Source organism: Pipra filicauda, unplaced genomic scaffold (genome assembly GCF_003945595.2).
Source record: "Pipra filicauda isolate LSUMZ 115617 unplaced genomic scaffold, ASM394559v2 scaffold140_size2443280_pilon, whole genome shotgun sequence".
NCBI lineage: Eukaryota > Metazoa > Chordata > Aves > Passeriformes > Pipridae > Pipra > Pipra filicauda.
The window spans coordinates 165,303-453,660 of record NW_024103885.1 but is presented as its reverse complement, the minus strand read 5'-3'; the positions used below and the strand labels follow the sequence as shown (position 1 = coordinate 453,660).

Here is a 288,358-nt window from a genome sequence, read left to right as displayed (position 1 = left end):
AAGACGAGACAGTGGACTGCCTTTCACTGAGAATACTGGCACAGAATGTCTGAGAGTAAATCTGGTGATTGCTTGAAGCCACGTGGTCATTGTGCAAATGAATTCCAAGACGTTAGACAGAAAATAGCAAATGATCCTGAGATTTATTGAAATATAAATCAAACAAAATTTTAACAAGCTGAACACTTTGAAACAAATCTGAATTTTTTTCCATAGGCTTCAGATCATCAGTTGGAGAGTTCATAGTGTACTTTTCATTTCAGCATGTATATGTGAATTACACATGTACACACAAATATATGAATTGACATATTTTTTTATGCAACTATGAAAGGCCTGAAAAAAAACCCTGTAAAAAAAAGTTGAAGACGTGCAACTGATTTTATACTAAAGAACAGGATGTTTGTAGTCCACTGAAGGACAAATGAGGACCTATGCAAAATAGATGCAGTACCGTGCAAAGGAGTCATCATCATCATCATGGCTAGGCTTTGCGAATGAAGATTTGGGAGGGACTCTACCCACATTTGTTACAAGCTCACTGGTGGCTAAAAAGGCCAGTTGCAAAAGGCACAGCAGAAAGACTCCTTAGATGGTATATTCTGCAAGGCACGATTCTTTCTGCATTGTCTTTTCTCCTCAAGGGTGATCCTGCGTGCTTTCTCAAAAACATCAGCAGTGTTATAGATGGTGTGTCTCCAGACCTCCCAGTTGGAGGCCAGAGTAGACCAGTTATGTTGATCAATATGGCCAAGGCTGAGATGTTGTTTCAGGGAGTCCTTGTATCTCCTCTTCGGGGCTCCTCTCTTGCGGCATCCGGTGACAAGTTCACCATAAATCAAGACCTTAGGGAGGTGGTGGTCCTTCATCCTGGAGACGTGCCCTGCCCAATGCAGCTGTGTTCTCAGCAACATGGCCTCAATACTTGTGACTGCTGCTTGTTCTAGAACAGATGTATTGGTCACATGTTTAGGATTGTGCAGAGATAGCGTTGATGGAAGCGTTCTAGGAGACGCAGATGGTGGTGGTAGATGACCCATGATATGAGATTGGGAAATGGTCCAATATAGCATGCAAAGATTTAAATATTTGTCATCTGACCTTGAAAACATGCTTAGTGTTTGGCTATCTAAATGCCTATTAAAATGCATGATAGATGCATGACAGCAGTCAATATCAAATAGCAAAACATATGTATATAAAGGATTGTATATAAGGACTTGCAATCCTTAGTTGTCAGGTGCTGAAACCTCTTGTGTACTGTTTAATCACTGCTGTACAATGCTGTGCTCATTAGTTGCCAGACTCTGAGATAAAGGACACTGAGTGACAGCTTTGGTATTTGACCAAGCTTTGTGGCTAGACAAGGTTAAATAGTGTCATCTCTGGACTGATGTTAAAAATAGCTTTTAAACAGTCAGTTGTGGTCACTCAAGAAGGATTCTCTACAGTACCAGTAATAGCCAGTGAGCCAAAATGGCCAGTGGCCAGTGGAAGACAGAATCTGACAGAAGCCACCAGCAAAATAATCTGGTTTTGCTAGTGATGGAAAAGTACTTATATAATTGTTTAATGGCATTTGTCATCTAAACTTCTTTATACAGTTGCAATACATTCATGTGCAAGAGGAAATTCCAGATGACTTTGGTGCAGAGATGGAGTAACGGGGTAACCCATGAACCAGTGGTCTTCTGTGAGAGTAAACAGATATTGGTTGACCTAACATAGCAAAATGAAACTTTGAAGGTGAAAACTGAATGTCCGATGAGCTACATGTTGAGGAATACACTCTGTGCAGGTAGCTCAATGTGCAGCTGCAGAGGGAGCTGCAGGCTGAGCTTTGGATGGTGGGAACATGAGGCAAAAGGCCTTGAACTGGCACTGACCCCTTACATAACAAAGGACACTGGGACCTGTGACCCAGCCAAGTGACTGGACACTCAGAGACAAGCAGGAGCAGAGGACTCCAGACTTTCCCGTGATTAGACTGGGAGAATATAAAAGCCCAAGGTTTCTTTTGTTCAGGGTCCCTTCTTGGAGGCACCAGCTTGAGCTATTATTCTGTTGTTGCACACTATTTCAAGGATCTGGACATCTGAAACTGCTATGGGAATGGGGGGTCAAGGCAACCAGGCCTGACTCTGTGAATGTGGGGTGTGCAGGGAGTCAAGTAGGGCATAGGTCAGGTCACTGGAGCCACCTGCTGTGAAGGGACCTCAGTCCCAGTAGTCAAAGTCTCTGATGGTGGGATTGTGACTGCCAGAGTGGCTCCTGGATGGCCAGACAGGAAAGTTTCCTTAAGGAGCAGACCATCTATGGGGAAGACTTCAAAATTCAAAAGATCAAATTCAAAATAAGATAAAGTAGATGTAGATGTTGCAAAAAAAACCTTTGGTTGGAAATTAAGGGGGGAAAAGGTTTCTTACTTTCATTGCAGTGACTTTATAAAAAAGGTTTAAAGAGTGGAGACAAGCAACACAATATGCTTTGAGGTAGAATAAGGTTACATGTTATGGTGATAGCAAGAGAACGCAGAAAATTCCTTTTACTATGCTCTGTGTTTCTGTGCCTTGACCATTTTATATTCTTTTTCTTATAAACATATTCTTTACAAGTATATTATTTACTTTGTTCACACCATGCTTGTATTTACCTTTTTAAAACATAGACCAAATCCTAGCCCTTACACCTTTATTTCTTTGATATAGCTGTTGTCTCTTTCTAGTTGATACAAATCAAAATTTGGCATTCAGTGAAGTCACTGGTAAAAGAAAAGAGGTGGCCAAGAAACATGTAACAAGCTCTAGAGCTATTGGCGCTACTAACACACTCTTCTGTACTCTACCATAACACCTGAGGATAAGAGAAAGCAGGATGCCTTGTGCAAATTCATTGAACTTCTTCAGATTCTATCTTAAGACTATGTAGAAAAACTTTGGAGACCGTATACCAAACCACTACACCAGACTCCATATTTATTGCAGTCTTTCACTGCATGCAGAGACAGCTAATTTGCATTTACTGACATATCTATGGAAAAAGTTCCCTATTATACTGCTTACTTATTGCAAATGCCCAGTGACAACATATGATGATATTAAAATTAACAATCTACTGATTAATACCAGAGAGCATATTTGCAATCAAATTATCTATATCAATGAGGTAAGGGGAGAACATTTTGTACATGAGTTCAGCAGTTCATGGAGTGGTGTCATTACTCACCTAAAACCACCCATTATTCACTTCATGAGTCCTTTGTTAGTGTTTCATAAAGCTCGACCTTAAATTAAACAGTATTTCTCACGTTTTGAAATAGATACTTGTAACATGGTTTAGAATTTGCACATGGGCAGCCAAATTTGACCACCCCATGTGAACCAGAGTGCAATAAAACACGATCTTTGCTCTGTGACTACAGGCAGAGAACTACAGAAAAAGGTCACTGGACATTTTGCTCATTATTCAGATGAAGAAATGAACAACTGCTGTGCTGGTTTGGAAATGGAAATCACCATTAACACAGTACAATGCAGTGGAGGTTTTGCTACCTCTGCATTTCTGATTTTATTTTTGGGGACAAATATTTCTTACTGCCTGTAGGCACAATTTGTGAAACAGGTTGCTTTAAAAAGTAATCTAATTGGCTTTTTTCATAAACAAAGATAGTTCTATTCATTTTTTAAATATGCAAGATTTTGAAATAGTTGATGATTATTTTTTCGTTATTAATTAGATAATACACTACTCTCCCAGACCACTAAGAAAAATATTTTTTGATTCACAAAGGTACACCATTTTGTAGTATTTCATAGAAGACTAAGGCAGATTTTACTATAAGAATTATTTAACAACAAGAAATAACAAGAGTAAAGGATGCAAATGCTGTGCAATCTGTTTTATCTGCATCCATGATCTCAATTGATGCAACTGGTTCTTTTCTATATGTGTGCCAGAAACAGAGTTATTATGAAGCTTGTTAATAAAAAATTGCCTGTATACAGAAGAACAAGCAGGTACTAGATCAATGAACAAGTATATAGCAGTGAGGAATATAGGTCATTATTGCTGAGGTTTACAAAACTTACTGCTTCCTTGCCAGCTCTGTGCCTGCAGGTCTTCTCAAGGATCTCTGATTAAATCCTCTCCATGAAATCCCTGCCATGTGCTCCACTCATCCCAGGGGTTTAGTTGTGTGGGTCTAAAGGATGTAGGGTCTAGCCCTGACATGCTTTAGATGCTTTACCTTGACTCATACTGGGGAAAAAGAGACATAAGACACTTTGCAGAGACAGAAAAAAAGTAAAAGTTGCAGAAGTACTATTGCTGAGACTGGTTCAGTAATAAAGTGAAAGGAGAAACAAAAACAAGGAATGGTATAAAGCCCAAAAGAGAAACAGGGAAGCTAGTTATTTTTGCTCGGGTTTGTTGGGTCGAGCTGTCAGAATCATCAGTTGATGGGAGACAGAAGCTTGGCAAAATCCAGGACCAGTCACATGTAGCCACTGAGGCTAACATTTCTGCCCCGGGGGCCACCTTTCTGGCATCTGTCTGCTGTGCTGTATGGTCTTAGTGCACTGTATCAGGGGAGGTGACTATGACAATAGTTGGCCAAACAGCTCCCTAAAACTTCTTTATACTTTAAAGTTGTGTATACACTACTTGCAGAGTCTCTGTGCACCTGGTTAAAGATGCCTGGACAAAGAGTTCCAAATGAGGGGCTCTAACATCAGGACAAATACCTTGTGCTTCATCATGGAGGCTGTGTGGCAATGCCTGGGAAGACTCAACTCCACAGAGCACGTGACTTACTCTCTGTCAAGCAGGATCTTAGTAAAAGAAAATTGATAGACCTTTTCTCATTGTGCCTTATTAAAGTGCAGGTTCAAAGGACAACACTTTTATATTCATCACACAGTTGGGGCCACTGCAGCTTTTCTGTTAACCACTCACACTCTAAGGACTTTTTAGCCTGAGGTCAGCTATAAGAGCACCACAAACCTTATTTTCAAATGTCATGAGCAATGGCTTTTAGCACTGAGCAAGTAGAACGGTTTCTCGTCTAGAAGTAGAGGATGGCTGTATAAAAATGTAATTTCAGTTAGAACACTGACAATAAATGCTGGCACTGTCTACAGAAGCTTTATATTCAGTCAAATGAAAGATATACAGATTTCTGTGCAATGACAATCGAGCACTGGATGTATTTCTGAAAGATAAAGAAATGGGAGCAGGTAAATAAATGATTGTAGCAGAATAAACTGGTAACTGAATGTGGTATTACACTGAAGATTTGGGAGCCTGGACTAAATTGTAACTGAACCTTTGCCTTGTTTATTACAGATGAACTGCTGTAGCCTCCTCTAACGCAGTACAGACATGACATAGTTTAATGTATATTGCACTTTTGAGAATTGATGTAGCCCTTACCTTTGGCATTTGCCTTTAGCATTCCATTTCTTTCCCTTGTTTCATTAATGATGAGGTTTCTATCCCTTTGTAGCTATCATTGGTAATTAATTGCACACCCTGAAGAAGAATACCTGTGTTTTGTTTTACTTTTATTGGACACTGAATGAAGGTAGAAACTTCATTTTTTGCCTATTTGATTAATGTAATTATAACATATATGTATCTTCTTTATTAACAAAACATATTATCTACTTCATTGTCACATTTGAAAATGTCAATTTCCAATTCAATCTCAAGACCCTTCTCGTATAATGATTTATCTTTGTGAACAGATATAATTGATCTAAGGCATCATAGAAAGTAATACCCACTTCCTCTGGTGTCTCTTCTCTTTGGTGGCATGATGAATTCTCTGGTGTCTTCTTTACCCATGTAATATAGATTCTCATAAAGAAAAAGAATAAAAATACAATACTCAGTTATGTGCTTGAAAAGATATTTGTTTATTCTTTAACTTTCATACAGACCAAATAAACAGACTGCAAGAGGTCTTTAGCTGCAGTATATCAGCATCATCACATTTTTGTTCAATGATGAGTAAGTAGTGACTTTGTCGTAGAATTTGTCACTTAGAAAACAGATATGGATTTGTCTAGATAAAGTGACTAAGGGGAAGTGATGACATGATGTAAAATCCTTGTGATTATCACTGCTTATTACAGATATTGCTAAAAAAGTCCAGATTATGGCACATAACTAGGTTAATGATTAGGATTTGGCTGTGGTACAACTTTTTGTGTCCAGCTTGAGATGCCATGTCTCATTCATAACCACACTTTACACCGCTGAGATATGATATTCCACAAGGAAGAAAGGACATGGAAGAGTTGTACCCAGATAGAACTTTGTCCTTGTCATTGGAAAAAAGCACAGTAAATTGGGCTGACTGCCAGCAGAGAGCCATTCCATGGCAACAGCCTCCTTGTTTCCTTTTTGAGAGCCCTGAAGAAGATGTTAGGGTTTCAGTGAGGGCTTTCCAATGGAATGCCAGAGTCGCAGTCTCAAGAGTCACAGCTGATCCGTCCTTCTCTGTGTCACATTGATGCAGTCTCTTTCCTGTAGCACGGAACAAATTTGATTCTTTCAGGCTAAAATTCTGAATACAAGTGCAGCAGTAGAAGTCCAAGTTATGTTCCCATCATAGGAAATAATACACTTTTTTTCTTAATATATGGTTGCTCACAAGGGCCAGAGCAACATATCTTCGGAATCACAAGTCAAACTTTTTTTTTTCTATTTGATTGTCCTGTGGGATATTACCTATCACAATTCTAAATATAGTCTGATCTATTGTGTTGCTAAATTAAATATCTTTCTTCAGAATTATGGATATAATACATAAAAATATAAAAATACATTAGTCGTTTCTTTCTTCTCTTGATTATGTTTTTAAATTTGAGGTATTTTTTCTTATTTATAAGGAGTCTGGCAATATTGGGTCCTAGTTATTCAATTTTTCCTTTATTCTCTTTCCTATTGGCATAGGTCTGAATATCCTGATTCAGGACTTTGCCCTAAATATACTTTAAAGACTGTGGATGCCTGAGCTTTTACTGTGTGTTTTACTGTCAAATGAAATTCCTATTTATATTTGGAAAGCTGTTTGTGGATTTGGTTTTTTAAAACAGAATTTGAAATATCTATTTCCTGTGTTGCTTGTACTGCAAAACTCCCTGGAACTCTGAGAGCGGCACTTCATAAATGAAATTTACTACTATTGCTATCTTCTCCACAGTAAAAGCCATTGTTAGCGACAACTGAGTTGCAGCCTTAAAATTCCCTGTCCAATATTATAACATTCCAATGTTCTGTTTAGGCTCAAAGAACTTAAGTTGAAAGATTTTGGTTGACTGGTTGGCTGAAGTTGGTCCAGCTTTTTTTTAGCTGGAAAAACATCTTTTACAATAAGAATCTGTATACAAAAAAACAGCATCTGTTTGAAAGATAGAATGTGTTTTAAAACACTCATTTTTGTTATAACACAAAAAACTGGTAGAAGTTGAAATGTGAAGGTCAGATGTTTAACTGCTGTAGATATTATAGTTTCATTCATCTAAATGAAGCTTTGCCTGTTCATAAACTTTAGTCCTGAAGTGTCTCCTACCTGGTATGTCTCAATGAGAATTTATCATTCATAGTGTGTTGATCTTAAGTGGTGAGTGGGAGTCAGTGTGTATGTGTAATTGTGAGTGCTAAAAGTTACTTGAAACTTAAGTCATGTTATTCATAACTTAAGTCATGAATATTAAACTTCCGAGAAGTTCACTAGACATCTCATTACAGTTAAAGCATATTTCAAAGGTTTCATTGTAATATGAATTCTATACAAAAGCATTTAGTAGACTAATACATAACCTTTAGGTTTATTAATTACTTCTTAATGAAGTAGCATTATTTTTTATGGTTGAGGTTATCTGGGAGACTGTGCTAACTTTGTGAATTTTATATGATTGACAGTGTTTCAACTGTATATTGTTGTAGGCTGCCTGAATAGTTAAAAGGGGTTTATGAAGACAGAAAGGCAGGGTAAACAGCTCACGCAAGTCAGCCTTAGGGATCCTATTGCATAAAATTTAAGAACACATGGAACAACTTTTCAGGGAGAAATTGATTAACTGCCTATATTCAGTGTAGAAGCCTTGGTGTAACAGGAAAATTTTTCCTCCTCAATAAATTAATTCTTTAAAAATTGTCCAGTTCATCCAAAATTATTTGATAGCTTCTTCCACAAAAATAAAAACAAAATCAAAACTAAAAAAAAAAAAAACCTTGGAAGAAAGTGATACAGATCCTGTTTCTCTCTCTTCCTACCTGGTTAGGGCATTCATCTTGGTTGATGGAGGCACAAAATCAATTTTCTCCCCTGCTTGAAAGGGATTAATCCCATATTGTAACAAGGACTCCTTCCTAGAACATTATGATGTATTTTTGGGGTGGCTACAGTCAGTAGCTCCCTTTGACTGTGACCCTGAAAGTACTTGATATACATCAAGAAGATCAACCCCAGAAGGTGATGGCTTTAAGAGTATTTCATTCATTCCCCTAAGTTTAAAAGATTTTGTCTTCTGAGCCTAGTGGCTTGCATTAATTACAGATACTGAACAAATGCTACCTTCTGAATATCTTCCAGATCAGTGTTTGGAATTGAGGCATGAAGATCTTATTCAGAAGGAGAATTTCAATTAAGTATGCCCCACAATTAAGATGATGGGTTGTTGTCTTTCTTAACTGTTGAATATATAAGTAGAAAAGCATCATCAGGTGAAACCCCAGAGTTTTGTATTATACAGTACTTAGCATGCTCTGGTGGTACATGAAATCTGATAAGTTAGAGGGCAACTGAATTTGAGTTAGGAACCATGGGGAGTATGTATGGGAAGGATATACAAAACAAAGGAGAAAGAACCATGAGAGAACAGTTGTCATCAGCATCACCATATACATCTTTCAGTTCTGTGAATGGTATATATTCAGACTCTTTATAATTTTTCTTTTCAGCAAATATTTTCAAAATTGAAATAAAATTGTGTTTCATATCACAAAAACATTTCATCCCATCTACAGTTATTATCTTTTGCTTTTGAATTTGTATGTATGTAAATATATCTAGTTTTGCATTGTGCAAAATGCATGTATATATGCCTATATATTCACATTAACATATGCCTATATAGTAACATGAGCATCTATATGTATATGCTCACATTTATTTTCTCTCTTTTTTGGGACCATAGCATTTGCTCTTTCTGTTTGCTCTGCCAGATAAAGGGATTTCTTTAGTAATTTGTACCATTCCTCACCTTGGCATGCTGCGGGTGAAAGGGCTGGAAAGGGAAGCTTCCCCGAGGCGGGATGTGTCTCACAGGGGAGAGTGGGTATTGTAAATACTGGGAAAGCCATGAGAGGTGTAAAGGGTAACACAAAGGCAACTCTAGGACCAGATGGGGGGAAAGAAGTGATGTTCTCGGAAGCAGATAATGTGGTATGGAGGTGCATGTGGGTGGGGTGGCCACAGCACAGGAAGTCTCTAAAGGGCAGTCAGGCTGAGGGAAGTGGTTGCCCTTTAAGGTGGGTGTTTGTGATGCCTTTCATTCTTTCTCTCTTAACTACTCACAAGATATTCTGTTTTAAAAGATGTTTTTAACTCTGTTTCAGTTTTTCCTCAAGTAAAAGCAGGATTCTGAGGCTCATAACCCTGTAGCTCCACAGAATGAGCAAGGAGCTGAAGCCATGCAATGCCCTACGGCATGAAATGGAAAACCTCCTCCAGTGGTGTTCCAAAGGAAACATCCTCAGCATAACGCTGATGCTTCACATTGGGGTTTCCTGCTCCCAACCTGCAGTGCCAGAACACTACCTGCATCTATGCATCCGATGTTGACTCACTGGCAGGGGAAGGTGTGTCACCTTTTAATCAGTGGTATATAAATTAAAATTCAATGAAATGTCAGTTTTCACAATCATTTCTTTCTCATACATCCTTCCAGCTGTTTTAAAAGCTGCAGAAAAAAAAATCCTGTTCCAAACTTACCCGCAAATATTTAGCGTATCAATCTTTTGTAGCTGTTTTAAGCTAATTCACTGGTACCATTCATGTATAAATATACATATATTTATATAAGATTACACAGTCCAGTAAGCTAACCTTACTTTAAAAATATTACCAGACAGAGATGAAAAATATCACATCAGTTATCATAATTATATTACTTCTCTTTATATTCAAATAAAGATCCTAAGATTGTTGTCCATTGAAAAATTACAAAGTAAAAGGAAACTCTGATTGTTAATGGTACAATAGACTGGATAATGGGTATGAAAGAGGGTTCTTGATGTGGCAGGAGACAGTAAGCAATAAGCAATATTTCCACAATATTTGAGAAAGGAGTGGATGTGTTTCTTTCACTTGATATGTTTCTTTTTTCCATTTGAACAGATGCTGTTGTCATTTGGCAAAGTACCCCTTCATAAGGTCAATTCCAAGACATTAGAATTACTACTCTTGATTTATGCTCTTATTGTTTTCTGCACAAATAAAGCTATGGCCTCTTCCATCCAGTTAATGTGCCACTAGCTTAATTAGTTTTGAAAGTGGAAGAAGGTGCAGGACAGAGCTGATATTAATGAGCTGTACTAACATTAGGGCCTGACTGGAACTATTTATTAAAAATAGTGGTAGGTCTTGTTATGTGCTTTGCAATGACTGCAGTAAGTAAATCCAGACTAAAGCCAGAATTTTATATGTGTCTATCTGCATATTGCTACTACCCCCCGGGAAAAAAATCTGGTCTGAACCTGAATTCTGTGTTTAATTCCATACTTTAAAAAGTTCATAAAAAGAAAACCCCTGCCTACAAATGACTTGTCCATTTTGAAAACTAACATGTGACTTATAGCTAAGGGAGGCCTTGCAGTCAAAATTTTGCAGTTCGATGGATCTGCACTTCAGGGATTACTTTGTGAATAAGTCTATTTCCTCCTCTATTTTTATACTACTAGTACTCGAGTGACCCAGTTAGATGGCCATTGTGCTAGGTACCATACACTGATATGTATTCAAAGCATGTACATTTTTCTATCAACAACAGCAAAATGTTGTGAAGATGAGAAGAAAATAATGTGCCAACACCAAAGATGTGCATGAACCTGAAGGACAGCTCATGGCAGGGGAAAAAAACAAACAAATTCACAGTGTTCCACCTCACCTTGAGGAGGAAGCAACCCTGACATATTCAAATTAAGGAAACTAGGGAGACTACTACGACTGCACATCTAAATAGATGTCCAAATCTATACTGGCCATGCCTTGTATTTATTTAAATCTTAATATCCTTTGAGTTGGAAAGAGAATCTATTACCTTGTTAACTTCCATTTTGAGCTGCTGCTGTTCTGAATGAATTTATTTTTTGCACTTCCTTGTGACTTTCTTCACTATTCTGCCCCATTTGGTATCAAAAGGTAATTTTTTTGGACTTTGGTTATAAAGATTTCCCTCAAGCTTCTTAGTTTTGACCCAGTGTGATATTTCTTCTTCTTCATTACCCTGAGATAGATAGTAGGTTATTTTTGGGCCTATTTCTCCCCAAAAGGTATGAACTTTGTTTATCAAACTCCATAAAATATTTGCTCAAGCTGAGCATGAACAGGCTTTCAAGTGTTTTCAGAGAATCTAAAAAGAGGACTAATTTCATCATTATCCTGAACACAGTAGCAAAGGACAGATCAACATAATTTGACTTGTTCCACTGCTGTGATTCCAGAGCAATTGGAGTGTAAGCAAGAGCAGTGTTCGACCAAGTCTTTCTACCTACTGGGTGCAGACACAATTACAGCTATATAGTACAGCACTAATAGCTGCTTAAAGCGTCCCTTTTACTTTTTGACACTAAATAATTTTCAGAGACATCAGGGAAGAAGGCTGTGTAGTGAGAATAGAAGATGTAAGTGCTAACAAATGCCTTTTGCATAGGTGAAATTGTTTATCATTTCAACTTGTTATACAGCAAAAGGAAAGAGATCATTTCAGGATGGAGGCAAGGAAGAGATACCCAACTGCCTAGTCCTGATACTGGAAAAGAATCTTTAACCTTGGTTGGAATGATGAATAAACCTCAATGGATATGAATAAATCAAAGCTTACTTAGATGGAGTTAATGTAGAAATGCTGTTTCTCTAATGCTACATATATAGTTTTGATAGTTACAACACATATTAGGTAATATAAAGTTAGATTATATATAGAAAAATCATACCCTCCTCTGTAACTCTCAGAAATAAGAATACTTTTTACTGTTGGTAATTAATTCGCGTAGTGCATACAATTATACAGGATTCATTGTAGAGTAAAAATCATATTTTTCACGCAGTACCCAGTGATGACTATATTTAGCATTTAATCAATATTCAAATGTTTATTCATGTGGAGTGATATTCCAGACCTTAGGATATTTTGATATTTATTCCAACTGAATACCTGTTCATTTTGAAGACATGGCCAAATGTTTTGCTCTTTACAGTTAAAACCTAAGTATGACTGATATATATCCAGATCTCTTAACTTATTTATATAAGTTAAGGAAAATTTTCCTTCCTATAGAGATGATAAGTATTATCAGGAGTGGTAACAAGTATGAAATAAAAGTATGCTTTCCATGATTTAGAATAAGAAGGTATCAGGGAAAGATCTTCAGCTGACAGCATGAAAAATCAATTTACAAGTAGATTTTAAAGCCTGGAAGTAGGTTATAAGCAGAATTAAGCTGTTGCAGCACAGTTTCAGGAAGCTCATGAGTGAAGTGCTGATCTACAGAGAGAAAAGGTATATACTTATGTCATATCAAAAATGAGATAATAAAAGTAAGTGACCAACACATGGTTTTCTGCCTGCTGTAAATACAGACTTGCACAACAAAGCCAAAGAAAGTCTGGAGTGACTCAGGTATAATATATGCAAAAGAGAGGAGCAACTTTTATTTAGCAAATTAAATAATTCCCACAACAACCAAAATTACAGTTGGGTGCCAACAGTTATTTGGTGTGTTATGTAAGTCATTCAGATACCTGCTCTTCTAAGTAGTGTAATTTGTTACATTCATTTGATGGCTGATGGTCTCAATGTCACTTCCAGTTAAGAAAGGAAAAGGAAATTAATTACAAATTATATAATCCCTAAATGCGCTAGGAGTCCTCACCATGACATTTCTCTCCTGGTCTTTGTCATCCAACTAGACAACAACAGCTAAGCAATAATAGTAGTGGTACCTAATCTTCTTTCAGTGCTGGACCAAACCCTTTGCCTTGGGGCTGAAAAAGGAATTGCAAAAAAAAGAAAGATTGGTACTGTTTGCTACTTGTGGAACTTACCTGCTACCTCTACTCTGACATTCATGGCTAAAAATTACCACATAGTTACAATTTTAACATCTGCAAAAAGATACCATTACCAAGATGTATTTTCTAAATTTCAGCAGATGGGAAACGCAACTTCTCAAGTGCTAAATTAAACTTCGAGACTATCATGAGAGATTTTTACTTACCCTTGCATATGCTGTGGCATATGATACCTGAACTAAGGCAATCAGATCAACTAAAACACGCAGTCTTACTGTGGAAAAAAAAAAGTGTAAGTATGAAATGTATTTTAAAACTCTGGCCACCAATATCTCTGAAATGGAAATAATACTAGCAAAGTAAAAGGAGTAAACGGTCAAAATATGTTTATATAAATAATGTTTATACCTTACTTAATCATTGGTATGCTAACATCAGCACTACCATCTAAAAATGGAAATATTTCTGCACCAAATTGTCTTTTCTGATATAAGTCCGACGTACTTCTAAGCCTCTTATAACAGACCCAACCCAAGCTGGCCATATGCTATTTAGTCCTCTCTACTGCAGTTCCAATTTCTGTCAGTAAATGAATGTAGTGTATTCTTTAAGAAAAAAAAAAACAAACTAAAACCAAAAAGTAAAATAAATATGTGAACTCCTGGAATTTAAGAAAACATCAATATGACCTTTATTTTACAGTCCCAGTTATACAGTCTGATGATCTCTGAAACTCTAATGTTTGGCAGATAATATTTTTGTATATTGATGAAATTGTAAATAACTGTAAGTAAGGAAGAATGTGTGCAATTCAATATCACGATACACAATATTGTGCATAGTTACTAGTAACATCACCTGCAGATAGAATTTTATATTTTTAATACCTTTAGGTTTCAAACACACCTACTGATTTCAATACATTCTGGAGTTATGCTGTTAAATGTTAATGTCCTTAAAAGAATAATTTCTGTCTATTCTAATACAATGTTGTACGACAGGACCTAGAGAAAGTTTATCTTAGCACACCTTGTGTGGTGACTGTAAAACTAATCTATCATTCACAGCACCAGCAATGCAAATCCCCATGAACGTGGAATAAGAATCAGTTTCCATCAGAATAGTTTGGTCTTTTTTTTTCTGAAACTCAAGACATTCACCAAGGCATGAAAAAGCAGAAATGATATGGATGTTGTCCGGTTTCATTTTAAAGGTCATAAAATACATTTATCATCCTTAATATCTTTTATGTTTCTATAATTAAATTATATTGTTCATATGTTTTTCAGACGCTCCTTGTATGAAGCCAGGGAGGTATAATGAATACTATTTATAAGGGCAAAATTACAAGATTATTAGAATAAATGTTATATGATCTCTATAGCTTAAGGGTGAGTGAATAAAATTTTACATCAATGATATTCGTAGTTATTACGTCTTTGCTACTTTAGGAAAGAGTGAGCTACTGAAATGTCTCAGTTTTGACTCAGCATTTTGTCAAATATGTTGACTTTGGTAAGTACGAGCACAATAATTATTTTTCCTCAGCATAGCCAGCAAATGGAGTCCTCAGAGTCTGACCATAGCCAACAAATGGAGTCCTCAGAGTCTCTGTCATGGCATCCTTTCTCCCCATTGTGGTCCAAACTGCAGCAGCCCACAGACAGAAGCAACTTTTACCAAATGGCAGATGTTGCACTGGGGACTGAGTGGCCAATTCTAGTTCCAGTCCCTTCCACATCCTCTCTGCCCTGAGTCCCAGGAAGAGAGAAACAGTGACCTGCTTTTGGGTTTGTTTTACATATCACAGAAGATCCTGTAAGAGGATTATGTTGGTAAGGAAGTCCTAAAATATTGTATAGAAAATGTTTCTAAATCCCCAACTAAAATCAATTGGTCAAGTCCTCATCAAGAAACTAACAGTATTCTTGTCCTGTTTAATGGTTCCCTTTCTGACACATATGAGCAAATAAAAGATGTTACATACAGGATTTTGATTTTACAGTACCCAAATTTGAGAGGTGTTTTGTTTGTGGAGTAAAATTGAAAACGGCAATAGTCTGACAGCACACATGAATGGCTGCTCAGCTACTGTAGTTCTGAGTTTTTTATTAATAGGTTGTGGGGTCCTGCATAATGGCCTCTGCAACTTTATCAATCTCATGGTTAGAAGTCTTTTTTAAAGTTACCCTTCTCTTGTTAAAATGTATTTGTTCTTTCAAATTTTTTTATTATTTTATATATGAGTTTTCTCTCCCAATATTTGTATTTCCTATGTATTTACTGAGAAAATACAATGTCCTTACAAGCTCTGTTCTTTGCTAGACTAAACAAGCTTTGTTCTCCCTTCAGCATTTCAATAGTCCTCAGCAGCTGTTCTGGTACAAGTTAATCTTTCGCGTATATACGGGACCGCTTTGTATATGGTATTCCAGACAAAGCTTCAACATGTCCTTGCACAATAACAGTAAAGTTTTGTAATATCTAATAGGATTATCTTACTATTTATAGTCTTTTCACCTTCTTCATGGTGTATTACTTTGATACATATTAGTGATCCTGTAAACAAGATCTGTAAAACTTGGGAGGTCTTTAAACTGATTTCACACTGACAGGACAATGTTTTTTTTTCTCCTGTCTTGTTGTTCGTAGGTTACAGGCACTCACTGGTAGAGGCCAATAACAAAACATTGCAATAACCTTGACTTTGTAACAATAAATGCTGTCTTATTTCTACCACTAAGCTCTAGTTTTTCCTACAGAATACTACAATTCTCCAGTGTATTGATGATGTCTACCAACTTAGTTAACCAGCATATTTCTTAATTCCATGCCAAAGCAACTAATTTTGTTAAGATCTGCCCCAGAACCAATCCTTGCATAACTCCACAAAACAATTCCCTGGAGCTTGATAAATATTTCCTCTTTTCATATATCCCATGTTCATGTCTAAAGTTCTCCTTCTGCATTCTGTCCACAGTTGCAGTTTACAGTTCTGAGCTTCTGAAGTTAGCCAGTAGTTTTCCAAGGAAATATGTGTGTTACTTCCTCACATAGATTAAATATGTAATGAGTTATTTCTTAAAAATTATGATGACCATGTCAATCATTATTCACTGTTGTTAAACGTTGCATTTTATTATTTTTTCTATTAGCTTATGTGTCTTTAAAGAATTACAGTCTTCATCAGCTCTATCAGGATTTGAAGAAGGACATTTTTTTTTAACCCCTCATACTCATCATAGAGTGCACTAAATTCTGGGGTTTCCTTCCACCTGATTTTAAACAGACCAGTTACTTCTAGCCTTTAGGGATTCTCTACCTTAGCTGATAGCGTATTCCTTATCAAAAGATGAGATAAAATATTGATTTAGCTTTTCGGTAAAAAATTAGTTTTCCTTTAAAATTTAACAATTTAATGTTTTCTTATTTTCCTTTTTTTTAAAAATCGTAACTTTTCTTATTATTGTTGTATTCATTATTTTCAAGATCAAATTTTGTTTTGGAGTTTCTTCTTAAGCTCTGAATTTTCTTCTTTGACAACCCACTTTTTTTATTGTGTATCATTGCTGCTATTCCTGGTGCAGCTTTCAACAAATTAGGTCCAGGGTCTTTTTTAGTAAGGTTTTTTTTTTCCTTTTTATTGAAACATTTTCCAGCAAACCTCTGTGTCTTTAAAGCTTTCATACTGAGGTCTATAAGTTCTTCAGCCTAGGCGATGCCATCTTAATCCTTTGATTTTTCACTTTTCCAATTTAAGAAAATATTAAACTGCGGACCAATCTTTATTTTTATTAGAATTAGATAAAATCTGAAATGGCATAATTTCCAGCTTGTTCAATGAGGCACTGCAGCAGGCATCACACCTCAGAATACCGAGACTGGATTAATGATCTGTGTTTTCCAGCACCTATGTGAACAAAAAATTTTCAATAGTGAGAAATGTCCTGGTAGGATATATTTCTGTAGAAACAGAATATTAAAAGAGTATGTATAACAGAAAACAGAGCTTTTTTTTCCCCCTCTACTGTCATGAGGTAAAATTTGTGAAGAGAGAAAGAGAGTCTAAGAACATTATTTTAATCAATATTACCAACATCTCAACAGTAAATAGGTAAGAGTAATTGCAGGTATAACAAAGGGAACATTTTTTGGGGAAAAGGAATAATAAACCCTTAACGGATGTCCCTGTTAAATGTACACTCTTCCTGAAAAAAACGATCCTATTTTTTGATGGAAGATACACATTAGAACTAAAAAAAAAAAATATTGACCATTTTACTGTCAAAAGTTGTAGTTTTGCCAAGACTGAGATGCTTCTATGGAAGTATTCCAATTTCTGACCAACTCTATTATAAATACTTACTTGGGGAGCTGAAGATTCTGGTGTTTCTGCATACTAAGCAGCAATGGTCTCCAAAGATTTTAATGTGAGTGGAATATTTTGCAGGGTTTGATCCTAAAGGAGATATATATATCCCTCTGTAGTATCTGCAGAATAAAATTCCAATGCCAAATAAGTCTCTGAAGACTGAGAGAAATGAGAGAAGATGCTCTGTCAAAGTAAGAATACAAGCTAGATACTGTCTTATGAATCCATGATCCAGAAGAACAGTCAGACCTGCAGTATAACATTTACACCTTGAGGGATCAACATCCCTTCGTCTGATAAACTAGATAGATACCAGAATCCACAATTTCACCATTCAAGACAGATTGTGCTAGATACAAAGTAGAACTAAAAATATAGTCTGCTTGGAAACTTCTCTTAAAAGCTATTCAAGAATAAAAGAGCTATCCTGGAAGAGAGGTGAAAATTGCATAAAGAATATTTTCTACTAAGAAATACTAGTCACAATTTTTTTTTGTTTTCCTTAAATAAAGCAAAATGTGAGATCCAGCTGTATGCATCTGAAAAACAAAATTGAAATAATACTTTAAAAATGGAAATGAATAAAAATCGCTCATGGTGAGGATGATTGAAAAATTCGTGGTGTGCTGATTGAAAAATACTTCAATATAATTCTTTCCTTTGATTATTTTGGTCCTTTCAAGACATTCTATAAATCAAGCAAGTAGTTTTTTTCTGGAGCAGTGGATAACCATGATATCATCTCAAACATTGTAAGACACATGCTGGCTTTTGAAATAGTGACTTCTGTAAAAGCAGAATTTGTATCATTACACTATGATTTAGTAGCATCTTATTGCATGAGTATTCTTGTTTGGTCAGATTATGAGCCATTTATTAGTATTCATATTCAGTAATTCACATTTCATCCCACCTAAAGATTTCAGAGCTATGGCACTGTGTCACTTTTGCTGCGAGTGCAATATGGAAGTAATCTACAAAAGTATTGATATAAAAATCTGATTTAGAGTGGTGTGGCTGAACGTTCTGAACAATTTAGAGTCTGAGATAAAGTACTCTAAGTCTAGGATGGTATTTCTGGCATCTACATTGAATACTTTTTGTAGGATGCATGAACAGTCCAGACTTCTTGAATCACTACTGCACTCTACCCAGAGGGATCATAGTTGTGCTGAGTGGGCATAGTCTGTACACAAAGGCAACTCAATTTATTCCACAACTTTGCAGTCCAGAGCAATATAAACACTGATATATGTCCACCACATTCTCAACATTTCTGCGTGACAGAAACAGCCTCCTAAAGTCTACTGTCCTACAAAAAGGAGAGTCCTCTCAATGGAAGGAATCAAACTCAAAAGTGATAAATTTTCAATCACCTTACATTGGTTAAGTGCTTTAATATTAAATGAAGTAAAATAATTTGAGAAATAAAGTCTTTCACTTCCTTTTTTTCCACCTCCCACCAAATCTAGTCCGTTACCTAGCAAAGTAGATTGTCATTGCTATACAGTGCATGACAACTGATAAAAATGATCAGATTATAGAGTTTAACAATGCATAGTGAAAGATGTTTCATTTTATTTTATAATGCCTTTTGTGACAGCATATTCTGGCAGAGTGTGTCAATTAAACAACTGATAATGCCGTGTTGTAAAACACTGAGATTCTTGGTAATTTATAAGGAATTAGCACTAAAAACTAGAATTCTCCTATCTGAACATAGTCTTATTGGGAAAACAACAGAGTACCGTTATTATTTATTCTCTGAGATAACTGTGCAGTATGCTGTACCTAACTTTGCAGGCAGACAAAACAATGAAAGTGAAGCCTAGTCAAAAATTTCTAGCTTTCTGGTAATAATGAGATTTTAATTTTTTTTAAAATTCTTATGTTATATATGAGTTCACTATATTGAAAAAATGCTTTTACATTGCTTCATTACCCTGTGCTGATCTTATCACAAGTGTGTTATTAACTCTTTTCTTTGATAATTAATATTGACTGCATGTTAGTCTGTGAGAAAATAAAATGGCCTTCAGTCTCAGTCTGTAGAGAACCTGTGGAAGAAATTTGACAGATATTTCTTTTCATATATTTTAAATCATTCAATGGTGCGCCTCTCTTGCCAGAAGCAGTTCTTATTGTAGTTAGAAGGTGATGACTAAAGTATGTAACTAGTTTTTTTCTTTGCCCATCCACAATTTCATTTGCTTGCTAATCCTTCCAGCTGAATCTTTCCAAGCTGCTTTCCTGAAAAGAAGACGCAGCAGGTGAAAATTAAGGAGAATGTGAGTGCATTTGTTTGAAGCCCCAAAAGACCATTTTACGTTCGTTGTTTCTTTATTTGCATTTGTTCCTTTCAGTGCTCTTCTGTCAAATCTGCTATGATTTGATAGTGGGAGACAAACCACTATTCTACTTGCTTTTCAGGAATGCCCCAATAAGGCCATCTTTAAAAATAAAAAAAAAAGAAATTATTCTAATCAAAGTAAAGGAGGGCCTGAAATAAAATCCCAGATTAAAAGATTCCTGAATTGTATTAGAATTAACCTCTCACTTCTAAATTTGCATCTCAATTTCATCATGACATTGTTGAAAAACATCTAACTTATAAACCAAAATAATAATATGAAGAAACTAAACTGATAGATGGGACTATTTTACATTAAGGAGAGAAAGGGTAAGGAGAAAATGGGGAGAAATAAGTCAAAAAAGTTACAGACAATATATTATGAAGTAAGGCATAAAGTGATTAGTACTGGAGAAATATTTTATTTATCATTTAAAGGTTTTATATTTCTTAAGCAGAAAATAATACAGCTACATACATTTAAAAACCAAGGCATGCATGTAATGGTTCATAGTAATAGCTTAGGAGTCTGAGAAAGACCAAAAACCATGCCTTTGAAAATGCAGAATAAGAAGGCCCTAAAATAATGTCTGTCTTGCCAAATGTAGATTTCAAATACAATCCTAGAAGACTGTGTCACTTCATTTAAATGTCAGAGAATGATAGTCAACTGCTAGGCTGAGCCAACACTGTCCCTAAGAAAAAGACTACATTATATTTCAGTAGAGAAGAACCACTCAATGAAAACCAATATTAATTAATAGAAAATACACTTTAGCAATTGTGTTTATCACAAATGGCTTTTTCATCAAGTGAATACAACAATTTAACAAAATTATTTATTGAAGAAATCAAATGGGTACCCTGCAGATTTGGGATGACATTCACACCTCTAACTCTGGAACATATTTGCTGTTTACTGTGTATGAATATGAGTAAAAATCTTTCTTTGATGCCATGGTTGTTTCTTTCTCACGACTAGTGATCAGCTGAGGCCAAAGGCTACATCAGCATCTAGCTAGGCAGAAAACTGCCCTGATAAAATGTAGGATAGATGACAGAGGTACAGAAAAAATGATACAGCAACATATAGCACAGATACAATTGTGGGGTTTTTTTGGAGCAGGTAGCAGTGATAGTGTCTATCTCGTATTTGCCTTTTTAACCACCAACGCGCTTGTAACAAACGTGGGTAGTGCCCTTCCCAAATCTTCATTCGCGAAGCCCAGCCATGATGAGCAGTGACAGATAGGTAACAGGAACACCTGACGGGCCACAGTTCCCCAAGGGCACTCTGGAAATAGCTGACCTAATTGCAGGTACCTGAATTGCCGTTAAAGTCAGCAATTGCCAGCAGTTTCCAGAGAGTAGTACCTAAAGAATTTCATTAATATCTAACTGTGGTAGAGTCAATTCAAACATTGTCATCAGCAGAAATTATTCATGTTCCCTTTACTGATCTTAGAAGCATCTTTTACTCTGCCAGCAAATTGGTTAATCTGTCAACAGAAATATTCACATGGGGGAGGAAAGAAAAAATAGGGACTGCCTGTCAGCTGGGGTCATGTGATAGCAAAAAGCCTGCAAGCAGATAGACATAACAGAAGATAGGTGACCCTCCAACTATTTCTATCTTGGTCATGGTCCTCCAAAGCACATAAAAAGTACGTAACTGAATCTCAAGGAGGATCATTATGCTTTTATGAAAATCAGCTTCTCATCAAATAGGAGAAATCAATGTATTTTCTCAAGAAATGTAATTTTCTATATTCACCCATAGATTTCATAGCTAGAGGCAGTCATTAAGAACATTCATTCTGAGTTATTGAAGACCATAGAATTTCAGGGAGTCATTTGTTATCTCCAATCCATTGTCTGGATCAGCTAACAGTTTAGAAAAATAACTAATTGTCTTGATTTAAATTCTCCACAGAGTTGAGGGTACACATCTTCTATAGATAAAATTTTTCAGAGATTAATTATTCTTACTATTAAAATACATTTGTTATGTCTAGTCTTGGTTTGTATAATGTTAGATTGATTCTTGACATATCAACCTGTAATATAAACAGCCAGACAGCAGACAACCAGACCCACTTCTGAGTTCTTCATACCCAAATATTTCCATCCTTGGAAAGGATGAATTTGAAATTGTAACCAGCACACCTTTGTTAGATAGATTTACTAATAAAAAACTGATTCACAAATTCTATCCGTTGGAAAAAACATGTCTACTCCCATCTGCAAAAATAAGAGAAAAATAACAGAAATGATGGATGGAGGTTCAGAGATTAAAATATTCCTATAAGAACCTCAGGTTGAAGAAGAGATGTTTTTCTTTAAATGAATGCCAAACATTCTTCCTGATTTTATTAAATCCTAAATAGTGTAAGCACACGATGCATGTACTTATAGACATATTTTTTCCTAGACAATTCAAGGCAGTTTTGGGACTGAGATGAAATGAATGGTGTTTTGCTAAGAGGATGCTGAATCTATCAGGAAGCTGACACTATCCTAAGGAAAGAAGAATTGACAGGCTATTGTTAGAATATCAGAGATTATACGTTTTTCCATTTTTACTTTCTGGTTTTCACTTATGTTATAGCTGTTTGTGTAGCTGCTCCTCCTCCCATACACAGAAAAGTGCATCAAATTACCTCTGTGTATTGATGTGATTGCATGAACACTCATTAGTACTGCAAGCTGTGAGACTGAAATGGAGTCTTTCTCCTTTAAAACACAAGGTTACCTAGGGAAAATATTTTAACGTATATTGAAGGAAATGTGGGAATTCCTAAAAGATGGCCTTCAAAGTGCAGCCATTTCTGTGTGGAAGTCTGTGAGCCCAAATTAATCCAGTGTAAGAGGACAACCTTAGCTCTTTAAAGTAAATAGGGCTTGAAGACAGATACCAGTAGGACTAGAAATTTTTATTACAAAATTAGAAGAGCTTTTAGATGCCTGTAATCTATTGAGAGAACTGAGACAAAGAGTTTTTAAAGGAACACCCGTATTGGGTGAGAAAAAATGAACTGTTTTCTTTCATTACTTGTGTTTGAATTGATAAAACAATTCTCAAGAGGAGAGGTTATAGTGATGAAAGATTATGGTCAACTTCTTGAGTTTAGTACAATATAGCACTTAAGAAAGCACAGCAATATAAAAATTCATCATCTGACAACAGTATTTTTATCCCACTATCTACATATTCAGGCATTCCTCTGAGAACAAGTTTATCCTGGGAAGTAGAAGATAAGGCTATGAATCAACTGGTAATTTTAGCCAATGAAAATATTGACTAAGCCATCACTCTTGGATTTTATACTCCAAATATACTTGCATTCCAAATCAACTGTTATTAAGTAAAGAGCTTATTGAACTCAGAGCTAAACAATGGAATCTGCTCAGCATACATATCTTCAGAATTTATAGGCTTGCAGCAGGATTAGTGAAATACCATTATTTGTTTCATCATCATCTTGTGCCATGGAGAAAACTATTCTTTTTTAATTCATAGTTATCTATTTCCTTCAGTCTCAAACATAATATTTTTCTGCCAGCTGTATAAGCTGAAATGATGTTACTTACAGCTCTTTTACTAAGTAAAACTATAAATATCAGTGCCTGTAGCAAGTAAACCCAATACTTTCTGCCTGAAATAGCTTTGACTGTCTGAATTAGGGTGCCATATCTACCCCAATTTAAGATCCTTTAGTTTTTAAATACCAGTCTGATATAAAAGTGAGCACTGAATTCCAGCACTGTCTTACTGATATATTGAATGCTGAAATTAGCACCAGTTTCCCATCAAGAACTATAAATCTACTATCATGTATCGTATTTGGAAAGTTGATTGCTGGCTTGAGTGTCTTATCATAAAACAGTTTTCAATTCAGTATACTGACATTTTAATTTGTCTGTTCTTTACTGCTCAGAATTAAGGAAGGGGCACCATTCCAAGCTATTTCTCTGATATCATTTAGAAGCAACATGTCTTTTGACCTCTGAATTAAACTGCAAATCTCTTTACATACACACTATTTTGCAGTGCTAAGTTACTCCTTACATTAAATTTCCAGCTGGTTTACTTTCCCACTGAGAAAATGCAACCACTTGTTCAGCAAAAAGGAGATTACCATGAAATAAATTACTGCTTTTTCAAGAAATTAAAGGTTTATGGAACACCTTGATTCAATGTAGAACTTCATTGCTATTCTAGAACCAGCTAGTCAGCTCACCACAAAGCATCTTAATTTATTTTTATTTATAAACATAACAAGGAATATCAAGGTCAGAGATTCTTTCAGGAATTAAATTATGTGAAATTGCTTGGAGTTTATTTACTTCTCGCAGTCATGTTAAACGTAAGCTTATTAAGCTTACCATATGTGCCACCATTAAGCATCTGACCAAAGACTTTTCAAAATGTCTTCATTTCTATTAAATTTATACTTAAAATAGATGTGTATTTTTTCACCAAAAAAAGGTCTGAGATAGTGTACTCAAGGACACATGGATCATGACCAAATGGAGATATTTAATAATTATGTTGAAGTGAATAGAATTCACAAAAAAGGAGGAATGTAAAAAGTTTAAATGTGGAAAAAGAAAGGGGTATCTCATTGGAACCTTCAACTCAATATTATTTACCCCTACAGAAAAATACTATGAAATGTCAGTGGTAATTTTGCAATAGTGATGGTCTTGCTCATGCTAGAGTTAATACCAAAGTTGCAGTTACTTTTCAGGGAGGTAGGAGTAAATGCGTGTGTTATTTCTCTAAGTAACTTGTGGGTACAGTAATAGCATCCAATGACTGTTTTCTTTCTACAGATTTGAGACAGACCTGTAGTTGGGTCATTCATTGTCTCTCTGTTGTCTCTCCAGTAGGGAGAGCTCCGGTCCTTTTCTCTTCCTTTTCCTCATTCAGGAAATATATGGTGTAAAACTTGGAGTTCATTTAACCTCTGCTGGCCATATGTAAAACAGTCAATCTTAGCTTCTTTAATGTCTAAACATTGTTCCCACAGCAAAAGCAGTGGTAGGGAACAAGATCTGTCCCAGAATTTACACACATAAATTAAGAAAATATAGGCATTTGTTAAGTCACAGTCGTGGGGCTGTAGTCCCATAAACAAGTTCCTGCAGAGGAGACACGAAAATGGATTGCAGTGCTGATTCTGTGGTTACCACTAGTGTGTGTTGCTAGTCTATATTAAATAGGACTGTTTTCAGTAAAGACAGAGAATATAAAAGAAGAGATGAGGCTAACTTTTAAAACTGACTACCTCCATCTTATTTCCTGGTCTAATGTGTACAGATTCTTTCCATTGTATATTCCAGCTCAGTGTAATTTATGTGTGGTCCCAAGAGATTGCCCATAACAGAACTCAATATGCATATTTTGTCACCTGTTTAGTTGAGAGCTATTCTAAAAAAAAATTTAAAAAAATAAAAAAAATCCATGTATTTATGCACGTGAAAACAGCGGCAGTCACTATTAATGAAACCACAGATAGACAGAAAAAGGGATTTCTTAGGTGCAGTGTAGAGCTGAGTAAACCCTCAACAAATTGACTGTGTCTAAAAGTTTGATGGAGACTGAACATCCATTGTGAAATCTGGCAGATACGTGCAAGAATCTGTGTGACCTTAGACACACTAGAATCAAATGCAACCTCATTTTGGGCTTATGAAAGCAGTGCTAGACATGTCTTGGCCCTGCACTAGTACAGTTATACTACCCAACTGTTGGGTTTTTTAAAAGGATGCAGGAAATGATTTTCCATTTTATTGTGTATTCACACATGTAAACTGCATGTGGTCCTGACCTAGTGAAATCCATATGATACTGTGCTGCGTCAGATATTGTTACTGGCTCTGATTTACATTGGATTGTTTTACCTTTCGTGACATGACTGCTGCATAGAAGTAATATTCACATCCAGGAACTTATCTGCAGCCAAAGGAGATTATGGGGGGTTTGCTGGTTTTTTTTCTTGATTGAAACATGCGGTTGTTCCAAAAGCTTCATCTTAAAAATACTCAAGCAGGCAGTCATAGGGTAGACATGGACTGCTGGCTTGGGACTGTAGGACACATGAGAGGGTGATTGAGGACCATGAGACGGAAGGAAAGCTTGCATTTCTTCTCACTTGTATAATCTGTAAGATAGGATGTCTGATATATGTTCTCTTACTGAATACTGTACACTGAGAAAAAGTCTAAATTATATATGTGATCCCAATTAATGTGATGATGTGACATTGAATCAATGTATCTATGCTAGGGTCTTACCTGTAGGTATGACACAGTCAGTATGGATTTTTTCTCATGTATAAACTGCTAATATCTTAATGGATAAATTTCAGTCACTTAAAAGAACAAATTCTAAGCAGGTGGTATTTAAGATCATAATTGTTCTCTAGGTAAGCAGACAGTCAATGTCGATCACCCTCTAGTGGTTCTTCTGCGGAAGAGAAAGAAGATTGAGTAATGGATCTGAACATCTTTAACTCTGAGGGTCCAATAAAAGTCTTCAAGCACAAAATGAATGTAGTGGTTTGGACTTTGTTTTCCCCCAGAGGCTAAGAAAGGTGGTAGACCACAAGGGGTGGAAACCCCTGGAAGTTTTGAAGTTCTGTCCAATGGGCGCTCCTGCAAGAATGTCAACATTCCACAAGCTCACCGGAAGAGATGAGTTGTAGTTTGGTTGTTGTTGGGAGAGGTGGCCATGTTGTAGAGCCACGAGGTAGGGGCTCTGAGCCCCTTGGGGCCTCTGGCCCCCTCCCAGCCCCGGCTGGGGGGACTGCAAAGACCTGGAACAGTGCTAGACTGGACTAAGTGCCTGTAGTTAAGCCGGGAGATGTTTTCTCCATGGGTGCAGAGCAGCAGCCAGCACTGACCAGAGAAACGATGGCAGAGAGCCAGGACAGATAAGAACCTGAACTGGAGGAGCAGCAGAAACAACATGCAGCACCGTAGAAAAGACTCCTGGAAAGGGAGAGAGAGAGAGAGCCAGCAGCTGAGAGGCAGAGTTCTGGGGGTAAGACTGATACCAGACCCCCCAAAACTCCTTTGAGATCCCTCTGAGAAAAGAGGGAGATGGACTCCTATTAAGGAGAAGAGTTTTAGACATGCAGCACCAGAGAAAGAGAGAGGAGCTAAGAAGCTCAAAAGACATCCCGAAGCTGGACTGGGACAGAGAGGAATGCAGAGGGGGGTGACCCTGGTTTTTTCCCCCCCCTCGCACTGCTGCCACGGTGGCAGCCTGAATGCAGGGCACAGAGGCCCTGCAAGCTTGAATCTCCTGGAGATACCAGACCGTCACGAAGACCCCCCTGTGTCTTCGTGATATGACTGTGGTGAAACAACCTTGTCTGGGGTTACGAAGCCCACGGAAGACCCCTTTGCCTGCGTCAAGGGGGCCGAGGGAGCTTGAATACCTCCCTCGTGAGTGCTGGCAGAAATCCAGCTATCAGCTGCTGCATGTGGAGAAGACAGACAGATCGCTGCCTTAGAAGATGCTGCTGCTTAAGGACTGGAAGGGATCTGTCCTTCTTTCCCTCCTGGACTTTTATTTGGAGGGGAGAAGAGATCTGATCCATTGTAAATACTTATGTCATGGTAGAGATAGTTGTGATTGTGTGTATAATGTGTTATAGTATTTATTTGTACAGTCATTGTAATATATTCCCTTTTCCCCCATTCTGAGTCTGGCGTGTTTTGTCTGGAAAAACCCATCTCACATTAGGTTGAGATGGGGAAGGGGGCTAGGACTAGGGAATTGGATTTTGGGGCTATCTCAAACCATGACAATGAAGTATTACAAAAGATGTGTGTTATCTACTGCACTCACACAAGTTGCTCATGACTATGCCTTACAGAATACATTGTTCTAAAACAAATCTACTAAGGTAAAAAATATCTGTAACTTCAGATATTTATCTGTAATATTCAGATAAAGGCAAAAGAAAAACCCCTGCTGCTTACTGGAAAGAATGAGGCAGTCTGCAGAAGCCCTTTCTTCATGAGCCTGTGATGTTTTGACCCTGGTCAGTGACTATGCACTTACTCACTCTCTCCCCTGCAAGAGGGGATGTAAGAACTGATATACGCGCAGGTAAACCCAGATGACCAAACCACAGCTAAGGTATTAAGGAAAAGTACATTCCAAAGTCAAAAACCCTGAATACACTGGCAAATCATGCAGTGGGCAAAGAGTAGCCCAGGAAACCCCTTCGGGTGCTTTTATAACAACACGTCTCTCATGCATATAACTTCAAGTCTGTGTTCTCCCCTCTCTCCCAGCAGGGGCCTCAAGCATGTCTGCGAGAAAGTGTTATCTCTACACAGGAATCTTACTTTTTAAAACAGGCAGAGGATAAACATCAGTAGGTGTAATAAATGGGATTTTCCCACTCTGATCTTTCCCAGACCTATCATTGCCAGGTGCAAAAATCTCCTTGAACGAAACTCTTCTTTCCTCCTCAAATAAATCTTCTACATTTAAGTCTCTTTGCCTACAGGAGGGGAATTCAAAAATACACAAAAAAAAAGGTAATACAAAGGCATTCACTCAACATTTCCCACAAGCACACTGATGCCCAGCCAGCCTCCATGCAATAGCTACCTCCCCCAGAATACCCTTTCCTCAGATTTTATCGTTGAACATGGTGTTATATATTCCTTTGGTTGGTCTTGGTCTTGTGTCCCTTTCAAACTCCTTGCCAACCCCCAACCTACTTGCTATGGGTGGCAGAGTGGGAAACAGAGAAAGCTGTGAAGCTGTGCAAACATTGTTTAGAAACAGCATGAACACTGGCATGTTAACAACACTGTTTTAGCCATATACCCCAAACACAGGGCCATAGGGGCTGCTGTAAGGTAAACTTACTCATTCCCAGCCGAACCCAGCAAATAGTCTTATTTCTTCCATTTTAAAAATATATTTCCTTTGTATTTCACCTCAGTGCACCCATTTTGTCATTTAGCCATGTTAGCAGCAACATGGCAACATGAGCATCCTAAAATGTTCCAGTGCCATCTTCTGCAGGTGTTCCACCTGTATCTAGATAAGTGTGTGATATAGATCACTGCACCAAGGTGTGCGTCTCTAGTTAAGATAAATTATTTTCTCTATCAGTCTTGAAAATGCTGCTGGAACTTACTATAAATAAAAGGAACTGCTAAAACTACTACGCCTCATAGACCACAGAAAAGGTAGTGGTTTCTAGAATCTGGGAAGCTAAAAGAATCTTCAAATATCACTTGGTAAGTCAAGTTTAGTTACATATTTGCCATCACCCAAGCCCAACAGCATTTCATTAACCTGAGGTGTTGGATGTACATCTGAACCAGACATTACGTTTAGCTTCCAAAAATCAATACAGAAATCAGATATGCTGATAAGGTTTTGGAACTACTGTAATTAGGCTGCAGCATTCCCTTTGTAATGCTATAATGACTAACTGTAGCATCTCCCATAATTTGCCTTTTACTATGTTCCGTAACTGTTCAAGATATGAGTCATTTGCAAAACTCTTGCAGGTTCAGGTGTTTCTGCTATAGAACTAATCACTTTCAAAAGCTTTTAATTGGCTATCTAACTTCTCCATGCTGCCCAAGAGCTGAGTAATCCCAAGTGGTATTTCTGGTCCTTTCATCAGACTTCTGAGGTTCCAACTGCTTCTGAAATTGGCCACTTGCCATGTATCTTCTATGTCAACCACTGTTACAGGATAGTAACATGATAAATCTGAGCCCTTCACAATTTTCTTACTAGCAAATTTTTTTGCTAAATTTGTCTACATGCCTGTAACATCAGAAGACTTTGGACCAGTTATTCATCTTCCGCAAAGGAAAACCAACTTGATGACCCATTTCTGTATCAATACAGGGTAATCTTACTACAGAATTGCTCTGCATACTGATGGTGACTAGATTTTTTTCAGTTAAAGGATAGAAAAAAGTTTGTATTTTGTTCTGTCCTAGTACGTGCTGTACAACATTATGATTTGTAGTAGTCCTTTATTTCTTCCAGGATTCCTAGAGATGGGTCAGCAGCCCCTGCAGGTAGTTCTCCAAAGAGAACCATAACGGGTGAGACCCCTATAAAATCTTATAAGATCTGAAGATCTTACTCATTCTGACATTTGACAACCATTTGCTTTTTCTTTTATTTAGTGTACATTTACACCATGCAGGCACAAAATCATGGATAAAAAACTATAGCTTAAATTGCGAACTCTGGTCAGATAATTAAGGGTATGTGTAAGGTCAGGGTGAATATTCAAAGCTGAAACACACACACAGACATTAGAGGAGCCTCATGTAGGAGCAGCATGGTAAAAGTTGAAGGGGTGTCTGAACAGCCTTTGAAATTGTGTCGCAAGCACTTGTGGCCTCAACTATCCCAGTTTTGGCACTTGGTTTACATAGTGCACACATCTGTGGGACTGTCTGCTCATACCAAAGGACTACACTACTTCAGGCTATGGCACCATTGATGGAGTAGTAGCAAGTCCCACAGACTCCAGGTGAGTATAACCAAGAGTTTAAATCTTTCTACTAAAGCCATTTATGGATGTAAGACTAGGGTGTGTCAGAACTGAGTTTTGTAAATTTAAGTCTGTGATCCAGCCTGTAGGATACTCATTCTCCTAATGCACATGCTTCCTATTTCTCGTCTGATTAAACGCCATAATAATTACCTCTGTTACTGTAATCTTAGGCAACATATCAAAAAAGAAATTAAGCAAATACAAAATTAGATACTCTTGTTCTATAGCTGAAATATCTTCAGAGGGGTGAAGAGGGAAATAGATCCTTAGCTATAAATTCATAATCAGTCATAATTTGAATTCAATGTGTATCCATGGGTCCTGGTTTTACATGAACTACATAGTTATACATTCCAAAATTATTGTATGATTCTCTGCTGTTAGTGCTGTGTAAAGCTGGACATTGTAGTTCATGGAATTTGGATGTGTTGGATAGTCTCAGTTACATGGTTTTCCACCCATTTAACTGGTAAAGCATTTGTGTAATGACATCTTCTTCCAAGACTTGTTATTCAAGGGTTTTCAGATTTCCATCCTACTTTTTCAAGAGAAAAAAAAACCAAAACATTATTACTCTCTACACCTGGTAACATATGAGAGCCAAAACAGGCATAGGACTGAGATAGTTGATAATAAGCTAGGGAGAATTTCCCATCTCATAGATCTTCAACAGTAGAGTTAACTAAATTCCATAAATGGGTCAAATTCTACCTTCAATTACACCTGTGCAACCTAATGAAAAGACTAATAATTGCAAAGAGAGACTTTAGCCTTGTAGACGCTTTTTTTGACAGTAAATATGACAGCCTGAAAGGATATATCTTGTCTGAAGTCTCAGGCTAAGCATGCAGGGCTGCAGCTGGGAAGATTTTCATTTTTTACCTAGAACTTGAGCAAATATGATACAGAGACATTGATCATAAAAGAATCCTATCATGTTGCTGTTACACTGACAGAAGACAAGACCGTTCTTCAACTCAGGAAACAGACACAGCTCTATTGTTGCATGGGCGTTGTTCTCCATCTGAAGTTAAATAATTTATGTGTCATGAACCCAGCTCACATCTCAAAATCTGCATTTGCTGAACTATAACATCATCACTTCAAAATTGGCTTGTAAGATGAGAGTAGAAAAAAACATCCTGTTTGTAAGAAATGGCAAAGAGTAGCCTGAATATATTTTGTTGCCCCTCTGAAATATGCCTGAAGAGTATATTTCAGAAACTCACATAGAAAATAAAGAAAGGACTGTTGTGATGCCATGAAATAAGAATCTATACTGTAAATCTAAGATACTGTTTTCATTATCAAGGTGAAATTTCTTCAAGATATGGAAGATTGGAAATGGACACTTACCTGCTGAATCAGGCCTAAAAAAGGAAAAATTATGCCAACACTATATGGGTAATCCTTTGCTATCACACATTGCTGGAATATTTCACTTAAAAAGTTACCTGGACAAAATATACATGAAATTATTAACATTTTTTAATGAAACTCCCATGACAACACCACAGTGAAGTTTTGATGCAGTTGCTGTATCTTTCTGTAGAGCCCTGCACTGTGGATTTCAAGTGGTTTATAGCACTTTTAGCATACACTTGAAATAAAAAAACACATTCTGTCAACTTCTGTTGATGGTTGCAAGATCTCACTGTAGAGACCTTTTAAATATAAACTCCAAGTGTACAAAATACAATAGAAAAGGATTTCCATATATTTTTAGAAGAACATGATTTTTGAGGGTGTAAGAATGGGAGTGTTGAGAAAACAGAACTCTGATATTTCCTGGAAATCAGTTTTATTTTACAGAAATATTTGTACCTATTGATACAAATGCCATGCAGAACAGCCAGTTACAGACCATAAGAGTATCAAAGAACAGAAGACCAACTTGCAGAACATAAACAAATAATTATAATAAATATAGAATTGTAATATTGAGAATTGGAATTTGAACTGCAAGCTCAAAGACACTACATAGGAGTAACTTAAAGAGAAATATATTTAGAAAAGTATTCTCAAATGAATCACACTCACCACAACCAAGGAAAAGTGTATGGAAAGAGCAGTGCACTCAGCTTGCAGTTTTCCCTGAGAAGCCACCTGAGCACACTGACAGACAATAACACCTCTGCTATCCCCACATGGGACTGAGGCATACTCTGATGTGCCCCAGCCCCACAGCCCCAGCCCCACATCAGGCAGCTGTGACAGCAGATAAGGTATGCAAAAGAGCTGTATGTGCCTCTACCCGTACTCCCTCCTTTCGTTGCCTGGAGAACTGCATTTAATCTCATGCCTTGGCTTTTCTTTTTTCACTTGGTGCATTCTAGGCGTGTATGTGCCTAGCCTTCTACACTGCTAATCTTTGCTTCACCTCACCTTTGCTGATTTGACTCCCTGGCTTGACATCAGACCTGTCTTGTTATAATGACTTTTCCAGCAGTCCCTGAACTGTGGGTAGCCCCAGTTACTGTTGTGGAACTTGCTCTGCTTAAGTGCTTAAGGACTGTATTGTTTGCTAGTGAGCCTACCTGGCCATTGTTCTCAGCTTCTGGCTTGTCCTCTGTTCAGGAGCAATTCAGCTCTTGATGTTACCTGCCACCTTCTCAATAAGTGTTTCAGATGTGTATGAACAGCTGTTTTTATGGAGCCTACCAAATCAGTGGGGGCCCACCAAGCTGCAAAATGACCAGGAAGCTAAAGCTTTAGTTCTGTAGTACAACTTAATGTGGAAGTAGAAGCTCTTCTGAGTGTCAAGCTGTAAATAATATGTCGACAAGTGAGGTCTTTAGTGTGCATAAGGTATGCTGTAAGATGGAATATGAGAAACACTAGCATCTAAGAAGTGGAATTTCATTACCTCCTTGTTCTCTTAACAACATAATTATACAACACAATAGCATGGAAAAAAGTATTCTTACTATAATTAGTCAAAAGTGATACTGCAAAGGTCAATTCACATGTTAATTTTATAGGCATATATAGGGGTTTACAAAAAAACATAGGCCTCAAAGGACTATAATGAGACATAAGAGTTAAAGGATTTATCATAACATTTGTTAGCATTTGCCATAACATACCTGAATGCTTAAGGGCACTTCAGAATATGCTTTTTGTGAATGTAATGCTGGTATCTGAGTAGAAATAAACTTGCATACAAAACCTTTAAACATTGATATTAGCACTATAATATATATCCCAAAGGAGACAGACTTCCTGTAAGTATTAGAAGATTATGAATGATTGACAGGATTACGTCCTGTAGATTTTTCCTTGCAATCCCTGGAAATACTTTAAGTCTTAGAGGCAAAGAGTGTGGTCAACCATCGATAGGCTTTTTATTGTAACATTAGACTTGTGGTTTATAATAATGACTGCAGCAAAAAGTGCTCAGTAAAGTTTAGAAGCTGTTTTATTCCCTGTTATGCTGGGTGGAGATTCTGTTTAGCTACTTATCAACATAAATGGTTCTATTCCTGAAGATCCTCTTTTTCTAAGTGGAAAAGACACTCAGATCCAGGAAGCACCTTGAGTATGTTACAGTTGTCATCTAACAGTAAGTTTTTTAAAGTCTAAATAAGATCATATAATGAGCTGGTTATACTACCTGTAAACAGGTATGAAGGTCAAAGGGAAGCAGAAATCTGAACAAGCATTTTATAGTCTCTGCATAGTCTTGTGTTATACTTCAACTGAATTATGCTTCTTAACTGTAGGGATCAGTCATCATTAAACTGCAGAAAGCAAGCTGAGCAAGTCATTGCAGTATTAGCCTATACTCACCCAACTGAAACCACAGCACTCAGTTTCTTTTCATTCATCTGTGTCTCTGCTACTATTCAGTAGGCCACCCACTGTTTGCTTACGTATTGCTGTATATGCACATTGGAGATTATGCACTATCATGCTCTATTTCTCCAAATTTTCCTTTAAATAAAAGATCCCTATGGCTTTCTAAATCCATGGTTTTCAACCTATATAAAGCTTGGGTTAATGGTGCCTATAAACTCATCACTTCTCTGATAGGTGTTTCTCAGTTTAGCATATGCATATTGGCTTAAATGACAGTTTCATTACCCGTTGTTTTTGTTAAGTAAAACTGGTGTAAGAATAAGTGCTGTTTGCTCACCAGAAAGATTCAGATTATCAGAATATTAAGAATGTGCTGAAAGTCAAAATTATTGAGTGGATCAGACAATACCCTTTAAAATTTTTGCTTGCATCATCAAGAAACTACTAGCCTGGAACAAGTATAGCAAACAAGCTACACTGCATTGGTTAGTCTGACGTAATCATCAAGTTTTCATGAGACAAGTAGTCAGTGTGACTGGTATTATGCTATTACTGCTACTAATTAGACTTTAAAAAAAAAAGAGAAAACAGTGATAAAAACCATTACATCGTAAGGGTTAGCTGAAAAATTAATGCAGGCTGAAAGAATAAAAATATTCAGCTGCCTGATTTACAGAATTCCATAACAGTTTTTTTTGCCTTTCTGACAAGGGCAATGAATGTGGTAGCCTTGTATGTTAGGATTTAGTCTGAGCAAGATTCAGTTGCAAATAATCATTTTTGGTCCAGCTGACTAGGATTTGGACTATAAAAGCCATTGTACCATTCAAAGTCTTCCTTGTTTCTCTCCTTTGAACACTGTCAAAGCCTGGAGTGCCAGAAGGATGCTGAGTGTGGCTTTCTGCTCATGCTTCTCACACCAGGAATCAAAGCAGGCAAGCACCTTGCACTGAAAGCACATGTGGCTATCAGGGAGCCAAAATATGTACACAAGCAAGATCTGTATGTGTGATGCAGACAAGTCAACTGTGTCAGAATAGTAGTGTTGGAGTATAAATTTGTAAAGGCACACTGGAGTTTGTTCTTGTAAAGGTGCTATGAGTCTAAATCAACATTCAACTTGGCACTCAGCTGGATTGGCAAACTTGAGCCCAAATTTGTGCACATCTACCTTGAGAAGCTATTGATGCGTAACCTCTCAGATTCTCTATTCCTCTGTTAATGTAAATACCTGTAAATTTAGTTTCTAACTTTACATTAGTCACAAAAAAGTTCTTTGTGTCTCTGCTAAGAAAATCAGTACTTTATTCTTTTTGAAACGTGTATATATTTCAGAGAAGCCAGTACTAGATTTTCAAATGCAGGGACTGGAGTAATTTTCTCATCAACAGGCTGAGTGGCTGGCTCTTAGAACCACTGTGTGTGCTTCTCCATATTATCCAGCTTGCATGTATCATTGGCATATGAAAGTATCGATATCCGCCTGCATCCTCTGATCCATGTGTCCCCTCAAGATTTTAGTATGGTGCTTTTCCCCAAAATCTGGTAGCAGTGTGTTTCGTGGAAAAGCAACCTTAACCCAGCATATTTCAGAGAATCAACAGCCAAAAAGCTTTACACTGCTTATAATTTGCTTAAAAGAAAACTCTGGAGTTTGGGTTAGAGGTTTTTTTGAAGTTGAAATATTTGTGGCAGACATTTATCTTTAGCTCTGCAATATTTTGTATGAAAAGCACTAGCTAGCACATTGTCCTCTGAAGTAGCAGAAGTGGGAGGAAAAACATTAATCACTTACAATATAACACATAAACCAGTTCTGTGATCAACACTGAATCACACTACATAACTGTAAAATTATAGGATTGGAAACTCTAGAAGATGGAGGGAAGGAAAGATCCGACTAGTGTTGTAAAAGCATTTTGGTTATTGCTTTATATTGCATATTACACTGATCCTTAACATCAATTTTCAAAAGCAACTTCGTAGACCTACCTCAAAATTCTAGCTCTTATCCTGCAGCTCTTTTGGAGATTTTTCTCCTGATTAAAACATAATGAGCATATAAAGAGTAAAATGTATAGATTAGAGGTATTCCTCAAATAATATATAATTAGAGGTATTCCCTCCAATCTCTTTGACCCATTCTCCATGATTTAAACAGCGTACAGTCAGAAAGAAATTCATCACTGATTTCTGTGGGATGCTTCATAAAGCATTTAGGACATTTTCCATTACTCTAGCAAATTCCTTCTTCCTAATATCAAAGTGAATACAATTTGACAGGTGGAACTAGTAGTAACTAATGTCCTTTCTTTCATTTAAAAAATCACTGGATATTTATCTATGCTTTGAATTCTAAGAATCTAATTAGTAGTATGCTTATCATTTTTATATTACTTGGAGAGAAGAACTAATCATTCCTGCGCATTAAGAGGAACATATTAACTAAATCACTGAAAGTTCAAGCTTGCAAATTATTTTTTTCATCATATCAATACATGTCCTAACACTCCCATAGCTTTGTATTTTCTATAGAACTTTCACTTTTTTCCTTCTCTTTCCTGAGACTTTCTAGAGCAGGCTGGTTTTTTTGTTGTTGTTGTAATCTTGTTATAGGTTGACACTGTAAGAGCTCGGCTTTGTGTTCTTTGTTGATTTTTCACTTACTATTCCAGACAGAGACTTACTGATAACACTAGCAAATAACTCTGAGAAACAATAGCCATCCCCAAAGAAAAGGGCAAAAGTGAAAGAGGTATAGGTGAAGGTTTTGCTAGGAGTGGAGCCTTGGAAAGGAAAATAATAATCTGGTAAGTCTAAAGTTAGGTAATACAATCCTTAGGACTGGGAGGAGATGGATGGAAAAGAGAGTTCAGGTTCAGGAAAAATGTTGTTGGATTGGGGATTTTAAAAATGTGAAAATTAACAAGGGTTTTGGAGTATTCCCTAGTACCTGAAGAGTAAAATGAGAGAGTGGAGCCTAAGAGCAGATGAAGGAAGCATTAAAGGAGCCCAGTTTTCAGAAGACTAGAGGCTTTCAGAAAATTCTAGGATGAAAGACTTGTTTATACCTGCTCTGTGAGCCTGCAATCCTTTCAGACTTTAAACTGCATTTAGGGAACTTCTGAAATACATTTCTAGCTAAAGGTGCTGCAACTTGATGAGCAGACAAAAAAGGAAATGCAAAACAAAGGCCAGATCCTACCCCAGGTTTGAAGAATCCTGCTGTTTGGTGGTACCCTAAAAAATAACTCATTGAGCTGATCAATACAATCAGTGACAATATGCTCAATATGTTTTCTCTAGTAAAATGAAGTACAGGTAACTTGTGCAAATACAAGCTTTATATCTTGTCTCTGAAAGAATCAGAGATTATTTCCATGTCAATTATATCTAAGTGAAATGTTGGAGGGATCATAGCTTTCAGCAGGAAGACCTGAACTCAGATATCTCTCTGAAAGTTTAGTTTATTGAATCAATTTTCTTTGATTATTCATTGGAATTAAGATAGATATAGACCTATATTTGTTAATTATTTTTACACTATTATCCATGTTTTTCAGCATAAGATTTTGGCAAAATTTGATCTTTAACAGAACATATTGTGCTGAGACTGTCCTACACCTTTTGCAGGAGCTTCTAACAGTTTTAGTAGTCTAGTAAAGCAAGAGTAATCGAACTGGTGTTACGATGTGAGGGCAGGAAGCAGGAAGAGCAGATAATATGTAAAGCACTGTAGCGTGCTCTTATCCAGCTGTCATTGTTTTGCAGGACATAGTTGTTCAATTTGACTGAAATAAGAAGTGGATCAAGGATGAATCTTAATCACATCTGTTTGCTTGTGTTAATTACACAAATCATCTCTGTCCTACTTCCTTATAATCTCTGTGAATCAAGCTAAAGTGTAAGATACAAGATTTAAAACCCTTTTCCACACTTTCCAAGACTTGGATATATTGCTCTTTGCACAATGTGTTCAATAAGAAAGGAAATTAAGACACTGTAGAAATATGAAGTAAGTTGCTGGGTACTGAAGAATAGTAAATCTTTTTTTTCTATAAATATGAATGTTAAATAATTTTCCTAATTCAAAACAAAATTCTTGTTGTCTGAGACAGGCTTTATGGAATTTTTCAATTAAAAACTCTTGTGATTTTTTTTTTTATTCTACAACTTATTCTGACAAACAAGATGAACTTCTGATGATTAATTTGTCAGTTTTGGAGACATCAAGGAAAATTGTTATATTCATGCTAGCAGAGCCTGTACTGCATTGCTTTTTGTATTTGTAGGTGTATTTTTATTCATATTTTATTTTCAGCTTCAAATAGAAGTGTTATAAACTTCAAATAAGTCCAAGATTTTCTTTTTAGTTAAATAATTTACCACAGTTTCTTTCCTGTAGATTTGTATGATTTCTAATACTTAACCATCAGCAATTAATTATGATCAAATGTTAGTGATGGAGACCCCAAAAGAATTTGTGTATGGGTCTACAGAACAGATATTTTGGTGTAGCACAGAATTTAGTCTTGACAGGCTTGGTGTCAGTACTCAGTCCACAGTCATGCTCAAAAGGCTATAATGAAGAACAAGAACTCCAAAGATATGGACAAATTATGTGCTGAAAGTCTATCCAAATAATATCATTTGAACATCCAACTTTCCATGAGATGTTCTGAAAGTTTAGTATTTGATCTCCATTGTATCCTGCTAGTCTCTAGCTCAGGGAGATGACATAGATCTGCTGGACAGACATATGCAAATCCCACTGATGTGAATGACTTTACAGAGGATAGAATTTGAGTCCATGCTCATAATTCTGTTCACACTGGAAAGAATTAGTTTTGTATCTAAAGAAGATGTTTATTTTTAAAAACTCAGCCCTCATAGGGAAAGTCTGTGTTCTTGTTCTTTGTGAATAGCAAGGGGGGATATAGAGATATATTACTTATGCTGTGCTAAGAACTAGGTGAGAGGTAATAGTGTTTAAATAGTGAATAGGAATCAAAATTTTGAGGGCCTTTTTTGCAAGTAAATCAGCAAAGGAGGGGAAAAAGTGCTCTACAATTCTTTCCTTTAGGGACTGCCATCTATTTGTAGAAAGAACCATATGGGACTATTGTGCTATAAAATCCATGAACATGAATTCACTTCCTGAAAGTCCCTTTGCTGCGCAGGAACAATGATCAGACTGTATTGCAGTGCCAAGCACCAATTCCCTTACCAGACTCCTTTGTAGAAGCTCATCTCCCTGCTGTTTCCAGAATCTGTCTCCCTTTTCCCACTTCCCCCCTCTCAGCTGGGGTCGCTCAGTAGGCTTAAGTAGCTATTTTTGCTGCCTGTTTTGGAAAATGGCAGATAAAAGATGGAATTAGCGGCCACCACCATTCTGAAGGACTCCAATACCATAGTTTTTGCCTAAAGTGGTGTGAAGTGGGGTATCCCAGCCTCTGGATTTATGTCCTTCTATTTTCAGAGTATTTCTCATTTTTTTATTGAGAAAGTGCTGTGCCAAGATATCACTTATTTCAGACACCCCGAGTGGGTCTATATGGCCACAAAATTCTCCAGTTGAGTAAGAAGATACTGTTATTGTATGTGAGAAAGTGATGGTCACCTTCCCTGCAAAAGGCTGGGTAGCCTGTAATATACTGCCACTGAACTCATAGCTACAGAGCCAAATTCCCTCTGACCACAGACCTTGGCCAAACTGTTGACAACCATATCGAACAACTCTACCAAATACCTGGTGAACCCAATTTTGCCTAGTACCAAATAAAACCTGGAGATTACACTCTTTATTTCTACATGATAGATGGAAATAAATTGTTCCATGAGGAACAAAGTCTGACCTGAAATCACCTGAATACAGATGAAAACAGAAAGATTATCTCACATCACATCATATCACTGAATATTAGATGAGTTGTATTTGATAAGTTTTCCTTTTTTTAATTTGGGGGGACTGAAAAAGAATTGCATAAATACTAAATGTTATACAAAAGTGAGTCCCAAGATGGAGATTTGTATAAAATGATTATTAACAACCTTGTAACACTGAAAGCATTAAGAGTGGTATGGGGGACTGGAGGATGGAATATTTGAGAAGAATATTAAAGGGGTGGATAAAAAAGAAGAAACTCCATTGTCTCCAAGAAACTCCCATGTCTCGCTTACCATTTCAAAGTGATTTTTAACTCCCAGCATACTTTTACTAGGCATTGAAGAGATTTCTATATATAGACCTTCCTTCTCTGATTTGTGTGGTACTTAGCCAGGAACCTTGAGCAACTGTTTTATATCTTGTTGCACAATTTTAGTGCTAGACACATGTTTAGTGGTGATATATCTCATTGATTGCAGAGAACACATCACATTTCTGCTGTTTTATTTCTGTCTCATAAAACTAGAACTTCAGTAACTTTTTTGGGAAAGGTTATCCTTAATATAGAGCAATGAATCCTAGGTGGAGAAATTTTACAAGTTGGTTAGGCTTCTGTTTCATAATATTTTGTTTCTTTCATATTCCATACTTTCAGCAAATGCTGACAGGTTTTTTTGAGGCTCCAGTGATAATCCTGAAACATTCCCAAGAGTCTGGCATCTATCCATCTCGTATAGATCTCTGCTGCTCTCTGAATGTTACATTTTCAGCTGTCTACTTGGGAAACTTCATTTCCATATGCTCTAGACTCTAGTAATTCCAAATATACTTTCCCTATTGAAATGGAAAATCATTTCTTTTCAAAAGTTTCACACATAAACATGATTATTCTGAAAGAAAAAAAAAACCCTAATAAGACTGAAAAGAAAATTTCTCCCTGTTTTTTTTTAACATTTTAAACCATTGCCCTTCATTTAGTTGTGAATACCCTCAGTAATACATTGATTTCAAACTGAAATTGCTTCAGTTAATTGCCTTTGCCTCTTTCTTGAATTAAAAACTCCTACTCATTCTCTTTCAGCTTGAGATACTGGAAAATGGCAGTGGAGTTGCAAAAATCCATGTTACTGATAACCACCACGGTGTTTATTAGCACATGCGCATAGTGAGTTTCATTCCTCTATCTTACTAGTGCAAAGGAGTTTCATTTAAATTTCAGCTTACTGGGCAAGAAATACAGAAGAAAGTAGGAGTTTCACTCTTGAGATCAAAGAGATAAAACCCATATAGATAATAATCCTATAATTTCCAGGGCCTGAATATAGGTCCTTAGTGAGTGCATTAATTAAATGTTTGTGGCAAAGCTGCAAATGGCTATTTCTAAGACTGCATTTTCAAGCTGTCATCTCAAGTTTACTGTTGTGTTTAGTAGATATGTGTCTGCATGTTTAAATAACTAGAACTTAAAAAAAAAGCCAGTGTTAGCCTGGTACCCATTGATAGAACTGCCATACATGGGCTCTCCCCTGCTGTTTTTCCTGTGCAGGATTGCTTTGGATGAGCTTGAAGTGTGTGCTTGGGATTTCCAGATGTATTTCAGCCCTGTATCCTCAGGTAGTTTCTGTGAATCTATGAAGCCCCACGTGTTCACCCATCATGCGTGTCTCATTCTGAGTGCACATACACCGTACAGGGGATGTTCTTGAGAGCGCTCACACTGCCTGTGATGTTGCAGAAGAGTAGCTGATCCAGTTAAGCAGATCCAGCAATGTTCAGAAGAGTGGAAAGAAACACAGATGTGCTGCACATGTGCAGTGAGACTACAGTCTGAAGCCCTGAAGCTGACTGCACTACTAATAAACTGTGGTGATATGTGCCTGCAAAACTGAGAAGGGGTTAAATCATATAAAGGCTACAACAGAGGAGAGACAAAGAACTGTTTTCCATGTCTGTGGTAAACAGGATGAAAAGGAATGGCCTTAAATGGCAGCAGAAAGTGTCCTGTCAGACACTGGTTTTTATTTTTTTATGTAGCAGAACTGCAAAGCCCTGAAATGCATGGCTTAGGTAGACTAGAATCTTCATTACTGGCAATACTTAATGCCAAATTAAATAGGCACCTGTCAGGGAATAGATCCTGCTTTATAAAGGACACTAGAATAGATGATCTCCCCGGGTTCCTTCTGGGTTTATTTTCTTATGATTGTATGCACAATAAGTCTGACATATCCCAAAGGTTTCCAATTACAGTGCATGAACAGACCATCTGTGCAAAGCAATCTCAGTGTGCCTGATGCTTCCTGGAAGCATTTTACTTACTGAAACGGAAATATAACAGTTCTATTCATTTATACAAATGTCTGTCCAGAGTCATTGGGAAAAAAGTCTAATAGAGATACCCATCAAAGAAATGGGTTTACTCAGCATCTTCTTTTGAATTTGCATTATGCCTAATTCTCCCAAGAAGAGTGTATGTTGAAGATGCCTAACATCCTGCAAGTGTTAAGATATAACCATACTTTCCCTTGAAAATTACGATAGGATCCCATCCCATGCACTAAGGGAAAAGATTCACCCTAGTTAAACATGTAAAGCAGTATTTTAATGAATGTTTTCAGGATCAGGTCCATAAGAATACTAGATATTCTACTGAAACAATTACTCCTGTTTAAGAAATGTATCAAACCAACTTCTTTAAACATTTTCTCATGGAAGGAAAAAACAAATCTAGAGTTGAATTACAGTACTAGTGAATGGTATTTTCCAAGACATCTTTAGCTGCAGTTTTAACATTATAGGCAGCAAATGTTTGTAAACAGTTGAATTGCATAGTTGGACATGGAATCAAAGCCTTTAGGTGTTTTGAAATTCCTCAGCTTCAAAAATGTGAGGTTTGAAGTGAAAATTGCTCTTGGATAAACCACTTATAAAGGAAGGCTATGTGGGCAAATACAATGATACTATGAACATTTGAAAGCCAGTGAATTAAATATTAAATCACCCAAGATCACTTTTGAAAATTTCTTACAGTGATAAGCATGTCTCTGGTTTATGCTATTTCTGAAGAGCTGGATTATTCTTATAGACATTATTATAATAACTTTTGGTGTTCATATAGCATACACAAAGAATACTTTCAATATACATAGAATAATAATCTTTAAAACCTATTTGCTAAAAATATAGTATATAGTTAATATAGGAACCCGTCTCTTCAAAGAGTGGAATGTGGTAAAACAGTTCAATCTTCCTAACATTAAGAACTGAAGAAAGTACTTAAAAATATCTCTCACTGTCTTTTTCCCTTGATTGTTGCTATTGCTTCTGTTCTTTTCTGATAGTAGTTGGTGGTACTGGTTAGATCTGTGGTAAGTTCAGAAACAAAAAAAATTTATCTTGTCTGGTGCTCATGCTGCAATGAATTTTGCAGTCTTGGAACCTCTCTCTTTGTAAATGAGAAGTGCTATGATAATGTAAGTTAGGAATTTGGGAGAGTTTAGCATAGATTTTGAGCCCAAAAGGATGTGGCAGAAAAAAGAATACATAGAGAAAGAATAGGCAGAGGAAATTTTGCGTAATCTAATATTGGTTTTGTGTTTTATACTTACAGCTGATCTTGTTAAAGTTCCACACTGTAAATTGGACTCTGCTGAATCAACAGACACAGAAAGGAAGCTAGCCAAACTCCAAAGTAATATCTGGGTTTCACTAAAAACCTAAAAGATATCAGATTCAGCCCTTGGGGGATGAAAATGAATTCTATTTACAGCAATGTGCTGAGAATCAAGTTTTCTAAACTAAATGTTCAGTATAAGCCTTTGTTATATTGGTATGTTCCAAAATTTTATTAAGTAAGCTAAAACATTTTTTTTTAAATTCAGCACAATTTTAAATTGTGCTGTTGTTAAATAATTAACATTTTGAATAGCATAATAAAAAATCTCAAATGTCTGTTCCCTCAGCACAAGAAGACAGAGAAACAGCGGAAAGGCTGAGACGTAGATAGGAAAGTCTGGGTTTGGAGACAGTGAAGGAAGGGTAGAAGAATAAAATTGGCATGGGTTAATAGCATCTTCCTCAGAAGGTCATGAATATTACCGTACATCTACATTTGGCTTCTACGACACCTAGATCAGAACAGAAAGACTGCCTAAAACTAGCAAAGGAGACTTCCTGAAGAAAGTGAGGGACAGACTGAACCAAAAAATAGATTGAAGCCAGTAAAAGATGCTGGCAAGAAAACAAAGAACAAGTTGGAGCTATTGGACACCAAGATAAAGAAACAAAAGCCAGTGAGTACAAGCATTGTGCTCACCAGCAGAAATGCCTAGTAACTCACTCACTTGATGCTGAAGACAGAAGATCACAGCCACTCACAGCTCCTAATGGATGCAAGACCAGTACATTTTTACCAGTTGAAAAAGAACTCAGGGAAAGTGGTAAGGACTTGAAAGCCAACAAGTTTTTTCCCTTCTGCACCCTGAAAGAGACTTTCACCTGGCACCTAGGGAATTCCTGGGAAAGTGGCTTTTGTCCCTTCAGTGAATGAAACTGAGACTTAGTCCTTTGCTTCCCTGGGACTGTTAGGAGGGGGAGTAGAAGCCTCTCCAGTGACACAGGCACTGGGGAATTGGAGGTGTAAAACACCACCCCAGTCAAATCTGAGGAGGGAAGGAGGAGGAGGGTAAGGAATCTTTTTAGTACTTTGAAATAAGTTGCCCAAGGGAATTTGAATAACAGTTCTTGTGCCCAGAATTTCTTATTAACTCGGTAGCTTCTTGCTCAGCTTGCTAGGTGGCTATATTCCATTCCAGGACAGTGGCTTGCCTTAGTCTCTGTGTTGAAATTTCAGTTCTCTAAAACGGGTGCTGGGGTTAATAGATATCACTTGCAACTGTTTCATTGAGAACACACCTTTTTTTTTTTTTTTTTCTGAGACTCTTTAAAATCTTTATCCTGTGCTAAAATTTAGAAACATTGCCTAAAGTAAATTGTGGGCGCTTTTTGTTTGTTTTCCCTGTTGGTTTGCTTTGTTTTTTTTAAATCTGTCTTTGGCTTTGCTTTAATTGGTGAAGCGACATGTCAGTTAATGATGGGAACAGCTGAAAACTTCAGCCTAAAACAAGTTTCTATACCTTCCAATTTGGAGCAAGGATGGCAAAAAAATATGTTAACTGTACCTTTAAACAAAAAATACTTGGCCAAAAGACATGATGAAAAGAGTGGTGATCAGAACAGAATCAGATCTTAGGTGGGATAAATCTGCAACCTCAGGAGCAAATTCTTAGATTCTGGGAGTCTGGGTAGTTTCACTAAGACTTCACAGAATCACAGAATATGTTGAGTTAGAAGGGACTCACAAGGATCACCGAGTCTAACCCTTAGCCCTACACAGGGCTATCCCCAAGAGTCCACCATGTGCCTGAGAGTATCATCCAAACGCTTCTCAGGTCTCATCACTGGTCACTACAGAGACTTTTATACCCCATCACAGATTGTGTCTGATATTGTCTTCAGTAATAGTTCTTTAACTTCTTAGAAAGAACATTTTACTTGAATATTTGGTGTTTGGATAGTTCCTTAATATAATTTCTTTAGGTTAACTCAGTTTGGGAAAAAGTTAGGAGAGAAATTTATGTCTGTTGAATGCTCCTGTACCCTATGCTAACTCTAGTTAAAGAGCTCCCTGATACCTCCAATGTTATGTAAAGACTGAAGCTCTTTGCTTGACATACTGTCTTCATACTGCTTAACCAGTGGTCTTAGAGTTTATATATATATATATATAATCTTTATATCTTGAAAGTCTTAGATTGTGAAATGGAAAATTTATTTTTGTTGTTGTTTTTTAGTTCATTTTTTGTTGTTGGTGGTGGTGGTTTTGTAGCAGCAAGCCAAAAAGTAAAATTAGCTAGTTGCAGTCTATAAACTTATAATGACCAGATGAGAAACCTGTGTCACTCCTGTGTATGATTGAAGTATTTGATCTGTTCAGGAATTGCCTATTTTTGGAAGACATTACTTACTGCAAATAAGTAATCAAGCTAGACAAATCTGGAGGAATAAAAAGAAAGATTAAGGATGTAGTGAACAATACTTATGTCTCTGCCAGTCATAACAGCTGTTAGAAATGTCTATTAAATGCTTTCATCAACTTTGCTTTCATCCTGTGATTCTGTGATAGCTGAAAAGAAATGTACAGGCTTTTAAATTTTCTTTTAAAAATTATTTCATAGGATGAGTTTAGACAAGAGGTGAACCAAAAGGGCATGTAAGACATATGTTGAACAAAAAAGAAAATAGAGACATAAATTATATAGTCAGACCCTCTCTCATAATGAAAACATTGAAAGAATCTGAAAGACAATACACTGAAAAGCAAAGTATATTTGCAGGAAAACACTAAGCACTACAGATGGTATGGACTTGATCCCTTATTGAAAATATGGCAAAGTTTCTCATTGCCTTTAATGAGCTTTAATCTCTTGTTGTGATATGGATTTGAAAGCTGAAAGTGGGAATATGAAAGGGACTTGTGTCTAGTGACAAAAGAGCACACCTTGTTCTGCCAGGGACTAATTTTGCTGTGTTTCTGCCAGTAGAAGGCTTTGCATTGTAAGGCATCAGCTGAGAGCTGGATAGAAAATGCCTCTCTTTGATCACAGCAGAGAAGGGAAAAGATTTCTCAATTCCTACCAAAACACAGGTCTGTTTGTCACTAGCTGGAATGCCAAGAACAGATATAAAATATAGCACCAGAATTTTTGTTGCGAGTTATCATCCAGCAAATTTCAGAAAATAACACCTATTAGAACTACCTGAACAGATGGAAAATGTCCATTGGGGTCAGGCAGGGAAGATAGTTAAAGCAGTGTAAACTTTTCATCTTCAGTGAAATCTTTTTGACCTGTGGGAGGAAAGGAAAACACAACAAGGAAGATGAACAAATGGCTCCAACACTAATAAATCTTCAAGAATTGGTTGAAGAAACCTCAAGAACTTGGAAATGTGAGTAGAGAAGGGATTGCTTACCTCACAACCTAGGGAAATAACATTATTTGGGCTGAGGTTGATCTGAACTGGCAAGAAAAGCATTAAAAAATTAAGAATTTTGAGAGATGTGTATTTAACTTTACACATGACTATAAAACATACAGAGAAGCACTGATAAATGAGGGTGCAGCAGCAAGTAAAAGAGGATCAGGTATCGGAAAGATGTATAGTTAGAGGGGAGAACTGCAGGTAAGTATTGTAAACAGTGAAAGCTTGGATGGGACAACAAAACGGCAAGCAGTTGTTGAATGACTCATGCTCAGTTCAGGACTTAGACATCAAATAGTGCCACTCGAATTACTAGTGTAGAACCTAAAAGCAGTTATTAATATGGCAATCATGGCAGAGCACAGCTGCTGCCAGGCACAAATCACTGTGGAAAGACAGACATGAAAGTAAAGATGCTGAATACCACTGCATGGGGTTCTGTATCAGATGCAAAGAAAAAAAAGAAGAGAGAGCCAGGAAAAACTAAAATCTGCTTCATGACAAAATTCAATTTAGGAAAGGTTAATAAACCAGATTGTATCGGGGTAGTACTGTAATAGAGTCCCTGGATCAGATCTGGATAGAAAAAAATTATGCAGAAATAAAGTAGGAGAATAAGTACAGAGACTATGTCAGTATTGAGGACCTTAGCCTCCTAATGATAGACCTGACAAAGTAGTTACAGGTCTGTATATTCTGGAATCTCATAGCTGACAAAATTTTCCTCAGCTAATCAGTAATGAAAAATGATGGCAGAAGTGATTTCACTAAGATGTTAGAATATGATCAAAATGGTAGTCATGGGCATGAGAGAAGGGTGGGGGGAAACCATTATCAAAAATCAAAACTTTATTTCTGTTACATAGAAGGTTGATAGAGTTATGTGGTAAATTTTTTAATTTCATATGTTCAAATTTGATCAGTGACGAGAACTGGTTAGTAAAAGTATCTGAACAAAGAGCTTAAGGGCTTGAATTTAGAATAGGTTCAGAATTCCTTGAAATCAAAGAAACCTGATTTCTTAGCAAGGTAAAATTGTTATCAGAAATTCAAATAGATTCAAAATCCCTCCTCAGGGTGTGTTAGGATTAAAGAATGAATTTTTTAAAAGGGGGATGAAAAGCTTCATTAAAAAAAAAAAAAAAAAGCTGAATGTTACAGATCAAGAACTGCAGGGATAAAATAAATATAGCCTAAAGTAGGGCTGAGTTTGATCTCACAATATTAAAATCAATAGTAAACATTAAACATTCTACATATGAAAAACAAGCTACACACATAAAAACAGAATGAGGAAAGAGTGGTCATTAGCAGGTCAGGTGATATTGATACAGTCCAAAAGACAAAATGAAATCTTCATCTCAGTTTTTTCTAACAAGGGAAAATGGTGAATAAACTAGAAAGCTAGACTATTAGAAATGAGGATAGAGAAAATTCCATTGCCAATTCAAGTCAAAATCATTCTCCAAGATTCTAATGCACTGATATTTTGAGGAACCAGCAAACTAGGAAATTCAATGGAAAAAAACTCCCACAGTAATGAACTAATGAAGTGTCTGATTTGGTAGCAAGGATTTTTAGTATGTCAGCACATGTAACGTGACTCTCTATGCTCATAACTGATGTTAGTGAACAGTTTGACTGTTTTTAAACCATCCTCACAGGAAAGTTGGAAGATTCCTGATGAAACTTGCAGATGTCACTAAGAAGGGAAATGGTGTCAGTGCAGAAAACAGAGGAAATATTGTACTGAATGCGCTAAAAGATTGGATGGAAGTCAGTGGTACAGCATGCACATTAATGCACATCAATATTAAATCTTGCTTTGACCTCTATCTCATTAGAGAGAAATAACTGCAGTGGAGAAGTGGTTGAGTGGTGTAGCTGTGCTTCATCTACTAGATGGGCACAGGATGTCTGAACTACTTCTGACATATGGCTGTGCAGAAAGGAGGGACAGAAGAAGACATGGCTACCTGATGCATTGGAACAGGCATTTCCAGTAGCGACGGAAGGGAGAACTAGAAGTCTACTCAGTTCAGTGAAACAGGGTCCAAGATAAAATTTCTCTCCATAAATAAAAATCAGGGACAAGGATATATATTGAGAGGGAGAACTCTTTGAACTAAATGGTGATGCTAGTGGAGAACAGGGGTTTTAAACAGGTCACAACAAAATTCATTGAAAAATTAGAAGGCTTAAGTACTGTAGAAGTGATGATCTGAATGAATGAGGCTGCAATTGGAGCATAAGGAGCCATGAAAATTGTTAAAAGTAGTGCAGTCAGTCTAAGGAAAACTATACTGAGCTGTGATATCTCAGGACTAGACTGCAGAGGTCCCTTCTAATTCCTAATTATAAGAGTAATTTTCTTGCAAAATTACACTGATTATTCAAACACTCAAAGCAAAAATCAACAGAAATTGGAAAAGGAAAAATTAATCTGCATGGGATGTATAGCTTATATGTATTAAAACAGAAGTTACAGACTTTGTTCCTTTGTCCTTTCCAATGATTTTGAGGATATATTACTTGAAATTATTGAAGAAACATTTAAAGGCATTCAAGTCATCAGTACAGTAGAAACAAAGACAAAATCCTAACAAAAAGAACAACAGAAACTACACAGCAAGAAGACTAACTTCTTTGCTCTAGCAATCAGTTTTGATTCAAAACATCCTTAGTTCCTGCTGCGCCTCTTTAACAGACATTTTAGTGCCTGGGTCTCTGCCTGGCCTTTGCTATGATTAGTGTTAAAGTTCCATTCAAAGCACTTCTGAACAATTTGTCATCTTTCGTTGCAGCTTCTGTCTTCAGCAAAGGCAAGGTTCTCTTCAAAGTATGAAACATCAGACGAGTCTTAACATTTTCACAAACTTTAGCTTGATGCTCCCTGTGTCTTTCTACCCACAACCTAAACATTCTAGTACTTAGGCAAAAAATAATTCCTTCCTCTGGGAACTCCTGACAAGGACTGGGAATACTGCATTTTGATTTCTTATGCTGCAGAAGTACAAGCCATAAAATTTCAAAGACCCCCCAGCTAATTTTATTAAGTTAAATGGCATCACTCAGCAGTCCTGAAATTCAAGTTCAGTGCACATAGGGGAGGAAAAGAAAGCTAAAGAAATCCCATAAAATCTTTCTCAAAATATTTTAGTTATTTAAGTTTCAGATCTCAGATACTGCATAAAGGTAAAGCTTTTCCACCTCTAAGCTGTCCACATGAAAAATATTTGGGTTTACTTTTACCCATCTTTGTTAGACTTGCCAAAATTTCAGCAACAGAGATGAAGAATGCAATTAATTTGCTGACTTAACATACCTGCATACCTATGCACACACATGAGGGGTTTATTATGTCCATATGCTGACATGTTTGCACATCACTGCAAACTACCAGAAGAAACATTTCTTAGACACTCCCTAAGACAGTAAGATTTCTTTTGACTTGCATAAGGCCCTTTATTAGGTAGATGATATCAGTGCCTACACTTCAATTCATTAAAATTTGCACACAATTTGCCTGAGTTTTTGAAAAACTGATACAGTCTGGCAATACATTCAATATGTCTTGCACTGAAATATAGACTTCATTACTTGTTGATTGTTTAGAATGCTCTACTTTGTATGTCCCCTTTATTGTTAGGTGCATTTTCCTCCAAATTCTGATTTTTGTTCATGCACTTGATTTCTTTATGTCCTTAATTTAGTTTTAGCACTTTCCGGAAAACTTGTTCCTTACCAAAGGCAGCCATTTATTGCATGGCCCTTTCTGGATTATGTCAGGTTTTACACACATTTCTCTAAAGTAGTACTCAGAGTTGCTAGGTTTCCTTCAAGACAAGTAGCCTATAACATTGGTGGCTGAAATCATAGCTGTGTTCTTAGGAAAACCTGTAGGAAAATGTCATTATGCAAATTTTTGCTCCCCAACCATTGCAATACCTGTTATTTAATTATGATCCTAAATGGTCAACAGTTTAACTTCCACAGATTTTCGTGCACTTTTAAATAGTCTCTTTAGATATAAGTAGATCCATATTAATAAGTCATATAGGAAGCCATATACAAAATCATTGTGTGACATTTATGGGTTGGTGTAGAGTACGGGTAAGCTCATGCTTATCTCAGTGGAAAGACTCATGCTAACTTCAGCTGAAACAGAACTTGGCCTCAACTTCAGTCCATGAAGACAACCAAAACGTTCTCAAATTGTATACTACAACATGCTAAGTGTTCTAGGACACTGGTGATACATTTCTGTGCCTACTGCTGTAGTGCATAGTCTTTTTATCACTTCGACTAGGGGAATCAACATTAATTATTAGCAATGTTGTACCCATAACACAAAATCAGGCAAGTCTGTTCAGTAGAAATCACACATATGCTGTAGATGAGAACACTGATCACTCTAATCCAATACATTCCGCCTGACAAAAAACAGTGTAAGTTGGAGTAAAAAGCAAGAACAATGTGGTAACCTATTTTTAGAAGCTTCTTTTCAATTCCCCCCAGTCAGTGGTTGCACATGTCCTGAAGCATGAAAATGTCAATGGATTATTTTCATTTTCTCTAATGTAACTGCAGACAATCTTATGGTGAATTCTGAAGTTGCCTATAGAATCTTTATATTTATAAAGAAATATGTAGATTCTACAATGGATTAACTACATTTACAGGTAAATAAAGCATGTCTTTTATTAACTTTTAATTGTCTGTCTTGTAACAATAGCATGGCTCATTTTGGATGATAAGATGAGGTTATTTTAATTTTAGTTAACTTTAAAATCAGATGCTGTTAATGCAATTTTATTTATCCTTCTTTTATTTCCTTATGTCCTATCTTTAAATGGTAGGAAGCTTTTCTCTTGAGCTTCTCTTGAGTTTTTCACTTGTTATTTACACCTTGTTATATGAAAATAATGCTTTCAGTTTTGGATGAATGGCTCCAATGGCTCCAGTGATTTTAAGAGCTCCTGTCACCCTCCAAACCGTCACTGTGCCTGCTCTTGTTGTTACTCCTGCAACTTGCTAGGTTGTCAGCTGTGTCAAACCAAGTGATTGCATGGCCAGGTTCAGCCTAGACCAAAGTGCTCTCTTTAAACACTGGAGCCTCTTCCTCCCTCCCTCCTTTTTTTGTCTATATATGCTTATGTTCTAAGCTGCCCTCAGTCCACAGGGGAATCCAGCGAACCCTGAACAAAGGGGTCAGTGACAGTTCGCCAAGGCAGGAACTTCTTAAGCCATACTGTTTCCACAAACCCTTCATCTTTAAATTGAGGCTTCTGTCTGTTAGAGAAGGTATTTACAAAATTGGATTTTTTCCGGAGAGTCAGGAAGAAAGTTTTGTTCCTTGTATATAATGATCTGACAGGTATGGTGATGTGTCTGCATTAACCCCTGTTCAGAGAAAGGCTCAGCAGCTCTTGTTTCTAACCTCCTGCTGATACAGGTGCAGTTCTTGCAGGCTGCGCTTAACGTTAGCTGTAAATATTGCTTTAACTTGTTTGGGCAGATGTAAACTGATAGCTTGCATAACTCAACTGCTTCACAGTTCGCATCAAGTGCAGATCAGATTCTTATTTTTTAAAGCCTTTCAAACGTAGTGTGCAATTTTTATTTTAAATTAGCCAAGGGAAGGTGGTTGTGTATAGTCATTTCCTAGTTTTATAGGGAGCAGTCAAGAACCCAGATTGCAGTAAGTGATGCCATAAATATTTGTCTGATAACAAGGTCCAATTTGTATATATTTTTCTGCTGAAATGTTCATGAGCTTTGTGTTTTACTCCATGTTCTTACAGCAGTTCTTAAGGCTTTGCAGATGAAACAGCAAAGACTTGCTACCTAGCATCTTATGAAGGCTGAACCACAGTTCTAAGGAGGACAAATAAAATGATTTTACCAGCATCTTAGTTCCTCTAGCCCTTTCTGCTTCTCACATTGCCCTGCCAGGAAGTAGGCTGGGGGTGTCCAAGAAGTTGAACTCAGATGAGGAAAAGAATATCCCATACCATGTGACACCATGTTCAGCAATGAAAGCTGAAGAAAGAGGGAGGAAGGAGACACACTTAGAGTTACAGCATTTGTCTTCCCAAGTGACTGTTTTATGTGATAAAGTGCTGCTCTCCTTGAAATGGATAAACATCTGCCTGCTGATATTAAGTAGTGAATGAATTCCTTATTTTGCTTTTCTCAGCACGCAGCTTTTGCTTTACTTATGAAACTGTCCCTATCTCAACCCACGGCTTTTCTCACTTTTACCCTTCTGATTCTCTCTCCCATGCCACTGGGAGTAGGATGCTGAGCAAGCAGCTGCGTGGTGCTGAGCTGCCTACGGGGGTTAATCCAAAACACCACAGTTAGCGAAACCATGACAACAGCAGCATTGAATAGGAACAGCACTGTGGATGACTTAAAAAAAAAAGAATTATTTCATTTCTAAGCATATCACAGAATCTCCTGAGTTGGACAGGACCCCTAAGGATCATCAATTTCAACTCTTAAGTGAATGGCCCATACAGGGATCAAACCCACAACTTTGGTGGTGTTAGTACCAGACTCCAGCCAACTGAGCTAATCTCAAGGTCACATATAGTCATTATTTTAAGTAGAAAGCCAGTTGTATAATACATCCAGTTCAAAATTATGTATTTGACATAATTAGATACCTGGAAAATGGTGTTATCAGGGTTGTTGACAATCACAGTTTGTATTTCTGCAAATGTTGAAGTAAGAGACCTTTCCTTGGTAGCACCATGCTATCATAGGGCTGAGTGAGAAAATCAAAACCTGGATGCAGAGAAATCTCTGATTGTCTTAATGCTAATCTAGAAATGCAAAAACTAAGGGCAAAAATAAATTTAAAAAAAGCAAAAACAGACAGGGCTCAACTCTAGGAGCAATCACTTGTCACTGGAAAGGATCTGAAACTTGCCATAGAAGTCAAGTGAAGCAAATAAAAGCCTTCTTGGGACTGAAACTTTCTCATCTACAAGGAAGTTCTCATATTATTTCACGAATATAAAGGATTTATTGGGCAACAATATGTAACAGATAAAGGTACTTAGCAGACTGGCAACCTATCTCGTACACTTGTAAAGAAAGAGCTTTCCACACTCAGGGCTGCCTTTGAGTTATCAAAGATGTTACTCAATGAGCATCTATGTCCTGACCTCACAGGTGGAGATACTTGTGTTCTTTTGTGTTTTGCCATTAACAACTGTAGTCTGTACTGTTTTTAAAAGACATGGCAGTTGAACACATTTTCACCCCAGCAGTTATATTAAAAGACTTATGAGAGCTTGCCTGCTGTTGGGTGTTAATATACACCATTCAGGGCTGTGATTTACAGCACTTGCTACTTGATACTACACATTGATACTACACTTGATTCTACACATTGGCATTCATAATGAGAACTAGTTACTCACAGGTTTATACAGACTTAAAGTTTCCATGACCAGATGTATAAGACAGCTCTGCCTATGCTGTCTCCAAAGCAGAAGAACAAGGGGATAGAAACACACTCAAGTTGAAAGGTTTATCCCTGGATGCAATGGTCAGGTTTGTTTTGATTTTTCTATTTAATGCAATAGATTTGCAAACTACACTTCATTTAGAAATGAGTTAATACCCTTAGAACTCTAGATGTCTATTGCTCAGATCAGTACTTTAATTCATGTTGTGACATTTGTCTGCCTTCAGTATATATTCACAGTATGCAGGCCAGGAACCAATAATGATTTAGCTAGAGGAATTATAAACTCACAGTGTAACCTAGTTGAAATTAACTTTATACAAATCTTAAAAGTATTGCATTGTCATATTTGCAGATATAAGCTAAAAAAATCTTTTTCTTTTCTCTTTAGTAGGGGTTGTTTTATAAAATTAGTAAAGCATTTGTATGATCAGTAAGCCACTAAAAACACTAGTTTCCCTATCACTGATCATTGTAATAAATATAGAATTTTTTATTTTATCATGATTCAGTTACAGTATCTTCCATAGTAACCATAAAAGAAAGGAACTATACAAAGTCTTATTTAATTACATACACACTATTACATTTTAATAAAGCCAGAAGTACCTCAAAATAATAATTATTATCTCTATTGCATCTACATAAAGGGAAAATTCAGTATAGTACTAAAGGTTGGGCAGTAAGAGGACAGCATTAAACTGCTCTAAAGCAAAATCTACCTCTTTTAGATGTCTTTCAAGATAGTTCATGGAAGTGAGATTTTTTTTTATCTTATTCATTACACATGTGCCTTCTGTAATGTGCATTCAAAGGGATCAATGCATTTGTTTTAGGCACAAGTGATTCCCATTTTAACTTCTATAACAAGCCAATGGTTGAACCATCACAGTATGTGTGCTTCGTTTCACAGGCAAAGATGTTGTACAGTCCTGAGTCAGCAGTATCTTTATTAATGTAGAAATAAGGGTTATACAACTTTATAGTGAAGGCTCAACAATCCAGAAGCAGCCTTGCTAGAGCCCCAGCATGCTTACTGGTAATTGCAGTGATCACTGTGATTATTCTTTAAGAGCTGCAACGGCTTTTGCCACTGGCAAGTACCTTCAAAGATGCCGTTAAGCCAGGAAGGATGGTTTTCTTGCAAAACAGATGTATATTACCTCACAAGGGGCCCAGAAATTATGCAGATGTATGCAGAAAGAAAGGGGAATCAACTTCTTCTCTTCATCCAGAGCCTGTGAGGCTTACATAAGGACATTGCCTTTGGACTTGGTGGAGCACAGGGATTTCTCCTTTGCTACATTGCTAATATCGTGTAACTGCCCCAAAAGGGAAGTGGGAGAAGAAAAATGCTTCTCGTAAGCCATCTATGTCAACTTGAAATATGTAGAAGAGAGAACATAGGTGATGCACTTTGGAGATCAATTACCCGAGCAGCATTCAAGTGCCTTGGCTTTATGCTTAAATACAATTAAAAAGGTACCTTGTATGCAAATTATCAAAACACACTTGATTTACTCATTTGCCCTTGAGGCATTGCTAAGAAAAACCCTAAGTTAATAGTAATTACCTCTAGAAACAAACTAAGCAATGTCTCAACTTATTCCCAAGGGTGAATTCCCCGCATCAGTTTCTGAACTGTGAAGTCTTTAAGCTTAGTCATCAACATGTAATTTAGATATTGATTATGAAACCTTTAATTCTGGTCATGGAGTGTCTTATCAAAATCTACTTATGAAGTCTTGCACTTCCTTCTGAAACTGAAATGTTCTGAACCTCGCTATACAGACACAGGAATAAACTTTTACTGTATATACTTTTAAGTAATTCCTTTAAAAACTGTCAGCTTGTACTTTAAACTCAGATGCAACAAATGCTTCAGTGAAATGTTTCAGAAGTCATTAAAATAAACTCAATTCCTACCAAGACATTATGTAAAATAAAATCCTAATGAGGAATAGTAAGTTCTTGCATTAATGTTTTGTCTTGGAGATGCTAATGCTGCAATTCTTTAAATTTTCTTTTTCTGTGCAGGACTTGTTCTTAACTAGATGGTATCAGTTCTATTCTTCAGTCAGGATTACTATGATGTAGTGATTAATAGCTATCCAAAAATATTGTTGTTAATTTTACACAGTTTAAAATCTATTATAGCCACTAGCAAGCAATTTTTTTTTTATGTCCAGAAGCCTCAACATTAAACCAGACAAATCTATTAATGAAACATCTTTTTCTAGGTATTAGGATGTACTGCCACCTGAGATTTTAGATTTGGCCACAGAGAAAAGTATCACCATATGAATTTTGACTTTTGTTAATTTGTTACATTATTTTCTCTGCAAAATATAGTGCATTCTATTCATAGAATTAACCTTCAATCTTAAAAAAAATATGTAATTGAACTTAAGGTTGTTTTGTATTAATTAATATTTAAATCAAACTCTCCTCGTTTTTCTTATGGTTGGCAGATATTTCCAGATATTCTTCTCTAGTACTCCCTGTACTATTACTATAGTATAGTATAAAGTAAGATACTCAGTTAGGGTTTATTGTCTACTAAAAAAAAGGGGGTTGTTAAGGATGTTGATTTCCTTATGGTTTATACGGCTAAATCATACAAGTAGTTGAATTAACTCTTACATTTTAACACATTAATGGAAACCAGAGTCAAAAGTTCAGCACAGATTTAATTTTTCTAAGGAAGAAGAAGGACTGAAATCAATTTACTTCCTTTAAACTAAAGTTTTGGATAGTTTTGATTGATTAACATTAGTAAATTTGGCATACTCTTAAGTGGTGAAGAGTATATAACATGTCAGGTTAGGTGGGAGCAAGGCATTGTGATGCCAGCCTTCTGATACAGAAGACCTGTCTGCACCATAGTACACTCACTCATGATCTGTTAAATATTTCTGGGCTCTCAAATAGCTGCATGAAGTTCCTTTTCAAAGGACTTGGCCCTTTACATACACTAGATTCTTCTGATGAAAAAATATTTTGTGGTCTAGCAGACGGGATGTGCATAAGGAGTAGCAGCAACCATATCACTAGACAACGGAATATGTGTTGGTGAAACATCATCTATTGGTTATCTGCTTGCTAACTTGATGAAGGATACAAGTGACTTGCACTTGTTGGGACAGAAGCAGAACTATATTTCACTGCATTGTTCTATTGGTGGTTAGATTTTGTCCTCACCACATCAGGACTCTAATTTAATTTATATACCATTGTTTGAGTTGATTATACTACATGAATTAAGAAGCTTTTTTGCCATAATGCTCTACTCAGACTTCTGATTTTAGAGTTCAACACTAAAAGAAGTAGATGCATATGATTAGCATCTACTAATGAAACTAATTATTAGTGTCTACTCTGAAACACACTAGTGAATGCAGATGCCATTTTACTTTGTAGTTCTGATGTTTAATATTCATCAAGGTTTTGGGGAAGGTGTTTTTCACTTGTGTTTAAGGCCAGAAGGGAGCATTACGTGTCATCTACCATTTTGTGTCATATCTGCCATTGAATTTTAGCCAGTTGATGCCAACTGTTTATTTTATAAAAGGACATTTGGTCTTGTACCAAAAATCAACTGTTAGATTCTGTCTCTTTCCACCAGTTTGAGTCAGTGCGCAAACACCCTTCCTTTTAAAAATTCATGTCCTCTTTCTACCTTGACTGTGTCTGGATTCCAGTTATTATGGTTTATTAAAGCCTTTCTTTGCTGAGGTAGAAAGATCTTTAATGCCAGGTATCTGCTCCTCAAGGAAATACTTATGTGTGGTGCCAAGCCACCCTTCAATCTTCTTCTTGACATGCTAAACAGATTAAGTTTTTAAGTCTCTTCCTCTAAGGCATTTTCTCAGCACTCAGTTATTTCTTATTCTTTCCTCTGTCTTCTCCAATTTGTTAAACATGAACAGCAGTAGAATATGTAGTATTCCAAAAACGCAGTCAGCCACATCACCCTGAGAGATTAAGTCCCCACTTCTTTGTTTACAGACAAGTGTCTGGTTACACTGAGGTTACTGTGAACTGGTTTTCTCTTGTAAATCCTTTTCAGGATTCCCCTTTCCATGACTAAGGACTGCAATTCTTCTTTATAGATGTATAAAACATTATTTTCTTGAATATCTTCAGCCTGCTGTGTGATCTAAGTGATTCAACAAGACTGTTTTGTTGTTATATGTTATTATCACCAGTCTCCAAGTTTTGTCAGAAGTATGTTTAAGGTCTTTTTTTGTTCCGGAACAGTAATTAAAATGTTTCATGGTAGCATTCAGCTGTTCTCAGCAGAGTACCACCAGAAGCATCCTGATGTGATGACTCTTTATGTTCTGATATATGACAGCTAGCTGCTCTAGATATACGTTATTGAAGCTATTTAATGTTAAATTGTTAAACACATGGTTGTATGTAAAAAAAAAAAGTCAAAAGACCAAATTTATTAGATTTAAAGTTACCTTTATTTACCCAAAATATTATCATCAAAAGCTGAATATAATCCATGTGGATATATAATAGCCCAAATAATTAAAAAAAATCTCCAAGATTTTGTTGAATTTTGAAACTGCTGTCATTGTCACTTGCCTTGATTTCACTAGGACATTTATGACCTTATGGTTGTCATTCCAAATTTTTTAATGTGGGTCTCTGGGCTGAAAATTGCCTGTTTTTCTTTCTTTATACTCTCTTATCTACAGTTTCTGAGCATACTAAAAACACACAGTGTTGCTTTTTTCTCTTGTATTATGCTATATATTGCAATACTTAACACAGAGAATTTCAAGAGTCAGAAGAAAATAAAAGAAAAAGCTCACAAACAAAACCAATGTGCAAATGGAGTATGTGTGTGCCTATATCACCACAGGTTTTAGTAAAGCATGTGTTCAGGAAGCAGCTAAACAGATTTAGAAAGTAGCTGTCTGTACTTCCATTTTTTTTGCATTTTTGATACAAAACATTCAAATAAAAATATTTCAAGAGATCATTGGGTTTGCAAATTGAAACAGACACACAAGTAGGGAAATACCAACAGAAAAGCCTCATGCATACCATTGTTTTCAGAATACGGCCACACTGATATTTAGATTGCACAGCAATAAATTGTATGAAGAATCTGTAGTAAAGGCATCTTGCATCATCAGCATCTCAGTCTGGCCCAAAATCTGTTCAATTATTACATAAGGAATGAAGCACTTCAAGATGCAAGTGTACATTAAGAGATGTGTTCATGTGGATGGTAGTAGGTACATAGCTCAACAATATTGCCTTGACAATGTGTTATCTTTGAGTAATGAGGTACTTCTGAATTTCTCAAAGTGAAGGTGGCAGTGGTCTCAGGAAAAACTGTCTGTGGCACCAGAAGATAAGTGCCTGACTGCTCCATGTACCTAGAACTGTACCATGTACTTGCTCTGGCAAGCTCAGACTGTGCTATTGCTGGTGGGCAATCCTAGAAGTATTTGTACCAGGAAAAATCAGTAGGAGTCATTGTTACTCCCATAGTATTGGAAATCTCCCAGAATCTCCTCCACAAATAAGATTGTCATAGAGGAGCTGACAAATAGCTGATCTCATAGCAACATGTTACCTCTCTTGGAAGTAGTGCTACAATAAAATAGATTGAGATACTGTGAGAGACTGAAACTTCAAACTACTGTGAAGACGCAAAGGTGCTATGGTGAAGCTGGGCTTTGAGGCTGATAAGAGGCAAATCCTGCAAGGCAGGATGGTGCCTTTCATCATGGTAATTGTCTCTTATCCAACTCTGCTCAGTTGTAAAATTTCACCCCCCCTCCATCGGGGAAGATCTGATGTGGCATAACTGTTCAGACATGAAGAGGCACCTGTCATGATCTAGAAGTGGTCATAAATTATCAAAGACCCTCAAAGTGCCCCCAGAGCCATTTTTTGAGGTCTTCTACCACAGGACTGAAAGCTCCCCCCACCATGGGGAGGTGCCAGGTATTCCAGCCAGGCCTGAACATTTATTAACCCAATGGCCCTTGTGTTTCTTGAGCTTTTTACCCCACCCAGATGGACAAAGACAGAACAAGACTTTGATCATCACGTCGACCAATAGTGCAAAAATAGTCTAATCATAGATTCATGGGTGGTGGTTATGAATCTTTCTACTCTTATCCTTTCTTTCTCTTCCTTCCTTTCTTTTTCCCTTATACATTTTTAGTGATATTATTAGGCTTTCATATTGCCATATTACTATTACTTTCCATTGCAATCAAATTGTTCTAAAATAAACCTTACATACATATATTTACAAGCATCGGTCATTCAGTGCCTTTTGCTCTAATCCACCCTAAGGGATCTATTAATAAGAACCTGAGTTACTCTTGCCTTCAGGTGCAGGTCATAACAGATATTTCTACCACAAATCCTACAACAAGAGTGGATGAACTGTTCATGGCAGTTCTGCCAGAGACCTTGATTTGGCAGAAGAAATTAGTTCTGCGTAACATCTAAAAGTGACTGATATGATAGGGTGGTGGAGATAAAGCAGTGGAAATGGTCTTGGCCTTACCAAGGAGCAGCACTAGAACCCAAGGTACAACACAACTAGAATGCAGACTCCCCTAGGCATTATATCAAACTGTGTCAACTACAGTTTTGCATGTAGGTAATGCACATGGTGTGAATCCCAGTGCTGTGTGGTTGCTGATAGTAGACACTTAGGTGGCATAGCGGCATTTGCACTTTAAAATGTCACAGAAAGCCAGAATAGCAATTCCTTCTCACTGTAAGTATTACTAACCAAGTGGGCAAAGTGTCTGTGCAGCTGCCTGGGTTTAACCCTGGGTTTAACCAGAACACTGACCCTACAGGGTAAGTGACAGCAGCTGATGTGCAACACCATTAAAAAAAAAAAAAAAATACCGGAAAAAAAATAGATCCATTATTAGCAACATATGGGTCAACTTAAGAGTCAAGAACATGTTTGCAGAGGCCATAAAAGTTTGCCATTTTCCTGATCTCTTACAATTTCCTAAAAGAGCTAAGTGGACTTTGCTTTCTGAAAACAAGAAATCAACAACCAAGGAGCAAATCTAGATATAGCAATCAGGAGTTGAAAACTAAACAAAAGTAAGTGGAGAGAAAACCTTCCAGAGCAGAAGTTTTACACTAACTGTGAGTCTGATCGCAGGAGTCAATCAGTCAGTTAGGAAATAGTGATATATTTGTTGCAAGTAACCTAACCAGTGTTATGAACAGATTACAAACTGACAAAAATGACTTAAAATACATTGTCAAGTACAGTAAAACAAACAAACAATCAAACCCAACAAAAACTCAAACAATAAACTAACAAAAAATCACTCAACTTCAATAATCTGTAAGAACAAAAAAATAATAAGATAAGTAAAAGTAAAATTCCTAAGTGCATTATGTGTAGCCAGTCAACTGAGATGATGTGGGCAGAAGGAGTTTTGTATCCAGCATTGTTAATATCTAAAAATGCTGACTTTCTGCAGACACAAGCAAATATTGTCCAAATTTCTGGTAGAGAGAAGAACTCACACATATTCTATTCTTGTGTATAAATTTTTACTTGTTAATGGTCAGAACTTTTGCTTCAAACTAACTTGAAAGTAATTTAAGACTAAGAGAATATTACTCTCTGTCCAAAGGAAAAAAAAAATACAGCATTCAAATCTAGTAAAGGCCTTAAGGTCAGTATTTTAATTTGTTCCACTAACAGCAATTATGAGATTGACACTCTTAGGTTTCCAAATCTGGCCCTCCAACTGTGTGTATTACAGGAAGTCATTGACACTTAGTGAGCAATATGTCAAAGTAACTTGTCAAAGGTAGTAAGATCATAGGTGCCCTTGTTCTTTCACAGAAATCAGTCTAAACCATGAAGCTGAATCTGAAAGTTCAGGTAGAAACACAAGCAAGGGCTTATTGTCTTCTTAACAATGGAATAAGAAATGTGAGTCTGGTACAAAAATTGTGTAGGTGGAAGAATTTTCCAGAACCTACAATGGGTGGCATTACTGACTCTATTTTCAAGAGTGCCATGGTGGGGAAGAAGACGAATTTGAATACTCAACAGAGCATAGCATGCAAAGTACCCACAGCTTTATTTAAGCCAAGACTATTGAGCAGCATGTATGAAACTTCAAGCTCTGAAAATAGACTCTGAAATCTTCCCTAACCATATGTTGATGGAATTAAAAAGCCAAGTCTTCAGCTTTCTTTTAAATAACTCTGCTGTTTTCTGTTATTACCTGTACCATATTCTGTGCTGTTGTGGTAGAGGGTTATAACTGTAGCAGTTATACCATAGTTAAATAGAAACAGGTATTGCAGCCTTAACTGCCATCAGCCTGAAATTATTTTTGCAGAATCTTAGGAGACTGCCAGTAAAACCTAGAAGATTAAGATGCTTACATCACACAGAACTGCCATAAGGACCATTACAGTAAGTTCACATGTTCCACAGGAATTTCCATGTAATTTCTTTGACTTAAGGATTGTATTTTTACATTTTAAAGGTAGTGCTGCAGTTCAAATTTGCAGATGTTATTCTGTGGTTTAGTAAAAATAAGCACAGAATTCTGGGTAAAATATGCAGGCACATTTATCTTGAAGGTTACTTTTCTGTACCAGTGGAGGGAAGATAAGTTGGCAAACAGAATCACCTCCTGAAACTGCACCATTCAGGTATGACACCATCACAAATACACTCTACAGTTTAATGCAGGTGTAATAATGATAGGGCTTCAAGAATTAATGGTTTGAGAATGACTTACCCAAAAGTGAAATAATGCACAATATGCCTGTCACAGATATTATGTCAGCATAATTAAATTGGAAAATGTAATTAGTCTAGCATCTCAAGTAAATTTGTGTGGATAATTTTAATTAACACCTGTCCAATTTCAATGTAACAACATCCTACTAAATAGGGATGGTAAACGATTTGCCCTTCGCATTAGTTTAAAGGTCTTTACAAGGTGATGTCAATAGAGAATAAGTTGCACAGATTTAACTCAGTATCCTTTCGTGACGCTGCTAATTCGTCTGCGACCGGTATGATTCATCAAAATATTTGTGAAAAGCAAATGTTTCAGAGTGAACTTAGTCCAGATGATCGGAAATGTATACATGAGATTTCATGAATGTGATACACCATGGTGCTCTACTTGCACTGTCTGCAATCTAAAGACAAGACTGAGGTGAAGACCTTGAAATTTAAATATTTAAAATGTTTAAAATTTAAGTGCCTTTCATTAGGCTCATCAAGTAAGTATGTTAACCCCTTATACAGCTAAGGACAATATAGTTGATTTAGATGGACAGAAATGAATACATATGATGTTTCATATGCATTCATTATGGTAGAGGCAGGATGTAACAAATTGTGACATTCATAATTTTTTTATTATGTCTTTTCTAAGCTCCCAACTATGCAAAGAGAAGGTTTCCTAATTCATTTGCCAGTGTATGGAGGCTATTTGTTCCAATCTGCCGCTTTTCAAGGGACTGCAGTTTTGTTGTCGATTGGCAAAGCGTGTGAAGTTCACTGCAATTATCTTTCAGATCCCTTATGTGTTATTATTTTCCTGTTACTTCTGGAACAGAAACCAATATGTAATTAATGACAGTCAAATCTTTAAAAACAATATTTTAAGGGAAACTAGAACAGGTAAGAGTATGAGAGTTAGGTTGGGTATGTCTGGTATTCACAAGAACAATCAATTACAAGCTTCTTCTCAGGAAGAAGTTGTTACCCAGAGCAGAGGTAAAGAAAACCAAATCCTCTCTCCTATTGAAGAAGAACATGGAGTTGGAGAATTCAGCTTCCAAGAAAAACCTTGATAATAATTTAGGGCAAGACCCCATCTGGACTGAATTCAGCTTTTTTAGTCTTTTCAAACTTACCATGCACATAGATAATACAGTTCAGCATGTTGAGCTTGGGTTTCATTATAGTATGAACATATAAAAATAAAACTGAAAACTGGGGAATAACAACCAATGCAGTTCTGTTATTCTGCAGACAAAATAAAGTTTGGGTGCCAGTTTCCACATTTCAGGACAAATTTTAGTTGCACTCGTATCATTCCCAGTATTCCTTAGTACATCACTGCTTTAACATTTTATTTATATGATCTGTTATTTTTACAAAGCTTCTAACTTCTTGTACTTAGTGCCTCTCAACTGTACCCACTTCTTTTGACTTATGGATCATTCAGGTTTGTACTCATGTATATGTGTTGGGAACGTAAGTAGTACCAGCCAAGTAGCCAAGGTCTCTGCCCACCTGTCCTTATGATTTCTAAGGTAAACCCATTTTAACTGTTTACAATGGGACTCCAACTAACTCTGGACAGAACCATTCTTGGAGCTCAGCTGCTAAATAAGGTGGGTAAGGCTTTGAAATTAATTTGAAATACCTTTGAGTTGCACCTGGTTGGATGTATGACAGGTCTGATGTGAAGTGTATGATCAGGCCTGTGCTTAGAAATAAAGTGCAATATATTCACTGCAGGAACAGTTTAGTAGTTTTACCCTGCATGTTTTCCTTCATAGTTATTTTTGTTCTCATCTTCTTTTTTATGTTAATTTTTTTTCATAATGATAAATTAGTAAGCTCTTCTGAAAGTTAATCCCCTGTTAGCTTTGCAGATTCTATGCTAATCTCTTGTTAGCTTTGCTGCTTGTATTTCTGGAGCTGATTTGCATTTCCTAATCCAGAGTTGAATCTCTTTGCTCTGGGTACTTACGTTTGTATGGGTATATACTAAATAATTAGTTGAAGGATCCTCCCTATAACACAAATTGACAACATTTTATATAAGCTGATGTTTAAATAGCTTTCAAGCCAAGTATGATTTTTTTCTGATTTATCTTTTCATCTGGTAACAGACAAACCATATGTTCATGATTTTTAAAATTAACTCTCATCTCTATTTCTAGAATAATATTTTTCAGAAGCTTGCTTCAGTGCTTGTGAAAGGGTTGCAGCAAAATCATGGACCTTCCTCCTGACTTGCAATTCTAGACACAAAGTAGTAAGGTAGGTAGGACAGGACTTGTGAGAATATTCCTTTCCCTGGGATCCTCTGAAGGCTAGATCTCCTGTCTTCATTGTACTGCAGACACTCACGCACCCAGAAAAATGGATGTGCCTACTGCACTTGCCCCGTTGTGTAGCTAAACCAGGAGGACCCAAGATATTCAGGATTTTCATCTCCTCTGCTTAACTTGCCAGTGATTGTGACAATAGGAGTTCTGTTGTATTAAAAACACTACAAAGACTGTATCAATCTTAAAAGTCAGATAAAATTTATTTATACAAATGTGTATTTTGTTTCTGAGAATTTGGGCAACATAACTCCCGGTCATCTACTCCACAAGAGGAATTACACACATTTTTATCATGATATATTTAGTGTGGGTCCATGGAACGTAAGAATGGCTGTACTTGGAGTATGTAGCTTGATATCTGATCTTGAAGAGTGAGCAGTAGTAAATGACCAGGAAAGAGTATAAATTGACTAAAAATGGTATTTCTAGCTTCTTTGAGACTGCCATAGTCCAATTTGAGTTAATTATTAGGAAAAATGGTCATTGTCTTCTTGCTTTTTCCATGACTCCTGCAGATTAAGAAGCCCAATTCTTTGTATGGAAGTTGTTTCATACCTTCGATCATTTTGGTTGCTGTTCTGTTGAAACTTTTTAAGTTCCTTTCTGTCTTTTTGGAGTACCTTTTCAGTACTACATTTTTCATTTCTGAATCAAAATGTAGTCAAACTTTTGTAACCAAATATGAAAAATCTCCCTTATAGTATAGTTTTTAGTATTACCAACATTGTGGATTTACCAATTTCTAACACAGCATTGTTGCTCAGTCACATTTCACTACGAACAAGAGTTACAAAACAATCACTCCATATTCTTGTTTGTAAATGTATGTAATGAACTATTATAAACTCGTATTATAAAATCCTAAATTTAAATAAATGCAATCAGACAAGATATTACTTTCAACAATGTCTTCCTAAAAAGGACATATTTACAGACACTGTAAGTACATGTATTAAAACTAACTGAACTCCACTTAGCTGGAACTTACATTCAAAGGTATCTTCATGAGATAAGTAAGAGTCCATATCAGGCAGAACACCATGGCACAGAACACAGGGTTGAATTGGTTGAACTGGTCAGCAGGATTAGAAATTAATATAACCCTTCAAATTATTTTATGCACAATAGAAATCTTACCAAGTATAATAACAACCCAACTATCCATACCTTTGCGAAGGCAAACTTGGATGTGTGCCCCATCTATGGGTTTGTAACCCAGATTCAACAGGCTGGAATTTTCTTGGAAGTTACCTTGTCATCACAGTCTGCTAAATGAAGAAAGAAACCAGACATCAAACCAATCATATATGTCCTGTTCTGCTCTCCAGTATTTCTCCCCAAATATAATATTTTATTTCACTAGCTTGCCTTTTTACTATAATAAACTTACTTAGCTTCTACATCAAAGCATTCAAGGTATTGTCAACAATTTCAGGAGACATGAGAAGTCACAGGAATTCCACACACTAGAAACTGATAGATGTAATTGGTGAGACTGGTTTATCCTCACATGCTCAGCACAAGATCAAAATTCCCTACTGTCTTCTCAAAGCTCCAAAGGCCAACTGGAAGCTGCTATCACAGAGAACTATTTAGGGAGAAGTACCTTTCAAGGAAAACTGTTATTTGAAGTCTCCTTGCACTACAGCAGAACAGTGAGGTTGTTGGTCAAACATTTGGCAGAACACTTGAAGAAAATAACAATCTAGGTCATGACCTAACACAAAGTTTACTATGTTCAAGTGCTAGGTGGACTTCTACACAGAAAAGCTAGTTAGCATTCCTTTTGATGCCTATTACATAATGAAATGATACCCGAATGGATAATGTTGTTAGATTGCCATGAGGTTTTTTTCTTTTAATTGTGTTTTCTTCTTTTATCTCCTGCAGAATGCTTCAGTTTGTCTAGTTATTTAGATAATTAATATATACTTTTCCTTATACTAGACTATATTAGTATATTCTTTATATTATAGAAAAAATATTTCTATAAATATTGTATATTTTCATTATACTATACTATATTAGTATATTTTCATATACTGTACATTAATATATACTTTTTTACTATCTCAATATATAATTTATGGCCAGTGAACATTCCTGGATGTTCATTGTATTGATGTTTTAAGCCCCTAATGTTTTTTTATTTTTCTAATATTTGTAAGACTTGTAAGTCTTATAAGTAAGTTTTAAAAACAGCAACCTTCCCCCCCCCCTTGTCCCTTGTTCCTTTCCCTTTCTCCAGCAGCCTTGTTTATACATTCCCTAACCCTCTTACCCCATTCTATGCTCCCCATATCAATCCTGCTTCTGAATACAGCAGAAGTGTTTAGTCTTTTGTCAAGGCAAGGCCTAGACAGTTGACAGAACAGCATATCAGGGCCTAAACCACAGAATAGGTCAAAAATTAGGTAACTATGTACCCTTTGTGCTCTGAAGATGGTGAAGATGATGAAGTAAAAGACCCCAGACTCATTTCAAGGGGGCGGTCCAGAGGAAAGGCCAAAGGGTGGGCACATTTGGGATTGGATGGATGATATTATAAAATGTAACCTCTCAGGCACGGCCAACACGTGCGTCGTATAACATCTTAGCCTTGGCAAATAAACCCTCTCTTATCTCACCCCTAATTAACTGCTCCTGGAGATTTTTTTTCAGCACCAAAATACACCGGCAACAGTATCCACAGCCATGTGTCAGACATAAACTGGCAGCTGCAGTTAGTTAGACATAGCAATGGTGTAGTCAGAGGTCATGTCTTATAACACAAACAGTGAATCCTCATAAATTAAACTGTAAGTGGCACTATCAGAAACAATATCATTCTCTAAAGAGCGCTTGTTCTTCCATTAAATTCATCCAGAGGGAAGTAATACCTCCTTCCATGAAACTACGACAAGGACACACCCATTCACATATGCCCTGTTACAACCCTGGAATGTAATTTGTCAATTTAGTATGCTCATTTTATGTCATTCTCTTGCTTTGTTGCATTGACTGCAGAGTGGACATATACCCAAAGTTTTTTTCAAACTCCTCTGACATGACAGACTGTTGTGGAGGCTCCTCCAGGCCAGTGCTGTACTGAGACCCTGCGGCACACAGAGCTCAAAGCTGTCAAGCTGAAATAGCTCAGGTGTCCTCATACTGTTTGTGTCACTCCGCTTAGATCCAACGCACAAAAAGGTAGCATTGTATTGGGTTTGCATGTTGCAAACTCACAAGGTTTTGGTTGCAGCGGGGACTACAGGGGTGACTTCTGTGAGAGGCTGCCAGAAGCCTCCACGTGTGTGACAGAGCCAATTCCAGCTGGCTCTAAGATGGACCTGCCACTGGCCAAGACCAAGCCCATCAGTGGCAGTGGTAGCACCTCTGGGTTAATGCATTTGAGAAGGGGGAAAGTGTTGCTCTTACTGCACAAGAGCAACTTCAGCTTGACAAGGGAGATGTGGGAATGTGCCAGAGACAGCCCTGCAGAGAGTCACTGAAGAAGGAGGGGGAGCGGGTGCTCCAGCCGCTGGAGCAGCGATTTCCCTGTAGCCCATGATGAGGCAGGCTGGCCCCCTGCAACCCATGGAGTTCCAAGGTGGAACAGATATCCACCTGCAGTCCCTGAAGGACCACGTGCTGGAGCAGGTGGATGCCCAAAGGAGGCTGTGACCCTGTGGGAAATCTGTGCTGGAGCAGGATCCTGGCAGGACCTGTGGACCTATGGAGAGAGGAGCCTGTTCTAGAGCAGGTTAGCTGGCAGGACTTGTGACTCCACAGAAGGGATCAACACTGGAGCAGTTCATGAAGAATTGCAGTCTGTGGGAAGGACTCACATTGGAGAAGTTGGTGAAGGACTGCCTCTGTGGGAGGGACCCCACGTTGGAGCAGGGAAGTATGTGAGGAGTCCTTCCCTGAGGAGGAAGGAGCAGCAGAGACAGCATATGATGAACTGACCACAGTCCCTGTTCCCAGTTCCTCTGTGATACTGGGGGGAAGAGGCTGAGAATTATTGAGTTGAATTTGAACCTGGGAAGAGGGGAGAGGTATGGGAAAGGTGGCTTTAAGCCTTGGGGGTTTTTCTCATTACCCGACTCTGATTTGATTGGTAATAAATTAAATTAATTTACCTAATTTGTGTCTGTTTTGTCTGTGATGAGAACCGGTGAGTGATCTCTTCCTGCGCTGATCTGAACCCATGAGCCTTTTATTATAGCTGGGGAGGGGAGTGACAGAGTGGCTTGGGTGAGCACGTGGCATCCAGCCAAAGTCAACCCACCACATGTTTTCAAATGATTCACATTTGTAGTCTGAATATGTTCTTACACTACAATGCTGACTTGTCTCTCACAAGTCTCTTTTCTAAGAAAATTGACCAAAAAGGTCAACAAATATTAACACATTTCATGATACAGGAGGTGGTAAGAGAACAGTAACATAGAGAACAGATTATTTAGCAGATTACTAGTTATAAATTAGAATTTTTATATTTCTATGTGTACTAAAAAATATACTACTGAGAGAGAATATAATTTGTGGTGATTAGATTAGTTAGACTGCTGGGATTAATTTTTCAAGAGATTCCATCCTTTTCGTGCTTACATAACCCTAAATTGTGACTAAGCCATCATATTAATACAGAGCTAAAGAGCACTTACATTTCATGTTTCTGAATACCCCCTAATTGGGAGAGATGATTCAATCTAAGATTTACATTAAAGTGCTTAATAAAGAGTTTAATTTTTTTTTATTTGCCATAATAATGGTAACACAAATATGACATGACAGTTACCTTAAATTCAGTCAAGAAATGAAGAATTAGTTGTTTGTTTAAAAATCAAGCCCTTCCTTATATAGCAAAAGGTTGTTGCAACACTATTCTGCAGTGCTGTACTTTTGCTGATTAATTTTTTTCACAGTGTATGGTGAGACACTCATCTGTTGACATAAGATTCATAGCCCATCTTTTAATGAAATTGTTAGAGAATGATGGAGGATACCTGCTTGTAAGAATATTGATTGTATCTTACTAATTCCAGTCTGCTTCTAAAACCTTAGATGTAAAAGTAGTTTTGAAGCCTATGAACATTTAAAGAATAATGTCTTCTTGGGGTTTTAATCCCAACACACCTTTTCTGCAATTAGACTTTTTATTTATACTCTGTTCAGATGTCAAATATCTACGTGTATCGCAATCAAACTTCTATATAGGCAGAAGAAAAGATTACAGATATTTTGGTACCAGGTATATGTTTTCAGACACGTGTTTCATTCAAGTACTTTTATCTGTTGATATCAATTAAATGATTGTCACAGTGTAAACAGTAAATGTGGAACACATTAGTTTTGTCTGTGCTAATTTTATCATGAACAGAGATCTCAAAAGCTTAAGCATATTGATTGTATAGGACTGGTGACACACAGATCACTTCAAGTCTTTCTCTTATTGCTCTCTACAAGTAAGTGAAACGTGGTTGTGGCCAGGTGGGTGGCAGTCACTTCTCCGAAGTAAAAAGCAAAAGGACAAAAGGAAATGGCTTCAAGTTGCACCAGTGGAAGTCTAGATATTAGGCAAAATTTTTTTCACTGAAAGGATTGTCAAGCACTGGAACAGGCTGCCCAGGGTAGTACTTGAGTCACCATCCCTGGAGGTATTTAACAGATGTGTAGATGTGGCATTTAGGGACATGGTTTAGTGGTGAGTTTAGCAGTATTAGGTTCATGGTTGGACTCTATGATCTTAGGGGTATTTTCCAACCTAAATGGTTCTATGATTCTGTGATTATTTGATTGACTGAGTTATGGAAAATGGAGGAATAGAAGTTTTTCCTTCCTGCAGTTGTGTTTGTTCTGGATTGTCTGAATAAAATTAGTTTTATCACTGAATCTGTCCTCTAGATTCCATTTATACCACAGTATGTATAAACTTCAATTGCTTGGCAAGAAACATCTAAGTAATACTTAGTGAACAAATACACCTAAGACGTTTTGCAGATTGAGGCATATATTAGGAAATTATGACTACAAACTGAGTGAAACAAGGCAGATCCAACATCTCTTGCTTGATCAACATTTTTTACTTGTTTCTGATTACACTTATGTCAAGAGCAATTTGTTTTATCATAATATTTCAGACAGTTTTTATAAATAAAATCAAGAAAATAATTTTGCTTTCCATAAAGGTCCTTGAGCTGAAAGACATCATTTCCACTTTACTATTGGCTTTTTCTTAAGCTGCACATTTTGTCAGAGCTTGAAGGTTAAAAGCTTTGAAAAGAAAACTTAAAATATCCATTAATAAAAGGCAACACATTGTATTATAATATTGCATAGATTACAAATGAAAAGAGTACTCCTAAAAACATACTTTCAAATGTCTGAAAGAGGCCACTGGATTTCACTTGATCACTCCGGAAATAGGCTGTAACCTTGTACTATGGTGTTTGTGCAAGAATGGCATTTCAAGTTACAGGAAATATCTAAAGACGCCTTTCAAACAGCAGACTGCTAACATTGTTGGCATTTTGCTCTTCACTTTGAATGAATCTAACTTCAATTTCTAATAGCTTGTTCTTGTTAGTGTCTTTTTCATATATTTTAAAGAGCTATTGTCTTTTCTCTACAAATATACCTGTTGACTCAAATCGTGTTATGCTTTACTCTTCTTTGTAATTAAATAGTCTGAACTTCCTCAGTCTTTACTGTAAGATAAGCTAGAGCTCACATTAATCTCATGAATAATTAACCTTTCTACATTATTCTGGTTTTAACTGTTTTTCATGAAGTGAAGATACTCTGTGTAGATAAAATGGTCCAATTTTAGTCTCACTAGTTGCTATAGAGAAGCATTAGTACTCTTCTAATTCAATTTTATATCTCTTTGCTTATGTATAGAAGAATTGTGTTAGAGAACCACCACAGGGCCATTGCATGGCAATGGGGTCATATTATATGATTTAGTAATATAACCCCTGGGTCACACGTAATTGCTGGTTTTCTATTCTGTAACTGTTCTCTAAAATTATTCTTTTTTTCTTTTTGGCTTTCCCTTACTGTTATTAGAATATGGTACCCAAATTTAATAATTAATATAAATGAAATTATTTTAACAAGAGGATACAGAACAGAGCTGCAAAAAGACAATGATTTCCTCCTATCTTGTGAAGCTGATTCTATTAGTGGCAGCAGCTGTAATGAAGCTCACTAAAGAAAAACTTAGAAGTCATTAAGTATCACATCTAGCAAACTTTGTTTAAACATGCAAGCATTTGAACTCTGCTTTGGCAGTGGTCTTGAGTCACAGCATCACAGGTAACAGCTGAATCATTATGTAAGATACGTGTGTGATATTTATAAAAAGCTGTTTGAGGTGGATGGTTTAGAGTTTTCTGCAAGAGGTTAGATAGTATATTAAAGCTGGAGGAGGAAAGGGTGAGGTGAGAGGTGGTCTTAACCGGCTAATTATGAGAGATGTGATGTATATAACTGGCAGTAGTGGTCTTTGAAGCTCTCAATATACACAGTTTATGGAGGCATGTTAGTCCTCATGTTAGGCAGGGCAGTACTGGTTAATCTGATAAAGTTCAGAAGATGCAGGTTGGCAGTTCTTACGGGTACTATTATTTTTATTCTTTAAGATATCATCCAACCCACATTAGAGAAACAGAAGGATTCATGGAAAAGTTTTCCATTCAGTCCCAGGTCTTCGGAGAGTAGCAGGGGAAGCAGAGGGAAGTGAGATTGTTCTCATTGCCAGTAGGCTTCTGATACCTTATTCCCTCTCTTTTATCTAATATAGCCATACAGGTAGGCTTTAAAATATATGTAAATGAAATGTTAAAAATTTATCTATATGTATGGGAGAAGGCTGCTGTATGATAGCTTGAAAGATTTGTTCAGTGGAGAAAACCTCTTTTTCTTAGTATGAGTATTAAATAGCTTGCAGCATTCAAAGAACACTAAAATGATTTCAGAATGGTAACAATGCTAGTGGGAGGCATTCATAGCCTGTGAACTGAGCTGCCATATCAACAGTATCATTTACTAGTTTTCCTGTTTGGAGAATCTCTCCTGATAACTTTCAGAAGGGTGACTAAGGCCTATCTCCTGTGGAATTGATAAGGTGGGGTTTTTTAGGAAATAAATAGGTATCCGCAGAAATCTCTGTCATATTAAATGCAAACTAGCAGGTATACCATTGCTTTGGAACATGGGATCTTTCAAGAACATTAGTATTAAAAGCAATAATAGTTAGAACCCTATGAAATTCAGTGTCATTTTCTATCCACAGTAGGTTAAAACTGCTTTCTGTGAGGAATAAATATCCACAGGGATGCAAAAGAAGTCATTAAGAAAATTATAATATTTTACTCTAATTATTATAGGTCATAAAAATTTTTCCATTACCTTAGCTTAATATCTGATGTTTAAAACTATCCTCATATGCTTGATGAATAACATCATTTACATATTTATGTTGTTGCTTACTTTAATAGGTAAAATATTTAAGATAGTTAAACTTAGAAAATCCTTTTCCTCTGAAAACGTCATATGCAAAAAGTTCAATATGCGTAACTATTTTTGTTATGATGGGTAAACACACTAAGATATCATGTTTTGTATTTGTCTTACTAGAATAACTTGATTTTTCTAGATCGTAGGGAGAGCTGTTGAGAGCTGGGACTTACAGTTTTAATTAAGCTTATTGTTTTGGTTAAAACAACAAGCAGCACAGAGGAGTTTTTTACAGAGCAGAATCTCCTTCTTCCTTGTTGAAGAACTTTGGTTTTTTGATCTTAAAGAGTTTCATACATTGCCTATCCATCCATGGTCTAGCCATCTCTCCCAAACTGAGTCTAGGGCCCTTCAACATATTTTGATTCATCGCACACTCTCTAGAGATCATTTCACCTTTTATACTCACATAAAAAAAGTCTGAAAGTGATGAATATTAATAAAGGGCAATTAGAATTTTGTGTGCTATCAGCATTCACCTAAGAGTATGCCTGGGCAAATGCACATTAATTCTCTCTTAATATCATTCCTTAAAAGATAATTTAGAACTGAAATGATGCTATTGCAGTTAACTAACTCTTCGACAGCTTCTTTAGAGAGACTAACCAATTATTTTTAGTTTCATTTGATATTCTTGTCACCTTTACTGATTAAAAATAGTTTTCACTATCCACAGTAAACTAATCAATATTCAGTAGTGCTTAAACTATATTATTTTGACTAATAAAACATTAATTCTTTTCTTCCGTGAAAAATACACAATCTGAACTGGTATTTTACAGAAATATTTAGTATCTTCATTTAACAGCATTTCAGTACTCTATTACAATTATTATTGGAACAGATCAAACTTTATTCTGTACAATAAAAAGACTCATTACTGATGCAGAAATGATGTATGTTTGTCCTAACTTTCCTAGAGAAGAAATAAGTAGCATTCTCAAAGGTGTCATTTTTATTTAAACCTTTCTACAGGGAGACATATAAAAGAGACTGTTACTGAAATAACCACCTCTGCTGCCTGACTTGGGATTTTTTTCATACCCTCTCTTTTCATTTGTCAATGAAATATTCATACCTAAGACTAGTAAGTATTTTACATATCCAGAATTTTGATGATCCTCAAGACATAGTAAAAATGGCTTGTGAGCTTGGTGTGCTGTGCCACATCCCTAAATTAGCATCCACCATGACAGTAATCAAGAAAATTGAAACTGGAACTATAAATTTTTAATACTATAAATTTTTCAGAAATTTCATGCGCTTTGTCCCTCAGTATATTCCTGTCTTCCTCACAGATCCTATATCAACTATACATTTATAGTTGCATTTCCAGAAATCAAAATCCAGACTTTGTGTGGCAAGAGAAAGCTCCTACTCTTGGCCACCAGTAGGAAATGCAATTCAGAGGTTTCAGGCAAGTAATTGTAGTAACTCTATTTCATAAGGCAGACCACTTTCCATTCATTCACTCAAAGTATTACATTTATTGATTATATTTCTGTGAATAGTATTCGTTTATCTCATCTTCAACCAACAGTTTGATGTCTACTCTGAAATAAGCTCTCTGTATTGTCAGTTAAAATATGTAGTCTCTAAGACTGATTCCTCTAATTCCAAAAAACGTTATCTAAACAAGCTGGTATCCTTGAGCAGTGTAGAAAAATTTGACTCAAACAGAATTATGTAACATGAATCCACTTTGACATTCATGTCATGCCTGTTGGTGTTCAAGAAGCATTCATACAACACTCTTAGGAACTTCTAGGTTGCTTTTGTGTAGAGTCAGGAGCTGGACTCAATGATCCTCATGACTCCTTTCCACTCAGGATATTCTATAATTCATATCAAGCCCTTACTTTAGTCTTGATTCTGGAGTGAAGCATTAAAATGCACGAACAATTTCACATCCTTTTTTAATAATCAAATGCCAAACTGAGTTTTAATAGAAAATAGCGTAGCTTTTGAGAGGGGAATGGGTTATGGTGCCACTCATTTAAGAATTACAGGTGACCATTGACATAGTTTCTAAGTTTTATCTGCTGTTATTTGCCAACAATGGAAAATTTCAAGAAACTTTTTTGCCTGGATGTTCATGAGCAAGAACTAGGCAGATAACCCAAAAATAAAGTATGTAGTTTCATCATCCTTCTAACTGATTTCAGCTACTGAGTATGCAAACTTCTTAAAGACAAAATAAAATATAAATTTTAAATTAATTGAAAAATTCTACAAATTTGCAGTTATTTTTAAGTAGTTAAAAACTATATTCATTATTTGAAAATTATATTGCTGTTAATTGGGGAACTGATATATTTTTTCTAAATGTTTTTGTTTTCACTTTTCTAACTTAAGCTTTTCACAATGTTGATATATGTCTGTAATTTTTCTTCAAGGTTAAAAATATTGCTATGATATTACAGATGATACACCAATGCTTACAGTTAAAGTAACTTTTAAAATAAGAGTAGCCAAAACTATGAAATCAAAACAAAGCTTTCAACAAGGCTAAGAAACCAATATAAATGAAATCCACTCAAAATACAATGAAGACAAATATCTGACAATATATATGTATTCATAGTATAAATTCCTTTCCTATATTAGTCTTTAGGTGCACAAATGCATAGAGAATGAGAGAAGTACACTGCATTGATACCAAAGAGAAGATGGTGTGACGTTTTGTAGTCAGTCTGGTTTCATAGCATTTATCTTTTATATAAGGGATATAAAGCATGCTAATAAAATTTATTTCCAGCAGCAAACACAGTGCACTTTGTTGCACGTACTATAACTGTATTCCCAAGGAAGAGACTGGTATCTTGTTCGGGAACAAAATAGTATGATAAAATTGTTAGTGCGGTTTCAATTTAAGATGACATTTTCAGTATTACCAGTCTGGCCTGCTGTTTGGGGTTTTTCTCTGTGTGTGTGTTCATTTTGGTGTTTGTTTGTTTGTTTGTTTGTTTCCCCCATGAAACAAAAGGAGGAGTGTAATAGTTCACTCCATAAACTGGTAGGCTTGGATGGCTGACAGGTACCTAGGCAGTTTTATCTTCTCTACGGAGAGTGAAAAAAGTCCGGAACGCGACTCAGCAACAGCTACACTACTGCCAACCATGCCATGAGCAGGTTTTTTTTAATGGCATGCATCAAGATCTCTGCAATGCCAAAACCCGAGAGCCTCAGTACCTCGAAAAGCACATCTATAGGAAGTAATAGTCCTGTTAATGATAGCAATTGATTAATGGCAATGTGCCTCTCTGGGAGGCAGCATCTCCCAGCAACTCTTAAGTTTTGTTTTGCACACTTCATCTTTAACAGCAGAAAAAAAAGTATAACCCAGTACACCACCCTTCACACCTGACTTGGATGTGATGTGGCTCATTGGGTAGAGAGAGATCAATGGGCTATGAATGAAAAAGAACTCTCTGAAGGCTGACGGCTGAAAGCCAGAAGAGAAGATATCTTTCCATTTGATAGTAAGAGTAAACCCATCCTTCAACATTAAAGTTTACAGCTTCTGACTTGTGACTGTTAAATGACCATATAAAAATAGTGAAAGATTGTCCTTAAGAAACTGTGTCCAGAAGTTTGTAATATTTTCTCTTAGAAATATTCATTGCTCTTGCCTTTTACATTTTGTCTGTATCATAACCTACACATCACACTCATCTCCTAAAGAGCAGGACTGTGCTAACATGAATCACTTTACATGCCTATTACCTCTACAAATTTCAGATACATGAATTAGAACAGAAGTCTGATTTTTTTGAAGAAAATTCTGACACATAATTTATTTTGATCACAAATCACAATTAAATTAACTTTTTTTTTCCATATCCTTGGAATTTTAATGAAAAACTTCAAAATATTTTGGCATAATTAGTTTGAAGGAAATATATAAGCATGTCCAGACCTAAAATGTTTCATTATAGCTTAACAAAAAGACCAAACTATATCATTTCATGTCAGTTAAGTTGTACTTAACAAATGCAATTCTTTCTTCCATGAAGCTGTAGCATATAAGCTTCTGTGCCGGTTTAAAGGTAAACCAGCAGGGGAAAATGAACTCAACCCAAAAGAGAGATTATAAGTCAGAATAACAATTTAATAAAATAATACAATAAGTACGATTATACAGACAAACAATTGGTTTTAACCCACAAAACCCAAATGTATAACCCAGCACCCTGGGGCATGAACAGAGTGGTGTTTGTTGGGCCCCCTGAATCCAAAGTAAAGGGAGAGGGGGAAAACCTGTTGGTGAGGGTGCTGTTGCAGTCTGGTCAAAAGTGGTGGTTGCAGTCCAGTCGAGAGTGGTGGTCTGCAGTCTGGTTGAGAGCGGTGGTCTGCAGTTTGGTTGAGAGTGGTAATCTGCAATCTTCATCTGGATCCCAGGAGTGGTAAAAAAAGTTCCAAGACTCCAAGATTATATATTCTCCAGTTCAGGCAGGAATGCTCAGTACTTTCCTCAGTGTGGGGAGTTTCACAAAGGGTGTGAGGAACAGGGAGGCACCCTTCTATATCGCAGGCCTCTTAACACCTACTTTGTAGCCTGAGGAGTCAGGCTGCTCTGGGCAGAGGGTGTAAATAGTCTATTGAAAACAGTTTCTGGGAAATGGTATGGAAGGCTGTAGAATAGCAGTTTTGGGTTACACCCATCCAAAGATGAACTGGTCTCAGCTGTCCTAACTAGGACAGCTTCCTATGACATTTTTCTCATTGGGCCAGGCTGCTACTGTAACTAAATGTTCCAGTGATGGGCTTGATAAAAATCAGAACCCCTCTGCTGAATAAGCGCGTAGTTTTAGAGGTTGTAATGCTCCTGCAAAAAATATTGGTGGGGTTGTGGAATTTTTTTCCAATTAAAAACTAGAAAAAACAATACCTAACAACCAGAGCAGTAATTTTTATATTTTTATACATATATATACAGATATATATATGTATGTATATATATATGGATATGGCTACCTAACTACTACAAGACTTTAATCAGGACTTGATTGGCTGTAGCAAAGGTCAGGTTTGAATTTAAGGAGACTACTTAAAAAGAAAAAAATGCTGACTTGAGTTCCATGTACAAACCTTTGAATGATTATATTAAACTTTCTTGTTCTGCGAGCTGAATCTCCTCACTCATGAATACAAATTAAATAACATTCAAAGGATATTCTTATTACAAGAAAAAGAAAGCTAACAGAGTATGTACGCAAGATATGAATTACTAATTCTTAAAGCATTACTAAAATGCTTTTAAATAGCTCACTTTTTTCTTTTCTTTTTCCTCCTAGGCAACTGTTTGGCTACTGTTTTCCCCTCATGTGGCGATCTTCACTCCTTAAAAATGTTTAAGTGTTTCTGAATTGCAAGGTCTGATTTGAGTTAATGTGATCTGTTGGCTTGTTGTGTTCATGTTATCTCCTCATTTCACTCTCTCTAGCTAAGTTTCTTCCTTGTCTCCAGAGTCCCTAGTTGAGCAGCTGATTACTACTGTATCTTCTTTTCATTTGTTATTTTTTATGGTACCCTCACTCCATTGCCTGTTCCTGCACTCATCCCATCTCTGCTATCTGAGCCTCACACTGCATTTTTTTTCTCTGATAACCACTGTAGGCAACTCCCACAGCTCTTCTCTCTGGTTATTCTATCACCTCTTAGGAGATCTCATATGATACTGAGAAAGGGTAGTCTTCCAGCTCACTGGAGGCTTTTAAACATTCTTATTTAACACGTTTGGCAGGAAAATTTAAGTTCACAAGAAATGCATAGGCCACCTTTTTTCTTTATTGATCCTTTAGAACTCTTACCCAAAATGTACTTCCCTTGTTGTCCCAGGGTCATTCGCATTGCATTTGCATCAGCACCCAAAAATGTTCTGTTTTCTAAGGTCAGGATGCTCATCTCCCTCATCACTCTCTTAGCAGAGCTAACTCTCAAGAACAGCAACATAGCAAATGTGAAACAATCAGATTTCATGTAATCCTTCACATTAATCTTACCTTCTCCTGCCCTTCACTTTTTTCCAGCTTATGCTCCTTCCTCTGTCATTCCTTGAGGAAAGAACAAAGGGATGTCTTCCTTTCACTTTAGGCCCTCCTTGCCAGGTTCATATTCACACCTGCCATGATACAGCAGCTATGCCTGCATATAGAATCTTTGAGGCTGGTTCTATCAGCAGAGATTCCAGATAGCCTCAGAGTACCACATACATGGGAAAACACTTTGCAGTTACAGATTCACTGGGTCACTTGTATGGTACATCCCAGTTACTGCATCAGTTGCGTGGTCCTCTTTATCCAGTGAGCTAGAAAAAAACCACTCAGGCTACAAAAGTTTTGGTCTGTATGAAACTCTGAACAGAGAAGAAATAAAACTGTTTATGTTGCTGTTTCCTGCTTGAGGTCTGGACTCCAGGTGACAGAAAATGGAGATTTTTGATTAAAATAAATGTAAGAATTTTGACAGTTAGAGTTGCATTGTGCCAAAGAAATTTCTTAGTCTTTTTAAGGAATGAAGAGCTCCCAGTGCTTTACATGTTCTCAGTAATTTCAATGCTCTTTTCACACACCAAAAGGTCCATGAAGGGCCATGGTTTATTAGGATCACAAGGAGACCAACAGTTTTCTAAACAAGGTTGCAATGAAATCACCTTCTGGATTTAGCAAGAGTGGCCTGAGATTTTTTAATGAAATGTTATTTCTTATCACGCTAACAAACATATGCCTCTCTTGTTCCAATGCAAAGGTTCTATTGAATTTTTATCTCCTAAATGAAGAGAAGGAAAAAAAGTTATTTTTTGAAACATGCAGTTATGATCAATACATATATCCTGTCTCTGTAGAGCAGAGATCTGTGTTAGAAACATCTGCAATCCAATATAATGATGGATGTTTTTATTTATCCTATTTTTTTAGTCACTTACTATTCTTGTCCTCATTTTTGAGGGACAGCAGGGAGGCAGGTACCACGGGTGGCCTACAATACTATGTTCATACTGTGTTCACTAGGTCACTTAGCTTGTTATATGGTTAATTACAGAAATTACTTAGAAGTCGCTAGCATAGCAAGCATAGGGTTAATTACAGAAATCACTTAATGCTAGTGCTGTGCAGGGGTACTGATAGTGGGAATACTGAGACACAGTCATGTTGAAGCATTTGTACCAATAAAAATCATATAAGATAGACTATCTCGGAAGTGTAGGAAGACATATGGAAAAAACAAAGCTAATCTTCCTACATTCACTTCATTCACCCATGTGACCCTCCTCCTGTGTCCTGTCTTCTCTTCCATTTCCTTTTGTTGTCAGTTTTTTCTTTTGAACTCATTCCTTCCCCATTTGCAAATGAGGTGCAGCCATTTACTGAACAGCATAAATTTTGGGCAACTGAGGACTGGAGTGAATGGATCTGTGATTTCTCTTTAAAACAAATAAGTAGGCATATGGACATCACCTGTTTTGAAGTCTTATTGAAGCCCTGGTATTTGAACTCAAAGTCTACAGTCAAGGGCTGGTGAGCCAACCTTCCCAAATACTTGAGAAGCAGGGTCCATATTTCACACTCTTTTATGATTATTATTGCCAAACCATAGTCTGAACCTGATAGATGTAGATAACAGGTGGTCTGAACGCTCTTGAACTTATTATTTTGTAGATTATTTGGATATGACCTACTACTCCTATGGGCATGTGTAACTTCTGAAAGGCATGTTGCAAATATACCTCAAGAGAACACAATGGCCTGTTTAATGTTTTAACTGCTTGGTGCTAAGTTATCAGCAGTATCATCAAATTAGTACCTGATATTATTATAATACCATCTAGAAATTCTGTGCCCAAAATAAACTGATACTTTTGAATACTTTCTTTGTGCCTCAGCTTTCTATTTCATTGTGGTGTTTTGATTATAAAGTTCATAAAATTTTTGAGTGATATGGCAAGATCTCTGAAGAATCGAATAGTTCTAACTTCTGAGTTTTCAGGACAGATGTGTGTAAGTAACTAATGCAGCACGAGGAGTGTACTTGGAATTCTAGGGGGGAAAAAAGTATATGCTCATTAATTTAACATTACCTATCCTATGCACCACAGTGTGTACTTTCAAGAAATACATAATCACTGACTATGTATCATGAATGAGAATATCAAATTAAAGTTGCATGGTTAATGCTCTGGGAATTAAATTCGAATTAATTGTATTAGTGTATTGCATTAATATTATTTTCTTCATAGGCAACTTTATGTGTGTATAGTGAAATCTAAAAAGTGTATATGCACAAACGTTTAGGAAAGAAGAGTCTGGGATTTTTTTTTTTTTTTTTTTTTTGTCGTGATTCGGATTGCACTCAGTGCTTTAGGTAGCGGGGAATTTGGAGCAGGAGGTTAGATTGTTTAGATTGTGTTAGATTGTTAGATAACCCCCACGGGAGCGCACCCACCCCGAACTACATTTCCCAGGCGCCGCCGCGCCGCGGGGCGCTGCGATTGGCCGAGCGCAGGCCCAATGAGCGCGGCGGCGGTGTCCGCGGTGCCGCAGGTGCAGCCGGCGGGGGCGGAACATGGCGCTGGGCGCGGGGGCACCGCAGCGGCCGCTCCTGCCGGCCGGGGGCTGCCTCCTCGTCCTCCTGTTGCTGCTGCTGCTGCTCTGCGGACAGCTCGGGGGAGGACAGAAAAAGAAGGAGGTAGAGACGTTCGCTTCTTTCACCATCGCGCCCGGCTGGATGTGCCCAGTCGCGCTGCCTCCCGCTCGGGAGTCCTCCTGTTCCCTCCCGTCCGGCGTCCCCGCGCTCCGCCCGCCCCGCCGGCCCCTCTCCCCTGGCAGCCCCGAGCGGAGCGGCGGGCGCCGGAACGTGCCGACCCTGCAGTGCCGCGGGAGGGGATGGCCGGCGGCGGCGACTTCTCCAGGGCAGCGGGAGCCAGCGCCGCCCGCTGCGATTTGGGCGCAGCGCCGGGACCGCCGTGCCCCGCGCTCTGCCCCTGCCCAGCCGGTGCCTTGCGGTGTCGTGGGCCGCCCTGGTTCCGAGCAGAGAGCGGCAAGGGCCGCCGTCCTGGCCGCGGCTGCGCTGGGTTGGGCTGCGTTGGGCTGGGCTGGGTGCCCGCCGCCGTGGGCCCAGGGGGCCTGGGCTGAGAGCCGGGGCCAGGAGCGCAGGTCTGCGGCGAGCCCGGGGGACATCGAAGTTAAACCCCGTGTTTGTGGTGCCAACTGAAAGAAATGCCCAACGTTAATAAATAACATGGAGGCGATGGAATCAGGTGTGTGTGTGTGGAAGGTGTAGGTGCTGGTAATCCTTTGAAGGTGTTCTCTGGGAGAGGTGTGTAGGAAGAAGCGATTTTAATTCAGTTTCAGAATCAACAGTTTTATTTCTAGAAGCTTTTGTATTTAAATAGGGAAACGTATAAACTTGTAATGTATATATTTGCCTCTTTTAGGTTTCAGTGCCATTAGAGCTTGCTGGACTTCTAGCTTGCTGTCTATTTCAGGCCAGGTTTTCACATACCCGGTGCTAGGCCACCTGGTAGAGTCTCTTTCTAGTTTCAGTGTAATTTCATTTTTGGGAGGAGATAACTTTTAACCAAACTGTGGAGTTTTATAATTTTTGATTTTTTTTTTTTTTTTTGAACCGGTGGTTAGTGTTGTGGGAGGACTTGGGCTTTGTGGTGGTAGAGGAGAGGGAAAGAAAAATTTTTATAGCTGATGCTTTCTTTGAACTAGTGTCTCAGACAAAGAGAAGGATGGTCAACATTTCTGTTTTTCTTTAAAGAACTGTGTGGGTTATTAAGGCTTATGGGCCAAACAAATGAAACAAGGGTGAGCAAAGAGGGAAAGACCAATGTCTTCCTACTGATGTCCAGTAACAGAAGTGGAAGGAATGACTCAAATCTGTCTCAGGGGAAGTTCAGATTTGATATTAGAAAATGGTTCTTAATGAGGGGCTGGTTGGGCGCTGGAACAAGGTACCCAGGGAAGTGGTCATTGCCCCAAGCCTATTGGTGTTCAAGAAGCATTTGGACAACACTCTTGGGTATATGGTTTAACTTTTATGTTGCCCTGTGTGGAGCTGGGAGTTGAACTCAATGTCCCTTCCCATGATATTCTGCAATTCTAAAAGGCCAAACTTAGTGTAAGGTTCTTAATAAGAATCTTAGATAATTAGAATTATCTAATAATTTAGATACTATTAAGTATCTAAATAGTGGACTGACTGTCATATTACCAAGTTAAGTAATAATCTGATCATGAAAATAAATCCCTTGGGTGTCATTGTAAAAAAATTAATACCTTCACTCTAGGCATTGTCTTTTCCCCTCTTTCTGGAAAGAGTAAGCAGTAAATGTGTTGCCCTTCTGCTGCTATAATTAACTTCTTTTCAAAACTTTGACTTATTAGGTTTTCTTAATAAAATGTGTTTAATGTTTGACGCTCTTGATTCTCTCTTGCTGTGATGTGCTGGCATTGCAACTTTTGTTGACACTTTCATGTGGAGTGCCAGCTGTGCTACCAAGATAGCTGAAATAATCTTTCTTTTTTAAATGGAATCCTTTTCTAACAAGTAAATAATGGTAAATTAAAATGGACATCTACAATTACTTTATAGAAAGTTTCCCAATGCTATGGCAGAGGTGGTACATAAAGGGATGAAAATGTTTGGGATTTTTTTTTTTTTTCAGCTATTTGGTCTTACAGTTCAAGCTGATATTTCTCGTCTGTAAAGCTTGTTGTTCAGTTTTCCTTTTTAGCTGATTTAAACTAATACATCCTAGTTTTCTGCATATTTTTATTGTCATTTTTCATTCCTGTTTAATACTTTTATTTAATGCAAGGGACAACTCATACAGACAAACTGCTGGCTTTACGTAGACATAGTATGCTGTGACTGCATCTTTAGAGAAACTAGTGCAACTCTGTAAGTGCTTCCTCACTTTACATGCAAGCTTAAAGCGTAACAGTGTTTTTCAAGGTTTTATACATTGTATGTATAATATGAATATTGCTTTGTATGTGTCTGTGTTGTATATGGAAGAGCTAAAGTCTGACTCCTTTTCTTACCCTGCTAACCTCATGTTAAAAGCTGTAGTAGTTTGGCCAATATATATGGTGGGAAAAAGATCTGTATGTGAAAAATGAAACTTGAACTTTCTTACAGTGAGTAGTTTAGAAATAACATTTTACAGTTGTTCTGAGAAAAATTATGTGAATTGAAAGAGCACGTGATCTTGTGCTCCGGGAGGTTCCTGTTCACATTACTGTGTGGAAGCACAGTGGTAAAAGGTAGAGGTGATTGAGGTTAGATATGTAAAGTGAGCCTTGGGTTTTATACAAAGACTGGTAAGATTGCTGTAGTTTTTATTGGAAGTTGGAAAAGTGGTTGAACACAGTGAATGGTTTCAGAGTGAACACTGCAAGAGGTCAGTTAATGTAGTGTGGTTAGAATGTGTATCCCGTGAGAGAAAACCAAATTACGTGTCAGTTTCCTCTTTCCTACGGGCTTTGTTGTATCTTTGTTGACTTATTGCTAGCAGAGAAAGATGAATGGGGAAACATGAAAACATTGGTAAAACTTTGTGTTGATTGTGAAATACTATGTTATAGCTGTATTAGAAAATATACAAGTTCTTAAATTACTAAAATACATTGTCCTCTACAGTAAAATATTCTTAATATAACTAAAGAAACTTTCTTCTCAGGCAAATTACTGAAACGTACTAAGGTTGGTCTTAAATTTGATTAAATCTGCAAGAATTTATAGAACTGCTTGAAAAATAGATTTGAATTAGTAAATAGTCATGTGGTTTAATGGAAACTGTTTTTAGAATGACTGCACAAATATGTAAACACACAAACGTTCCTATTGCTTTGCTTTAATCCTGCTCTATCCTTTTCTGTATTGTGGACACTCATGGCATCCTTCACAACTAAGGAGATAAATAGAAAACATTAGACTTCTGATTTGGAAATTAGTTTCTCCCATGGCTCACTAGATTTGAAAAACCTGCTTTATTTAAAGCAAAGTAAAAAAAGTTCCTGATTATGAAGTAACAAGAAACTGAAGAAGGACTTTTCTCTTGGAAACTGTATGCATAATGGGAGAAAATAAAAATTGACTGTTTCCACAGCATTTGAGATAATATATTTGTATTGACATAGATGCATTTTCTGTAAGGCATATTCTAAATTCTTTTGATACTTTTTATATATCTTATACAAATTTGAAGTAGATTAAACTATTAAAAAAATGAAAGGAATCAGAATAATTCACTTTGAAATATACTGCTTGGCTTTTTATTATACAATTTTTGTGACTGAAACATGGAGAACATTGGGTTTTAATGTTGAAATATTTCTCATAGAGGGTAATGTTTATTTTTGAGCTTTCAGGTGGATGATTCAGAAGCTTAGTTAAACTACTGATATGCAATGGGAATAACTATTTTTCTTTTGGTAAGTTGTGATGTTTTGGTTTACCCTGAGTATTTTTAAAGGACATCAAGACTCATGTATCTGTAATGGTTCTTTACCTTTTTCTCCCTCTCTTATTTCCTTGGAAGGGCAATCTAATGGATAGTTCATCCCAAAGCTCAGCCATGCTTTTATTATTCCTGAAAAATGTGTATCTGATGTGCCCTTAGGAGCCTTTAGGGTAGCTGTACAGCTCCTGGCTTTCCTCCCCCCTCCCTCACCCAAAGATCTAGTCTAAATCTATGAGTGTTCAATACCCACATCTATGAGACTGTATTTCTTGTCCTTATCATGACCATAAAAAAAGATTATTCTTTGATGCAGAGTCTTCTCAACTTGGAGAATGATTAGAGGTAGCATTTGCCAGTTTTTCCTGTTTTTTTTTTCTTACTAATAGAAGCAACTGTGTATTTTTTAAGGCTTAAAGTATTAAATGTGATAATTTTTCTGAGAAAATGTTCAGTCCTGAACATAGTTTTCTGTTTCCTTTGAAATTCACTGGGATAGATTGGCAATATCCTCTTGTTTCTGCACCATGTGTTCTCATTTTTGTTTGGGTTTTCATATTGAGCCAATCTTGTTTATTAAAGGTTATTGATGATTATTACCATGTTCCTTACATTGCAGCCAGAATGGTATCTTCCTCTTTAAAATGCCTTTCCCATCTAATTTGTGGTCATCATTCACCATAAAGGTAGCAATTCTCACCCATTCGGAATTGGGCCTGCAAAACGTGCAGCAAAAGCTGCTGTCCTTGGTTTTTATTGCTTTAAAACTGAAAGAGTACTACTTAGTTTCTTATGCTATCTCCTGATGCTGTTTTTGATGATCTGTAACATTCTTTCCTTCTGATGAATGTTCTGTCTGCGTATTTTATTGAAAGAAAGAAATGTTTGGAAATGTGGTAGAGCAAGTGGAGAAAAAGACAAGAGGACTAGCAGTTCTTATTTTAACAAATCTGCATGGAAAACCTTGATGTCTTCCATGATTGCATACAGTAAGTGAAATAAAGGACATTTACAGCAGTCTGATAGCATTTTGTGATTGGATTACTGAAAGTTTTCTGTCCCAGCTGTCTCCATTTGGCATCCTTGCTGTCATAAGGCAGATCAGTGGCATAATTGATCTTTTCCCCTGTTCTGTTCTATAACCATTTATACAGCACATCCTGTGCAACCACATGGAAAATACAGATTGTATCTACTTGAGTTCTAAGTGCTCTGGAAAAATCAGTCAGTACAATTAGAGTGGGAAAGCACTGGGTTCTTTGAATATGGGTTTGAGTCTTCAGAAGTCTTCAGATTTATTCTCTTCGTTTTTAAAAGTGTGTTGAAGGTCACCTTTTATTGGATAAGATAATCAGAACTCAAAAAGGAACTTTACTTTGTATTTGGTTTAGGCCTCCTTCTCTTGCTCTAATAAATCTGAAAGCAGGTATAATTAAAAAAATATTATCTTTTCATCTAATGCTGTGAGATATAAAAATATAATACCTTCTTTATTGTCGTTTGTGTATGTCAAATGTTATAAGTATTCTTTTTTTGTTACAACTTTCCATCATGACGGATTGCCATGAAACAAATGGGAAGATATTTTACAGTGAAGCTGAAAGATGCATTTCAGATAGAGAAACTCATATTTTTATATGCAATCATCACAAGTCCTTCATATTCTGAGAGATAAATTGATGCATGCATTGAATGGATTGCTTCTGACAGAATTACGAAAAAAAACCAACCTGGCAATAGTTTGATTTCAGACAATAATCCCAGAAATTTTACATAGAAGGGATTTGTATTCTTGCCATTGCAGGCTTCTTCATGAAAACGCTCTTCTTCATAACTGTTAAAGTGGTGGCAGGACTTGTAGCATTTCTCTGGGGAGACTGTTCTCTCACCTAATAGGATTTACTATTAGGATTTTACTTTCTTCTGATGGTTGTATCTGATAATTCTGGAATACCCCAAGTTCATAATCTCTTCTTGAGCAGTTGCAGTCCTTAGCTGAATTATGCCATTCCGTTAATTTTTCTTGCTCTTTTCTGATTAATCTAAAGCAACTAATTTTTGAATTTCAGATGCACTGGTCATTAAGCTTAGCAGAGTTTGGCTGTGTTACATGGAACATTTTGTATATCAAGTCCATACCAGAAGTGGTAATTACAGTTATGCAGTCCCTTTGTGGAATGACATTTTGAGCTCACAGAGTTGCTCAAGGTTATTGGCTGTAGCATCTGCTGCTTGAATGATAGAAACCATTTTCTTCTCTGCATTTAGTTTGACTTTTTAATAATTTCATATCACTGTTGCTTTCTGCTCTACTATTACATGTTCTTTTGCTTTCCTTATCTAGTTGCCTTACAAATTGCCAACTATGACAGAGTCTAGTCCTGAATCTTGCGCATTGACATTTCTGTGTAGCTTGTGTAGATTTTGATGTGTATGTGTTTGTGTCTGAGCCACGTAAATGTCTCTTCGATGGAGATTTTTGAGCTCATAGAGCAAAAGTGCAGGTAGCATAGCAAAAAAATCCTACTTAAAGTATAAAGTTAATTTCTGAGTTTTATTTTATAATTTCTACCAAGCATTTTTGTTAACTTGATTGTCTTATGAAGTCCTTTGACACTTAGCCTGTTTTTCATAACTCATGAAAATAATTGGCAGTTGTTCAGCTAATTAATCAGCTAATTCACTTTAAACTGCATATTTTCAGGTCATGCTGACTACATATTCAGGCTTTTTCACATATTTTGTGTCTTGGATCTTGTCAGTGGCAGAGGTGCATTCCGAATCTAAAGTTAGGCCTTTAACTCAAAACTTTCCTGTCCTGCAAGAGTCTGTTTGTTTAGAATAATAAATTGTTATATTTATATTGTAGTATTTTTTCTGCACTATACTGAGGAATATGGTTATTTTAACAATAAAATATGAGAGTTATTTTTGATTGGTACTGCTTAAACTTTCGTTGGTTATTGTAGCTGCTTTGTCTTTGTTTATTTAAGTGGTTCAAATTATTACTCAAAACATTTTGTTCTTTTTACTTCTCTTAGCTATCAAGTCCATATAACCCTCTTCTGATTTTGGTAGTAAACTAGAATGAAATATAAATTGCATTTAATCCATAATTAAATTCACTGGGGTACTGATATACTAAAAATGTGATACTGAAAATTATTTTTAATATTATTAAAGTATTTTAGTGTGAATCTTTGTCTTTCTATAAAAGACATAACTAGAGACTCAGATTCTGCAAGAGAGATTAATGTAAGGGGTGATAAAACTGAGCAGACAGAATGTTTTGAAATATAGTTCCTTTCTCTACTCTGTTTTTTCAAGGTTATCTAACAGTACAAAGAAGGTGTTTGAATACGGGTAGAAATCTCTTTTGACTGACAGAAGTAATGCTCTTCTAGATACCCTAGAAGTTGCAGGGCTAGATAGGGCTACATAGAGCGAAGGAATAAATTAGCTGTATCCACATATGTTTAGGTGTCTGTCCAAAGAGAGGAATTCAAGCTACAGTTAGGTGAGGGAATTGTAGAGCAATTTAGTTAACAGGAGTAGGACACCTCATCATAAGTCACAGAAACTGATACAGTGGGAGTAGTTGATATTAATTTGATTTCTGGGAAATTATATTCTACTTCGCATAAAATACCCTAAACACTGGTCTGTCTGCCCCTCTGGGTGCTTGGGTCCTTTTAAAGTGATCTGTACTATTTTTTTAATTCAAAAAGCGGGCTTTAATTAAAAAAGCTCCTACTCTGAAATATATCAGTTGTTTTCCCTCTCCAGTACATTGTTTGCACTCTCAAATGATCTCAGAGTATGTGAACTGGATTCTACTGTCCTCTTGCACAGACAGAGCTTCAGAGAAAGTTGCAGGATTCTCTGGGCCACAGAGGAGTGACAAGAGGAAAGATAATTTTCTAGCTGAATGATGATTATTTGAAAGAGGAAAGTCCTGGTTTCCCACAGCTATTTATACATTTAATCCAATAACTGCTCAGTGTAAAGCATTGTAATACAATCTGTTGAAGTAGGTTTACTTGTCCACCATCTGGATGTGAGTGCTGCCTGCCAAACCCTTTAAGTTGGGAGGGCAGTGAAAAAAAATCAAGGTTACTTTAAAGTAGTGAGGGCTTTTCAGGATAATCTGTGTACACTTGCTTTCTCTGTTTAAGCAGCTGTCACCTCACTTGTGGCTGAAGGAAGTAAGTGTAGAGCGCACTATGCCCGGTGCTCAAAGCGCCAGCCCTGAAATTTTTAAAAGTAATGGAGGCCTTGGTGGGAACATAAAGGTGCTCAAATCCACATTTTTCTTTTGATGTTCTAGGTTGTTTGTATATTACAAGAATTTAGAGCAGGGGGGAATTACACAAAATCTTTGTAAGTACCTGGTGGAAGGAAGGAGAAGCTTGTTCAACTTTGGAATTGCCCACTCTGATCTCAGTTTCTGTTAGCTGTAGGTCCAAATTCCTCAGTTAACTGCATAGAGTGGCTTACTTAATCTAAGTACCTTGTTGCTTCTACAGATACCAAGCAAAAGAGAATATAGCGCAAGATTATAGGGATGTTTGATTTAGTCTATAGGTGGTCATATATTGCCTTATTTGACTTGGCTTTAATAGAATGCCAAATGGGGGGAGAGGCACTAAAGCTGATAATTTATTGTAGTGCAAAATATTTTGTACTGTAGAAAACATACTAGTAACTTGGCTACACCAGAAAGCAATGAGGCCTGAAGTCACACCACTCTAGAATTCTGGTTGTGATGTTAGTATTGGAGCTTTAGCAACCTGTTGTGCCATCAGTAGCAGTACTGAACCAGTGTAAGAACTGAATGATATTTCCTTCCTTCATAAACTTAGGAGAGATGTGCTGACACCTTAGGTGTGTTCATTTTACAAGTGAGTAATGTTGGACAGGTTGTTAAGTTCAAGTATATTTCACACATTCAGATGACATGTAGAATCACAGAAAGCAGAAATTTTATCTTTAATTGCAGTTTTCTTGTCCCACCATATTAAAGTGGTATAATTATAGCTGTGTTACTGTATTAGACTATTGGCATATATTTTAAGTGATTCAAAAATCTAGCTGAAGCTGTTCAGTTATAGTAACATTGTTTTTTTGAGCAATGAATGCACTGTGCTCTCATGCAGAACTCATGCTTGCTTGGCTGTGAGGGAGAAAATTATGAGTTCATTAGCTGATACAGCAGCTTTGTTTTCTAAAGTAATTTGTTGTCTGTACTTCTCCCAAGAAGTTAAAATGGAACTTTTCTTGAGTTTAATGAACTGTTTTGATAGCAAAAATGTTCTGGAGAGTTATAGTGAATCTTGTGTCTTCAAAGAGTTAAGAGACATTTTTAGCTGGTTTTCATCATTAGATCTATAGTTGCTTTTTCTAAGAATGAAAAATGCATAGACTTTTAGAAATTTGGTTTCAAGTAATTTTGAAAGTTAATTTCAGGAGGTAAAAATTTAGACTGTGATATGACAGTGTTTTTCTGAGAATGCAATGTAATTTTGATAAACACTCACTTCATATTTTTATTTTTCTAATGTAGACATTAATTCCACTTCCAGTTTCCTCAGTGTGAGTTATTGAGTTATTCTCTGTAAGGTACTACATTTTTAATATTCAACACAGAAATTAATGCTGAGTATTAGTGTCTAAACAGCAGTTTCTTAACATATTTAAACCATTAGGTTTTGCATTAAAGCTTTGTGACTGCTTGTACCGTCATGATTGAACATTCAACAAAAAACTTATACTTTAGTCCTATCACAATTTTTATTTTTAATTAGATAAAAATTGTCTGTTGGTGTCTATGAATATTTTTCCTGAACTACGCAGAAATAAATCTAAAAGTGCCAAGTAATTATTTTATGTTAAAAGGATTAAGTGCTTTATTTGTCACTAGAGATTGTCTGCCTCCTGTTGAACCACAGAATCCATTCATTAACTTAGCACCATGCTATGTCCTTTGTCTTCTGTTGAATGACTTACCAGGGAAGGTAGTATTCTGGTGAAAGGAACTCTTGCTCAAGGAACTGCATAATACTTCTGTTTCTTAAGGTATGGGTAATGGAAAGAATGCCAGAACTTCGCGTGGATGGCTGAGAGAGGTAAAAGATTTTGTTGTTTGAAAACACTGAGGCACTAGTCACAGGGAAGAATGCTACATTTAGTGGTTCTATCATATTTCTATGTATGTTTTTGCCTGATGAGAAAAAGAATTTACTAGGACACTCTGACAATAATGTGACCAATAAAAGGATGGCACAACAGAGTAAAACTATGGAGAATAGGTGTCAGAGACAGCAGAGAATGTGTGAATAATCATTAGTAATCAAATGACAGTGAAATAATGTGAGGATAGATGAAGATTTTTCTCACAGTGAAGAACATGAGTCGTGATAAAAAGTACAAAAGAAGTATTAGGAGACATACTACTCTGAAACCTACATTAACATAGAGGTAATGGCTACAATGTACAGGAGAGAAGGAAAAATCAACAGTCTGAACTTGTACCAAACTTCTGTAATTAAATGGTTGTGTCATCTGACGCCTTCTGTGTTACAATTTTTCATTTCTAACAAAGAAATAAAAATGTGAATTTTCCTTCATGTGAAATAGGATTTATATTAATTTGGATGCTTTGCTTTAGATCCTTCACTTTCTAGTCTTATAGTAGTAGGTTGTCCATTAAATTGACTGGATCATGTTGCTATTGTTAACCATGGAAAGTGCTGTAGATATTTTTGGTTGTCTTTGATAAGTACTGTTAATGCCCTTAAAATATACCTCTGTTCAGAGAGGCAGATTGACTGATATTTGGAGAAAAAAAAAATCTCTAATTTCTTCACTCTGGAAGAATTGACCTTAAAACTGAAGTGGCCTTTCACTAATTTCTTCTGAAGTAATGAAACAAGGTATTACTTTCTAAAATCCTTGTAGAAAAGAAATTTGCTATCTTACCTTCTCAGCTTGAGAGAGTCATTGATAAGACTGTCCCTGATGTTAAAGTCATCTGGAGACTTCAGGTATTTGAATTCAGTTATTAGATGTGTAACTGGCTTTGTCTGTAACTCTGCCCAATCTTCTTTGGTTGCTTGTCCATTTTATACATTGGAAAAATTGGTTCTTCCCTTTTTTCCTGCTTTTTCCATCTCATAGCCAAGAAAAGGGTGTGCTCCAATTTTATTTTTTTTTTTTTTGATGTTGAGGTGTGGCAAGGCAAATTACTTTTAATTCTTTTTGGAAAAAGTAGCAGTCTTTTTTTGGTACGTGCTCTGTGCTGTGTAATCCTTTTGTAAATCCAGGAATTTTATAAGCCTTCAGTTTAAAGGAAAAAAAAGAAGGAGGAAAAAAGCCTACTTGAAAAGCCACATTTTCAGCCAGTTCAACTCTCTAATGTTAATGGTTTTGATATTTTAATGCCTTTCTGAGTAGCATATAATATGTCAAATCTAGTAAATTTAATTTTGAAAAAAGTACTGTAGGTGCTCCTGATAGGTTTTGTTGATCTGCAAAAGCACTGTTAGACCTAAAATCAAAAGAATTTATGAAATTTGATTCTGTATGTTATGAAATTTCATCAAAGCAGAGGAAATTGAATGTACAATATAATTCCATCAAATATTTGTGGTTACACATGGTCAAAAACCCCCAGCTTCCCTGGTCTTTTGAAACTTTGACAATACCAGGATAATTCAAATAGTCTTGAAAAATTATTGATGCAAGGATGCTTATTTTTCTAGTTTTACTCAAATCTAGTCATAGTGCTCATGAAGAAAAAGTGTAATAGGAGGTCAGTCTCATAATCTCATATTCTTACTCTGGTAGGGATTCTGTGGATTTTTTACATTTCTAGAAATAACTTCCAGCTCTTCTAGTACAGTTTTCCAGTGCCTTTTCCACCTGTTTTTTATTTTGTTACAAGTTGCTACAGAAAAAGGTACTTTTTTCTTCATGAGACTACATTCATATTCTTTTTAACCTAAAAGTCTCCTTATTCCCTTCCTATATCCTAACTGGTGCTTTTTTTAATGTGTGTACAGATTGATTCTGAACATTTAGTTCCCCTTTTGTTTAGTTTTTGTTATCTTTTTGTTTGTTTGTTTTGTTGGTTGTTTGTGTTTGTTTTTGTTTTTCCTAGAAGTAAGATATTCTGGTATTTTGATGAAATCTTTATGCGGGCTCAACTCAGAGGGCAGATTCCATCCTGGAACATTTGTGGCTACCCTCAGGCAAGTTATGCATTTATTTTCTGCCAAAAAATGGTTCTTGAGGTGTGTTCAAAGTCAACTTTCAGACTGCCTCCATTCACTGCCTGTATAAGGTTGTATTTCTCTTCCCTTTAGTATTGAGGTGCATTATTTTTCTTTCTTCTGTTTATTCATGTTGTAACTCCCACTGGTTCTACTTTTTCTTCATATGATGGTTTTCCTTTGTATGTTTTTTTGTCATGATACTTCTATGGTGATTAGATATTTTTCCTTATAACCTTTGGTTTCATCTTTCCCATGTTTTTCTGGAATATTTTCAACATTTTACTCAAGAATTTTGATATTTTTCAATTCTTCCTCTTCTTTGTTGTGATATTCTACTCTTCTTGGTATGTACAGATAGATTTTAAAAGTCATTCCCATGATCTGTTTTGTGTCTCTTGTTCTAAGATAGGTTGTCACATTTTGCTCTTTAAGGAGAAAGAATAGTGAAATACATCAAAATTTGACTCATACTACTTCTGTATCTGAAGAGATCTGTGTTGTTTGGAATTTTTTCTTTTGTTCTCAGTATCTTCTCTCTGGATTTGCTTGTGGTGGGGGAGGAGGGCACACTTGTAATCGTTATGGTCTCTGAAGACAAATGTGGAAAGGAATCAAGGGTTTGATTTCATTATTTGGTATTCATCTTTTCTCTTACCCTCTGATTTGTATGATCTATTCTAAAATCAGAGACCATGTGCACAATAGTGCTGGTATTTATGCAAATACAGCCTGTCAGGACCAAATGAACTCAGTTTGCAGCATTCAAGAAAGACTAGATCATATTATTTTCTTCGTCCTCCTAGTTGCCATCACCATATTTGAGCCATTATTTGAGTTCCTCCCCATTGCTGAGTTGACACTGAATGCTGTATTGGTTTTTATTCAGTTATTTGTTTCTGCCACCCATCAGCTTTCCTTCAAGTCTGTACCCCTGGGCTTTTAAGGAGTCAGCTGTCGCTCGGATCAATCATTCATTTGTTTCCAGGTTGATAAGCCATTGTTTCAGAAAGCTAGCTTACAGCTTACACTGCAGAAAGAAATATTAAGTTCCTGTTTGATGTGATTCAGGTTTTCTTTGTTAAAATTCATGCTAATAGTGTTTTAGTTGTTAGCATACACTTGTGTCATGCTCTTCTGCTGTTTGCAAACACTGCAAAGTAAGAACGAGGATAAATCCTTCAAATACCACTGTTACTATTTCTAACTGTAAGATACTAAAGGACATTCAGTTTTACAGATACTCAACACAGATTATTATTGTTGGATGTGACTTTTCTAATCATGTCATTAAGTGAAGAAGTTCAGAGACAGCATAATTTGCCTTCTCTGTGACCTCCTTTTGTCTTTGAGATTTATTAGGTTCCTTGCTTTGGCTTTAAGGTCTTCATTGTGACTCATAGGTTTTGAATTTGTTTTTCTTCCCTGAAAATTCAGACTAGGCTGCATAAATTAGCTCTGTAAACTCTACTTTGCCACTTGGAGAAGAAAAATGGGATGATGTGGTGTGAAATGCTATCAAAGCAAACGTGATCACTTTGAGATGCTTTTATTTTTCCCTCTTCAGTCCCTACTGCAATTCCCTGAAATACAGAAGGCTAGTAATGGATTCTGATCTCATCATGATCACTCTCTGCACTAATCTATAAAAGGGATAATTCTTATTCATTAAGCTCTAATCGTTGCCTCTCTTGTTATCTGTCTATTGACAGGAGACCTCATGGAAGTGATTTTTGTCCTGTTGCTGTGTTCTGTTGAGTGAAAATGGTTCAGATGATATCTCTACCTAGAACAGGAAACCATATGCCATATTGTGATTACCAGAAGAAATCTTTTTTTGTTTGATTCCTTTATGAGCAGTGGTGTAAAACTACTTTGTGCTTTAAATATTTTATAACAACAAATCATCTAGGGTTTCAATATAAGATGGGTAAGAATGGCTTAACTCATTTAGGCTGAGTTCACCTGTTCCTGGTATTTTTTTCTGTAACTGCATCTGCAAATGGACACCTAGGGAGGGGAAGTGTTACTCCTTCACCAGCCCGTAATCTTCCACCTTTCAGCTGTTTTCAGCTCTGGTTTTCATGAGTCTAATGTTTTCCACTAATGGATCTCTCTGTGAGGAATGCTCAGTCATGATTAATTCAGCAATCCTAGGTCTTGCACCTCTCTTTCCATGCTTTACAGAATGAGGCTGTTAAGGAATCTACGTCTGTAGTTACAGGTGTATCTGGAGAGGATTGACTTGACCCCAAACTGAGAGTATTTTATCAGATGTAAATTCTGCTGTTGTGTGCCTTCTGTTGCAGGAACATGTTGTTCTTAATCCAGAGATTGGTAAAACCGTGCGTGAAATATTTTGTTTAGTTTTTGCATGCTCTCAGATGCAAACACAAAGAAACTGAATTTCAAATCTTGCAAGTTTGGCTGCATAGCGCAGACAACTCTTATGGCTCATTCCTTACTGTTTTAGTAGTCTTTGTCTTTGCCAAGTTTTTGGTGTCAAAGAAGATGAGTGCTTTTCATCTCTCCTGCTATCTAGGGTAAGATTGTCCATTTGACATACTGCTGAACTTACTGAACAGAATTACTGTTCAAAAGAGTTTACAGCTACCTTGCTTCATAGTTAATTTGTTCTTTCACAAGAACCTCTTCTGGCCTTAAGTAGATTTTTTTTTTGTCTTTGTCTCTCTCTTAGCTGGGAATAGTGAATGAAATAAAACTGCCAAATCAGTCTGGCCTTGAACTTACATTTTGTCATGCACAAATTGGATTGCGATGATGACTTTACCACCCCTGTTGAGGGGGTTTGTTCACATCTTTAGAATACTTGCTTTCACATCCTAATCAGTGTAGTATGGAAATATGTTCTTCACAGGCAGTCAGGATTCTTAAGAGTATGGTAGTTCATTTCCCACTATGCACTACCAAAATATTGGCCTCTCTACTTAATATGCTTAAGAGCCTATTCTCTTACTGAAGCATGTATTTCTTTCAGGATAATTGGATTGATGTCTGGACCTTTTATCAGTGATGTTCTTAGGCTGTGAATACATTTCAGCTTTCTGGGACTGCAAGTAAATAAGTAAGATTGAGCTGAGAGTGAATTTGTGATCATTTGGCCTTTGAATTGGGCACTACCCTTTTGACTTGGAAGAGGTTTAAATTTGTGGAACTGGACTGTAATTACTGTAATGAAAAAGGTATGTTTGGTTCTTTCTATACAGTAAACTGACACACAAATAGCTGATATGGCATGTCAGACTTAATAAGTTTTTCGGTTGGTATAAGTTTTATACTGCACATGCTTTGAGCAGAGATTCTTCTCTTCTGTGGATAACTGTCACTCTGCAAATCATGCAGTTTCTGAATTAGTGAAAAATCAGAGCTCTTCATTTTTTCTGAAGTTTTTTCCCAAGAAACATAAGGAATGGGCATGTTATTAATAATCTAATAGTTTGCATAGTGAAATGGCAAGCAGTGAGGGCCACAAGATGCGGGAATAAGGGAATTTTCACTGAATATTGAAGGAAAAAAAATAATTCATAAGAAGAAGGTGCCTGTAGGGGTTGCACAATCTCCATCCTTGTAGACTTTAAAAACTCTACTGGACTATGCCCTTAGCAACCCATTGTAATTCCTGAAGGTAACCATGATTTGAGAAGGTTGAACGGGGTGACCTCTACAACATTTAAAACTGTAGAAACAGTAAGTATCAAGAGCATATGATTTTTGAAACCCATTGTAGTTGAAACTACATTACATTTTGATAGAAGGGATGGTGCTGTAGTGAGTAGTCATATGATTCATTAGATCTTGAAGTAACTAATAAGAAATGCTCATTTCGCATGACTGTTTTGTATGAGATGATTCTGTAAGTCTTTTTTCAGTCTAATATGTCGGTCATCTTTCATCAATCATTTGGAGAGAGACAAGTAGGGTTATACATGACATGGGTTATTTCCTGTGATTAAAAACTAATGGTGCAGTATTTCGCTATGTTATACTTACCCACCTGATTGCTCTGTGTGATTGGGAACTAAGTGTGAAGGTCACTTCCATGAGATTGTCCTCGAATACTGCGATGAGGGGGAGGAGGGAATAATGGCAGCTATTTGAAAATAAATACCACTTCTAAGCTGTTGTGGAGAGGGCAAGTGTCATTTCTGAATAAACAAATAAGGAAATAGTTATCTGATTACATTATTGCATATCATACTGGAGGAGACCACTGATAGATTAGGATAACCATTTCTGATACCACTACTGAAGAATATGTTTGAAGAATAATAAAGTGTTTACGAAAAAATTACAACAAATATTTGTAATCTGCCTGGAAGGGAAAGGCTTGAGTTCAGTCTTCGGTTAAAACCAAATATTAAGCATAAGACCTTAACCACAATCCAAAACTGCACATTTGAAAAAAGTCTGTTAGGAAAGGTCTCTCTCATCTGTCAGAAAATTTTATATTATGTTTGACAGCTGAAAGGTGAAGCTTAGGCAAAGTGAGGTAAGAGAGTAGGTGCAACTTTGTAAGATACTTCATTACCTTGTGGTTAATTTACTGGGGATTCAAGTTATTTTGTGGTTTTTTTCATTTAGATTTAGTGGTTGTAATGCTTCTTTTTGGCTTAACCTATGAAAACTGCCTGTTTCATAGAATCATAGAATGGTTTGGGTTGGAAGGGACCTTAAAGATCATTGAGTTCCAAGCCTCCTGCCGTGGACAGGGACACCTTCCTCTAGACCAGGTTGCTCGAAGCCCCATCCAGACTGTCCTTGAAGACTCCAGGGATGGGACATCCACCACTTCTCTGGTTCCAGAGAACAACCTGCTCCAGTGCCTTACCACCCTCACAGCAAAATTTTCCTCCTAATATCTAGTCTAAACGTACTTTCTTTTAGTTTGAATCCATTCCTCCTTGTCCTGTCACTACATGCTCATGTAAAAAGTCCCTTTCTGTCTCGAAGGCTCCCTTCAGGTACTGGAAGGCTGCAATTAGGTCACCCTGAAGCCTTCTTTTTAGTTAGGCTGAACAAAGGCAATTCTCTCAACCTTTGCTTGTACAAGAGGTGCTTCATCCCTCTGATCATCTTCTTCTCTGGACTCGCTCCAAAAGGTCCATGCCTCTCTTGTGCTGAGGACCCCAGAGCTGAACACAGTACTCTACTCTGGGTAAGGTCTCACCAGAGCAGAGTAGAGGGACAGAATCACCTCCCTTGACCTACTGGCCGCACTGCATTTGATGCAACCCACGATACAAGTGGCTTTCTGGGCTGCAAACACACATTGCTGGCTCATGTCCAGCCTCTCATCCACCAGTACTCCCAAGTCCTTCTCGGCAGGGCTGCTCTTAGTCTGCTCATCCCCCAGCCTGTACTCATTCTGGGAGTTGCCCCGATGCAGGAGCAGCACCTTGCACTTGGTCTTGTTAAACTGCATGAGATTCCCAGGGACCCACTTCTTGAGCTTGTTCAGGTCCCTCTGGATGGCATCTCATCCTTCAGGAGTGTCAGCCACACCACTCTGCTTGGTGTCATCTGCAAATTTGCTGAGAGTGCACTCGATCCCTTCATCTATGTCACTAGTAGAGATAATTTCTGTAACTGATTTTTGTTTTGTGATTCATTTTATATGCTGTGTCACCTATATGCCACATAGTCGTATCAACAAAACATAACTGCATTGCAGAGTGATAGACTAGATACACTATTTTGTTAGTCATGGGGCTTTGAGTATTTGAAAGGTGGTTGGATACAGTTTTTTAGAATATTAGCTGAATGCTTTGATCGGAGTACTCAGCACTGAAATTAGGTGCTGACATTATGAATGCCACTTGTCGATCTCAAAGTTGGACCAGAAGAATAATGTGAGTCATGCTTTCATAGCTGTTGAATTTTCCACAACCTGTGCAGATGTCTAATCAGTCAATTAATTTACAGGGTTTTACTCACAAGCCTCAAAGTTGGAATTAAGTTTTATATTTTTTTGAAAGTTAATATAATTTCTCCAAAAGCAGTTTTTCAGTTCTTTGGAAGATTTCAACATTGTTTTGTCCTCTGTGCTCTTTCCTCCTCTTCTGTCCCCTGGATGACTTAAATATGCTAATATTATTTGAAAGTAGTGTTTTCTCTTAGGACAAGATTACTTGCACGTATGCAACCATACTCATTTCAGTGATCTGTCATATCTGTCTTATGATCTTTGCTTGTCAAAAGAGGTCTAATGAATTACTTGAATTAAATGTATAGGTTTAAGTAGTTTTAGAAATTGCACTTATACTATCACGTTTCAAGACCAGAGCTCATATTCATATGGTGGTAACACCACTAGAATGTCATTGCCAGCTTCCTCAATGATCTTAAGCTGCTCTATATACTAGTTTGAGCAAGAATATGAAAATAAGACTGTCCACTTGCTGAGGGTGGGTAGATTTCACACTTAATTTCACACAATGATTAAACCATAAAAATGATTATTTTAATCAATTACCTGAGGAAGTGATCAGCTGTGGTTTAAGCTTGTAGGGTTGATACTGAGTGGCGGAGACTATATTCAGATGCCATTTAGTACTGAGGTCCCTGTCATGAGAACTAACAGATGGAATTATTACAAGAAAATAAATTGGCAGGTAAACTGAAATAAATTTTTTCCATACCATTAATTTGGGGAGAAATGCTTTAGGGTTTGCAGAAATTTAATAAATATGCATAAGGTGATATTTGTGTTCCACATCCTTTACATTTATACTGGCTTATTAAAGATTTAATTAAGTTTTCTGAAAAGGGAAAGGATGCAGTCTTGCAAAAAAAACACAGATGACAGTGTGGGTTCACAATAATTAGGGCTTCAGGGATAAAATAAAGGTTCTCTACACTTAGTGAATATTAAGGGAATGACTGCTTTGAAAACTTAAAAAAATGATGGTGTTTTACTTACCACATCTGTCTTATGTTTGTTTTCTAGCCCTAGACCATCAATATTTGTGACAGATTACGTACCATTTACTTTTGCAACTGTGAATAGTAAACAAAAGTTGCAGAAGGTATTTTACTTTACTCTTTTTGTGCGTAAGCAATTTTTTTTACCAACTTCCTGCTCTTCATTATCCTGCATCATCTTTCTTTATTGTACATCCATTTAAATCTTAAAAACAGGTATCTCTGGATTACTTTTATTAATATTTTCCTATTGAAACAGCATATCACAAAGCATTGCAAAGACTCCTGTTCTTTTAAACTCCTCTGTCTGTTTTGCTGTCAAGGTTCTAAAATCTTGACAGTGGTTAGACAAAAAATGTGACAAAACATTAACATGTGGACCATATTAATCCATGGTCTTCATTGGTCTCTTGTATTCTGTGTGCAGAAATACATAAATAAGCAAATATGTTTTGTCTGTCTTGACTTGTAGCTTCCAAACTCTTGGGGCCAAGAACTGTCTGTTATGCAGTTCTTCTACAGTACCTTGCACAGTTAAATTCTGCTCCTTGATTAGGATTTCCTGTGCTCTGATTTCATAAATAACAACAATACCGAAAGAATAATTCCTTTTGCAAAATTAATTAAGAGTGCAAATGAAACTATCAATATTATACTTGAACGCTGGACAACATAATTTGGTCTATAAGTATCAGTGTAATATTGAAGAAATACACTGTTCTGCCATTTAAAAGGTGTATTCAATTGTGAGTTCAATACAGTTGCCATGGATTCTGTTACAGACTTCTGAAAGTAACTTGAAAGTAACTTCTTGCTTCTTTAGGCTTTGTAGCACATATTAAAGTGTACTATTCAGTCATAACAGTGTATGGCATAGCATGTGTATAGCAGAAGCTCGCATCCTTTGTGCTTATATACTCTCAATAATTTTCCAGGTCTGCTTTCCTCCCTCCTTCTATCGTTATTGGTCCCATGTTCCTTTTAGAATCACTTCTGGTGATCTTCTGGATCTCCTGTTCCTTGAAGAAGAAATGCCATGGCTTGCTGAATCTTTCTTTTTCCATTCTCTGTTCTCCAGTAAGAGTTCTGGTGGCCTTATCTGCTGTCAGTAAGTCAGTAGTACCTTCTTCTGTCTTCTCATTCATTTCCATGGGAAAAATGGGTACTTTCATGTTAATGAGTGATGAAAAAGGAGAAAAGAGAAAAAGAAGCTGTTAGAGGTAGCATGGACTGTGAGGAAAGATCGGCACGTAGTGGATCTGGCTCTAAGGGGTTTCTACAGTTGACTGATGAACTGAATTCTCTCCAGGACAATTTTCCTCTAAAATCTGCATTGCCTGTGGTACATAACTTTTTGCATTGATGTTTTTAAAATATACCCTTTCCTGAAACTTCTTGTATTCATTGAAATTTGCCATTTCAATTGTCCGAAGACTGCTTTACTTGCATCTTACTTCTCCACAACGGTCTGTTTAAATGCCACCTGAAAATACCAGGAGAGTAAATTTTTTTCTCCTTGGTTAACTGTGTTCTTTTGAGTGGGAACAGTTAATGTGCATCAGATACAGTATTTGTTTTTGTATAAATATGAAGTTTTATTTTAGTGTTACAGATTCTGGTAGCTTATCCTGAAGACAGAACTGTGTATATGCAAATTGACTTAGTCATGCTACAGATTATTTCTCCCACTCTCTTTTACGAGTGGCTGGTAAAAAGCCATCTGGCTCACAAGCCCTGTCTGTTCTATTTTATGAAATCTTTAAATACTTGCCTTTCAGTGCTCTTATTTGTCTTTGGAAGCACACATTTATATAGTTTGACAAAACAGTATTTTTTCCGGAAAATATTTTGTCTCTTCTCACCACAAAACATTGAATTATTGGATATTTGGCCAAAACCAGTGGACCATACTAACAATAAGTCAGTTAGACAATCAGATGATTTCAGTCAAGTTGGAGTTTGTATATGAAGCAACCCATTTCTGTGGTTGGTTAATATTCATCCAGTCTCAGTCCTGCATATGTAACTTCATGTGTATACATAGTGCAGAATACTTGACTATGTTATTTTTAATTTTTTTGTATTTATAGTGTCCTATATACATTTCATAATGTTATACATTTTATAAATATTTTACTTATTGTAGTTGCTTTGTTTTGCAGAGTAAATTAAATTCAGTTCAACTACATTCTTGGAGAGGGAGATAAGGACTTATGTACCAGCAAAGTAAATTGGAAAGTAATGCCTCTTGTACTTATTTTTAAATGTGATTCAGACCTAAAACTTTATAGCAAATCATGTGCTGTTCTTGTAAAAGGACAGGTTTCTGTCAAATGGAGATAAAGTGTATTCTCAGCCTTTGTGTCTGTAGGGATTAGGGCAGTAATTGCATTTAATTTCTGGTGATGCTTTCTCCTCCCTGTGGTCATTGATGTATTATTTCACTGAAAATGTGTGGGGAGGACTTGAAATGTCTGCATTGGATGCCTTGAATCTGAATATAATTCCTATTATTTTACATTTCATCTCTCATTGTCAGAATGAGAGTTTTTCTTAATTGTTTTCTTCTAAATATAGAAGATACACTAATTGTGTAAGCTGAGAATTTTATTTAGGGATGTGCACACACATAATGCAGGGGGAAGGAAATTTTGACACGGTTATTAATTCTGTAGGAAATGTATTTTTTTAAATGTCCTGTTCGTAAAATATGAAATCCTGACTCCCTTGAACAACATGAAGTGTAAATTGCACCAGACTAAAACTGGAACGAGCTAATAAGTAGTATATACTTTTCCTCTGGCGTGGTTTTAGGACTGCAAGAAGTTTCTGTGATGAAAACCTCCCTGACTGACTATAAAGTGGTGCAACCAATGTCAGTGTTCCTGATTGGCATTTTTCCTTGTGATGAGGTGATTTACTGTTTGTTCTAGCGTGTTCGATGAATATTCACCAATTTTGTTGCTAAGCATATTGATGAGCTTTGCACTTATTTATTACTTATAATTGGTTTCAGGCCTATCTTCCTCTGAATAGCACTTACTGTTTATCTATCAAGATATTCACCTTCTTGCTCTGCTTTAGGGAACAGGAAGATTTTTTCTCACTTATCTTTCACTATTTAGTTAACTCATGTCTTTATAAATGAGTTGGTAGCGTTAAATTGGCAAACAAATAGATCAGAATCATTCTGTGCTTTTTGGTCAGTTACTATTTCAGCTTTCCTGGGTTTTCCTTCTAGTGGCAACTGTGTTAACTTAAATCATTGCGCTGCTGTACAAAATCGTAGTGGCAACATTTCAACTGGCAAACTTCCCTACTTCTTTAGCAAATGTAGCATTTGTGGGGGAACTGGGGAAGTGGCTGTCTTAAGGTTGAGTGGGAGAAAGTGCAGTACTGGAGACCTTCACATTCATAAAGGTAAACTTTTTTTGTTTGGTTGTGGGGGGTTTTCTGGTGGTTTTTTGTTGTTGTTGTTGGTTTGGTTTGGTTTTGGTTTGGTTTGGTTTTTGTTTGTTTGGGGGGTTTTTGTTTATTTGTTTTTTTGGTGGAAAATCTGCAGTTGTTTTTAATCCTGATAGCTCTTATATCTGCCAAGTCTGGAATTATAATTTTTTTTTTTTTAGTGAGAATAGTAATAATATTCTACATAATATTTATTTCTTTTCTACTGTATTTGTACACTGGAGTTTTAATCCTGTGGGTACTTGGGTTAATGGGTAAAGCATAAAGAACATCTGCAATTTTAAGGAAGAAGTGCAATTTTTATCTGTGGTAGGTAGTTAGGACATGTTTCAGTCCCTTTGATAGTAATAATAACTTTTTCCACTCTAAATTTAACGGTTTTGTCTGCAACTTTTTGATCATAATTTTTAAAATTCTTAATTTTTACATTAGTTTGTGCATAGTTAGGTATTGTACTTCAGAAAGTATTTGACTGTCTTGTCCCAAGATAGAAAGTGTTTATTGCTTATCATCACCACATCTTTCCTCTGACATTAGGCTTTGAATTCACTTGTTGAGAAGAGGTAGGTGAGAAATTTAATTCTGTTTTTTAGTTTCCCGGTGTCCTAATAAGGAAGATGACCTTTTGTATTAATATAAAGGTGTCAATAAAGAATAGGTACTTGAGAATCCTCTCATTCATATCAAAAGGACCAAATCTGTGACATCTGCCTATATGTGGTTTTTTTGTTTGTTTGATTTGGTGTTTGTTTTTGTGGGGTTTTATTTATTTATTTTTTGTCTGTTTGTTTCTTTGTGGTTTTTGCTTTTAATGTTTTGGAAGATGAAGAAGCCAGAGTGCTCATCATATCTAGAACATTTTTCAACTAGATGCTTTATGTTCTTTAGATCAAATTAATTGGTTGTTCTTTGCTTGTTTGGAATAACTTGGGAATAAGAACTCTGCTGATTTGTTGATTTTTTTTTTTTTTTTGTTGATTTTTTTTTTAAGGTCAGTTAACTTCCACTAAAATTCTCTTCTCATTTTAAGTGTCTCTTATGTGATAAAAAAAAATACTGTTATATTCCTTGATGGAGCAATTAAAAAAAATTATTAAAGGAATTCTATTGAAATTATTTAGGTGTGCTTCATTGGGGTCTCGGTGTTTTCCTGTACAAGCAGTTATATTTCTGATTACCCAACAGTGCTTATGTGTCCTTAGAACAATTTAATTTCTGCCCCATCATTCCAGTATGTTTTCACTCATGAAACCAAATTGCCTCTGATTTGTATTGTATTTTCTATGCACTGTACATTTTAAATGGTTGTTGAATTGATTTGTCCTTAGTCTTCGTTCTTTCAACAGGATGCAACTACCCCTTCCCAGTTGTTCTTTAAAATCTAATTCACTGAAAAGTTTTGATGCATTCCACAGCCTTTTGTAAGATTTTTTTTTTTAATAAAACTTCTTTTCATTGTAGCAGTTTAGTCATCTGTTCTGTACTTCCAGTGATTGGAAATGCTGCATCTGATTTTAACCTGTTGTTTGAAATAACTTAGAAAATTGAAGAAGAGTTTACTGTTCAGTAAAGTAATGTCTTTTCACACACATCCTTTAAATGTCATGCTTTTCATCTAGTGTTCTGAAATTGAAAATGTTTTGAGGAAGGGCTGAGAAAGCTGGGACTGTTTATTCTAGGAAAGAGCAGGCTCAGAAGGAGTTATATCAATGTAAATAAATACCTGGAGCGTAAAGTGTTAAGACAGAAACCAGAATCATTCGTGCCCAGTGAGTGACTAGACTGGGAGCAGTGGGCACAAAACTTCTATACTGAGAAGGTGATCAAGCACTGGCAGGACTTGCCCAGGAAGGTTGTAAACTCTCCCTTTTTGGAAACACTCAAAAGGTGTCTGGACATGGTCCTGGGCCACTGGCTTAAGGTGGCTCTACTTGGTCAGGGGTTAGACTAGGTGACCTCCAGAGCTCCCTTCCCACTTCAGCCATTTTGTGGTACTGTGAAATTGGTCTGGTGTTGGAAATAGAACCTTCAACAAGACTAGATAAGAAATGCAGACTGTTTTCTTCATGTTCAGACTTGATCAGAATTCTCATTGTCCGTATGGTATCCCAAAGAAGGTGAAAATTCAAGGTAAAGTTGACTTTTTTATTTTCTTTCAGTCTTTCTCTTATGAATATAGAAATTATTACAGGGCAAATTATTCTGTATGTGAAGTACAGAAGCTACATGCTTTGATATGTACAAAACTGGTATACGAGCAACTGATGCTGGATTACCAGGTTCTTATGGGTTGCTCTGTAACACTATTTCTTTAATAGTTCATTTAGTTAAAGAGATTCAGCTGAACAAAGTATTTTGCAATAAAGTTGAAAGGAAACGGTTATATAGCACTGTTTGTAGAAATGTTCAGCTTCACAAATAGTGCTTGAGAGTAAAAGAAAGACCTCATTTTCAAATTTGCAAAGACACTGTGGACTCTTGTTGCAGAATGAGGAAGAAAGAAGGAGAAATGGCTTGTGTCTTGCTGTAGTGTCAAACCTTTGCTTTTAGTAGACAAGTACCATTTCTTCAAATGCTGATTTCAACTAACAGGTAAGAAGTGAAGGGAAAAGAATAGGATCAAAAGTTATTTTTTTTTAAATAAACACAATATTAATAATATCTCTGAGAAGTCAATATTCTTTGTAGCAAGGGAGAGATATACAAATGGCTTTCAGTTAGTTAATTCATAATTCTACACTGTAGATTGAGCCAGGCTGCTATTGCAGATGGCTATTGCAGAAAGCTGAACTTAAAAAAAAAATAGATCTTGGAATCAAGAAACTCAGAATGGCAATATAAACAGCACTTAGTTTAGAAGGCAGACATAGCTAAGTTTAATTTTACCTAAAATGCAGAAATATTTGAAAATGGCAGGCTGACTGAGTTAATGTCACACATCTTGATAATCTGTAGCTTTTGAGTTGTGTTCCTGGAGTTAGAAGGAGTTTCAATTTGTGAAATAATAATTGTGCATAGAATTAACTTGAAGTATCTGCTTAAAAATCGTAAACTTGCGCTCTGAAAGGTATGGCTGTGTCCAATTCCCAGTAACCTGAAGGTTCTGAATATTGAAAAAATATACAGTCATTTAGAATTTGAAGTTTGATCATTTTAATGAATTGAAATATATGTGCAGAGTGATGTTAGTTTTTAACTTTCTGTGCATAATTTTAATATTTAGCTAAAGATTTTTTCCCAATTTTAATCAAGAACTTTTGCAACGTTTTTGCTAGGTCACCCTGAAATGTTTTCCACTGAGAATAAATGAAGCTTTTTTAGCCTTTGTGTATAACAAGTACTCTTGGAATCATCCTCGTTGCCCTATATTATGCTCTCCTGAGACTGATATCCTTCCAGTGTTAAGGTGACCTAAGCAAAATGTGCTTTGAGGTTTAGCTGGTGCTTTTATTGTAGAGTCTTTTCTCTAATTGATAATTTATCCTTTTGATATTTCTCATTATGTTTTTAATTACTTCCACACTTGCAAAAAAAAATAAAAATAAAACAATAAGGGAAAAGCCTATAGTTGTATAAAGCATCTTACCTAGGCTAATTTCTATAGAATTTAAATGGTTTAACTTGTGTTTCTTTAATGCAGTACAGTAGGGATTATCTTTCCTGAAGGAATTTGTATGCTTGTTTACAGTACTAGAGTTCTACTCTGTAATTCATAATGTTGACTTACAGACTTTATTTAAATTAGATGAACTTTATTTTTTAATGAATGTAAGTTATCATAAAGCTTGTGACAAAGTATGAAAATTTTAAAAAGTATAAGTTAAAAACAGGATGAATTTCTTGTATTTTGAAATAAATTGTCAATTTTTGATTGTATTCCATGGAAATTGAATATCTTTGTAAAATCAGCTGGACAACATACATCTTTGTAAACCATTATGCAGGTTACTTTCTATCTTGCATTTTCTACTGTGGAAAAAATATTAATATTAATACTTTCTTGTACAATGTTCAGAAAATGACAGCTTTGTATAATAAGAAATCAACCAGATTTTTCTGAAACTGCTAATAGAGCAACTTATAGGCTAAAATTGGAAAAAAAACCCAAAACAAACCTCAGTACTTTTAGTTCTCTGTTCATTTAGCTACTCAGCCTTAGAAGGACATTTTTAGGCTTAGTGCCACAAAATGTAGGCTATTTTACATAAAGATGAAAATCGGTGTCTGATTCCAAAAAGCGAATCCTCAGTCACAGCTAAATGACTTTGAGTCAATGGAGCAAAATATCAAGTCAGTCATACTGTGCCAGCTTACATGGCTTCTCAGTTATGTTCAGGCAATGGCTTTTTGTAAATAAATAAATAATCTGAAAGGGAAATAAGTATCCAAACAGATTTCTGTATGTCTTACTGGTTAGTAATATTTGCATTAACTCATGCTCTTCTTTTGTTGAAGAGGAGAGAACAGAGAGGAAAAGATTTGCAGTACTGATACAGCCATTCTCAATGGAATTAGTTTATGACCTTATGAACTACAGAACAGTTTGTACTGTGCTTCTGATGCCTTCAGAATTTGATGTAAATGCTCTTAATTTCTGCTGCAGAAAAATATGGTGCTCACTGGAATGTTCAGATACTTAATCCTGGACTTCTCCATTGAACCTAGGGTTGTGAGTCATGAAATTAGAGATTGCAGCTTTGACATGACTCATGGTTTATATTCTTCTTTAAAGACAAGTTCAAAAGAGGGAATAAATATTTTTGATGAAGCTGCTGATGCTGCATGCTTTAATTTGAAGAAGAATAAATTTTGATAAAAGTGATTTTTTTTTTTTTTCTGGGTTTCAGAATAACCTAGGAACTTTTAGAGAAAAGAGTGAAGACCTAGACAGATTAAAGAAATTACCTTTCTTTTAGCACTTTCAAGTCCATGAGCTATGTGAAATCTTCTTTAGAAGGCTTGTGCAGGAAAGTAGCCATATAGCCCATTTTAGTGTGTAGGAAATGTTATATGAAATTACCTGAGTATTTGTTGAGTTTTACAAATGATAAAACTGTTTTTGATGTGTTCAAGGATACTGGTGTGTTGGTAGTGTAAATGACATTTATATGCAGGCTTCAGGTGAACAAGGAACAACAGAGGAATGTATACCTGTAAGAACACTTTTAATGTTAATTCCATTAATGTAATGCTGTCAGTAATTACATATCCGTGAATGTTTATCAGACACATTTTTAGAAGAGTTAACTATTCTTACTACATACTGCTGAAATGTGTTTATTAGTTCAGTTAGTTTCTCTGTACTATTATTCTTAGTGTAACTAAAGACTAAAAAGGAGACTGTTAAAATAAATTGGAATTTAAACTACATACGTCAGATTGAGAAATTTATGAGATACTTTACATGCCTTATCAGTGCAACCTTGTGTTTTTTGTTGTTTGTTTTTACAATGAGTGTTGTCCTGAAATAATGGCTTACAAAGCTAGCAGTTTTGGTATTTGAGGCACCTTAGTGAACAAAGCAGAATTTTCATCAACTGTGATTTGATCGTCATTATTTGGTTTTGGTAAGATACACATAAAGGAAGCATGGAAGGCAAGCTGTCTCATTTGTTTTTTTATTTTATTTGCAACACCATAATTTCAGAAACACTCAAAATCTGTAGGTAACTGATCTCTAGTAGCAAATATAGTATCAAAGCATTAATTAGCAACTCCTTGATTCACAGTTTCTGTAGTGAAAGAATAAAATTTGAGCTACTGGAGTGAATTTGAATTTTTCATCAGGAAAGGGGAATGACTTGGTAATAACCAATGCCTCAGCCTTATTAGTAGTCAACAGTAGTTTGAGTCCCTGGCTAATTTATTTGAAGACTTTTCCTAGTATAGGTATCTGATCTTACAACTCTTGACCCTGCCTTTCCAGAGCAGAGGTCTTGGTATTCCATGTTCACATACTGAGCAGTATTCAGGACCTCTTATATCAGCGAGACCTGAAACCTCTTCTGAAGCTTGACAGAAGCAAAGTGGTAGAGCTGGTGTGTCTCAAGTGAAAGCAGGCTAGTTTGAACAGCGAAGCATTGAGTAATATCATTGAGACTGTGTTCTTTTATTTTTTTTAATAGCCCTTTATGCCTTAAAAGCTACCTGTGTGAAGGCAAAGTAAATGAAAGGGGATCTGAAGAAGAAAACTAATTCAAAATACATTTTCAGTAATGTAAACCTGTCAACAATATGTTTATATGATATAGAAATCTGATAAAACTTTCTTCAAAACCAAGGAGTATCTTCTCTTTGCCATACTCCAGCTATTTTTTTATGATTTTGTGTTTCACAGATCAACAAATTTGAATGAACAGTATTTAATTTTTATTTATTTATTTATTTTAAATAGGAGATTTGTCTTGAAAATGTCAGGGACATCCATTGGATAGACAGAGCAAGCAACATTTATGAAAATTTGAATGGTGTTTTGTTTTGTGTTATTTGGTGCCCCCTGCCCCCAACAAGACAGTTTTATTTAGGCCAAAAGAAATTTAGAAAATCTGGCCAAGGAAGATTAACAGTTAATGAGAGAAAAATGTGTGGATACAGGGTGGTTCTTATTGTTGTTTATGCATTGTCTTGTAGGCACTGTGTCTTGGGAGAATGAATAGATAAAGCTGTGTTTTGAGTAGCTAATCTGCTGGTCACAGAGTATGAAAGGGAAGGCTTGTAGATGACAAGCTCTGTTAGGTTAAGAAGCAGAGAGGAGATACAGGGGATCACTGGGAAGCAGTCCCTAATGGGGAATTGCTTCAGGTGTAGATACCAGAAGCTTGGCCTGCCAGCATCTTCTGTTTCATAACTTGTCACAGTTTCCCTATGTTTTTGACAGCAGCAAAGATAATTTTCATAGGTGATTGCTTTGTGGGAAAATCCCATTTTCTAAAAAACGAACAGCTTTTCTTGTTCAGTAAGAAAATTCCTGGATTTTCACTTGTTACAAGATAGTGTAGTAACAGCAAGGAGTATTATAGTTCTGTTTGCTTTACAAAAATTAGCATTCATGTTGTTTCCGCACATAGATTATGAATGTTCTTTTATTCTGCTTGAGGCATCAGCCACTGAAAATACATAAATTATATATGTCTGCCTCTTCACCCGTTGATTTAAAAGTTCTCTATATTTTTATCAGTAAACTGTTATCTCTTGACTCTGTTGTAGTTATTTGTAACATCAAACCTAGAGTTTTCTTCATACAGGAAGAATTTCCCTTCTCGTATTTAGGCTTCTAGGATTTGTTGTCTGTTTGGGGTTTTTTTCCTAGTGTTTCAACTAAAACAGTTCCATTGAGTTATTGGTATAAGTACTCAGAGGAATTCTGCAAACCAATAGGTTTAAACAAATGTAGGGTCTTTACTTGTATAGACTGTGTGAAGGAGCAGAAAATTAGCCACTAGAGGAAAAATGGGATAGTTCCTCGTTTTCTGGATATTGTTCATCGCAAGATGTGTTTTGTCAGATTTAGCCATTCTCTCCTATGCCCAGATTTTCTCTGGAAGAAAACTTTTCCCCAGGTGGTGGAAAGAGGTTGAGTTAATAAAATTTGTGTAAATGTCTAAAATCCTAATGGGAATTCACTTTGGTAACAGTTTTAGGTATGGTTTGTATAGCTGGATGGTAAATGATAGAAGAAAACTACTGGAGAACATATTCAGTTTCAGTATCTTCATGGCAAGAACAATTTGGGATAGACCATTGTCTTTTCTAACAATGCTTTGCTGGATATTAATAGGTTATTTTTATTAGGGTAATATGGAAAACTATCCCTTTTGGCTTTAAATGTTTTCTGTCAATTTTTTTTTCAATTTTCACCACTCTCTTTTACACAAGAGAATTTTTTGACTGAGGTAGAACTCATACTTTGGTTCGTGTTTTTTTCTTTTTTATACACTTTCATCTGAGAAATATTTTCTTACAAAAATATCAGTTACAATTTGAATTATGAAATCCTTAAGGTTGTTCTGCTGCTTCAGCATGTTTAAAACATACTCCCCCCCCCTTTTAACAGACTGACCAATTTTCTGAGTGTAGTGTCATAAAAGTATGTGCCTTTTTGATCCAAAGCTGAAGTACACAGTTGGAATTTTGAAATGTGCCATATTTACTTAAGACAGATACTGAGCTTGAAAATCAAATGCATGGCTAAAACAGAAACTTATTTAAGAGTAGATTTATTTCTTAGATTTCATTATTAAATGAAATGAGGAAAAAGTTGCTAACTTAGTAACATATATTGTGAAAATATTTTGTAAATGACAAAAACAATATCAGGCCTTCATCTCTCTCTAAAGAGTTACAAATCAGAAAGACTTCACTGTGAATTCTAGAGCTATCAGTTCCAAGTTCTCTTCTATCAATTATTCTGCAAAAGAAGTCTTTCTGGAATAAAGCGTAGGAAAAATTTGGTAGGATATCGAAGTGCGGTCAGTTACCTAAGAAAAGGGTAACCTATAGCAATCTATTCAATAACTTTCTGTTTGAAAAGAGTAGATTGCTTCAGAATGCAATGAAGGAAGTATTTAAATTGTACCTGATGACTACATTCCTGAAGCACTAGCTTGATTACCTAGTTTAGTTACTAGCTTTTTACCTAGTGCATTTAGAAAAAAAAAAAACAACAAAAGATACAAGTGGTTGAGAACATTATGGTGAACTTCAGAATATTGCATAAGAGCTCTGCAAAGGTGACATTGCACATGGTTGGATCTGAAAGAATCAAGGCAATTTTTTTATTGGCAACAAGCTTCCAAGTAAAACTTGGTTTGGGAATTCTCTGAGTAAGTCTTCCAATATAACTGTTTCTTTGATAGAAACAAATTGTGTAGCACTAATAGAACTGGATTTTTTCCTCTCCTGTTTTTTTTTTTTTCTGTCAAAATCATGCTTTTGCTTTCATACACTTAATGCTATTTCATGGGTTTCTTTTCTCTGAATAAGGCCTGTTCTGAAAAGTCTTTGGTTTTCTGTACCAAGTAGGTTATTGTACATCATTCCTGTGCTAATATAGAAGTCGTGTCTTTTTATTAGTTCTCTTTGGTTTATCTTTTTGCTGCAGTTATTAAAGCTTTTGGATATACTAGTTCACATCGTTTTAGCTCCTTATGTTTTATTGCACATTACCAGCTGCCGTGCCTGATGCAAAACTAGTGAATCTTTTGAAATGATCAAAGATTTAATTCAGACACTGCTAATTCAAGGAAACTTTACATATGTCTTTAGCAGAAGAAAAATTATGGTATTAATTGATTAATTTATATAAACAGAGTTGTAATCTCTCTTTCACATTTGTGATAACAAATATCAGCTAAATTGTGAGAAAAGGAATGAAACCCTAAAGGATATTTTTTAAAGGCTTTATAACATCAAGTAAATGCGGCTCTCAGAACTGTTCATGATTTACACTGATCAAAACTTTTGGACTCAAGCCTTCTGATGACCTGTGCCTGATAATTTTTAAGATGGAAGGTCTTACAGGCAAAATGTAATTTTTCTTGATCCTTGCAGTTCACTCCTTCCTTCCCCTCATATATCTATCTCTGCTCTTATTTATAGCATTACTGATTTGTCAAAATGTTACTAGATGACCTAATTTTTCTATTTCATTCCTTTTTTTAAAGAAAGTCCTAGAAAAACCACCTTGTCTCCTTTCTCAGTTTTTCTTACACAGTATTTGAGTTTTATCCTTGCCTTGCCTCTCATTGTATTCTCTTTTCTCAGTGTCCTCATTTCAATATGTTTTTTAAGCTAGTTTATTCTTCCCCTCCACAGTTCATAAACCCTTTCACTAATTTGTGTATTTTAACAGAGGTCTGAGATCTTCAAATTTTCTGAACTTAGTTTCCCTGTTGTTTGGTGCCCTTTCTTCACTTTCTGTCTGTCTGCCCCCTCTCTGTCCTTCCCACCTTCTTTCATTGCTCAACTTCTGACTTGTAATATTCCAGTTTTCTCCACGCTTTTTTGAATTCTTATTTGATATAGGCAGCTTCCACAGGGTCTGTGAATAGGGAACAGAGGATATAAAACAAGATAGATTGATACATTGATCCTGATACAATGTATGTAGCAATCCACCTAGAGTACTGTCATTGAGACTTCACTGAACCTGGGTAATTTAGGAAACGAAACAATTTCTGCTGAACGTGTGTGACATCAGGCTTACTTTATTAAAAAAAATTCTAAATAGATTTTTATAGGAATACTTTGATAAATAAGACTGTCTTCTAATATGTCTCATAGCTTCCTTTAAATCATTCATGTCATGGAATGCTTTCAAGCAAAAGCAACACACAGGCAGGGATTTTTTTTCTTATACAATGGTAGTTCAGTCAAAATATTTTGGGGTCCTTAATCTTGAAAGCAGCTCAAAATGTTGATCTCATAACAGAATTTACCTAGATGGGTTTATATGACAGTGCAGTCCTGTCTGTAGCAAAATATAAAACTTGTATTAATTTAAATTCAATATGATACATGTTTGTAGGAAATTCTGAATATACTATTTCTCTCTCAGTAGATACAATTTTCTTTCATCTTTATACTTGAGTGACTGACAATATCTTGCTCTCATTTTTACTAAATAGAATAAATATAACATAATGTTGCATTTTCTAAAGCTTCAATTTTTTTAAGTGGAAGTTAAATGATTGCTGTACTGGCAACTTGTATTAAGGCAGTCAACCTTACTCTACTCCTTTGCCTTTGGTAGCAGCCTGTTTGATTTCATTTTATGGATCCTTTTTGTTTAAGACCACATTGAGTTATTTTTTTAAATACTTAAAATTTCCCTGTCTACATGAAAGACTAAATTGTGCTATAAACTAACTTTTGCTATATACATATAACCTATACCTATAACCATATAACTATATAACCTCTGGATTAAGTCCATATAAGCTCTGAGGGTGAAAAGGCAGAATATAGGTACAAAGCACTTAAACTTTAAGCTTAAACATTCCTCATCCTTGTCCTCAATTACAGAATCTTTTGGCTGAGAAGGTGGAACAGCTGATGGAGTGGAGCTCAAGGCGTTCAGTCATCCGCATGAATGGAGACAAATTCCGAAGGTTTGTGAAGGCTCCGCCTCGTAACTACTCTGTGATAGTGATGTTCACTGCTCTTCAGCCACAGCGGCAGTGCTCTGTTTGCAGGTAATTTATACCTTACTGAACTTTCTCATCTTCCTCACCAGCCTTCAAATGAACACTTGAATTAATGTGCAATACACTGAGTAGGGTTGTTCTTTGCATGGGATAGATGCACACTATTCAACAGGCTCATGTGCTTGTTACAGCATCTTTTCAACTGTCATTTAATCTAGATGTCAAATTTTAGGATTCTGCCAAGTTTTTATTTCTTTTTTGAATTACAATTGAATAAAATGTACACAACTAAGGAAGACTTTCTTTTTAAGAAATCAACTTTATTTTATTATAGTTGACCATGATCTTTCCAAAGACATTGTGTGACAGAAGTGGTTCATTACCATATAATAATGGCACTTCACTAATTTCTTCAGTAAGAGATGTCGAAGGCTCTGATGCAGATGTGACTTACCCTGTGATTTTACAGCTTTGGACAGTTCTTACATGCAAGCACATTGTTCCACAATGACATGCTTATTGTGGAATACTTTCTGGCACTGCACTCTGATATGTTCTGGTGTCTCCATTTAGAATATGTATTAGAGTGGCTCTGGTATTCCTCTAAGTTCAAGACCTTTTTGTGCAAGTTCCTAGCTCAATAAATTAATCCAAAAATTACTAAGGATAGACAGGCAAATAAGGCCAAGGGACTGAAAGGTAGTCATGCACTTAATTACCTTACTGAATCAGAAACTGTGCTAATAAAACCTTCTTCAGCCAAAATATGCATTAGAAATTATTGTGTCTAGAAATAGATTGGATTATTGTGCAGGGAGCTCTAAACAGTGTTTAAATAGGCAGTAAAATACTCTGTAGAACTATGAAATATGCAAACTGTATATTAAGAAATATTATTTCTTGGTTTTAAACAGGTGCATTTTAATCTATATACAGAGTTGGTAAACATAGCAGCTTGTTAGATTTCTGATGTGTTGGAATGGGACATTTACAACAGAAACTTCAACTCGTGTATCTGTAGTTGTATATGGGTTTTATTGGATTTTTTTTATAGATTAATTTTCCGTCATTGAAGTCTGTTGGTCAGTTTTGAGGGAGAGTGTATAAATTACCTTTCCATGAGTTCAGTCTCCACATATGAACTGTGTGAAGGTGAAGGATTAAGTATAGAAGCTTTCCAATATTCTTAAGTCAAATGAATTTTAGTTCAGAACTTTGGTTGCTGTTGTTTCTTCTTTGTGTTGCCAGGGTTCAACTTTAGGAGAGGAAATAGGAGTCGAAAGTTTACCATATTGTTTTAAATCATTCCTTATTTTCTTACCCAGTGGATAAAGCTACAGGAGATGCACCAAGTTCAGCTTTATAAGGGTCATTGTATTTGTCATTATAATGGCCATAGCAAATTCTTTCCCTGTGCTATGTACAGGGCATGTGAAAACAACATAAATACTGCTTTTTTTAAGGAAATTAGGTTTGCTTGCAAGTGTGTATTGTTTACTGTACTGAAAAAGAGCTTGTAAATTTTATCTTGTAAAAGGCCAGACTAGACATCTATGTACAGAAGCAACTGAAAATCTTTAAGCATAAAATGAAGGAAAAATCAGCATACTACATTCAGTTGGGCTTGTTTAAATAAATGTGAAGTTGCAATCCACTTGTTCATGGAAATAAAAGGAATTTAGTGAGGTCGATCATACTGCACGTAAGACTATTATCAGGAAAATCGACATTTTCAAATCAATTCCTAATTAATGGACAGGAGCACTGAAAGTATATAGAGAACTGAAATGCGTGCATTACTTGATTGTTAGCTATTCACTAACCACTTTGCCTAAAGGAAAAATAGATTTTTTTAACTTAATCTGTAATGTTCTGTGAAGATACTTTTGTGCAAGATTTAAGTTAACTGCTACTTGTCAAAATATTTTCAGAGCAATTGTATACAAAAAAAAATCAATGTCATATTTCAGATATGAAAAAGCACATAGACTGAAATCTTTGACTTTGAATAACTTTGTCACAAGAATTAGAACTTTTTTTTCCCCCTAAAAATTGAGCCTTGTTAGGCCTGTGATGCATAAACTATCTACAAAAAAAAAAGTTTTTGTTGTTTCCTTTTGGTGCTTAGATTTGAAATTTCTGTGTTTTGTCTCTTCTAAATGTCCAGTTAATAAAGAACATGTGCATAGTATTTTCAAAAGGTGAAAAAAAATATTTGTGTGTGGCTGTTGAATAGAGCTATGTCAAATTCTAAGCATGAAAAACACAGTATTATACATAAAAAATAAAAAGAGGGGGAGCAGTAAATAACAAGATAAAAATACCAAGAGTAGGAAATGTGGTCCTCCTCTGGAGAAGAGCAGTGAAAGCTAATGGTTATTAGAGCAAGCCATTGTAGATGAGCACATTTGAGACCAGAAGAGATCATTTGTGTCCTATCTTGTTAAAAAAAAACCTATATCCTTTGCGTATCTGATTTTGTATTTGGTTATATTTAGAATGTTTGTAGTTTAGAGGAGCCCCTGCTTATAGTAAAATCAGTATGACTGTTCTGGCTGGTGTTTTGAACGATTGTGGCCTCACAGATGGAGAGGTAGCTTCCTGCATTTGAAAGGTTAGTGTCACTTCTGGAATTCCTTCCAAGTGAATGCAAAGTCAGTTTGGTGATCTATGTTCTCCACTGGACAAAGGACTATCATGCCTGTCCATTGCTGAGAAATGCTGTAGCTTGGACATTGTCAAGAAGGCATGAAGGAAGGATTCTCCCCTTCTGCAACCTCCTACCCTTTTTAATGCTGGAAAAGTTCCAGATTTTGAATGGAACTTGGTTGAGTTCACCTATCCATATATCAAGGACATACGTATGAAAAGCTGACCAAATATGTCTCAGAGAATGTAATTTTCTTTGTGCAGCAAGGAAGACATTATATCATCAATCACATAAATCACATGATTTGTGAAAGTATATGGAAATCATATCAACTTACTTTTAAAATACCACTTAAAAAGAAGTCCTTGGGACTCTAGATATTTGGATAAAGGTTTGGTATTGGCAAAAAATAAACTTTCAGTCAATCTTGTCTGAATCAATCTAGTCCTAACACATGGAGGCTTCTGAAAACCAGCAGCTCTGTATACATGTTAGTAGAGCCTCTAGTCATGCCTCTAGATTTTTTTTTTTGAGGAAATTCAGTATTTATCCTAAAGCAGAATTTAGAGTGAAGATTTTACATATAACAAGTTTAAACAACAAACAGGTTTCAATGTACTGATCCAAAAGAGTATTGAAAGCTGTCTGATGCCTTTACAATTGTGTTAGTGGTCGCATAAATGTCAGTATTTCTGTTGACACAATTATTTAAGTTCAATATGACATAGCTGGTGTTGGGAGATGAATTAACAATAACAGATTAGATATCCAATGTGGTCTCAAATGGAGGTCAAACGTGTTTCTAATGGCTTAACATGGGGGATTTTTTCCATGCACATTTGGAAATGCGTTTGATTAAACTGTTTTAGTTCCAGGAAATTAAACTTGGTTAGTCTTAATTGACTTTACCTGTTATTGCTGTTCTTGGTGCATATACTCTGCAACTGCACATTGGAAGCAGATCCTAAAGGGCCCCTTGACACACTGTGATGATGAATCAGTTTGGATGAGCAGTCTGAAATAATCTAACTTTGAACAGTGATGATTCAGGATATAAGACCAGCTGTCTTTTTCCCTTGGTGTTTAGGTCTTCACTCAACTAAATAGTTTATCTCCGTTACCCACATCAGTCACACTACTAAAGAAAAAATTACTTATGTATGTAAGGAGGAAAAAAGAACGTTCATTCTGACAATAGTATCTTCACAGAGATGAGGAGACTGTTTCTCAGCTTGTACTTTGTATTACATACAGTCAAATAGTAACTTCTAGATTGACTTGAATGCATTTTTGGGTGAAAATTCGCTTCCAGCTTCTGTGCTTTTCATCTTTTTGCGTTTTGCAGTCTGCTCCCCCATTTTATTCTCACCACATTTTCTTAAGTGATCAGCACCTTTTTACCAACCAGACTTCAGTGACCCCGGGCTGCGCTTGATTTTTTAGCTACACGTGGGCTTTAGCTCTATCCTGCTGATGCTGACTGCTCCTCTGCATCTTTCATTCTTATAATTAACTCATTCTTTTTTGTTTGTTGCTATACCATCTGACAACTCCATAAGCAAAGTCTTTTATTTTACTTTCCAAGCTCTGCTTCTCTCATCTGATTGGCAGAAGCAACCATCTCTGCTTTCAGTACAGGTGTATATCAGAGACATCTTGTTTGTCTCCAAACAGTTCACATTTTTGTCTGGTTCATTTTGCAAATTCACTTCTGGGGTATTTTCATTTAGAAAGGGATATTTGGGTGAGAAAAATGAAATTGGTCACTTGAGCTTTTCCTCAACAGCTGAAGCCCATCACAGAAAGGTGCATATTTTGTGTTGATTTTTTTTTTCTTAGTGTTCCTTGAAAAGATCAGAGCAGAGGCTAAAGATGCTGAATTTTGGTGGATAGGCTTTATAGGTTGACCTGTGCTACTAGTTTGTTATAAGATAATGGTTAAAATATGTAAATTAGACAAGTGTGTCTCTCTGTGAATTTAAAGCTACTTGAAACAAACAGATTTTGGTTTGCATACTTTCTACTATGCTTGTTTATGCCTGTGAATTCCCACGTTTCCTTTTAAGAGGTGAGCCTGTTTGAATTATAGCAAATCAAGATTGAAGCCTAGAATTAGCATCATAAATGATCAGGAGAAAAATGGGGAAATGCAACAGAGAAAACCTATGGTAATGGCAGATGACCACTTGTGAAGACAAACTTGTAAACTGCACTAGCTGAAAACTGTTTTATTTCAGTTCTAGATGATGTTTAACAGTATTTTACGGTGGAAGTAACAAACCTGCTTCGAGATTCTTGGAAAACACAGTTTTGCGAAGACTGTGCAAAGAGTATTTATGAAGAAGAAAGATGAAAGTGGCTGGTAATGCAGAGGAGTTGGGTAGCCAGTAATTTTTTCATCCATGTTGACCAGACTATTGCATTTTTAAAAGCGTCAGAAGTTTTTTTATATTGAAAGGAGCGGTGATTACTCCCATTAGCTGAAGTTTTCTGTGTGTGTATAAATATAAATGTAAATTATATTAAAAATATGTAGAATATGGGGGAGATGGTTCAATTTTTCACATGTGGCACATGTTTTCTAAAGACTGCTTTGGTTTAGTTTGAGTGACAAGATTGAATTCTGTCAGAAATTATTAATGATATCTTTCAGAACAAGCTTGTAGCTGCTGAAGAAAGCCTGCTGCAGAATGGACTCAAAGTTAACTGCTTAAGTTATTCCTCCTTACAGGTTTATCTAAAACTATGGTTATAATTCAACATATAGTTTGTGTATTTTTAAATTTTGAGCTTAATTTTGTAGTATGTGTTTAATAAAGGTCTCTGAATGTAGCTGCCTTCTGCTAACTCAGTGCATAGAAACAAATAGCAAAATATATGAGAGAAGAGATTCCTCATGCTTTTATTAACATCTACCCTATCAATTAGACCTCCAAGAGGAGGTGATTTTTTAATTCTGAAAAGAGAGGGATTCTGTTGGTTTCCCTGCTACAAAAGATATCTCAGAAAAGAAATATGTTTTCAAGTAGCCGAGCCAAGAGTAGGTCAACAGCAAAAAGAATTGTGACAGTCAAGGAGGCATCATCAGAAGGAAGAAACAGGATCCTCTGTCTTTCTGTGGTTTTGGGGTTTTTTTGGCTACTTGATCAAGAGGAGGTAGTGAGAAAAATCGTTGACAGGTCTCTTAAATGTAGTGAAAGGAAACTGTGATTTGAACTTTTGTTCAATGAAGGAATAGGAAATGTGGAAGGAGCTGTTGAAAGTTAAGCAATTGCTTTTCCTGTGTACTTCAGGATCTTTGTAGAAGTACTGATGAGTCCTGTTTAACCAGGCAGTAATTTCTACTTGGATCACAAGAAACTCATTCTTCCTGTGATCACAATTCTTTATTTTTTTACTTCACAACTTCTACAAAATAGGATCTCATAGCTTCTTTTCATCTGTAGAATATTGAAAATTTCATGGGATGCTGTGAATTGAATAGCATGGATTTTAACTTGCCTTCCCCTTTTATAGGCATCTAGTTTGCAAAACGAGTGTAGTTTTCAACTAGTGTCCATACACTATGTCACCACATATGTGGTGAATTTTCTGGACACATTTGTAGATTTTTCAGTGCTTTTCTTGAAGACGGTCTGAGTCACTCTAAACAAAATTAAAATCAAATAAGCGTTCTGAATTTGTCTTCTTGACACTGAGAAGACATCAAAATATGCATTTAACCCCCTGTTTTAGTTTTGGAAACATGTCTCCAAATAAAAGCCAAAAGTTGTTGTGGAAGTAAATTGTAGCATTGCTTGCAGTTTACTTTAAACAGATGGATAAGAACAGGTAGGTGACCTGGTAGTGCATTCTATGCCAACTGTACATATGTAAGTATTTCGTACAGTCCATAGTGTGCCAGAAAATAATGCTTTACTGCTTTCTTTGTCAAATAATTCCACACTCTTATTCTTTTCCTAATATTCCATTTGTGTTTTTCTTACTAAAATGTCAGGCTAATAGAATAAAATTAATCTCATTAAATATAGCTCAAGCTATACAAATCTGATTAACTGCCATAGACACCCACATAATTAATCTTTTTAAATAAAACTTTTAATATTTCATGAGCAACTCTTGCGTAATGGAAGAATTTTCGTAGAGCATTTGCTTAGCAGCTTACTTTCCAGAATATTGAATTTTCTGAGTAAATCTAATAGTAGCATTCCCTTTGATCTAGCCACTATTTTCTAGTAGCTGGTTAATATTACTGTTGTTGTTGCTAGTTCCTCTGTTGCTGGTATAATGAAGTTCTTAAGAGGTGACTATAATAGCATTAGCATTCAGATGTTCTCCATATATCAAAAATCCTGTCAAACAAACAAGAGCAGTGCTACTATATTTTTCTGATGAGTTCAACCCAAATGTAGTTCTTTGCTTTATGCCTTTATAGTATTTCATATAATTATTATAGCAATTTTGTATAATTAATGTTGATCCATAGAAATAAACTGATAAAATGAGTACGAACTAATTATAGACCTAGGTAGATAAAAAGTGACATAGTTGATATTGTCTGTTGTTAATTGAAGACTGAATTTTTTTCAGTCAAGTGCTTGTTTTTTACTGTTACTGAGTCTGAAAAGGAATGAACCTATGCTACAGAAAGTTATTAATGTGATTGTATCAGCATTGTATCAATTGGAGATTATGTAGTGTAGGATGATCTTCAGTTGTGGATGTGGTAATCCTTTAACTTTGTATTCCTGCTTCTCCTTGCTTCAGTCTTTCTTCTCCACACCCTTCAAGAGCTTCTATGAAGATGTATTACAGAATTGTTATTTTCAGTCTGAGGATGAAATTTTGCTTTGACTCTGTTACAGAAAATCTAAAGCTACCTTTTGAAAAATTATACTTTCTATCTATTATATTAATTCAAAATAGTTCGAAGATGCAAAATGCATTGAGATCAGCGGGAACAAGAGTCCTCTCAAATAATGGGGGCATAAGTGGAGTATCTGAATTTCCCAGAAATACTATTTCATCACAAGTGAAAGGTAGATGAAGAAGAATGATGGCATCAAGATGAAGTGATTTTTATCTTGTTCTTCTAATAAAAATGGTTCAGCTTTAATATAGCAGGCTTATCAGAAGAGTGCACTACAGATATTGCTTAAGATTTTAAAGCATTCCTTTGATGTTGTCTGACTGCCCTCTTCAGGTTGACAGTGAATATGTTAGCCTGCTTAGTGATACGTGTTTCTAGAAATAACCAGCTAATGAGTACATCACTTTTTTTTTTTTAAATTGCAAACTGCCTGTTCAGTAAGGCTGTTAAGTAGCAAATTTTACAAAGTCAGGTAGTAAGGTTGAAAGTTGAGTTTTATTGTGCTTCATGTTATTTATTCTTTGTGGGAGTAAAAGGTCATGAATTTTCATTTTAACTCTTAGATTTTTGTGATAGTTCTTTCATGTACAATGTATGTCTTCATAGTACACAACTTTGCTGGAGTTTGTATGTAATATATGTCATGCCTAAAGTTGATCTCAGTTATGAAGAAATGGTGAAGGTCTTGGGATATCTATGGTCCTGTAATGCTCTTCCCCTTTTTTACTCTCTCTTCTATATGTTTAATGCAGAGTTTCTCTTACAGCAAACAGATTTTTGAATTTACAGCTTTTAAATAAACTGTTCTGCACCATCTAACACATAGAACTGTTTTTCTAGAAACACTGTTTTGATAAAAGCTGCAGAATACATTTATTTATACTGCTTATGTATCTTTATATATGCAAAGTCGAGTTGCCAAGTGGTGAAATCCTGGTTTGGACTCTACAGCAGATGTGATTAAATAATAATATGGAAATTAACAAAGGAATCTGTGTCAATCAGGAAGTACTGCAAGCATTCTTTCATTTTTTTTTCTCTGAATTTTTTTGTTGGTATTGATTTGTCCTATTAAAGAATCTGTGGGTTTATGTTTGTGTGTTTAGAGAATGTCTCTGCTGATAAAGATCCCGAGATTATTCTCTTAGAATTAATTCCCTTTCCCTTCCTTTTAGTGCAATCAGGGCAAAGTTTTTTGGTTTGTGCTTTTGCTTGTTTGGGGGGATTTTGTTTTTTTTGTTTGTTGTATTTCAGATTTATTGTGGTGGGGGTTTATTTGTTTTTTGGGGGAGTTTTTGTTTGTTTGTTTGGGTTTTTTTAATTTTTATTTAAAGTGGACAGGTGAACAAGCAAAACCTCAAAAAAAATCCGACCTGATTATAGACCCATGAGTAAAGCCAAGAGGAGGCTTTCTGACATATTTGAGTAGTAGCAAATCACCTTCTGTTCTACAAAATTATCACTTTTAAAACAAGTTTTAGAGAAATAATCTGTAATTTATTATGCTATTTACAAGCCTACTGTTGATTTGGTTAGGATCATTTCCCAAGTGCTTAGCAGTTTCTTTGGCTCTCTTTTTATGGCTCTGCTGTTTTAGGAAGACTGCTACTTTCACAATTCTGTGTTGTTTGTCCACTGGTTTCAGAATTCCTTATTTGTAGCTGTTTCCAGCAAGTAAATCCTGATATTGTAATCAACGGCAACATAGGCATTTGCTTGCATGGATCTGTTAGCAGATTTTTGTTACACTTGCCACACAGACCACTCCTGTTTTCTGAGACTTTTAAATATGGAAAACATTATTTTTTCTTAATATCATCTTGGAATGTCTCTGGTATAGTTTACCTTAACACATTTTATAATTTTGGAGAAGACGAGTTTGAAGCAAAGAGTTGCATAACTAGCTGAAATGTTTTAACTGATAGTATGGGTGTTGAGAATGATACTGAAAATGTAATTTATCTAGCTGTTGCAGCTGGTTATAGCATATTTTTTGCCAGTGAATGCCATGTGGATGTACATTTGTTTCTTTTCCTTAACAGGCAAGCTAATGAAGAATATCAAGTACTGGCTAATTCATGGCGCTATTCATCTGCTTTTTCAAACAAACTGTTTTTCACAATAGTGGATTATGATGAAGGGGCAGATGTTTTTCAACAGGTAAATGTTGGACACTGTAAAGCATTGTTAATTTTTAGAACTACGTGTTGATTTGCCAAATAATGCAAGACAAATTATTTTCTGCATGTAGGTGTGTACCTCTGTGTTTTGTATACAATTTCCTCCTGGTTAAAAACACTGCAGTTTCTATGACATTAACAAAGGCAAATTCTACCAATAACCACTTCTAGTTTTTCCAAGTGTAGTTTATAATCCTTGTTTATAAATTGCATTATACATGTGCATTTTTTTTCCCAAACAATTGTTAATGTAATTTTTTAGAATGAAGAACATTGCAAATAACACTTGCATTTAAAGATTTCCTTTATTTTCTCTTTAGAGGTAAAAAGCTCTTAACTAATTGCTTTTATGTGATACAGTATTCTTCAACTTCAATAATATTTGAATTAGCCTGGAAGTTCTTCAGGGAAAAGAGAAGAGGATGGTTTACATTTTATATATTGGCTATAAAGAGTGAAAAATCAGCTGTAGGAGAATAGTTTGTCTCCCTTTAAACTGAGTAGTCAAGGCAAAATGCATCCCTTGAAAATTCATACTAAATACTGACATGATTTTCTTTGATATTTATCCATTGATTGAAGCTAAAAATGCAGATTAAGAGAAGTGAAAAGCTTTGAAGTTCTCCATATATTTTAAACACCTTTTGGTGAAATGTGTGATTTAAAATGTTCGGGGGAAAAGATTAATATTTATTTTTAAAATACTTAATTTAAAAAGTTTAATTACTGTTTTTAGTAAATATTCTTACTTCCAGTTGAAATATTAGAATGTATTGTGTAAAGAATGGTTATTAGTGGCTTAAGATTTTGCTTTACTAATTAAAGATTTGCTTTACAAAAATTTGTATTATTGTAACTTACGTGATTATAATAATACAATATATGTTGTTTGATCTGGCCTTAAGCCAGTCAATACATGTTAGCATAGTCCAATTCAACTTATTCCTTGTGTAACAGAACACAGATTCAGTTTTATTTTGAATGATATGCATTTAAAGTCATGTTTACATGTAGATGAAATTAAACATCAATATGTAAGGTTCCTGCCAGTTTTAGAGATGCAGTGTTAAGAATACATTGTACTAATGACTGTTTTAAGGTGGATTTGGGGGAAATTCTGACCATACATTTATGTGAACAACCAAGTAATGTAATATTGATGCTATAGCAAAAAAACCCAAAGGTAATGCAATTTGCATTTTTTAGCTTTTGCTATGTTTACAGACCAATGGTAAAGTAGTTCTAGACCAACTGCCCCCAAAGTCTATCCAGTGCCAGAAGGTTTCTGCATCTCAACATGTTTCTGTATCTTATATTTCATTTAACAATTTCACAACATTTGTCTTAGACTTTCTTGGAATATTTATTTCCAAAACAGCTCAATAAAGAAGATGGGTATTTTTTTGCTTAGATTAAAAACATTTTGATAGTAATTTCTGTTGAAAAATTCAGTTCTGTACTTGATTAAAGATTAAGTTTGGGTAATGTAAAATTAAATTTCATTTTTCAGGAATGAAACAAACAGGCTTACTCTGCCTTTTTTATTTAAAGACCTCCATATTGCATCATCTTTAAGTATTACCTCTGATTTTGTTTATTTGCATTTTCATTTTCTAAAGTACTTTTTTGCACTATTTTTGAGGTGTCCTGAACATGGAGGAATTTTATGTAGTAAAACTATATTCTCCTCTACCACCTAGCAGAGTTGAAATCAGAATTTCAAGTGGCAAATGTAGATGGAAATCTGCTTGTTTATCGCCTTTGGGAATTTTCATATATCCTCTGAATGGTTCCAGTGACATCAACACATGAATTAAGATTTTCTAGGGAAAGTTATGTAGTCAGTGCTAGTTTATCTAGGCCTTTCTGGATTCAGAAAAGACTAGTCACTCGTGATTAGTCGGTCTTGCAGCCAGTAGAAGGCTAGATGAATAGTATAGTTAACTTTGGATTCATGAGAGCTGGGCAAGGGAAACAAATCAAGCTGCTTTACTCCCTTTGAATATCTCCCTGATATACTTTAATGGATTGGAGGAGTGCAGGTCTCTGTTTTACCAGTTACAGGAAAGGTCTTACAGCATGTGAAAACCTTAAAGCATAAGATACTCTTACTCAGAAAAGCTTGTGGGTGAAATACTCTGAATAATTAAACATGCTGAAGAATCTACTGGAGGGAATATTCTGAGCATTCTTTTTGGAGGACTATACATGAAGATGTATTAAAACTGTAATGTATGGAGGCAAATAATATTTTTGTGCTAATTAGACTTGCATTATTGAGGATACTGTGTTGTTTTATTTTGAGGATAGAGTTACTAATTTTTTTTTCCTGCTGTTTTTCCTGGTTTTCTAGTTGAATATGAACTCTGCTCCGACTTTCATGCATTTTCCTCCAAAAGGTAAACCCAAGAGAGCTGACACATTCGACCTGCAGAGAATCGGATTTGCAGCCGAGCAGCTAGCTAAATGGATAGCTGACAGAACAGATGTTCACGTAAGTCTTTCAACATTTTAAAAGTTGAAACCAAATGTATCTTTGTAGTCTGAGACAGACTGATGACAAATTCCATCTTTCCTTAATTTTTTTTTGTCGAGCGAAGGTTCTAGAACACATTAAAAAAATAACATTCACGGTATTTATGGTAACTTCTGTGGTTTGCAGATTATATTCCACTCTTGCTTGGTTAAATTTTCTGTAGTCTTATTCTGGATGAAAACAAACAGTGATAATTGGCTGTTAAGAAGTAAAATGTGCTTTGCAAGACTATGTACAAAACAAATAGATTTGAATGTAGCTTCTTCTAATTCAGATAGAACCTGCAAATCTGTTGAAGAAACAATGTTTTGGAGTTGAAAAGTTCAAAATTATACGTGAAGTTTTTTTCATATTATGTGCTTATTAAAGGAAGTACTATTTTTTCTTATTTAAATATATTTAGGGATTAGTCTTGCTGACTTTGAATCCAGATTTCAGATGCTCCATATTTATCTATATGGAAGATGATCTGTATGTGTGCATTTATTACAATCTGTATTTGCATTTATCTTTTCCAGATTAGAGTATTCAGGCCTCCGAACTATTCTGGTACAATTGCACTGGCTCTTCTGGTATCTCTTGTTGGTGGCTTGTTGTATCTACGAAGAAATAATTTAGAGTTCATTTACAACAAAACTGGTTGGGCCATGGCAGCTCTGGTATGCAGATTTTCCTTACTAATTTGCTTTTTATTAGTTTCTTATCCTAGCATATGTGTCTTCATTACTTGCATGGTAAATTACAAGCCATTGCATTAATGCATTGTTCAGAATGATACTATCAGAAAAAGTTGGATAATCTAGATTTTGGATCTAATTCTCATAAACAGTGAGTATCAGTTACTATGAGTGACTCACTGAAAATTAGCAAACTCTCTGATAGCTGCAGATTTATGTCTGAACTTTAATATGAAAATATTTCCAAAAATAAATGTTACTGATGTTTATGGCTATGGTTCAACTTGTCCTTTTTTGGTAAAATCAGTAGTGTTATGATTGATTTAGTGTAGATATTGGTGTCAGAATATCACTTTCAAGTGATGAAAGGTTTAGAAAAGTAACAAAGCCTTTATATGTTTGTAAGACAATGATAAAATACCTGAGAAACAAAGAAAAAGGGAGAATTCTATCCAAAACTGATTTCAGTAGTACTGACTTTAACATTCTACAGTTAACCTAAATGAGAATAGGATGATCTTAGAACCTTAATTCTGAGGAAAGACTGGATCTAGCCAATTCTGTTTGAAACACTAGTCAACTAAATCCTCAAAACCATAAATAATGAATTAAGGTTTAATTTATTTAATAGTGTGTTGCAGTGTGTTTTGTTATATCACAGTTTTCGAACAACTGAATAGAGTGATGAAAACATGGACTGTGCAGTATAGTCAGCTGTCATAGTTTTAGATAGGCAATAGTATGCAAGGATGGTAGAAGATGGTTAGGGTGTATCAATAAGGACTCATTACTCTGGCATCATTGTGATTGACAGAAGAGGAAAAATCTGAGGAGCGGCGTCTTAGGCTTAATTTTCAGGGACATGGCATCAAGAGCACGGTTACCAACACTAGAAGAGCATCTGGGATTATCGAGTCCAGTTCAGCATTTTGCTGCTTAATAGAGCTCCTTCCTGCTGTACTAGTAGTTTTATCAATCAAGATCCATACCTGTAAAAATTTTGTCCATGTGTTTTGCACAGTATAAACCAAGCTTTTATTCTTTTGCCATTGAAATCATTATTTATTCACTTGATAATTTAAAAGATTTTTTCTCAACTTGAATCAATATGAATTGACCTTTCTTGAAAGCACATGGCTACGATTTTAGATGGAATGTGAGTTTATTTGTGCATCAGCATTCATATTTTATTTGTAATCTAGGCTCCCTTTCCCATGAAAGCAGGTGGTCTTTTCAGGTCTCTTTTAACCTGGGCTATTTTATAGTTCTGTGTATTTTAGCTCTGCTAGAAGTAGGTTACTGATGTATCCTATAATCAGTTTTGCCTTTTCAAAGGTGTATCATATTGATGGTTTGCTATTCTGCTGTGATTCAACAGTATGAAAAGATACTTTCTTTTTGTGATACTTTCAGCTGATGGGTCTTTGGCAGCCTTTATTACACAAGTTCAAAGATAAAGTTACCTAATGCCTGTTTAGCACTAATTAATTTTTATGTCTGAATTATTAATAAGATCTTAAAGACAGCTCTTTGTTCAGAATTCCTTAATATTTGGCATTTCTCTTGAATAGTGGTTACTGATAATGCTCTTTTCTCTCATGTGGTATCGTAGCTTTTCCTACTAGTGCACTTTGCATGCGTTCTTTAAGCAGTTTGTTAATCTACACCATACATTAAGGAAGGAATAAAGAACAAGTTTTCAAATAAACCACCTGTAGGACTAGATTTCAGGTAGAATGATGTTTCCTTTTGATCTAGAGAGCCACGGGCAGAATGTCTTCCTTGTTGCAGGATGTCATTTGGAGTATCCTGAACTCTAGCACAGGGTTTTGACATTCCTCTTCCAAAGTAAGTCTGTCATGTTTAGTTTCATATATTTTTTCTAGATTACAAGGTTTTTTTGATCATAATACTTTTTAAAGATGTACGACCACCAGAAAGCTCACATTTTATGTGTATCAGTCTAACATTTTTTGAACTCCCGATCTTTAGCAATAACCTGAGTAAAACAATAATTGACACACCAAAATAGATATTTGTGTCAAAAATCAAATAAAGATATGTAATAATTGGTATTTCCTTTGTTTAACCATGCACTGTATCTCTGGAGACAGTAACTTCATTTCAGTTTCATATTTCTGAGTTTCAGATCAAAAGTTTAATGTTTGAATGTTTTGGGGAATTGGTTTTTTTGTCTTGCAGAGGTTAAAAATGAGTTCTTCAAATCATAGAATTATTCTATTACAAGCTGCATTCAATAAATGGTTGAAGACATAATTAATTTCCTAATTAATAAAATTAACACATCAATTCTTTCTTAGAATATTTGCCGTTCTCCTTAGCAGCAGCTTGACAGCTGAACATTGCATCTAAATGTAACTGTAAATTGCAGTGTGGAAACCCTATAATCACATTCCACTCCTGTGGACAGGTTCAATGTCCAGATGGAATCAAATATTTAAAGAAATTCTGTTAATGCCATTCAGTAATTGCTATCCTGCTGATTGTATCAAAAAGCAAGGGATTAAAATGGTATTAATGCTATTTATTGTTGTTGCTAATACTGTTTCCTATAAAATTCTGGTTACTTTAAAAATTAATAGTACTGAAAAGATGTTTTAGAAAATGTTCTTATATCTAAAAGTATATAGTAATTAATCATGGCATTGAACCAGTGCTTCACTATTTTAATTGTTATTGTCCTTCTGACTTCGCAATGTTTTTAAAGCCCCATAGTCTGCAAAATGATGTTTTGTCAAAGATCATACAGTTACCAGAAATCCTTTTGGTTTTATTCAGATTTACCCAGCCATACAAGTTAATTTTATAACTTCTTTTTGATGGAATCAACAAGGGCTCCAGATTGCAGACTTTTGCACAGATAACCTCAGTTAATAACCAAAATATGTTAGAATTCATAGAAGAAAATGGAAAGTCGTTAATATATTCCTTCTAAGTTATCATGTAGTTATGATTCCCTTAGATCATGCTTCTTTTTCTACCAGTAAAACTTAGAGCGTCTTTTTTGATAAAAACTCATTAAAAGGAAAAATGGAGAAGATAGTGTCTAGTAAGATGCTTTTTATGAAGGGTATAAATAAGAAATAAATGTTTAATTTTAAATAATTATATTCTTCATTAATATTTTTTCCTCTTTGAACTTTAAAAAGCAAATTAAATAGAGAAAGCCTGGCAAGATGCATAAAAACTACAGGAAGCCCATGTTTTTAACAGAAGTATAGGCAATTATCTTGTTCCTTATTGGCAGTTCTTTTTTTCAGACGATAAAGAATTGAGAAAGCATGGAAGCTCTTTTCTAAAAGCTGTAGGTTTGTGTTTTGATTGTTTTTTGGGAGATGTTGTACTGTTAGGTAGCTAGCGTTCATTAACTAGCGTTCGTTAGCATTAATTCATTAAATTTAAAATAACATTTTTTAATTTCAACTGAAAGTTTTTCATAAAGATCCTGGGATTCAGTGACTGCAAACTGTGTCATTGCAAACAGAGAACTCTCTAGTTTTCTTTTTCTTGCTTTTTTAGAGCTTCTTAGTTTACTAAGTTGAAGAAGTTTTTATTTTCCCAAATGTTGAACACTTTTTATGTAAATGAAAAATGGATGGTGCCTCTCTGCCCGATTGAATAATTTGTTGCTAAAAATTAGAAGAAAATTCTCAGCATAAAACGCCTCTGCTGTTTTTACTAGCAGAACAGAGGATCCCAGAAAGATTAACTGAGTTTTTGTTCAATAACTCCATTGATACCAAAGTGTTGTGTCTCATAGACAATATTTCCAGCACTGTTTTAGGAGAATATTTAGGAATGCGTCTACTGGTTTTGATAGACTTTCAGAAGCAAGACCAGAGCTTTCATCTCACACATTAATTGCAATGTCAGTTCACACAAAACCATTAAATTGGTTTTGTCCTCAGCATTAGATTGTGCAACAGCAATATTTGTAGCATTAGATTGTGCAACAGCAATATTTGTAGCATTAGATTGTGCAACAGCAATATTTGTGGTTTCATCCCCTCATTGAAGCACTGCAGACTCTGGTAGTATCTTGTGTGCCTTAGGCGTTTTCATTTGCAACATCACCCAGCAGACTTTTAGAATGACAAGCCCGAATGACTGAGTCACAGTACATAATATCCCAAAAGATGTCTTTTGAGATCACATGCATTACTTATCCTCTAGATTATCTTAGACTTTAATTCAAATTCTGCTATTCATCTATGGATAGTTTTCCTTCTGACATGCCAACACCAAGATGAGGAAGGAATTCTGTCCTCAGATATTTGCAGAATGGTGTCCTTTTATGCTGATAACAAGAAGGAATTCAGACACTTGTCAGGACTCTTAATTTCTTAAGCAGGCAGAAGAAAAGGTCAGACAGTATAAACCCGGCAAGCTTCTAACATTTTAGATGAGAAATTGCTTCATTTTAGACAACAGTACTTGTGCTGAGAGTTTATCTGTTCTGTTGGCTGGAATGTGGGCAGCTAGGGGTCTTTTGAAAGCACTTACTTTACCAGGCTGTCACTGTGGTTTTCTGCATATAATTTTCAGTTTTATTTATGTGTATACTTCAGATTTGCCTATATACCTGTGAAATCTGGGAAGTCAGAATTCTGTGCTCAGATTAGAATGGCAGCTCCCTAGGAGCTGACTGTATTGGGCAAAATATGTCAGGTCACTTGAATGAGGAGATAAAGTGTGTGTTTACTTGTTCTCAGAACAGTTAATGGGTATGAAAATGTTTTGTGCTGATACACTCCACAGTATCTATACCACATAATACATTCATCATTAGTTATTGCTCTGAGAGCTTGAAGGGTATTGTGGCTACCAGTGGCTTCTTCACCCCTTTCTGGGAATGAGAAGAAAAAAAGTCGTGTTTTATTCAAAGATAGGCATAGAAAAAGTCAGCTTCCTCTGTGTGAGTAGATAGGCATCTCAAAAGAACAGCAAAAAATGCTGATTATTAATTTCCTTTTCTTCCTATAGTTGAATGCTTTAGGTGTGCACATTTAAAGATACAGAAATCCATTGTCTTTGCTTCTGTGTTATAGTCCCTGTCCTTGAATTGTATATCTCTTATTGGAGATTCTAATAAGTGATGGATTGTTATGTAGAAATTGAGCACGGATCTCATAACTCAGTAGCTTTCATTGATCACAAAAGCAAAGCTAAACTGGATAGGAGGGATTACATTTGTTTAAACAGTAATTGTGAGGTGGTTAAAACTTACATATGCGGAACAACAGAGAAATTAAGTGCAGAACTGGCTGCCCATGTCTCCCTTTTTTTTTTTCTTTTGAAACTATACTTGAATTTAACTAGTCATAAATGAATCTAAAGTTCCATTATTTTTCTTACATTACATAGTGTTTTCCATGTTCTTGGGTCTAAACTTGAAAAGAAATCTAATTATTGGCTTTGTATGGTATCTGCTAATAGGAAATTTCTCTCCAAAATGCATTCCAAATGGCTTTTTAAATCTCCAGTAATTTTGTTTAATGAACTGGCAGATAGTCTTAAACAAAACTTATGTCTTTGAGAAAGGATGTATTAAGCCAAAATAAATCATTTGACAAAGTTTGCAAGACCAAGAACAGTTTAAAAATTCCTGTTGATGTGCTTGTGAAATTGTGTCTTGCTAGCAATTCAGTGTTCTGCTGGGACTCTTGGTGCTTAATTTACCTTGCAACTGTTCGCAGTAGCCTTGTGGTTTAAACACAAATGCACTACAGGTGAACTCAAAGCATTTTCCCCCTTAGTGAAACTGAGGATGGAAGTCATCAAGAAAATACCACTTGCAATTTGTTAACAAGGTCCTTGAGCAGACCTGTCTGCACATATAGTGTATTCAACTAGGACTGATCATAGAGGGAACTTCTTGCCACTGAAGACATCCTGTGGACATTTGGTCTTGGAACCATATTATGTTGTAGCAAATCACTGTTCTTTCCCTCTCTGTGCTACACCAGTCAAAAATGTAGATCTAATCTGTTTGCTTTTATCATTTAGATGCAGAGTAAGCTACCTAAATCTGAAAACTCTTAAAATAGTTTGAACCCTGAAAAAACCCTGAACTCCCTTGATAAATCAGGTGACATGCAGCAGTTAGTGCTGTTCTTGGAGTCTGACAAAGAGAAAGAAGGGAGCAGAGGGATGAAAGGTCTGTAGCACTCCTCTCTGTAGAACTGAGAAAGTAGAGACTCTTCTATGAAAAAGTGTCATTATGCTCAGAGATAAGTGCCTTGGCTTGAACTCCAGTTTTCATCCTTCGAACTTTGACAAGATCCAAGAAAACTGCAGAAAGTGGCCATTTCTCTGCATATGAGCGTAAATATGACGTCATTAACCACATGGTACAGATTGATCATTTGTAGGAATTAATTTGGTAAAGTTTTGTCCTGGGAAAAACGAACTCACAGTAATGGTGAGTGAACTAAGTGTTTTGGAAACTTTAGGATCCCAAGCCATGGGATCCTATGGAAACTATGCCATTTGGAATGGCATCAGCATGATGTATCTTAGATGTGTGCATCTGTTCTGCAAATAGTGGTGTGTATACAATAGAAATCTATAGTTTCCACTGTTGGGGTTTTTTTTACCCAGGTGATTGTAATTGGAGAATATAGAACACAGCAAAATGAGCTTGAATGTCAAGTGCTATCTGTAGCATATCAAATGCTTACTTAAGGGATATGATGGAAGTGCTCTGTTCTTAGGATACTTAAAATAGATGAAGATTGGAAGAGGGCTAGGGAGAAGCGGGAGAATGTTTTCTGGCTCCTGAAAAAGTAATTTTGAAATACACCGTAAAAAGGAACATGATGGAAAGAAATCATCGCAGATCCAGTATGTGGTGTACTGAATTAGTTTCCTTGGTCGCTAGCAGTCTGAACTGAAAGAATGTGAATGATGCCTTCAAGTTAAATAACCATATTGTTAAGTCTTTGCTTTTCAATAATCTTAATACTCGACATTTTCTTCTCCCCACTATTGTGTCACCTAGGTATTTTTTTGTTAGATGTTACAGTCTCAACGGCATGGTATTTGTATTGACAAGCATTAAAGATCTTGATTAATTTGAGAGATTTATCGTTTATAAAATATATGACTATATAAATTGAGCTGGAGTCTTTTTAATCTTTCTTTATGGAACCAGATTTGGCCCTAGAGAATGTAAATTTCAAACAATAATTTAAGAATTAGAGAAATGATTTTTCATAGAAGACTCACCTTCAGAGACCTAATTTTTGTATTCTATGCATCTGTTATCTTTCAATGTTTTACTTTTCACCTTATTTTTTGCCTTTCAAAATATCTTTCACCTCACTTTTGTTATCCACGTTTTCAGTTTCTATACTTTTGTGCTTTCACATAAGCTATCTATTGTGTGATTCATCACCAAAATTGCAGTATAAATTTCTCTGCTAAAATAGTCTGCAAGGTATAGAAATAACTATCTGTTACTCTTTTCCAGTAATGTCACTGTATACTCTTTTCATTTTGTTGCATAATATTAATTAAAACATAATCCATTTGCTAATAATCACTACCTGTATGCCTTCATCTGCCATATTAATTAATATACTGTTACATTCCAAATCCTGTTATAGGCAAAATGAAACACACCTTATATTTAAAGCCAAGAACCTGTTCTTATTGTAAGTAAAATCTTAACACTACAAGGAAGAATTTTAATTAAACCGTATATGAAAATGTATCTTTCTTTTCTATTACAAGAGAAAAAAGTCTTAATCATAACAGCATAACTGAAATTGTTTTGCACACATTTCTTAGTGTCTTTGCCTTTCTCTGATGTCATGGTTACTCTTCCACTGTTTATATCTCGAGATCATTCTTTGGCTTTGGTTTGGGTGATGGGGTACTATGGTGAGTTGTCAGCATTCCAGGTTCTCCTCCAGGGAGGAGTATGATTTTGCTGCTTTCTTCCTCCTTGCTTTAGGGTCTTAGGGGCTATTTCATGCTTTGTGCTTCCTTCACTGATCTGCAACTAAATTTTACATCAGAATTTACTGGTAAATGGTGGTGGTCTTCCATATGTTGGATGCTTGTCCTTTGTTCCTTTTGTTAACCCTAAAACTGTTTTTGATGAGCTCCCATATCTGTGTTTCTTTGTTCACTGTTGGTGTAATATTTATAGGCTGCAGTGTAATCCTGTGCATCCTTTCTTATCATTCCATACTGGTACACTGCATCCTGTGTTTACAGTTCTGCTGTCTCTACAGTCAGCTCATGCCTGCACTACATCAGTGTGTTGGTCATAATTATTTCATCCCAAACAGAATGGGGGGGGGGAAATTAATAAGCCATGCGAAGATAAGCAATTGTAATGTAAACTAGACATAGTCACGCGGTCTTTGGAAAAATTGCTGTTTCAGCTAAAGAAGTTAAAAAACCCTAACTACCACCAAACAACAATAATAAAAAAATACCAAACAAAACCCCCACCAAAACAAAACCCAAAACCAGGAAAGCCAAGACAGATTTGAATAAAGCCTGACAAGATTCAGTAGTAAGGCTTTGCAAAATTTATTCGTATTACTAGAGGTGACAATGCTGCATTTACAGGGATACAGAGCTCCAGTAGATTATATTTACTTCACAGATGAGTTACTAAGTATTCTTTAAAGAAAATCCTTTAAGGGTTTTAGTAAACCCTGGCTTAGTTAGTCATTATGGTATGAATTTTTACATTTGTGATCCATAAGTATGACTTAAGTGTGCTGTTGGGAATATTGGTATACGGTAAAAATGAGCATATATGTAACTGTATCTAAATTATCTTGTAATTTTTCTAAGGATTATCTATACTGATAAGACGCAAGACAGATTATACAAGTTCCCTATTTCTGTTTTTCTCATTTGTTAGTCAAAAGATACGATATTTTCCTCTGTAAGAGAATCATAATGACCTTTTATGAGAATTAAAGTCTGTTTTTACAGTTGTCATATATCTCTAACCTAACTTCACACTCCTCCATAGGGAATTTCACTTTTCTAACAACTCAGTCACTGCTATTTGTCATAGCTAAAATGAATCACAGTCATATAGGACACACAATGAGAATTTCATATTTTTTTAATAACTGGATTTGTTTCTGTGACTTTTTATATCATTTTGTACACCTGAAAGCAAAAAGGTAAGCTAAACATTTATATAGAATTCAGAGACAGAAATATTTTCATGAAAGGTTGTATAAATCCTGAATACTAGTTTCCAGAACATTTACAATGAATGCCTTCTACTGCTCCAAGTGCTTGTTGCCATATAGATGTGCAAATGTGGCACATAAATATAGGATTATTTCAAGAGAGATCTGAAAAATCTCTCTTGAGCTAAATCATTTTCAGAATAACGAAAGTGATTGAGAATTTTATGAGAGCAACACAACTGAACATGCGATGCTCAAATTCAAATAGAGGAAGATACTGTGTCTGGTTAGGGGAACAAGTACGTATCTAAAGCAAGAATCACCAGCAGAATGGTTTTCTGTTCAATTCATCATGGTAAGTTAATAAGCATATTGTTTTTCTGTTTTTCCTAGTGTGTTGTATTTGCTATGACATCTGGTCAGATGTGGAATCACATCCGTGGACCACCATATGCACATAAAAATCCTCAGAATGGACAAGTGGTGAGTTGATTATTTCAATTTTATTTTTAGGGGAAACATTATATAGACTGTCATTTGCTACAGTGAGTCTACAATTGCAAAAAGTTGCAGTTCCATAGTTGTGTATGACAGTCTGTCAGAGTCTTAAGTCTCTGGTTGCAAGCAGAGTCTGGAATTTTAGGTGTTTGAAAGGTGCTACCGTCTCTAATTTGAGCAATGACGTGGGTGGCTGTGTTTTCCAAAATTCTCTCTGTGAGGCTCCTAGCTGTAGTGAATGTGTTATAAAATGTTCCATACCACGCAATTTTCCGCCGCCCAAAGATAAACACAGATATTCTGTCTTTTTGTAGAGATGTGCTCCCTCATATGGTAAAAAACAGATCTCTTTTGTTTCTTCCTTTCAGGCTACATTTACACAAACCCTTGAGGTTTGTAAGCTCTTATCTTCCTGTCCAGAGCACTTTATTTAGAAAAGGAGATGCCAAATATTTTCACGTGCTTTGTACCATCTCCCATCATGTCTGTAACACTTCCACTGAACTTTATGGAATGCTCTATCCTGTATCTCTTTGCTCCTTTAATTTAAATTCTTTATCAACTTTACTAAGTTGACTATTGCCAAAATTACTATTGCCAAAATTAGTTAGATCCCGCTACTGCTGTCTTTGAAGAATTGCCTTGTTTGCTTCTTCCTGCTCACAAATTAGCAAATGTTCATCAGACTTCAGAAGAATAAACTCTCTTTGCCTGCTAGGAAAATAAAGAGGACCTTGTCAAGTTTCTACCACTCTTAGTTATTTACCACTTTTCAAGCAGTTTCTTGGGATGGAATCTACAGAACTTGCAATGAACTTATCGATCAGGAAGCTTTTCAGTAACTAATGCCCTGTTGAGCTATTTTCAGCTTTGGCCATCACTAGTTAAAGGAAACTGTCTTATGCTTTAAAGAAAAAATCTGTTTTAACTCTGTTAGTGTCATATCTTAATTGGAGTAGCAAAAAATGATGGTTTGAATTTGATTACCGATCTGCATTTTATCAATCTACATTTACGCATTTACATTTTATCGTTTTATCAGCATATTGATTTCATAAAAATGTCAGGATTTCATCTGTGAACTTTGTTATTCAGAAATAGAATTGATGATGTAATAAATAATCTTAATAAAACACTTTATGAAAATTTAGAATTTTTCATTACTGCTTTGCAGTATTAAGTTTATGATGCTTTCTTATGGAGTGACAGAAGGGAGAAATACTGCATAGCAAAAGCAGCATTTATGACAAAAATAGTTTTTACCATGTCCAGTTGTATACACATTGCCTGTCTTAAAGACCTGTTTCTGAAGTATATCCTACATTAAGTAATCTTAACATATTCCTGAATTTGTGCTGGATTGTCTAAGTTTTCAAGTGTGGACTCATATCCTGAGTGTCTGTAAAGCTACTACTTTGGGAGTGTTAGCACACACAACTAAATAATGGAAATAATGGTAAAGGTGTTTTTAAAATCTAGATACTAACCTATTGTATTGGTAAACATACATACATTCTTTTTTGGTTTTACTGCAGTATATGACTTCAGGTAAGTTGTGTCAGTAAGTAAAACCAGTCAGATCCTAAAAATTAAAAAAAGGAAAGATGCAGGGTCACCAAGATCCTGCTTTAATTGAGCTTTCACTGACCAGTATAGTTTTAATTTAAAACTCTAACTTTAGAAGTGTTAGAAGCCAATTAAGTATTCTGTAAACCTTTACCTATTTTAAATTGTGAGGGTTTTTTTCGAATAGCAGTATTGAACATTTTCCTATTTCATTTTTCTAGGCTTATCTATCTTTCTGTGACTTTGAAGTCATAAAAGTGCTTATCTAACACTTCTTTGAGATTTACTCAACCGTGATAATTCACTGTAACACACTGTGAATTAAGTCAGCAACTGCTGTCTTTACATCTGGATGAAATTTAACTCATCACTTTCTTTCCAACGTCTAACATTTAGTACTGATTCCAAATGTGCATGCCAGTTTTGTACAAGGATTACCTGTATGTAATACTCTGAAACTTTATTGACAGTCTTACCATGTAAATTTCTGATTTTAGGAGGAGGCATAGAATTGCTCACCAAGCTTAACAGTTTTATTGTTAGGTTCAAAATTACTGATCTGAGTTTTTCTTACTTCATAGGAGCTAGTGGTTAAGTTCTGTGCTGGCCTGATATTCCAGCAGCCTTTGAAAGTGGTAATAATCTGTCTTCATAAACTGTTCCTTACCTCACATATCTCCCATGATATGTTTTGTTCTTGCTGTAATTCTGGATGACAATTTCTTCTTAAATTCCTGTTGGTTTTTTGTTTGTTTGTGTTTTTTTTTTTTCAAAAGATAAAAGGACAGCTGTTTGCTTTGCTTAGACAACAGTACTTACTATTGCCAGTATCTTGTGCAGGTAACATTACCAGTTCTTAAAATTTTTGGCTTGTGAACTGGGGTTATGATTCTTTGCTTGATTACCTAAACTACTCTATGATTTTATTCCTTGAAGCTTTCAAACCATATTTTTGTATTTCTGTATGTACTCTCTTATTGAGATTGTTGCAGTTAGTTCCTTTATTCCCCATTGCCATCAGCTAATTTTGGGTTTTGGATCCATGGGAAAGCAGCATCAATTTTAATGTAGAAAGCTGAATCACGCTGTGTGCTGTGTCAGTTCTGGTTTAGGTTGATGAAACTGGTGCTAGTCTTCTGTCTTGGCACATACTTTATTTCTGTTTCATTTCTGGAGATCTTCATCTTTTGCCAAATAATTTTGTTGGGATTAGGCCCTTACTGACTGTGTGACACTAAAATTGGTACCTGTTTTACTGGGACTGAGTGTGATAACTAAACATACTGTTGGTGTCTGTGTATAAAATCTTGTGAAAATTCTGATTTTTATTCAGAACTTGATCTGAATAGAGCTGGTGGTGAGATAAGTAGAGAGCTGGAGAAAGCAATTACATGGTTTTGAGCCTTTTGCAGAGGTAGTTCTGCTGCTGTTTAATTGACCTAATAGCAAAGAATTCTCATTAGATTTTCATCAGCTTTTAATCAAATAGCAGCAATGGCTAAGAAAGCATTTATGTATATCTTTCCATGGATTAACAGCCTTTTGTTTTATTTTGCATACAAATTCCACAATTTTTATTGTGCAATATACTTAAGACTGCATCTTTAAAGTGGTCGAAAGTTTGCTGTAAATGAGAAGAGGGCAAAGGACAAGCTTGATCTAAAATACTGGATGGTTTCCAAAGCTCATTTCCTTTCCTTCTCTGAGAAGAAATTATTAGAAGTTGGAAAAGTTTTTGTGTGAAGAGGAAAATATGATGTTTTTATTATCAATTATTAGTTGCTGCTTTGTGGAATAGACAGTGGTATTATTTGCCACTATATTGGATATTTTGTAATGTCTTATATTTAAAAGATTGTTAAAATTGCTTAAGCATAACACAAATTATGTCCTTAGGAAGCAATTTATCTTTTAGATAGAATACCTTATAATATCATATTAAATATAAATATTTGTTCAACTGTAGAGTTGATTCATCCTTCCCCCCTCCCCCCATCACTTACCTTTCACAGTTTTATAACCACTCATCTTTATTCACTTTTCTTGCTAATACAGATATGTGATAATGTTTCTGAAGTTAAATGAAACATATATTTGCTGGTACAATTTTTGCATTTGTCAATGCAAAGTTAAGGTACTCTGAAAAATTTCAACTAAGAATATTGGGATTCTTAACTTATGTTAGCCCTCTACTGCTAAGCAGGATAAAATTCTTCATGGTTTCTGATACAAAGGTTTTCATGTCAGTCTAATTAAAGTATATGGAACCATTTCTTGAAACGGTTTTAAAGAATTACTCCCTTTCAAGCTCAGTAGGTCACAGTAAATACATTGTCCTTTTGCCTTCAGTGTATCTGGAAGCATGTTTGAAGTACAGTTGGCCAAGATTGTCTTTGTAATGCCCAACTTTTCTGCAAGTGGCAACATTGTTTGGTAGCAATTTCAATGCATACAACAGTCAGTTTACTGTGTGATATGTTATTATATATTTGTCTTGCTTTTGTATAAAAAAAAGTTGATATAGATTATAGATTATTATATCAGTACCTAACATAAGGTATGAGATTGGTCTGACTTTTACCACAGGAATATTTTGGTGTAATATTATGGTAATCAAAACCATACTATTGTTGGAAATGCTTCTCAAAATTTTAAGGGAATAACCAATTATTTATGTTAACATACTGGAGGGAAATGAGTTGTGTTTTATTTATGTTATGAATATTTTTAATGAAATAGCTTTCCTATGATTATCAAAGCAGCGAATCTATTCAGAAACTGCGAGAGGTAGACATTTCTCAAGCCTTTAAATTAAACTTCTGTCATGATTTAGTCAAAAAAGTTAACGAAGGGCAGTGTAAGGCATAGAACTAGTATAAAACAATCTTAATTCTGTTAACAGACCAGCACATTAACAACTGGGCAACATCATATCTAAACTACAGTTGGGAAAATTATTAACCTGTGTAAGAGATCTGTCTGAATTTTTGAGATTGCAAGGGTGATTGTGTCTGGCATTCTGTATAACATGTTTCTGTCTTGAGACTAGAACAGGGAAACCATACAGGGAAACTCTTTTTTTTACTGTGGGAAGAAAAGGAGGTAGGAAAATAGTCATGACAGAAGGGTTGCTGAGATGAGGCATTAGAATCTCTGTGTTCTTATAATGGTCAATTCTGGACACATGCATGCTGTAAAAGTTCACATAGTGCCATTGTATTGCAAGGGCCATTATTTCATCTCAGTAAAGATGGAACATGTTCTCATCAAGTAAAACCAGATTTTAGACAAGTAAGCATTCAACAAGTAGTCTATCATGATAAAAGCCAATAAAATGAAATAATAAAAAAGCAACCTGCCAGATTTGAATTGCTTCTTGTAACAACAGAAATCGAATTTTAATTGACTGATACCACTTTCAACTAATAAACACTCCTTGTCCACCACTCTTTGCCTTCCTTTTGCTAAGTGTAGATGGGCTCCTAGAAGCTATTTAGTTTAATTTGAAACAGCTGTTTTCTGCAGAACAACTCTTTTTATGTCAGAAATCAGGGAGACCTCAAATATGTAGTTATGAGGTATCTGGAGATAGAATGATAATGCAATACAGTAAAATATACTTTAAGACAGAAAACCAGAATGACACATGGGAAAAACTGGTTCATATTGTTCTGTTACTACTAGAACGAGCCATTTTCTTAAATTCAGCTTAAATACCAGACAGGAATCTAGTTTTTCCGTCTCCCCAGATTTTACTGGTTGTGTCAATGTTAAAAGATAAGAGGCTTCTCTATTACAATAATTTTGATTGGAAGGTAACTTTGAAGATTGTCTAGTCCAGCTGCTTGTTCAGAGGTGGTCAGGTTGCTCAGGACTTTGTCTAAGAGAATTTTTAGTGTCTCCATAGTCAGAGATTCCCCAACCTGTTCTAGTGTTTGACCATCCACGGAATTCTTTTAATTTTACCTTTTAATTTATTTTTGTCTTTTGTTTTTAATTTCCCTCAGGAACAGTCAAGGTAAATTTTATCCTTCTCTTCAGTAAAAGCTGATTTAGCCAAGTTCTTAATTGGAATTTAACAGTAACGTTAATAAAATATGGACTTAGCCCAGCAGAACAGCTTTTCAGAACTCCTGTCAGCATACTTTGGCTTAAGTGACACTAGCATTATTATTATACCAATATCCAAACTGGAAACAAGAAAAAATTAAGCCTGGAGTAGTCAGAGATTTTTTCTCAGTATAGATTCTGCTCTGAATAGAGTCATGCAGATATGCTTCCTATAGCTATTAAAGAACTTAAGGATTTGTGTTCTTCTAAAATCTTGCAGCTTTGAGAGTGGAGAAGGGAGAAGTGAGGAAAGGAACATATTTTCTCTATTGCACAACAACATCTTTCAATCTTTCACTATTTTTGATGGATTATTTTAGTGACAATTATCTGTTCCCTGTAGAAAGATAATCTATGGTACAAGGGTGCAGACGTTACTTGTGCTGAAGTAAAATTTCAGCAGTTGGGAATTGTCTTGTGAACTACTGAGGAAGTATCAAAATATTTTCTATTCTGCAGAACCTTTTAGAGCTATAGACCTGGTGCATTTTTATGTTGGTGAGCTCTTACCTTTCCATATAGTTTGGCTAGTAAGCTCTAATGCTGTCATTTTAGTGTAGCAGATTAGATTTCTCTTATGCCTGTGAACAATGTCAAGAGAAGGAACATGCATTTGAGTGTGTTAATGGAAATGAAGCAGCATACTTCAGACAGTCCTTCATGGACTAGTTCACCCATAACCTCTAGTTCAGAGAGACACCTTTTTATTGTGGTTATTTTTTATTGAAGATAAGGAACTTTTGATTTTTTTTTTTTTAATCTACAAGGCAATAGTTATTTGCTACTCGATATTTTATTAAATATAAAATGCTTTTTGAATGTTTTCACAGAAACAAAAATTATTCTGACATTTTTTTTGTCTAGCTCTGGTGCCAGCATTAATTCCTTTCTTTGGCTAACCTTTCATGTTAACTGACTATTCCTGAAGGAAGATACAGTAGAAGAAGACATACAGACTAAATTAAAAGGTAAATAAAAAGTTAAAACTAAGTTAAAAGTTTTATTGTACATGCAGTTTATTCTTCTGAGCCTCTAAAAGACAGTAGGGTAGTACTATATATCTCGCCTATTACATATCAAATATTTCTGAGTTCCTGAATATGAAATGGCAGGTTATCTGGGTTTTGTTTTTCTGTTCCTTGAATCATTCATAAGATTAAAAAATTTTTTTCTTTATACGTGTTGTCAGACATCTTGTAGATAATATAGTCAGGGAAAGACACACACACAACTTTCATTATTTTTCTTACATATTATTTTGAAGTATTATGAACATTCTCAAGGTTAATGATGTTACTACTACTCCTCTCATTTGTTCCTTTCAGTTTGAGACTTAAAATGTCCTGTTCTAGGTAGCTTGGGTTTTTTCCCCATTGCCTAGCAGCAAAATTACATAAAGGTTATACAGAGTCTGAACCCTAGTAACTGAGGAACTTCAGCTGGTATGCTCAGATAGTCAAAACCTATTGCTATACAAAAATGAAAATAGAATAAGCTGGTACTTTGGAAGGTTGTACATAGGAACAGAATGTGGGAGTAGGGGCTCTTGTAAAGGGAAGGGTTGATTGCTGGGTTAAACTTCTTTTGTTGTTATTTGGCTGGGGGGCAATGTTTTGTGTTTTTTTCTTTTTCTAAATCATTGGTAAAATTATCACTAATTTTTATAACAGCAGACCTATTCAAAGCAACTATGAAAATCAACTTGAAGCAACATGTGTGTATCTGTTTTTCTTTTGACACAGTAATGCTTCAATAGCAGAAATGAAATTTTGTCCAGCTTTTGAACAAACAATGAGAATATTTCAATAAATTAAGGACATTATTTCCTAATTTTTTGCATTTCTCAGATTAATTTATACAGTTTATTTATATAATATTCTTTGACTGGCATTGTACTTCTGTTTATTGTAATGGCTGTAATTATAGAAGAAATTGAATGTGTATATATATATATTTTTGTCTTCTTGATAGTCATTGTAAAATATCTTGGAAATATAAAAACTATTTTGCGGATTCTATAATGCTTATGTCATCAAAAATGCTATACAACGTGTTAGTAATGTTAAAGCTTTCTGCTCTTCTCTTATGTCCAAAGGACAAGTTCAAGCTATTGGGGTTCTGTTCTAAAGTATTGGGTGAAAATTTAGATGTTTTGGTTTGGTTTTTGTTTCTTTGTTTGTTTGTTTCTGTTTATTTTTTTTTTACATTAGTTCCAGTTAGATCCTGCTCACAAGAATAGCTTACATGGCTGTTGCATTATCAATACTTACGTTTAGAAGTAGATGTTGCTAAGTCAGTTGTCTTGCGATGACTGTGTAACTGGCAAGCTGTGTTTATCAAAGTCCCCAAAAATGTTTGTAAGGGAATTACAATGGGCAACTGCTTTGCCCATATTCTTGGAGTATGACGAGGAGGTAATGTAACTTCTATCCCCATTTCTGGTCAGCATTCAAACTTACTTTATGTCCACATTGTTGAGAAACAAGTTCACAAAGTAGTAGGCTTTACACAAGGAATTATTTTGGTTTTGCACTAGCCTTTAGACAAGCACATTTGTCTATCCCTTAAAAAACCATTGCAGAACTGTCACCCTTCTCAGGAGAGTTTGCTTCTGCGTAACACAACTGAGATTGATCTGCTCTTTAAAGGTTTTAAAGGCATCTTGCATCAAGCTAATATTATGCACAAAAGTGGGTTGAGAAGCAGATTTTGCGTGCATCACCTATTCTTAGTATTCAGTACTCCCAGAATCAAACTTTCATATTTATTAGAAATAGACTGTAGTTCTTTTGTATATATTTGTACTGCAATGTTGCACTGTGCATTTTGCACTGTTCCCCTTAAAAGTCCATCATTAATATTTATACTCAAGGTGTTAAAGGCTGGAGCACTGTAACTTCAGGTACAGTGCAAATTAAAAAAGTCCTTTACTGGCAATCTTGCAAGTGTAGCTTTTGAGCAGTAAACAAAAGCATTAAATAATCTCCTTCATGTTCTTAGGTCCTGAGGTCACTTAGCATAGCAAAATGTTCTACATGTACTAAAAATGGCATTACCATTTAAAAGAGGGAAGTTCTTTGCATTTACCAGCCTCTCACACTTCTAATACAGGTCAATAGAATGAAAGGAGAATTTGGTTCTAAAAAACATTTCAAACAAAAAAAATGTATTCCATAGTTCGTATTAACCAGAGTAATCTCTCTTAGATATATAAAAGTAGGAATTGTTCATAGTCTTCTGTGTGGGTCAATACCAGAATCATTGAAGAAGTACTTTTTTCACAGTAGTTCTATTATTGTTTTTTTTATTTTGTTTTTAGACAGAGAACAATTCAATGAATAGTATAATGATTGAATAAACACCATCTGGTCTTGTCTAGTGCTGTAATTTCAGATATTATTAATGTGGGAAATGAGGAAAAAAGACATAGATTGCCTTTAGAAGACATGTAGGTATACTACCATTAAAATGCCTTGGGTGTAAAATCTAAGCTTCAAAATTGAGTGCTGGAAATGTGCAGAACTATTTGGACATGGTAGAACTCACAGCCCTTTTGTATAGCCCTGTAAAGAACTGGAGAGACTTTTGGCAGTGTTAGCTACTTTGCCTTCTGAATGTGCATTTAACTAGAAGTATGCTACAGTAAATGGAGATGATGCAAGCATTGGATCAGGTGCACAGTTTAATCATGGATTTTAAGAATTGATTACAGAACAAAATTGAATTAAATTTCAGCTGTTAGTCATTTAAAATCCCAATAATTGGTCACTTACAGTTATTAATTAGCTCTGGAAAATACCGAACCACAAGGATGTGATGTGAATGTATATGCCATTTGAGGTATTGCTCACAGAGGCCTGTGGTCTTTCCACTGTATTCTTCTCATCCCTTAAAAACCACTAGATTAAATTCAGGCCTACAAATATTTTGCAAGACTTGAGTAACTGCAAAAAATAGAAACAGTACAAAAACTTTAATTTGTATTTCTTTTGGCTTTTTCTCCTGTTTGTTTAATTTCATGATTCCCTAACCCTGCTAAAATATTGGAAAGCTTCATTTACTGAAGAATAAACAATTGAAATCCCTCCAAACAAGCATCTTAAAGCTGAGAAAAAAAATTGTAGAAGAAGCAGGCTAGAGAGACAATCAAACCACTGTTACTCAGAGGATTATTTTCTGTATAAATTGAAGAACATACCTTCCAGAAAAGATGGCACGTATAGTACGTGGCAGAATTAATCCTGAAAACAGACAGCACAACTGGAACATTAAACATACAACAGCAATTTGAAAAAGAAAAGGATAATGAGGAAAAAAAAAAACAAAAACCAGAAACAACTTCCAACAGAATCCTGGATTTTACAGCTATACATCTGTATACATTTCACCAATACGCATTTGCTGATATATTTAAAGAGTTTCTGTTCCGTGGAACTTATTCTCTTTGAGAGCTAATGAATAATGTAATGTTGGGTTATTAACATAAGTACCAAGTAAACCAGTTTAGTCCGTATGCATCGTATTGGTTTGAATTGTTTTCCTTCTCCTTTGCCTCTTAATTTTTTTTTTCATTTGACCATCTACACCATTTCATATAGCACTAATCCATAAAATAACTTGAAAGCCTAATTCATACTGCATGAGTATGCAGTAGTGGAAGGGCCCTTGTACCTTGTCTGGTCACGGGCAAGTCTATCTTATCGAAATCTTTGACTTTAATTAAGGTTTTGCTCCAAGACTTGTTTTACCGTGCTGTTGTACCACCTTTTGTATTCACATTAAGTTTTCAATTACTGGGGCAATCACAGATGCAACACTTTGTATGTTGATTTTGACTGAACTTTTTTAATAGGCAGATCAAAGTATTGAATCATGTTCAGCCCATGCTTATATAGTAGATACTTTTTTCCTGTCTGAATTCTTTTCATACAAGGAATACATGTAACAGAATGAATTGCCAAAGTTCAGATAAACAGTAACATGTTTTTTTTTGTCAGGAGCACCCTTAAGAAAGAGATGCCTGATAGATCTGGTACCTGTCTCTTTGGATTAAGTGTGCTGTGTTTCATGTTCCTTCATATGTTCAAGTGTTCTTTATTTCAAAATTTATTTAGAAAATTGAAATTGAAATTCTACTTCCTTCTTTCCAGGATGGGTTTTGTTTCTGTGTATGCTGCTCTGTAGATTTGCAATGACATGGTCAGATCGACTTGGCTCAAATACATACATAAAAAATTAAAATTGTTATTTGGCTTTAAGATTTATTTACTAGTTTCAGAATTCTGCTTTTTGAGTTTTCCTTCAGCTTTTTATGTGGTCTAGATGCATTCTGTCAGCTGTGGACCCTTGTATCACTTTTATTCATCATAAACACAGAATTCAGAAGCAGGGTGATTACTACCCTTTACTGCATATTAACTTTTTTGCTTGTTCTCTGCTTTAATGACTGAAATTTGAGCTATCTGTTTGCATTTCATTTGTGTGGCCACCTCAGTTTGCCTCTTGACAACTTTCATTTTATCCTTAAACTTCTTGACCTTTTAAGAGGGAAATGTATTTGCTAGTTAGCCTCTTTCCAAGCTCTGATTGTTCATTGTATGTCATTTAGGATTATTAATCAGTTCTGGAATACTTCCCTGAAAGGTCACTAATTTATTTATTTATTTATTTGGTGAGATATAGATTCAAGATAACTTTATTGAGTTCAACGGTTAGTCTCTGATTCATTCAGTTCACCAAATTTTTCGTGTGGCTGATTTCCCTCATTAATTTTCCATTTCAGTTGAGCTCTTTAGAAATGTAAAAATCTTAAATTGAAAGTTTAAAATGTGTTATCATTAGTATTTCAATTTATCTTACTGAATCAAGTAATTTTACCTGAAATTATTTTATGTTTCCTGTGTCTTTACAGTGTCCTTTTCAATATGAAAAATGCACTTAAAATATTATTGATTCTTGTGGAACCAGTAGGTAACTGAGGATGGAATCTGCCAGGTGTCATGTAACGATCACTGAGGTCTGTTGTTAGTAGTATCTGTTTCAATTCTACTTCAAAAATTAGTCTTCAATCTACCACGAGAAGTTCTTTTTCTGAATGCTTTTTGGTTCTTCAGCTTTGTTATATCCCTTTCTGTGAGTGGAGTCTGAGTTCTCTCTCTGCTTTATTGTCCTCCTCCAAAGCCTGAAATGTTCACTCTCAGCAGTGTCTCTTTCAGTTGAGAGTTGCTCTTTTGAAACCCAGGCCACCTTTATTCCCAGCTTCTGTACTTTGGTTTACAATACATAGAACACATGGCCTTATGATACTTTTGCAAGAAATGTTGCCAGAAGGTGAACACTAGAGTCCAACCAGTCCAACCAGCTGCTACTGGTTTGTTCAGTCCATTGGACCAAAGAGGAACTAGTGTGAAATAGAACCACTTGAGATGTGTACAGTGTGGATACTGGGTTTGGAGAATTAATATGTACTACTTTCTGATGTAAACATATCCTTTGAGTCTTCAGCAGCTCAACATAAGCATCTTTACATCAGTAATGGTGGTATTCTTCCAGTCAAATTTTGAAATTTGTTTTAATATGAAGCAAGAGGCTTTACTTCCGTGAAGATATTTCAGTCACAGATTTGTATCTGATACATCTGTTCCTAAGAGGAGGCATGCCTTATATTTTAACATGCATATTCTAGTAAAGAGTTATTAAATAAATTTATATCTATTTCTTGCTAATATATGTATAAATGAACAAAAGCTAAGATACAGCTTTGGGGTTTTTTGGCTTTTGTCTTAGTAGCACTGTACTGCTCTTTTCTCTATTTCTTGAAAAGACCAAACATCTGTAGGCTCCTCAGAATCTTGACTTAAATGCTTTTCTAGACTGTATGTCAGATGAAAAAATATATTGTTTGTCTACTTAAGCTGAAGATCTTTCCTCTTCAAGCTTGTAATTTTCTATTGACAGTGAAAATGCTACTTTGAACAAATGTTTAGAAAATGACTGTACCAAAGGGTAAACTGATTTCTTCATTCCAAATTTGTAAAGCAGTTTTGTGTTGAGAAGAGATTCTAAATGATGGGGGGGGAAGAGTGTCTGTATGTAATTAATAGCTAACTCAAATTCAAAATAATTTTAATGAGTACTTCAGTTTAACATTCAAACTAACTTTAGGTGTTTTAGAGATAACTTTGATATAATTTTTGTTTAATTATCAAATTTAATTTCTCAACTGAGAAACTATAAAAGTAACCTAATACCTAAATGTTATGTATGTGTGATAATAATTTAAAAATATATTGTGCCCCTTGAACATTTCAATTTGGATTTTCTGTCGTATTTTGAAGTATTACAGTGGGTGAATCCTGGCCTGCTTTGTCATATTTTTTATTTCTAATATGCCGTGAAAGTAACTTGCTTTTTTAACTTGCTATGAATATAATTTTTCTGTATTTAACAGGTCATACTATAGAAATATTTTTATATCCCCTTATATATGACTTTAAAACACAGTTTTCAGTCCTTTAATATTTTTATAATTTTTACAACTCTTTGAAATGTTAATAAAAATACATATTCAAGTTGATATATGGATCCTAGACATAATCAATTTTGAAAGCTTAAAACTTAATCTTTTAATACAGCTATCACTTTGGTGTGTATAGATGTGTTTCCTAATTGCAGTGTTTCCTTTTTTCATTTTAAAGGTCAGTTCTATTATTCCTGATGTTTTTATTTTAATTTGGCAAGCTAAAAAAAAAGTGAGTAGAACAGTTTCAATGGTACAGTAGTTGCATTTAAATATCTACCCAAACACCAATGCATTTCTCAATAGAGAGTTTGCCAGAAAAGAGTTGCTAGATGATATTAAAAATACCAGTTTCAGGGGAGACAAAAGAATGACCTTCAAACTTTTTCTGACTTTGTCTCTTATCAGTCATGCAAGTGTCAGAGTCATAATGTGAATACTCAAGAAGGCTTTGAATTGTCAATAGAGGAAGCTTCATCTTTGAGGTTATATTTGCTGGAACAGAAGAGATAACACTATTATCAGTGCTTTTGTAGTGTAGCCAATTTCTCATTGCACATACTGAAATGCAGTTTTTAATACAGTTTAGATGTTAATGTAATGATAAATATGTCAGACTGTTAAGCTAAATTCTGAATGTTTCTGTCAGTCCTGATACAGTATGAAATTCCACTCTGGTCTCTGTTAGAGATTTTTATGAGCATTTTTGGGGGGAAAAAAAAAGTAATTTCCAAACACATTTCTAACCTCCTCTTTAGGAAATTGGCATTAAATATGTGTTTCTTTCTGAGATGTGTTTTGAATTGTCAGCCAGTTAGAACTTCAGAGTTTAGTGCTGGAGTGTAAATATACAGAATAAAAGCTAGCTCACTGTATAATATACAAATACTATTACAAACTATTTATGATCACTATAATTTGAATTTTTTTTTAAAGCATTCAGGCTCTGTGTTTGACGCAAATTCTCAGTGAATTCAAAAGTATTGTGCAAATTTTACATGGTAATAGAATTGTACTAAACTTTAACGTTGTTACACTGAAATTAATTGAGAGCTTAACCACTGCTGGTGGACTGTAGAGAGCTAGAAAGGCCTTCTTTATAGGTCACTGTTAGCAATATGTCAGTTATTCAAGATAATATCTACAAGAATTATGTGTTATCTCAACTATAAGATATAGGTAGCCTTGTGAATCTTTACTGCATTTAGATTTCTGAAGCAATATTTGTGTTTTACTTCAGTGAAATTCTCATACTTGATCTTCTAATGTACAGATTAGCAAATAAAGATTGACAGAACTTAGGGTTTCATCAGCAATCTCAAATATTTCAAATGTATGAAAATAGCCCTTAATATCTAATAAGTCATTATGACAATTAACATCCAAAAATTATCAGATATGTTAAGTGCCTGGAGAATTCTACGTAGGCAGAATTCTGGCCTTGATGAAAGCTAGACCTTTTCTTGTTAGTCTCATACAACATAGTCCATATTTTGTGATTGTTGTAACTATTTATTCCTGCATATAGTTCTTCCTTTGGCATTAATCCAAATCTTAACACAGTCCGTGTTTCCCTGTTAGCATCACTTAAGAGGCTGATAACAAACATTGTTTTTGACAAGAAGATGAATTCATTACAACGGCCTTTAGATCAACTTTGGATGTTGTGGTAAGAACTCTGCCAGTTGAAAACCTCACTGTCGGAGTGTTATTGATTTTAGCAAGGTACATAGCTGATAATATATATTTTATACTACGTGAGAGATTAGTCTAGAGTATTCATCTTACAGAATGAGGGCTAAATTTTGGTTAATTTCCACTTTGTTGTTCTTAGTTGCCTTATCTCTTCTCCTGCCTATCTACCTGCCTCCAGGAAAGCAAAAATGGTTGAAGCAGTGGTTAAGTGCATTCTTTCTCAGTTTTCCTGCTCCTGATGGAATAATTAATTGAACTAAAAAGATAAAAATATAAAATGTTAAATTCTTATACCTAGCCTGGTATTATTTTCAAATACATACTTTCACACTTCTCTTTGTACCTTAACCAGTTGAATCTTAGCAATTTTTATACTCCTAAAAGGATCCAAAATGTAAGAAGGGAGTAGAGAAATAATTGAAAGAAATTACACAGAAGAAACCAGATGGAAAAATATTTCACTTTTTATCCAATTTTTCTTTCAATTATTTTGTTTGTATAATGATAATGTAAAGTCCTCTTTGAGAAAGCGTCATCTACCAAGGCAATGCTGATAGCAGGGATTCAGTTCAGCTTTTGATATCACAGACTAACTTTTAAAAATAAAATTATTACATCTTTAAGATAGCTAAACAATTGGCATCTGTATTTGAAGTTGCTCTTAGCTCTCTGTTAACCGACTTACCTATTTTGAAGGACATCATAAATAAAAATCAAGGAACCTGTGTCATGAATCTTGAATTACTGTTAGGATGAGACTGAAATATACTGAAATGTCTGGAATTACCTCCCTCCAGAAACATAACATCATTCTTTTTCAATGATTCTAATCATTGTTTTCTGAAAATAGGATCTATACATGATATAGATTAAAAAATGGCACTCACAAGTATTTTATAAGCAAACATTGCAAAATAAGTCATCTGTCATTCTTGTTAAATATGATTGCTTTGGCTCTCTAATGCACGAGATTTACTCATTTAACATAAAAAGTTGTATCAATACTGGTATTAAACAATGGCATTAAGTCAGTGATGTTGTACAAAACTGGTTACCTCTATTAAGAATTATTGGAAACTGGCCCAGAGCAGGTCAAAAGAATAGGAATTTATTTTTGATCATTAGTCTTGTGACTATGACAATAGTTAAACCTAAAGTGACTTGAAAAATTGCTGTGAAGCATTGATGTCTTGTGATGACTGTCTAGATATTTATATTTTTAATTTCCAGAGTTGCTTGTGGATTTTAAAGATATTTTTGTACTAGTTTGTAACACATATTTTGATTGCACATTCTTTATCCCTAGTTCAAGAAATATATAACTAAGTGGAAGGAGTGGATGGATATGAGGGCGAAAAAAAAATTGCCTGATTGCTAAATTAAAGCATTTCTTAGGATGGTCAAATGAATTAGTTAAGAATAATAGACTGTTTATAGAAACTTTGAAAATATGGAAGTATTTAGCATTCAGAAATATGCAATTTGTTACCATATATGTGAAGATATTATTGAAAGAAAATAAAAAGCATTTCCTGATGTACTTTTTTTTAAAAACGTAAATAATGAGAGTTATATTTCAGAGCTATAATGTCTAAAGGTTTTTGGTTTGTACTGTTTTTTTCTTATATTCTGGAAAGCTGATAAGAGTCTAAAAGTTCAAGGTTCTGTCATCTTCTGTCATCTTAGTTCCAGGGCTGGATATTTCTTCATGGGATTGCGGTTTTTTTGTTTGGTTGGTTTTTTTATGTGGAGACAACACAAGCTATGTGTTGTCAGAAGCAGTACAGTATCTAGTTGCTCTGGGGTAGAACAATGCTGTGCCCATTTCAAACCTTCCTTTAACAAAGATTTACAGGAAAAACCCAAGCTGACTAGAATTTGTCACCATTCTTAGGAAGCTGGGCTGTGTACAACCACTTCCAGTTTCTGATGGGTCTGAGACTCCTCGAAAACTATGAAAAACTAAAGAAAAGTTGTGTAGGAGGGGAAAATTTCTTGAGTTTGTCCTGCGTTCATGAAAAAGCTTTTGTGCGAACTTTACTGGTAGTCAGTTTCCTTACCATACACTTAAAATATGAGTAAAAATCTTTACTTTTTAAAGGTAACATGTCTTCGGAAGCAGTTTGAAGAACATATGCAATGTATAAGAGATATCTGGTGAATACTTCATTATATTGAATAGACTTTCAGGCTAAGAACATGGAAGATTGCTTAGTTTACCCTAGAAGGCAGTGGACAATCTGAGCTGTTAAAAGGCAGAGGCAGGATGAGTACATTTAAGATAGTACCAGCTGTATGTTGTCAAGAGGAGTAGAGAGTTCAGGTAAAGCTTGTTGGAAGAGTTTAAGTGTTACATTCTACTTCTTAAAGTTGCATTGTGCGTAATGACAAGGTACACATTTAATGACTTTAAAACTTGACTACTTAAAAGGTTTTTAATAGGGGGAGCTCAATAAGGAAGACTTTTGGGAGACCAGAGTTTCCTAGTAATCTCGACATTATTGTTCTATGTCATTAAAAGCATTTCAAAGAAAGTGAAAGGTAGTGTTCTTACTGGAGTACCGGGAATGTGGTGAATAAGATGTCAATTTTTAAGAAGGTGTGGGAGTGTTTGCAAGGCCCACACTGAACTAAATGCTCTAGATAACAGTTGATAAGATAGGAATACATGTGTGAAGTGATTGTGAATGGAGTACCTAAACTAGTTGAGAAGGTATTTGCCCTAGCATTTTGTTAAAAGTGTAGTAACCATCAGATGAGTTAAACAGTAACCAGGGAATTACAAAAAGACTTTTCAAATAAAATGAGGATCAATCTGAAAATAAGTGTAAAAGAATTTTTACCAATTGGGAAGGATCTTTGAGGGGAAACAGAGCTTTCCCACTGCTGGAAGAGATCTCATTGGCAATATGACATTGGCCAGACCTGACAGAGCAGCCTTTCTCATAGGGCATAGCCTTTGTCTAGTTGACAGAGTGATACAATAGGAGGTAATGTGTAAGAGTGCAGACATGATTAAATATGGCACATTGGAGAGAGGAGCATGGCAATAGAGGGAAGTCTTGCCTCATGTATCTTTCAAATTCCTTGAAGGCATCAACAGGCATGAGTGCTATTGCTGACAGTCCACTTGAACTGATGAAAGTTTCGTCATCAAGTAGATTTGAGTAAGTTACAAAATGAGATCTAATAAGCTCTCATGACAGAATAAGGAAATAACAGGTGTAAATTTTTACTTTTTGAGGTGAAGGAAAATCAGTGCTATCTTAGAGGGGTTTATTATATCATCTTTGCTATTTACTCTTTGTCTCTTTCCAAGAGCTTGACAGTGTGCTGTTGGCCTTAAGTTATTTGGAAGGACAGAGGAGGCTCAGCTGCTGTGTAAGTGGAGTTCTATGCAGAAGAACTGTGCAAGAGTGTAATCTGCCACTTTATTGCTCTGTTGGAAAAAACCTGTAAAGTGATGTGAATTAAAAAACAGGTCATACATTTTCTCCTGTAGAACTAAAATGCCTGTAAAATGATTGGCTTTAGGCAGACTGTTTCTATTCAGGAGCAAGGTCTTTTGCTTAGAGTAGCATAATCACAACAACCTCTAAACATTCACTGGACGAAAGAGCAAACAGTTAAAGATTATTAGAAGAGCAAAACACTTTTACTGCTATAAGTACAGTGTTTCACGTACAACTTAGATACAATCTCGAAAAAGCTCAGACGATGACACAGAGTGATCTAAAGTATGGAAGTACTTTTGTAGAAGGAATGATAAACTGATCTGAGTGCTGCATTTATTTAAAATAAATTTGAGGGTGACATTTTCAAATAAAATGTTTCTACGTGTTAGACAGCTGTAGATCTCTTTGCTGCAGGGTATCATACATATTAGGTTTTCAGCTTTCAAAAAGCTGCTGTTCAAATTTATAGCTGTTAAACCCCCTTAAGATGGTACTTCAAGGCAGTCTGCCTAAAACCAGAAGCATGTTTTGAGGAGGCACTGTCTTAGGGAGAGGTTTAAAGGAACCATTCTAAGTCATAACCTAAACATCAGTCTTAAACTATAGTGTCATTAATAGCATCTGTCTTTCAGTGAGTGAAAAGATGACTTTTAGGTGCAAAGTAATTCTTCCTTTTGTCCAGAGAATTTAATAAAATAGTAGAGTAAAATTTGACTGCAAATTATTCAGGTATGTGTACTTCAAGATATGTGAAAATACTGTGTTGTCACAAGAATAAAGATTTCCAGTAGTTGGTCATTACAAAGAAGCTAATGGATTCCTATTGTTACATTGCAAGATTGAAGAGTCTTCTGTGCGGTCACACTAGAGCTGTCTTTGTGTCACACTGGAATGCCCTCACATCATTTATGTGGTGTATATACTAATTCACATTCTTTGGAGTTAGCAAGGTGTAAAGAGGAAGGGAAAAATGTGGACTGGTAGAGAGCAATATGTAATCCTGCTAATACGTGCAGCTGCAATGCATGCCAGCTGTTCAGATTAGCTTTTGAGGGAATATGGATCACTGGAGACATGTACTTAAAAACAGAAAAGATGTTCAGTAACAGAAAGCTCTTAAACTGTTCAGACGAAGATATAAAAATGTACTTCCTAGTGTAGTTTATATTTTGCAGTACTTTGTCAAGGCAGGTGCTACATTCCCTATCATTTAAGGGGGTTTTAGGACGTGTAAAAGGTGCTTAGATGGGATTGGAGACTTCTCCTACTGAGAGATCGTACAGGTAGTACTTTGAGGACTGTGATCATCTGTTTTCTTCCTGATGTGTTATCATATCTTCTTCCCTTCATAATCTTTGAGAAGGGTGAGCACATACATTACATACAGTAGCTTCTAGCCATCACTGTTCCTTGTGGAGGTAGACACAGCAGTAGAAGTCAGGGCTTCATCTGTTAGTTACCTTTTGGAGTAAGCAAGTAATAGTTCACTCATGATGGGGAAAAAAAAAAAAGTAAAAATTAAAAGAAGTATTCTGTTAGGGGGCAGAGAAAAGACCTCGCCTCAGAGAAACTTGAAATGTGAAGTGTGTGATACCAGACTGGATGTGGATAATTAGGAAGATGTCATGAAGCTTCCCCTACATGTTTTTTTCTTGTTCAATCACTTAGTGTAAGCCATATTTTAGGTCATTAAATAAGTACTCTCCAGGTCAATTTAGAAGGAACTCAGGAGAAAGACATTTTTTACCTCCAAAAATGTGGCTGGCAGTTTACCTGCTGAATCTCTTGCCTGAGGTTATTTGAGAACCTATTCTTTTATATTGAAAGCTTGAGTTCTTTTTTCTTGTGACAACCAGTTTAGTCTTCTGCAGCTAAATGTTATGTAGAAATAAATGTTATATTGAAATTCTTTAATATAGAGTAAATGGTTTTACTTTATAGCTTTTTCTATGCAATTATGTGGCTTACTCGATATTATATATCTTTCTAAATATTAATGTTCTGAAATTCTATCACCAATGAACAATCAGAATGAAATATTGGCTCTGTTCAAATCAATAGCAAAATGCTTATTGACTTCTTTTGAATCAGCATTTCACCCAAATTATTTCAGGTGCGAAGAAACTTCTCTTCTTCTACAAGTATCATGGGACTGGAAATCTGCTTAGGTCAAAGTCACCTTGAGGTTTTTAACTAGGCCTTCATATCATGTATAAACCAGAGAGGTGTGTATCAAACTTTCTTCTTTTTCGTTCTTAATTAAAAGATACTTTGAGAAATCACTGTTTGTGCTAAAATAATTGCCTAATTAGTGTGTAAGAACTGAAAGGAATTGTGAAAGTCCATAGAGGTGAAAGGGGACAAAATTCATTGTGAAGCCAACTGCTCCTCTGACACTGTGAATAACCCTTTGTACGTAAGTGGTGGGACGTTTGGAGAAACAGTCTTCAGATTAAATGTACATGTTGTTAAATTTAAGGCAAGTCTGCCTGTATAGATAAACTTTGAAAACTGACAAAACCACTGAGGTTTCTTGGAATCGTTGACTGGAATTTTGTTGTAATTAATATAGAGAAAGCAGGAAAGATCACACTAGAACTTCCTGGTCTCAATCAGTAGGAAATTAGTGAATTAAATAAATTTGGCAAAATACACAAGTTGAGGCAGTGTTCTGCCTGTTAGACCTTCATTCAGGCTCAGCTAGTGAATAAGTTTCACTCCAGTTCACATCTAAAATGCGAACTTGGAGTTTTTACTTAGTTTCAGTGGACTACAAGCACTGTCAATTATTAAGAAAATATCATATGTGTTTAAATGTCTTAAATTATAATTGGATTTGACATGTTATCTTGAAATTCTGTTGTGACTAAAGTGTCAGTGGAAAATATTGATGCTATGTATTTGCATACAATGCCCAAGCCTGTGTACAATGGGACTGAAGGCACTTGGTGTGTAAGCAAACAATTCTTTGCCATCACATATGTGAAGGCTGTGTTTTGTATCCTAACTTCATGCTAACTTTGGAAGCCCAGACATCCATTCTCTTTTCTGCCACTTTGCTTGAGAACCATGTCTTAGGTTTACCGTTTATGCAGTGTTTTCCTGTGCTAGGTGGTTTTATTTGTTATTAATTTCCACATAGCTGCTATGGGTGCCACAAATAGAGTACAAAAGTTTTTGACTTAGAACAAAAGTTTGGGGGAAAAAGTACTTCTTTAACAGAAAATTTAAAATATAATAGTTCAACTGTAATGTAGATAATTTAAAATGCAAAACTTGGACCATTCTACATGCCAAGAAAAGAGGAAAATAATATTTAATGACCTCAAATTTGATAAAGTTTATGAATGTTCTCAAGGAACTCAATCATCTAGTACTGTAGTATATGTAAGTATCTCAATGCTAAATTTATAACTACTTAAGCCACCTAAAATATGATATAAATGTTCATAAATTGAACATTTTTAAAAATATGCTTGAATGCAGACCTCTCTGACATTGCTTCCAGATCTTTGATCAGTTTGTTAGGCTGTTCTTCTGCATTAATTTTAATTTCAACAATTCCAAATCTTAATTTACTAGACAACATACAGTCCTTAACTTATTCAGTTTTTCTCCTTCATATAGAATCTTCAATTTTTACTCTTTTTTTTTTTTTTTTTTTTTGGCCTTGGGGTTTTTTTGTGTTTTTTGGGGGGTTTTATTTGTTTGTTTGTTTGGGTTTTTTTTTTTTTGTGTCTTGGGATGTAAAATTTTTCTTCCTTGTACATGAAAATTATTGACCTATTCTTATAGTTCCTCATATGATGAAATAATCCATACACTATATGCATATATAGAATTACAGAGAAAAAGTATTCCAGACTTTTCCACCTATATTACAACATTTTACAGGTGAGATAATACTAACTTTGTTTTACACCTTACTAGACAGCTGATGTTTTTATATCTGCAACTTTGCAGCAGACTATTCAATGTAATACCATGGTTCAATGTATTATATAGAAATATTATATTAACAAATAATAGTAGTAGTATTAGTATAAACATATATTTAACATTATTAAAAGAATGTTTTAATTCTTGTATAAAGTGTATTATTTTTCTCTTCAATTAATATTTCTGCTTCTATTGTTTCATAAATTCTTTTCAGAACCATCTTCAACACAAAGCACTAAATACAAGCACAAAAGAATATTGTGTCCTTTGTAAATTCTTTTCACTTACTGCTGATCTTGGGAAGCATGTCAGTGTTGTCCACATATCTGAGCTGCATAGACTGAAAGCACTTCTTCACTACCATTCAGCCTGAGAACATCAATAGAAACATTTTTTCAAACCTGGAACTTTTCTGTTTGTGCTTTAATTGGAAGAAAATCTATGTATATATTTTAGATTTCATTTATATTATATTTCACTGCGATACTCTGTTGCTTGCTTAATCAGTACTGTGTTGTGATTCTTCTTTGTATGGTTTCTTACAGTGGTATTTCTGTTCTACTCCATCTCTCATTTGCAGTTTAACCCATAAAAGTCTTCAAAACCTTATACATCTCCCTGGATTTACTCACTGTGAACTCCTTTGTGGTATGTCAGCTTTTTGGAAATGTTTCTGAGCAATTTAACTTCTCTGTTTTTTTTCTTTTGTTTATTTATTTTTAGCCTTTTCCTTTCTTTTTTGTGTATTCAGTGTCCTTCTCAGGCAGGCTGTTGCTCTTCCTCTTCGCCTTTTCTTCTTAGTATGTTCTCATCTGCCTACTTCAGGCATCACAGTGTTTCTATTTTGAACATATGAATGCTCTTAATGTAAAGTTTGTTGTTGACATCAGTATTTTGCTTTTTTCTGGTTAATTAATATGCTATTCTAAAAAGTGAGCCATCTTAAGTTCTTTGTTTTTCAACAACTTTGCCCAAATTAGTAATACTTACTTGCAAGCTGCCCTCATTTCTGCAAAGCCGTGGTCTACTGAACCCAAGTTTTCTTCTCTGTTACTGCAGAGAAAAGAGGATAATGTATCATGAGGTATTGTATCCGCTCTCAAAATTCTACTTTGCATTTCAGTCCACTTTGGTTGCCTGTAATTTATTTATTTCAAAACACTAAATGTGTTGTGAAGGTACAACTTTGTTATTTTATGTATCTAGGCACAATAATTGAGCGTTGAATAACTCAGACTTCTGGTATTTGTAGAATAAGGCTAAGCTTATTCTCTCTTTTCTGAGCTGCAAGCATACTACATGTTCACAATTCAGTACTTGTAATATTCTTAAATTCCTTATATACTGTAGTGCAAGTATCGAAGTCTCATATGAACAAGTACTTATAATATCTTAATAGAATTTTTCATTTGGCATCAAATAATTCCCAGTTTTCCTTGTCCCAAATACATGGACATCCAGTGTTCAAGTGATCCCCCTCCAGGTATTAATGTTTATTGCTTCTTTAGTAAAGCTAGTATTTAAGATAATTTAGTATAAGCTTAAATCTATTGATAATTCTGGATGTCTATAAGACTTGTGTTGGTTTTTGCAATCCTGTGGTGCAATAGTGATGCTCCACTATTTGGGTTTTTTTCTTGGAGACACCTGATGGAAGGAACTTGAAACGCAACTCATCCTGCTGACAGCAGTATTTGATTTGTATTCATTGCCGTCTGGAATACTTGCTAAGGATAACACAGCAAATAGGTCTGAGGTTTTGTGTCATAACATAAAATTTTTAGCTATTGGTTTTTATAGTGTGTTAAGTGAATGCCTGCCATCATAAACATAACTTTATAAAATACATCATCACAAATTTGATAGTTGTTGAAGTACAAGATGCCTAATGGCATAGCACATCCTTTGAAAAAATGTTCTCAAACTCTTACATTCTAATAATTAGGAAACATCTGCCAGTGCATTAGGCAATGAATTTAAATAAGTGGCTCCTATAACTGCCTTCATAAATCATGGATTTAAAGCGTTTGTTATTGTGAAATAAATTCCTATTTGTCAGGTGTGCCTACTCTCAAATTTTATATTCTAGACATGGAGTGATTCCTTTATTCTCAATTTGTTCTGCTAAAGGCTTCATTTTCTATGTCATGTCAGCAGTGTTTCTTCCAATTTGCTAACTAGACCTAATATACCATGCAAAAAATTGCTCTGGGCAACACTGAACATTTTTTAGTAACTGAGCTGTACAATTCTGATTACCATAGGCTTATTCTAGAAAACTGAGAGTAATTTTAAAAACAGTACAGCAAAACTTATTAAAAATTTAGTTTTGACCCTTTTTTATAGGTATTCAGTTCTATTTTGAAGGTTTTGTACAATCATGTTAGGAGGCCTGTATTTTTCCACAGTCTCTTTCTCCAAATGACTGCTTCTTTGTGATCTTAAATGTTAATCAACAGAAAGACCAAATGAGAGAGACTGTACTGGGAAGAAGATAATAAGCATGTCTTTTCCATTGAGAAAACTCTCATGTAGATTTCAGTTTTCCATTATAGTCGAAGTTACTAAGTTGACCTGTAGAAGAATGAGGAGAAGAGAGTTTAAACAACACACCAAAAAAAACTGTTTTGGAAAAATGAGATTTAAAGAAAGTTTCCCTCAATTAATGCATGCCAACCTAAAATTCTGTTTTCTTAAAAAATTTGATGAGATGCTCTCTTTATCTCGAGAGTAATATTAATATGTAATGCTCTGGAGCGAGACTATGTAATGAGTTACAATGTCAGATTTAGAGCTTTAGATAATTGAAATGATATCCTATTACAACAACATCAGATAATAAGTTACACCTAAATCTGAACAGAATAACAAAACTCTTGTGGTAGTGAAAATTTTTCTTCCTTTTCACTGACTTAAATGTTGATACTTTATGTACCTGCATAATTTGGTACATAAAATTGTTTTTAATAAAGAATATTAATTCTTAAGGTTTTGTTTTGGTTCACCATCACATAGTGGCAAAGGATATAAGGATATAAAACCCTAGGATGTGCAGGCATATATGTGTCTGTTTCTGCTACATGACGTGTAATAAAAAATTTGTTGTAAAACTTGCTTGATAAAACTTCAGAGTATTTGAAACAGTTGTGTGTGTCACACAAGTATAATTTTGTTATTGCTGTTATAAGGAAAAAAATCCTGACATACAAATAGCCGTACACAAGTCCATTACTACAAATGTGACTTTGGCCCATAATGGCAGCTGCAGCTTCATTTTCTTTTGTTCAAGTTTTGGCAATTAGCTGACAGTCTTTCTCTCAAGAATAATCCAGTGTTCACTAAAGTGTAGTTTGAAAGGAGTTCAGAGACAGTTCTACTCAAGAAATAAACTTTTTAATTCAGTCGGTTCAATCTGTTACTTTATACTGTGTTCATTCAGATACCTCTTTCAAAGTAAGGGTTAAGGTTTATGAATTGATATACAAGCTGTGCTTCAGATGGTGCTAAAAATTACTTTGGCAAGAAAGAACAGCATGGCTTTCCTCTCTGGCATGTACCTAACTACTCAGTCATATAGACTAATGTTTCATGCTCAATTTTGCATACCTATTCATGCCTGCCTAGTATGTCTCAGCTTCCTGGTTAATTAGCATTAAAAAAACTGCATTCCAAATATACAGATATTTCCCCTGTACTTCACAAGTTTCTCTGCAATTGCAAATCCAAAAAAATTGACTTAATTTACTGTGGAATTTGCAGTCGGTTGTCATCGCAAAACCTGTACCTGGAACAGCTTAATATATATCTCTTAAACTCTATGTAGCAGAGTTAGGGGCAGTATCCAGTTTGCTTGGGGAAGACAATTACATGAAACACAGGATTATCCTCACATTCCTCTGTTGTTGTTAATTGGATTGTAGCTTTGGGGTAATTTGAAATTTGCACCTCCCCTTGCTTCTGCTACAAAATAAACTTGTTTGTTTGTTTGTTTGTGTTTTTCACAGCTGTTTGATTTCAGCGTAGTCTATTTGGAAACTAGTGTCATAGTAAAGTCTGTCTGTCTTCACTTCTGCTTCCAGCACTTCAGTATTCAGGTGAAACTACCTTTTATGCCTCACAGCTTGAAATCCAATCAAAAGAACACTTTGAAATTTCAAAAGAGAAAATACCACAGGTCCTGACTAAGAAATTAAAAACATCTTCTGAGTTCATAAATATTTTACATATATGTTTTAAACCATGATTTAAATAACACCAACAACATGAGCTCAGCTGAATGGCTAATTTCAGCTCTTCCATCTCTATAATTTATAAGGAAAACGTATGGTGTACTATACAGTAGCTGTCTTTCTTGTTTTACCATGACCACTCATTGACAGAACACCAACAATGTGAAGATCATCACACTCCTACACTGTGGCATAGGTATATGGCAGCAATCATATTTTACCTTAGACTGTTGGGGTTTTTTTTGAAGACCAGTGAGATATATCCCATATTGTGCTTAGCATCATTGTTTCCTAATTAGAAGTATCATGGTTTGGCTTCCATGTGTTAAGCAAGCAGTCCATACTCCAAAACACCTATTAACAGTAGAACTTTAATCACAGCTTTTCTTTCATTAGAATCACTGCTTTGGTTGTCCAGCTATAATGAAATGTGTAGGAATGTCACTTTTCTCTAAGAATTTTTTTTCCATCTTTCTTAAGTTGATTAAAAAGTAGTCAAGTTGTTAAGCAAGACATCACAGTTGCAAAAGTTTCTTTTCCTTAGGCAACTGGGCTAAGCTGTGTCATACAAACTTCCCCAAACTACCAGAATGCTGTTTCAGAGATCCTGGAAATTCTGGTCTCTGTTAAAGTCTCTCACCTGGGTACTGTGTGTTGTAATGCCCATTCAGAGGGAAGGCATTTGTTGCATGCCAATCCATTAAGTAACTTGGAAATTAGGTAAGAATAAGGGTACCAATGTTTTATTCCTAATGATAGTTTAAGTTCTGTGTTTTTTCTGAAACCCACAAAGTAATGATTCTTTGAAGGATTGCTGCATCTTTTGTCATCTTCTTTTTTTATGATTAATAAATGTTGGAGAAGTCCCTCAGAATTAATTCTTATTCAGCAGTTTTTATCAAAGCTTCTGTATATCTGAGCAGAGAGTTCACAGTTTCTGGATTTGCAAGACTCCTTTGATTATCTGACTCCTTTGATAGCACTTCTAGACACCCTAAATAATGCAGCATAGCTATAAAAGCTGCCTAGGAACAACCAAAGCAGCAGCATAAACCAGGATTTCTATAATACTATTTTAAATTATACCAACTACCACTTTCATCCTGCTAGTCTGCTAAAGTAAGGCAGCATTTTTCCACTTTTGCTCTAGGGCTGAAACCCAGGTCATATTCTGTGCTCGATGCCAGACTTTGTAGAAGGCAACCAGCACAGCCTGTTTCAGCCAACCAGTCTTGTGAAAACTGGCTGCTGTCTCTTGATTCAGTTTTGGTTTGGACAAAGGTGAACACAGCAGTGAGCTCAGGCATGGAAAATGTAGCTCATATTCATTGAATTAATATGAGAGAATCGAAGAGTCTGTATGAGACTGTTGTGTGTATCTGTATTATATAAATTCTTTAAAAAATTCAACATTAAATATTTTATTAAAAGGGCTAAATTCATCCATAACTATTAAATTCTCCCATCAAAAGTGGCTGATATGATTTATGGTCATGTTTAGTAATTGAGAGTCTGAACACTTGCACTAACTGTTACACCAAGGATGCCGAAAAAGTTATAAATACATGGAGTTTTATTTGGAGGGGTCCAGTGTTGATTTCCTAGGTATCCTACTACTTTTTAGAGTCAAGCGCTTGAGTGTAAGCTGAATAAAATCACTAAAAGTGCATAAGTAAGACCTCTGGTGATTCTGTCCCTCACCATTTTGTGTATGCTGGTGTGTTCACTTCAGCTATTTTGTTAGTCCTGGTCTTGCTGGTCTATAACTGAACTGTATTGGATTTCATGTAGAGACATAACTTAGAGAGACGGCTTACTAGGAATATAATACAGGAAATTTTCACCAGGTTGGCTTATATTTGATTTGGACATATTCATAAAGCTAGTAGCTGTTGAAAAGAAATTGTTTCTTTCAAGTAGCTTAGTCTTAAATTAGAGTATTTCTGTTTGATTATTAAATAAAATGAAGACTCCTGGAAAAAATATTGTCTCAAATAGCTGACTTCTCACTTCTTACTGTCATATGTGGTTTTCATTTTGCCAGAAACACAAAATCATTTATTTAGGATTTCTGTTAGGACCGAGTTTAGATTTAGTTTTGTGTTTATTACTACATTGAATTTTGAAACCATTGAGTATCATTTGCAGATGTCGCTTTTATATCTGGGTATCTGCAATAAAAGAAATTACCCTATTAAATACTTGTACATTATGCTAACTATTGGACATTAATATGTGATTAGACTTGTCAGAGGTTTCTGAGCTGTGTGGTAAATAAACCAAAGTCAAGACTTTTTGCATTTCTTTAGTTTTTGAGATGGGACTTCATATATTTATTTACTCAGTTTCAGTGTTGTTTAATTTCTCTGAAATAAATTCATACCCATATTACTGGGTCTCATGTCCTCTGTCCCAAGAAAAGCTTTATAGTTATTTTGGTAAATCACATCCATATGCTAACAGAGGTTCTACGTTGTTCTCACACATGTGAATAACTTAGGCCCAAACCAGCATCATCTCATGTTTTTTCACATCAGTGGTCACAATAAGGCTTTTGAGGGCTGGCTGCTATGGGAAAAATAGGTCACTGTACATGTGCTGTCTCCAGCAGGTAATAGTATCTCCTGTGATGGAAAGAAAGCAGGGAATTAGATTAGGCTTCTATTTCAGATTTTCACAGACACCTGCCTGGGCTAATAACTTCATAAGAAGTCCCCTATTGGGTTCTTAAGCAAGTTAAAACTCTGTTCAGTATGAACTGAACAGATACTACTATGTAGGAATAAAATAAGCATATTTGGAGAGCATTCTTCAAGTGAACCTATGTGAAACTATACTGTTTTTACAAAGCATAACATTTCAATAGGTAGCTGCAATCACAGAGTCAGAAAGCTAGGGCTTTGGAGCTGCATGAGATTTTATTCTTAATCTTGATGGGCAGTTTAAGCTGCTTTTGAAGTGTTACGTAGTTAACATAGAAGAAAACCTGTCTAGAGAAATGTAGTTGTGATCATGAAATCACACAATAAAACATTCATTAATATACCTTGATGTTTGATTTCAAAGTGTTTGCTTTACTGCATGAATTATTTGTTCTCTATAAAATCTTTAAGCTTTTTCTGCACTTAAAATGATAAGGTGTGGTAATGGTATTGTGAGAGAATGTTTTAGAACTTTCACTTTTTAAACATTTTAAACATTTAAAGACTGCTGAAAGTCATACTACTCCTGGCCTTGGAAAACATATAAATCTGAATTGATAGAGAAAGTTCTTTTTCCCCTTTAAGTTAAGAAGTTAGACTTCTTATATCTAATGTGTGTTCTTGGCAAAATTGGTGGTCTTTAATTAAAATATGCCATTCCAAAGGCTCGATCATAATTAAGTAATCCATGGCCTTCTGTAATGTTCCTTTCTCTGATGAATTTCACCCTGAATGTTAATGCAGTAAAAGAAGACAGATTAACAACGTTTATCCTAATGGTGTGGAATTCATAAGTCTCTCTTTGGGGCAGTTAACTACTGTGTTGCTTCATTTCTTTCTAGATATATTAGCTTGAACTTGGCCTTTTGTCTCCTTCAGGGGACAGTCTCCATCCAGGGGTTTCTTCAACATACCGTCCAAGTTCAGCTTATCACTATGAATAATTATTAGCAAAATCAGTCTGCTTTTGATTAGTTTTCAATACACTTTTTTATTAGATGCATGTCATATCTCATAAACTCAAGACAGGTTATTTCTCAGTTATCCAAAATGATTATACTTCATGAAGTAGCTTTGTATCTTAGGCTATTACTAAACCCAACTTAGTTTAATAAGCTCCATTTACCCTAGCATCCTTCATGTACATACTGATGGAAAATAAACATCATGATGTTTGTTTTAAGAAAGATTAGTGAAGCACCTGAAATCATGTTTTAATTTTGGGCACTTAACAAATTCTTCTTGCCTTGAGAATTAGCACATCTCACAGAGGCCTTATTTCCCCTTACTTTGTTTCTGTTTTATTTACATTGCATTAACAGAAAGGAATGGAAGAGCACAGATTATAGTTAAGTATATTACTGAACCATGACAACTGCCACTCTTGAAGGGAAATCAAAAGCACATTTTGCATTTAGGGGAATTTAAAGGTATATGACATTGCTGTTATCCTTTACTATCCTGGTGTGGTATTATATATGTACCATCTGCAGTTCCATAACACTAAATATTTAATGAGTCCATGAATATTAGATAAATATTTAATACAATTTTGTAGAAATATGCGAGCATTGAACAATTGTTTGTCACTACCAAAGAAAATGGCCTGATTTGAGGATATGATTATTCCAGTTCACAGATCAAATAGCTTCTGTGAAATCTGACCTGAGATAGGAGAATGCCGGAGTTGGAAAAGGACTGATTATTCAAAGTGTGAATTACTCAGGCTTTGGTTCCCCTGTTAGTCCTACCAGTGAGGCATTTACTGTTGCATCTCTTGTGTGGCAGCAGTAGTTGGGTGGCTGTACAGGTTTCTGCTCAAGCTATGCTTGTCTCTCTTCTGACAGACTTTATCTTCACGTCTTGCGTGGTCCTCCCTCTTGATGCCATTAAAATGAAAGAGAAATACTGAGTTTATTCATGAATTTATTTAAAGCATTTGCCTAGAGCATTTGCAGCCAGATAGGCTTCACAGAGTTTCCAAATATTAAATGGATTCAGTGTCAAAAAGCAGAAATGATAGCAAAACAGAAATCTCACTTCTTGGTGTCTTAATAGTCTGTAGCTTCAAATAAAATTTCATGAGAATATCTGCCTTGCATATAGGTCATTCAACAATCTTCTTATAGAAGGAAAAAAGTAATAAGAGAATAAAGAAACTTCACATGTGACCAGATCCTTTCCTTAGCTTGAGAATTGATAAATAGCTAATTCTTCAATATTCCTTTAAAAATGTGTCTTTAAATATATTCTATTTTAAGTAAGTATGAGCCCCAGATGTCCATGAATTTCAAAATTTGATGAGTCAGTGGCCATTGCAGCGTACAAAACTGATGTGTGGGGGTACGTTTGCATAAATATGTGTCAGTACAAATATAATCTATGCTTCAGTTGGCCTCACAGTATCGTTATATGCCTGTAGGGAAAAACATTTCCTTAAACATAAGGAAATTCTTTTTTCAAGAAAAGCTGTTTGCTATAATTTTTACATTAAATACTGCAGTTCTATCTTCTGAAAACTTCTACTTTCTTTTTTGTCTGTTTAGAAAGGAGGTCTGAAAGTGCATTGGGGAAAAAACACAACCCATAATTCCTTTGTGAAGTGGTTAAGAGCCATTCCTCATAAGAAATGGGATGAGGTACTGCCATAAATTCATGTGATTCACAATATGTTGTGAAATGCAAATTCCTTTGCTTATCCTTCCTCCCTGGAACAGTCTGCGCTACTTTATGTACTTCACTAGCATTGCTCTGACTGACCCACAGCTATAGAGGAGATGCACCATGGTGCAGTTTTGAGTATTTGGAGAATAATGTCTTGGGGAAGCAGTTTGAGGACTCTATTGGTCACACACAGATTTATTGCTAGTTAACTTTAAAGAGAAAATCTACCTAAGGACACTTGTAAAAGCACAGGAAGTTAAGAGTTAAAATGTCAATACTGGACAGTAAACATCTGCTTTATTTAATATTTTAACAAAGTAGCTTTGAACTGGTGAACTCTTCCTGTTAATCTGAGATCTCTTGCCCTCTCAAACAAAGATGAAGCTTGGTTTTTGTCTTTAAGGTGGCTACTCACTTTGCTTTTAGCCATTTCTATCCCCTCTCTGGAAGCAGAGCAGGTATATAACAATTGTCTCTTACTAGGTTTTTAATGTCCATGTAACATTTCCAGAACTAAATCAAAGAACATCCACCTCCTTGCAAGCAAGGCTATGCCTTTAGCAACTTACATTTAAAGAAATATGATTACAGCATTAATCCCTATGAGACATTTAGCCAGAAATTCATATTCATCAGCTAGTTTTCAAATTACAGTCTCTGGTTCAGGTCTTCTAGTCAGGGTTTTTTTGTTTTAGGTTTTAGTTTGGTTGGCTCAGGTTTCACATTTGCAAATAAACTGTATCTAGTTCATTATGCTGAGTATCAGTTGGCAGCTAGGACTCTTATCTGTCACCTAATTAATTGTGATAATGAGGCTGTCTTTCTTTTCATTATTTTGTCTTCTTAAGGACTTTTATCTTTAAAGAGACTGGTCAAATCCTGATATAAAAATGAATATTTTACATCATGTAATAAAACTAATTACTTTGTTAATTTAACCAACAGGCAGGGAAAGATATTCTGCTCTAAATTTCTTGTTCTTTTTAGGATTTTATCATAGCGATTACCTATCTTAATGAATTAGGAGAGAAGCCTCCAGGAGGACCTTATTGCAGACTTGCAGTACTTAAAGAGATCGTATTAGAAAGATGGGGACAGACGTTTTACACCTGTTTTAAAGGACAAAGGGTAATAGTTTTAAACTAAAAGAAGATAGATTTAGACTAGATATAAGGAAGAAACTTTTTATCATGAGGGCGGCGAGATGCTGACATAGGTTGCCCAGGGAAGTGATAGATGCCCCATCCCTGGAAATGCTCAAGATCAGGTTGGGCAGCTCTCTGAGCAACCTGATCTAGTTGAAGATGTCCCTGCTCACTGCAGGGGGATTGGACTATATGGTCTTTAAAGGTCCCTTCCAACCCAGACCGTTCTATGATTCTGTTATTCTAATGAAAAATTTCTGAGAATGTCTTTCCAACAGTTGAAACCTTGTATTATTCTGATACCAACCCTGCTAGAGCATTACATTAAATCACTATACTACTTCTGTAACACATAAAAACTTGCCTTAAGTTTTTTTAATCAGAATATGATTAAAAAAACAGTAACCACCTAATTAGTTTTTTTATAACTTTTAGTCTTTTTTTGTGGCATTTCAGCTTTGTATTGTAAGTAGTCTGCATGGACAGTATTGTGAACAGTTTACTGCAAACTTTGATCATCCTCAGCTTAGGAGAATTTTTCAGTCAATTTTTCAAGTCTGAATAGCTACTGAGAAATTTTCAGAGTTGAGAGCATATTAGCTGGCATTTTAAAAAACATCATTACTGTATTGGTTTGACAGCTACAGGGTTATGAAACTGTGCTATTTCATTTAAAAATTATTTGTAATTATTTATTATTTCCAAGTGAAACCAGAAGTCACACAAACTTGAGTGATATTTTTAAATAAAGTTACTATGCTGGGTGATGAAGACGAGAACCTAAAATGTTCTTCCTCCCCAGTGTAGGACAGATTTTTGTCATCAAAAGCAGTAGCATAAAATTTTCCTTTTTTGGAGGTGAGGCTCTTCATCTCTGTTAGGAAGAAAGCTAAACAATATAATGTCAGCAAATTGTTTTGAGGAAAGTAATGATTTCTCCATATAGTGTCTGCATGTATATGTGTTTATGTGCAAACTTTGGATTCTGTTCCTTCAGTGGTGTTACAGTGAATTAAATTGCTACCATAAGAGGAAAAGTAATTTACTTTAACAAAGTATAAAAGTGTATGAATAAAAATGTCATCTCTCATCTAAATGTTTTGCAAATACATAAGGCATTTATAATCCTAGTAGTCCTGTAACAACCAGTTTTATTAATCAGTGATAATAATAATACCTCTTCAACATAGAGTATATGTCTTTAGTTCCCAATGTGTGTTTTCATTCAATTTAGCATGTGTGTAGAGAAAGACCAGTAGTGATGATGTATAAATGCATATAGGTATTTAATAACTAAATAGGGCTACTAAACCCTGTTGCACTTTCCTGATGAAAGGCTCATTTTTTATTTCAGTTCACATTGTAATAACAAATACAGTATATATATTAGAATCACTGTAAGCCTTAGACTATAACTTTGTGCCATGATCAAAGAAATAGATGTTTATTGTTTGTTACGCACACTTGAATCCAGATCCTGCAAGTTTGTAGGCAGACCTGTGTGTATATATATTGCTTTAGATGTGTGAGAAATAATGACAGAAGGTCACTATTCACAGAACTGTGATCATGTCTGAGTCAGAGTACACAATGTATCAAGCATTTTAACTTTGTCATTAATTTTTATTAATCTGAAATATTCTTCCTTTGTGTTATATATATGTGTGTGTGTGTGTATATATATGTATATATATAGGTATATTTAGCCTTAGTGAGATTTATAAGGAGTCATGCAAAAAAACCCAAGAAATACAATTTGGCTCACTGTCGTATTATACTGCAATGAGATCAGTGATTTTTATCTTGTTAAAGAAAAAAGATACCTCTGAGAGATGGAATCTTTAGATACATGAAGGTCTTGCCTGGTTTAGCTTTGATTGGTTATTTGAATGAGCATAATATGATTGAATTCTGAAAGCAATAGATAACCATCTACTGAGTAAAAACTTCTATAATTTCTTATGAAATACATGATCTGACACCACCATCTGACACCACCATCAATCAGAGCTTAACTACTGTGGAAAAAGGCATTCTTTTGTATTTCAAAGCATTAGAGTATTTAAAATCTGAATTGTTCTGAATCATGACAAGGATGGTATTCCACCAGAATTATTCAGAATAAAATTAATTAAAGCAACATGTATGAGTGAAAAAATAAATTAACAAAACCCTGCATCCATAAGGAGGGCAAAAAGTTTCCCGTTTCTTTACCTTTATAGATGTGAGAATTTTTCTTTCTATTTAGTTGGGGTGAAAATTGTTTCTGTGCCTAAGAAGAATATGTGTAAATAATACTTTGAGAACATGGACATATTTAATTTCACATAGAATAGTATGACAAACTGTACTCAATATTTGTAATTGATATAGTAGAGAAAGACACAGAACCTCCCTCATTTTGTGCATGTTTGCATTCCTTCAAATTTTTGCTTCTTTTTTGCTATCATAACTAGTTAACAATAAATTCTAACAGCTTTTCACTAATGTGCTGTAAGTTCTTAAAAATAAATGTACAAAGGGAGCCCATTAACAATAATTATTTGGGGCAAGGGGGAAGTAGACTGTGTTAGCCTTAGTATTAACTTCTGTTATTGCAGTCACAACATAACCATTTAAATAAGACAGTTTATGAATTAGGATCTCTGAAGGACACAATTGTACCTTATTGCAGAAAAATGAAATATACTTGGTATTTATATCTCAATCTGAGAAAGACTAAAGTCGAATTATTTTTTTAGAGTCAGGATTCAGCTTTCACTTTTGTAAAAGCCATGCTGATGCATATCCTTGGTTTCATCACCTGCCTTCTCAAAAATTGTATCTCCTAAGCAAATAAATGTATGTTCTTTATTCCACAGTGGCAGCAGTGTGAAAAAGAGTCCAGTATAATATAATGTTTGAAACATTGCATTCACTGTATATACATGCTTTGCTAAATATACTATTTTTAACACTCTTTTTTACTAAACATATATACATAAACTGTGCTGTTAATTTTTAGCTGTTGCTGCCTGCATTTTTCTGCAAAGTGGGTTTTAGTTTTATTCTCACATATCCAGTTGTGCCATTGTCAGTGGATTTCTTTGTTTTAAAGAGGATTGTTTTTCATTTTTATTTTACAGAGTTACATACATGGAAGCAGTCAGGCTCAGTTTGTTGCAGAATCACATATTATTCTTCTGCTGAGTATCCTTCAAAGTGATGATGAATATAAAAAAAGCAAGATGAGGCACAGTGTGATGTTAAATAAAATTGCTCTGGCAGGGAATAGCTGAACATTTGAGCAGGTATTGTATTTTGCCTTACTTGCTATATGTTGAAGTAAATATTCAATGTTGTTGCTATTTACTGCCAAGTAAACCTGGCATTCCTTTCGCTAATGTGTACCTTATTATATCCTTTGTTAGTCTTATGCCTTCAGTGTTACCTGTTCGTAGCAGAAACTAATTTTCTTCTTTTTTTACTCTGTGTTATAATAGTTAAAAATTCATTGAAAAAATAATTTTATTTCTTCTTACTGACAAGAAAAGCATACAGAAATTTACCAATCATGCACGAAGATGATTTGTCCTCCAATAGTCCTTGGATTTTTTTCCCCCACCTAATCTAGACAGTTTCCTACTACTTCTTGAAATAAATAACTCAATCACATTTGTTCTGACATCATCTTCTCACAGAAAGACTCTTGAGACCTACTTTTACCTTTTACTCTTTCATTCTTACTGAGTCAGAAAAAGTTAAATGAATTTTTTTTTGTGAATGTCTTAATAAACTGTAAAAAAAGCTTATATGTTCTGGATTTTTAAACCCTGCTTCTCATCAGCTTTATTCATTGAGTAAAAACTCTAGTCGCCATTAACCATTTTTAAAGTCTAGTTTCCATTACAAATACCTTCGTCTGAGGGGAGCAAACAAAAGAAAATAGTATTTCCCAATTTATAGTAATAACTAGATCTCAGTTACATTAATGCAGCTGTCTGAAAGAATCCTTTCAGTGATGTTGTTCATTGCCACTTCCAAAAGGAATTCTCTAAGGTTTCATTTCATGGCTCAATACTGTTGAGATGAGTTTTTGGTCACACACAAATTTCAAAATGAAATCTTTGCCATGAAATATTGACAAATGTGCATGAAAATTAATATTTCTGTATACTTTCAATGTTGGTAATAATTATTAACTGCTCCATTGCTTCTTCATTATTTGCTTATTGAGAAAATGTTGCTAGAAAATGTGGGAATTAGAAAAAAAGTATGCCAAATTGATAAACAGCAGTGCATTCAATTTATCCTTTAAAGTTTAAAAGATGCATTGAATTTTAAAACAAGGCATTACTATGCTGGTAATGTACATGTTTCATTTGGTTGCTTATTTTTACTTTGTAGTAGTAAGGTTGTCACTTTTTGCTAGATGTTGAAATAAAATGTTATGTTTCTCTATAAAGTGAATTTTTAATACCTCTGATGAAAAAATGTGAATTTCCATTGCATTTCTATACTTGCTTTTAGATAGTGATTCTATCCCATTTATTAGATGATTTCTGTATAAAAATCTGCTGTTTTTCCAGGCTGTAGCTGCATAATTAGGACATGGTTAAGAAGGACTTGTGAAGAAGTCAGATACTCAAATTATTTTATAAAGCAAAAAAAAAATTAAATTCAGTAAAATCTGTGCAATGTTACTGATTACATACCAGGTGTATGTACACAGACACCACCTAGGACTGGTAATAGAGGTGAACTTCATTACCACTTGTGGTAATGAAAAAACATCAAAAAAGAAAGTGATGTAGTTTGATTGGCATTTCAGTGGTTGAAATGCAAACTTCCAGCTACATCACTGTTGTGAGATGCATATTTCAAGGAGTTTAGGGGAACTCCAGTGCCAAGACTCATGTAATGCTTCCTAAAATTCTTGAAAAGCCATTTGACATAGCTGAAGCCAGAAAGTTTTAAGGGAAAGAACGTTCAGGGTTATTTTAACTATCAGTACAACTGGATTTCAGGCCATTAAAAATACTGAAATACATCTTGATTGTGTACAATTCATCCATAAATTCAGATTCAAATAGATAATTTTCAGACTATTGTCCACTTTCTCAACTTCTGAGCTAGGAATCATCCTTCTTCACTGAGATGAGACATTTAGCAATTGGTGTCTTAAACATGCTCCTTCCTCAACCCTCAAGGCTTGTCAAATCATCCCCTGGGATGGTTATGATTTGAGAATTGAATAGTATAAGTGGAGTATTAGTCATTGCTCATTGTTTCCTGAACTGAAGCAAAACTGTATTGAAAAAAGCAATGAGACGTGTTTCATTGCACAACCGTACTTTTTGTATTCGTTAGTTTCTATATTAATTCATTAATATCTTAATTAATGACATAGAGCAATCGAGTGCACCCTCAGCAAATTTGCAGATGACACCAAGGTGAGTGGTGCAGTTGCCACACCTGAAGGACAGGATACCATCCAGAGGGACCTGGACAGGTTTCATAAGGGGGACCCATGAAAATCTCATGAGGTCTAAGAAGGCCAAGTGCAAGGTGCTGCACCTGAGTCAGGACAACCCTCAGTACCAACACAGGATGAGGGATGAATGGCTTGAGAGCAGCCCAGCTGAGAAGGACTTGGGGATGCTGGTGGGCGCAAGGCTGGACAATGAGCCAGCAATGTGCACTTGTAGCCCAGAAAACCAATCGTGTCCTGAGCTGCATCAAAAGGAACCCCTCTACTCCTCTCTGGTGAGACCTCACCCGGAGTGCTGCATCCAGCTCTGGGGTTCCCAACACAGGAAGGACATTGACCTGTTGGAGTGAGTCCAAGAGAGAGGATTGGGTAAGCTTGGAAAACAGGTGGCTTCGGGGTGATCTATTTGTGACCGTCTAGTACCTGAAAGGAACTTACAGGCAAGGTGGGGCAAGACTATTCACAAGGGCACGTAGTGACAGGATAAGGGGGAATGGGTTCAAGTTGAAAGTAGCTTTAGATTAGGAAAAAGTTCTTTACTGTGAGGATGGTGAGGTGTTGTAACAGGTTACCCATGGAAGTTGTGGATACCCCATCCCTGTAGGTGTTCAGTGTCAGGTTGGATGGAGCTCTGAGCAACCTGGTCTAGTTGAAGGTGTCCCTGCCCATGGCAGAGGGATTGGAAGTAGATGATCTTCAAGATCTCCTTTCCCAAACCCAAACCATTCTATGATTCTATCATTCAATCCATTATATAAAAAAACAAATAAAAACTCTTGCTGTGAAAAGAGGCTAATACTTTGTTTTTGAGAACAGCATGTAACTGGAGAATATAGAATAATAGAAATTAAATTCAAATGGAAATGGTTGAGATAAAGAACCTGTAATGTGATCAGTATTTTTGAAATTATATCAGGTATTGTAGTGGTTTAAGTATTAGTAGGAAAAGGTTAAGACAAATACCTCTATCAGCAAAGTATGCCCCACCTTGTAAGGGGCCAGCAAAGAATTTCTCATGTTCTAATCATCATGCCCAAGCACAAAAAAAAACCCAGACTAAACAAACAAAACCCTCAAACAAACAAAAAACAACCAACCAAAAAACTACACCAAAACAAAACAAACAAACAAAAAAAGATAAAAAAGCATGCATGATAATCTCTCCCCCCATTTTAGGTAACAGTAAACTGAGCACAGGCTCGAGTGGATGTTTTCTAGTTTTTCTTGCTCATGTGTTATTAAGCAACTGCATGATCTGCAACTAAAAAGGTAGTCATTTCTTTATGTGTGTAATGGTAATGCCAGATTTTGTACTCTTGGCAGAAATACAGCAGACTATGAATGAGACTACCAAACTTTTTTCACAAAAGTAACCGAGTGTTAGTCAACCTCTTTTCTCTCCTTCTTTCTTTCCTCGCTTACTACTAATTAGGACTAAATGTGTGAAGTAAAAGTATAAATTATGTCATCATCATGGCTAGGCTTCGCGAACGAAGATTTGGGAGGGCTCTACCCACGTTTGTTGAAAGTGTGTTGGTGGCTAAAAGGTCCAATACGAGATAGGCACGTCTGGTTGCAAAAGGCACAGCAGAAAGACTGCTCTCCATTGCTGGCAAAATCCTGGCAAGAATACTCTTGAATAGACTAATACCCGCTATAGCAGAAGGAATTCTACCTGAAAGCCAGTGTGGTTTCAGAGCCAACAGGAGTACCACAGACATGGTGTTTGTTCTCAGACAACTGCAAGAGAAGTGTAGGGAACAGAACAAAGGTCTCTGTGTAACCTTTGTTGACCTCACCAAGGCTTTCGATACTGTGAGCAGAAAAGGTCTGTGGCAGATTTTGGAATGTTTAGGTTGTCCTCCCAAGTTCCTTAAAATGATCTTCTCATTCCATGAGGATCAACGCAGCCAAGTCAGATATGGCAATGCACTTTCTGAGCCCTTTCTATAAATTATGTATCACATTAATAAAAGTAGGAATGATCAGGTTTTCTTCCTTTTGGGCATTCTGTGATTAAATTTTCTATTAGAGTATGCTAATAAAAAGTATCCCAAATTTACTAGCAATTGGTTTCATTTAGTAGGGTATCTATAATTTTGGAGTTTATTGATACAATTTTTGGGTTTTGTTTTGGATTTGGTGGTATGGGGTTTTTTTCATACATCTGAAAAATCATCTTGATTTTTACAAGGGCTAAATATTATGCTCTGTACTACTTATCATTTTCTGTATGATCCTACAAATTTTGATGATCACTGTCTTTTTCATCCTACTTTAAAACTGTTGTTGTTCATGTTTCAAAATTCAAAACCTTTTCAATAGCACTATCTAAATAATATGTTTTCAGTTTTTATGATAAGCATGTATCAGCTGGGAAAAGGAGTAACAGAAGTTTCATATGTAAAAGTGTAACAGGATTTACACAGAAAAAAAATTTTACAGTGGAATAAATTTATCAGAAAACATGAACATCTGAATTTAAAACATTTGCTTGCCATGGTTTATCTGAGTGCCACATTCCCCCCATGTTTTCAAAATAGTTTCATAATGCATAGTGAGGCAGATAAAGAGGAACTGGAAAATAAGTACATCTTTTGATGCCATCTCATTTTTGGCACATGAAAAACTGTCAAAGTAAGAACTTGCTAAAGTTTTACATTCTGCATTGCTAGAGAATTACAATACTGTAAAAGATTATTTTAAGAGCTAGGACTATTGTTTTCTTTTGTAGAATATCAAAATAGTGTAAAGGCATAATGAAGAATGTTAGAAACAGGAGTTAAAAATAGAAACAAGCTGTGTATTCTGTGATAAAAAGCTACTTGTATTGAAATCACAACTCTGTTGAATTTTTGCTTCCACATCAGAAAGCTGCAGCAAGTACAGCTCAGTGTTACAGTGTGAAGCTACGAAGCTGATATTATTGAAGGTAAAAGGCAGCCAATGAGGCTGAAAGCTCAACAATGATGACTAAAGTTAGAAAGCAACAACTGAAGCAAAAATAGTGACAATGTGAGGGAAGCTTTAGGGGTAATCATGTGAGGCTCCAAAAGAGAGGGGAAAAAACCAGCATAATTCAGGTGGTTACAGAGCTAGAATTCTCAGTTGCAGAGCAAACAAGTTGCTTTTGTGAGGCTGTTATTCCTGGTGGTAAGAAAAGTGAATTAAACTCATGATCTGGTAAAAAAATTAATAACTAAGTTACAAAATGGTTTCTGCCAGATAGCTTTCTAGTGTGTGGTTGGCTAGTTTGTTTCTCAGAAGCAACCAGGTAAGGGAAATAGCAAAGGACCACATTATGTATTAATATTGCATGAGATAATCACACAGAAAAATTCCGTTTACAGAGCAGTTCAAAACCTTTGCAAAAGTAACACTTCCCCAAGAGGATTTGGTGACTTACCCTCACATCCTGGGACTGTTTTTTTTCCCTATGACTGTTAAAGTCAGGACTAAAACACTACTATAAATCCAAGCGAGGTATTGGCAAAATAAAGTAATCAGATAATACTAACTTAGGGACTTTTCTTAATAGGGTAGAAATACAGGGGGGAAATTTTTTGTCGGCTCTTCTTGTGGCAATTGCCTCAATTAATTCATGTTAATGCTTTTGTAACATTTGAAAATAGAGAACTGAGTGGTTCTCATGATGTTCTTTCCAATTCTTTTCCCTACTTGAAACATAACAGTAGCATAGGAGATTCCCGGTCTCTTATGCTCATGAATCTGAATCTTGACAGGCCAAATTTTTAGAAAATAATTTTTGCCTTCCCACCCAGTTTGCATAGTATCATGCATTCCATGGTTGGGTTTTTTTCACTATATTTTGCAATTTTTTTTTAAATTTTGTCAAGTGCAGTAACAAGCCTCCAGAAGACTTGAATATAAGCATTTATTCATGAGTGACCCTAAGCCTTATACACTGTGCGTGTGTGAGGAAGGTAATTTGGGCTACTAGTCTGTTTTTAACTAGAGTTTGATTTAGGACTGTAGGTAGATGACTGTATCAGAGAAGTGGTGTTAAAAATAATAGTTTTTGATGTTGTCTATTGTCTTTCACCATCGATATTTGCTTTTTTAAATCTTGTACTTTTCATTTGTCTCTTCTTATTCTATGTATATGAAATTTGGAAGTCTCAAACCTAAATCAGGCTGCTCATCTCTGATGAAGTGTGATTGTGTTAGCATTGACAGTTCTAAATCCTTTTGCTCAGGCTTAACTTAATTAAAATTGCATCATGGAATTCCAGATGTCTAAGCATTTTTGTATAATTTTGAACATTTCTAAAATGAAAAATATTAATATGAACATTGATAGTCATCCTACTTCCTAGCCCTGGGGTAATGCTTAAAACTTCAACCTTATTTGAATCTGTTAACTGGTGAAGTTCGTATTTCCTGAAATTGTGATTCTGAAATAGCACCCATGGTTCACTCCTGCTTCAGGATGGCATTCGGGCTTTCCCTGCCTCAAAACAGATGTTATGCACAGTAGTAACCTTCTTTTTTGTTTATATAGTTTCAAATAAACAATAAAGTGAATGGCTTAACATCTTGCTAGATTAGTTAAATTGTTTTATTGTTATGTACTTGCTCACTCTAGTAACAGTTATAATGAGACAACAAAACATTGAAAGTGACTGAGGACTTGCCTCTGAGATGTTTCTCTGCTAAACTATTAAGCAATATGACATTAAAGAGGAAGCTAATGTCTTATCTAAATGCCGAAGAAGATAAAGCAGTCCAACTGCTTCAGTTTGTGTCAAATAACCAATGAATTGTGTGCAATTGCATTGAAGGATCTTACAGTTTTTATTTTTTAAAAATCCTTTACTGCAAATATACAGAATATTATAAAATATCGGTGAATAACTATTTCCATAGCTGTCCAAAATTTATGTGTCCTACTTGACAACTATCCTTTAAAGCTTTTTGAACCTTCTTTCCTTTTTTTAATCTAGAATGCACAAAGAAAAATTTTACTACAGATTTTTGCCACAGGTGAGCATATTGGTGCAGTACAGATTGCGATATGCGGTTTTTATATGTAAATACTTCCTTTCATTTTATGAACTTGAAAGCTTTAGTTTGTAGATGTACCTTTGTAGCTTTCTCAGCTACCCACACACCTGCTGCTTTCCTTGACAATAGCAATACAGATGCTGCTATCACCATGGGAATGGTACTCCTGAATGAAGCTGCTACCTCCAAAGGGGATGTTGGAAAAAGGAGAAGTAAGTTGTACTAAATAGTTAAGGCAATGTTCAGACAATAAGAAGATATTGAGAAATTACAAGTGAATATCTAATTAGCTTCTCAGAAGGTCTTTACTTTAAACCAGTGTTTTCTTTTTTGGGGTGGAAAAAAGGAGAGCATAAAAATTCTGTTGATAAAACTACATTCAAATGAAGTCAGTAAAAAAATGTTCTGAGCACACTCAGCCAAGGTACAGATTGACACAGTAGTATCTCTACTACTTAGAATTGCATAAATGCTTTTTGGCTCTTGAATTACATTGAAAGTGAGTGACTTAAAGAATAAGAGTTTCAAAACATTGTTTTTAAAATTAATTTAGGCATTTAAGATGACAACATCCAAAGGAGTTTGAATATTCTTTTACTGGATAGTCTTGCCAGTATCATGTCTTGAGAGGAAGATGAAAACCCAGCAGTAGATATAGTATCCTAATCTGTAATGTCTAAAGATTTTTAGTCTGAAGTGCAATTTTTATGTTTTTCTGAATGTTGTTGTCATTCAAAATATTTGCAAGATTTTTTTTGTCAGTGAATTACATAAACACACAAGATGAAAATATTTTATCCAGAATCAAACTTCCTTATACTTGGAAGATACCAGATTTGCTACACTGCCTCCCCTTTCTTTTGAGATCAGTTCTTTAGCTACACAGTATTGCAGATAAGACTGGCCAACTATTTTCTATAAAAGCATTCTAGAATGCTTCATAACTGGTTGAATGTTTGCTAGAGATCTCTAATCAGTAGTGATTTGAGAATCTCTTTCAATGAGCTGTAGATGAATCATTTCATTCTGAATATCTTTTACAGTATCTAGCTTTAACTCTGATGTTAGAGGAGACAATGACATGAGTATAGTTGAAATATAATCTTAGATCCTCGGCTGTGAACATGAACACAGTGAAATAAAAGTGGACTGCAGTACAAATTCAGACTTTGCTCTTTGTGCCCCTTATGTGAATGCTTTCTGTGTATCTGGCTTGCACTGTTCATGCTTCCAATTTATTCATCCGTGCTTTGAAGTCATATTTGTGAGTGGTGATTTCTTTATAATGAAGTGTGTTTATTAGGTTTGTACATGGCTAGTTTTCTCAAAATAACTTGAAATTTTATATTCCAGTTGACAGGCGTCAGTTTCCACATGGTCAGTTTTAATGAAAAAATGCGTCATTGTCGGTTTCCTTGGATTCATGTTTGCTCATCCTTTGCTCAAAGGCAGCACACTTTTGAAGCATGAATATTGCAATTAAATAGCAAAGGTTTGGCTAAAGTAGGAGTAGTATAAGAAGAGGAGTTTTTAAAATCAGAGCAGCTCACTTCGTCTAATGTAGAGCAGCTGCATCTGAGTTATATGCATCAGCTTGTAACATTTTCCCTTTTTAAAAATGTTTATTTACATGCAACAGAGCAAGCTATCATGATCAAAAGAGGTTTTATCCTATTATTCCACGGGGTGCCAACAGATTTTCCAAATTTTATTTATTAATTTAAGCATTTACCTTGTTACTTAATTCTTTGCCTGAAAAGGCTCAAAGGATGCTACCCGAAGATCTGCATCATTGTAATTTAGTTTCAAAACCTGAAGATTTATATTGCTATTGAGTTAAGAGTAAAAAGTGATTTGGCTGCCATCCTTGGAACTTACAACAGTGAAATTTTTAGCCACCAATAACTAGATAAAGTAGTCACTAGCTGTCTTTGCCATAGATGGTTGACTAGAGACATGATTTCATCAGTAAAGGGATATTTTTCTAAATGTATTTTTTTTTCCAAAAAGAAGAGTAAATACCTGAAGTGACATTGCTTGATATGTATAATTTACAGGGTTATTAAATCCTCTATCAGCAGTAAGGTGTTTGCATCCACATATATTTAGTTTGCAAATTTCTGCTCTTTTTTTCTTGAAAGTACATTTACCCTGACAAATTATTTTTTCTTAATAACCATAAACATTATTTCCATATGTGTTTTAAATCCTGTCGGAAGATAGTGGACATCAGTATTCAAGGCAGTAACATTTTTATATTTAACTGTGTCAAAATTCTCTATAAATAATTGACATAAATAATATTCTTTGTAAAGATTCCAGTTTTAAATGTTTTATGTGCTAATAAACAAAGTTATTTTATTTCCAGTAATATGTCTGGTAGGCCTTGGTCTTGTGGTCTTTTTCTTCAGCTTCCTGTTATCAATATTTCGCTCCAAATACCATGGCTACCCATACAGGTAATCTGTCATTAAATTCTCAATTTATAGATTGTAATAGCTTTGTGTAAGTTTATGAATAGCTTTCAGGTTAACAATCTTTAATGCTTACCACTGAAGTCAATGGAAGGTGGAAGAAGCAGGAAAAATGGGGATTAAGTCAAGCAAACCAAAAAGGGCTGAAAAGCTCATGTTGTTAAACATGACTGCTAATGCATACCAGTTGAAAGGGTTTGAGCACAGATGTGTAACCCATGCAGTGCCCCATGAAAAATGGAAAAGAAAACATGCTTTCTTTTCTAAGGCTTTATTAGATATTTATTTGTGTATCTTTATAACTAAGATGTACGTAAGACGAGGTACAAAAATACCAAAGGAGTGTGCAGTGCTATGCTATGACTTTTCACTAAAAATACCCTCTTTTTTTGTCAGCCCCACCACAGAGGAGAGAAAGGGTTTTAGTTTTTTTAAAGTATATGTACACCTGTCATTTAAAGAGTTGTAATTTGTCTGACAAACAGAAAAGTAGATTTCTATGGTTACACCTTGTGATTAGTGAAACAGCCAGCTTTCTGTGTTATGTTCCACTAATAAGGATTCAGCCTTGCAAAGCCAACTTAGATCTAACATTTGAGCTAATACATTACAATTGTTCTATTGGTTTTTACTGTGAGACTTTAGAACCATTTTCTTGTTTACTGAGGTTGATCACTTTATGCTGATTAATTGACATTAAGTTGCTTCAGATTAGTTTTAGCATTTAATAACATCACACTGAAGACAAGGAAATTCTTCCCTTGCAATGTGTGCAGAAGATGTACTCCTACTTTTTAGTAAGTTCTGCTAAGGAAAGAGGTCTGTAAAGTGCCCAGTAGTATCATACTGCAAAATTTCATCAGTATGAATTTAGTAGTTTGCCATCTGGGATAGTCAGTATGGCCTCTCAGCATCATCTCTGGAGATTACCTTCTAGCTCAACTAACTTGGGGTGAAAGACAGGGTCCAGTTTTCCTAAGTGTGAGGTATTCTTTCCATTAACTACTTAAATCTTAAACTTAAAAATGCAGGAATGATGAGCTTAATCTGCAGCTCAAAGCTCATTTGAGAAGCACTGCCAAAGAATGGCAACCCATGGTCTCAGCTCCCTTCCCTCTTCTCATAACAAGTTTACTAAATGGAAAAGGCAGTTGGTGGTGCTGGTGTGTTCCCTGCTATGCAGTTTAACAGCTGCGAAATAGAACCTGGCTGCTGTACTAGTTTCATTTTCATTTCACTAGTTTCTTAAGAATATTCATATCACCTATTAAGAACATGCTTATATGTCTGTGCCAATTTCCAGCCCTTCCATGGCTTTTGTGAATGTTTGCAGTAGGGTTTTTCTGGCTTCTGTGTGATACGTAGGATGTCTGGGGTTGAACAGTAACTTGTGAACATTAGTATGCTCTGTGAGTTTGCATGCCAACATGATACCATTGATGTTATTGCAGACTTAATTGCTCAGGTCTACTACAGATCTTATAGTATCATGCATTACAAGCTTTACAAATCTAATTTTAAGTAGTGTATGATTTTTCTTTCTTTTCTTGCTGTTCTGTTTGCTGTAAATATTTGGTGGAGTGGATTTTTTTTAATATAATTTTATTCCTCCCACAATTAATCTTGTATTTAGTGAAATAATAGACATCTTTTCTTCAATGTATCTAGCAGAAGTTGGAGCCCTATGTAGATTTTGTATTTCTCTGATAGTATCCAAGCTAAGAATAAAGGACATCAAGAATTGGGGGTGGGGGAAGAGGAAGAGGAATTCTGAATTCTATTAAAAGTTTAACTTCGAGAAATTTAGTTTGATGTGCAATGCATGTCAAAAAGAAGTACACCTGTTAGTATGTTAAAGCTGGTTAAGAAAGAAATAAAAGAAATCCAGGACAGTGCTGAAAAGAATGATTCATCACAATCCTGTTAAAATGAGGTAGTACCACATCATGTTGTCACTATGAAGGAATTATTAGATCTATAAACCAAATTCTGTCTTAAGGAGATAAGTACACTCAATATCACAACTTACAAATCATTAACACCCATCAAGTAAATCTGTTTAAAAAAATGAACACTGTGTATGTATAAATACATGAGAAACATTTATTAGGTGGCTAAGTGTTATGCAGGGCTTTTTTTTATCATGTTACTTCTGCACAAGTAAAAGAGATCTATTGGGCTTACTTGATCTGTCCTAGATTCTTCATGTTTTCATGGAAATAAATTAATCATTCAATCTTAAAACCTCACTCAATGTAGAATTATTGGAAACCATCACTAGAGCTGATCCTTTTGCTCTGCTATTATCAAATTTCATTTGATAGTTTCCCAAATGTGTAATTTATTTATCTAGTCCTTTCCAGTGTTAAATCTTCCATGTTTCTTTTGGTCTCTTGAGTAGCTCTGACCCGATTTTCTGTTGCATTATTTGAAATAAATATCCTATTGATTCTTTGACACTTCAGTGGTCTCAACCATGTCATCTTCATCACAATTTCATAGTGTTTTTTAGAGAAGTCCATTTGATTTTTGTGCATAGTTCTTGTGAATTTTAATGAAATGAATGCACAAAACTCTAAAGAGGACCTTTTAATTTAGTATCCTGCATTTTAACTTCAGACATATATGCTAAAATGCATTAATCTTTTTGTCTACATTCCTTAAGATCTTCCAAAAAGTTCCATGTCCCATCAGTTGATCCTAGTGTAGATATATCTTAAGATGTGAAGTACGTCTGTCCTTTTACTTTCACTGGTTGTAGATTTCACCTTGGAACGATCAGTCTTTACATGATAAATTGTCCTCGGGCTAGTACAGTGTTGCCTTTAACAATATCAACAGCAATGCATACTAATGATCTGTTAGGAAAAAGGGAAGTTTATGTTGGCATGTCTAAAGCAACAGTTAAGGAAAACTGAAATTGTTTCAATGCATGACCTCAAGCATCAACTTTACTGTCCGACTTAAAAAAAAAAAAGTCAAATGTACTAAATTGTTTCTGTTCTCTGGCACTGAATAACCAAGTCAGTCCTCTGTGAAGCATCATGCATCAATAAAAAGTGAAACTGTAACACAACCTGCTGTGCATCCTCTTTTCTGCAGTGACCTCCATGTAGTGAAGATAAATCAAAACAGAGTTGGATAAACGTAGAGCAAAAACGGGAGAAAGACTGCTATTTCCTCATCTAATGTGCATAAATAAAAGTACTGGGCATTCTGTTGTTTCTTTGACCCTGTAATGCCATTGTCATTGTTAATATCTGTGATAAAAAGAAAAGTGTCCTGAGGAGTACTAGATATGAGTACAGATCTATAAGGTCCTCTTTAGAGGGCATGTATGTAGGAGGGGATAGTAGTATTTTGTTTACATTTTTTTGATCCACTTCAGATATTTTCCAATCCATATTTGATTCTTTCTTCCAAAGAATTTTCTTCTTGAAGGCTAGGATTGGGGGAAAAAATTGTTTAATTAATATGCTGGTAAAATGCCTTTATACAGTAAAGCATTGGAATGGGAAAGGTGACACAAAATGGAGGTTTCATGGTTTAACCCCAGCCAGCAGCCACATAACACACAACTGTTCACTCGCTCCCCCACCAGCAGGACCGGGGAGAGAATTGGAATGGCAAAGGCCAAAACACTCATGGGTTGACATAAAGACAGTTTAATAAGGAAAGCAAAAGCCACACACACAAGCAAAGCAAAACGCTGCTTCCCAAGGGCAGGCAGGTGTTCAACCATCCCCAGGACAGCAGGGCCCCCTCACAAGTAACGGTTACTTGGGAAGACAAATGCCATCATTCCAAATGTCTCCCCATTCCTCCTCCTTCCCCTCTGAGCATGATGTTATATGGTGTGGAATATCCCTTTGGTTAGTTTGGGTCACCTGTCCCGGCTGTGTCTCCTCCCAGCCTCCCATGCACCCCCCAACCTCCTCACCAGCATGGCAGTGTGGAAAGCAGAAAGGGCCTTGGCGCTGTGTAAACACTGCTCAGCAATAACAAAAACATCTCTATATTGTCAACCCTGTGTTCAGCACAAATCCAAAACATAGCCCCACACTAGCCACTGTGAAGGAAATTAACTCTACCCTAGTTGAAAACAGCACAGGAGGTCATCATGAAAATTACTCACTGAGCAAACACAAAACTGTGTGCTAGAGCCATTTTTGCAATGGCAGGGCTTTTCATACCTGCACTAATTCACCTTTTTTATGGGAACTAGATGAAACTTTTCATTTTGCTAAAACTCTCACTTTAATTGCTATCATTAGCTGTTGAAAGATTATGCAATAATTTTATTTTATACTGTTGAACATTTTCCTTTTATAATTCTTTCTGGATAAGACAAGTGTGTTGATATATGTGAGAGAATGTTTTTTGGAAGTCTTCTCACCCCAGTATTTTGAGTGAATGGATGATATATTAAATATACTCAGTGATTAAAGATACTCAGTGAGTGATTGAAGACTCTTCTTCACTATGAATCAAAAGTATGAACTCTAAGATAGCTTTGCTAGTCAGGAAAGAGCTTGGAGGAATCTCTGGAAACCTCACTTTAGGCAGTTTCAGCCCAAAAAGCACATGGAACATGAAAAAGAATGAGAGAGGATGGTAAGAACAAAATAGAAGATGCCAATACAGTAGCACAGTATTGTATTACTGGGAATGTTAGGCATGTAAACCTTTGTAATACTGGTTTCTTCAAAAGGACAGATAAAAGTTTTGTCCACGCTTTACTGATGTTAAAAACAGTTTCTTGATTATTTTTTTTAGCATTGGCTGCAACTAATTAACTGCCCTGTGTTGTCTTCTGCCCTGCTTTGTTTTCTGAATGAAACTTTTAGCAGTTTCATTATTGTTGATGCTTTAAATTGTTCTGCCAAGTCAACATGTTGTCATTTATTGTTTTAACCTCATATTAAATGAAATGAACACCTGAAAATTCAAAGTTTTCATAAGTTTTCATTAACTAACTTACATTAAGGAGCTTTTGAAAGAAGTTTTTAGTACCTCCAGTTGAGCGTTTTGTTATCTAGATTATCCTTCATGGCCATTGTATTTCGGTATTATTTACTAGAATAATGTGGAAATTTTTTTTGTTAAATCATAAAAAATAATCAGCCTTCTAAACTATGTATTGATGGAATGGAAAATACATATTCTGTATTGACTAGCAGAGAAAATGAACTAAGCTGCAAGGAAGCATGATAAATAAAAGTTGCCTTATTTTCATCAAAAAACCATAAATATTAAGTCAGACATGAGATATTCTTTCACTGTATAGAGGACAGTAAATGCAACAGAAACAGACAAATTGCAAGATGACCCAGAACATGAACATTCCTCACATTCACTATATACACTACATAAGACCTGTCTACCCTCATTGTAATTAAATTAGTTTCAGTTCAGTTGTGTAATATGGAGCCATTGAAATTAAATGCAAGTGAATAAAATAGAATAGTTGTTTCTTGGAAATATACTGATAAAATATTACTACACAGAACAAACAGACATCTAAAATTAAATTTATTAATAAACATGAGCAGCTACTAGCAGCTTTTTAGATGTTCCATGTTGATTTCATGCAAATTCAATTGATTTACCTTAAATTTATGAACTGGTAAATCTACTTCTGATAAACACCAGGTTTGGCATTCTGGTCTGTCATGCCCAGCAAAATTGGCTATTTCTTCAAAATGGCAGAAATCGGGATTATTGTAATAAAAAACAATAATACACAGCTATCAAAAAGCATCTTACATTTAGCATTTTCAATACTTCTACTCTTAATGTGGCTAAACAGTTCATCAAAGAAGCTACCTATTGAAATGAAAGCCAACCTTGGTTTTCTCTGTTCATCTAAACCATCAAGCAGCACACTGAATTCATGACTATCCACAAACCTCCACATTCTTCTCTATGTGAAGTGTAGACTTCCGTGCTGGTTTCTAATTCTTTAAAGAATGGGAGATCTGAATTCCAGGTGTCTGGACCTGTAACAGATCTCTTAGGAAGGATGTGCTTCTTCCTGTGGCAAACAGTTTGGATGCTCTTCTCATTGGACCTTTCTTCTGTGATTACCACCATTAAAAATGCCTCTTCTTGCTTTTATGTCTTCCCTGTAAGTCTTACAGTGTTGCCATTTAATCCTACCTATTTCTTCCCCTTCCCATCTAATTAATGTCTGGAATGGCACAGTTTGGCCAGCTTTTTGTTTTCTACTTCCCAATTCTTCATAAGGAGACATTTCCTTTTTTCTTTTTGCAGATCTGTACCAACACATGTTGTCCAATCTGTTATTCTAGATTTTTCAGAAACTGCCCACACCCTGTCTCTATCTTTGTGCCTACTCTATGATTTTTGACGGTGTTTTGGCTTTTTGTAGTTTCCACAGAATCACAGAGTAACAGAATGGTTGGGGTTGGAAGGGACCCCTGGAGATCAACCACTCTGCTAAAGCAGGTTCACCTATAGCAGGTTGAGCAAGATCAAATCCAGGCAGGTTTCTTCAGAGGAGAGTCCACAACATCTCTGGACAGCCTATTCCATTGCTCTGTCATCCTCGAAATACGGAAGTTTTTCCTCATATTCAGATGGAACGTGATGTGTTTCATCTTTCTGCCTTAGGCTTTTTCTTTCTTTGTGTATCTAGCCTCTTAAGCTTGTTCTGTAACTTTCAGTGTTTCTCTTATCCGTATTCTGTATCGTGTCTCTGAGCTGCTAAAGATGCAGTTTCCTTGTAGACAGAAAGTAAGGAACAGTAGATAGTAGCAGGTTGATCCAAAAATGACACTGCTGTATTTGTATTTCCTTACAGTTATATCGTTGTCTCTTACCCCTCTTAAGCCTATCAGTTCTACCTTCCTGATTATTGTAATCTTCAGTCCTCCCCACTCTTCCCTCCAAACTTTTTCCCTACCAGTAGTCCTCTCTCTTCTCATTTCCTTTCCTGTACATGGCCTTACACATCTATCCTAAACCTGGGTTAACGCATGTACTCAGCATTCTCTTACTTCTCCGCTCAGCACCCTACAATTCATCTCTTCGTGCAGTTGTTCTTGCCGGCTTTTCCCTTTCATTAATCCTTTCACCCTCCAGCACCCAGCCAGTTGCCATCTGTTTTGCCTTGGTTTGTATGTCTTGCCTAATGAGCTTGTCAGCTTTTTGCAGCAGTGAACATCTTTATACTGATACAGTCTTTTAAGTTTATGGCACTTGTATTTGTTTTGTAATCATTAATTAATTATGCCACGAATGGAAAACTGATGAAATTACTACATGTGTATGCTAGAGCACATTGCATATTTATAAGGAGTTGCAAGACCTTCCCAGTGAAGCTAGAGGCAGTACTTCCGTTCAGTAGTTCATTGCTTTTGTGTTTGTACAGCTAGTCTGTAGTCATGGACAAATCTTTCTCAATGTGTTCCCATCTCCCAGTTTGTACTCGGTAAAGTACTTAGAAAGGTATGACACACAATACATATCTGCATTTTAGAAATGCAAAGTTTTGTTCCAGGGGTAAAAAAACCAGCAATGTCATCTGAAACTTCTTAATGTATTAAAACACTAAGAAGAGTCTGCAACCCTACAAAGCCTTGCCAAGCGCTGTATAGCCTTCCTACTCTGGTGCCACTTCAACAGTAAAGGAAGAAGGTTTTAAATAAACCTGAAACATTTCCTAGGAGAGGTCTCTCACTTTAAGTAGTAAGAGCAAATGCAGAACTTGATTAAAGAGAACAGATGTTTGAAGAGTGTTTTCCTTTTTAATTTTTTAAATAGGCAAATTTAAGTTTCAATCACTCATGTTTTATTTGATAACTTTCCTGCTTGCTTAGTAATTACTAAATGGGATATAAAATCTTAAGAGATTATTACACGAATGTCAAATGACTTTTCAAATTAATGTTTTGAAGTCTTTATTTATTATTTTCAAATAATTGTGCTATGTTTTTTATGCATTTTGCAGCATTTAAACATGTTTTCTTTTTTTTCAGCTTCTTAATTAAATGAATTCAAGCGGGATTCATTTAGAGCTGCTTACCATGAAGATAAGCTATAACTGCTATTATCAGCCCACGATTGTTACATGTATTCAAGAATCTTTTGTTGGTTCATCTGTTTTTGTGATAATTTATATAGTATGCTGATAGATAAATGAATGCAGTTTTATGCAATGAATGCATAATTTAGAGAAATATAAACCTCTAATTGGAAAATTGCTAAAATGTTATGAATATGGTGTGCTCAAGATTTTAAATAAATTTCATTATAATGGGCTTCCGTTTAAGTCTTCCTTATTGAATTCAAAGGGTATCACCAAGATTTTTCACACAAAGTTTGTTATAAGATTTTGAGATGTGTTTTAGAGGTGAACAAAATAGCCTCAGTTTTTCAGCTACTATTGAGAGAAATACCATGGTGGAAACTATGATTTTCATGACTACATGCACCTTGCCCTCACTTTGCTTTGTAACAGAGTATGTATGTAGAGTCTCTAATCACCTTTGATATGCTAAGCCATTAACATAAAATTATATTCTACATATTTTCATCCTCAAATTCTTTTTCTCACTCAGCAGTATATGCAGTACATACGTTGCCAGTTCAACTCTCTCTACAACACGCTTATTTTTTGAAGTAGCAGCAGGAGGAAGGTATTATCCTGAATAATGCTTATGAAGCAGTACAGATGAGCATATTGGAACAGGAGTTACCGTAGTTGTCAGTTTTCTGTGTCCACACAGCTTTGTGAAAAGCTTATGTAGGAATTTGGAATGCCATTTAAAAATACCATTTTTGTAGCTGTTCACATCTCATATTATGTGAATTGCTCATAAACCTTTTGCATACACCGGCATAGTGTATTCTCAGTGACTCGGGAAACAAGAATCATTATGTGATACTCTACCTCAGTCCTGCTTCTTCTTTTCTTCCCTACTGGTATTTCTCCAAGTGATACTTTTCCAAGTACCAGTTCACTGTCAGTAGCAGTTGGAATCTCTTTGTTCATAAGAATACCTCAATATGAGGATAGGGTTGACTAGACTTTACAAAACTTACTTCATCTAATGCTTTTATCTGTTCCTTCTCCAAAAAAATACTGGTATTTTAAGAACTAGGAAACATTTTAGGAGAAGAGAAAACAGGAAGGACAGCTTATATGTTACACAAATGCAGAGCAAGACCACTGGTGTGGAAATGCTGGAAGGATGTAGAGCAGTATTCAAAATAGAAGCTGGGTAAAAACTGACAAACTCAAAACACCTGGTTCACAGACTGATGTGGACTGTCAAGGGGATTGCAGCTTGTACAGAGGTACTTTGGCTGTTAGCCAGGAAGGCAGATCAGACTGCCCATGATGCCAGTTGACTGGCATGTGCCAATGTGGGGAAGCTAGGACAGAATTTGCAAGAGGTTTAAGTCAGTGCTAGAAACCTGAGAAATGGATGGAAGAATTAAGTTGTGTGGTATTGAACAACAGCCCTATTATAACAGGCATTCAAAGCTTTGGTGGAAAAAAAAATAAAAAATCCATGGGACACTGTTACCAGACTACTGAGTTAAGGATGGCACAGCAGGATGGCACAGCAGGTGACAGAGTGGGGCCATATGGGAAAGATTACATAGAGTGCAACAGCATGGACCTCCTACAGGTAAAAAAGAAGCAGTAGGTTCCATGGTTGGAAGTCTGTATTTTAAAAAATAATTAGAACTCTGCTACTGACCTCTGATCAAGATGACAACGGCAGTCAGAAAGAGTAGAGAAACTGCAAGTTTCAGATATGCAGTAGTAGTGAGAGATCTCAAGACCTCATCCTAATGCAATTTAAGTATTTCATCTTGTAATGAGGTAAAGCGTTCCAATGACATGTGACTGCCTCCTGGAACAACTAGTAGATCTCAAATGATAGCCAAATCAGAAGCAGCAGCTTGAGTAGTGCATGGGTACTAGCATAAGAGGTATTCATGGGATGTCTATAACAGCAAACACAGTACAGTAGGGTAAATGCTGTTGTAAGACAGGACTCTCAAAGTGAAATCTGAAATAAAAACCACAACACTGCACACAGGTCAACAGTAAAATAACAGGTTTAAAAAAAAATTATCTGAAGATGATGCTCATAGTGGTTGCATGGTAGCACAGACTTCTTAAAATACACCAAAAGCAAGGGACCAGGGAGGGAACTAGTGAAAGAGTTGGTGAAAAGATTTAAGAGGCACCCACTGATAAAAAATGTGACAGAGGAGCCAAATTCTCTGTAGCAGCTGGGCCAGAAGACTTAGGTCAAAGTGGTCTAGCACATTCTATGTAATTGTTTTAAATAGGTAAGTTAGATGCTGGTAAGATCTCAGGACCAAATGGCATTTATCAAAGACCTCTGAAGGAAATCAGATGTGAGGTTGCAGAACTGCTGAGCAAGGTGCCTTCACCTATCGTTACAGATTGCCTCTGTATCAGAGGACTGACAGATTGCCAACACAGCTGTCATCTATAAAAAGGAGAGTCTAGAGGGAAGACTGAGCTACAGGCCAATGAGCAATTTCCAGTCCTGATGGGATGGTCAAGTCTGCAATAAAGAGAGCAAGGATAAACATAGTCATCTGAAAAAAGATGGAGGACTTGTATAATGCAGTATTTAAGTTTACAAAGCTTGTAGAAGGCTAAAATAGTGCCAGGAAAGCACAAGGATAAAAATCCTTTGGCAAGGATTTATTAAAGAACCTAATCTGGATTTGGGAGAGGTGTCCTTTTCATGACTTGAAAACCAATTAAAAGTTAGAAAGAGAAGAACAGGGCTTAATGGTCACTCTTTATGACAGGAAAGACAAAAATAGAACTTTCCTGAGGACTAGTGCTGTGACCACTTTAATACATCTTCCTTAGTGACGTGTAGAAAGTGCATGTGCAGTGCATCCTGCCCTACAGAGAAGCTCACGGTGCTGTGCTGATAGGGAGGAAAGTCATCTAAACTTTACAAAACTTGATGAATGGGTAAAAAGTTGGGAGGTGAACATCACGGCATCTAGAGAAAATAAATAATGCCTTGTTCGGCTAAAACTCAGGAAAGAGACAGTAGAGTCATAATTGAACAGATTTTAGCAGAATTGTCAGTGTGCACTGACAGCCAAAAAGATGTTTAGTACCGTGTACAAGATGGTACTAAATATTTAGTAGAAGATGTTTAGTAGAGAGTTTGGATAACAAGGCAGAGGACAACACTACAACTACACAAAATCTCCATGGATTCCTGTTGAGTGAGTGCTGCATATAGTTCTGATGTACACATCTCAAAGACAGAGCAGTTCAAGGTACTGGGAATTGGTCAGGGAGGTAGAATTCCCCCTCATGAAGGGACACTGAAAACACTGGAACTATTCAACTGGAAAAGAAAAAAAAATCCTGAGGAGTGAGTATGATTGTGGCTTACAAGTTTATAAACACTTTAGATGAGCTAAATACTAAACACTCACCAAATCCTACAGTACTAGAACAAACCTGCAGCTTATTTAAAAGGAAATACATCCTTATTACTTTTTCAGGAGGTTGAGGAGATAGACAATATTCAGCAGGTTCAGAATAGGATCAGAAAATTCGTGGCCACAGTTCCACAAGAAACTTTAAAGGTGATACAGTTTACCATGCAGTAATTCTGGATGCTGGAGAGAGTATGAGGTAAATAGACCACATTCTCTCTAACTACTATCTCCAGTCAGCCAGAACACTGAGCTAGATGGCCTTTTGGTCTAACCTCCTCTGGCATTTTGTAAGCTCATTAAGAACTGTGAAGGAGGAGGGAGGTGACATTAAGGAGAGCTGTATGATCCACTGCAACTTTTATTTTCTTGACAGCACAAATAAGCAGGCCTGGAAAGCACCAGCAAACAAGGAGAAGGCAAACACAGGTATTGGCAGAGCTCAGGAGGATAAGAAGGATTTCAAAAGACCCCAATCCCAAGGCATGTGGTTAGGCAAACCCTGTAGGTAAAAAAGTACAAAAATTAGCAGAACACTAATACATACAGTAGTGTATTTAGATCTCAAGTGCTGAGTGACAAGAATACATGCAATCACATTTTAAAATATATAGAGAAATGTGTCATTAAAATTCAAGGCATTTTCACCACGTGATGGATCAAAAATCTTGGGATCTTCTTTTGATGCAAATGCACAACATGTAATGAAGTGAATGCTATTTGTCATAAGTTAGAAGTCTTTCATTCCTGTTGCATTTGTAAGGAGTAGATAGCGCAGTTCCTGTCGTATTTTATAAGTGATCGCTTCCAGTGCTATGAATTTATCACCCTAACTATAGCCTTCATGGTAGTATAGGGACAGGTTGGAGTTTGATTTAAAGAATGAACCAAAGCAGAGAGAAACACACAGCTGTAGGCAAAAAGAACTTCAAGTCTACAAACAGCAGGCAACACAGAATCCTCCATTTTTTTTGTGCTTGCTCTGCTGCATGCTACCTGGCACATATGCTTCCTCCCACCCTCAGGTTTAGATGTTTCTCTACAGACCTTAGCAAGCATCTTCAAAAGCATTAGCTCCATTTTCTTTCTTCCTTGTGTACCAGCAGCTTCTTATTTGTGTCCTTTTTCAGTATCAAAGGCCTCAGAGTTTTTACACAAATCCCTCTATTTTTGAGGAAACCTTGTATGTTTGTTTTGCTCTACTTTGTTAGTTCTTTAATTAGATGTTTATATAATTGGAATAACATGTGTTGTCATTAAAGGGACCATTTCTATGAAAATTAAATAAACCTGAAGGTGGACATAAGTAAGGAGAATCTCTTAAAAGTACCCAGATTCCAAATGAGCAGAAGTGTGGTACTGAAAAGCTTGATGGCATTTTTCACTAGTTCATGTTTGCAGCAGTGGACACCCACAAACTTGTAATAAAAGAAATCCATACTTGAGGATCTAAGCATAGAGATTTACAGGAGCAAAACCATGCAACTGAAGTTGAAAAGAAAGTGTAAAAAAAAAGTAATCATCCTTGTCTTTCGAATTAAATTTAACTCCACATTCTCTTCAGAACAACCAAATAAAACTTTCTCCATACTGATGTTAAGTGACATTTAGAAGGTTCAGTGTCCTATTACGGACCCGGAACAGACCTCCGCATAATTGCAGGTGTCTGGTCAGGATCTCATCATTAAAAGATTTAAGATGTCCTCAGACCAAGTTAGAAACTCTTGTAGTTATGTTTCCAATTCTTTGTAATACGTGAACAACTGAGTATGATTTTGCTCTCTATGTTTGGTAGTACTGAATAACTATATTCAAGAGAAAAATGACCTATAGTTTCTACCTGTGAGAAAAATGTAATTTAGATGTGTGCTGTAATGTGAGTTAAAGATTTTATACACTTATTGAGGCTTTGGACATTTTTTAGTCCCCTATATTTTCTGTCCTAGAGGATTTTCACCCCCATATTTTTCAGTCCCAGATGCACACACACACATACAAAAGAATGCCGCATTAGGAGTTTTTGATGAAAAAATGTTGGAGCTCTGACAACTTCTTGTTAGAACATCTCAAATCCAAGAGCAGACATTCACCTATACGCAGTCCATTTATGAACAGGAAAACTCTATGTTCTCCTCTTAGGTGTGGATACGTGCTACTGTAAGAGCAACGCAAGTTCAGAGCTTGTTGTTTGTCACGTGGCAAACTGAACCCTCATCATCCGTAAAGAAAGATTAGGTCAAACAAGTCTCTAGCTTTCTCTGACACTGTCATGTAAAGACAGTACTTGCAGAGGAACAGAGCTTCACAGGTGTTGTTTTTAATTTTTTGTTACCTATGTTAAAAATTTAAATCTCATGTCCTCCGTTTACCCCAGTTAGCTATGCTACTATGCAAGATATAGATAATATGAGTAAGCAACCCCAAATTTCTTTCTGTCTGCACCACAGTAAGTGTATGATGCCCAAAAGAAACATCTTTCCATATTTTCAAGGAATGTTTTCATTGTGCGTTAACATGGGTCTGTATATTTTTTATTTGAGATTAGTAACTTCCATAACATTAGGCTGCGTTGGACCCTCTAAAAGTACTTGAATTAAATAGGGAATATTTCTCTGATTTGTATTTAGCCTTTTTGCCTTGCATTTTAAAATGCATCACAAGTATAAATAGTAATGAAGAAGCCTTAGAAGTTCCAAAGTAAAAAAGCTTTGTTTTGTCTTCTAATAGTTAGATTTTTGCTTCAGGAGTCCTACTCTGGAGAGAAAAAAAGCCTCAAGGTAAGTCATTACTGAGGAGCACTTCAGGCAAAACCAGTGCAAAATAAGAGTTTATCTAGGCTGTAGCACACAGGCTTCCATGAGTATTTTTTTCCCCTCTGGTAGCACTTGGTGCAGGACTTTCATTCTTTGGGTTTAAGAATAGAGAACAGGAAGCTTTACATTGTGTTTTAAAAAGAGCTGTTAGAGTCCTGTTCCATTTTATTTTGTTTTGTAATAGTGTATATTTTCACTAGAAGTGGAGTCATTTAGCAGAATGAAGATAAACAGAACTGCTTATTTATCTGAAAATATTTTCATTGGTCAAAGCTAGTAGAAGTTGTTGTTAGTATTAGAGGAAGGTTGTAGCCAGTTTTTGCCCTCGAGATGGCTATCTACCACCAGCACATCTGATGGCAAGTAATAAATCACCTCAATCCGGAGATTGGATTTGCCCATCTATGTGTGTTAATAAAAAGTCCTCCCTAGTCAAGGTATTTGGAACTAGGAATAATTGTACCTGGTGCCGAACAGCCTTTAGCCCTTCCTTTTCTATAGTTACTCACTCTCCTCAGCTGCATTTAACCAATTCTTTTCCCCACCTCCCTCTTGGATAGAGCCATGGCAGGTTGATGGCCCTACTAGTATGACAGTTAAGATCCTCATCAGCTGATTGTTGCTCAGATACCCTGTTTTCTTCAGGCTCTCCTCTTGAATCTCTGACTCACCACTTTTAAGTCAGAGCCATAGAGCTTGACTGGATTGTGCTGTGACTCTTCTCAGAGAATCTCTAACCACAGAGGTGTCCAGCCCCAGGCCAAAGCTCCCTGCCCTCACACACACAGCATGTTCAGTGATTGCCTGACCCAGGCGGACTTTCTTCTTTGCCAGTTTCCCTGCTGATCTCTTCCTAAGGTGATACTCTCAGAAGAGGACTGCGCTGGCCTGATCCCCCTGCCCTTCGAAGCAGAATGATTTTTCCTCTTCACAGCTTACATATTATAAAATCCTAAGAGAAAACAAAGCTAAAACTCAGCCTCTGCTGTATGGTGTCGCATCGGTCCAGAGACTTTGCTGCAGTTAGCAGGAGGACTTGTTTCCAGAGGACAGACTGAAAGCACAACAGAGTAACAGGTACATATTTGCAAAAATGAATAAAGTCTGCAAACAGTACTTTTCATGCAAACACTGCAATTACTTGCACCTAAGATGTTCATTTAACATATAATGTGACAAAAACTTGAATACGGAGAAGATTTAGAAAGAGCTGAGTTAAGCATTTCTCCAGCACTTCTCATTCAGGGAGAGCAGGATATAGTCACAGTTGATTGCTTTATAATGCTGCGTCTATCCTGAAGCCATTGTAGGTTCATCTCAAACTTACCCTCACCACTCAGTTATTTAGGAATCTTTTTAAGTTCTGAGAATTTTAATGAGCATTTTAAATGCCTCAAGTTAAGAAATTGATGACAGTAATGGTACGATTTCATCCTACACCATTCACATCTGTTAAAAACCTTAACCCAGCAGTACCCAGCTCTCATGAAAGAGCTGCCTCATGGGAATTTCCTCAAAGGAAGATTTCCTGCTGGGCCTTTAGCTCCTTCCCCAGACCAGTTCCACAAAAACAGTATCTAAGCCACAGGCACAAACATCAAGACTACATCAAATCCAAAGATTGTATTTTAGTTCACAGAATAAAAGCAGTGAAAGCATTCATGCCAGTGCATGATGGCAGTAAACAAAGCCACTATCATGTGCAATTAAGGCAGACGGATAACACTGAAAAATCTAGTCACCACAGCTTTAGAAACAGGTCATTTTGCATGTTTTAAACTGTTCCCAGGTGAGGCAATTCTTAAGAGAGTAAAAAATCAGTCCTAAATGGCTACATACTTAATTATTAAAATATCATAATATCCTAAGCCCTCTGTCCCCACAGAGACTCTTGCTGGGAGAAATCTCCATATATTCTCAGTGAGGCTCAAGACATCAGTGTTCTTTGACAGACAAACTTTGGTTACTCACATCCTACTGTTCATATCCAGTAAAAAAACACCCACAGATGCTTCAACTCATGCTCTTCAGGGATATATTAGTTGTCATCAACAGACCAACTAGCTGATACAACTCAGGAACTATTAAGATATTAACATTCAGATTTATTTTTGTTTTAACTCTCTCACCAGAAATTTCTTCGACAAAGCAACCCCAAATAACCTACACCTCTTTCCCTATGTATTCAGGGACATTTGAATGCCTCTGGGGTCTCTGTTTATTATGAAATTAAATTTCATGAAAAAATAATAAAAAAAATTTTGATCACTAAGAGCTCTTCAACAGAGCTGCATAGTATAAGAAAGCTTATAAACCAAGGTGTCCAGTATTCCATATTGAATTTGTCTTCACCTTAAACCCCCCTAATTTCACAATCTTTCCTTCAGCTTTCTTTCTTGCCGAATCTTAGGCATATTACAGAACCCCCAAATTTGCTGTTCCTTTAAGAGGCTCTCTACTGCTATTAGTGCACAAGTATCATCACTTTTCTTTTTGAAGTGGCTTAGTACTTTCAAGTGTCATTCACACTGAGGGATACCTGAAGAAGTGCATTAAGGGACTTTGGTTTCAATTGATTGTGCTTTCTGGGTCACTCTTCCTTCAAATACCTCTTCTGTCTGATTAATTTCAGAAAAACATTAACATTTAATGTCATTACAGGCTTAAGTAGATATGTATCATCCTCCTGAGGGAAGTAATTTCCTTTTTGCAGGTCGAAATTTTGGTGACAATAATATAAATCAGCACTGGAAGTTGCTGTAGTGTGTCATGCATTAATAAAGACAAAAAGCTGGGGAAGATAATAGAGATAAATGAAGATGTATAACAGAATGGCTTGATACAGACTAGCCTTCAGCATGATTTGCGGATGGGGCAAAGCAAGCAGCAGTACTCCCAGGAGTGTCAGAAGTCAGAAGAATACTGCTCAGTATTTAAATTTATAATATTGCTATGTCAGTGGATGTATAGATAAATTACAGCTACAAAATGTACTCTTGATACACACTAGGTTCTCAAGCAACACATACTTTCTGCAGTTTAATAACAAGTGTATCCTTATAAGCTTTCCTGGAGTCCACTTGCCATACTTCCCAAACCAATGTTCATGTTATGAAGAAGTAATGGAATTAGGCCTCATTCTCCCCATAAATATTATTTGCATCAGGTATGTTATGTGTTGATAATCCTTTATTTCAACTTACATATTAGTTGCAGTCAACAGTACATGGTATTCAGGTAACTGGTAAGTCTGCTCTTAAATAGCATAAGTGAAAACAGAGAGCTATGTTTGTCATAAGGAGCTGCTGGCATTCAGTGGTCAGTGCTACAGCATGCCAAAGAACCCAACTGCACTATTTTTAAAGAAGGACACAAAATAAAGCTTTTACATGATACTGATGGTTGAAAATGTCTGGGAAGAGCTCATTTAGCCCATACTCTGTACAGAGAGGATGCTGTGATTTGAGTTTAACAAAACAACTATAGGATATAGGTATAATTTGGCTTGTGGATCTCACATGTAGCCATCTAGTAATTAGGATTACAGCTTTATGAGATAGAAAATAATGAATAATCCTGGGTTTTAAAAGCAACAATTACATTTTACATTAATCTCTTGTTATGCAAAGTACTTGTCTTCCTACTTAGGAATAATTGATTGGTTTCCAGTTTGCTCAGTTTAGGAGACTGCTGAGCTGAGGTCGTCTTTACTCATGCTTCCAGCAGGCACATATTTGCACTAATTATTAGTATAATCTTCAAAGTCCTAATAAAAAGTGATATGGCAAGAACAAGAGTGCTTAGTGCTTCTGATAAAGAGATTAAATCAAGCTTAGAAGTCTCATACTAAAAAGCAACTTAATATTTACGAGTTATGTCTCCTATACCTTTTATTTCAGTTATTAGTTTCAACACAGGACTATAAAAGCAAAAGAGAGCAGGCAACATGAAACACAAAAACATGGAAAAGTTCCTGTTATAAATGCAAGTTATGAGTTTCCATTATTTGCAAGCAGATGTGAGCTCCAGAAGATGGTAAAGGTAACTGCAATGTAAATAAATAAAATTGGTTGATCAAAATGAAAATAAAAAAGAACCAGTGTGTCTCTATACTGTTTTTCCTCTCCATCTGCATACAGCTGTCCATCTGCGTGCGTGTTGTGATGGAAGTTTCAGGTTGGTTGTTTACAGACAAAAGGACAACCTTTCTTCCAGCCAGACACAGCCCTGGGAGTGAAGGATATGGCACACTTTCCAAGGGTGCTGCACCTCTTTTGCTGGCACAGGCTTCTTAGAGCACAGTGGCAGTCTGCTGAGGAAAGACTAATTGAGCAGAGTATCTACAGCGTAGACTGAGGTTTAAGGCACTCTGAAGAAGCAGAAGAGAGAAGACACATATCTAAAATTCAGATGTGTTAGAGTCCATCCTGTCCAAGGAGAACACAAGAGACCATGCAGGGATCTAAGGCAATCATCCATTAGGCAAGGATACAGTGGGAAGATAACCAAGATTTAACTCATGTTTTGGTACGTTTTACATAGCAGCTCCACATCCTTATTCAGAGTACCTTAATAAAACTCAGCCTTTGAGTTTTATTTAAACTGCTAGGCCTTTGTCATCCTAACTTCAAGAAGAAGACAGAAACAACTTAATTTCTGCTACTTCTGATCAACTCAGGAAAATCAGGAATCTCAGATAAACACTGCACTTGAAATGGTTTCACATGTGATACACATAATTCTCACAAAGAGACTTATGTTTCTTCCCAGAAGTTCCCAGCATAACAAAAAAACCCTGAGTCCACAGGATATGCAATGATTGCTTTGACAGGGAAAGTTATAAGAGGTTTACATGAACATTCATATACCAATAATTTTCCCAAAGCAATATACCAGTACAGTCCCAGCACTGGACTGAAGTCCCACAGCTGTGCCTAGGACAGCCTCTGCCCTCCAGAGAAGCCTTTCCAACACAGAGGGCAGCTTCCTAATGCAGTTCTCCCTGACACCAGCCACACAACTCTATTGCTTGTGGAATCCATACCATCCATATCTCTGAGGATTCCTTACTCTCTGCAAAGCTTCAGATGCACCTGCTGCTCTTTTATTCCCAACAACTGAGCCTGTTTCCTTTGGCTCTACTTTATTTATGAGGTTAACCCTGGCCTTGCTCACTGCATGTTTGTAAAACCTATTGGCGCATCGGTTTATAGGTGTATAGATATTAATTAGAACCCTAACAGTAGCTGAACTTGTTACCTATGTGAGTTGTGGCTACCTTTTAGAGTAGCTAAATGAGAATTAACATTGCCTATTTTAATATGGAAATACTTTCTCTAAAATAAGCATATTAAATAATATACTATAATTAGTATAATTAGATCTATTATTTTTCCTAATTATACTAATTATAGTATAATAAATGTTATGCTTTTTTTTTTTAGCAGTTATGTTTTCTTCAAAATAGAGAACGGTTCTGGAATTCAATACACAGAAGCTTTGAAACTATCAATATGATTGTAACAGTGAAAGACTACTTGCGATTCCTTTTTCCTTTTTTAATTGACATGATTGCACTTGCTAATATATCTGAGCTACTGCCAGAGTCTCCTGCAAAGGATGCATTCATTAAATTTTAAAGCTCGGGTGTGCAGTGAGTGACTGCCTCTGAAATGAAAGCTCTGTTCTAGTGAGATTCAAAGCTGAATACAAGCTCAAAGGAAAAATGCTTCTCTTGTCAAGTCCTTCTTAAAACTTTGAGCAGATTTCCAGTTAATCATCTTCAAATTCACTTGCCTCCTAAACTAGAGATGCTTATTTGTAGCATAGGCAAGACTATTTTGTATTTATTATTGAAGCTGGGCACCACTTCCAGGTTGATTGTCGATAAGTGGATACCTTTATCTGAGACAGTCCTGAAAGTGACATTTGTATGACTTGGAAAAAAATAAAAGGGGAATCTGCAGGACTTTAGCTATAAAGAAGAGGCTCCTGTTTTTCAGACTCTGGCTACCAGTGTAAGGTTAGATAAGACTTTTCACATGCATTTTGGGAAAGTATTATGCCAAATACTTTTGCATAAATGTAATGGGGTTTTTTCCTTCTTTGATCTAATTCTCTTTGATCTAACAGCTAGTGTTTAATTAAGACTAATCTTTGCTAATGAAAAGGAAAAAAGTCACAAAAGAGAAAATTAATGGTCATGCTGTCACACATAGGTCCCTCTCTAACAAGGCCTGCACCTTTTTCAATGTGAATCCGTTTGATGGACTTACTTCCTGCCATTACTGGTCTTGTCCAATGTCACAGGGGTACAGTCCATCAAAGTAAGTGTTCACGAAGTATGTTGTACTGGTGCAAGCTGCCAGGGTGAGAGATGTAGTTATACTATTGAACAGCACTGTGGCTGAATCCATTTCCTTCTTTTTCCTTTATGGTAACAGAGAAAATGATTAAGAAAAAATGCCAACAACAGTAAAGAATGGTACTGTCCTTCCAACTCCAGATGTTAAGCTCTTGCATCCTTTTCCTAATTGCAAAGAAGGACTTGAAAAGTTGTGAGAATAAAAATAAAATTATAAATAAATAAAAATAATGCAAGTTGAGTTGCTGATAGGGCTGAACCTGTAAGTGACATTCTGCTCTCTGCAGAGCCACCTAGGTGGATATCATCTGTCTCCTGTCAAAGCCCTCTTGAGTCCCTGCAGGGATCTAGCACAAATCTGGATAGCCATTCCACTTGGTAACCACTCCCCTTCCCCACCAATACTTCCTGTCCTGCTCCAGGTGTAGACACCATTGTCTGGACACCATTATCAGTGATCAAAGAGCAGCCACCGCTCCTGACCCAGCTGAGACATGGAGGGTAAGGGAAAAGGGGGAACACATCACCACTCAGGGCACGTGGGCCACACCCACTCTGCACACCTCCTTTGGCTGGAGGGCTGCTGGAGGAGTGACCATGTTTCCCCCCAGCTCTCCCCTTCCTTACCTGCAGTGCTTCTTGCCTCTGGAGACAGCTCCAGTTGTCTCTACCCAGAAAGAAGGAGCTTGCTCTCCTGTTAATGAGAAAGCACAGTAAATTCTCTATGGAGCGGTTACTTTAAGTGCTTACTAAACTCCAAACATTTAATTAAATAATACTAAAAACCTTGCAATATTTCTCATATTGAATCCTACAAACTGCATTGATTCTGTAACTTGGAGAAAGGCAGACCCTGAAGTTGTCAAAATGAATAAAATATTTTAGGGCTTTCTATCAACATCAAGAAAAATAATGAAAAATAGCAGTGTCTGTCCTAGAGAAATGTGCAAGTCACAGTTGTGGTTTGCCCAAATAACTGGTAAGATGTGATATGACGAAGGAAAATGGAAACTTTTAGATGCCAAAATCTGAGACTACATGAAACTATTGATCAGTTGAATCAATAAAATAAAACAGAATAGAATAGAATAGAATAATATAGTTGAAAATAAAAGAAAAATAAGGTGAAATGAAGTGAAAGAAAATAAATAAAATAAAATAAAACAAATAAACTGAAAACTCTCCAAATTATATGTCATTAACTGCTGGAGTCTAATCGATATCTTAGAATTGTACCAAATCTACTGAATTCAGTGGCAGTTACTAAGCTGTGTCCAATAAGCTGTAACGATTGATAAAATTATACCATTTGCAATTACACAGAAATATTTTGTGGAAAAAATCAAAGTTGTAAAATTTCACTGCTAGACAGAATTACAAACTGTGTATATATTTTAAGAAAATTAGCTGTAAATTGTAAAGAGATTTTGATTATTTATGTGTTTTTAAATGTTTCCTTAAATGCTTGTTGATAAATTTTTTTGCTTAGTTAAACTACGCAGTCATAAAATGAATACTACTCTTTTTTTCTCACAAAATGCCCTTCATATTTTGTTTCACTTTTTTTTTTTCTTGCTACTGTTGTTGTTGCAACCAGTCAGGATTGGTGATATTCAGTGTATAAGTGCATACAGCTGCTGGGGAAACAGCTGTAATATTGCTCCATACTCCTTAGAGTGCCACAAAGTCAGTGCATGAGGTGTATGAGCACATTTTGATATATTTGAATATATTTATGACTAGATGTTTACAATAAAGTTCCAGAGGTTTGGAATTTGCCACCCTGATTGATCTGAAATAATACAAATATAATGAACCTCACCTATTTTCTTCAGCACATCTCACCCTTCCACTTTTCTAGACATTTAAAAATAACAAATTGGTTAGACTACTAATCAGTTTTTGAGAAGGGAAAGGCTAACACAATGCGTTCCTTTGAACTTCTACAAGTAAACAAAAACTTTGCAAACGTGCTTCGGTATTCGTGCTTTTCTAAGCACATACATATTCTGCATCTGCTTTAGTCTGTCTGCATCCAATAGCATCTTCCTATCATCTTATTAAACAACTATTGGATCCTGAAAGTCTGTGTTTGCATGCATCACTTGTGAGGGTCCCTGGGAACTTCCACACAAGAGAGCACTCAGCCTTATCTTAACGATACTTCCATATTTTTAGAGGTTTGTTGATCACTGATATTATCAGAATTGCATCTTATTACTCCTTCTTTCAAAGCCTCAAGAGAAGAAATCAATTCTAATGTTTCCACTGATCCATGGAGGAAATGGAGGAAAATATATGAATGTACCTGAAAAATTAGTTTCTCTGTAGTGGGATGTTTTGCTCATGACTACCTCTGCCTTTTAATTTTCTTTCTTTTTATTCTGCAAAGAAAAAGGAGCTACCTTTATTTGTTTCTTGTCAAATTCCTTGGGATTTACCCATCATAGAAAAGTTTTAATTGCATTGTCAGGATTCATTAAACTGCATTTTGACTTGAAATTCATTTTCTGTCATGAATGGAAAACTGTAAAAAAATAATAGGTCCTTTAGGAAAATTACTTGAATTCCTTTAACAATTACACTAATGTTTTACAGACTGAAAAGAGGCAACAAACTTAAATTTGTAAACACCTGGCAGAAAAGACAATATAAACAATAATATGAACAAACATTTATAGAATCTGAAAGAGGAGTAAATGTTGGATAAGCAAGCGAAGAAAAAAGGCCTTGAGAAGTGGGGGAAGAACTGCCAATAATTTGGCCACAGAGAAAAGCCACTCCCTGACTCACCCTGTTGTCACCAGCACTGGCTGAGCCCTGCAACCAGGATGGAACAAGCAATGGACAAAACCCAGGAAGAGCCAGGAAATATCAGCAGCAAGACACGATGAATGACAACTCCTTCATCTAGTTTCCTGACCACATTGTAGAGAGAGATGTATTTATGGAGTTAACAGAAGTGAGTACACAGTAAGCCTCACTTGTCTCAAACTCCATTTCTGTATAATCTCTGTTAAACTGTTTTTCTTAATTCTGATGCTAGACTGGTGGTAGGAAGATGGAAATGGGCAACCTCAGGTATCCTAAGAGAGGATATCTAGTGTGAGAATCCAGCTTATGGATTGTATATATACTCAAAAACCCTAGGCAGAGGAAATAATTTATTATATTCTCCATTTAACTAAATTCGTTTGCACATTATGTTTTCCTAAGTCTAATTAACCATTAGCTTGTAGATATTCTTTTACGTGTAGGCTACTATAACTTCTCTCTAATGTATTTAATATTTTTGGATATCGCCTGTACTTTAATTTCACTTTAATTTTTTTATTTTTTTTAATTATTAAATCTAGCAATCAGAGAAACCTGACAAGTTTTAGATATTTTGGTAATAGTGTCTGAACTAAGTCCTTGACTATTCTTTCTGCTGATTTACAGCAGTTGACAGATGATTAAAGCTACGTGTGTCCAATCACGAAAAAGTTATTTCCCTTTCTACATTCTTTGATTGACAGGAAAGGTGAGAAATGGAAGTTCAAGCAAACTGTAGCAAATGAGATAATTTAAAATTTATCACTGTGCAGAAAAAGCAGCACTTTGCATTACCAAATGGACAAAAAATACGGCCCCAACTGCCAAAATTTTGACACTGTGAGGATTTTTATTCAATTATGGGTTTGATTTTCTTTCTGATAGCAGGAACTAAGACATTATTATGATGTATCCTGGATTCAGCAAAATGCACTGCATTATTTTTTTTTACATGTTCTTTGAAGACAAATGTATTTTAGTGCAGGGCAAAATTCAGAAAACCAATGGGGAGGGGAGGGAAAGGGAAGGGAGATAGGGCAGGACAGGGCAAGTCAGAGAAGGGCAGCGAAGGGCAGGAAAATGGAAGGGCAGGGGCAGGGCAGGGGCAGGGCAAGGAAGGGCAAGGAAGGGCAGGGAAGGGAAGGGAAGGAACATAATTGTAAAACTAATTCCAGATGGAAAACATGGCTAAAAGACAGATGATGTAACCACACTAGAATATAATCAGAAATGGGCTTACTTACTGTGGTAACTTGTTTGAGGGATGCTCAATGTAGGCCTTTTCCTGGCAACCAGGTCAAAACTAAGGAAGTACCCATATCACAGTATTCCATTCTATTCTTTACACAAGCAGAAATATAGATAGAAGGGGGGAGGAAGTTGGAAAGTAGATCTCTTCCAGTGGATTTTGGAGAAGGCGGGCAGCGTCCCTGAGTTCTTCGTGTGGGAGTGTAAGTCTGTAAGTTTTTGAGAGGCCGTTGCTTCTTTCCCATTTGAGAGGAGAGATCCAATGGTGTGGACTCTGCTTTCTTAAGGAAAGTATTAAGATTTTGTTTGGCTAGTTCTTTATTGGCCATGTATATCTGTTTTTCTGCTTTTTTTGGGAGTGTTGAGGTTCTCTTTCTTATATGTATATAGTTTTTTGTAACTGTATATAAGTGTAAATATATGTATATTGCTTTGGTTCTGTTATTTCGGTCTTATAGTTGTTTCTTTTTCCTTCCCTTTCCTTCCCCTCTGTTCATAAAAGGTGAGGGGGGAAGCCCTTCTGCTGTGATCTTGGGCTCTTGGCAGGGAGCCAAGTCCAAACAACCACACTCAACCAGGAACATCTGTTTAAACCTTGGGGATGCATTAGACAGGAGACAGACAGAGTCCATGCAGAAATGGATACGGCTGTAGCCATTCTTTTGTCACTGAAGGTATTCAGGAGTACCACATGCACAGACTTCTTTAATCCCTAGTGAACCTGGTTTGCAAAATACTCTATTGGGATTATGTGAGTCAATTTACTGTAATCTGACAAGCTATCACAAAAATGCTTGCATCATTGATATGGGGAAATATTCCGACAAATAAAATGCAAATTTAGGTGCCTTTGGAAAGAGCACAGAGACTCATATTTCTTGATTATGCCTCTCGTGAGATACTAACTGAACAATATCCCTTCTCACTTGTTATGCTGGAACTCTATTTCAGTGTAAACTAAGCTTGTTAAGTTTCCTAGTCTTTTCACTGCTCAACTTAACCAGCAGACAACAGTTTAAGTCAAATTTGGACTATTGTTCTTGTCCAGCAAATCCTTAAACTCAGTATTTGAAATCATCATTGTTTAATCAAGTGCTTCTAGTAATTTAGAGTGCAGCATAGTTGAAGATGAAACAGGTAAGCAGTATTTTTAAGACTTTTAAGTTGTTTGGTGTTCCTGAAAGGATGCTTACTGTATGTCAAATTTATTAGGCTGTGACAATACTAGAATTTTTTCACTTAGCTGCAATACTGTGTTAATCTATTAGAATATTAGTTCTAGTGGTTATCCTTGTATGCAGAAATAATTCCTGAAAACCAAAGATCAGATCCTGATGAGTGAGATGCAAGCAAATTTCTTTTTGTCTTTGTGTCTTTGAGCCTAAAGAGGTATGCACAGCATCCACTCTCTTTAGAAATCTCTTGAGCAGAAAGTCAGGATTCCATGAGATTACATTTCCTGCTTCAGTGAATATTTGGGAATGTATTGACCCACTTCATCTCATTCGGGATTATTTTAAGACTTGGAAGAATGAGTAAAAGAGAAATGTAATTAGCAGGCTACACCTGAACTACACAGTGTTGTGTTCTCAAGCAGGAAACCAGTGGAAAATGACTAATAAGTCCTTTAGATAGAGTTAGACTCTTTTATTACATGTTCTCTGAAAACACTGGACCAGCTTCCCACTACAGGGGCTCGTGGTGATGCAGAGGAAGAATGCAATGCCTCCTTACTTTCAACAACGTGTATCACAGTCTCAGAAATCCATAGACATTTTGCCTAGGGAGCCTGTAATGGTTAATGTGTTCCAAGCACAACTTTATTCTATGTTTTCAACCCTGAGAATAATTCTTGTCAATGAATTTCCTCATGATTTTTGGTTTCAGCCAAAAATGCTTATGTATTGGAATGCATTTGGTAGCAGAATAAGAACAAACTTTTATACTTTATGATTACAGATTTTTATTTCAGTCCCAATGTACTTCTATGTTTCAAATTATTTGACTCTTCATCTTTGAGATAAATGCAATACTATTAACTGAAATTTTTATCTCAGCTATTTTAATTTCCATGTGCACTCTCTTCAGTGTTAGATTTGATCATTTTTCAGGCTCATAACTGCCTCAGAGCAGGGACCATCTTTGAAAGTGCTGTGGGATCTAACCTCGAAATACTTCCCTAGCAAGACAGTAATTTTTTCTATTTTTCCCATAGGTTAGCTACTCCGTCAGACTTTCTCTTTTTTTAATGGCAGTTTTACGTCTTGCAACTACTAGGTCCACCTCATTTTCCCCATAATGCAGTTGGTATGGTGGAATTTCAGGGCAATGCATCCTTCTTTCTGTAACAAGTGTGGAAACACCCTTCTGTCTCAACATTTAAATGATTAACTTAATATTTCTTTTCTATTTAAAAAAAAAATGTTTTAAATGATGAGGCTATAGGGATTTGTGTGAGATTTCCTTTAATATGTCAGAGAATTCTTAGTTCTGGCATTATCCATGAAAGACAAGAAATGTGAAACATAAGCTCTATCCTCTGTGGGCAGATTGCCTCTGGCAGCAAAAACTGAAGGAATGGACTTCATTACCCTACATCTCCAAAACAGCAATAGTTGCAAAAGTCACAATATTGCCTTAAGGTTATTTCTTATCTTACCAAATGCCTTGAGGGGACAGTCAATCCTTGTTCTCTCACATGCTGAAATACCGCTCACATTCATTTATTAAGACAAGGAGAGGAAAGAATTTTTTACATATTTTGACTTCTTCAGAAATATACTTACATAAAATTTCATATCAGTACAAGACATGAAAAAATGTATATATAATAAAAGAAAGAATAGTTGGTTTAAGGAATATTGTTCTTCAGCATTGAATATTTTCATGCTTACTGAAGGTTGACTTGTTTGGATCACTTAAAAAATACACCTTTCTCACCAATATAAACAATGCCACAGAAGATGGCTTTAAAGAAAGCAAAGAGTACAACAACCTGCTTATTTTTCCCCTTTATTAAAAACTGTGGGTTCAAAAATAACAGTAATCTTAAAATAAAAATAATAAACAAAATCTGCTCAACGCTTTTCAGTTCAAAATTTTGTCTCGTAAAAATGCTGGAAATAGTTCCACTGAAGACTTCCATTTGAATTTCAGCAATATAGAGTTTTGGTTCTCAATATCAGAGATAACTTCCTCTGCTTAGTGTAAATAAGAATAGCTGGAGTCTGGGTATAGACAGATGTCTATATAAAAGATGTCAAATATAACAGAAATATTTTATGCTTTGCTATAAATTGTGCTGTATGTGCAATTCCAAAGTTAAACCAATGGTGAAATATATATATATTTATTATATATGAAAAGTAAATGTTCTGGCCTAAGACAGAAGAGAGCCAGGAGATGATGGGTTATAATTTTAACAGCATCTAAGGTATCAAAAGGGCTTTACAATGGGAAGCAAACCAAATTAGTGCCAATGTTTGAGCAGTTGCATAGTCTATAGGGTCAAAGCTTCCAAATATCATTTCTAAAATTATCCCAGTCCAAGACTACTGACATGTCTAAATGTCAGGTTTGTACAGCAAGTATAAAAATACTAATGATCCAATGATTTGCATTATGCATTTAGTAATTTTGATTTAATACAGGGGTCGAGGTGGAAGAAGACATCTAGAGAGAGGTAAAGAGATAGAAGTGTTCAGTAGGAAGGACTTTTCACCTTCAAGGACAGTTCAGTCAACAAGCCTCGTTAAAAGCTAAGCTTTCCATCATAGGAAGACAGAGTGGGGAAAATGCCTTTAAAGTCAATAATATACCAGTTTCTGTGTAGATATATGGCACTAGGAAGAAGTAATGTAGTTGAGAGGCAACAGGAGGTGAATAGAGAGGTGAGTAGAGACCATTGATGCTTGTGGGCAAGCTGGAAACATTCCTGGATATTCTCTAGCTAGTTCTGAGAAGAGTGAGAAATCAAATAATGAGCCAGATAGGACAAAAGCAAAGGGTAGTTTGCCTTTTGAAAAAGTGGAGAAAACAAGAAGTACAGAGAAAAGTGGTCTATTCAAAATTTCATCACTTCTCAAGATGATTTGGGCTAACTGTTGAGCCAGCATGTGACCCTAGATGGGAAAAGTAGCTAATTCTTATTTTATTGATCTAAGCTACCCATACCGATTCATTCATGGTCTATCCTTGACACTGTATCCTGTTGTCTGCTTGAGATGTAGCTTTTTGATCTGTTCAGACATTCAAAAAAATTTCTTCCTAGTACTTGTTCCCTACTTCTTTTTCTGATTTGCTTCAATCAAGAAATATTACATCTTCTGTGATGTAATTCCAGCTTTCGAAATGTTTAAAGTCCAAGTTCAGAAGGACCCAGTCATAAAGCATCTTTTGCAGCAGCAAGAACCTGCCACCTTGACAGCTAAGGCATCCTTGTTCTCACTTGAGCTGGAGGGCTGATAGGAGCCAAGGAGAAGCCACCTCTCATAAAGGCTTTATCCTGCCTTTGCAAAATCTGTGACTTCCTCTCTGTCACAAAGTAATCATAGGGATTACTGCCTCCCACAGAAGTAACATCCTACATCTAAAAATAAAAGTGCTCCTGTCTTCCTGCTTCCTTGTGTTCGGACCTCTGTGGGTACAGGGATGCAGACGTAGGGTGAGCCCAACCTGAGCTCCAGGGTGGGTTTGAGACACTGAAGATCATCAGGACTTTGCAAGTGGGAGAGGTGATGCTCTGGAACCAGTCTGCTCCACCTGGAGCAGGATTAGTGCTGCTCCTAGAAGCACATCAGAAAAAGCCCCTGTCTCCAGATTGAACCTAGTGACAGGAAAAGGAAGAGTGCATTATCAGAAATACTATTTTCCCATATGTGTCACCAGTCTTTCTCACTTTATTTCCTAGTAAATACCATATTCCCACCCCTACCTTTGTTTACATTTCATTTTGCAAAGCTAGTCTTGGTCATGAGTGCAGCATACAGGCACTAGTGAGAGTACTTTTTGTGATAAAATCTGGAGTGAATCTGGAGCCATGTGTAGCATTAATTTATTTAATGCTTACCCAGATCACATCGGTATTTATAGTGACAGTCAATAAGCAATTCCCATTTAAACTAGAAGAGCTAGTATGCCCTGATTTTTCTCAAGTAATGTCTGAGCTCCTTTGTCAGCATGCTGTAAGGAATGCCCTCAGCATTTCTGTTGTATGGCTGTTTCTACCTATGGTTACACTCTATATGAAAAAATATGGGTCCTAACCTTACAAAAAGGATCATTACCTGAAGAAGAAGATAATGAAGAAGAACCATGAAGAAGAACATGATGAATATGATCAGTAAGTTTCACAGGGGATGACTGTTCCTGCGAATTGGCAGTTATTCTAGAAAAGGAAAAGCTGCCAACTGACAGCTGCATACATAAAATATATGCATATACATAAACATCTTGCAAAGAGTGTGATTTTCATATTCTGTTATGAATTTTAATCATAGAAAAAAATGGTAGATGACTGTGCAAAAATAGTTACTTCTATTTGCCTGTGCACATCAACCTTGTGAATTTTGAGAGACAGTGATTATGTCAATATCTAAGTGTCAATGCAACCAACTATGAACTTCAGTTAATTCTGATTTATTTTTGGTGATGAATGTTGAATGTGACTAATCCAATGCAACAGTTGTGACAAAACAAACAGGTTGACTACATATGTACTTAGCACTGCGGAAGGCAACTCTGCAGTAGATCCAGTGTTATTATCAGTTTCAGGAGGAAGTTTGTTGCATACAAACTTGACTGCATATTTAAGGAAACAAGGAATCCCCTTGAATCAATTATATTTTTTTTGTTTCCATTTCCATTAGGTAAAGTTGTTTCCCATTTTGGCATTACTTACCACAGTTACAGAGCCAATGTAGGATTTGCTGCTCATAGGTTTTTGCAGTGACTACATATCTAACGTATTCAGAGAGCTTTTTTTCAGCAATCCAAAATTATATGATCAATTTTTTAAGCTGCCTCTTATGACTGACTATTAGATCCAAAATCAGACTCTTTCTGCTACCAGAGTATATAATGTTTGATATTTTGAATGGAATATATATTAACTTTAATAACTTACTTTTGTTTGTGTTGACAAGTTGAGAAAGAGTGTATGTGCTGTGAAGGGATATATTGCTTTTTAATACATCTAGGGAAAATAGTGGTTGTTGGGCAGAATTTCACAGAAGAACATAATTTTGCAAAACAAATTACATTCAGCAACATTACGCTAACAAAAATATTGACCCGCAATTTTCACACCACTCTGAATCATTTAAAAGAAGGAAAACACTACAACTTTCATTTTCTTGCTGTGACAGAAACTTCACAAAATTGTAAAACTGTGCACTGAAGGTTTTTTTATCTTTTATCCATTTGAGGCGTAAATTTAATTCAAATGGTACAGCTGACATAGGTTGTGACTTAGAAGGCAGAAACCGTGGAATTTGTAGATAATAAAGTTAAAACAATATCTGACTATTTACTCTTGACAGGGATCTTCAGAGTCTTCAGAACAAGGAGTTGCTGGAAGAAAAGGAGACAGATAAACAACTGGATGGGAAGGACTCAGGTACTATTACTTGCACAACTGAAACTGGCAATAAATGCTGAACATGAAGGAAGTCTATATATAAAATCATGCACAGGAAAAAAATAGCATATTTCAAGTGTGGGTAATTGTCAAAATGAAGCATTATCTTGACAAGAAGTCCAGATTCCTGGGCTTGGATTTGGATTTCAGAGGGGCATAAAGATTGCAACATCCATTTTCCGTAAATCCTACCCTTTCATTTTAATTAACTTTCATACTTTATTTAGCTTCAAAGGCATTTAATCAGGTACAGCTAGAATATTGTAGCTAGATCTTCCAAGAGACGATAAAATGTCTAGTTCTACTTTTACTGTGGTCTAGGGTCTACTTGCACTTACTCTAATGGCACCAGGATCATACTGCATAACAGATGATCTGTTATCATCTGGCAGGCAATGATGAAGACTGAAACTAAATTGCTTTTACTCACTGGGCTCGGTCTGGTGGGGATGGAGTTAACTTTCTTTATAGCAATCTGTGTGCTGCTGTGGTTTTGATTTGTGACTCAAATGCTGGTACTCACCGATATTTTAACTACTGCTGAACAGGACTTGCACAGTGCAAAGACTCTCTGTTTTTCACTTTGCCTCCCACAATGAGTAGGCTGGGGCTGAGCAGGACGTTTGGGAGTGGACACAATCAGGACAACTGTCCTGAGACGACCAAAAGGATGTTCCATGCTGTGTAATATCACATGCATAATTAAAAGTAGTGGGGCAAACTTTCCAAGGTGACTATTGTCCAGAAACCGATTGGGCATTGGTCTGCTTCTGAGAGCAGTGAGTGATTGCCGTGGCATCGCTAGAGGTTTGTTTTGACCTTCCCTTCATTTACTAAATTGTTTTTATCTCAGCCCATGGGTTTTTCTCACTTTTGCTCTTTCAATTCTTCCCCCCACATGCCCCATGTTTCCTAAGATGGACTTTTATTCGCATACCTTTGCTTTTTTGTCAGTGCCTACATCATTGCTTTTCTGTGGATGGCATGCTACAGTGCTGTATAATGTCAACTGAACAGAAAAAAATTATTACTTTTAGCTTGCAAATTCAAGGTGGCTTCTCATATTATACCATAAACATTAGTGACAATGTCTGGACAAAGGTTATAAGACTTTATTTTTAGAATCTAATTTTCAAAGTGGTGCAAATACCTCCCCTAAGTTCTGCCTCTAATGTTTTTTTCGTAGCTAAATTTTGTCCATGTACAAATGCAGTCACATTGCTCAAATAAGCAAGTGCTTAAAAAAACTCATTCCATAATCTGTACCATAATATTCTTGCTAGTTATTGCTTGTAATCTACATTATTGTGTTTAAAATTTGATAGATGTAGTAGAAATATCCAAATGTGTACAGGGCTTAGAACTCAACCAGCCTTTAGCACTTTATTTTCACATATTTTACTTTGGGATTGGTTCAGGAAAATAAAACAAAGCTACCTTCAATAATGTATGCCATATATATTATATCAGATACACTTACATTTCTGAATTTGTACAGTATATTCATACACCCAGGTATCAATTTCAAAATTACTGTTGAAGCAATGCAACATTTTAAAAGATGTTGTGATAAAAAACCATAGTAACTCAGGGCAATTCTGTCCAAGTTGTTTTCCATTAAAAGTATTGTTTGATATCATTCATCTTCAACATGTTGTGTTTCCTTTGGGCTTCTATTTCTATACCTGCTATGTCAGTCCCATTGTAGCAATGACAGTGATTTATCAAGCACATTAAATCCGCAGTATCTCTAGCTAGAAAAGCTAGTTTTTCAAATATTAAATCTCATATGTGTCACATTTAACCTGCCCTGAACTCTTGAAACAACTCTGTGCTGCTTTTCAATGAAATCAAATTTTATTTTGTTAGCAAACTTTTTACCTCAATGTAACATAAAACATCAGCTGCCTAAATTAGAGGTCTCATAGAATTACTTACATAAGGAAAACCAACTTAGCCCAAAAAGTCTGTCCCTCTTTAGCTTATCTTACCCCTTACTCTCTGATTTGTCACTGTCTCCTTCAATTTTCTTCAACCATAAAAATGCCTAGCTGTCTCTGAAGACGATTTCCGCCTTTTGCTTTACTGGGCATAGTGTAGCAGGCTGTGCAGGTTAGCTTGTGTTACTTTGTCAAACCAATTCCTGATTCAGAATTACCTATTAGATCATCTTGAAGTCTTCCCTTTTCCTATGATCACTAATGTTGACACATCTAAGAGACCACAGAGAGGAACATAAAAGACTACAAGAAGACGCTAAAGGAAAGGTGAAAAGAGCAGAGCACATTTAGCTTTGTCAGTTACAAATGATTAGATGTAAGATGACAGATACAAGTGTAAGGAGTCAGAAGAATTTTTCAGGTTGGTCAGAAGGAAATAACATTCATGGAATAACTGTATATGATGGATGTTTTTATAATCGTATGTATGATGATGTCAAGGGTTTTCTGAACATACTAGGAAAGAAAAGTTTCTGTCTTGAAGAGCTTGAAAAGTAAGGTGGACATTTTCAGGAGAGAGGGCAACAGAGAGTCACCAGCACCTATAGGCTTTCTTCTGCTGTATGTTGTGGGGAGTGTCTGGCCTTTTGAAATTCTTTTCTCTCTCTCAATCCTTTCTACATCAATTAAGAGTGATGAAAAGGAGCACAAATAAATGAACGTTGAATGAACTCATATATGTCAGTTGTGTGTATAGGAGTGCATGTTCAGAGGGATAATTCACATTTTCTTTCGCATACTTACAGATAGGTGTAAGAGCTCCTCATCAGCTTCTAGTTTTTTAGAGTTGATGAGACTTCTTTTGGGGCAGGAGCTGATTCCTTCTTTGAAGGAACTATATAAAGGTTGTAAGAACCTATCTACCTTTTAAAATTATTATAACATTTTCCAATAGTGGAATCTCTAAACTATAAAAAGTAATATAAAAGCTTTGTGCTGTCTTGATACACATGGATGAGCTTCATCATCTAATAAAAGATGTATTTACTGTATCTCTGATGTAGCTTTAAAACCTAAAGTCACTTTATCCTACTCATAAGTAATTTCTTTCAGACCCAAATCTCCATTTTATTTGAGTCAATTGCAAAACTCCTTTTAACTGCAATATAATAATACAGACCAAATAGATGTAGCCTTTAGATAAGTTATCATCCATTCCTGTTAGGCATGGCTATCACTTTCGATGTAAGATTGTATGCCAGTGGGCTGAAGAACCAGCCAAGGAAGATGAATAATGTTCTCACCAGTGCCAGAGTTTTGGTCCCTGTCCTCAGGGCTTTGTGTTATTGATTTATAAAACAAAATATTTCAAACAAAAAATCCAACCAGAAAGAGCTAGAAAATTTCTGGCTTCATCCCAGCTACTTCTGCCCTTCAGGCAAAGTGATAAGGTGGAAAACCTGACTGCTACCACCTTACCTTAATAATTCTGCGACAGTTTCCATGTTACCTTCTCTGCATGTAGGGGATCAGGAAATTCTTTAATTTCTGTGGAATACGTTTCACAAGGGTGCTATTAATACTAGTTTCATAGTATCACATATGATGAGAAATGGAAGATACAGTCATGCATTTCAGCTTGCTTTATTTGCCACTGTATTTAAAAACACTGAATTGCTCTTTATAGTTATCTTGTGCAAACAGTGATAATATTCAGCGACTGGGTTGTTTCACTGTATCAGCTCAAGATCTTGGGAAGAGTCTTGCGTTTTTGTTTTTAAATCCATTCTCTGCAGCTCTTTGATTACCACTGGAAGGTAGTGATGAAAAGCAAAATACTTATTAACTCTTTCATTAATATATTTTCCCTGAACTCTAATGTATGTAAGGCCCAGATTAGACATGAAGGAGAGACCAGGATAGACAACCACTATTTTACAAGCTCTGGTGGAAACATACAGCATGATATACCTGGTTCACTTGAATTTCTGAATAATCCTCTGCTTCTTACTATTATTATTTTACAATTAGATAGCATTACATAAACACACATTTTAGAGCACACAGTTTGAGAGGTGTCCTGAAGACCAGGAGGTCTTCACCTTGTCTAACCTGCCTGACATTTGGGAATAATGCCTGGTGATTCTGGAGACTTGAAGCACATGGTAGTTTGCATTCCATGTTCTTTTGATTCTTCAAGTAATGTTTGTTTGATTAAATGAAAGCTGTACGCGCATGTTGAGGGCTCAAAACCAGAATGGCCCTTTCAACACCTCACTTTCTTATGCAATTCCAATTACGTTGGGATAAATTAATGTCTTAACATGTAATTTATGACTGCTTTTCTAGTTGTCCCTATTCTACTAACCTGTTAATGCAGAAGAACTCTCCATATTAATTGATTGTTTTTACACAAACACAAAAAAACAAATAAAAAATGTTACGGAGAGAAAACAAGCAAAATCCTGGCTATTAATAGTTAATGAATCTTCCCATGAAGAGTATCTTCTCTACCAGTATAATTCTCTCATATTTTCAGCATCTCTCAGAAACTTCATTTTTACTTGGGAAAGGAGCAGATCTGACGGACAGGAGCAGATCTGACGGACAGGAGCAATACTAAGTGTGGCTGAACCTTTCTTCTGATGAACAAACCCCAAACCTTCTTGAACTCTGGCTCTACAAATGATTTGATTGGGTCAGACTGCCCCACTATCTCCTCAAGTACAGCAATCAGATAGTTGTCAGCCAGGAAAAGGTTATGTAGCAAAAGCAATGTAAATTTCATAGCAAGGAGTAACTGCTAAAACTTTTCTACTTAAGTGGAAGCAGCAGGGAGTTCGCCAGTGAGAATGCAACAGCCACATTCACTTTGTGCTCCCAGAAGGAAAGGTTCCTTAGGGTTATGTGAGGATTGACATGAGTAGCTTCAAATATGAGTACATTTCCTCATCTCCTGGGTATCAGTGAGAGGAGCTGTCTTTATAAGAATGAACATTAATGTTTCATATTTTAAACTTGGTTTATGCATAAGTTTTAATCCAATGCTGTGGCTGTAGAAAATAACAAAAAGTTTTTAATAAGATCAGATACAGAACTTGTGAATAAATCTTTGCCTATATAGCTAAGTATTTTCTTAGAGGTGTGTAACAGGCTGTTCACCTCCAGATACCAGTGCCAAGTGCATAGTTGGACCATCTCCTTCAGACTAAGTATGGAGGGAATTGGTTTGCAATGAAGTCAGCAAAAAGCTGGCAAAGTAGCCATTAATTATATGGAAGGGACTCAAACATCTTGTTGAATTGAGATAGGCACTATTATTCAGTATTAAGAGACAGTCTGAGAATTTCTGTAAAGTTTTGGCATTCTTTGTAAGACAAATGTTCACCAGCTTTATATGTTCTTTCCAGAGAACTGTCTCCTTTCTCTTATTTTTTTGATTGATCTTTTCTTCTTCATGCTGAATGCATTTAGTGATTTTGCAACACCAGTTGATTTCATCCCAGCACTGTAATTTTTCTGCTAAGAACTTTAATGAAAATGTTTGAAAACATTGAGTCCCAAATTTATCTTATAGAAACTCTGCAAAAAAATTTCTTAGACAATAAACTCTCACTGTGTTTTATGAGTTCTTCATGCATCTTATGATTTCTCTGTTTCTCTTCACCATCATCAATTATTTCCTTTAATTCAAATGAATTTACTTATGAAAATATCAAAGGAAATTAGTGTGGTATGATCTTAGAATGATGTGATATTAATTTGTTAGAACTATGCTGCATTGTATTAAGTTTTTAGATTGTCTATTTGTATTATATTCTTCTTCAGGCCTTTTTTAAAGATTTTCATAATCCTTGTGAAGGGATACATGAAGGGATACACCCCAGGATATTTTACCCTCTTTGTTAATATGGTTTCTCTCTGCCTTTGCTTTTCTCTGCCTGTGACTATTCTCAAATGAATACATAATCCACTAATAATATTGTAATCATAATTGTAATATTGTAATCATAAATCAGATGATTAAAAAAATAATAAATAAAGAAAGAAGATATGCTGAGAGACACACAGTATCCTGTACTAACTTTTTTGGGCTATCCAGTGTTCTCAGCTAGCATACACTTTGCAAGAGTAAACTCCATCTCCATGTTCATGCATATGTCTGAATGGCCAACAGGGTCTTTGTTACTTGAACATAAAGTGAAATATTAACTCAGGTTAGGAACTACATACTAGCTCTTCTTTCATGTATCATCACTTTTTAGTCGCCTGCATGTTCTGTCCCCAGATGTTTTAAGGCTTCCCTATACTTTTTCACTTCTACTTTGACACACTTTGCTGATCATCCCTCCTTTTCCCCATTCCTTTCAGATACTATATATAGTTCAAACATCTATCTCAAGGTGTTCATGCTGGTAAGTCTGGTTTTTGTTTTTGTTTTTTTCCACAAGAATTTCTCTGTCTTTTTCCAAGATTTAGATCCTGAGTATTTATAGTTCCTTCAACTGAAATAAATTCTTGCTTTCTGTCACATTTCTGTCTCTCAGTAGCTTGCTTATCTTCCCCATTTTGTTTCCAGGGTTTTTTTGGGGGGGTTTCCCCCAAGTCTACCATTTCAAAATCAAGTATCTTATTATTGTTACATACTTACCATTTAATTTACAATCTTAGAACTTTGCTTATTTTAACACCATCTGTAGCTTAAGTACTTACTGAAACCAAGTTTTATATTTAACGTTTTGTTGAAGAAATCTCTCAACTACCATCTCCAGGATTAAATGAGTCTATGAATATTTTATTCATTTCCTTCTCAGTCTATGTCTAGTAACTGAAGATTCTGAAGTTATATCACTGTTGGAATTATTTTTCCATCTAGAAACACCATGAAGATCTCTATCCTTATCTATATCTGACTCAAAACTTCCCAGTGTCATGCTTGTAATTAATCTTTCATCATGTGTCCCCACATGATTTTGATTCTAAAAGATTGTGCTTTATGCATCTCATATCTTCTTATTTCCTGAAGCTTTTAATATCCTTAAAATAGAATCACCTTATGTCTTTATCAGTCCGGAGCAATGCAAATCTTTGCATGTCTGTGTTCATGTCATGGCTGCTGTTCTAATATGCTTCTGCTACCTGGAGAAAGTTATTTCTCAGGTCCTGCACCAACAGTTCTTGTTTTTCTGTTTTACCACTGAGACTGTTGACTATAATGTATAGCCGTTCAATTATTTTCTACTGACCAGAAACTAATTTCCTTAGCTGGATTAATCTTGCACTATCAGTTTCAGCTAACTGGCTACAGCTCTCATCTGTATGGGTACCTTCTGCTTTCTATCCATTCTCCTGACCACTGATAATCTCTTATCTACTGCAGGGTCTTATCTGATTTCTTTTCCCCTGTATATTAAAACTACAAAAAGATGTGTAGAAAGTTTAATAAAACAGAATATTAACCCTCAGAAGGGGAAGCAAATATTTTTCTTCAGTTTAAAAATTCATCACAAAATTTGTTTTTTTACACCAGAGATTGGATCAAATTTGAGGGAATGGAGGAGATGCTATGTAATCGTAAGCTTAATTTCTTTTGCCCCAAAATATCCATTGGTGCAAAATGATAAACTTTAGAAACTGTTGTTGATCCTCATCACCCTGTTTCACTCTATTTTCATTCATCACGAATAGGAACTGATCACAATTATGATTAAAGAAGGCTGTTGTCTTTCCTTCAAGCATCATGGTGGAAACTATTTTTAGTTGAGCTCTTTTTGAAATGAATATATACTGGGCATTTGTAGAACATATGAAAGCCAGCTATTACTGAGATGTCTAAGAGCATATTTACAGGTTACAGTGTGCTGTTTGACCTGTGCTCCCTCTTCAAGGGGAGAAAGCCTCTGGCACTGTGTGTCAGCAGTGCCAGCAGGTCTTCACGGCTGTATCTGTTCTCCTCAGTGCACCTCGACATGCAGAGTTGCCAGGAGCCTTCTTCCTTCACGGCTCAGTAGAGCATTTTCTTTCTCTACTGACAACTCTGTCAGCAATTTAGGGCTTAGCTCTTTGCCTTGCAGCTTCTCCACCCAGATATCACATTGCTTGATTTTGGCCCAGCGCTAGACCAATCAGGCTGCTATGTCTTCACGTGGCGTGATGCTAAACATATATGCCCAGTGACTTCAGGTTGCAACTTTATATATTTGAGGGGGAGGTGATAGCAAAATAAGTATTTGTGCAGGAATAAGAAAATCTGGGTTTGAGCATTTCAGTCTAAGGCTGAAAAAAACTAGGACAAAGTAAATAAGAGAAATCTGTAAATCTATCTTGCTGAGATGATGATTTTAAATTGACTATGGTTCCTTATTTCTAAAGTATTAAATTACACATAGAAAATTACATTAAATAATGATTGTTTTTCTGAAGGGATAAAGTTCATTTCATGCTGCAGTACATTAGCTTAATACAGTAGAACACTATTGTATTAATACATTTAATTCAATTTTACAGTATGCTTTTATTGAAGAGATTTATGAAGCTACACATATTGGCTTTGCTAAACTTTGTAGGAACCTCTTCATTAGTTTGGATTTACATGGATACATGTTTCTTGAGGTGCTCTTTTATTTGTGAATTCAAACCCTCAAATAGCACCTGTGTTCCTATCAAAACCTAAATTACATATACGACATTAGAGCCAAAAGATTTCATAGAAGTACACAGTCAAAACAAACAGGTCCTCAATACCAGCCTCTTTTTAGCACTGGAAATGCTTGAAAATTCCAGGCACATCAGATGCCAATACTAATTTTCACTGGGTCTCCAAGATAAGCCCTAAAGCCCTGACAGATAGTGCTGAACAGCTGGATGTGTTGCTTACACCCAAACTCTGCAAGATGCCTTTATTAAAGGTGCTTCTCTTTCTCAACGTTCATGCCTTAATGAGCTTGCTCAGGGCCATGTGGAAGGAGTGCCCTTAGCTCTGGCACACAAGTCCAAGGCCAAGAGCATCATCCAGGCTGGGGAAGGTGAAGGAAGCCCAAAATGAGGGCAAATGTACAAAGGAACAGATTGTCAAAACAAAACTATAAACACTCAGAGCACAGCCTCAGCTTACCTCCAGTTTCCTCATCAGCCTCCGTTTACTGCTATTTGCTGAATCATAATCAAAAAAAAATAAAAATTTATATAATTAAATTTGTGTGTGTTTTCACCTTTTTTTCTGGATTATTGACAGACCAAAAAAATACTTGTTTCTTTTAGAAATATTTAAGGATGTATATGTGGGAGTTTTGGAGAGGAGAGGAAGAAGAGGGAAAGGAAAATTATTTATCCTGTCTTTTTTTGATCCCAACTGTGAATCAAAAATACTAGGTATAACATTTAGGAACACACGATGTAGTCCTTTGATACCTCACTGCTGGACCAGTGTGTGTGAAAGTCTTCCTCAACAATTAATCCTAGAACTTAGTGCAGTTTAATTTCTCTCCTGGCTCTATGGGATGAGTTCAGTTATTTGTCTGGAATAGGATTTTTAAAGAACTACTCTCTTTCATGGTGTGAGAGAGAGGCAGAGAGAGACACACACACTCTTGAGATCTTCAGTGCCTGAGGGCATTTCCTATTTCTTGTAGCAGTGAACTTATCTGTGCTCCTTCAGAGGAGCAAAAAAACAAAATGAAATAACTTCTACTTTATCACCAGCCTCAGAATGTTTCTGTGCTACCCTTTCCTGTCACCAAGCGAGGGCTACGTTCTTCTTCGCGGTCCCAGATGATTAAACACTGATTTCTCGTAGACTGTAAGAAAGCTGCTTTTGAGTTAGGAGTATTAAAAGCTAATCACAAGGAACAGTCCTACATGAGAAATCTCTAGCAATTTTCTATCCTCATTATCAGTGGGATAATCAACTGAATTATAGAATCAGCTTTTTTCCAGACAATGAGTTCTCTGAAGTAAACAAAACAAAGCAAGAGCTGTTTGCTTTCCTCAGAGATTCCTCTGGGTCACCTGAATTGCTTTTATAGTCCTAATTTTCCAAGCAGTCAGCACTCTTTTAAGTAACTGAAATGACTTGGCCAAAATTTTCAGAATTGGTGGGATCTATCACCTTCTTGCATTTCCAGCTGTGCAGTGTAAGCTTTCTAATCCTGATCAAGGGAAGCCAGGCAGAGTATGCATCTAGGTCACACAGAAAACATGCATTTTTCCATCTATATCCATATATTTTTCTAAGCTGTTAACCACTGTAAAATTTAAGCTCTGCCTGTACCTTGTTGAAGCAGGTTAGTATCATTCAACATTACTCTACAAATAGGTTCTTTAAAAAATTTGCCATTCTAATTCCCTGATGTTTCACTTCCATAAGCAGTTTCAGAGACCATGTCCCACATCTGTAAGCAACTCAGGTACATTTAGCACACTAATTCCCTCTGAAAGTGAGTGGGATTTTAAATATGAGTTCCTTATGAACTTTTGAAAAATGTATCCTAAATAATTTGCTAAAGGTCCCAGAGGGATTATTTAGTGAAATTAGGAGTGTTGCTTTTATTTCCAGAGGTGCCATCTGATATTCTTACTACCTCCACAACCTGTCTCAGCAATTCTACCATTCCTAAGAAAACTATGTTTCTATTAATACTTAAAAAGTACAACTGTTTCCCATTGTGAGTGTCTTTTAGAACAAACCAAAAACGTGTTTTGGAGAAAACCCACCCTTTAATGAAAGTTTGTCAAGACAGAGAATTTTTTTTTTTTTAATAAATGAATACAATGTTTGGAACAGTGTAGTAGTGCACAGACGAGAAAATCACTTGTGCTTTTCTTACTTAATTTTAGTAGATACATAATGATCTCTGGTTATGCATTGGAAGGCCCTCATGCAGCCGACCACTCCCTCCATGCACTTCAATATATCCTATTTTTTTTACCATGTGATATGCTGGCTATTTATAAAATTATTTAGGATATATAGAGTATGCGATAACTATATGTTTTGGAATCATTCCAGGGTTATATTATTCTAGGGCTGAATAAGAGCATAGCAAAGACAACTTGCTTTTTTCATTGCTTTATTCTTTTTTTGCATACAGAACTTCTGTTACATCTGCTAGAAGCTGACTTTATTCACAGGTATTTTAAATAGTTGTCTTCTTTCACAGTATATGATGAAACTCTCCGTTGAATGGAATGCTAGAATTTTATTTCTGATACTTGTTTGTTGGGTTTCCTAATCAACTATATAATCTAATGAATATTTGTAATCAAAATGAAACAAACGATACAGCTTTTAGCAGAATTTAAACAAAACAGAATCCAGAAAACTTTCCCAAACTAGCCCAGGTTTCGTTAGGTATTTTGTACTTTTCACAATAATATTTCCACAAATCATCTCCAAGAGAGAAAGAAGGCATAAATATGGCCAATAGTGCTACTCCTTAAAGTTAAAAAACATCTTTGAGGTTTTTGGTTTTTTTCCTGAGAAAGAACTATTTCAACGTTTAGTTTTAAAAGCTTAAAAGCAATCAGAGCTGAAGACAGTCCCATTCAAGTCACAATCAGATGCTTTTACCACATTCCCTGACATAGTAAACAGTTTGTTTCCTTGTGGACTCCTTTTTTTTTTTTTTTTTTTTTTAATTTATCTGGACTGGATTTTTTGTGACACTGGAACCAATTTTCTGTTTTACTTTCATTCGTGTGCCACCTGTAGTGTGACTCTTTGTTTGCCCTAGAACTATGTGCATAAAACTCATTTGATCTCTAAGTTCTCCTGGCATATAATTGGAATGTGAAGAAAGCAACAAGAAAATGCCAAAGCTCAGCAAGAAATTATTACAAAAAGAAAACACAAGTAGGGGCTAAGCGATCTTTCAGATGTAAGAGCTTTTGGGAGAGTGAGAGGAAATGTTACTCCTAGCAGGGCAGCCTTAAATTTCTGGATGTCCTCAAGGCTTTTGGTGTTAGCAGTTTTGTACATATACAAGAGGTGTATGCTTACCCCCATACAAAAGCATTTAGGTTTCTAAGTCCTGCTGACTGCTAAATGGTAGAATTTCATGGAAGACCAAGTTAGTTTTAAACTAGGAAGATCTCATTTTTCACTGCATAGAAGTCAGTAGTTTTCCTTTGCTGGATATCAGCCAGTGTTGAAAAATAACTCTTAGAATTATTTTAAAACAGGAGTAGATGATTAGTGCAGGGTGAAAATGATTGTGGAAAAACAGTTCTTTTGACTCAAGGAATATAAATAAATCTATTTGACCACCAGTACCTCATCTGATTTATGAAAGCCCAGAAGTCACAACTCCAGAGGGCAACTAAAATATTTTATGTGACTGATAATGACCACACATTCACCTCCTGAGGTAGAAATGTCTCCTTTGTATTCATTAGATCCGAAGTAACTCTTTCCTACAGCATCATCCTTTCACCACTGCACTCTTTATATACTAAAGGAAAAAGACAGTTTTTGGTATTTTAAAACAAAAAGTTCTATGTTTATAAACAAGCTAACCTATACAACAAAACAGCTGAGATTTCACTATGGTCAGATAAAACTGCAATAATGAATTGCAATAGCTACAATAAATCAGTTATAATAGCTATGAGTTCTTTCACAAGAGCCCCCCCACCCAGAGAGAACAGGCTGACCTAGGTACACACGTCCTGCCTGACACTATTTTCTGTATCTTAAAGATATGTAAAGTTGTTCTAAATTGAAGCTGTAAGGAAAGCTAAGTGGTTCTAGTTGAATTTTATTCTTCCCATCACTGTCAGTTATTTTATTGTTATAATTCATATTATAAATTAATTTTTTCTATGCTTAACCAATTTTAATCTCCCTGGGTTTTGTACCAAAACTCAATAGAAATAATTTTCCTAAATAATTCAGAAACTTTCAAAAATTGTGTGCTATCAAACAGTTAAACCTGTAAAAGATTGGATCCATATGTTGTGCAGCATATGCAACAGTCCTGAAATGAAAAACCATACTTTTAGACACCAGTGCAGTGGAATCAAAACACTGTTCAGAAGGAGAAATAGAAGTTATGGAAAAGTTCACCGGTGTTTGAATTCTTTAGCTAACTCTTTTGCCTAATTCTGCTGCAGGGCGAAAGAGAAAAGAATTATTTTATATGTAAACCATCTGCTGGGGCCTAATCAATACTAAAAACCAGGCAGAAATCATGATTTCCCAACATGTAGGGCAAACTTCTAGTGAACAGAAGTCAGAAAGCTTGTGGACTATTGGCAAAGGCAACTGTCAACCACAGGTCTTTCTTCACAGCAGTTACCCTATGAAACAAAACAAAGCCCCAGACTCATCTTCTGATGAAAGAAACATAGAGTGTTCTGTGTCATCAAATGCATGATCATGATCTTGACTGCTTCAGCTCAGGGCATTCTGGAGCAAAAATAATAAGGATGAGGAATGTGTAAGACTTCAACATGCTCTCAGGTTTCCAGTAAATGCAAAAGCTTGTTTTATACAGAAGTTGTCATTACACACTTGCATTGTATTAAAAAGGGAAAAAGAAAGAAACTAAAAAAAGGACAAAAAAACCCCACCAAAAAACTCACTGTCTAAGCACCTAAACTCCTCTAAATGGCTTTGAAATTCCCAGAACTTAATGTCATTTATGAGCTAGGAATAGCTTTCTATTAAAAAAATATCATATTACTATATAATAGTATGATTTTCTATTCTTAATTTATTCCTACTTCTTATTCCTATGATTCTTTCTTTAGGAACTTGGAGATTGGTAGCTTGCAAACAGCATCTAACCTTTCAAGGTTCAACCTTTGAATCTGTTAACAGTCACTAATTAAAATGGTCATGCTTTCAATTGTCAGATTTCGTTTTTGTTTGAGTTGAACACCTTGCACACATTCTAAAGAAATGTACAACTTCTTTGATGTAATTTGATTTATATTAATTTCATCTATGAGTTTTTATGAAAAAAATCTTAAATGTGAATTAATATATGATACAAAAGCTAAAAATATTTTAAACCATTTTCACATGGAGTTCTCCACTATGGCATTTTCTCACTGAAGCCAATGAGAAGTTTTGTGTAGATAAAGTGAAAGAATAATAAAAGAGAAAACAGCCTTTTCAACTCTGAAATATTATGTTTGAGGCTGGATTTTATATTTTAGAAGTCCATAAAACATTTTAGATTGATTTTTTAATTTTGAAAGGGCAAATTTATATTTAAATATGTTGTATCATATTTAAATATTTGGTGACTGGTATCTGGTGACCTCAGTTCTATCAGAACACAACAGAACACTTGCATATTCTACTCAAATAATTTTGGGATGAATCACAAAAGTAATAAAAAACTGATGCTCAAAACCAATGTCTGTAACATTCAATTCATATTTCATTCCTTTCCATCAGATGCAGAAGAATAATTCTCATTTAGCTTTTGCAATGTCCTGGTAAAGAGATTAAAATCTACAAATAATGATATAATAATATTTGCCAAGACAAACAGGGCCTGCTTGGCTTGAGCCACATTGGCTTACCTCTTGTACATAACCTATGTCTCTCATATGTACATCCCCAATCAATTATAATTCAATATTTGTACTTAAAATCTGACTTTTAGTGTATATTACTTCTCACAGACTTTATGATGCCTGTTTATGTAGTGACAAAGAAACTTCTGTTTTTCTGCAAACTTTCCTCTGGAACTCGTCACAATATCCAAATACCCAAGAGCACGTCATACCTTTGGCTGTAGGGTCTCCTTCACCCCTATTTCTATAAGCTGCTAAAATGTTTCACATTTTTTGCTTTCACCTTTTGATCCACCTTTTCCTACAACATTCAACCATCATTCCCTGCTCTACCTTGTTCAATATTGCTGGACTCCCATACTGAAAATTCAGGGATCACAGAATCAGAGAATATGCTGAATTGGAAGGGACCCACAATGATCATTGAGTCCAACACTTAGCCCTGCACAGGACCATCCCCTAGAGTCACACCATGTGCCCGAGAGTATTGTTCAAACGTTTCTTGAACTCTGTCAGACTTGGTGCTGTGCATCAGGCAAAGCATCGCCAGCCAGTTGAGGGAGATGTGATTGTACCACTCTGCTCTGCACTGGAGCAGCCTCACTTGGAATATTGTGTGCAGTTTTGGTCACTGCAATATAAGAAAGATATTAAGCTATTAATCAGAAGCCAACCAAAGGGGGGCAATGAAGATGGTGAAGGGCCTTGAGGGGAAGCCGTATGAGGAGCAGCTGAGATCACTTGGTCTGTTCAGCCTGGAGAAGAGGACACCGAGGGGAGACCTAATTGCAGTTACAACTTCCTCGTGAGGGGAAGAGGAGGGGCAGACACTGATCTCTTCTCTGTGGTGACCAAGGACAGCACCTGAGGTAATGGCCTGAAGTTGTGTCAGGGAAGGTTTAGGTTGTGTAGATAAAGGTTGTTGTAGTGGGTTGCAGTGGGTTTCTGTGACTGGGTTTTGGTAGTGGGGGCAGGGGGAGAAGGGGGAGGGCTCCAGGGGTGGCTTCTATTAGAAGCTACTAGAAGAGAAGATTCCCCTGTCACATGGAGCCGATGCCAGCCGCCTCCAGGACAGACTTCCTGCCACTGGCAAAGGCTGAGCCAATTAGGAATGATATTAACGCCTCTGTGATAACATATTTAAGAACAGAAGGTTGTTGCACAGAAAGAATTCCAGCCAGGGAAGACCAGAGCAAGAACGTGGAACAACAAGGTAGACACCGAGGTCAGTGCAGAAGGAGGGGGAGGAGGTGCTCCAGGAGCCAGAGCTGAGGCCCTGCAGCCCGTGGTGCAGACCATGGTGGGGCAGCTGTGCCCCTGCAGCCCATGGAGGACCATCGGGGTGCAGAGACCCACCTGCAGCCCATGGAGGAGCCCATGCTGGAGCAGGTGGATGCATGAAGGAGGCTGTGACCCCATGGGAGGCCCAGGATGGAGCAGGGTCCTGCTGGAGACCTGCAGCCTGTGGAGAGGGAAGCCCACACTGGAGCAGATTTTTCCCGGGTAGGACTTGTGGCCCCTGTAGGCAACCCACATCAGTACAGCTCATTCATGAGGGACTGCACCCCATGGAGGAGTGACCCACGGGACAGCAGTTTGGGAAGAACTGTTGCCCGACGGATGGACTCATGCTGGAGAGGTCCATCAAGGACTGCCTCGTGTGGGAGGGACCCCATGGGAGCAGGGGAAGGACTTCTCTCTCTGAGCAGGGGCAGAAACAACAACAGACTGCAACCCCCATTCTCCGTCCCCCTGCACTGCTTGGGGGTAGGAGGGAGAACATGGAAAGAAGCAGCGGTAGAGAGAAGGTGGTTTTAAGACTGTTTTATTTCTCACTCTTTGGCTCTTAATCCTGTTACTAACATATTTAAGTACTATCCCCACTTTGAGTCTGTTTTGCCCATGAAGGGAATCAGTAAGTAAACCTCTCCCAGCTGTTATCTCAACCTTAGATGGTTTTTTTATTCCTCTCCTCTGTCCAGTTGCAGAGGGAGAGTGAGAGAGCATCTTTAGTGGGTACCTGGCATCTGGCCAGGGTCAACCCACCAGAGAGTGGTTGAGCATTGGAACAGGCTCCCCAGGGCTGTTTCCCTCAAAAGCACGGTGTTTCTGTGTAATACTCCTGGGCCTGTGAAAACACTTTTAGATTCTGAAATTTTATTCTGCATTTGAGTTTCCAGCCTCTTACATAAAATTATTGTGTCTGGAAATTTATCTTCTTGCTGAAAGTTCAATTGAGACCCCAGTGACTGCAGGGATTAGTACTCTCAGGAAATATTGTGATTTGGCACCATTATTTCTCTGACCACAGGTGTCTGCAGTGAGATTACCACGTGGAGTTGAAGGACACATGGCCACTTGACTTTCACATCTGTAAATGACTTCATGTAGGCTGCATTTTCTCTCTTTCAGCAGGAAAATACAGACATTCTTCTTCATTTAATGTGTGTGCAATATACAGCTTACTGACATAGGTGACAAAAACTTGCAAGAAAAAAAATCCTTTCAGAAAAATAGGTTAAACCATTTATAAAATTTAAGAGCATCCTTTGGTTGAAAAAAAGTATGATCAGGGATAATAAAAACTTCAAAATGGTCGATTCTACCATTTTCAAATAAAAATGTTTCAATTTCTTCTTTAAAGAGGAATTCCATTCTACAATTTATTTTGATTTAATTAAAACACAGGGACCAGAAACAGAATGGAAAGTTTCTTATTTCATCAAATAACATATTTTCTCAACCTGAAATTATCCGGGGGAGGTTCAGTCTTCTGTTTAATTTAGTAACATTTACAAAGGAATTAATTTCAGGTCATCTGAACAACAATGAAAATAATTTATATGTTTAGCCCCATTTTACTTCCTAGAACACTGATTTGGACTGCAGATTAGATTGTGGATTTATTTTATATATACTTAATTTCATGTTAGATAGTTAACATATTGGATACTTCTTGTAAACATCCAGATGGTATTATACAAACAGTTGAGATTTTATCATCATTGTTGAACTTCCGTTATAACAGCAAATAAAAATTTATTGCTGGGCTAGAACACTTCCAAATTTATTATGGTTTTAAAGTAATACACTATTGCATAATCATCCCTCTCCTGTGTTAGGCTGTCCACTCTTTGCAAAGATGTTTCAGGTGGCTAATCCTAAGCTGTCAAGCTGATGAAGAACTTCATAACCTTTTCTCCTAGGGTAACCTAGACTCATCCCAAGTCTGCTCCCATACAACAATTCCTCTGATGGAATGTGACAGACTGGCATAATACTAAGTAATAGTTAACAGGGAAAGAAAAGGTCACCTGAAAGCTTTGTGTTCATATTGTGGAGACCAATTTCATCTTTTCTTAGCCTATTATAAGCAGAATAGATCCTTACTGAGACCTAGCTTTCTCTAATTTGAAGTGTCAGGCTGGGTAGAAGAGGCCATTTTCTCAGTTGTGAACTCAGAGATAATAATGCAACCAGCTGGAAAAGGCAGCTCTAGCCTATCAGCCAGCCCCTACCTAAAACCATTGCTACAATTCTGCTGTATTCTGTTCACATTGGGTAGTTACATTATTGTCAGATATGAGGTGATTTCCCACAATTATTCTACTCAGAAGTTAATTTTATATTTTGGTGAGACTCATAATGTTATATATACACTGATGCCGTAAGGTCCATCTGTTTTTTTCTTATTTTCCTAATTTTATAAGCTTTATAAGTAGTTAAGTAGTAAAAGTAGATTTTAGAAGCTGCAGCCCTTATTCCCTCACCCTTTAGCACAAGTAGTTTACACATTCCCTATCCCATCACCCCATTCTATGTTCCCCATATCAATCCTACCCATGAATTTCAGTAGAAAATATTTAGGTTTTTGTCAAGGCAAGGCCTATGCTGTTTAGAGAACACTCATATCTTGGCCTGAACCACAGAACACAGTCAAGAACTGGGTGACCGTGTACCCTTTGTGCTCTGAAGAAGATGAAGATGATGAAGAAAAGCCCCCTGACCCAATTCCCAGGGAGTGGGCCGGGGGGGGGGGACAGGGCAAAAGCTACAGGATGGACAAAACTTGGATTGGTCAGGCAGTATTATAAATTGTAACACCTGAACACGGCCTGCACGCGCATGATCTTTATGCCTAGGAACAAATTAAACCCTTTTCTTATCTCATCCTAAATTAACTGCTCCGGAGTTTTTTTTCCTCAGCACCATTAGGCATCAATACACGTGTATACACATATACTACACATATATATATAAAAAATATGTATGAGTGTATATATATGTATGGATGTGTGTATATGTATATATATATGTGTGTGATATATGCATATATATATATGTATATGTATATGTATGTATATAAGTAATCAATCAAATTAGATTTGCTGATTTTATTGCCAAAATCAGTGACAAGAACTGTTGTCCATTTACATACATGTTAAAGCATGTACTCTCTTAAGGCGGGAGAAACTCCTGGGAACTGAAACCAGTCCTTGAAAGAGCAGTCTCAAAGAAGATCACAGAACAGAAGGAATCCCACAGAATTTATACTTTTTTGATAAACACATCTTATATAAACATAAATCAAAGAAAGGCCAGCATTAATAAGAGTAATTCTACTTAGAAAAAAGAAATCAAATGTAAAAAGAGGCCATCTAAGTATACACTATGCATATTTAAAATATGTAATTTAAATGCTCTTCTCCTTCCTTCAAGATTGGTACATAAATGCTATTTGAAATAGTAAGATCTCTTGTAGAATTGTGTAGCATGACTTTTTTTAAAACATGGAAAAATTATTAGTGAGACAGATGTATCAATAAAATGTTTTAATATAACTTCTGTTGAATTCATAAAAATTGTTCAATAAGTGTTTCATTTATTTTTGTGATATGCCATATGAGGATTTTGTTAATACATTGTCTTGGTTGGCAGAAATCACATTCAGTAATACTGAGTAATTTCATTGATATATTATTATTTTCAGAACTCTGGGCAAAGGTCACACAAGTTTACCTTTGTCTTCTAAATCTCTCACAAAAGTAAATCTATACTGGAAGCAATTAGTTTTTAAACAAAAAGTCCTTCTTAAAGTAAAACAGAGTTAGAAAAAAGGCTTAGTCTTTATTTTCTTGTCTGCCAAAAAGTTTCATACCTGCAAGACTATTTTAACCCTTCCAATATCTTATAAACTTGCTGATATTTTCCAGAATTTCACCATATTTATTTGATTTGTAAAAGTGCCAGAACATCAGAAATTATTAAATATTATTGCAAAACAATGCTGTCAAGGGCAATCTATTGTTCTTTACTATGCAGACTGTAACCATAGTAATTCATACGCTCTGAAACACCGTTGCTTAAACAAGGAAAGCAAACAGTAATCCTGAGATAGTGATTGACCAGGAGCTCTAAAATAAGTGGTAGCTACATAAAGAAAAACAACTTCTGAGTTTGCTTACATAAAAAAATAATCTGAATTGAATCTTTAGTACCGCAAGCCCCTTCAAAAAAACCTTGGGTGTCAGTTACCAGCTATTGTGCTAGAGAACTGAAACTGGATCCTGCCTATTGTGAAACATTACAAAACAGCCCAATTAGGCTCTAGGTCTATGAAAACAGCCACCTAACACAGTGGTGGGAATAAGGATAGCAATGTTATTGGAAATATGTTCTCAAGTAGTGTATTGCTACTACTAACTAGTTAAATTATTTTGCGATAACATATGACTATCCTAAATGTACAATACAGAAACTGACACAATGAATTGAAACTAAAAATTTAGTAACTGCCCTCCAGTTCAAGTTACTTCAATTTGTAAGCCCAGTAATGCAGTACCTGGCATGTGAATGGTCAGCAGTACTCACAGGCAGTGCCAAGGAGCTTTGGCTGACATCTGAATTGCCACATAAGAAACCTCTCTACATTTCCCAGCTTGGATTCCAAATTTGAAAAGGGAAGGTCAGAGCTGAAATGCCATTACAGTGTCCTTTTTTGGGAGAGGTTGGCATTCCCACTGTGAAAGTTCTCAGTGTATCCTAATTTTTGAATATTTTTTGTGAAATATGAAGTCTTCTAAGAGCTTTTGAAGTTCTTCAAATATTGACCCTGCATTTCATCCTTCTCTGTCATTTTTGTGGATGTCGGATTTTGGGGTTGTTATTATTTTGTTTTTTGTTGGTTGGTTGGTTTTGTTTAGTACTTCAGTTTTGTTTGTTTGATGGTTAGAGAGGGGGTTGGGTTTTTTGTTCTTTGGGTTTTTTTTCTTTTTCTTTGTTGTTTCTTTGCATTGAGGGAGACTTTGGAGATTCTTTCACCAGGCAGACACTTTAGAGATAGGCCCATGAGAAACCTCTAGCATGACATCTGGGGTTTGCCTATTGTATGACAGATATCAATCAGGAAAATGGACTGAATTAATTTTGGACAGATTATCTAATGCTTCATTATAGCCTTTTCACATCAGTTTTCCTTTTCTACTTTAGCCATTTAATGTTTTCCACAGTCAGTCACATTTTAGAACTTTTCCTCATTTCTGTGATAAGCAGAAATGAGCTATCCTGCCTACTACTAATTTCTAGCAAATTCAAAAGTTGCTGTAAAAAGTGTTATTTCCAGCACGACTCTTTTTGTTCCTTGCTCATCAAGGAACAAAAAGCTGAAAGGAAATGAGGAGGTGAAAGGAAAGGAAAAAAAATGAGTAAAGGAAACATTGAAATGCTAAAAAGTTTGGATTAGGAACATGACTTTAAAGACATAAGATCCTCTGGAGTGATACTTCAGGTGGTGGAGATAGATCATTTCTGACAGATCTGGAACAGGGGTACTATTGCAGTAAGCATACTATCTTTCCTAATTGTTAGAAAGTTATTCTGTTGCCTGGCTTAATGAATAGAAATATACCCTAAATATTGAACTGAAAGTCTGAAATCTTCACTCAGCTTCCTTTGACTCGCGAATACAGAAGGCATTCCCAGGAGTTCAGTATGGCCTCAGAGCAGGCTTACTGAGTTGAAAAAGGAAATTTGGAGTTGCAGGTTCAGGTTTTGAGTAGGATTACTTACCAATACGAAGTGCTTTCACTTGTGTGAATACCCAGACTGAGATTTTGGGCTGGTTTATAGATATTCTGTGGCTTTTGCTGCCTTACTTATCACCTAGAGTTGAAATGTGTGTCCAGCTCCCTGGAAAATCAAGACTGCAAAGTATTAGCTGTCAGGAATTGATCAAGTCAAATTAATCAGCACTTCTGAAAATGTATCCATTCATTTTTCTTAATGTGATTAACATGTGGTCTTCGCTGGAAAAGAAAAATTGAACCCTGACATAAATATCAAAGTAGATGAAGTAGGAGTGTAGACAGATGAAAATGGACACAACAAAAGTAACTTTTCATTTAGTCTATGTAAGGGTGGACAGTTTCTGCATTTGCCCATAAGGGTTGTTGTTCATACGTAGAATTCACTAGATTTACCCAGTTATATTTTAGGAAAGTTTTTAATAAACAGAGAAGCTAACAAAAACAACAGAAAACAGTTTTAAAACAGCCTATATTAATGTCAAGAAAACTAATCTAAGTTGGGTGGGGTTTTTTCACTATAATTTGATACAACTGGGAATACCGTATAAGCAGCTGAGTGAATCAGATACTTCAGAAAAAAAAGCCATCACAAGCACAATTGTTTTTGATCTCTCAGAAGAGGGCTCTTTGAGAGTCAAAGTTTTCTCAGATCATACGTAGGAACAGTCCCTATAGCTAACAACCTTGGCAATGCAAGCAACAGGGTAGTGGGAATGGACACTTGAAAGGCAGAATCCTTCCCAAACATTCCTATGCATGCAGATAGTATGCTGTCTGACCCTAAGTGCTTTTTGAAAGGATTCTCATTTATCATGGGAAAGAGATAGCTCAAAACACTTGACAAAGGAGAAAAATTAAGCACATCTAAAAAATAATAATAATAAAAAAAAAGTTCAAGCTCTTTATCAAATTCTGTGTTGGAGGAGAATAATTAGCCTTGATGCAATCCTTCAGCAATATATTTTTAAAGTTATCAGCTTCTTTATAGTACCTCAATCATAATTAAAATTACCACTAGGACAAAGTTAACGCATGTGCAGCTAGAAGACCAAATAGGCTTTATTTGACACAACTTTTAAAGTGTTATTGAAAAAAAAATAAAAGATCTGAAACCCTCTACTATTAATGACCTCTACTCTTAGTCTAGAAATCCTACTCCAGTTCTTCAGGGGAAAAAAAGAAAAAAAGAAGAAGATCTACATGTGTGCAAAGAGCCAGAGATGATAATTTCAGGATCTCTGTATTATGATTTCAAGAGACAAGGTATTCTAATCTTCTAGCAGAGTGGTGGATTGTTTGCAGTGAGTGCACTTGAGGAGCAGAGGAAGTGAATATTTGAACAATTTGCATATATTATGCATTTATACAAATGCGGAACACAGCTTATCTATAAAAGTATAAAATAAACCAATATTTTCCTTTCCTGTACATTATGTTATTTGAGATGAGATCTACCATTTTGTTCTGACACACAGGCAGATGTTCTCCATACTAGTAAGGTAAAAATCAGTTTATATAATCAGAATTTCACATGATATGAGGTTGAAAAGAAATCAAAGATAGAAAATGCATGTTTTTAAGGCATTGGCTTGTATTTTGTGTGCTACCTCTTACAACACTTGGTTTTAGCTTTCCATCATTTTTCCCTAGCCCAACACAGCTCATCTCAAATGGGACATCCGAGCTATTGCTGATACTATTTTCCAGACTGTCTTACTGAAGTCTATTACACAACTACTTCTTTTGTTTGCAGTGATGTGCTCTCATTTTTCCAAGATTTCCATATTATATTTCATTATTTTATTCCTTCCTACCCTGTTTTTGAAGTCTTCAGAAGTCCTTCTATACTAGTGTCCAACCAAGTACCTGGCAGCTCACTGCTGCCTTTAGTGGTTGTAGACTTGAAACCTATGCTGGCCAAAGATATGGCAGACAAATCTTTCTTCCAGGAATCTTGTGAACATTGTACATTGGGAACATACATATATATTGGGAACACTAATGCTCTCTGAGATCTACCACTAAACCTTGATAAACCATTAATAAGAGTTAGGAGAGGGCTGCCAAAGATGGACAGGAGTGAGTTCCCCAAAAAGGGCAGTGAGTTGAGGTAGCAGGGGAAGCTGAGGCACAGGCAATGTTGCCCAGTAGGACCCAGCCAGAGTGAGCAGACCATGACTGCTGACAGGGACTGGGAGCAGCCACAGGGTCAGTCACAATCATCACTGGACACCAGGTATGGACATGGAGCTGGGATAGTCAGGGTGAGGTCCTGCCAGGCTGGGAGCAGGCATCAGGGCAGGGCCCGAGCCTACGTGGAGCTCCTAAGCCCAGAGATGGAGATCCCAGACAGGGTTTCTTGCACTGCTTCCTCACTATGTCTTTTACACAGATAAGCTGATTATAGTAAATCTGGTGCTGGTGGAAACAGTGAATGTATATCCTGTATGAAGGTCTCCATGCTTATATTAATCAGAAAAAAAAATCTAAAAAGTAAAACAAAATTAATTTTTTTTTAAAATTATCCTTCTTAGAGCAACTTCCTTTTCAATCAGAAATCCTATTCCATTGCGAAGAACTGCACCTAGATTCTGCTTAAAGAAAGGTGATAGAAACATATCTGCAGTATTACTGTGAAAATGTCAGGTCTCCACTTGACTGACACACACATGGATGAAAAACTGCACTCCATTTTTTTTGATTTTGGTATACATCAGCGTTACTCTTCAACTTTATCAAGGGGACTTTTTTCGATTTCTAAGAATCATCCTTATGTCAGCTGCTGTGGAAGTGTCTCCATTCAAAATAACTTCATGTGTGGCTGACAAGCTGCTGGAAGCCTGAAATGTTTTTGTTTATTAAGAGACACATACTTTTTGAGGCATAAGTGTTGCCTTAATCCTTAATCTCTTGTGCTAATCAATGACTTTTTTTTTCTGGGATCGAATTTATGAGACTAAAAGCAAATCTTCCATGTAATTTTATTGGTATGGAGAATATACATATTTTACTTAGTTCAGGGTGAAAGTGAGTTATAGTTGCCTATAGTAAAAGTAGGTCTACAGTGCGGCTAAGAATGGCAGCTTTGACTATGGCTCATGGTCTTGGCTTGGGTCGTAATTCTAAAAAGTTCTTCTGTCTCAATAGAGTTCTGTGACTGCATGAAAACAGAACTGTTTTCTGTACTGGTCCTAAGTTGGACTTGGGATGACATGGGAAAGAAAAGAAGCATCCAAGTAATTGAGAAAGGCATTGATTCAAAGATTTTTACTCCTACCACTCATCCCAGAGGTCACTGGCAGAGTGTGTTTTGGCTTGAAAGTCTGAAGAGCAGCCATGGGGATGCAAGTCACCCTAATCATTCAATTGGAGATAGATTCTGACTCTCTGAACTCTCCCCCTCTTACATGTTAGCTAGGCAAGGTCTGGTTGGTTACACATGCTCTCTGAAGGTGTAATCAGTCATCCTCTAAAAGAAAGCAGGTAGTTTTCAAATATCATCTCTTCTGGCTTCTCAAATGCTGCCATTTCAGAAAGATGTTAGGAGGGATGGGTGGTTTTTATTTTGTTCAAAATAAATCTGCAGTGCGCTAACTGGCATATTGGAATGAGACCCCCTGCCTGTTGCAGTGTAATGGATAATGCCAGAAGCAGAAGCATTCTAGTATCAGTGGGGCTGCTACTTATGCAAGGGTGGCTTTTTTAAAAGAAGCATGCAAGTCTGAGACTCTTTGATGGTGCTGTCAGAGCTGTTTGAAAGTGAGAGAAACATATTGTTCCTAGGAAAGGATATCTCACTGAAACTATGATGGCATTGCAATGGTTTTAATTTCTTTCCCTCTACCTCCTAATGTAGAAGACTCAACTTTTGCAGAATGTAACCCACATAACCTACATTATCAAATAAAGTATTTTATTAACTGAAAAATCTTACCAGATATGTCTCAGGTGGTGACACGAGCCAGTGGTTGTTATTGAAACTTTATTACCTAATGGAATTTAAAACTTAATTCTTCCAATAGATAAAAGCTTATTCTGCATGATGGAATGGAGTAATATCTTGTATGCTATCTGTGTGTTCTTCTAAAGCCACTGTAAATATTGAAAAATAATTATTGTCAATTGGAAAATATTAAAAAAACTACCAGGAAAAAACCCAGCTTTTTTCATAAAGTCTTTGCACAAGTTATACAGGCAAGAAAAAAGAGATCTTATTCTTCTCTGTTCCTGGTCAGAAATCTGAAAATGTCTATGACTTGTAGCTGGCAGATCTGGTTGTTGGATTTTTTTAAATGAAAACTGGGTCTGTGTACAGCAGAATGATCTGTATGCAGAGTGTGCAGTTAATCACTGCTATTCACTATCAATAACACAGATGGATCTGCCAATTTAAGTTGTGAAACATATGGCTTTAGTAAGGAAGAAATGACAGCTGAGTTAAGTATCTTTGACAGAGTAGCTCTAGAAAAAGAATATAAAGCTAGTTGCTTTGAAAATTTCCTTGCTTTCTTCAAAGCCTACACTCTTCACTTCACCCTCTGTAACCTTAATATCCATGAGTTCTGTTTCATGTAAGAAGTTTTTCATGCCTTTGTACCTTTCAAAATTATATCAGATACATAGCCAGGAGCAACTGCCAGGATTAGCATTACTGAGAAGAGAACATGCTATCTCTTTCAAGTCAGAGAAACCAATTGCTTTTATTACATTAAAAACTGACTGTGGATTATATATCTTCTTCCATTACGCTTAACCTTTCTTTTAAAACCATTAGTAGTATATAATTTCATTAAGGTCCAACTGGTCTCCTTAATAAAAAGCTTTCAACTGCTTCTGACTTAAAAAATTTTTAAAGAGCCTATCCAGGACTAATTATATTAGTTTCACCAGTCACTGAAACTATAGTTCTGGGGAAATATTTCTGACACATAAATATAGAACTTTTAGAATCCTAGTTAGTTTTGTTAGGCCTCTCAGTCTGAAATTTAGGAAGAGGTGTCAGATAACTAGTTTTTTTCTCTTTGTGCAACAAAGAGATCAGAAATTTAATACAAATTATTTTCATTTAGGTTAATTGATATGAAGCAGATACTGTAGTTTTTCATATTTTGTTTCAGTGCTACACTGAGTCATGGTTCACACTGTTTGCAGAATAGTAGTGTTATAAGGTTGCAAACTCTAAAACCAAGAAAGAACTGTGTTATTGGATACCAGGTATATCTGAGGCTTTAAAACTGCATCACGATTCTGAAACAGGAAAACACTAAGACCTCAGTTTTTGCAAAATGCTCCCTGGTGGGAGAATATGTTTAAGGACTTCTGAGAATGTTCAGTAACAGAAACAGCTTCTGTTTTCACACTCTCCCACATACAAGTTATTTACACAAATCCTGCACTTCTATTATGCTGTATGTGCTTCACATATATGGTGTTTTCTGCTGTAATGTGACAGATAAAAATGCCTCGTTATTACAAACAATGCCTGTGATATTACAAAATCCAAGAACTTGGTCAAATTTGTCTAATCCTGTACATATATGGATTTCAAATACAGCTATCATCTAGGTATCTATGACTAAATATAGTACATATTATAAATATTACTATAAACTGATTACAAATGAAGGACAACTAGCATTTTATTTTTTATTGGGTCAGACATTTGCACTGTTTTGAATAGGATATAAACATGTATCTCAGCAGCCTTTTCTGAGGACAAGACATTTACTTTTAAGGTACACAAAAAGCTTGTACTCAAGTCATAGAAGTTTGAGTCTCAGCCAGCTATTAATTTGATGGAACTATTCTTCTAAAAAGTCATTACAGTTTTGCCCTGGCTTCCCTAGATAAAGGGTTGTTCATGTCAGTCACAGTGAATTATGGGGGTCCCAGAGGCATTTTAGCTCTCAAAGGCATGGAACACAGAAAGGCACTCATGAAACTTCTGTGTCTCATTTAGAAGTGTGAAGTTCCTTCTGTTTGGTACTAAAATCTGGACAAGAATGTAGACCAAAACATCATGATTTCTTAAAAAATTTCCTACTACTAGGAGTTTTAGCTTATCTCAAAAGTGTGGCTGTATGGTGCTTGTATGGCAGCTGTGTGAGAACATTAAAGCTGACATGGAGGAAAAACTGGCCCGTTCGACTGATTTTTTTTCACCTTCATTCCATTTTCTTATTCATGAAGGAATAATAACTTTGAAATTCCAAAGACCTTCCATTTGAGCATCATACCAATTAACAGCTTTGAAAAACCTACCTATTTTTGCCACCACAATGGTTGCATTAATAAAGCCATAGCTCAATAGGTTTTCAATATTCTTGCAAAAAAATGCTGGGATATATCACATTAGCAACTCATGTCCAGTGTTGGCCACTGTAATGAAATTCTAACATCGGAGGATCTAATGTTAGGAAGGAGAAAGTATATTACACCATGTGCTGGTTTAAGATTTAACCAGCAGGGGAAATGAACTCAACTCAAAGGAGAGATTATAAGTCAGAATAACAATTTATTAAAATAATACAGTAAGTACAATCATACAAACAAACAATTGGTCTTAACCCACAAAACCCAAATGTATAACCCAGCACCCTGGGGCATGAACAAAGTGGTGTTCCTTGGGCCCCCCCTTGAGTCCAAAGTAAAGGGAGAGGGGAAAAACCTGCTGGTGGGAGAGCTGTTGCCGTCTGGTTGAGAGCGATGAGCTGCAGTCTTCCTCTGGATCCCACGAGTCGCAGAAAAGTTCTGAAACTCCAGGTTTATATATTCTCCAGTTCAGGCAGAAATGGTTAATCCTTCCCTCAGAGTGGGGAATTCCATAAAAGGAATGGTCAATCCTTCCCTCAGAGTGGGGAATTCCATAAAAGGGTATGAGGATGCTCAGAGCGGGGAATTCCATAAAAGGGTATGAGGACAGGAACATCCCCCCCACAGGCAGCCCGCCCCCCCCCCCCCGACAACAGTTTCTGGGAAATGGTATGGAGGGCCATAGAATACACAGTTTTGGGCTATACCCATCCAGTGATGAATCGGTCCCAGTTGTTCTAACTAGGACACAGCAGAAGAGTTCTCTATTCCCTTTACATTTTTAGATTTTGGGTTGTCTCAACTGAATGTAAATTGTCACAAGTTAATTTTTGCCACCTTTTGTCCTTGCGCTGGGATATTCGTATAACACATTGGACTTTTGCCACGTAATTGACATTGGCATAAATAAAATGTATTACTTCTTTAATATAGGAATTTAAGACATTATCTGCCATTGATACAAATAATCTTTTTTCAGAAAAAATTGATTCTGTGTTTCATACACAGTATCATAGTTCTCATTGTTACAATGGGCATATGGATCAGGGGAAATAAAATGCAATGATGAGAGCAGAACATTTTCTTCTGAACATGTAGTTCATTGTGGTTAATTTTCAGTCTCAACTGATTATTATTTACTGAGGTCTCTACATACAGAATGATGAGGTTTTTAGATATTATGACATATTCCATGTAAATTTTTGAGGAATTCCAAAATAACAAAAGTAGACTTATTTTAAAAATTACTGGAATTTACTGGCCGTTTCCAGGCTTTGAAAGCAAACCTAAGTTTGGTACACAAATATAAGCCTATTTGCTTAGTGTTTCTGAGAAGCACAATGCTTCTTGGCATAGAAAATGTATTGTACACTAGTTGTACACTATTGTACACTAAGGAGAAACAATTTTCAGAGAGACATATCATAAACATGTGTACATAGTTGTCTGTGTGTACAATTATGTTACACATTTTTTTCACTTAGCCGTAAAATATTTTAAATAAATATTTTAAATATTTATTATAAACCTTTATGTGACTGAAAAAAATTTTAACACAACAAATAAAATCAAAGAGTCGAGACAGGAGAAATAACACAGATAAAACTTATAAAATTATAGAAACACAAACAACAGTAATAGTTCAATAGAATAATCAAATTACAAGATACTAGCCATACAATATTTAACATGTGTAATTCAAACTAAGAGGAGGGAGAAGAACTGGATTTTAACAGTAGAAAAAAAAAAAGAAAGCTTGGAAATTTGATTTGTTGGCAGACAAGAAACGTTCTTCATATGCTGATTATTGTATGGGGTCAAATCTATATTATATAAAATCAGAGGCAAATCACAGCTCAAGAGAAATAGTCAAAACTAGGTAGAGAGTAAGAGCAGTAATTGATAAAAACAGAATTGAAGGAAGACATTTTGAATCCTGGTACACGCCACACTCTTTTCCTTATGCCTTGTACAGCTTTTCCTATATTCACTCCTCTCCCCTTTGCTGTGGACATGGTGATTCCTTATCCAAGATCACAGCAGCTGATGGGAGTTGGTCCTGTATGCTTCTTTTTCCTATCCCTCTCACATAAAATTCCTTTACTTTGTTTCAAGAGGTTTTCCATTCTTGTATGGAATGGTGGGTATTATTTAGAATATTTAAGAATGATAATATTTAATATTATAATATTTAAGAATATTTAAGAATCGCTCACAAGACTAACAACATCTAGGGTCCCAGTATTCTCTAGAATACGCTGTGGAAATCAGGCATGAAAACTCATTAATTTTTAGCCTTAAACATGCTAAAGTCTTCTGAAACTTATCCTTCCCCTAAAGCTGTAGCAGATAGTCATTCCCAATGTATAGTTAATGTTGCAGATGTGTCTATCTCTATAAATGCTCTTTGCAAGATATGTCTTTTAGCAGCTTTTATTTGACAATTGGTAAAGGTGAATGTTCCACAAAGGACAAATGATCGGGTTCTACAGACCATCTAATACAGTTAATGCCAGAAGGAGAAAACCATAATGTAGCACTTCGGCACAAGACTCTCGAGACCTTGATTATATGTTTGGTAACACTATAAAAATGCCTTTATTGTAACATTCCTGAACATGTGTCATTTGAGACCTACAATAAGTATTTCATGTATTTGTGAAAATTGAGCTGTAAATCTGAGGAAACAGCTGCCATTAAAAACAAGATGACTGTATTACAAGACATCAAGACATAAAAGGATTACGTTTAGAAGGTTAAATTCAATGTCATTCTTTTTTCAGTCATGAATTGTAAAATCCATTCTGTTGGCTAGAAACCAGAAGCAATTCAAAGCTACTCTGAAATATGTATTCAAGGGAGACAGGGGTAGGATGACAATTAGTTTTGGAAATAAGAATGTAATTTCTGATTACAACAATAAAGATCCATGAAAGTTGTCCTTGGCTATTCAATAAAGCCAATAGGTATGCATTCTTATCACAATACCACTTTGTTTCTGAGATACCACCTCTTCTGAAAATTGCAGTGCTCTGCTAACTCTCAGAGACTTTGAATGTAAGGAACAACTTGGATATTTCTGCAAACATCCTCTGTGGTTTGTGATTTTTTTCTGGTGAGGGTCCCAGAGAGTCAATATTGAGAAAAATTTCTTCTGAGTTGGCTAATAAATGGAAGGCATCTTTTAATAGGGAAGGCTAAATTAGCATGACCTGTTTCAGTCAAGCAAATGCAGGCTTTCTATAAAGAAATCAAAGAGAAAAAACTGGTGTGGGGGGAAGCCCCTCAAGGTAAAGGGCAATTGTCAACACAAGAAGTGGGTACAAAGTGGTTATGAACAGATTTAGTTATAAATTGGAAAATTCCTTGTCAGAATAACAGGACAATAACCTAATTGCTTTCAAAATGGGTCATTTCATGAAAAAGTAATATGGGAACAGCAAGGGGTCTATTCTGAATGCCCAGCAGGTTGTTTGAATGATTTCCATGCCCTCACCCCACAGTCCCATTTTTTCTAGATTTCTACTGACCTCTGTAGTTTTTGTGCTATGTCCATTTTGAAAAGATTTTTTTAAAAAAATTTTAAGTATACAGCACTCTGAATCTGGACCATTGCTAAAAGATATAAGATTGAATTTGTGCTTAAAATTTAAATAGGTATCTAAACACATTGATTCAATACAATTAGTTCCATCTTAGCATATTTCCCTCGTGGGATAAAATAAATTACTGTTGTAAAAAAAGTCTTCAGTTTATGCATTATCTGCACTACTATTTCTATCTCATAGTAAAATAATTGGTGTTTCATGATTTATTCTTTGCCACTCAACTAAATGCTTGTTTTTTGCTGCAATAACACCTTATTTTTAAAGAAGGCATAAGGCAACACTTGACTGATCACAGTTACTTGCATATTGATACAGTTTACATTGAAGTGCTATAGGAAAAAACCTTAAACATCCTAAAAACAGGGAGCAGAATCTCTTATCCTTACCATCAAGTGTTCTTTAGGAAGCTATATTCCTGGCTGCAGAGGTGAGGAAAGACTCAGACACAAAAGGATTGAAGTCCTGACCCTCCTAAAAGTTTGCAGCCATTGTGCCAGTAGTGTCCTAACCCATCACTCAGAGCAGCAGAGATTTCTTACTCAGAATCCCAGTTTCACAACTATCCCTCACTGTTGCCTTTGGTTAGACCTCCAAGAAAGGAGCTATATTTCCATTTCTCTGCAATTTTCTAGAAGTTGATTTAAGCATCCTTCTCTCAATTCTGTGATTATCCTGAATCCCATTCCTAGTGTCTGGTAGAAATTTTACATCTACATTTTAGGCAGTCTAGCATTGGCTTTTACAGTCTGGTCCTTAGTGTCTTGGTTATATTCAGATCAAAATCTGTGTTTCGCACAGTTTCTTTTCCATTTGGTGAACTGGTTCATAATTTAGGGAGAAATTTCCCCAAAGATTTCCCAAAGAGGGAGATTGTGTAAGTATTTCAACACCATGAACAAAAAGTGCTGTTTGATTATGAATAGAGTTTAAGACTTAAGTACAAAGCATTTTAAACACCTTAGCAGTATAAGCAACTAAGGGAATATATGGAAAATGTCCAAAACTACCTGAACTAGTAATAACAGGGTAAGCCAGGAGCTGGAATGAACAAGCTCAGATTCTCATTGTTCATTCATTTATATTTCAGGAATTATTGCTGTGTTTAAATCAGTGTTAAAGCTGACACCTAGAAGGTAGATGATTCTGAAAACAAATATGTCATTGTATTGGACTGATAGGAATGACCAGAATTTTGAATGGGCCTCGAATCTGTGGCATCATATGAAAACGTTATATTTTTATAAGATAGACAAAAAAATGTAAGAGTTTAATAGCATCTGGATCTCATTTCAAGCCATGGAAATGGAGAAGAAAAGTCAGGAATGTGATTTAGCTGTATGTGCTTAGCATAAGTAATAAGTCATATATGCTTGGAATATTGTATTCAGGCAGAGAGATTGAAGCAGAGCAGAATGTACTGATAAATTAAATAGCTGCATTTCTATTGGATTGTAAATGATATTGGTTGTTTTGTAAATATAATTTTGAAAAATATTCATATGACATTTTCTTTTGTTTCAGTCACTAGGGCATTAAAATGTGACAGTAAGTAAACTCAGGCAGTAATGGTTTTATGAGCAGACTAGCACACATTAAAAATGCTGATGTATACAATATTACATCAGCTTGCAGTGTCAACAAAATATAGATTTATTCCAGGAAAAAGAATATTTTTAGACAGGTTTGCTTATATATCTAGCAGTCTTGTAAATTAGTCTAGTGCTTATGAAAAATACCAACCCAGACAAGATGAATGCTGGAGCCATTTTTTCATTCCAAGTAAGGTACAGCAGGGCCAGGAGTGCGGCTTCCTCCAGACTGGCCTACCAGTTCACTTGTGGCTGAGTAGCCCAAACTGTGCCAGAAACGACAGCAGGCAATGCTAACCAGGACATCAAATCTGTTTGCGTTGCAACCACGTTAGCTCAAACACTAAACCTCAGGTCTTAGTTGAAGCACAGGTCAAGGTCCTTTGTCTTCCAGGTCTTTTCAGAAGTATTGTGCAGACTGTAAATCTTTTGTGTTTAAAATAAGAAATTCAGGGGTTTAGGTACCTTTATTTCACGGAACTTTGCCTCTCTTCCTTCCATGAAGTGACATAGCCAACATTTAAATTAAGTAGTTGATATTTGAACACAATTTCCATAATCTTCATAGGGTCTTTACAAAAATTTCCCTTCTAACAGTTCCCCTAAAGCCATAAAACATACTGTCATAAACTGCAGATGAGACTGACAGTTTTCTCTAGTAGATAATGGACAAATTTCTTATGCCTGTAATCTAAATTAACACTAGTGTAAGAGCTCTAACACTCTCTTGTTTGTGGCTCTTTTCCCATTAGTATTCATTTTCTGCTGTTGATGTCAGGGGCTCATTTTTTTCGTGTTCTGATCAATGTACCTACACAGTTTTCCAAACCCATTCTGTTTCTCAGATGTTGTGTTTTGACTAAGATCCTTGTCTTAAAAAAGGTGGGAAAAGTAAAGCAATATGAAGAGAATGGGATAGTGTTAGGAGAGATGGTTCACACAGCTGACGCACAAATTCTATCATCCTTTTAATTTTGGCCTTGCCCTTACTTTCATCTTTTTATCCCATTAAATGCTAAATCACTAATAGTGAAGACAAAGAATAAAGAAAATTGAAAAAGAGAAAAGATGGCCAGCATTATGAGAGGCAAACAGCTACTGTACAGATATTACTTATGATATGTTTATATATATTGCTTGCTTTCTGCAGGAAGAACAAATTTACCTTATTTTTTGGATCATTATAAAAAAAAAAAAAGGGCTGGAAAAAGTAAGGTCTTTCTAGTATCTCCAAGAATAGATACAAAACAACCAGTAACCTAAGCTACAATATTTACCTTTGTGAACATGTTATTCTTCAGTGAAAAGAAATTGATACAGTATGTTAGTCTCCTTTTGAAGTGGGACACAGTAGTAGGGTTGTGGTATGGCTAGGAAAAAACTCCACCCTAAACGTTTGTCTTTGCTTAAACATTTACATTAACTAAGCTTAAATTATAATTTTAATTGTTATGTTCTTGTCCCTTTCATTTATTGTGCTGGAAAATGGGTGGAGATGATTAGATCAAATTATTCTTCATTTTCTCTTTTAATGGTACCTTGGTATAATAGTAATGAAAAAAAGTCTCAGAAGCACAATTACTATATTATAGCTTAAGAAGAAAAATGTTTTAAGTGTTGATGAAGAGAAGTAATGAAGCTTGTTATAATAATTTTTCTGAAAGCAGTTATTTTGCCTTTCTTTTAAAAATAGAAAATTGATATTGTACTATAATTATAATCCTAGAATTTAGTACTGTTTTAATAAAAATGAAAATCTCAAATATGAAACAGCGCCCATATGAAGCATGTAAAGCTCTGAGGAAAAAGCTGGAAAGTTGCCAGTGTTAAAATCTTATGAATATTCAACAGAAAACTTAAATGCAACACAACAGCAATGACGCAGTAATTTTAAGGCCTGAATAAAAATGAAAATAAAGGATTTTTTACTCTTATTTCCTATAGTTACTATGCCATGTTTTGCATTTGGGATGCACATGTAACATATAAAAAAACATGGGCTAATCAGAGGCATTTTAAGAATGAAACAAAAATGTTCGTATATTTTACAGGTACCTTTAAGAGCATTAATAGAAAGAGCTAGCAGTGGTAATAAGTAATGGTTAAAGTACTCGATTGACCTTTTGGTTTCCATGGGAAGCAATGATAAATAATAAGCACTGTAAGTATCAACAGAATAACAAAATATTTCTAGTTTCTAACTATTTCTGTGCTTACATTCACTTACATTAATGAATACATAGCCTATAAAATTTTCATTTATTTCTGTTTAAAAGAGTGAACGGGATGGTTCGAACTACAAATGGGAGGCATTTCTAAGGTACCTCTGGGTGAGATGCACACTAAACATACATGCTTCTCAATGAAAAAAGTCATATCTCCATCCCACCTCTGAAATCAGGCTATGAATTACCACTCATACAGCACTGGAACCACTCATGGGAATGGCAAAATTGCTGCTGATTTTGAGAGAGTGGCATCTCACACCAAAGAAATGTTACTTTTTTATTTCTGTTGGACTGTACCCTCCATTCCAGGGACTGCCTTTAGATACAGCAATGTTTGTTTGTAGGGTTTATATTCAGGCTTATGAATGTTAATTCACTTTATACCAAATGTAACCACAGCAGTGTCTGCATCTTGGAGTAATTTAAATAGACACTACAAAACCAGTATTTTTATATCACTCTCCACTCCCTGCTTTTTATAAGAAAATAGGAATATCTGTCTTGCTTTGTTCTTTGCATCTGAAAAGTTTGTAAACTGTACAATTCTCACATTTCCTATTCCATACCTGTCAGTGTTTCATACTTGAAATGCTGTGAATACTTGAGTGAGACGTTTGTGTGCCTGCAGCTTTGTAAATTCAATTCCTTTCAAGCTAAACTCTGCTTTATTGAAGTTAAGCAGCAACTTAATTAATTAATCCATCATCTATTGAATTTCTTATGCCTCAAATGTTTGTTTTGTGACTCAGATATTTCTTTTTAATGCAGCATGCCGTTTTAATGCAAGGAATGAGTATAGCCTAGATAAAAGAGTTGGGATGCAGCTGGGAGATACAACATGGCATTAAAGTTTGGTTGACATCACTTTGGGAAGGCCACAAAGTTCACTGAGGAAGAGAGAGGGAGCAAGTTCTTGCACTGCAGCCATAGAATTCAGTTATAACACTATATCCTTGAAAAAACAAATATTGCCATTTTTCTACTTTTAAAAAGAATGGTTCTGATTAACATCTGATAGTACAAACATTTTGTACTGCATCACTTATTACGGTCATAACAATAAAAAGTGGAAAAGTAGCTTATTTAGGACACTTTTTAAATTGTTGACCATTGGGAACTTACCTGTTATTAAGTACACTGAATACCACATTAATCTCATTATACGCTTCTATAAAGTGTATCCTGAAGGTGGGATTCTCTTGGTCAGACTTTGCTTTTCTTAAGAAAAGTACCCTCATCATTTGTGAGAGTGCTATGGATGCTATGCCTCATATTTGCTGCTAATTCAACCTCAATTATGCATGAATTCATGTTAAATTTCTATTTAATGAAGAAATTACTTTGAGACTTTTTCAGCTTCTACTGGGAAACTCTTGTATTTCATATCACTAATGAATTACATTCTTAACTTTATTATTACATTTCCTGAACAATCAGAGTTTCTGGTTCTTGAATCACATCATTATTATTTTATTATGATTTTATTTTTATTTGATACACTGTAGTTCTGAATTATAGATGGACTTCATTTTCATTCTATTGCCTGCCAAGATGAATGCACTGCTTTTTTCCCCATTGTCACAACTGCAAACCCTTAGAGTAGTATGTGGAAGAGTTTACTTTCCCCAGAGGGGAAAAAACCAAACCAAACCAAACAATGGTGATAATATGTAGAAAAGCCTGAAGTATTTCCTGCAAAAGAAAAAGCAACCTGCTTCCATATTTATGTGTAGAAGCTCACAGGATAGAGACTGGCACACTGCCATTTAATTTCATAGAACTATGGAAAGCTGAATGTATTTAATCCTGCTGAGATTCCATCCTTTTGTGTTTCCTGCAACAAATCAAAATTATTAAAAACAAGTTTCACTTAAAGTTTCCATAACTGGAAAGTTGTTTGATATACTTCAGACCAGAAGGAAACATGGGTAAGAGTTAAAGTTATTAAAACTTGATCAGTGGAGGTTGTTAGAAGCAAAATCATAAGACAGAGTGAATAACGCTGAAATTGAGGAGAAACAATCAGATATTAAAAATATGTTTCAGAGGACCATACTGGATAATGTAACAGGGAATATCTTTTATCTAAAAAGCTATCTAACAAAACTTGTAGAAAAGTTTAGACCAACAAAGACAGTGATATGACTGATAGCAAGTAAAACCATAGCGTTTTTAGAATTATCATCTTATCTGAGAATATAAACAGCATGTGACACAAAATGCTACATATCAGGAGACTTGTAACAGCATATTCCCGTAAGTAGTTCAAATCATTGTGGAACTTTTATGTTTTTGCCTAGTTACTGGAGGGTTTTTTCCCAGTTTCATTAATATATCTTTTAATTTTACTGAGGAAATACGAGGTAGCCTGAAAGTAGCAGAAGACGATACTACTGATTGTCTACCAAAGTTGTTTTACCTTCTTTATCATTGCTGTAATCAGTTTTGCATCTGCATATTTCATGTACAGAGGTCCTCCTTGGGAATGAGTAATATTTCTCATTCCTCCTGGTCTGACCAGCTGACAAAAATTTGAGGAATGGGGTAACTCTTGGCCTCAACACCACATCATCTATTTCAGACAGAATTTTCATAGGTTGTCTTTTATAATTTTTACCTTCATGACTAAATAAACAACAAAACCAAAGCAATATGAAGTAGCAATTGTCCTGAGTAAATGCAGACTGCACACTGAATAAGGAAACTTTTTCAGCAGGCACCCATATTTCCCCTTCCATCTCTCTCTACCTATTCTTTCCTGCCCTGTACTTTGTTCAGTCTCAGAGAAGTCCAAAAGTCTTACACAGCACAGAAGTTGCTTCACATAGTAGAATGGCATTTTCTGTCTACCTTATATACGATTTTTGCTCATTAGAGAAAGACCAGGCAAGATGCAATGTAACAGGATCAGACCTCTGATATTTGCATAAAAAAGTAATTCTTGTCCTTGATTACTTATGATTAGTTCTTCTTCTATTTTGCCCAGTTAATTTGTCCTGTACAGATGTAGCTAGCGTTGCCAAATTGTTGCACATTAAATAGCTTAAAAAAACATCTTTTCATAAAAAAGTCTCAGTTTGCCTTCCCTCACTCTGTTTCCTTTTCTTTACCTTATCATAATTTTTTTTGTAAGTTTTAATTTTTTCCTTTGAAAGCTAGAAGATTTGATATTTTCTAGTCACTGACACTGACTAAGTATTTTGATCATGACTAAGTGTTTTCTGTTAGAATATTATTATTATCATGGTTGGCCCTCCTTGCTGCCAGGGCACTGCTAACTCATATTCAGCTTGCTGTTGATCAGGACCCTCAGATCCCTTTCCATGGCACTGCTTTCCGGCATCTCATTCCCCATCTGTATGTACATCCCAATATGTATGAGAGAGGTGATGACATCAGACAGCTCTTTGAGGATTCTGAGATGAATCCCCTCAGGCCACACAGATTTGTAGGGATCCAGTTGGAGGAGGAAATCCCACACTCTTTCAGGGTCAACTGGGAGTTGATCATTCTCACAGTCATGGTCCTCCACCTCAGGGCACTGAGACCCCCTTGGTTAATCTTCCATGCTGAAGACAAAAGCATCTCTGCCTTGTCATTGTCCCTATCTGTGAGGTGACCATCCCCATCCTGTAACGGGCTAATGATATTTTTACACTGCCTATTGCCATTAATGTATTTGAAAAAACTCTTTGCATTGTCCTCCACATTTCTGGCAGCTTCAACTCCAGCTGAGCTTTGGCCACACGAATTTTCTCCCACAGTGGATAGCAGCAGCTCTGTATTTTTCCCATGTCACTTGTCCTTGCTTCCAATGGGCCTTCCTTTTTTGTTTCATTTCCAAAAGAAGATCCCTGTTCAGCCAAGCCAGCCTTCTGCCTCACCTTCTTGACTTCCGACATTTGGGAATTGCTGGTTTCTGTGACCTTAGGAGGTGATATTTGAAAAGTTAGTGCCCCCTACGAAATACTTGTTTGGTTCCTTTTTATTACCTTATTAATTTACATAATAATGCTTGTTTGGACTTCTCCTAATCCATATGTAATCCATACAAATGAACATGGAATATGAAGTGTCTTTATTTTTTAAACAAAAGACAATAATCAATTATTTGATAAAAATGAAAGTGTTTTCCTTCTTTTCTTTTGTCAATAAGTCCCTGTAAATAGAACTCAGTTGCAGAGAAAGGAACAATGCTGGATGGCAATTTCCACCAACACTGCAAACCTGTACAGCCTAAGTGTCAACCCCATTAAAGTTATAGAAGAGCTGATATGCTACTTGACTAATAGAAAATTAAAGGCAGGTAAGGTAGTTAATGATAATTAAATGGATTTTTGGAAAATATATACTGTCAGGCTAATCTGATATTCTTTTTTCCCCTATAAGATTATAAACCAATTGATAAAATGCAATTATCAGTAAGGCATTTGTCTTGTTTCTGCATGACATTTTGATTAAGAAAGTAGATTGATACAAAATCAACATGACGTGGATTGACTGGATTGAAGCTGACTAATCAGCAGTCAAAATGTAACAGTAATTGTCACCAAGGGGGTCGATTCCAGATAGGTGTCACAAAGATTGGTTCTTGGTCTCATTCTGTTTAATATTATAGGTAATGGGGGAAAAAAAACTATAAAATTGGTACTGACAAAGTTGGCAGATGACATAAAGAATGAGAGATTGATAAAAAATGGGTATGATAGGTCACAGAATATAAGCAAACAATATGTGATTTAGTATAAACAAATGAAACATTATATATATATGGGGGAAGAGTATGTACCTCTAAATTTAAGGAGACTGTCTATGGAAACCTACGATCTACAGTTGAGAGCTTCCGGGTAAGAATCAAGGGGCAAACAAATAGTGTGGATGTCATTGTGGGAGTCTACTATAGACCTCCCAGCCAAGACAATGATGTCAACGAATAATTCTTTGAGGAGCTAAGGGACACTTCCAAGTCAACTACTCTTGACTTTATGGGGGACTTCAACTTGTCAGAAATTAACTGGGAGCATCACACAGCTGGTTCAACCTGGGCCAGACATTACGTGAGCAGACCACACAAGAGAAAAAACTTCAGCTCAGCAGCTCAGTCTGTTCTTTCCATATGTAATAAATTCCACATTATGGCTGTAAGAAGGAGAATACTACTTGTCTTTATCAAAGAAAATAGCAGGAATATTTGATGTGTAATTATAAATTTTCAATGACTTTTCCTAGATGGTAAGTATATTTCTAATGTTCATGCCTTTTCTCCCAGTTTGCCCCAGGTGAACCAGTTTTCTGGCTATGTCGTTAAGCTGTTAAGGCTCAAACAATTATTCATTGTTTGATTAGGATCCTGAACAAGCATTCACTAAATATCACCAACCTCTATGTAAGTTCAAACATCCACTAGTATTTGCAGCCATTATATGAGTAAGTTCACTGATTACTACTGACATAGCTATTTATTGTTCTCTAATTTCTCATTTTCAATTTTATTTTTTTTTAAAGATAGCATTCCTGGATAGAATTCATGCTTAAATGTGGAAGGTCATGAGCATTACATATCATATGTTGGGCCTTCATTCAAAAGATCAGTTTAATACACATTTGAATCTCACAAAAATATAGAAACACAGCAATAGCAATAGCAGTTATGCAACTATTTTATTCTTACTAACTTACTATTTACAGACATTTCAAAACACAGACAAAAACAGTGTCTGTTATGAACTGGTGAAAAATAAGTTCATGAAGTCTCCCTGTTCTCATTATAGTGACCAAAATCTGGTTTTAAATTTGTACTGTAGGAGAACATTTTACACAGTAGAAACAGTCAGGCACTCATAAAACAGTTCAGGTTACCAATTTAAAGAATGGCACTTTAACACTGCACCAGCAAAACTAGACTTTAAAGTTAAAATATAACCAACAAAGCAGGTATCCTTTATGATAACTGTGCATCTAACAACAAACGCCAGGAAAAATATAAAAAAAGAACAAAAGAGAGAACAGGATAACAATAAGCATGTGAAAAGTTTAACCATACAAGTCCTCTCCTTGCCACTTTCATTCGTTCTCTTCATGGCAACTGTGAACAGACTTCTCAGTGAAACTTGAAGGAAGGCTTTTTAAAAGGTAGTTATGCCATGAAACATTCAGTCTTGTGCATCCTGAATTCTTTATAACGTCTGTCTATAAAGCATACTGACTTCCAATGCCTCAACTTCCATTTGTCCCTAAACATTCCTAAGTACACACAAAATGTGGATATTGCCTTTCTAAAATGTATGGGATTTTCAAAAATATACATTCCACACATAATGTATAAAGGCACATTTGAAAAACACATTTAAAAAAAACCACCTCTTTACAAAGACCAGAGAGAGAAGTTGAATACAGTTGGATACAAAAAAATCCTTTGCTGTTCAAAATTTTGCAGAGAGAATAATCACACCATATATTTTAGGCACCCAGTTACTAGATTTCAAAACAACTAAAGTGAGTAAAAAAACACTCCCATAAAACATAGACATTTCGACAAAACATTCCCAAGTGAAATACAATGTATTATTATTCTTCTACCATTTCTTTCTATAGTAGACAATTGAACAAAATAAGAAAGTAAAATGAAAGTAATACTTTTATATTTATGTTTTCTGTGTCAAATTTTTCAAAAGAAATTCCAGTTTGCTCAGCTTACAAATTCTCATTCAACATCTGAATACATGTAATAAGGACAGCAGTAAACTCCAAATGAAGAGAAATGACATTGAAATCAAACTGTTCTTCTCACAAAATACTTTAATCTTGTTTACATAGTCTGTGAATTAACTGATTCAGGGTTACTCATTAATATATGTCTTTAATGCATTAACTCTTTGCCCTTTCCTTTCTGTCCAAATTCCTTTAAAAACTGCAAGTCAGAATTGCCCTCAGCAGGTCATTTTCTGTCTAATCTAGACCCAGATTCAACCCTTGAGTTTTTGGACTTCAACAGATTTACATCCGAAATGAGTCTAAGTGATTAAGCCCTTTGAAAGTCGACTGGGAATATTTGGGTTGGCAAGGAATAGACCCACAGTCTATAAAATAGATCTGGGAATGAAAGAAGAGGCCATGTTGAAATAAAAGATACTGATATGTTTCCCCTGAATTTTTCAATTTAGATTTTTATTTAGTGCTTTTTTTTCTATGCCATATAATATTTAGCTGTATACTCTACATGGAGTTCTCACTGAAGTTTGTGGGGCTATCCTAAAAATGAACACGGCTCATTTCACTTCTCAAAACTCAGCAAAATCCCTATCATTTATTTGGCTTGGATTATATGGGTAAAACCACTTCATTCAAACCATTTGCTCCAGTTCAAGGTTGAGAATTACATGAATTAATTTTAAGTGTTAAAAAATTATGTGTTGTCTAAACCAGACATGTAGGCTGATTTTGTAGTAGTTAGATTATAATATGCCTCCACAGACTGATTAATTCTCTCCAAAGATAGAGCCTAATACAAGTAATGTTAATTGTCCTCCAAAGATGTTTACTTTTCTCCATTAATTATTGAGGGAGCCTAGACAACAAGTTAGGGTAAGGAAATTAAAATGTTTTTCAAGGAGGAAGTAGGCCCAAATATCTTCAGTGGGTTTTAAATAATCGCTGTAGCCGCTCTCCTTAACTGCAATAACAACATTCTGCACAGGACTGTGCAGAGCATGAGGCAGGTTGATCACAGCTTTCTGACTCAGGAGTATTGGTGTATTTCTGTTTTTAACTATTTAACTAATTTTGGTATAATATCAGTACAGTGTCCCAAGCCAAAGTAGAATTATCTAAAGTAATTTTTTGTCTGTACTCTCTTGTTTCTGAGACAGAAATCTATATCATTTTCAGGGATCATAAAGTACTCTGAGCTCATTGCAGCTAATCTCATTTTTTGTTTTTACCATTTTTTAAATGGATATCTAGTTCTGATAGCACTTGAGATTTCTTTTAATTTCCGGTGATATTGCAAACAGAAAACAACAATCTTCCCAACCTGCCTTATGTGCTTTTTTTGCTTGTTGTGCCTCCATCGGGCCACTTCCATCAAATTTTTTTCTTTACAGAAAAGCTACTATTCACTCTCCACTTTATTCCAAGCTATTGCTATGGACATTTGTTACTGGGTATATAATTTTATGCTTGAGCCTCCACCTATCAAAAATTGCTGCATCAACATCTTGTCCTCTGATCATAACATAATTATCACTTTCAGAGATAATGAACCTCATCAAGGTCTTTTTTTCCTCATTTTCATTTATGAATAAGTTTGGCTACTGTCAGGAGCTGATGAAACTAAAGAGAGTAAGAGAGGAGGCAACACACTCAAACTGATATAACGCTGCTGAGAGAGTGACAGGATGTTTTTAAAAGAAAATCACTGATACAAATTGCCTGCCAAATATTCAGCTGAACCCTGAATGGGACCAGGTGTCCTGCTTTAAGAATTACAGAATTTTCTGGGCTATTTAAAAGTATATTAGATGTGATAATTAATGACTAAAAAGTTTTATGATTTCAGAAAAAATTCAGTTTGTCTACATGTTGAAAAATCCAGTGGTTTTCTAGTAAAATGAATATTTTCAAATATTTCATGACGGGGACATTATCACTGCTACAGTTAATAAAATCTAGCAATTCATGCATTTCAATATTCTCTTTTTGCCAATAATTGGCACCAAGCACTTGAGAGAAAGATGGAAGGAACATTGTAGAGAATAACTGTAACATGAATTTCTCCAAAATCCATTGACAGCTTATATAGTGGTGCAGGTAGACTTTTATTTATTTTATATATTTTCCTAAAACCCAAATGAAGTAAGTAAATAACATTTTGTTTAGTGTAAGTAAGAATAACCTTATTCCTTGATGGTTCATTTTCATGTTAATATTTTTATAATGTGTAATCAAAGAAGACTAATATGTTATTTAATACCATAAGATGTGTAATAAAAAATATATGTCGTTTTTAATGGATCAACTCTAGAAGAAAGGACTTAGTGAACTAGTTAGAATTAATGGCAAAACTGAAAAAGACTAACACTGAGAACTTGATATCTTGTGAAATTAATAGAGCAAGCACCTAAGTTCTTTTCAGAATTCAAGCTGATATTCTTATCCTGTTGTTATACCACCTTAGGAAAAAAAAATCTTTGATTCAAAATAAGCGCATTTTTATAAGTTTTTCTAGCTTGGGACATTTTTCATACAACCATAATTCCGACATCTGGTAAGACTAGTTTGCAATTTATATTCCTTGGATACAGGCTATAATACAAAATGTAGGAGAAAGCAATACCTAACAAACAAACAAGAAAAAAAACCAAAACAGTCCCAAAGGAACCATAAGCACTCAAGGAAAAGGCAAAACCACAGGAATATAAAAAGAAGACTCATGTTTATTTAATGAGTGCTCTTGATGTGGAAGAGAGCCAAAATAACCACTGACATTTTTGTGATTTTGACTTTTTAATTGCTTGTTTATTCCTTTGGGAAGCTTGTTCAGGCATCCGTTAGATTTTTGCTAGCTAAATAAAGTGGTTGTTCATGTACTTCAGATTGCATTTGTAGCTATCTTCATTTCTTATTTGTTTTTGAATTCACTTTTAGTTGCATTCTGATTTGAGTTATAATGCAATGTGGTAAAAAACTAAAGTAACTGTACCTTAGAATTTACATATTCATTTAAACAATACAGAAACATGGAAGGAAGCTCAATGCCATTCTGGATTAGCCTAGTGGACATTTTATACAGTAATTTATGTTTAGAAAGAGTAAAGAAGAAGCTTGAGGGACTGAGCCAAGCATTCTGCAGCTGGCATACGTATGGCATAATCTACCCTCTCACGTAGGTCACCCACTCCTTTCTAATTTTTAGAGATTTAAGCATTAAAGCCATAAAAAGTAGAATTTAACATCTAAAGTTTTATTTTTCACTAATTTGGGGGACTCTGACTTGATCATCATATAAATACTCAATTCCTCTTTTAATCTCACAAAATTTAGTCAAAATAAACTCTTGAAAGTAGAAGTCTCACAGTTTAACTGCACTGAATGTGAAAAAGTCCAGATAGTCTTTCAGGTTTTTGCCTTTGAACTAGATTGAGTGTCTCCATGTTCTCATGTTATGAAACAAGCAGATAAGTATGCTGACTCCATCTTGCCTACCACTGATTATATTGTAGGTTTTGATCATATTCTCTTTTACTCATTTCTTTTCTAAAGCAAATAATCCTAATCTTTTCAGCCCTTTTCCTATGGCATTTCCCTCTATAGCTTTATTATTTTCACCCTTCTTGAGCTTCCTTCATTTTGAAGTATCTTTTTAAAAGCAAAGTAACCAAAAGCCCAGGTAAGATTGCAATATTGACTTGTATAATTGTTTCCAATTACATACTCCCAACTCTTTTTTCATGAGTGGCGTTTTTGAGGAGAAAGATTTGCATTTCTCTTTCTTATGCACTCTACCTAGCTTTTGGTAATATCATAAGTTGTCTGCTTGTCAAGCTGCCCATTGACCTGTTTGGTTATAGCTTTCTGGAGCTCTTCACTGCTCTTTCTGGTCCTGGTTAGCCTAAGTAACGTAGTAACATTTGCACATTTCTTGTCTCATTCCTCACTTGCTTTCCGGGGACAGTTCTTATATGAAAGATAGCTGTTAATCATTTCTCACAATAAAACATTTCTTCTCTCTTGTCCCCTAGGTAGATTTTTATCCATAACAATACTTGGTCTTTCCATTCATGTTTACTTCATTTTGCAGAATCCTGATTGGAATCTCAAGTCTTTGACAAGGCAATTAGTCTACATAAATTTCATGGCTAGGCTTCGCGAACGAAGATTTGGGAAGGCTCTATCCACATTTGCTATAAATTAGACTCACAGGAAGTCACCAAATTTGTACATTCAAAGAATTCTGAAAGATTCAAGCGTGTCTGCTTTTTTTCTTCCTCTCAGAAAATGAATACTCTTGGCCATGTTAAGATCAGAGGCCTTATTCATATATCCACTTCAAGAGATGCAGTGTGATGAAACCACACATAAGAGATATGTTGTCATTATTTGAATCACAGGAGAAATCCCTGACAGTTTACACCTTACTGGATATTTGAAAATGTACCTCTCAGTGAAAATATCTCTTATGTGTGGCTTCTTTAATGTTTGGTATAGCACAGAAGTCAGTTGGTATAATTAGCTGAGGTGAAAAATCAAGGGGAAAAAATCTGAAAATCAAGTTTGATAGGCTCTGGTGATCCTCAAGCTATCTCTTACCTAATCATCTTCAGCTATCAGGTAGATATCTTCCAGGCACTTCTCACTATTTCTTTTTCAATATTTGTTTATATAATGACATTGGAGTCCATGTTCAAATATTTTTCTTAGTTTTACCATTAACTATACAAAATTTTTTTGATGCGGCATTCTACTGATTTGTAAAATGTGCTGTCTTATTAAAGATTAGTTTGCCCCTGGATTATTATTACTTATTACTGCTTTGTTCTGAAAGTTTATTTCTCTCTAATTTCTATATTACTTGGCTCTGAGTAGCTTTGATCAGCTTCTAAAATAATTTCTCTTCCTCCAATAAACCATTTCTTTGCACAATAGCAGGGCTGAAAGTGAATACAAGGCATAAAAAAGAATTCACTTTGGTGAATAACGGTGAAATAAGGAAATACTGAAGGAGTATTTTCCTGACTGAGAAGGAAAATCTCTTGTTCAGCTTTTATGACTATTTAGGATTAAGCTTCTAGTGGAAGCACTTTGCCAGGATACTAGGGTAGAGGTCTACAATCTGACTGTTTCTCATATAGACAAACTTCCCATTTGTAATTCAGACTTTTGTTCAAAACTTGAAGGCTTTTACTTTGTGACTAAAAACTGTGATTCACTACTCAGTTAAAAGGAAATTCAATGTCAGCTTTTATTTTTATGATAAAATGAATTTTTTTCTGAATTTTCAGTGTGGAACTAGTAAATGTTCCAGAAACTGAGATGATATAGTAACCAGTTCTATTTTACAGCCTACTGTTAAGCCTGAGAAAATTTTTCTCACAGATGTTCTGACTTTCTAGCATGTAGCTGCCAGTTAAAGTTTACAACAACTGCATGCTAAGATACACAGGTATCCCCAGAAATACCAAGGCAGTGGAAAGAATTCAATAAAAAGTTTATTTAGAAGACCAGAACACAAAAATCTAACAGTGCAGTTCATGTGCTGGGCCTCAGGGAGCGAAAGGCAAGTTCCCTCAGGGTCCTTTTTATCCTCTCTCTTTGTCCCCCACCTTCCCAAGGCCTCGATGTATGTCTGTTAGGTCTACCTCTCTCTTCTCATATACCAGAGAGCAAGGCTGAGAACTTCTCTTGCTATGCAGGGGGAGAAGGCTTTGAAACTGCCTTTGAGAAGGAGCTACCATTTAGGTAGAAAGCCTTCCAAGCAAAAACCGAGTTCTAACTTTCCGTTACAAATTTTTCCAGAAATGTATCTATTCTGACAATAGCTTTCAGGTAACGAATGGTGGATTTCAATGCATCTTTTATTTTATTTTCTTTCAATATTATTTCTCCAGTATATTTCTCTTGAACTGCCAGACGGGTTTATTTAAGCATCCAAAGCAGTTATGAAATTATGCCTATAGTTTTATTGAGTATTTACCTCTGATTCTGATTTGAATACAGTGAAATATGTACTGTGTTCATGAGACTTAAAACTAAGGTGCTTTCAATGAACTATGTAATATAAACTGGTAGTTTTCTAAGAGTAGCCTTCAGCATACTGACAAATGAAGGAAATAGAGAGGTTCCCCAGAGGAACAGGGAGAAAGCAGGGTTTGAGTAGAAAGGGGTTTGAGTAGAAAGCATTTTAACCTCCAAGGGAGAGGAAAAAATCTTGAGAAGATCTTGAGAAATGGAAGATAGAAATTCTGGGTACAGCTGATTCCCCAGGACTAGTATCATTTATGTGAAAATAACCACCATTTAATTACAAGATATGATGGTCAGAAAAAATAGAAGAACATCCAGACACAAGGAATTGTACAAGAATCTCATACATGAAGGATAGAGAGGATCCAGTTACAAAAAACTCTCTAAATAAAATAATAAATCCTCACTTAATTTTAAAAGCAGGCCTTTTCTGAAGTCAGAAAAGATGGTGGAGTTGATGCTTTACAGAGGGATGAGAAAAACTAGTGAAATTAGAATCAAATTTTGGAGATTCAAAAATCTCCCTTTTTCTAGTAATGAATTGAACAATTGGAGAAATGCAGTTAAATAAACTGTAAGAGTGAAAGATGAGATACCCCAGTGGCTTACTGCAGAGCTATCCAGCAGGCAACTACATACTAAGCTTTTATTTCATACAGTACTAAACAATGTGCTGGAGATATATGAATTTCTAAGCATTGAATTGAATATGTTCTCACTGAAATCCTGAAAATTGAATAACAAAACAGTTCATAGAGTTTGAAAGAACCTTTTTTTTGATGTTACAGTCTAACATTTGGATTCAACAGTTGTGCAATATTAATGCAGAATGTGTTTGAAATGAAGCTAGGATACTATCATCAGGTTTTTCTTATTCCTTTTCCCGTAGGGTGTGATTGTGTCACTCCTTGTAGCCTGCTGAATAAGAAGCAGATAGTAGAACCCTCTTCTTGCAGAAAGCAGAAATATGCTGTTCTAAGCACTCCTTTAAGCTGTTTTACAGTGTTGTACATCACAGCCTGAAGGGTTCTGAACTAGTCATGTTTACTTAGAAGCAAAAGAATGTCATCAGCATGTAACTATTATCATCAAAACCCTAAGACGAAAATACTAAGAAGTTTGAGCATAATTATTTGTCAGGTTGTTGCATAGCAGCGCTATGTGAGGGCAAGAATTTTTCTTCATTTTTAAAAGGGAGCTGGGTCCTTGAGTAAGATGTCAGATTTCTCCCATGGCTTTCACAAAATACAGTGTAAAGTTATCATAGTATTTTGTTTGGTATTCAAAGAATATACACAATTTCTAGAACTCTTGAACTCTTGAAAACCAAAACCTGTTTATACAGTAGCTCAGATTTAAATGCAGAAGATATTGAAGCCTTTTTTTTCCAATGAGATATATATTTTACCTACCCTAGCTGAAATGTTGAAATGTTAAAATTTAACAATTTTAATCTGATAGTGTCTTTATAGCTTCTTCTAAATTTTTTAAATAAACTGATTACAAATATTATCTACCCTTGTAGTCTGCAAGTCTAAATACTTACCCTTATATTTAAGAAACCCTAGCCACCTTAGAGAACTCATATAGATGAGTCATAAGGACATTTAAGAAGGAATTGGTATTGTGTTCAAGGGGAGATCTGCAATCAACAGAATTTGCTGAAGATTTCAGCACAAATAGTACTGTAGAATCCTTTTCTCATATCTTTAAATTTGTAAGTAATTTAAGTAGTAAATGTATGGGTGCAGTAGTGTGTGAGATAGGGAGAGTTTATGAAAGTTGGAAACACCCACACATTCAAATGTGATCCTCCACTGATTATGCCAAACTTATTTATAGAAATGGATAAAATTTAAGGATAAAAATAGTGTTGCCTATTTATTTATTTTATTAAAAAAACTCTCTACATTCTTATTCTATTTTCCAACTTGTTACCATTGAAATTAAGCAAAAGAACTTTTATATAACAACAAATATAACAATTCCACATAGAATTACATACATTATATAAACATTACCAAGAGGATAAAAAATTGGGTAGCTATTGCTATGGATTTCTACAGATTTTTACTAACTTATTTTGGATTTTTTTTAACGGTTTGACAATCATTAGCTGGTATTGGATACAATAATATTAATAGATATTGTCTGGAAATTTATAGCAAGCAGGATGTCCTACCTTGATATATTCTATCAATTAGATTATTGTAAAGAGTCATATTGGACAGGTGAGGGTTATAACCATTTCCCTCATTAAATACTAACAAGCTGGGTTTCATAACTCTTCTCATTTCATTATGCTCCCTGGATTTTTCTCTGCTTGTTAACTATAATCCTAATAATCACATATCCGCTCATAGCAGCTTGTCTTTCTTAATTCACTTATCACTGCTCTATGCATTCCCTTGCTATCTGCAGCTTTCGTTAGTTTGTCAAACCTGTCAGCCAAATGTAGAGCAAAGAATTAGTAGTGAAGAGGGAAAGATGCAGTGTTCCAGAAAGAAAACAAAAAAATATTAAGCAAGCAGCAATGAGGTCTGAATTTAAATAGGTAAATTTAGGATTCTGCAAATTTCTAGCTTTGCTCAAAAAATCCTCCTGAAAAATAGTGCATGAAATGAACAACAAAGAAGAGTTAGACTAGGCGTGAAGCTTTATGAGACCAAAGTATTTGAAAAGATCAAAGGAAACATACAGGACTTGTAATAAATAAAGAATGAGGAAATTAATGCAAGAGATGAGGAGTGATTAAAGTTTCTTTCTTCAGGAAAAATTTGAAAGGATACAAGTGCAAATGGGAGTCACCACACTAATAGGGGTGATCTATTTGTCTGTTTAAATGTTTCCTGATAAATGATACTTAGAATCATGGCATATCCTTAGTAGGAAGGGAAACACAAGACTACAGGTGACTACAGTGGTAGTAGTCAAAAGAATAATAAACTGAAAAGCTGAAATATTGTTTAGTGACAGGGCAAAAACCTTTGTTTTGAGAGAATAAAGCCACATAATCCGTACTGCAAAAAAAAAGACTGAAGGCAATGGTGCCTTCTGATCACTTTAACAGACAAAGATTCCAGATTTCTTTGGTACTATATGAAATCCAGCCAGTAAATGATAGTCCTCAGAGAAGCAGGTAAGAGTCAAATTAGCTTTTCTTGAGGACACTGGTGAAATTTCTTAGCCTTTAAAACACTAAACAGAGAAGCAAAAAGTAGAGAAGCATAATTTAAGGTTATACATCCTATGCATCCTCCATGGTAGGCAGAAGAAAGGGCTTGGGATTGTTTGCAATAGTGAAAAATTAGAGAGATTTTGAATTAGATGAACATGAAACTGGAAAAGAAGTTTCCATACATATAAGAACTACTTATATGTAGTTTCAAAGACCAGAAAACGTGTATCAAAAGCACTTTAAGCTAGTTAGGAGGTGGGGATGATGGGGGGAAGGAGGGAGAGAACTTCTTAGTTAATGCATGCAGTACAATGTTCTTATGCATGAGGGTAAGTTGATGTGAAATGTAAATAGTAAGACTTAGTATATTAGTACATTTGCATAAATGCAAGAAAAAAATAGATATAAAATGTAAGAGATCACTCCCTAGTGGTTCTGGTAGAGTTCTTAAAACCTACTCTTGCACAAAGTAAAAAGTTTGGCCAACTTTCAGTATGATAAAATCTGATGCCTACAGCATTAGCATTTACGGCATTATCACATTACCTTTTTATTAGATGCAAAGACTAATAAATATTGATATTCTGTAAATGAGGACACAAAACATAAAATAATTGACTGGGTAACTATTGTAGTCTCCTATGTTAGAAAAAGAATTGAAACAAGTATTTCCAAGACTGTCCTATAACAAATCTAGATCAGATAATACTGCATTTAACTCTCCAACTGTTTTCTGTGGAAAAAATAGCTCTACAATAACTTAAAAAGGATGTTGCAAAGTTTTAATTTTAACATAAGTACTGGAATCTAGGAGTTACTTGATTTACTTCTATTTTGGAGCATACTATCTCTTCTCCGTTTCTTTTGATAAACGAACACGCAATTATGTGTTGATAGCTGTAATCCAGCTTCCATGCATCTGCACATTCTGCCTCTTCAAGGGTCCAACCTATAGCTGTGCTTACAGGGCTTATCTGTCTCACACATGGTAGCTATCTGAATAGTGGCAATAGCTAAGTGAAAACTTCCTCTGCAAGTGAAAAATTCCTTTATAAGAAGAATGTCTTTTGCAAGCATTTGAAAGAACATGTTGGATGTTGTGGTGGTTTGATCCTGGCTTGAGAGCAGTTGCCCACCAAAGCTACTCTTTCACTCTCCTTCTCAAACTGGACAGGAGAAAGAAAACATAAGGAAAGGCTTATGAGTTGAGATAAGGATGGGGAAAGATCAATCACCAATTGCCATCATAGGTGAAAGAGACTTGACTTGGGGAAATTAGTTGAATTTTTTACCAGTCAAAATCAGAGCAGGACAATGAGAAGTAAAACAAATTTTAAAAACACCCTTCTTCCCAGGCTTAACTCCAGTGTGGGTCCATTTTCTATGGTACAGTTCTTCAGGAAAGGCTTCTCCAGTGTGGTATACTGCATGGGGTCACAAGTCCTGCCAACACACCTGCTGTAGAATGGGCTTCTCTCCTCATGTACACGGTCGCAGGTACCACCAGGAGCCTGCTCCAGCATGGGCTACCCATGGTGTTCCATGAACTCCCATGGAGGACCCCACGCTGGAGCAGATGTATGCCCAAAAGAAGTCTGTGACCCCATGGGAAGCCCACACTAGAGCACGTGTGTTGGCAGGACTTGTGACACAATGGAAACTCACGCTGGAGCAACCTGATCTTGAGGGACTGCACCCTGTGGAAAGGGACCCAGACTGGAGCAGTTAGTGAAGAACTGCAGCCTGTGGGAAGGACTCACATCAGAGGAGTCTTTAGAGGACTGTCTCCCATGGGAGGGAACCCAGGTTGGAGCAGGGAAAGGACTCGTCTCCCTGAGGAGGAAGCAGCAGCAGAAATAACATGTGATGAACTGACCATAACCTCCATTCCCATCTCCCTGCACTGCTGGGTGGGGGGAGGAGGTAGAGAATTAGGGATCAAGGGAGGGGTGAATGGAATGTGCTTTTAACATTTATTTTACTCCTCATTATCCTCTGATTTTGATTGATAGTAAGACTAATTTCCCCAAGACTAGAGTCTGTTGTGCCTGTAACAGTAAACAGTGAGTGATCTCTCCCTCTCCTTATCTCAGCTCATGAGCCTTTTACTGTATTTTCTCTACCCTATCTAGTTTGAGAAGGGGAGTGATAGAGAGGCTGTGATGGGTACCTAGCATTCAGCCATGGTCAAACCACCACAGATGTCCACTCAAGCATGTCTCTATGCACTGACAACAAACATTAAGAAAACAGGGAAGATACCAGCTCCTCCCAAAGCACATGACAGACCCTTACTCCAGGGGCTGAATAAAGCCCAATTATCAGATTGCAAAGGAGCTCCTTCTTCGGGAAATATTGAATAAAATTTCTTTGCAAGTGCAGAAGTCTTTTATCTATTACTGTAGTGACTAATTATAGTACTCATCAGCAAAGTTGTAAATTTTCCTTTAAAACTGGTGATTTCTCATTCTGCAGCAGCTCATTTATATGTTCGTTCTCACTTTATACAGCATGTTTCTTTCTCAGGATGAATCTGGAAAGCAAGAAGGCTTCAGTTTGTCCAGTTATGATTGCTGCATGCTTTGTCAAACATATCTTTCTAAAAGAAGGGGGAAGGGATTCACTCCTTTGTGGAAACAGTTGGAAATACTCAGGGGATAATATTTCAGAGTGCAGGTTGAGATAAGCAGAGATACCTGTGTAGACCATCAGAGCTTGAGAGTAAATCCAAAGCTACTCCTGAAGGTTTTGTTACAACCCAAGAAGGCAGTAAGTGCTGCTGGATGAAAACAACCCTAGGGAAAAGGGTTATTTAAGGTTACTTGCTACTTAAGGACATAGCTGGCAAAGGGAGTAAGATCTGTTTCCAAGTCCCCTTCTTTCCCTATTCACATTCTCATTTTTTCTTCTCTTTTAAAAAGAGTTTCTCTTTACAGTGGAAATTCTAATAAAAAGAGGTCTATAAAACTATTTGGTCTTTTTGGAAAGCTCATATAAAAAAAAAGACATAGGCAGAACTGTCTTAAGTCTCTGGCTGGTTTGGGGTGCTGTGCAAGAACCTTGGTGGTTATTCTCTTGCTAGTTAACATTAAAAAGAGAAGTTATTCTTCATTAAGTATATTCATGTGTTCAGCTGCTTATTTCTGTATCTCACTTTGAATTGTATTACTCACTTGGAGCAGAATCATCCTGGGAGGATGCCAGATAAAGTTTCCAAAATGTTAATAGCTAAAGGCACCATATCCATATAATCGACAGAGCTCTCTCGCTCCATTTTGCCTGACATATCCCTTAGATGCAATTATTCCATTGGATGCCTCCATTTGTGCAAAGGGAGAAAGTTAGTTGTGGGTCAGCCAAATTCTAACTGATAAAAAAGCTAAAATTCTTTCTGGATGAGTTGCAGTGCTGTCAATGTGTGCAGGATTCCCTCTTTTTCCCCTTAGGTATTGCAGACTCCACAGGATGGAAGTCAGATAATGTGCAATGAAAAAGCTTAAGCCAAAGCTCGCTTGAGAGAATTTGGGATGGTGCTCTTCCACAAATACCTTCCATAAACAGGGTACCTACATTTTTCCTTTCCCACCCCACACCTACAACTGCACATGCTGAAAGCAATAGCCTTTGTTAAGAGTCAGTCATTTACTGAGATGAACAAGTGCTGCTGTCTAGTCTGCAACACTCCTCCCTTACTGTGATTGATGAGTCAGAAAACTATGTATTTGGAATTCAGCTTAGGATTTAAGTGACCTAGTATTGTCCCAGAATTCAACTAGATATAATTTGATTTTCCATATTGCCAAGTCTGAATAATCTTTTTTAATTAAATGTATCTTGGATTTAGTTTCATGCTCTTTGCACAAATATGCCCAGTGTATCTTGTGCTATAGTTACCACACATGGACAAGTATTACTTTTCATTTACATTTTATAGTACATTTTGCTAACAAATAAACAATGCAATGAATCAAATTAATGGAGAGGAAATACTTATTGCTTTATATTCTTTCTCTAGAAGTTTGGTTACCATGAGGCTGCTGTATTTAAAAGCTGATTTAATAAATGCAGTATTTTTCACTGGATAATAGCCATCTACTGTCACTGCACATACACACTGCCTGGATAACTGTAAGCAGTTTAGGTTTAATCTGCAAAAAGGTATCAATTGTGCCTATTAAGTGGCCTGAGTATTATGCCTGACAAATTATTCACACTAATTCAAAAAATAATAAAGAAATAATAAAAATAATGCAAAGCTGTCAACAGCAATAAGAGCAAAGTTTAAAAACATATGAGGAATGTTTACCTTTTTAGACAAAAGGGAGTTACAGACAGTTATTCCTGTAGGGATTAACTATTTTAATAACTAAGTTTCACAGAATTATGTGTAGCTAAGTAAAAAAAAAAATCCATTTTTCTCATCAGTAAGTTGGTTTTATTTTTTTCTTTAAACTTCTAAGTTCCTTATTATGCATGCATCTTTAATCTGCCTGTGTTGAACCATCAACATTTTCCTTAGTATGGACTGAAAATGTGAAGATAAGAAAACTGAACTATTCCCATGGTGATTAAATGCATTCAAGGAAAAGGTTGTTAAAAAGGTTTTGTCTAGGTGTTCAGAAATTTGGGACAGTCTATCTGTGAAGCAGAAAAGCTGGGATGCCTACTGTAGCCTGATGATGTGTTTGATGAAGCACAAAGGCTGACCAAGTCCCAGATGGAGTATTATTGCCTTACATATGCAAAAAAAATAAAGTTTTAGCGTATCCTCTCCATCTGTTACATCTTTAACTCGTATGCTGTAGTCAGCAGCCATATCGTCTGACCGGATGAAATAAAATATGCTGTCAAAAAGTTTATTGGCAAATGTTTTCAGTAAGAAGGAACTGGACTTGCTTGAGTACAAGTTTTCATCTCCAACCATGGAAACTGTAAGCGCTTTCCTTAATTAAGAGTTTTGGAACCTTATTCATTTTACTCACTCTACTCACAGACATACAATTTGTGAGTGTGGTCTCAGCTGCATCATTTTACCCTTAAGCTGCTCTGTGCAAACCCTTTTTCCTAAACACCTTTTTTCCCTCAAAAATAATAGAGGGCAAGTAGACTGTAGCAAAGTGCAAATTTATCACAAAGAAAATATGCATCATTTAGTGCCTTCATTCTTTTGCATATAGTTTCTTAGGAAGAAATCATGAACTCTTCACTGAGAGACTTAATTAGGGAGCTATGTCTATGGATTTCAAATTCCTGGGGACACTTCAGCATTCCACATAGTCAATGCAGCAGTCCCACCAAACTGAAAAATAAGTCTCCTTCCCTTGTGTCCTCAAATATATTACAGCCAGGAAAGTGGAAAGCATACACATGTATGGAAGTCTGAAATATTTGTGTGTGTGAATGCACTGTGTTCAAGGATAATGGGTGAGTGGATTCCAATTTGTTATGGTGGCGAGCAGTCAACAATTACATTTCTATCAATACGGCTGGAGATGTTTTGGAATACCCTTTTTTTTCAGAACTGCGAGAAGAGCTCTTTAAGAAGTAGCTTATCACTGTGTACAATGGTGCAGATTCAAAAAGCACGACTACTTCAGCTGCACTTCATAGACTGACAGACCTGAGGGTCTAAAGGGTCAATCTGATTATAAAGTTGGATCACTTCCCATAGGTCACTATATTTCACCCAATTGCCCCTCAACTGAATTCGGTAGCTTGCATTTCAGATAAAGCATATTTTTCAGAGTAAAATCCAATTTTTATCTGAAAAGAAAGAAAAATTATTAATTCCCTTAAAAAAATGGAAAAGAGAAGTTGGTAGATGAATCATAACAGTTTGAAGTTTCTTGATCAGTAATGTATTACTAGCCAACAGTGGGTCAGTGACCTGTATGAAATACAATGATGATCTCAAGGCGCATCACAAAATCTATCTTAGCTCCAATTAATTGGCATCCCTGTTGGCAGTTTCAGAAGAAATTGCAAGGACTGATTGAGCACTGAAAGTGAGCCACTCTCTCATTCCCACAAAGGAGTCTTTTCAGCTTAAAATTGAAGGTGTTTTGGAAGACATATAAAAATGGCTATGTAATATCTGTTCTCTTGGAAAATATAGAATTTCTGTTTTCAGAATTTTTGATGAAACGATTCTGTGAGTGTCTCAGTTATTTCTACTAATAAACGAGGGAAATCTAGAAAGTATGAAGTAAACCAATTCATTACACAAAAATACGGGAACAACTTTGTTGTACCTACATGGTTGGACATTAAGGATGGCAGAACAGTTTTTTCTTTTTCATATCTTCCCTTAGATACAGTATATTTATAACAAGTTCTTCACCTACTGTTCTCATTGCTTTGGGGAATACTAAACAGGCATGCCAGTTTTTTTACTGATTGTTGTCAACTCCACTTAGTACTTTGTTATATTAGTATACATTAATTTGCTATTTTATTGTTGCTGCAGGGCATATACACATCATTATGTTTCAGGGTAGTGGCTCATCATTATGGTGATTATTCAAGAATGATGTGTCGATGGCTTTAATGGGCCAATAATCCAGTAATGAAGGTTCTATAATGGAATTCAGTACTGTTGTGAAATTATTCAATACTCCATAGTGATATGATTTACAGAGCTGTAAACCTGTGCAAGTGGAATAATCTGTTAATATATCTATCTATAGGTTTTCAAGGTTGTTATCTATGTTTTTGTTTAGGAATTCTGGCTTTCACAGATGAGATATTTCCTTGAGTTATTGAGGACTTTTTTGATAATATGGAAATTTTCTATTATTTTACTAGTTTTCTGCAACCAGATGTTTAGAAAACTGGATTGTTTTAGACAATAGTAATGAAACAAGAAAAAATATAGGAAGAAGATATGACTTTCTGTGAAATGGACATTCCTTATATCTTTATGAAAATGAGAACAAATACAATGAAACAATAAAAAATTAATATACCTTTTATTACTTTAAATGTTTGGTAAATAGTAAGGCATTAGATGAGGGTGAAGCTTATAAAAGTGAGTTATTTCAATTATATTTTCCTAATTGGCAAAGATACCTGGTTTTGAGTGTATAAAATAATTATTTCACTAAATCTGAATATTTTCTCATAGTAAAAAATATCACTGTACAAGATTATTAATATCTGTATACATGTACACATATGTACATTTATGTAACTTACATATTTTGTACATATATATTTTGATATTACTCTTGATGAGATAAAAACATAGATGTTTAATTTCTCTGTTCAATTGTAATGTGATTTTCTGTGAGCCATACAAATATAAACTTTGATTTCTCTGCATCTCAATTCCAGAAAAAACAAAACAGTAGGAAATAGTATTGTCATTTACAGCCATGTGCTCCTTAGAATTTTCTGAGGTAGGAACAAATAAGTCTCTAGAGTGAATGAACTTTGCTAAGAAATCACTGGCATCAGAAACACACAAAAAAAAAAATAAAAAAAACAAACAAACAAAGAAAGAAAAAACAAAAAACCCAAACCAACAACAACAAAAAACCAAAGTAAATCAACTTGTGACCATAAATCTAGTAAAAATAGAACTATTTTAGAGATAATCTGTTGTGCTACAAAAGGTTGAATACTGCAAGACCAAAGAAATCTGGACTAGTAAAGAACATAGAACATATTTTTCCAATAAATTATCCAAAGAATTGCTACCAACAAAAAAATGGAAATTGAGTTAGCAAAATGTCTTTACCATCTTTAAACACAGTTCTTAATACTTTCTTTACATTCAGCTGCACAAGATTGTAGGTAATAACAGACTGATTTTACTGTGTAATATTTGCCATATCCATGTCCATTCTCTGATTTAAAAAATATATTCTTGATGTTAACCTTGATATTTGAGTATAAATACAAACAAATACTTTCTTTTGGAGTCAGAATGGGTTAGATGTAGTGTATGTCAATTGCCATACCTAACGAGGCTTCTTTGTTTGAGTTGTTATAGAATGATACCACTCAGCCTCTGTACACCCTGGAAATACTACATGTTTTTTACTGTAATTTTTGGATATGCAAATCTGGGGAAACGTGAGTTAATCTAATGCTCAAATATGAGTTTTAACTTTTTTAAAGTTTTTTCACTATTTTATAACTTTCTTTGTTCAGCAAAGAAATTGACTATTTAGAAGCTATAAGTTTGATGTATAATCTGTAATCATATTTAACTAAGAAGTTACCATTTGTTTTTAAAGTTTACATGATGTAAGTTGCACTGCCTTCAGTGGGTACAAAATTTCAAAAGATGCATTTAATTTTGGTAAGCTGAGAAAAAAACTAAATATAAGGTGATAATTAGTGATAGTCATGTTATTATCTTAGACTTTTCAGAATCAAACTGATAACATGGGAAGCTTCATAGAAGTCACTATTACCAACATTTAGGATGAATACTGTAAGCATGATATGCAGTCAGAAAAAGGATGTTAATTGTGTGATACATCATGAATATACCATACAGCTCTGATTTAAAAAAAAACAAAAACCAAACTAATAATTGAAATTATAAACAGAAAAACATTCAAAATATTCCAGAAACTGGAACACTGAGGACAGAGACAGCAAATGTATTCCTGTATGAGTGAGCACTATCTCTGTAAAAGTAGAAAAGTCCTTGTGTCTCTAGGAAGGGTTTTCTTATTGTTTTTTCCTTCATGTGCATTGAGTGGAAATGTCTTCAATGACGCAGACCCTGCACCTCACACTCTCACACATCTTTGAACAGTTTCACCAATCTGATAATTCAGATTCTAGTAGAAGGCACATGTCCTGAAATTAATTAAGAAGACAATCAACCTGAGAGCTTTTGGTAGCTCTGTGGTTGGTGGAATGTAGGGTATCTTCAGGATTCACCTTTGGATATGTTCATGGAACTTTGATTAAATAAGAAGAATTTAATTCCAAATACTATTATTTTATCACTTATTTTGTATGGCACTACTGATTTTAAAAAAATGATCTGTAAAACCAGTTTCTTTTTTTCTTGCTATTTTTCGTGCACTCATGGTTGCCTTGTGATGTATTGATTAAAAAAACCATCAAAATAAACACCACTTACAAATAACGGTGAGCAAAAGACAAGCTCAATGGGCAAAGAAAGTTTTCACTGAATAATTATACACTTCTTTAGTAAAAGGCCAGGAAAAATTGAGTTATTATTTGCTTCATCTATCATTCCCTTTGATGAAGCATTGTACCAGAATACTCTGACTTGATCTCTTGGAACCTGTAAGGAAATTTCTCTATGTAAGTGACTAAAGAGATCAATCAGTAATCTCTGTTGTTCAGTCTTTCAGAACAGAAAGGAATCCTAAGAATATTCGATATGTAGCATCCATCTGACACTTCAAGTTCACAGAATCACTTTCTGTACATCTGTGTGAATACTTTTAAATGCAATTTAAGTTTTTATTTGGGCACCGAAACAGGCTCCCCCAGGGAAGTGGTCACCGCACCAAGAGAGTTCAGAGAGTGTTTGTACAATGCTCTCAGGCACATGGTATGATTCTTGAAGTGGTCCTGTGCAGGGCCAGAAGTTGGACTTTGGTGATCCTCATGGGTCCCTTCCAACTGAGGATATTCTGTGATCCTGTCAGTGTCACTTCCCCCTATGCATTAACTTTCAGAATGGTGGTACAGAATGGACACTGGAATGGGAGCAATTGGGTTTTTTTAAGTACTGGTCCACATGTGTACAGACTTTCCAGACTGAACCAAAAGTACTAAAACCTAGAATCTCTGTCAGGAAATACCCATGTCAGCCAGCATGACATCCATAATTAATAAAGATACTTCTGAAATCTCGTCCAAATTGGCTACTAGTATCTCAGCAAATAGCACTGTTGAAGAGCTACAGTCATAGATTGCAAGAAATCAACATTAGGATATTATTTCAACGTCCTGTCATTACCTTGTTATATCAGGGGGTTAGCTAATTTTTATTCTCACCCCATGTCATGGTTTAACTCTAGCCAACAACCAAGCCCCACACAGCCCCTCACTCGATCCCAAGTGGAATGGGGAGAGAGAACTGGAAGGGTAAAAGTGAGAAATCTCGTAGGTTGAGATAAAGACAATTTAATATGGAAAGTAAAAGCCTCAGACACAAGCAAAGCAAAACAGGGAATTAATTCACTGCTTCCCATGGGCAGACCAGTGTTCAGGCATGTCCAGGAGAGCAGGGTCCCATCACACTTAGTGGTGACTTGGGAAGACAAATGCCATCACTCCGAATGTCCCCTCTTCTTTCTTCTTCCAGGTCTATAAACTGAGCATGACACCATGTGGTATGGAATATCCCTTTTGTCAGTGAGGATCAGCTGTCCCAACTGTGTCCCCTCAAAATTCTTTGTGTTCCCTCAGCCCCCTCCCTGAAAGGGTGGGGTGAGAAAAAGGCCTTGTCTCTGTGTAAGTGCTTCTCAGCAGTAACAGAAATATCCCTGTGTTATCAATCAGTACAAATCCAAACCATTCTACCTACTATGAAGAAAATTGACTCTATCCCAGTGAAAGCCATAACACTTCACCATGAGGATTGAATTCTACATCAGGATTGCAAACCCTTAGCAGAACATATCTGCCTATGCAAAATTTTCTCCTGGAGTATCCCTTGTAGTCAAGTACTTCAGCCATTGCATTAAGATTTTGAAGAAATTTCAATCATTTGTATTATTTCTGGACTTGGTGCTGCATAAGGTTGTCCTTTTTCTTCTGACCAATGGCATATTTTCACCTATTCTTCACCTTCACAAATAGAGTATTCATGGGTTTGGGTGGCAAGTGATCATCCTTTTCATAGCTTTGTCAGATTCTTCCTAAGAGACATAAAACACTGAACTGCTCCATTAGTTATCTGGGCACTGGAGAAAAACAGTCATGCCAAAAACACTTCTTAATGTATTGTCTGAAACAATGGAAAAATCCCTTGACTGAAATAGGTAGAAAATATTTCCAACCTTGAAATAATCATAAATAGTGCTGATGTACTACTTAGCTTGTCTGTGCATTGTGGAAAGGCCTCAGATATTATGCCACAGATGTAAGCTGGTACAGTGTAGTACAGGGTAAGGGTGAAGCTATTGGAAAGGACATTCTCATTCAGATGCAGCTCACATTGTGTTATACAAGAATGCATCAGAGTCTTTATGACTTCCTGGGGTAGTAAATTTTCATCCTGCTGACAACAGGAGTAATTACTGTGTGCAGAATAAAATCATCTGTTTAAAAGTTTAAGTTCTATTTTTATGAACTATGCTTCCTTATGTCTTAGCTAAACTTATTAAAGATCATAATTACTGTTATTACTACTCATTATAGTTATGTTTGTGGAGAAAGTATAGAAAATTTTGCAAATTAACATGTGACTGTGGAGGACAGAGAAGTAATATAATTTCCTTGGTACTGAAAGCTGTATATTCCACATTAGCTGTTGTATTAATTACTGATGATTTAAAATCCTTTTGGTATTATGGAGGTGTCTAGATTGAATTTTCTGCAAAGGGTTTCAGAAATCTCTTATGAAAATATGTTGTATTAGTACTTCGCTTCACTAAAAGTACACAAATGAAAGGAATGCCTTAATTAATAAACAAAATCTATAGATACCAGGCTATGGTTAACTTGTCACAGATGACTTTTCTTGTGCTAAAATTAATATCATATACAAGTTTGGTGAGGAAAAAGATGAAAGAGTGAGAAAATATTAAAATACTTTAGGTGATATGCCACAAAAAAAAAAGAAAAAAAAAAGATGCAGGACTCTTTTGTAAGCAGTGGTTCAAGTAGAACTGACAGAAGCCTTTTTTTTTCCTTTAGAGCTACCAAAAATTGCATATGCTTGCTCAGTTATTGTTTTTTTTCATAACAGAATATATATCAAAGCCTCTGTATCAGCTCAAACTTCTCTTGAATTTCATAATCCACTTAAAATCTTGATTTTTAAAGCTGCTTTCCATGGACAAGAAAAGCATCATCAGTTGTGTTAGGTCTTACAAAAGGCCAACAAAGCAGATATCTTGGTGGTAGTCTGTTATTGACCACTCAAGCAGAATGAAGAGGCAGATAAAATATTCTACAGGCAGCTGGAAGAAGTCTGACAATCACTAGCCCTTGTTCTCGTGGGGGACTTCAACTTACAAGACATCTGCTGGAAACACAACATAGCAGAGAGGAAACTCCAGGAGGTTCCTGAAGCGTGTGGCAGATAACTGCCTGGCACAGCTGGTGAGGGAACCAAGTAGGGCAGATGCCTGCTGGACCTGGTGACAGAGAAGGACTGGTGGGTGATGTGAGGGTTGGAGGCATCTTTGCAGTCATGAAAGGATAGCAAATCCAATTCTCAGAGAAGTAAGGAGGGGCTCAGCAGAACTGTCACCTTGGACTTCCAGAGAGTCAACTTTGGCCTGTTGAGGAACCTGGTTGACAGAGTCTCTTGGGAGTCAGTCATGAAGGGCAAAGGCATCCAGGGAGGCTTTACATTCTTCAAGGAGATCTTAAAGGTACAGAACAGGCTGTTCCCATGTGCTGAACTCATAAAAATCTCCATGTTCTGGTAGGTAGATTTCTTGTTGTTGATAGGAAAAAAAATTGCTATTTGCATAGGAATATGGCTTCCTATAAAGAAAGGTTTCATCCATCACAAACACATTAAGTAAGAATATCAATGGAATTGTTAATAACTCTCAAATTATAAAAATATTAGTTGTGTGATGCTGTGCCTTTTCCATGCAGAATATCAAATATTTACAGTGAAATATTTAAACATTTTATTGCTCTCACATAGTTTCACAAAAAGTTAGAGTCTTAAATAAATATTATGGACAACATTTTTTTTCAATAAATCACATATCTTTTTAGAAGAATATAGCTGAAAATATTGGTATTTTTGTATTTATTTAGAAAATTATTTGGAGTATATGAGTGTATCCTTTTGAAATTTCAAAGCTCAGAAATGCATCATCTAACTTATTATTCTCTTGCACATCTCCTTCTTTCACATTTTCCAGTTTGTAGATGAGTCTATTCCTCTCCCACATTCCCCACGGTATTTCCTACTTTGAAAGAAAGAGAACTGAGGTCAATTCTTTCTCATGTTCACAGGGATTATACTTCTGGTTTTAGAAATGCCTTTAGCATCTTCTGTTCTGACAAAAATCTATTGTACACTATGACAAGAGAGGTGTGTGTCTTTTTTTGATTCTTAGTGTTTTCAGTAAGTTCCACAACTAACAACTTTTTTTCTGTCTACTGATTCTTGGAGTTCATTAAATATCCTCTCCATGTGTAATTAATCTATACAAATTGTAAAAGGAAAATAAATTAAGGACAGTACCTATATGAACATTGTAAATGTTTCATATTTCTTGATTGAAGTTATTGTGCTGGCACTGTTTATCTATTTCATGTGTCTAGTTATGAATATGGAGGACTTCTTCTCTGAAAGTGTTGTCAAGCATTGGAACAGGCTGCCCAGGGAAGTGATTAAGTTCACCATCCCTGAACATGTGCAAGAAACAACTGGATATGGCACTTTTCTTTTTTCAATTGACATGTTGTTGTTCAGTCAAAGGTTGGACTGAATGATCTTGAAGGTTTTTTCCAACCTTAATGATTCTATGACTCAATGAATACTATAATAATCCAATCCTGCCTTTCTTCATTATTCATATTTTTGTTTCTACATGTATTAAGGTACATATCTTCTTTGAAATATTTTCTAAAGCAGCTCCCTTTCTGTGTTTAGGTATACAAAAATTGGTAATTGGAATCTGTAAAATAACTTCATAAATGTATTTAAGGCAGTTACAATTAATAGAGCAATTTCATTGTTTCAAAATACAGCCTCAGTTGCTTGTGAGGAGGTAAAATCTTGAATTAACATTTTTTTTTGCCTCTGAGTTATTATCCAAACAAACTTTTTAATGTTTGCATAGAGGTATGCCTTAATTGGTAAAGGCAGATAACAGCATCAGAACTGAGTTTTCCTTTAGCTTTTCCTTTGATTTCCTTTCCAACATTAGGCAAATAAATCACCTGTTTCTGGTAAAAAGATGTTGTATAATACCCCTTCCAGACGAAATACTGTGATCAGTCTGAGATTATGAGTGGGAACAGTAAGAGTCTTAATGAAATACAAAAAATGCTCTTACCAGATATTATCATTATGACAAGCTTGTAAAAAACAATTTTAGAAATCTTTTTGTCAGCGTACAGTGATCATAATAAATAGATTTTTATTTGTTAGTCTATATGTTTCATTTATACTTTGGATATTATTTCTGTTCAGAAACTTAAATTATTTGGTTAGTTGCTTAAGACACAAGCATTGTTTTAAGATACTGAAGAAAAAAAATTATCTCAGCCTGAAGTCTGGAAATGGAGAGTTATTTCATTTACATGGTGTTGCATTTCCAAACTAGGCAGTCATCACCAGGAGATCAGTTTTATTACATATTGAATAAGAGCACAGGTTTTAAAACTAGGGAGGCAGGTTTTTAGCAGGCACTGATGAAGGCAATTAAAGATCTTCTAGTGACACACACAATGATCCCAGCACTTAAACTGTGTCCTTTCATCTTCCTCAATTTCTTCTGTAAAGGGAAATTTAGTCTTTCCACGTGGTTTACTGGATTAAAAAGTTTTATACTCTCTTAAATGAAGGAAAGTTTCTTAAAAGTGAAACCCCATCTAAACTAAAAAAAATAACTCCAGACAGAATGGACAGAAACATAGAATGTTTCTATGTCCACCATATGTCCGGGTGCATTACCAAGACAATGAGAAGATGGAGCAAGAAGGAAAAATCTATTGCATAGCTGGAGATAGCCCAATGCACAGCAGCTTTCACCCCTACAGGGCAGGGATGTGGCTATGTACATACTCAGACCCAAGAACTATCATAAAGTGTTGTAACCACTTTGTAAAGAGCTAATACATGAATAATATTTTTTAAATGCACAGATATGCAAGCAAGGTGCCATGGAAATATATGTGCACTTTGTGTGCAAACATGCAGACAGACTATCTTGGGAATCATGCTGATACAAACATCTATCTGAGTAGATATTTAGCAGTTTCTTTGTAAGGCTACTTAATGTATTCATATCACGGTGTTTATTTTGGGAAAAAAAAAAGGGGTTTTTTTTCCAAGACTCAACCAAGCTCAACTTGCATTAGTAAGTCTTATACTGAAATCGGTTGTTGTCATTGGTAAAGGCATTTGTTTCACCGTTGGATAGCTTATTGGCAAACTTTCCTCAAGAAGAGCTCAGAAGAGTTCAGATTGTTTGCTGATATATGGTCATTTTTGCTATAAAGCGAAAATGTTATGCTTAGGTTATACTTATGCTTTTTTTACTGCTTTTACAAAACACAAACTTCAGAGTTGCTGTGTCCCATAAAGGCTAAACTCAGCAATATGTTCTTAAATAATTGCTGAAAAACCTTTATACTGCTTTATTGAAGTCAGATAAATTTTCCAGAAACAGAAACACTGACAGTCTTAGTTTCAGCAGAGGGAGAAAGGAGATAGAAAAATGAGATACAGTGTATTTTGGCATATAATATTTTTTTTCCTTTGGTGGCTTGACTGACTCCAGAAAGAAAAAGGTTTTGTGCGTTATACAAGCAATACCTGTTTACAGTTTCAGAAAATGTAGTTGGAAAAAGTAAAAAAATTCTGATCTTCTGTTCCTGTTGTTGCTGATAATATCAGTTATTATTTTGTCTTGTCCTTTCCTTCATGTCTCTGTCAGATAGATTGCCATAACATATCTGGAAAGGGCACATGTGAAATACATGACATGATTTATTTCATCAAAGATCAAAATGAGATGATGCTTTGTCTGACCCTACAAGAACAAGTCACCCACCGTAATTGCAACATTTTCTACTGAGAAAACAAGACAGCCAGCACACTGAAGGAGAAAACAGAAACCTGTGTGGAGGTAACCCAAAATCCATGACTGTCTCATCCATGCAGTGTGATGGTGTAAGGGCAAAGACAGTAGCTAAGGGGGGAAGCTGAAATTTATTTCTATGAGGCTACCACAAAACCCTTGGAGCAGATGCAAGGAAAATCAATTTTTTCTGCTTTCCCTCAGCAGCTACATACAGCAACTCTTTTAAGCCACAAAGTCACCCCTCTTCACATGAAATTCCTGAGAGACTTTGAAGCTCAAAGTAAAATTTACCTTTCCCATCACCATATTTATAGTTAGGTGACTATATACATATTTTCATTCCTTCATAGTTCCATAGTTCAACTTTTTCCCACTCCTATACCTACTCTTTGCTGCTTCATTATTTCTGTATTGACAATGGACTTTCTGGAAATTTATTCTTTCAGTGTTAAGCTCCTGATTAACAGACACAGATCTCTAGTGTCCATGGGCTGAGAGCCTTTTTCATCACCTTTTTCTTCTTTTCAATTATCAGTCAGAATAAACAATTTCTTCTACAGGGCAGCAGGCACTATTATTACCCAAGCCTTCTCTTTAAAATAAGGCAAAAGAAAACAGGTTGTCAAGCAAATGCTAAACCACTAATGGGTGGCCCAATGGGCATCACAGATTGCAGTTTGAATGGGATGGTCTGATTGGCACAGAAACAATAGGCTCATCGTGAATGAGAAAGTCAAGAAAAAATACCTGTGTCACATATCTTGGGCATTCCTGCATCTCTGGAAGAAAGAACAAAACCAAACCCCACTCTTAAGAGTCAGAGATTACTGCCTCTTATGTCATCCTTCCCTTGGGCAACTGGAACAAACTAGAAGCTTTTACGGTTCATGTATAAGAAAAAAACTTCACATCTAGTTGTCAGTTTACACAAACACCTGTATCACAAAATTGAGCTCAATTGTTGATAAGGAAAATTGACAAGAAGATGTCAAAGGTGCTTGATAAACAGCTCACTTAAAGCAACTAACTAATCAAGGAGCATCAACCTATGTAAATATTTGATTCACATGGGGTGGGGGTGAATCACAGAGAGCAACGATCCCACGTGTTTCTCCAAGGTATAGGTATGCAGGATGTTGTCATATTAGACATATTAGTGCCTTTCAATGTCTGCATTATAATATGTCTCAATAAAAAGGCAACAAGTTGGGAATGAGGCTGAGAGCTTGAGATCTCCTCGGATTCTGTGTATTGATTGAATTCCTCAGTAGCCAAGTCAGAAAAACTTGTTTGTCCTGGAGCATTTTGGATTTTCTGGTTACATCATTTAGTCTAATAAATATTCTCCTTTGTGCCGTTCATATTCTTAGATAATCCCTCCTATATTAATAATAATACACCACAGCTGTACTGCTATAACCAGGACTAGTTATTGTCTGCTTATTTTAATTTTTGCTGTGCTAGGACTTTAGTTTGCATTTGGTCTACTTTCTTCTTTTCCAGGCAAGGCATCATGATGACATGTATATTATAATGTATTTCAGGCTAAGAATTAGGCCATTCTTCATTTTGTGAGCATTTAGCTTCACTTACACAGACTCCAGCATTGAACAGAATGGGGCATTTGGCAGGTAGGTGAAGTAATTAGTTTACCTTTTGTCGTTGGTGAATTTCTTGGAGTTAGAGCAAATAGATATTGTTAGCAGCAGCTTAACATTATTACTTCTCTCACTTATCTAAAATGTGTTTACTCTTAAATATCCCTTAGTTGTATCCCCTTAGATAAAAAGATCATTACAAGTTTTATACTTTGGCTATGTGTACTATATATGATGCAAAGATACCATTTGAAGTTATATTTCATACCTGAATTACATGAATGTTCTTCTCCCAACTTATAAGTGTCTCAGTGTGTTTCTCTATTTGAAAACAGGTGCAGTGCTTTTTTGAAAACTATTATCCTTTGCTAGTTTTCCAGACAGGAGGGGTGACATTGTCATTTGTTTATGTCACATAAAAGATTTCAACTTGAAAACATAGCCTCTCTCATTCACATAGTATCTGATTTATGCACTCTGAAAAAAAAATAGCAGCAACATTTGCTTTTCAATAACATACAGAAAAATACTTCAAAGTCAGTCATGCAAGAAACAAGCATACAGGAAGGGATCTTAAATACTAGTTGCTGATAGATCATGAACCAAAGCTGCCTTTTATGTATCTTGAAGAGAAAACTTTGTAATCATCAATGCCATCAGTAGTGATAGTGTGTTCACTGAAATCCTTATACCAAAGTGAAAGGCTTGGGATTATCTAAAAGGGATTGTTCATTTATTCATGAAGTAGAACTGAAAGGCTTCTGTGTAGTGTTGGGCCTTTCTTTAGTTAGTACGTGAGGGAAGTAAGGCACTAGTTAAACTTTGTCTGAACAGTAAGTTCATTATTTAAAAAAAAAGACGAAAGTGGAATATTTCTGTGGGAAGAACAAACAGGTTAATCTCACATATTTATTCTTAAAAGGTTGTCAAGAATTGTGTTAAATGCATTGAGAAGACATTTGTCAGGCAGATAAAACATAAAGGATGTTGGATTCACTGTAACAGTGAGAGTAGGCTAACAAATAACTGCTCAAATTTAATTTTTTCTGAATCCCTGTAGATAATAACTGCTAATCTCCAGCAGAATTAAAACAGGAACATGTAGCAAGAGACTTACAGCATGTGTGTCTTCCATAGATCCAACTTAGAAAGGCCAGTCTCTAGAACTGAGATGAATAGTTTTTTAACATCCATTCAGTCAATAAAAAAAAACCTGTGAGATTCCTGCAGGTACCTTGTGGATATACCTCTAAATCACTGTTGATCAAAGATAGTTTTCACAGAACCACAAAATATTTTGAGTTGGAAAAGACCCAAAAGAATCATCAGGTCCAACTTTTAAGTGAATGGCCTCAATGAGTATTAAACCCATGAACCTGGCATTATTAGCACCATGCTCTAACCAACTGAGCTAATCCACAGCAACATTTTATTAGTCTGATATCTTCCCTTCCAGTGAGGAATAATCTGTCATGACAAAAATGTTTGGGCAGATTCTGCCCATGAAAAGGCTGCTTGCCATTATTGTTAACTTTTATTTATATCTTTGTTTTGCATCAATGCCCAATTTACAAAAGATTGGTATATGTTAACAGTCATTATGAAGAATGTAATATCTCTCTCTGGAGTTTCCCTCTCTGGAGACATTCAAAACGCTTCTGGACGTGTTCCTGTACAACTTGCTCTAAATGACCCTGCCTTGGCAGGAAGGTTGGACTAGATGATCTCCAGAGGTCCCTTCCAGCCCTAACAGTTCTGTGATTTTGTAATATCTTACATCCAAAATACAAGTTTGAATAAACCTGAAGACATCTAAAGACTCAAAGTTTCACACTGCAATTGTATATGCACCAACTTAATTCGGAATTGAGAGCTAATATTTTGTGCTTTAGCCCTAGAAGAAATATGTATTTCTGAGGCTGTCACAGTTGACACAAAATAGAAACTCAGAATACACTAGAGTTTTTCTGAAATATTTTATTTTTAATAGACCTAAGAAATTTTTTTAAATCAAGAGTAACATCCAAAAAATCTCTACTCACACTTAGATTTGTGACAATATCCAAGCCAGTTTGTATTTTGACAAGGTCTATTAGAAAATTTCGCACTCCAGAGAGCTTTATCACATGCTGTCTCAACAACAAAAGTGAACATGCTATACATTTACAGAAGCTATTTGATTATCAAATATAATGCACGTTAGAATGGAGAGGAGAGTAATGGGAGTACATCTACCAAATTAATTTGATTTTAAAGGCAGATAACTTTACGCTATATCCCTATTTTATGACAACTTTAAATGTCAAAAAATACTTGCAATCCTTGACAGTTTCTAGAATTCCCTAGAGAACATCCGATATAGCTTGTGACCATGTCAAGCAAATTGTTTGTAATTACTAACCAAGCAACTGTGACCTTCAGAAAACAGTTAAGACTGTTTAAAATTCCCCAAAAATCTTGAAGTAATTCTATAGTATTTTGATGTTAACTGTAGCATTAATGTAAACAATAATCAATACTGAAGATTTTTCATTCAGAGTGTTTTAGAATAACATTTGCATTTGTGACTGATGTTGAGTATAATCAAAATGACAAATAAAACACTTGTAAAACATTAAGTTTCAAGGAAATTCTGAGAGAAAAAAATAGGTCTGCATTAACACAGTCAAAACTGACTTTGACAATCACATAGGTGTTTTGATGTAAAGCCTGAACCTGTTACTACAAAAAAGACCTGAATCACTCATTATTATATGTATTGGTTTATCCTTAGATGTCCAAAACCTATTTAGGACCTTGATCTTCCATTTGCTTCATAAAGTTACCATTTTTTGATGTAGGATACTCTTTTTGAAATCATACTCTACAAATGTTTGGTGCTATAGATGTTGTGGTCACTGCAGAATGAATTCCAATACCAACTTTGAAACAGAAGAAAAAGACTTT

General features: G+C 35.8%; 1 protein-coding gene across 2 annotated transcripts; it reads left to right on the top strand.

The window, feature by feature from the left end:
• The first annotated feature begins 82,971 nt into the window (after positions 1 to 82,971).
• On the top strand, positions 82,972 to 193,589 carry TUSC3 (tumor suppressor candidate 3). Of its 2 annotated transcripts, XM_039378554.1 has the most exons (11): positions 86,804 to 86,868; positions 116,594 to 116,763; positions 126,278 to 126,395; positions 128,769 to 128,909; positions 129,470 to 129,610; positions 139,210 to 139,299; positions 171,076 to 171,168; positions 175,464 to 175,527; positions 182,971 to 183,045; positions 185,202 to 185,292; positions 193,308 to 193,589. In XM_039378554.1, exons 1-11 carry the CDS (start codon positions 86,845 to 86,847, stop codon positions 193,321 to 193,323), a joined length of 1,023 nt encoding a protein of 340 aa, XP_039234488.1. In that variant the 5' UTR covers positions 86,804 to 86,844; the 3' UTR covers positions 193,324 to 193,589. The 2 variants fall into 2 exon arrangements, with proteins under 2 accessions (XP_027591753.1, XP_039234488.1); XM_027735952.2 differs by lacking the exons at positions 86,804 to 86,868; positions 171,076 to 171,168 and adding an exon at positions 82,972 to 83,110.
• Positions 193,590 to 288,358: the final 94,769 nt, after the last annotated feature.

Bases quoted from the DNA above. Each gene is read 5' to 3' on its own strand.
- TUSC3 (XM_027735952.2), top strand. From the start codon at position 82,988: ATGGCGCTGGGCGCGGGGGCACCGCAGCGGCCGCTCCTGCCGGCCGGG. The intron at 83,111-116,593 runs GTAGAGACGTTC...CCTCAATTACAG, and splicing joins GAGGACAGAAAAAGAAGGAG to AATCTTTTGGCTGAGAAGGT. The intron at 175,528-182,970 runs GTATCCTTCAAA...ATAGCAATACAG, and splicing joins ACATATTATTCTTCTGCTGA to ATGCTGCTATCACCATGGGA.